Source organism: Leopardus geoffroyi, chromosome A1, assembly GCF_018350155.1.
Source record: "Leopardus geoffroyi isolate Oge1 chromosome A1, O.geoffroyi_Oge1_pat1.0, whole genome shotgun sequence".
NCBI lineage: Eukaryota > Metazoa > Chordata > Mammalia > Carnivora > Felidae > Leopardus > Leopardus geoffroyi.
Window position 1 is genome coordinate 10,254,721 of NC_059326.1, and position 269,393 is coordinate 10,524,113.

The following is a 269,393-nucleotide window of genomic DNA, read 5'->3' on the forward strand; positions in this document are numbered from 1 at the left end:
AGGATTTTGAGGGGCGGAAGTAGAAGGCTTTCCAAGGTGTTTCAAATTCAGCAGGAGGGAGAAGAGCTGGTGATAGAGGGTCAAATCGAAGAGAGGAGCATGCGCATGTTTTTGCTAATGGAAGCGGTGCTGTGATGGGAAGGACCACCGTGCCGAAGGGGGGGCTTCTGGTTAAGCGGGAGGCAGCAGGTGCCTGAGGAATCCGCACGCTCATCTGGTCCTTTTCCTGCAAGCTGCCGCTGGAGCGGAACCAGCCTTCCCGGAGAACGCCTGAGCTGGGGTGGCCCGGCATCTACCAGACCCTCCGGTGCCACCAGGTCGCCTGCATGTCGGCAGTCGGGGAGAAGCCAGACTTGCCTATTATCGGCTCGGATCTGTTGAATTTAAATTGTCCTGCACAGGAAAAAGGAGGAAGCGAAGCCGCCCAGAAGGAGCACTGATCACATAGCAGTTTCCGTGTCTCGGCTCTGAAGAGACCAGGGTGCTCTTTTCTTGGCAAATTCTTCTTCCCCAGTTAATCCAGTTGACCGACTCAGAGTAAGCTTTGCCCGACGGGGCCCAAGAAGAACAAAACAAGAAATGATGTCTGCCAATGTGGGCTTCCTCCCAAAACAATTAGAGCTTGAAGTGAAGCCCACGGGTCAGATTCGAGGTTTCTCTTCCTCGGAAGCCTCGATTTCACCGAGTGCAGACAGCACAGAGCCGATGGGCTGCAGCTCCGTCACGACCCAGGCGTCCCCAACACCTCCTGCCCCCAGGTGGGGTGGGACCATGGAGAGGAAAGGGACGCTGTTGGTAAAAAAAATAACTAACAATTTTGAAAGTCTGTTTTGTGCCAGGCAAGCCTCAGTTAAGACCTTGGACGTATTATCTCCTTTATTCCTAATAACACCCCTATGGATAGGTACTGTGATTATACCATTTCACCAACAAGGAAAGTGAGGTTCTGGGAGTTTAAATGACTGGCTGATGGTTATCAGTTAAGTAAATGGCGCAAGAAAATTCAGAGGCCACAAGTTCTAACCAACAACGCAGACTCTCAGGGTAGAGAAAAGCAAGTTTCAGGAATAATATCAGAAGGCCAATTGCCGGGTCCTTTCCAAGCGTGGCTCTAAAGCAGCCATTTGAAAGCTCTCAGCCCCCTCAGAGATCCCATCAGCGGTAGAGAAAGAATAATGATGCCCCTACCAGTTACAGAGCCCTTGCTATGCTGATCTCTTCATGGGCATCATTTAACCTTGAAGCAGCCTAGGGAAGGTGCATCCCTCCTTGTTAGATGAGCAAACTGGTCCTCAGAGAGATTACATTTTTTTTTTTTTTCCATAAAGGCACCCAAGCCCAAATATCCCAACTTCAAACCTTAGTTTGGCCCCAGTCACTGGGCTATAAATCTCCACCCTTAATCCAAAGCCATCATTTTGCAAAGGAGGACAGTAAGGGACAGAGTCCGTGACTGCAAACACAGGAAGTCTCTTGACCCTCTAGTCCGGTACTTGCCAGTACTGCTCACCTGCTCTTTGGTCAGCCCATGACCTTCTTCACACTGGGGCAAGCGGGGCGCTGTCCTGGCCGTGCCCCTCCCCGTAGGGCAAGGGGTCTGCGGGATGAAGGAGAAGCGTCCCCCTTCTGGACCATGCTGCAGGTCCTGGGGCCCTGGAGATGTCGTGCCCAGATGGCCCTGAGTCCGTGTCCAGGGCCATGAATGCAGTGTCCTCGGGGATTCATCCATCCGTGGAGAGACCACACAGACCCAGCCCAGCAAGGGGGCAAAGGGGTGGGTGTTTGCTGCGGTGCGGACACACATTGGGCGTGCTGGCTGGGGGTGCCATCCACGCCCCTCACGGTGCAGGAGGAAGCTAAGGGTGGAGGGAGAAAGCGGGTGAGCTGGGGGCCGGGAGCCAGGGGCTGCCCTCCCTGCATTGCCACATAACCACGGAGCCACGAGGGCTCCAAAAATTATATGCCCGTACTGGCCTTCTGGGGCCTTACGCACGGCCAAGGTGGGAGGATAGAATATTTGTCACCTGCTGAACATTTTATTGGACACTTTGTTAACTTGATATTTAACTTTTCAAGACTGAGCCTCCATCTGGACGCTTGCCCTGGACTCCCAAGTAGAGGTGAGCCTGTGCCTACTTCTCCTTCACTTCTCTGACTCCTCCACTCCCAGACCTCAAGGCCCCCGTGGCCTTGTTCCCTATTCCACCTTGGCCAAGAATGCTGGATCCTCACTGGGCACGTTTGAGGAGCCCCGTCCCGTCCCCCACCATGACTGGCATTTCACACGTGTCTATGTCCAGCCACTCCCGGGCAGAGGCTGCTCTTTCCGGTTAAGTTGCATGATCGTTCCCTGGGATTTTTCTGACCCAACCACACAGGAACCTCCAGCTGGTGCCGGTGGAGAACCCTCACATCAGTGAAGACTCCTGGCTACCCGTTAGGCAATGCAAGCTTAGGCAAAATGAGAAATTTATTGGTTTGTAGAACCATGGGAAACATTATGACCAAGAACTTAAAAACCCCATCAGGGCTAACGTCCCATCCTTGTCCCTGTGATATTGTCTGTTCTCTCTCTGTCTGTCTGTCTGTCTCTCTCTGCAGACCAGTTCTGTCCACGGTGCAGGAAACATGGCCACAACAGTCTCTGGGTTTAATTTGTAGCCTGAACTCCACAGAGAGACTGACGTCAGGTTCTCTTGGGGTTCGAAGTCTCACATCCCTAGCAAAGGGACTTGCTGACATATCTTGAGTCAGCACTTACCTTGGCTCAGACCGAGTGAGGGCCGCAGCCTGGTTCCTTTAAAAATGGCTGGTCTCGTAGAGCCACAGTGATGCCAAGGACTGTTCCCTGGAGAAGAGGAGGGTGCTGAGTAGACAAACAATCCTCTCCGTGTCTCCGAAAGCTAGACAATTGATTCCCGCTGCCTCAGACTAGCAAACTATGCCTATCTGCCTGCCTTTCCCCCACCTTCCCTCTCTCCTTCCCTCCTTCCTTCCCTTCTTCCTGACATGGATTTAAATCCCGAGTTTTCTCCTTCCTACTGAACCCAGGCTCCAGAGGCACGGAGAGGACCCACTCTCAGCTTTATCACCAGCTTGTGGATGGGCCAGAGTATATTACTACTTATCCCTTAAGCCTGAATATCTTCACCTGCTACAAAGGGCAGGGGGAGCTGTGTGCATCCCCACCCCCGGATTTTGCCCTTCTGTGTTGGAATCTTTGAGCCTCCTGAGCAACCAACCCACCTTGGCCGGACCCCTTTGCCCATCCTGCTTTATGTAAACCTTCAAACACTGGATCTCTCCCCATTTTAATGAAGTACTCATTTTTAATCCTTTATTTTTGGACCATAACATTTCGAGTTTAATCCTCAGGGTTCTAGCCTGCCTACTTGGTACTATTTTAAATTGAGAGCTCTGCATTAATGCTGTTTTGCTGAGGGCAGTGTTCCCTCCATTAACTAATCCCTTGAGGAAATAATGCCATTATATGAAGTCAGCAGCGTTCAAAACAAAACCCTATCTTATAAATCATGTCAAGCGGGGTTCCGGATACCTCCAGGTGCAACTTCCAGTGGGTCTGGACTTGTTGGGAGAAAATGGGGCAAAGCAGTGGAAAACATCTGCCTTTTTTTTCTGACCCGGTTCTTCTTCCCCCCCCTTCCCACTCTTTCTACCTCTGCAGCCAGAATCCTGCTTTGTGACCTGTCCACTGGCGGTCACAACGGGAGCGGAGATAAGCTAGCCATTACCCACCGGTCCTTGCTGACGTGAGTTTGGGAAATGCTGGATTCATGATCGTTAAGCAGATTTGTTTACCTTTCACCCCACATCAAGCCGATCACCTCCAAAAGGCAGCACCTCCCGCCACCCCCACAGGGCAGCCAGGGCTTCAGCCTATGGAAGTGGGAGTGTTACCAACAACTCAGTCCATAACAGAGAGGCGACTTGCTCAGGATAATAAGCAAGAAGGTGGCAAGAGCCAGGTCTGGGACCGATGATGTCTCTAGATTCCTACATCTGTCCTCTTCCCTTTGTAAGTAAAGGACAGCGTGAGGCATCGTGGACCAGCAGGTGGGGTGGGCAGCTGGTAGGAAGGATGAGACTCGATACAATCCGAGATGCTGATGATGCCTGGCATTCGAGCAGGGGCCCCGGGGGATCCAACTTCGGCCCGCCAGTAACCCCCCTTCTGGTGAGATCCCAGAGGGAGACCCACAACAGGGAATAATGGAAGATGGAACCAAGGGCCATTTTATTGCTAGCCGAGACGACTGATTTTAGCCAAGACGACTGGTGGTCCTTCAGACGGACTCTTCCAGGAAGCAGAGCTGGGATTATGACAGGCTCAGAGCCTGAGCGGTCTTCCCTTCTCCTGCCCAAGGCTCACCACCAGGTTTCAGGGAGCTGAGGACTCTGGACTGAGGGACCCACCGTGAGTGTGAGGCCCAGTCAGGACCCCAGTCTCTAACCAGCGGTATTAGAATAGCGGCACTGTCTTCTCTCCTCTGTTTGGGACAACTCAGCGTAGCACCACTTGGCTGAGCCTGGGAGCACAATCTGTGTGTCTTCTCAGGATGCTCTGGGAGAAGGTAGGGGACCATCCAAGAGGAACCGCGGTCTTTTCTCCACTCCAGGCGCTCACTCAGGGGAGGCCAGCTATAGCTCCTAGATACTTGGCCAGATGCCCGTGAGATTCAGGACAGGGACAGGAATATTCCTCCAAACACTGGAAGCCACTCTGTCCTACCTGAATCCTGACTACTCCCAGGTCCCTCCCTGAGGCCAGCCTCTACCCTCCATCCCTCAAACCTTTCTGCTCAGATTAAACCTGGGCCTGCCTTCCCCTTCCCGTCAGTTCCAGGATCCCAAAGAGAATATTCTATAGTTTAGATGCTAGTCTGAAATAATTTGTCTGGCTCAATGTACCACGCCTTCCCGTACCTCCCATCCCGAAACACACTTTCCAGTCTCCCCTTTCATTTCTGCCTCCTGTTGTGGTGACTCTCATGAAGAAAGATGTCATTTGCGGACATCCCTATGACCATCAGAGGTATTTCGAAAGGCTTACAAATTTTAATTCCCGGCTTCATATTCCTACACAACAACCAAGCAGGCACATTTCATCTGGGAGATTTCTCTCTGGTGTAACACAGACAGGAACTATTGCAAGAAAGACATAGGCAATATTTTTTCTCATCCACCGTGGGGCACGGTGGGGCACGTAGGGGGCTGAATGATGGCCACCCAGAGCTAGCAAGTTCTAATCCCCAGAGCCTGTGGATGTGACCTTATTGGGAAGCGGGTCTTTGCAGATGTGATTAAACTCGGTATGAGAGGAGGAGATGACCCCAGATTATTCGGGAGGGCCCTAAATGCCATCACAAGTGTGCTTGAAGAGAGGTAAAAGAGATCAAGGGACACGTGGGAAAGACGATGTGAAAAAGGGAGAGAGATGTGGCCGCAAGCCAATGGACCCCTGGAGCCACCAGAAGCTGGGAGAGGAAAGGAAGGATCCTCCCCCCCCCCAGAGCCCTCGGAGGGAGGGGGAGGGGGCGCCCACCCCCAGCCTGATTTCAGACTGCTGGCTTCCGGGCCAGTGAGAGGGGAGCAACAGATGGGGGACACTGAGTGCCACAGAGCCACCACAGAGAGGAGGCCCGAAAGATCACTCGACTTAGCCCCAGAAAGTTCACTAGTGATTTCTGAGAGCAGAGTGGTTGTAGCAAATGTAAGGAAACGACGGACATTGCGTTTGCAGAACATTCTCCCACACGTAAACTTAGGAAAGTGAGCAGCACACTGGAACCCTAAATTACCTCTAGTGACTGTATGCGTCCCACGAGAGCCTGCAGGCAGAGGTCCAGCGGTGAGCGTCCTGTGGATCAAAGGAAGTTGGGTTTCTCCTTGTTCGACCCATGTCAGCCTTAATGCACGTATCTTTTGTCCCACTGAGGACACAGGCCCTGGAAATCAGAAGCACCTGTTTCAGCCACGAGCATGAAAACCAGCACGAACCCCGAGCATCCTGGGTGCTCCCTTCTGTCCATCTGGTGTCTCCCGGTCCTTGTCCCATTGCCTCCACCTGTTTCCTACTTGGGACCTTCCTGAATCTCAACTGCAGCCGAGCATTGACCCTTTTCCCTTTCACGTGCCATCCAGAGTTTGAGCCAAGAGTGGATTTCAAACCCCATTCCTCACAGAAACCGTAAAGTTGTATGACACAAAGACCTCTTCGGAATAACAGGGTTGGAAGTGGAAATCCACACGTGGCCAGTCCCGGCTTGGCTTTGTTTCATAGTGTCAGGGGGAGGGCACGTGCGGGGCGGGGGCTGCCACCAGCCCCCGGAAACGAGCCTACAAAGGGGTCTGTTGGGCCACTGAGAACAACCCCAAGCTGAAGCCCACACAGATCGTGCTCCTGACAGGGCTCCTCATTTCTTACATAAGCTAATAAATCTTCACTTGCTTTTCAAAGGAGAGGTCAGGGGTGCCTGGGTGGCTCAGTCGGTTAAATGTCCGGCTTTGGCTCGGGTCATGGTCTCATGGTTCGTGAGTTTGAGCCCCGCATCCAGCTCTGTGCTGACAGCTCAGAGCCTGGAGCCTGCATCGGATTCTGTGTCTCCCTCGCTCTCTGCCCCTCCCCGGCTCATGCTCTGTCTCTCTCTCTCTCTCTCTCTCTCTCTCTCTCTCTCTCTCTCTAAGAATAAATAAACATTAAAAAGAGAGGTCAGGATGTCATAGCCAGTTTGGGCAACCAAGGAGAGGAGTCTGAGGCTCTTCTCATGTCCCTCAGCTCTCCTCACGCCCCCCTCAGGTCCCCTCGTGCCCCCCTCAGCTCCCCCCACACTCCCCTCAGCTCTCCTTTCGTCCCCCTCCGCTCTCCTCACGCCCCCCTCAGCTCTCCTCACGCCACCCTCCGCTTTCCTCACGCCCCCCTCCGCTCTCCTCAGGCCCCCCTCCGCTCTCCTCACGTCCCCTTCAGCTCTTCTCACAGTCCCCTCAGGTACCCCCACACCCCCCTCAGCTCTCCTCACGCCCCCCTCAGGTCCCCTCGTGCCCCCCTCAGCTCCCCCCACACTCCCCTCAGCTCTCCTCACGCCCCCCTCAGCAATCCTTTCATCCCCCTCAGCTCTCCTCACGCCCCCCTCAGCTCTCCCCACGTCCCCCTCAGGTCCCCTCAGGCACCCCTCAGCTCTCCTCACATCCCTCATCTCTCCTCACGTCCTCCTCAGCTCTCCCCACGTCCCCCTCAGCTCTCCTCACGCCCCCCCTCAGGTCCCCTCATGCCCCCCTCAGCTCTCCTCTCATCCCCCTCAGCTCTCTTTTGTCCCCATCAGCTTTCGTCACGCCCCCCTCAGCTCTCCTCACGTCCCTCAGCTCTCCTCAGGCCCCCCTCCGCTCTCCTCACATCTCCTTCAGCTCTTCTCACCGCCCCCTCAGGTCCCCCCACACCCGCCTCAGCTCTCCTCACGCCCCCCTCCGCTCTCCTCACGCCCCCCTCAGCTCTCCTCAGGCCCCCCTCCGCTCTCCTCACGTCCCCTTCAGCTCTTCTCACAGTCCCCTCAGGTCCCCCCACACCCCCCTCAGCTCTCCTCACACCCCCCTCCGCTCTCCTCACGTCCCCCTCCACTCTCCTCACATCCCTCAGCTTTCCTCACGCCCCCCTCAGCTCTTCTCACGCCTCCCTCAGGTTCCCCCAAACCCCCCTCCGCTCTCCTCTCACTCCCCTCAACTCTCCTCACGCCCCCCTCCGCTCTCCTCACGCCCCCCTCCGCTCTCCTCTAACGTCCCTCAGCTCTCCCCACGTCCCCCTCAACTCTCCTCACGCCCCCCTCAGCTCTCCTCACGTCCCTCAGCTCTCCCCACGTCCCCCTCAGCTCTCCTCACGTCCCTCAGCTCTCCCCACGTCCCCCTCAACTCTCCTCACGCCCCCCTCAGCTCTCCTCACGCCCCCTCAAGTCCCCCAACCCCCCCTCAGCTCTCCTCACGCCCCCCTCAGCTCCCCCCAAACCCCTCTCAGCTCTCCTCACGCCCCCCTCCGCTCTCCTCTCGTCCCCTTCAGCTCTCCTCACACCCCCCTCAGCTCTCCTCACGCCCCCCCTCAGGTCCCCTCATGCCCCCCTCAGCTCTCCTCACACCCCCCTCAGCTCTCCTCACGCCCCCCTCAGCTCTTCTCACGCCCCCCTCAGGTCCCCCCAAACCCCCCTCCGCTCTCCTCTCGTCCCCTTCAGCTCTCCTCACGCCCCCCTCAGCTCTCCTCACGCCCCCCTCAGGTCCCCCCAAACCCCCCTCCGCTCTCCTCTCGCCCCCCTCCGCTCTCCTCTCGCCCCCCTCCGCTCTCCTCTCGCTCCCCTCCGCTCTCCTCTCGTCCCCTTCAGCTCTCCTCACGCCCCCCTCAGCTCTTCTCACGCCCCCCTCAGGTCCCCCCAAACCCCCCTCCGCTCTCCTCTCGTCCCCTTCAGCTCTCCTCACGCCCCCCTCAGCTCTCCTCACGCCCCCCCTCAGGTCCCCTCATGCCCCCCTCAGCTCTCCTCACACCCCCCTCAGCTCTCCTCACGCCCCCCTCAGCTCTTCTCACGCCCCCCTCAGGTCCCCCCAAACCCCCCTCCGCTCTCCTCTCGTCCCCTTCAGCTCTCCTCACGCCCCCCTCAGCTCTCCTCACGCCCCCCTCAGGTCCCCCCAAACCCCCCTCCGCTCTCCTCTCGTCCCCTTCAGCTCTCCTCACGCCCCCCTCTAGCCCGGCCTCCTCCTGTGGGCTCCATTTCGAGGCATGGCACCCTTTTTCACTCTGACACCGAAGTCAGAGACCTGGGAGTCGGCCTGTCCCCGTCCCTGCCGTTTGTCGGGAGCGCACGGCACACGAGGGCCCAGAGGCCCTGAAGTGGCCCCGTGAGCGCGCAGAGATCTCAGGGGAGGTGCTCCTTCCGGGGCAAAGCGCAAGGGCCAAGTCCGCAGAAGGGGATCCGGGAATCGCTCAGGTCGCTTGTGACGATTCCCAGCACGGCTGCCTCCCTGTCGGCACCCCGGGCCGGCCTCACTGTGTGGCAACCGGGGGACCGTCGCTGCCAGGTGGACCCCACGGGCCCCGGCCCGCCAGGCGCTGAAGAAGCCCCCTGGCCACGGCCCTCCCTGCCCCGTCAGGGTGACGCATCCGCTCGGAGGTGCGGGGAGAGCCCAGGGAGGAGGTAGGAGCCGGCGGCCCCCGCGGGGCCGGGGGTGCCACACATCCTTCCATTCCTTCTGGAGCAGCAGCCCCTGCCCCGAGCAGCGCTCCTCCCTCCACTCCGCCCTGGCTTGAACGTCAGTGCTCCCTTGTGGGCACAGTTCGGACCCCACCAAACTCCTCACGGAGAGGGTGCCCACCCCGCCTCCTGGACACGGGGAGGTGCATCTCTGCGCGCCCCCCTGCTCTTCTGGGTTTTATCTTCGTGGCTGTGGAGCAGTAGGGCCGTTTACCCTCGCGTGCGAATTACCTACTCATGGAGGAATGTTATGACCCTCGTCGCAAGATTAGGTAGCTGTTACTAAGACACACTTGGGACCAGCGAAGGCAAGTACCTAATGAGAATTCTTTGACTAATAAAGAATCACCTTCTAAATTCCTCGAGAAAGCTCTCCTTTAGGCAAAACATTTATGTAGAGCGTTGCTACAGAAGGTCCAGAATCCTCAAACAACACTTAACATCGTGTAGGAAGGGTCGGGCTGCTTATGACAACCAGATGAAGTGATGAGGCGCGTCATCCTCGATCGGACGCTGGATCCAAACAACAGCCGTAAAGGACGTTCGGGGGACCGAGGTACCTGGTCGGGCTGTTGTGCGGACGAGGGGTTCCTTGGGCGCGACAGTGGACTTGAGGGGTGGGAGGACGAGGTCCCCGTTCCGAGAAGGTATGGGTGGGAGAGGTGACTGTCGTCGCTGTGACTGGTCAAGGGTTCACGGCGCTGTTCTGCCAATTTTTCTAAATATAAAGGGAGGGGCGTTAAAAAAAAAGCTACTCTGGTATTTGACGTCGTTTTGTGGGAAAGGGATAGTATTAAGGCAACTCTCTCGGAGGTTTTCAGTGCCAGTAAACAGGATGATTCACTAATTTTGACAATCACCCCTTCTTTGGCCCTGGGCAAATAGTGTCCTTGGCCTATGGATTATAAAGTCATGGTCCCTCAGAGCCTTTTTTTGGCGCCATCTGGCTTCTAGAACATTCCCAAACCTGGAAGTGGTTAGCAAAGAGGTAGCCCTGGGCACCCAGTGATGATAAATAGACTGAATTTCCACTCACCCCACAGTGGCTGGTTGGTTGACCGAGCAGGAAGACAGGCATGCATTGACTGCCCATGTCTATTTCAAAAGCCATGCTTTTCAGAGAAAACATGAAAGGGAAGAAATTAAAAAATATCGTGTGTATGTGTGTGTGTGTGTGTGTGTGTGTGCATGTGTGTGTGCAGTGATAGCTGGTAGGAGTAAACAGTATATGCTGATGTTGGAAAAGAAACCTAGCAAAGAGGAAGCCCCTCCTTACTCTTGGTGCGGCCAGCCTTCACCGCATACCTGCTCTGTGCCAAGATCCCCCAAAACGTCGTGTAGACCAACTCCTTTTGTCCTCAAGGACGACCACTTTGTAGAGGGAGAAACCGAGCTTACAGAGGAAATTGGCTGGGGGAGGTCAAGTCAAAGCCATGCTGATTGTAAAATGTGGAGCCGGAATGGAACCCCCAGTATGTTTGACTTAAAAGCTATGGAAGCACTTAATTTGTCACCCAGTGCTATCCCCAACTGAGCTGGAGCCAGTACGGGGGAAGTAGGGAGTTGTTTCCTGATTCTCTCCACTTTATTTGTTTTGTTTTTAATAATAAAAGACGAAAGCATTTAAAAGGGAGCACATTTGTTGGAAATCTCTGGGCTGCAGTATGTGTGCAGAGGATGTTGGGGTGAGGGGTGGTGGCGATGCAGGGGAGGAGCCCCTACGAGGACCAGAGTAAATAACTGCTACCATTCATTCAGTTGGCTGCACGGGGGCTCATTCTCCATATGCCTCAAGCCTTGAGTGAGGAAAACAGAAACCATTAAAACGATACACACAGACCTACGGAAAGGTGCCGGTAACCGTATCACATCAATCCCCAAGTCCCCCTAGGGGGAAGCGACAGGAGAGGAGCAGTGAGGAAGTTGGGTAGCTTCAGGGAGAATTGAACATCCATAGCCAAGGAGAAAAGGCTAAGTATAGAAAAATGTAAATGGATGGGCATATATCAGTTTATGGAATATAGCGTCACTGCTCGGAAAACGGAACTTCAGATACCTTGGCTGAAATATCAGCTATCACTACATCCTATGTATAGTCAATAGCTCAATGGTTCTTGAGTTTGCAGGTTACACTCACCTGGGAAGCCTTGCAAATCCTGATGCCCAGGCCCCATCCCAATCAGAATCTCTGTGGGTATTTTCGTTTTTTGGTTTTTGTTTTTTTTGTTTTTTGTTTTTTGTTTTAAAACTTCTGGCATCTTTTAACTTGTAGCCTGCGTTGCAAATCACTGTTTCTGGGTCAGCGTTTAATGGAGAGGCAAGCTCGTTTTTCGGTTTTTGTTAAATTGTCTTGTTGTTTTAATGAACACTTGTAATTGTCTAACAGAACCAGTCCTCATCTTGATTCTTTTTATACACTGATATCTTGCTTAATCTTTCTCTCTCTTCTCTTCCTTTCTCTCTCTGCCTCTCGGTTTCTGTCTCGGTCGCAACCGGGGTTGCAAACACTGGATTAAGAGACTGTATTTGGTGGTGAAAAGCTTTGGTGTGTCAAAGAAGCATGGGCTTAGAAAGCTCTCTACAGCCTGGTGAGAAAATAACACATCTTAATACGGTTGCATTCAATGGATGATTGCAGAGAACAGATTCGGAGGCCTCTCACGGAGCGTTTGCGATGGTGGTAAAAGTGTATTTTCACCGCGCTGACCAACTTTTACCCCTGGGTGAGTACATGCTAACTTTTATCCCTCTGCTGCCACAGGGAGAACACTACCTTTGGAGTCAGTCAGTTAATGTTCTGATCAACATCTCAACTTGGTCGGACTGTCCTTCACCCCATTTCCCCACTGGTAAAATGGGAAACATACCCTCAGAGGATTGTGAAGCCCGAGTAGAAGCACCTACCAGAGGGCTGAGGCACTCGGAGGCAGGTAAGTGCCAATATTCCCCCTTCTCTTTGCGTGCGATTTGGAAGGTGGTCGCTTTCCCTAGAGAGGCTCTCAAGGGGCAGGGGTCCTCTCTGGTTGTCACAACAGGAGCACCCAGTGGCACCTAGTGGGTAGAGATGAGGGTAGGATGTATGAGGCGCCAGGCGGTCCCCATAACACAGTGCCACCTGCCTTAAGTAGATTAAGCATCGTTAAGGGACCCATGCTGTACTACAGTTCTGGGAAAATGAAACCGCCAGAGACTGGAACAGCTAATTCTTCTGAAGCTTTCAAATATGTCACACATGCTCACATTATTTACAAAACACATGCAAATACAGACTCAAAAATAGCCAATTTCGACTGGTTGTCTTTTAGGAAGTACCCAATGCTAGCGAAGCTAGGCCACGGAGAGAAAACCATAGCACATTTGCCACCGCTAGCTGGAATGGCACGGGGGAAACTTTCTCCTCACCCTGCCCACTGGAGGGGCGTAACCACGCCCACAGTACATAGTACTTTGGGAAAGTGAATCTCTCTCTCCAAATATCATTAGAAGACTCCATCTCCCCAGAAAAGCATGACAGGGTTGTTTTGTGTGGATTACATAGAGAGAGTGACGTATTCCTGCACAGCAAATACCATAGTCTGGATAGAAGTCTGGATGGAAGTGGTAATGTAAAAAAAAAAAAAAAAAAAAAAAAAAATATATATATATATATATATATATATATATATATACACACACACACACACACACACACACACACACACACAAATGCCGCTGATAAAAGCGAGTCATTGGCAACAACCAAAGTTTATTTTTTGGGCTTTCTGAAAGTAACTCTTGAAAGGCTTTTGAAACGAGGCATATTACATTTTTTTGATGGGGAATCAAGGACAATAAAAAGTAAACATTGGGGATCTGACCCAAGAAAGCTAATCATTGCTCAGACTTCACCAATGTTCATGATGAACTAGACTCCAGGGGTCTACAAGAGTAGACATTTTTTCCAAGTTTTTATTTAAATCCCAGTTGGTTAACACATAGTGTGATATTAGTTTTAGGTGTACAATATAGCGATTCATCACTTATATACAATACCCAGTATATCATTACTAGTGCCCTCCTTAACCCATTACCCATTTAACCCATCCCAGGCCCACCTCCCTGCCAGTAACTCTCTAGTTTATTCTCTATAGGTAAAGAGTCTGTTTCCTAGTTTGCTTCTCTTTTTCACATGTTCATCTGTTTTGTTTCTTAAATCCCACTTGAGTGTAATCATGATGTTTGTCTTTCTCTTATTTTGCTTAGCATAATACTCTATAGCTCCATACACATCATTGCAAATGGCAAGATTTCATTCTTTTTGATGGCTTATATTTCACTGTATGTATGTATGTATGGGGGGTGTAATGTGAAATTTATTACATATATACATATACATGTGAGATATGTATCTCCCATCTTTATCCATCACTTGCTGGACATTTGGGCTCTCCATAATTTGGATACTGTTGATAATGCTGCTATAAACACTGAGGTTCATGTATCTCTTTGAATCAGTATTTTTGTGTCCTTTGGATAAATATTTATAGTGCAATTGCTGGATCATGGGGTAGTTCTATTTTTAAGTTTTTGAGGAACCTCCATACGGTTTTCGAGTGGCTGCACCAGTTTGCATTCCCACCAGCAATGCAAAAGGGTTCCTCTTTCTCCACATCCTCACTGACATCTGCTACCTGTGTTAATTTTAGGTACTCTGACTGGTGTGAGGTGGTATCTCATTGTGGTTTTGATTTAGGTTTCCCTGATGATGAGTGATGTTGAACGTCTTTTCATGTGTCTGTTGGTCATCTGTAGGTCTTCTTTGGGAAGATGCCTATTCATGTCTCCTGATCATTTTTTAACTGATTACTTTTTTTGGGGGGGAGGCGGGGGTGTTGAGTTTGGTAAGTCCTTTATGTATTTTGGACACTGACCCTTTATCAGATACGTCATTTGCAAATATATTCTCCCATTCTGTAGCTTGCCTTTTGTTTCCTTTGTTGTGCAGCTTTTTATCTTGATAAAGTCCCAATAGTTTATTTTTGCCTTTGTTTCTCTTGCCTCAGAGGACATATATAGTAAGAAGTTGCTACAGCCAATGTCAGGTTACTGCCCATCTTCTCCGGTGAGTAGGTATTTTTAGGAATAATTGTCAGAAAGTGACCATTTAAGTTAAAATTAAATATAAAATTCCATGTTTTGTTAAATAGAGCATTTATCCAAACTACTCCATGCCTTGAGGATTCTAAGTGATTGCTAGATAAATCACAATTGTGTGATATTATGATATATATTACAATATTAACACGTATTATGAAGTAGTCAACGTTGACAATGTTGTTTTCCAACATCCAAAAATGCAATCTTGAGGTCTGCAAACTATAGCTAGTTGAGCCATTTAAAAAAAACCAAAAAACAAAAAACGACTTCATCTTTACAGAAAAGTGATACTACAGAAAACTTCCCATCTTTAATACTGATTTAGGACAGGCTGATAGTTCCTCTGTCACCAGGTACTATTTGGGGATGGAAGAAAAAAGTTTTCCTATTCTTGTATTTTAAAATCTTTCATCTTTTATGAGCTTCCCAATTGTACACAGAACACTAACCTACCTTCACCTGTCAATGGGGAACTGTACAGTGCGTATGTATTAGTGTGCATTAAGAGAACAGAAGAAAAACCACGAGATCAACTCTAGATGGGAAAAACAAAGTTAAAAGAAATTGCAAAGTGGGAAAATGTTTGAACGTTGGCAAATGGTTAAGATCCTCAATAGTAACATGGAAAATCAATAAACACTACAAATAAGAACGAATAAAACCTTTATGAAACACGCGTAGGCAAACAAATTCATAATGTCGGAAGTACAAGCCACACGTAACAAAGACAAGTTACTTAGTGCAGAATGACTGTTGAGTGTGGGATTTAAGATTGGGGTAGCTGGAGTGCCGGGGCTGTTTTAAGGACTAAACTCTGAAAAGCCTGACACACAGTAGCTAAATAGATTATTGTAACAGACTGGCAAACACATAAAAGATGAATTCCGCCCCTTGGTGAGGGAAAATTGGTCCTCATTAAAAGAGCATAAAACTGCTGCCCTTAGTGGGTATAGCGTGGTTGTCATCTATCCTAAATGAGCATGTCTTCCCCACCCCACCCCCGACACTTCTTGTCCTTAGAAAATCCGCAGATAGAGACAGGATTCACCGCGGGATTAATTAGATTAAAAGACCCAGACAAACCGCTCTCCACCGGCACTGAGACCGGTTAAAGTAGTTTTATGTATGTCTTCACATTGGAACTCGGTAGAGCAGTAAAGTTACAACACCTAACTGTATTTCTCTCCTTGGTCACAGTTTTAGAAAACATCCTACACAACAGTGGAACACGCATACCCGTCCCCACACACACCCGTCGTCAGGAGGAAAAGGCTCCAAAGATACGCAACAGGTTAATGTTTCCTTCTGGGTGTTGGGAGTTACATTCAACTTTATATTAAAAACCATGTTTAATATAATAAACATATGCTACTTTTCTATCGGGAGAAAGCATACGTAAGGGGTATCAGAAAAGGGAAAATTGGCATTTTTCATACGAAAGAACTTCATTTCTGCTACAGTTTACATGCTTTTCCTCTCCCTCAGTCCCATTTAAGTTAGTGACAAAACCATTTAGAAATGACACCATGAGATGAACTTTATTTTAAAGCTCATAAAAGCTTCACAATATCAGTGACAAACAGAATCCACATTTCTTCCAATTTACGCCTTCACATGACAATGTGCTGTATAACAAGAGATAGAGTTGAAAGTTTTTGTTCTGCATGCTGCTAACACATTTCACTAGCTTTTGCTTTACTCATTGGATTTTTTTAATATCAAAGCAAAAAGTCATATTCTATTGGACAGAATTAGTATTAGAAAGCCCTTATGAAATCAGACTTAGTCTTGTTTATAAACATCCACACCCACACACGTGCTGAAATGGAGAGCAAAATGCAAGAAAACTACCTTGGCAGGAACAAATGCTTCAAGATTTTAATCACAGCCCTCTTGAACAAGCAGTACAGTTTATTTTCTCCAAAAGACAAAAGTCAAATTCATCCTCAGTGATGCAAATGGGAATACTGCACAGAAGCTTAGTATGAATTCACAATTCCACAGGAATCTGAGAGTTACCAAGGCAATTTTCCCTTTTAGGATCATAAAGACTACAGACTGAAGCTTTTTTCTCTTTCCATATAATACACAAAATTTCTAAACATCCTTAAAAAAGAAAATATAAATAGTCTCAGTATGTTATATAGAGTCACATACTGTGGCAGAAACATCTACTGACTGAAGGACGAAGCCGACGTAGTGTGCTCTAGTCCAAGTCCATGTTAACGGGCCTCTTCTCGTGAGGGTAACACTCCCCGTTCTGACGTGGAGGCTCGGCACCCAGATTTTCTGTGCCTTCTAAATCTTCTTCCTTTTTATCAGTATTTGGGCCATTTGGAGTTCTTTCCAGTTTGGGTGACTCGATCTTTGGTTTGGGTTGTGTTACGACGGGTTCACAGGTGTTATTCAACTCCTAAGCAAGGAAAACAAAACTGGTCATCGGGTTAACTCAGATCCATCCAGTCATTTTCAATCACTTTCATAACACACGTGAACGGGTACATTTCTACCAACTCCAATCATATACAGCTCAAGGAATTCATTTTCTCGTTACACTTGCCCAAAACTATAGCTTGAGGCCTGATCAAGAGAGAAGAGAATATTCCTGTAGGATGTGTCAGGAACTTGCAAAGTACTCCTAGATTATGTTACCTCACTTAATCCTCACAACAGTATTAGAAAGTAGGAATTATGATCCCCATCTATGTAGGAGAGAGAAGATGGTTCAGAGAGGCTGGATAATTTAACCTCACGATCAGGAAAACCAGTGAGTGAAGAGCTGGGACTCAAGTTTACAGCCCCCTGACTTCAAAGGCTCACGATTCTTTAACCTTCACTGTGTTTAAACATTCTTGCAGATGAAAAGCATTCTTTGGTTTTCTTCTCAGCTTTCTTTAAAGCCTCACACACTTGGCAAGTCCTTCCTTGATACAATACCAATCTGGATCCTTCTCCAGTGCCCGGAATCCTAACACTTTACTTTCATTTGTGCCCGCAGCACCTGACACCATCTGATACACTTCCTTCCGCACTTGTAAGCTGCGAAGCCTTCCTCGAACCAGCAGGTGGACTGTGACAGGGGCGGGGACTGCCTCTGTACACTCAGTTTAACCTGTGACCAATGGCTGCCACATGGTAGGCGCTCAACAAATGTATTTATTGAAGTAAATGAGTAATGAAGAAAAGGGAATTTTACAGAAACATAAAGTCTTCTGTATTTTGAAGTATCAACAGTGAACTAGTAAGAAATCTGGTTTCAGTCAGAATGAGGTCAAGACTGATCAAAGAAAGAATGGTCTCAAGTTCACAGGATTACAAATGGAGTCCCGAAGAGAACACAGGAGTAAACATTAGACGTTAATGCTTACCTTTATTTTTGCTTTAATTTCCTGAGCACGTACAACTGGATCCTGGTCAAGACTCTTTTTAGCCTGAGCATTCATGAGGTTGTTCATCCACTCCATCACTTCATTAACAGACTTCTCAACCTTTTTCATCTCAGACTCATCAATATGATTGTATTTCTCATCCTGAATGGAAAAAAAGCACAGTTATCCTGTGAAACGAAGTATTTAACAATAACATCTCACCTGACCCAATTTTCCATGAAGTTCAAACCTACCTCTGGTCTCAAACACAAAAACAAATGTCTCACTTAGGAAGATGTGTTCACAACGAAGGCTCCTCAACTTAGTATTAGTTTATTAAAATCTAGGTTAACTTCCTTGCGATGTATAAAAAGACTTACATTATTTCTGAAGTCCGCGGCTATCTTGGCATAGTGCTGCAGTCTCTGTCCCAGTTCTTCGAACATTTTTGGTCGTTCCTCAGCTTCTTGAAACCGAACTTTAACTGGAGTGCCAATTTTCTAAAACAAAATGTAATAAATTAGCATTTGTCTAACTGCATCTCAGAAGTCTGTAGTCTAGGGGGAGAGAAGGGCTTACCATTAATTCTTCCAACTTGTCAACATATGCTTGTTTAGCTTGGTCCTCTCCCTCTTCATAGAGCCAGTTTTCGGTCTCCGTGAGCAATCTCAAAAAATTTTGGTGATCCTGTATAGGAAACAGAAGAGAATCCGTATCAGTTGCAACTTTACTGCAAAAATTTTCACAGCCAAACAGTCATCCTCAGAAGTGTTAAACGCCAAGTAACCAATCTTACTTCTAGGAAGGCACTCTGATTAGCTGGATTCTCTTTACTGCAAAGTTATCAAGGAGCCATAAACACTACCCGTGCCATACATTTTACGTGAGGGATGAACAGTAATTCTTTGGCTTCTCTTTTACACAGGGACATCTGAGAGTTTTTGGTAAGCTGCTTACTGACTTAATGATGTATCTCAGAAGTCCAGTGTTGGACAATCTATACATTGAAATGTGGTTATGGAAGAGCAGTTCTCTTCCCGTTCTCCAAAGCAACTGGGCCTTGACTAAGTAACTTTCTATTCACTCCCACAACTACCGAATACTGAAAGGGAGATGTCAGACAAGTTGACAACAATTCAATCACTGAACCTAAATCATTTCCGAAGCAATTCATGTAATTATTTCTACTCTAGCCTGAGGAGGTCTACCCTATTTTGAGTCATCTCTCCTTCAGAATCCAAACCATCTAAGAAATTCAGGAAGTGTCGGGGCAGAGCCAAAAACCAAAAGTTTATTACAAGGTAGCTCAAGGATCTTAGAACAAAACAGACTCCTCCAAGTTTAAATTCTTGTAACTTCAGGATTAATCCCTAAACCATCCCAAATTTCTATCTAGCCAATTTTTTTCCAAGTCCCATCTTTCATAGTTGGGCTTCTGGGATTTACTCAGAGCCATACTGACTTTGGGAGCTTAAAAAAGGCTAAGGGGAATAATGTGCTCAATAAACTTTGGAACAACTGCACGAACAAGTCTTATGGGATAAAACAATGACCACAGAGCAGGCAAGGGAACCAGTCATTAAAAAAAAAAAAAAAAAAAAAAAAAAGGTCTGAGGTCTTTAAAAGCAAGGTTTTTTCCTCTTACTTATCCCTCTAGCCCCCATACCTTTAGTGTCACAGACTCTGAGTAAATGTCTGATAGGTTCTTTCTTGTGGATGATAACAACTAAAGGATCACTGGGAGAAGTTAGAATGTAAAATTGCACATCACTAACGGGCCTCTTTCCGAGACTTTGTTTATACAATTCCTATTTCAAGTTTTCCGTTTTCAAAAAGCTCGTTACATAATCTAGTAGAGATTTAAATGTCAGACTTGAGATGAAACACTTTATGAGATTATCTGAATAAAAACAGAGCGTGGGGCACCTGGGTGGCTCGGTTAGTTAAGCATCCAAGTCTTGATTTCAGCTCAGGTCATGATCTCACGGTTTGTGAGACTGAGCCCAGCATCAGGCTCTGTGCGGACAGCACGGAGCCTGCTTGGGATTCTCTCTCTCCCTCTGCTCCTCCCCATCTTGTGAGCGTGCATGTGCGCTTTCTCTCAAAATAAACTCAGAAAAAGAAAACAACAACAACGCTCTACACATACCTGCTCACATATAAATTTTTCATATGGTCCACACAACTTGTCCCTGAACTCATACACATATTCCTCCACCGCATTTTTAGCATCGTTTCTTTCCTTTTCCAATTTATCTTGCATTATCATCTTACCCTGTCAGAAAACAGAAAAGGTCAATTCCAGTCTTCTCTTATCTGTAACTAAGTTTTAACTAGACTCTGGTGTTAAAATCAACAATTATATACCCCGCCCCCAAAAGTGTTAACAGTTCTAACGTACACCTCATGAATCTTCCAATAAATCTTACAAAGTTCTTCATTTACTATATACACATAGTAGGTGGTGATTTAAAAAAAAAAAAAAAAAAAGGTAATAAATTACATAGCTTCCGCATCTCAGGTTTAATACCAAGGGGGGAAAAACCCAATCCGCTGTAATTTATTATTTTTTTTAGGTAGTTATACGATCGTCTCACATTAGGATTAATATCGGCAAGCGTGTAATGGTCACACCATTCTGCCACGGTATTTGAAATTAAGGACTATAAATTTATTTACCCACTTATGAAATATAAGTGAGGTATAATTATTAAATTTCTAAGCACAATGTTGCCATCTCAGCAAAATAAAACGGAATCTCAATTATGTTCACATATTCTAGACTACAAAGAAGCACAACGTACTTTAACAGAAATATGTAGTGTGGCCTGAAATACCAATTGTATTGTGCTCTGTGCTAGGACATACTGGCATCCAATTTCTTCCAAGAACTTGGGCAATCAATTATATACCTGGCAGAACGATCTACGGTACAGATTTCTTTCAAAAGGATGCAAAACTATAAATAAAGCTTGTTAAAAACATTAAATTGGAAAACCATTAGTTATGGACTCATCCTATTCCTAAAACTGTATAGAACTTGGGAGTATGGGAAAGAAGTGTACGTATTTATCTACTAGAAACATGGGTAACAGGGCCAAACAACTAAATACACAGCAGAATGAAAAGTATTTACCTGAAGCACTTACCTCTGTCTCAATATACATGTTAAGAAGGTCTTTCCCTAACTGCCAGACCAAGTTGGCTTCAATAGGCAGCTCAACATTCACCACCTTTATTTTGGGTTTTTTAGCTTCTGGAGGCTGGTCAACTTTCTTTTCATTTACCTTAGGGAAGGGGTAAAAAAGAAGTGGAAAAATTCTCACATAATCCTTGAAACAATGACAACAGTATCTCCCTATCATACTTCCTGATGACTTAGGCAAAGATAAAGTCCCTAAACTTTAGAAGAATGTCGAAGGCCGTCTCATTCCCACCACACATTTTACACTGGGCTGCAGTTACAAGTTAAACATGTCATACTTTCCTTCAAGAATCCACCAGAATATTTTTCTCTTTGCGTGGTAAATTTAATCTCTCCTGCTAAAGCTCTTCTTCATAGTTCTCTAATTTTTAACCCCCTTCGACAATATTTCAGACTCCCAAAGTCAAAAATATTATTAAATTGCCACATCTTTAAATAATAGTCTAGAACCTTAATAGGAACAAGATAGATTATGACCAATGCTAAGCATGTTAGGACCAATCTACTCCTGTAATATATACTTAAATCCCTGTATCCCACTATTATACCTGTTGCAATTATAATTAGCACTATACTGATGAGTGCCTTTTAAAGTTTCCTGCTGAATGCGGGGATTATATACATACACACACACCCATACATATATGTAAGTATATGTATAAGTATCCTTATTCCTATTATCTGTCTTTGAGTGATCCCACTTTTCACAAGCAACTCTGTAAGGTAAAAAGAGACAAAGAGCCTTAATACAGAAAGTGAAATGATGCAGCAAACACTAACAATTTACTGCAGTTTTTAAAAATATGTAAATACAGGGCTAAAGAAGTAAGTATCTCTCCTATTGCCTTTAATTTTCCAGGACTTTTCTGTGTTTCCATTTCTATAGGCTCCCACTAGCTGAGATGGTAAAGAACACAATTTAGGAAACTCAGCTGTAGAACAGATTAGAAAAACCAAGGGGTATAAAACATATACCCTGACTGGCTGGGATGGCCAAATAGGAAAGAATAGCCCATCGATACGGCAAACACCACCGGTGGATAATTCTGGGGAGTTAAAAAAAAAAAAAAGGTTGAAGCTCTAGGCACGTCATAGAAGAAACTGGGACTTGAGAAAGGTTCAGCGGCTTGCCTTTGCCTAAAATGATGAAGACAGAGACGGGACTAGAACTCCCGTTTCCCAGACTTATTTCCGTATTCCTGAGTCGCAGGTCTCAGTGCGGCCAGCTGCCTCACCCACAATGATCTTGCCAATCAGCCCGCAGTCCCCATGCCTTCTTCACTCTAGTGCACAGACCCCCCAACAGACTATGCATGCTCCGGGGGCACAAACCACAAGGAAAATGAGTTAGATGACATCTACACCTAGCAAAACACAGGAGTACGACAGATATTTGGGAAACGAATGGATGACAGCACATGTGTGGCAGTGGAGTCAGCATAAGACTCTCTGACAGTCCAACATTAAACCGACTACGGACTAAACCAATACATCACAAAATGGCACTCGACAAGGCACGGATGAAGAACCTCCAAAGTAGTATGTGACAGTGTTCCAGAGGGTCTGCTGCTATCAGTCCCACCTACAACTAAGAATATGAGATGGTGCCCCATGTTATGTTCCAGACAGGTACTGAGACCGTCAGCACAAGTCAGTTCATGCTCAACGCTACGTGAAGGGGAAGGATGGGGACGGCAGGGAGCTGTTGTGGCAAAGAAAGCAAAGCTGCTTCACCACCACCTCCACCACCACGCAACTCTGGAAGAGAAGGAAAAGGCGGCTTTCAGAGAGTCAGGAACTAAAGCTCATAGTAGGACCCCCCCCGCCAGGACCAATCAGGGCATGAGATTAAAAACTGGAAGCTTTTACCAAGTGTATAATGTATTTTTGCCAATGAACAATTCTAGAATTCATCGGAGGGTAAGAGAGAACCAAATCACTAATGAAAGATTAAGAATTTACATGCAACTTGCACAAAAAGTGGAAGTTCTGCAAAGCACAGAATGATCTGGAGTCACAATGGAAACTTCGCGGTATCTATCGGACCATGAATTTTAAAGGTTTGCTTATTAGAAGCTGTCATTTATTCAAGGGACACCACACAAATCATTTAGCTTCCAATACATACTGTGGAAGCATGGCAAAGCAAAATTATTTTGAGGTACGATCTGGTTGTTACCAGATCATAATTAATTTGACAGGTCACTTGAGAGGAGAAAAAAGTTTACTAGACTCCTATAGCCCGTGTATTTATCATCAGACTAATGCAAGTAAGAACTCATCACACAGCACTGGGATGTAGCTCTTTCTGCTCCTCACATTAGCAGATACGTCTGGCACCAGAGAAGACAAGAAATGCCATGCATTCATCTCTTGTTGCTCGGAACAGCAGTTCATCAAGAGAAGCTGTCATGTTTAAAGCAGGATATTCAGTTTCCTGAGTTGAGCTTGAGTACCTCTAACTCATTTTAATTGAAAAACACATAAAAAATTAACAGAAGAAAAATCCTACCCAGAATAAGATAACTTGGTGCTTGCTCTTGAAACTGCAGATTTAATGATATCATTAATGATCACATGTTGCAACATTGTCTAAAGGAATGAACTAGAAGAGTCACTCACTTTGTCAGCATCTGGGATTTTGTTTTCTTCTGAGGTAAGTTCAGGTGAAGGGGGAGACTGTGAGGTTTGTTGACCATCAGTTTGTACCTGGGGCTGTGTTCCAGCTTCACTGTTGTCTTGCTGGATATTTTTCTGAAATGAAAGCCCAGGCACAAAGGATGTAGAAAGCAGGTGTACTTGTATAAATTTAATAGGTTATAGGGCACCAAAGACAGTACACTCAATTTCTGAAGTCTTAATAAGTGGGGGAAAAAAGAGACTGGATAAAAGCAAAATAAACACATGAAAACTCCTTACAAATCTTAAACCTGTAAGAAATTCTTTCAACGATAGCAGTTAATATAGTTAAATAACCAAGTAGTAGGCATTTTGATTGATGTGATGAGTCAAGAACTCTCCTTTAAGAAACTTTCACCTAGCTTTGTACAGCTCTTAAGCTCTCAAAAGCACAAAAAGTAGGTTGACTCCAGGCCTCTCTCCCAAAAACAAGATTCCAAAACTTAAATTTCACCAGCAGCTGTGAGCATCTCAACACAGCTCCATTTCAATGAAATGAACAGTTGCATAAAATAGCCAACTATCAGTCATTCAGGGATGCATCATTTCAGCTTACAGATACCCAAGACCGCATCCGTCCCCACCTTCTTTTTGGGATCCAGCCATTTCCACCTCAGAAGATCTCAGGATAAAGAATATATGCTACATGTTAGTAGAACTCAATCCCCAATAATCAGTGCTTGCTATGCTCTTTTCCCATCTTCGGGAAAAGCCCAAAACATTCTAATTTAACTACTTTCTATCCACCCTGAAGCCTCTTAAAATTTTCTTTCAAACTCCAAGATTCTAAGGCAGACACTGAAGTATTCAAAAACAAGGCACTCATGATGTAAATATACCCAAAAGGCACTAAGAGATTGATACAACAGGTATTAGAATAATGGTATCTGTCACCAAATGGCAAAGTATATGGCGCTGGTCATTTAACTCATTATTTTGAAATTTTTCTAAATGAGAAAATGAAGGCTCAGATGTAAATGTTCTTTAAACGTTCTAGAAATGGTAACAGTGTTAACAGAGTTGTGTGGCCACAGGATACCATACTTTCTCACATGTTAACTAAAACATTACACCACCTGCCTCTTCACGTAAGCTATTTGTGATTATTATCCAAAAGTAAACTCTAACGGTTAATCTATCTTGAAGTTTCTTAAAATTCTTCTGCACTCATGCTAACAAAAGTCTAAATTAAGAACGTGAACAATAACAACTTTCTATTCTCTATGTAGATACTTCTCTTCCCTCCTCCCACAATACAGCAAGCCATGTAAACAAAAGTGCAAACCATGTGAATAAAAGCAAGTCCTGAAATACCAAAGTCAACTTCACAATTTTTAAAAATAATCCTTAATATTTGGTATATATTCCACCACATTAATTTTTTTAAGTCTTTTTTCTTAATCATCAGTCAACACCGCCTTCTCAATATGTGGTCGATGCCTTTAAAAAAATAATTCAGAGAAACTTTATGACTCTAGTTATATTGTAATGTGCCAGTTCAAATTAAGCTATATAAAATTTAATCATAAATCATCAAATTCTGGGCTGTATATTATCATCACCTAGCAATTGCTATTATCACCCTTACCCAAAATTCTAATCAAAATTAAGAAACGTGTATTTTAACCTTTCCCTACCCTTCTCCTGTAGAATTAAATCAACTATATATTCAAACACAAAGGGTGATCCAGAAACTTACCTCGGTGTCTGAGTTTTCTGCTGGTCTTTGATTTGGACACTCCATGTCTGTTTCAACAGAAGATACTTCATTCTCCTCAGTTGGGACTTTCTCCACCATAGATGCTGTAGAGATGGTGAAAATGCCATGGGTATTGACTCGCACTTTCACTTTCACTCTAGATTTTTCTCCATCTTTCTGCGCAGAAACATTCTGAACTACGAAGCGGCCTGGAACAAAAAGAAATTGGCAATTTTAGAAGTGCATCTAAATCTCCATAAAGAAGTCAAAGGCCTGGGGCGCCTGGGTGGCACAGTCAGTAAAGCGTCCGACTTCAGCCAGGTCACGATCTCGCGGTGCGTGAGTTCGAGCCCCGCGTCAGGCTCTGGGCTGATGGCTCAGAGCCTGGAGCCCGTTTCCGATTCTGTGTCTCCCTCTCTCTCTGCCCCTCCCCCGTTCATGCTCTGTCTCTCTCTGTCCCAAAATAAATAAACGTTGAAAAAAAAAAGAAGTCAAAGGCCTGAAAATACAGCTTGAAAGTATGCTAGTCCTACATCTCCCCAATTTTCTCTACCAACTGAATTAAGAATCTTTTTCACTATAAACATAAAATAAACTTAGTTATATGGTATACTTCAATGCTTTGAGATTAGTCTTAATATGCCATAAAACCTTCAAAAGCAAGGGCACTCTTGTGATTGGGTGTATTTAACATAGATATTGCACTGCTGACAAGCAGTCCCTGCCTCCTCCTACCCTGTTTCTCCAGATTGGTGGTAAGGGACAAACTAGACTGGAAAATCTGTTACCAAGTGTAAGGTAGATGGCTCTCAAGCGATATCAAGCACCAGATGCATTTTAATCCCACAGGGTCTTTAGGGAATACGGTTTTTCTGACTGAATAATCAAAACATTTCCCTAGGTCTTAAATACGAGAGGTTTTGATAACCCCTGTTTATCAAAGTCTGAAATTACTATGCAAAATACAGTAGTTCCAGAGCCATTACTCAGGGGGGGTTAAGAGTGTGGACTCTGGCCTGGGCTTGAACCCAGGCTATGTGTCCTAATTCAAGTTTTCTAACCTATGTTTCCATGGACAGAGTTGGCAAGTGATTACAGTGAGCATGTAAAACTACAGAACCAAGTGCTAAGTGTTAGCTATCATCTCCACCAATAACCTTATTCCAGAGATCACTAAACCAAAATTAAGTATTTTGAACCTCATATGTGCAAAGCACCATATGGGATTTAACAGCCCTGTATTTAAGGTGCTGTCTACACAAACACAGAAAGTTACATATTTAATTACCAGGTCAGTGAAAGATGTTGGAATTGACATTCAATAATTATCAGATCACTAGAGGTCAGGAAATAATTACCATAAGACCCATTTAAAGAAACAGCATTTACTATGGGGCATCCAAGACAAGTCACAGGAGAAAGAGAAATTCAAGACCGTTCTTTAAGTATGTCTAAGCTTTTTGGTTTTGGTGGTAACATGTTAACTTGAGGACATACTAAAAAACCTGGATTATACCCTTTGCATGATGGGGAATTAATGCATAGAATCCAACCTATCTATTAAAAGTTCAGTCTCTATTCAACACTTTCTTAGCAATAAATTCGTAAAAACTGTTTAAAAACAAAACCAAACAATCTGTGCCAGTACACTTTTAGTCTTAAATAATAAGAAAGAAGACACAACTGGTCAGGTCAGACTCCTTCAAACAACTTCATTCATACAAAAGGTATGGGGCAAGGGTGAGTCCGGAACACATCTAGCGATGCTGGCGAATTTCGCCCTCAGCCTGGGAAAGAGACATGGCCACGCAGGAAGATGTATCTGTAGCTCTCCAACAGACTTCCAGTAACTAGGAGTCAAAACAGACAGATAGTGCCCAAACCTCTCCAAGAAAAGTGTACCAAAAAAGATGTACTTTTTTCACTGGGTTCTGAGGCAGGTTTTAAGTTGGAAGTAACGTGTCATCCAGATGAAAGGTTAACAGTAAAAGTAGGTGCTGATGCTTTAATTTTTTTTTTTTTTTCAACGTTTATTTATTTTTGGGACAGAGAGAGACAGAGCATGAACGGGGGAGGGGCAGAGAGAGAGGGAGACACAGAATCGGAAACAGGCTCCAGGCTCTGAGCCATCAGCCCAGAGCCTGACGCGGGGCTCGAACTCACGGACCGCGAGATCGTGACCTGGCTGAAGTCGGACGCTTAACCGACTGCGCCACCCAGGCGCCCCGGTGCTGATGCTTTAAATAGAGACTGCATCAGGAGAGAAAAAACACTGAAGAGTCCCTAAACACAAATATGTGAAAGTAACAGTGGCACCAGCAAGTCATTTCATCTCTACTGGCCAATTTCTTCATCCATAGAAGGAAAAGATTCCTCCATCACCATTATTCTAAATCAACGATGTCTTTACGTGGAATTCTACTCCACTCGACGTCAAGAAAAATTTTTACATTTGTACACTAAGTCTTTAAAAGCATAAACACACAAAGTTAATGGCTCACCTATTTTTGCTTCTGGATATGGAACTCCTTGAGGGTCAGAATAGAAAGCTTCTAGCTCAAAAGGTCCCCTTCTCAAGAAAGTGAGAACTTTGGAGAAAGGAGCAGCATGGTTTCGACTAAATACTTCATGCACACTAGAGGAAAGGAAAAAGCATTCAGTATCGCAAACATGTAAACTTACTATGCTACACAAACTGAATAAACACTCTGAGATCTCTACCAATTCTAGCCCACCATTTATTAACACCAAAATGAGAGAAATATTTTGATCAGTTTGGTTGTTCAAAGATCCCAATAATCAGACTCTCAACTGTAAAAGTCATTTGTTAATTTTCCTTGATATTAAAATACAGTATTTGAATAGTTATCTTCTGCTACCTACCCTTCAGTATCTTCTGAATCATGGTTCCACACCAGAGATATTGGAAAAGGAACTGCATCCGTGATGGAAAATTCTCTAACTTTGAATGCTGGGGAAAGAATTGCACACTTAAAAGGAAAAAAGAAAAAGGATTATCAAGAGGCTATGAATAAATAATTCACTCACCCTTTAATTAAAATCGGATATCAAGTTTAAATTCAAAATCAAAATTGCTTACGGTACACGCGGTCTTAAGTGCAAAGGATTTATCATCTAAATACTATGCCAATCACTAAATATAAAGACAGATAATACAATGAATCTTAGGATGGCAACAGTTAACTAACAGCAAGTTTCATAGGAGCTTGGGAAAAAACATGGACCTTTCCAGAAATGTCCTGACAGCAACTCCAATTACAAGCTGTACCACTTTTGAACCTGTGTATATATCCACAAACAGCTCTGTCCACATCATCTTTCGAATGTCTAAGAAACTGAAAAAAGATAAAACCCCAAATATTCATATTTTCAAGGAATTTTATGAAGGAGGTGATGGTAAATTCACATTTGGGGTAGATGACACCCAACAGACAGGTGGATTTAGAGTAGTTACATAAAAATGACCAAATAGGTGACTATGCTAAAAGTCAGTTTCTGATTAGCATGGGACCCTTCAAAAGAGAGACCAAAAGTAAGCTCTTCCTCTAAAGAAATGATACACTTCCAATGTTCTGGGGAGTTGGGAGACTTCTTAGCTAAGGGGGCATACTCCATTATCAAGGAAAAAAGCAAAAACAAAAACCCCATGACGAATCATGATGGTACAAGAGATAATTAACAATAATGAGTACCTATATGTTCTTCTTTAAGTATTAAGTATAGTCCTAAATATCTTTGTGTATAGAATCTCTTGCTTTGCTTTATATCAAAAATAACTGTACAAACTAGAATAAAATTTAAGGATTGTTAACTTGGAACTTAGTCAAAACTACTTATATCAGACTGTGATATCCTAACTACAGATGCTGCTTTTCTTATCAACAACTTCTAGTTTTGGTGCTTTTGCTCTGCCAAACACACTTGAGCCTCTGAGCCACCTTCTTACTTGATAAGTAAGTTAAAATCAATTAGAGGGAAGGGGGTCAGCTATTTTCTAAAATCACTTGTTAACTAATACTCCTAGCCCAGGGAATTTCCCCCAAATCAATTCCTTATTGCACCACATTGTTATTCTAATCCCCCTGTGTGCTTTGTAACAACTGTCAACACCACACAACTGATTCGTGCTTTACAGTTGTGTTTCCCGTGTCTCCTCAGAATCATGCCTATTCCTAATCCATAGTTCAAGAAACATCAGCTGCAAATTTCTTTGAATCAGAAATTTCCTAGATGTTCCAGATCTGAAAATCCTGGTCTCCCCACAGCCTTAACAGATGTTTTTGGAAGTGTGCTCCCTTGTGATATCTATTAGACACAAGGTTCTGCTTACTGTATGACCCCACCACAATGAAACAAAGCAGAAATGGCTTAAGGAACGAGCAGCAAGAGAAAGGAGGGCTGAGAACGTAATACCTGCAGTGCACATCCTCTAGCTACTGCTTCATCTGCATTGAGTGTCGTGCTAATATCTTTTCCAAAGAATCGGGCAATTTTTTCTTTCACGGCTGGAATTCGTGTAGTGCCTCCAACGATCTCAACCGCACTCACATCTTCAACTCTGAGCTGAGTCTGTTCCAGAAGGGAATGAAGGGGAGCTTCTATCTTTTGCAGGAGGTCAGCACAGAGTTCTTCAAATTGTGCCCTTGGCAAATAAGAGGAACACTGTAAATTTTTAGAAAAAGCATCTGAAAGCCAATACTTTGTTCTATTTTTTTTGAAAATAATATTAACCCAATGAATTTGTTTTTCCTCAGACAACCTCCATTCCATATGGGCCAAATTTAACTGTACTGTAATTTATTAACTTTTAAAAAATATATATATATATACAGAACAGGTACAGAAAAGAAATGGGAGGAAAATTAGTTCCACCAGCATTAATGGAAAAAAATCACTATTCAGACTGCCGTTTTACTCCTAAATGGTTTTTGTGAAACCATTATTCAATTACTAGCCCAGAAACACCGAGAGTTGATAAACACTAAAAAGATCTCATCATGAGGACACTTAGCAAAGATCTTTTTAAAAAACCTCTTTGTAGGGGCACCTGGGTGGCTCAAGCTGGTTAAGTGTCCAACTTCGGCTCAGGTCATGATCTCGCGGTTCATGAGTTGAAGTCCCGCATCAGGCTCTCTGATGTCAGCACAGAACCTGCTTCAGATCCTCTGTCCTCACCCCCCCACCCCCACTCTCTCTCTCAAAAATAAACAAACATTTAAAAAAAAAAAAAAAACCAACAAAACCTATTTTTTATTTATTTTTTTTTTTTAATTTTTTTTTTCAATGTTTATTTATTTTTGGGACAGAGAGAGACAGAGCATGAACGGGGGAGGGGCAGAGAGAGAGGGAGACACAGAATCGGAAACAGGCTCCAGGCTCTGAGCCATCAGCCCAGAGCCTGACGCGGGGCTCGAACTCACGGACCGCGAGATCGTGACCTGGCTGAAGTCGGACGCTTAACCGACTGCGCCACCCAGGCGCCCCCAAAACCTATTTTTTAAAAAAATAAAAAACCTTTTCTCACAAGTGACCCTAATTCTAATGGTGTGAACAGTCCTAGTATATAGCATATAATCTTGAAAATGTGGACCAAGACTCTCAACACCACAGCTAGACTCACACCTGGGCTATAGTTTCAGCAAGAAGTTTCTTCTGTTTAATCTAGCAGAATTCAAGACGCACCTGTTCATCTTTCCGGAAACATCTTTGTCATTCATAAAGCACTCGATATTCAGTGGTAGGTCTGTGCTGTTAGAGCTCATTAGCTTTTTCAATTTTTCACATTCTTGATACAGACGAAGCAGTGCTCGAATCTTGGATTTTGCATCCAACTTGTACTTAGTTTTAAATTCTGCACAAAAATGTTCCACCAACTTTTCATCAAAGTTTTTCCCTCCTAAGAAAGGATCGAAAGCTGTTCCCAGTACCTAATTTAGTTAAAACAACATATAATCTGGTTATTTTCAATCATATTTTTAATCAGAATCTTAAATATTACTACACAAACAACTAAAGACTAATAAGATCAAAACTTTTATTTAAATTATAGTAACATGAAATCTAAGAAAAATGTTACCACCAAATCCAAATGAAATGCTGAATCTCTAATTTACTTTTAATGATTACATAGAAGATAATCTTAAAATGCTTCTCCTTCCTAAGCAAGAACACTTAAGGGTCTCCTAAAATAATCACGTCATCTTTATGGGGAGCAGTGTTAGGAATAAGTCCTTGTTACTATAGTACCCAAAATTCTGCTTCCTAAGAAGCACAAAGTCAAGAAGGCTCAGTAGCTTAAAGTAATGACAACTACAACACATTTAATATGTTTTGGTCATTTAGTTCAAATTTATGACTTTACCTTCAATTTTCCCTTGTTAAAGGCACAGGCAGACACTTGAAAAGCTGAGTGTCCCATATCAACGAAAACCACTATCCGAGGTTTCTCATCCAGGCTTGGGAGATCCTGCTTATAAATTCCGTAATTCAAAGCAACTACAAAAAAATAACTGTTTCAATTCCTTGTTTCACATTTTCTTAGGAATTTCATCATTACCGAAAGAATTATACATGCAGGAAACTTGGTGAACACGTTTCTTTCACATCTGACTTCATACTAATTTTCATGGCATAATTTTTTCCCTTTCTGATTTTAGAACAATGCTCTATTACTTTTCAATGAAGAGATGTGACAAAGAAAATGTACAAGGTGCAAATACAATGAAATGTAACCACAAACATTAGCAGGCTAATTACACCATACTTACATTTTAACCACAACCTGCCAGGAGAATGCTTATCCAAAAAAATTAAGAATTTAATATACAACTATAGCAATGGCAGTTCCTACCAATTTCTTTTTAGAGCCAAGGCAAATAACTGATCTACCTTAAGGAGACTGGGTCAGCTTTTTCTGAACTTTGAAGCCACCATATTTCTAAACATGTATAGCCTAAGGGTACACCTTTATTGATACTTGAATTAAGAGTTTTAGAGAATGCACATATTAGAAATATTCTGGAATAAAGTCTTACTTGCTTTGTCTGAATACACTAAATTGTAACTTGACTTTTTGTTCACCTGTAATCATAAAAAACTAGTAAAGGCTCTAGGAGGAAGGAACAGTGACTGGTCCGCTCACCACCCTATCTGTACCTAACACAATGTCTGGCAAATGGTACAGCTTAAATCAATATTTGATAGAAAATGAGTGATCAATGACTAAGGGGGAAAAATTTTTTTAACCTCATTAATACTCGTAGCCATGGTAGCTGTGAAACCCAAAATCCTAAGGTTTGGGGAAAATTTAACTATAAAAACCATGTGAGGAAATAAAAAACTAAATCCAACACACATAATACAAAGGACTGAAATATATACCTAGAAGTACTTCCTAATGACAACAGATTCATAAACTGACACAGTGACAATTTCTTATTAAACATAAGCATCTGAAAAAAAAACAGAATTCCTGCTTTCAAATCTAACCCATGTCTTTTAATAGGCTATGTTTCTATGGGTACATGAAAAAATGTTTGGCTAGGATATCTGACTTGTCTTAACTCAGTTCTGATAGTATATTCACTTCTACACAAAAGTAGCTTTTTTTTTCTTACCAGCTGTCATGTCATTCATAAGTCGTAGGCAGTTTAGGCCAACTATTTGTGCAGCATCTAATACAGATCGTCTCTCAGCATCTGTGAAGAAAGAGGGGACCTACCAACAAGAAAACAAAGAATCTTAAGTTGTCTAGAACACACACAAATTCCTCACGACCACTTGTAACACATTAACAACAGTCCAGATAAATATGTGCCTATCAAAATTATAAAACAGAAATAGACATTTACACTTAGTTTCTAGCAAGTTCCGTAACTTTCAGAAGAGTAGCTGTTTAAAAAAAAAAAAATGCCCCGAAACTGTATTATCAAAGTAATCTTTACTATAACCAAATTTTAACCCAAAATAAAAATTAATCAGGAGTCTTCACTAAGACATAGTGACAACTGCCTCTACCTAGTAAAAGAAAGCTTTAAATCTAAGTGTATGAAATACCATTTCCAAGCTAGTCTGAAATCTCTTATTTGGAAACCACAATGCTAAGTCAACATTTAATGTTAAACGTAACTAAACTACAGACAATACTACAGGTACCTAAAGGTAACGCACAGCTAATTCTCGTATACACCACTGCCCTGCAGTTTGCTATTCACTGTATTCAAGCATTAATAGATGATGAGGTACCTTCTAATTCTGTAGACCTGTTAAGATTACAAAAACATTTTTTGGCAAAGCCTGTTGATATTCCTAAAAAGAAGAGCAAAAACAGCTCAAGGGATGGGATGAAATTTCTTATGGTGCTGACCTGTGCTTTAGCTAGGTTAATTCTTTTGATCACTTTCTAGGACAGCACTTTAACTAGGACACTCTTCAGGAGAATCTAACAATACATTCATAGAATCACTTAACTAGAAAGTACCTAAGAGAAAACTTAGTACAGTGGCTTTCATTTTTTTCCCCAAAGTATTTGTAGCTGCTTCAGAAAGAGAGACAAGAGCAAAAGTGGGTCTCTGCTCACTTTTCGAATCAGGAACACTGCTTTCAGCAGTTTTTCCATATTAGCTTACTTAGAAAAAAAAAAAAGGAAAAATTACTGACTTGTAACTTAATTCTTAATTTTACCTGAGATTAATATTATTTCTCCATGCAACAGCCAAATACTCCTTTTTAGTAGAACATACTCTGTCTTGCAAGGGCAAGACAGGGCTCTCCACCTCATCCTTTCACGTCCTAGGACACAATGTCACCAAAGCTTCTGACTGGTCTGGGCAGGCCACCCTGCTCATGTTGTAATGCAAAGACCACGTGTGATGTAGTCCATTATAGACAGTCTTAGTGCGGAGCATAACCAGAGCAGATCAAAAGGTGACCCTACACATTTGGGAAAGCAGAATTGACAGCTGCCTTTTTGGCGTCCAAATAAAAGACTGACTTCTGTCCTTTTCAAATACCCCTTGATAACTTATCAACCGTCCACTGATAGTGGATTTTCCAGCGCTAAAAATCTTTTAAGTTTTGTTACTACTGGTAGGTTACATCGTAAAACTTCTAGTGAACTGGTTCACAACGGACAGAATTCTGAAAATCCCCATTAAGTGTACAGGTTGCCTAACAGTGTTGTTAACGGACAGCATTAGAACATCTTCCAATTCAACTGACCAGTCTTTTCAAAGAGTCCCACAAGAGATGGATTCGCACCTCCAGTCAGGAACTCCTGCAACTTCTTGCTAAAAATACCGCTCAAACATACTTTGCAATGCTCCTGAACACTCTGTTAATACAGTCCAGTAGGATTTTGATCTCTAGTAATAACACTTAAAGGGTAGGAAGAAAGGCAAATTAAAAGAAAACACACTGCCTTGTTGAATTCTACTTACTGAAATAACACAATCTGTTACTGGTTTCTTGAGGTTGTTTTCGGCAGTTTCCTTTAACTTTGTCAACAGCATGGCTGTTATCTGCTCCACACTAAACAGATGTTCTTCGTCCATGTACATTACCTGTATAAAGGAAAGAAAACATTTTAAACGGTGTAGTACTTAACGTTTACATGCTAATACTAACTTCCATATATTATTACGTATCTTCTTCTAGAAAATCTTTATTGTTGCAGCTGTCATTAAAGAAGAAAGGAACAGGACACCAAAAACCAAACCAACCAAACCCAAAATGCAACAAAGAACTTTTCTCTAGAGATGAAGAGAAAAAAAATCTAGGGTAAATTTTCCCCCTACCCAAAGTACTAGTGAAAACATTACACAAAGTAGTAAATTTCCATTCTAACTGAAGAGATGTATCACTGTGACAAATATCATTTTGTGTAGGTCATAACACAGGAATGCCTCCGCTAGTTTAAGAACAGATCTCTGGTTGCATTACACGAGTGCTCTTCAAACAATTGCAACTGGGCTGTAATGGAACAGACTTTTGTAACACAATGGAGAACTTTTTAAGCACCACTAAGTAAACCTAAATTTTAACAATTATAAAGAAGTCATAAGATACTAATTAAGTTATAGCAATATATGCCACTTAAATACTTTTCGGCCATTAAAACATATACCTACAGTTTAAAAGAACTTGACCAAAAAAAGATCATCTAATTAAGAAATCTGAGGTAAACATTTATTAAGAACTAGGTGTTTTTTTCTATAGGTGAATTTCATTTCCTATTAAGCACGTTAGTCAGTTAGATTACCTTTATTCCAACTCCACCATTTTTCATTGGAACCAAATCGTAACTTAAGTTTCCCTTCTCCTTTTGAATGAAGGGGTCATTGAATGCTCGGCCATGAAACCTTTTGAAGTTAGACACTGTGTTGTTTGCATGAGTGATTTGCTGAAAAAGAAATGAGAAGTTAGTTTTTTTTTCTAATTGGAACATCGGTAATTATAATTTTATAAAAAGTCAATTGTACGACTCAAACCATAATAGAAGTAACTTTCTCTGCAACCCTGGGAAATGCCAAAAGGTAGGAAATGAGAAGGAACAGGAGGCAATGCTGTCACTACAGACTTTTAAAAAGATTTCAAACCCTGCAAGATAAAATCAAAGACTGGGAAACTACCTCTAAAGCCCTGAACAAATCAAGAACTGCATCCCTGGGGCGCCTGGGTGGCGCAGTCGGTTAAGCATCCGACTTCAGCCAGGTCACGATCTCGCAGTCCGTGAGTTCGAGCCCCGCGTCGGGCTCTGGGCTGATGGCTCAGAGCCTGGAGCCTGTTTCCGATTCTGTGTCTCCCTCTCTCTCTGCCCCTCCCCCGTTCATGCTCTGTCTCTCTCTGTCCCAAAAATAAATAAACCTTCAAAAAAAAAAATTTTTTTTTAAATAAAAAAAATAAAAAAAAAAAAGAACTGCATCCCTTTATTTCATTCCTTTTTCCCCACTAAACTTACTAAGTTTTATATCCACCAAATACACGAATAAGGAGATCTAAAAGCACTACAAGTCAAATTACATTTTTTAAAAAAGTTAATGTTAATTGTTATAGTCTAATAAATTGTTAATTGGTCAGGATAAACATTTTGTGCCATAAAATACACGGGCTGCTATAATCATGGAATGTTAATTACCAGTACCAAAAAGCAGAAGCAGCAAGGATCATTCAAAATTTCTAAGTGACTTTTAACTGCATATTTTTGATGATTAGACTCCGGATTAAAAAGTCCCACTTCATAGTATATTTCACTCAAAGCACTCAACAGTGAAAACTGTATTTAAAATACAGAAACAATTAAAATAAAAGATTAAAAACAGACTTCTAAAGTAATGAAAATACCAGAACAGTTTCCTATTTACTGTTTTCTCTGGTCTACTTCTTTTAAAGGGAGGAATACAGCCTGGCAGTAGTTTTTCAAACATGGAATTTAAGCATGTTTATGTACTAAAATTCCCTGTGATTCTGAAATGGAGTTGAAGTGTATCTAGTAATCTACAGGCCACATCTGAGCCTCCACTGAGTCTCCTCACAGAACCACAAAAAAACTGCAACAGCATTGTAAGGTCTGGCATATCAATATTCTAAATAGCCATATTGAGGGAGACAGTTCCTCCACTGATGTGTCCCTTTTCTTTTAAGTATACCATTTTGAGTGTGCATAGCTATTTTTCTCTCCTTTGCCTTGTATCTCTTCCAACTTGCCTTATTATAGCATTCCAGGGCTTAGAGTTTTGCTTCTTTTTCAGCAGTACTATTTTCTGTGTTTAAAAGAATTTTTTCAATCTCTTTCTTACAGCCTCTCCAAACAGATTTCAAATTTCATGTTCTTTTCCTTTATTTTTTCCTCCCCGACCCTAAGGGTTCCTGGTTATAATGTGAGCCCTAAATGGAAGGGGCATACATAAATGTTCTAGTCACAATAACAAGTGAAGTTAATTTCAGTGACTTAGTCTAACAGATCCAAAATACTGTCATTCAACATGTACTCAGGTTGAATATTGATGAGATACTTTACTTCCTTGTAAGACTTCAAAAGCTCATGTGTATGTCCTACTTACTTCCCATTTCAATGCAGAGGAGGCAAATTCAAGTGTATCTAACAGCTACCCTGAAGACGGCACACATCTAGACACAGTTCTCCCAGTCTTACCTTACTAAGTAACCTGAAAATGCTTTTAAAATATAGAACTTCTAGAAGAAACCTTCCTTAACTCTTAAATGAGTATCACAATTCCACATGAAAGAACTTCAGGTGTCTCATTTATAATTTTTAAAAATTAGATAAATTAGAAGGTAGCAAAATCACTAAAAATTAAGGTTGGCAGATTAGAAAGTTAAGACAGATCTTACTCACTGAAAGAGGAAGGGAACAAAGAAAAAATAACCATCTAAGGGCTCTTAAAGAATACGTACATTACATTTCTAAAACTCAAACATAAACAGGCTACGACATTTCATAACCTCTCCCTTAAAAACGTGACCAGAATGGTCTTAAAGAACATACCTGATTTTTGGCTGCAACTCCAATGGTTCTGTTTTTTGATCCAAATGATATGACTGATCTAGAAAATATACAAACCACAGGTCTCAAAATGTTGAAAAGCATAGACGAGAAAATAATACACCAGTTTCCTACCCACGGTCGGGAGGTGCTGGTGGGCGGCACAAGTAGGGCACAATGTTGTAGTCTAAAGCTTTAGTCAGATACTTAGTAGAAGCCCACTTAATTGTTACTCTGAGAATCTAATCTAACGGGCAGTTAGCCAAAAAAGTCTGCTCATGGCTCAGGGGGCATTTTCCATTACTTCAAATACCCGTGTAATTCTCCAGGTCCCCAATTATTAGGAAATGGACATTAACTCTGAAAATACTTTGAATAAAGGGAATTATTAATTTGGCCCTGGCCACATGATCAGCAAAATATATGGAGTGAATTCCACTCTCAGTTGGCAACTCTGTACGAATCTAAGTATCACTGTCATACCGATTACTGTCCTGATATACCTCCACCCCTTCAGGATCAACAGATTGACATGAATCCAAACAAGTTGGCCTAAGTTAGGTTTCTGCAGTTTAAAAGCACAAAAGGGGCCTACGGGGAACTCTACTTGAGGAGGCCAAGTAAGCACGATGCAGAGCAAGTACCACAGCAAACAGAGTAGAATTGTTGAGGGAAAAGCATGAATAATTAGTTCCATTAATTAAGTCAGCTTTGAAGAGATGAAAAATGACCTCTGTGAGACAGCCTTCTCAGCAATGGAAATGGAATGGTAGCACAGAGCACAGATAAACTCAAGTCTTGTCAGGAGGAACGCAAATCAGATTTTAAATCAAGGCGCAGGTAGGTGAACAAAGTGGGAATATGCTGAGGGCACTAAACACGGGCTGCATCAAGTTTAAGGTTGCTCTGATACCCTAGACCCAAATTATCTGTGCAGGTGCTCTAAATAGCATCCTAAAAGCCGCAGAAGTGTTCAAGCAAAGGCTAGAACCTTCTGAAAACAAAGTAACATTCTAGGACTAGAGTAACCATTCACTTGCAGAACGACTTTACTCATTTTCCACTTGGAAATTAATAGTGGCCAATGCAAGTGAGTCAAATATCTATTGTATCAACAAGATCACAGGGAACTCCAATGCTGCCCTCTGTTTACCTTTTCTAGGGACATACCTGCTGTCTTCAGTTTCACAGTGGTCACCACAGCCACGCATACAATATTTTCCTAGTCTCATCTGAACAGCTTTTCTTTTTTATTGGATCAAAGAGAACAAAGATGTGAATTGTACCTAAGCATGAAAGCCTGACATACTGTCTTTCTTACCGTACTCCAATTATACAGACCTTTACATATCTAAAGAACAGACTGTAGATTTGCAAAGAGGTAGAATCGTGGAATAAGTCTTTCCAATGGTACTATCAATGTCAAACATTTGCTAATTTTCTGAGTTTCCATTCACCTTCACAAATGGCCATCTGCACTCAAACTGCGATACAAACACGGTCATCCTACCTGTGAGCTCAAGGTATCATTCTGGGCTTTTTATCTTGGGTTTCAGACGTTGAAAAAATTACTACCTACATTAATTTTCCTGAGAAGGAATCAGTTGTTTCCATCAATGTACATGCAGGCGTGTTTGCATGATGATCTTCAGAAAATAAGCCCTTTGAAAAAGTTGCTTTAATAAAATGTTGCCCTTGCCCACCCCATGCTGCTGTGGAATAGAACATTCTAATTCTGACCACATCCATCCCCGAATTCTAGCACAAAAGTGTGCAATTTTCATCTTATCTCCTTTATTTACACTGTGCAAAATTAATAAACTAGAACATGATTTAGGATTCCTCCTGAACGGCTCTCCTAAAACGAGCAAAAGGCCGTTTACATCTTCACAAACGATCCCAGGCACGAAGTCTACCAGCGTTAGCAACCGAAAGTGCGCAAGAAAAGGCATCTATCAAAGGAGTGATTCTGCGGTCGCTAACAACAATCCGCCCGCTCACTGGACAAGCAGCAGCATACAGGCTCTGGAAGCTTCTAGTTCATTTCGGAGACTCAATGCGGAAGAAAAAGCTCAGCAGCCCCGCATCTGCGGTGCGCAGAGGCATGCTCGGAAGGAGGGGGACAAGCTGGGGGCGGCTCAGTCAGCTCAGAAGCCGCGTGGGGAAACGGGGGCGGCCGCGGAAGCAGCGAACTGAGGCTTGCCAAGGAAAGGGAACGAAATCGCGGGCTTGGCCTTAGCTCTCCCATCAGTAGGAAGCCCGCCCCAGAAGCGACGACCCTGGGACTCTCCACTCTGAGACTATTCTTGGCCTCCGGATCGCCAAAACGACCCCCCTCCAGTCCTGACGGCAAGCCCCCACCCCTGTCGGGCAAGCATCCTGCCGGGCCGGGCCGCCGGTTCCCAACCTTCTCCAGGGGCGCACCGCTACCCACATCGCCCTCCGTTCGGCCCGGCGCGCCGCAGCCCGCCCGCGAGCCCCGGGTCCCCACGGTCCCCAGCCCCGGCCCCTGCTCTCTCCCCGCACTCCAGAACCTCCCCCGGCGCCCCCGCAGGCTCCCACTTACGGGGTGCAGCGGTCGCTGAACTCGTTGGCGATGGTCTCGATGCCCCCAGCCCGGGCCACCGCAATGTAACAGCTCTGCGAGCCCACGTCCAGCCCCACCACCGACATGGCCGGGTCGCGGTCCGCCTCCGCCTCGGCTCTGGGTCTGGGTCTGCGTCCTCCTGCCGCCCTCCCGCTGCTTCGGCAGCCGCTTCCTGCCCCGGCCGCGCGCGGCTCCCGCGGGGTCCGACCGCTCCTCTGTCACTCGGACGGAAACGCGAACGGCCCGCCTGCCGGCGCCTCCGGCTTCCCGGGGACAGTGGCAGCACTCGGAGGACTAAGCACGGGAGAAAGCGGCGCTCGGTCTCCGCGGGGCGCTCCTCAAGCTCGGGAGGACTGTCTCGATCTGCCCCCGCTGCTCACCGGCGCGGCGCTCAACTACCGACCCAAAAGGGGAGGTCCCAATTCCTCAGCCTTATGTATCGCACTGATCAGAACTTTCCAGAATCTGCGGCATTTACTCACCGGCGCCTCCACCGGCCCCTCCACGTGCCACTTCCGCTTCCTTCTTCTCGAGCCTTCTCGAAAGATTCTACCCAATGGGTGGCTGGTCCCTCTGGGGTTGGCCGCGGTTGCCATAGTGGCAGAAGAGCCGCTCCGGCGCTATTGGCTCAAGCCGGCCAGACTGACCCACCTACGTCCCCGCCCGCCCTAGCCACAGCTCTTTGCTCTCCGAATAAAACGGACAATGAAGACTGACCCCAAAAATCGTAATCTTCACGGTTTACTAATGGGTGATGGTGTGCGACCCCGAGGGGCTGAGAGCGGGGAAACAAACCCCACTTCTGCGGAGACCCTAGACCCCTACACCCCGAGGAGGCCGACCAGCTGTCAACAGAGCATGTCGGGAACCGTAGTCCGGCCGGGAGCCGGTGTGCGCCTTGTATGCTGGGATATGTAGTTCCGGCCGCAGTGCGTGCCGGGACCCGGCTTTGTTTTAGGGAGTTCGCGGGAGAGGCCCGGTTCCTTGTACTGTGTTTGCGCGCCTTCTCCAGCAGTGGCATCTTGTTTGCTGTTTGGTGTGTATTTGCTTCTATTGTTGTACAGATCACCCCACAGTGAATTATGAATTAGAATAAGGAATTTCCGTTGATGCGGCTAATAATAGGCACAGGGTGTGTGTTAAAAGTTCTTGTATTCATCAGCCGGCAGGATATTCTTTTTGTGGAATAAACTATAAGAGGTTGTTGTTGTTGTTATTGTTTGTAAAGGAAGCCCTTTTAAATGTGGCGTAATTTGGAATGCGGTCTGTAGTATCCCTTGCTGTTTATTTTTGAAGTTTGACTTGAGCAGACCTCGTTTTACCCTGCCACTCCTGGCCATAAATTATTAAGTTTTGCTTCTTGTTTGATCTTGTTTCTTTCCCTGAACAGTGGTGTTGCTGTCAGCTTGTTTTCGGTAAAGAGACAAGGACGAAAAGGAAAAAAAAAAGGTGGAATTCTGCTCCTATTACGTCTTTTACACACTTTTGTGTCTTTCAAGTTGTCCTGGTAACTCCTTGCTCACTCTCCCCCCGGGCACGGAGAAATATAAGCACAGTTCACATGTGTGTAACTGGATAAGGTAGTAGTAGTGAGCTGGAGATACAAAAATATGTCTCCTGAAAAGTATGGCAATTCTTAGAAGGTTATAATAGAAGCCTGGGAGGCCGGCTTTTATTACATACAAAGTAAATTGCGTGTGCGTTTCGGTGGTTGGCCCCGCATTTAGACGAACTACTTAACTTTTTAATTGCTTCAGTAGCTATCTAAAGGTGATTGTATTCTTACCTTTGAAAATTGTTTAGCTGTACTGATTTTTTGTTTTGCCTTCCAAAAACTTCTCTCACCCCCACTTTGTTTGCATAACAAAACCTTGTATTAAAATCACCGGAATGGTAGCACCTTTGAACAGAAAGAAGGGAACAGTTCTTGCCTTTAGAGCTAGACAGTTTCAAGTCAGAGTCAAATCCGGGGCTATACTAAGATACTTTATAGCACAGCTTGTAAGAGTACCAGCCTTCCAGAGTTAGACTTTATGGGCTTTGATTCTGGCTCTAGATACTTATGAATTTGCCAGCTGTGAGGCCTTGAGATAATTACTAAACCTTCTTGAGTTCCACCTGGTAGGTTGTATGTAATAACTGAGGATGTATGTAAACCACCAAACGTATGTCCTTATTATGTGATATCTGGGTAATCTTCAAATTGTTATTGGGGCTTTGGTTTCATTTGTAAAAATGGAGATAACTATCTTTGTTGGGAGTTTGGAAGGATTACATATAAGTACAACATCTACATGGTAGTTGGCATTCAACAAATTATAGTAGTTGTAATATTATTCAAGAAAAGCCAGCATCTGGGGCGCCTGGGTGGCGCAGTCGGTTAAGCGTCCGACTTCAGTCAGGTCACGATCTCGCGGTCCGGGAGTTCGAGCCCCGCGTCAGGCTCTGGGCTGATGGCTCAGAGCCTGGAGCCTGTTTCGGATTCTGTGTCTCCCTCTCTCTCTGCCCCTCCCCCGTTCATGCTCTGTCTCTCTCTGTCCCAAAAAAAAAAAAAAAAAAAAAGAAAAGCCAGCACCACAACTGCTATCTCAGCTCACGCTTCCATGAATGCTGAGTTGTACATGTTCGTAGCCCCCTTTTATTTAATCAGTTCACGTTAACTAATTATTGGGACAGGTGAGTGAGTAGGGGCCGTATGAACTATCACATTATTATCTAATTAGATAATACTACGCTTATTATTTAATTAGAATCCTTGTTTGTATTTATCCTATTTTACTATTTTATTTGGATTTATTACATTTTTATTTTTTTAATTTTTTTACATGTATTTATTTTTGAGAGACACAGAGAGACAGAGCATGAGCAGGGGAGGGGCAGAGAGAGAGGGAGACACAGAATCCAAAGCAGGCTCCAGGCTCCGAGCTGTCAGCACAGAGCCTGACGCGGGGCTCGAACCCACAAACCGTGAGATCACGACCTGAGCCAAAGTCGGACGTTTAACCGACTGAGCCATCCAGGCGCCCCGATATATTACATTTTTAATACACATAACTTCTCACACTATTTCTGTCATAGTGTCAGAAATTTTAGGATCAAATAAAGAACAGACAAAAATTATCCCCACACATCATTGCTAATTATGGAGCCAAAGGGAAACAAGGAATTAAGGTGACTTTATCCTAAATCTGCTAGCAGGTATCCTTGCAGTTACTAGGGTTTTTCCCCCCATATTTGACGAACAAGAGAGTCATCAACATTGGAAACAGAAACAGCTCCCAAAGAATAATAAAACAAAAATGCAAAGACGAAAGAAAAGCCCAAACAAAAATGCCATTCCGAGAGATCATGTGCAGTAAATATAAACAAACGTTGTGATGGGCTTCCTTAAAAGGAAGGAAGAGATGGGCAAAACAATGGTCATGTAGGTAGAATAATGGACACGAAGGTGCCCATGATCTTCAACTTCTGGTGTGAGTCACTATTGTGGCTGCCTCTGTATTCAGCCTGTGCCAGGTGCGGGGGGGTTACAGAAGCAAAGAAAATTTGTTCCAAATCAGGAGTTTTGCAAGCTTCTCTACTGTCCCTGTGCATCTGAATGCTCAAACACCTCAAATCTTGTCCATTTGAGTCTTTTCCAATATTTGCTTTCTAAAAGATTTTTCCTTCTCATATATTAACTTGAAAATTGTTCTTTGACAATTAATTCTGATAAAACCTATTCTGTCTTAATTTTGAGTGATACTAGAAAGAATGATTACCTAAAAGTAGGAATGCATGGAAAAATCCTGAAGGAAATAAAGACTGGTGGGCTTTTTTTTTTTTTCCCCTCCCGACTTAAAAAGAATCACCATATAACAAATGTGGTTAGCAAAAACTCAAATTATAGGATAAAGTTCATATCTGCCCCTCCAAGCTTAGTGTGAACCACTTTCTCCTTGGGGGCCAATGACCTCTTTTCGCCACCTCAAAGCTTTCGTGCACCCCGCCACCCCCAAGCTCTTCCTTGGGCTCTTGGCTAGGCCAAGGCCAGCTCCTTGTCAGTCTCCAAAACTGAGTTTGAATCTCATGTACAGAGAAAGTTTCTGAGTGCCCCCCAGTTAGGACATGACTCTTCCCCAAGAAACACCCAAGTGATTGTTTAGTTATTTTTTTTTTTATTTTATTTTTTTTTTTAATTTTTTTTTTCAACGTTTATTTATTTTTGGGACAGAGAGAGACAGAGCATGAACGGGGGAGGGGCAGAGAGAGAGGGAGACACAGAATCAGAAACAGGCTCCAGGCTCTGAGCCATCAGCCCAGAGCCTGACGCGGGGCTCGAACTCAGGGACCGCGAGATCGTGACCTGGCTGAAGTCGGACGCTTAACCGACTGCGCCACCCAGGCGCCCCGATTGTTTAGTTATTAAGGAGAAGCTGATGCCAGACTTTGCAGCCAAGGGTAGTCACTGTTTGGTTTAAGCCAGTCAGCACATTCCATTCTTCCTGGCCACAGTCATTGGTTTAGGGATGGGCACGTGACCTACACAGTCCACTCAGGTGATTCTCAGTGTTATTGCTTAGAACACTGGGATGTGAGTGTTCCATGTGTGCCCCATTCCATCTCCTTGCCTTCCCGTAGGCACCCTTAAGTGAGGTTATGAGACCAACAATTGTTATGATGGACCTTACTGCCATGCTGGAAAGGAAGTTGGAATAGACACTTGGATAGATATTGGAGCCTGGGCATTAAGTCAATCCTGAGATCCATCCTACCTCTGGAGTTAGGTGAAACCATATTTTTCTTCACTGTTTAGGCCAGCTGGACTTGGGAGTGTCTGTTATTTGCTGCTAAAAACATCCTAATTTCCTCGGCAAGGTAGGTCTTCCTTGTCTATACTATCGAAAACATCTTCTAGTTATTCTCTATTGTTATCCATTTATTTCCTTAACAATATGTACCACACTCTGAAATTAAATTGTTTGTTTACTTAGTTATTTATCTGCTTATTTGCTTATTTCCTCTCTTCAAATTGTGTGGCTCAGGAAAGCAGTGCCCTTGTTTTTCTTCTTCACAGTGCCATAATGGATACTCAATAAATATTTGGTGAATTATCAGGAGACAGAAATACATCACAAACTTACTGGGAAAAAAGAGACATGTGTCAGCTTTCCTCTAACACCAGGTTTCTCAACCTTGGCGCCGTTGACATTTTAGGCCAGATGATTCTTTGCTGTGTATGGGCTGTCCTAGAGTGTTTCGCAGTACCACAGGTCTTTACCCACTAGCCACCAGCAGTAGGAAAATAAATGTCCCTGATTGAGAACCATTGCTATCATATCTATAAGATTTTCACTTAAGCTTACCTGGCACAAAGATGCATAGATGTTTTTGAGAGAAAATAGACTAACATTTGATTCTGAACCCGGAGGCTAAGTCAGACTATGAATAAGTCAGACAGTTCCAGCCAGTAGGCGAGGAGGGGTCGTGTGTCTCCCATTTGGCTACAGGACATGCCTTGCTGTTGTGAAAAGGGGCCCTGCCCATTTCGAGTGGTTGATTTTGCCTGTGATTGAGGAGTCTTTTTGTGATTATAAATTATTTCAGACAAATGTATGTGACTCCCCACTCTTCTTTGCCTTAGTTGCCTTACTTATGACCTAATAATTAGAATTCCTGCACTGTTACTGAAAATTATTAAGCAATTCTTATATCTATGGTTACCTTAACCATTCTACTGTGGTAGAAATAAGAGATTTCATATTTGGATAACTGGGATCATTGCTGCCCTACATAATATTCTGATTTTTCATCCTGAAATCTAAATTTGTAAGCCAGAAACAGATTCCTTTTTTTTTTTTTTTTTCTTTTCTTTGTTTCTTCAGCACATGTAAGAAAAAGGAAAGGAAGAAGAATTGGTACCCTATGTCTTCTCTTTTCTGAACCGTAATGGGGTAAATTCAAAGTCCTTGTAAATAAAGATGAGTCATTTCCCTGCCACTATTTGGATTTGCCCTGTTGGAAGAAGTACCTTCATTTTAGTGGGAAACAATCACCGAAGTGTTGGTGTTTTCCTGTGGTCGTTTATGTTTTTTTGTTTTTTGTTTTTTTTTTTTATGCATCAGGCAGATTCTGAGACCAGGATGTGTCTGAGTTCCAGAAATGTTAGCATCTTTACAGATGCTGTTGTTAGATGGCACCTTAGGTTTATGGAACCCACGTATATTCAGTTTCCCGAATGAATTAATAATCCACTCAGGAGGGTGGGTTGTTTTCACTGGGCAAGTCAGACCATTATTTCATTTGTGCCCAGTGAAATGAAATCCCTCTTTCTAGAGACTTCAGGAGAACCGGCTGCCTGATTACAAAGTCAGATCTCGGCAGAGATGGATATAATGACAAAAGGTCAGTTGTCTTGCGGTGGACAACTGGAATAATTGGAAAAGAGAGAGACATGAGAACTAAGAGTCATGCAAATTAAAGTTGCTTCTGAAAATTCACCAACAAAAAGAAGAAATAGCAAAAAGGCAGCAAAAAATGCTGCCAATTCTGAACGATGAGGCACTCCAAGATAATAGCAAATGCCTTCCAACTGCTTTCTATATCAACAAACATAAGGTTTAAGGTATGAGTAAAGCATTGGAGAAGATGTATCCCTCCAACCTCCCAGAGACAGAAAAACACAATTACTGGTAGGAACCTGAAACCGGCTATTTAGATTGTGGAACATTAAGTCTGTTTTTCCTGAGGAAGTTTGTGTGTCGTTTTCTTCTCATTAAAAAAAAAAAAAAGCACACTCCACGAGTCTGTTACGGCGCTTTATTTTGCCCTTGCAAAGTCTCCCTTCTGAGGAGTTCACCCTTTCTCAACTGTTTTTAATTTTTTGACAGGTCAGTTTCTTCTCTTTGGTCTCTAAGGGAAGGAACAGGGTTAGCCCAGAACAAAAGGTCGGGAGTGTCTGTAGTGCCTGACCCTGCCTTTTCATACCTGCCTCCAGCCTCCTCATTTACTATTGGTTGTGTCTCATACGTGGCCGAATGCAAGTCCCTGACCTGCCTCTGCTAAGGTTCTTAACATATGCATGCTCTTTTCCTATTTGATTTCTCTTTGGCCTTCCAAACGCTGAGAGACCCACCAGCAGAAGGCAGCCTCAGTCCTGCGAGGCAGTCAGAAAAGGGCCTGTTTCTCCCAGAACAAACCAGTACAGAACTTTATTTCGTCCGGCCCCACGCTGGCCGCGTTTGACCTTCCAATGGTCAGGACACCTCCTAAGGAAGAGGAAGGACCAACTATGCTTGTTACCCCTGGGGGACAGAGATGAAAGCAAAGGACATTTTTGTTCCTTGGGAGTACAGGAAGCCCCACCCTTACTACTGTGATCTATGACCTATTCTTGGGGATCACATTTGTCCTTGAACAGAACTCTTCCCTGAGGGAGAGTTTATAAGTAAGAGAGTGTGAGGATGCTTGGCAGGGATGGTGGGAGAAAGACTGTAATATTGAGGAGCACGGGGCTGTTTCCAAAACGGATAGCAAGGACCTTGTTGGCTTTTTTCAATAGTAGTGGGTCTCTAGGAAATTAATCATAATAAAATAAAACCAAAATGGCCAAAAACTGTGTGCTTTAAATATGTCCTTCCAGTTTACATAATTAAAATGCCTCTAAGCCTTCAGCTTGAAATGCTTTTTCTGCTAACTGGTCAACTTTGCACCTCGCTGATTACAGAGTAGCCCTTGGCTTCACCTACCAGCGGATGAGCACCTTCAGTGTGCAAGGCCTTCGCTTTGTACGGAGGCCATGATGGTGCTCAGCCCACGTCCTTAGCAAACTGAAGGGGTTGCGGCTCTGGGAACTGAGCGTGGTAGGGTTCAGGGCCCCAGCAGCGGGGCTGTGGATTTGCCTTTACGGTGAGAGTCACAAGACAACCCAGCAGCGTCCGTGTCTGGAGTCAGATGGACCTGGGTGTCAATCTCTGCATCTGCAACATCTCTTGGGCAAACTGCTATATACCTCACCTCTCCGAAAACGTTACCTGTGAAATGTGGGTAAGAGGTCCTACCGCTTCGTGTATCGTGGGGGCCAGTTAATTCAATAATGTAACATAAGCAAAGTGCCTGCCACAGAAAGGGAGCATAACGGACAGCAGCTATGGCTGTTACTGCTTTGATTATTTAATCTCCTGGTCACCCGTGATGCTTCCAATTAGCTTCATTTCCCTCGTAACCCTTCCCCAGTAAGAGAACCTGAAACTCTTTACTTGTCCTCACCAGTCACAGCGCACTCCTCATACCGCATGGCTGCTCAGACAAGTAACCGTCCACAGATTTCAAAATGTTAGATCTGTGTTCATATCTTTGCAGATAATTCAAAACCAGAGAATCAGATTTTAGCGGGGAGGCTAAAAATGCCTCCTCTCCGCTGTCAGAGATTCTTAAGAACGTTCTGAATATCACAGATTTGAACTTTGTCACTGTCTTGGAAAGATTAACTTTCTTTACGTTTACTTTTGTTACATTGTTCTTAGAGCCCTTTACCCACGGTTATTTGATCACGCATTTTGTTTCTGCTTAATGGATCGCTATAGTGATATTGTACGCCTTCTAAAGGAGTAGTCTAATACCAGCCACTAATTGGACTTCTATCTGCCGCCTGTGTTTGCTCCGCACTGGAAGTTTCCCCCAGCCTATTCACTCACCCATTCAACCACCAACTATTTGTGGAATTCTTCCCATGGAAAGTCATTATGTAAAAGTGTTACCGTTGATGTGAAAGATCACGATCAACAGAAAAAAAATTGCCTGCCTGCTGCGGTGAGGTGTTACGTGGAAGGCTACAGGGAGGCCAGGGCTTGGGGACCAGACAGAGCTTTATTCAAATTTTAGCTCTCTCAGTGTAACTCTGTGACTTCAGGAAGTAGCTGAAGCTCTCGGAGCCTCAGCTTTCCTCTTCACAATGTGAATCTACCATCATTCACTCAATATGCATGCGCACTGGGTGCTAGGTATGTCTCCAGGCCATTTATCTATGCTCACTTGTTACCTTCTTACCCCAGTGCCATAGGGCTTCTGGCCAGCGGGTCCTCAACAAACGCCATTTTGTTTTCTTCTATCCTTCTAATTCATATATTCATTTAATAAACCTTGGGCGAAGCCCTGTGCTAGGAAGCACTTTTTAAAGAAAAAAAAAAAAGATAAAGACCACGCTTCAATTATCCGATGCAATCACTGTAACGACAGCACTGTGCATGGAAGCAGAAGCAGACTTGGGCCAAGGGCATGGAAGGGGGCGATAAGGTAGATACACCTGAGCCGAGGTGAGGCGGCTGGGAGAAGGGTACTCTGTTTCTCTCCCAGAGTATGCAAATACACAGAAGGTGAATGACACCTGTAGGGACAAGCAGGTTAGTATTTCTGAACTGCCAGGGTCACAGTGAGGAACGAGCGACAATTATGTAAAAAACATAAGCACAGCAGAGTGGTACGTACTAAAGATGTGTTTCCAGGTGGTGCGTGGGTACTAAAAGGTCAGGAAGGGTTCCAAGGACCTCGTTGATGTTTGTAATAGCAATGGCTATCCAGGAAATTGATCGTGATAAAATAAAATCCATATGGCTGAACCTTTGTGTGTTTAAATATGCCTTTACAAATTGCATGATGAAAATGGCTATCAGCTTGTTCTTTTTTCAATTCTACACTTTCCTCATTCAGAGTGATTTGGATGAGGCCAATTCACAAGGCCGGGGCTTTTTAGAACATGCTAGAACCTGGGCTGGTTCACACAATTGGTTGGTGAAACCTGTAATAATACCAAAGTGGTGCTTTGGGTCCTGACTGCTTCTGGAGGAGGGTGACCCTCTGCTCCCCTGACTGGGGTCATTCACTACGCATCTGATCCAACCCCAGTGGCTACCCCAAATAGGACCAGTGAGGGGCTTCGACTGGCTCACTTCAGACACAGCACCACCACAGCGAGGTGAGTGGGTGGATCACGAAAAGGAATTCTCTGGCAAAGCACCTGTGGGCTAAGAGCAAACCCCAATACATCTGAGACTAGGGGCGTCAAAGTGTGAATAAATTGTAGAAATGAAAATGCCCGTGTAGAAAGTAGGAATCCTAGAAATGTGAATTTATTCTCTTTGCCACCCAGGGGAGCCAGAGGCTCATGAAAATCTTACACGAAGCTGCCTAAGTTAAGAGCCACGGCACAGAAAAGGAGTACTTTAGTTTGAGCTTTTGTGGGCAACGCGAATCCAACCAGCCAACAAGCTAAAACGAAAAACGGGAATTTGGTGATGCATGTAACTTGGAAGTCTCGGGGTGCCCATCTCACCCCATCTCAGCTTCAGGCTCGGCCATATCCAGGGCCTCCAGTGAGCTTATCAGGACTTGCTCTGTCTTTGTACATCCGTCTCGCGGCTGACGAGACGTCTCTCTGCTATGTGTTCCTTTTCTTCTGTGATGGGGATGAAGTCGGGCCCTGAAACTCCGGGTTGACATGGTACTTACAGCTCAGGAGAGGGGAGCCAGTGGGGGGAGGGGGGGGCACACGTGTTTTCCAGAGAAGCTTCCAGGGCCCCTCTGAGACAGGTATCTTCTATTTCATCCTCATTTTACAAATGCAAGTACAACTCTGTTGGATTCAGTGATTTCCCAAAGGACAGCTGGTAACTGGTGGAGCCAGGTGTTAAACACGGAAGTCCTCGCTTGGTACAAAGGGGTGGGAAAGTGCAGGGGGAGGAGGCGCGGGGTGTGGGGCCAGCACTGGCTGGCAGGCTTGGGCGATAGAGGTGGTGGGTGTGGGTGCAGGCAACACGAGGAAATAGACCAAAGGGCTCCTGAGTAATTGCTTCCCTTCTCTTCAAGCGCCACCTAAGGCACAAAATCCCTACCAGGCGAGTCCCAGAGAACGGAACCACGTTCATCCTGTTAGAGGCACAGGTTAATATCGCTGGTGCTGAGCAATTTGTCGGGATGGGATGGGGTGAAGCTTCTGGAGTGTAGGCGGGGCTATACTCCCGTCTGATGTCACACAGAGCAGATCCTAACCTCCCCTGGGGAAGGGGCACAGAGGGTCCCTGTTAATTGAGACCAAGTGGCTAAATCTTGCCAGAAAGGTTCCCTGGAGTCCAGTAGGGGTGAGAACAGCCCAGAGAAGTGTATCTCAGAGCCAGTGAGGGCAGGGGAGGGGGCTGACTGGAAGAACTGGGGATTAACTGTGTTTTAGAGAAACTGTAAACTATGAAGTGAGGTCTCTGGCAAACAAGGATTTGTGGCACGAAGTCCGTGTTCCAGGGCCTCCCTGAATTGAGGGCAATGTTCAGGAGTGTACTAGGTAATGGGGACATGAGGTAACACCCAGAGCACATATGATCTGGAGACGGATGAAAGCTGAAACCAGAGGAAGCCAGGCCTTGCCCTTGAAAATTTAATCAGTCTGTGACTTGACTGTAGTTATTGTAGGATCACAGCCCAAGCCCTACAGTAATTGGTTTTATGCTATTTGGATTTCTTAGCTTCCTTTTCATTTTATCTAATAATTTTAAAATACCGTATTATGGGGGCGCCTGGGTGGCTCGGTTGGTTGAGTGTCTGACTTCTGCTCAGGTCATGGTTTCACAGTTTCTGAGTTCGAGGTCCGTATCAGGCTCACTGATGTCGGCAAGGAGCCTGCTTCAGATCCTCTGTCCCCCCCCCCCCCCTCTGCCCCTCCCTGCTTGCGCTCTCTCTCTGAAAAATAGATAAACCTTAAAAAAAAAACCACTGTATTCTCTTTTAGTTGTGTTTAAAGGGAAAGGAAAGAAAAAGAAAAAAGGACACACACCCACACGTAAGAGAGATTTTTTGTGGCTGTGTTAGGGTTGATAACATTTGGATGGCGCCTAGTATCCCCAGGTCCTGTCCTGTCCTTGAGTTTCTACAGAGAACAAAGTCAGGCAGAGACAATACCATTACTGTTAGGTTTTTGCTTCAAACCCTGTTGTAGAAATCTATCGGTGGTGAAGGAGATCCTTTTACGTGGCTAGTGGCAAACCTCAGGGTCATCCTGAGCTTTCCCCCACGGATCCCCACACATTCACTGCTCGATATTCATCCATTCAACATTTATTCTGTAAGTATCTACTACGTGCCAGGCACTGTTCTGGCACTTGGTCTTTAGCAGTAAATAACACACAAAAAGCCTTGCCCTCGGGGCGCCTGGGTGGCGCAGTCAGTTAAGCGTCCGACTTCAGCCGGGTCACGATCTCGCGGTCCGTGAGTTCGAGCCCCGTGTCAGGCTCTGGGCTGATGGCTCAGAGCCTGGAGCCTGTTTCCAATTCTGTGTCTCCCTCTCTCTCTGCCCCTCCCCTGTTCATGCTCTGTCTCTCTCTGTCCCAAAAATAAATAAACGTTGGAAAAAAAAATTTATTTATTCAAAAAGCCTTGCCCTCATGGATCTTACTTTCTAACAGAGGGAGACAGAAAAAAAAAAAAAAGACAAAATGATGGCTTATGGTAAGCAGTGAGGAAAACTTAAACAGAATAAGGAGGGAACAGGTGGTTCAGGGGACTGTGCGTGTGTGTGTGTGTGTGTGTGTGTGTGTGTGTGTGTGCATGCACATTTCTCCTTAAAACGGGGTGATAAAAGCACAGACCTGAAGGAAGTGAGGGAATGACATACAAATATCTGGGGAAAGGGATTCTAAGCAGAGGGAAAAACATATGCAAAGGCCCTGGGATAGAAGCATGGTTAGCATGTGTACCAAGTAGCAAGAAGACCAGTGTGTCCTAAACGGAGTAGCAAAGGCAAAAGTGGTAGGAGAGGGGGTCAGAGAGGTCACTGGGATCACCTATGATGACCTAAGACCTTATCGCTCACAGTGAGATCTATTATTTGCCTCTGAGTGAAATGCAAAAAGCTTTGGAGGGTTCTGAGTAGAGGAGAAACATGATATTCATGATTCCCAAAGGATCACTCTAGGTGCTGCAACATTCTAGAGCAACGTTGTCTGATAGAAATACAACATGAGTCGCAAAAATGAGTCATAAATGATTTTTAAAAATTTTCTCGCTGCCACATTAAAAAGTAAAAAGAAACAAGTGGCAATAATTTTAGTATATTTAACTTAACCTAATGTCTAAATTATTAATAGTATAACGTATAATCAATATAAAATGATTATTAAGATAGTATGTACGTCTTTTAAAAAATATTAAATCTTTGAAATCTGGTATATATTTTACTCTTACAGCCTCTCTTAATTCAGCAGAGTCACATTTCAAGGGCTTAGTAGCCATTGAATACATGGCTTGTGGTTACCATTATGTGTAACACAGGTCTACACTATAGAGGGCAAGGGTGGAAACATGGCCTCCAGTTCGGACGTCCTTATGGTGCAGATGGGAGGTAATGGTGAGGTGGCTGATACTAAGGACAAACGTGTACCAAGGATGAGCAATCCTGAGAAATAATAGCTTGTCCTTAAGGCATAGGCTAGAACTTGTGGAATAGCTCACTCCCACCCCCTGTAGAGAGAATGAAGAACCACATTGGGGAACAACCCCAGGCCAGACATATGACAAGACTTTGGAAGAGAAGAATCCAGAAGTAGACTTTATTCTCTGGCTTAGCATTGTAATACTTTCCACATCACACTGTATCATCCAGCAAATCTCCACCATATCTTGATCCCCAAATTATTATATAAACCTTGAACATCCTTTTTAGCACTCTTCTAGATGATGTGCCCTGGGATGGGGAGCAGGGGAGGCCATATTTTCCCCTCGAGGCCAGAAGTTCCTCATTTGAGTTCTTGGCTTATTAATCCCAATGTATTCAATGATCAGGCTGAGTCGACCATATGTCTATTGTTCTCCAGAGAGAAGGTTAGGGGAGAATCCAGAGCTCATGGGTCTTAGGCACTTTTGTCTTCATAAGCCCCTTTCCCCATAATAAAATAAAAAGTATAGTTTACTAAAGCATTGGTAAAAAGATGACTATAAAAATGTGAAAACATTTTCTTCAACATGAAAGTTCTTTTTTTCTTCTGATATTAAAAGAATATGCTGAAAGATTTTTGACCCCAGACCCTATGCCTGCTGTGCCTAGTGGAGAACTTTACTCTGGCCCCTTCCTGAAATTATCCTATCTTTTCTGAAAATCCCCCCAAATGTGAGTATTTGAGCCCCTCAGGCCTTTATGAGGTGGCTCCCACTTTCCTCTAAACTGTATCAAGGTGAGATGTTGTTCTATCCAGGGTCATACTCTATAATAGGTCGAGAGTCATCCATAATTTACTTCCATGGCCAACTAAGTTTGTCTGGCAGGTTTACATAGTGATCTCAGATAGGAACCCAGCCCAGATAATACAATGCTAGTATATAAAATAACTCAACATTTGCATCAACGTATGAAACTTTAACTCTTATTTCTCCCCATGAAGAAATTAAAGTTGAAGAGACAGACAGAAGATGCACTTTTTTTCATTCTCCTCTATTCTGTGCAATCCGGCCAGAGCAGTCACAGAGGGTTGGTGGATTCTGGATTCTTACTCAATTGCTCAGCCTAGGCCATCTTCAATATATTCTGTGGTAGTCATTGGGTGGTTCCACTGTGGTTTGGTTCTTCTCCCTCCAAGCACATCATGGGATAGTGCTTTCCCTTTACGTTTGGGCATGGCCGTGTGATCTACTTTGGTCAACAGAATGGGAGTAGAAGTGTCATGTGTTACCTCTTGGTGAAAGTCTTTAAGACAAAGTGTGCAAATTATTATGTTCTCTTTCCCTGCCATGGGTCCACCATGTTGCAGATGAAGGGGCGGAGGCCCGTGTCTCTGGGTGTGGACACCGTAGAACACCACAGATCAGAGGCCCCTGACATAGACATATATTGTAAGCAAAAATAAGCCTATTTTTTTTTTTTTTTTTTAGAGTATTTGACAATAAGCCGTAACTGGGGCTGGAATGCGTCCATAGTTGTATTTCTCCATTTCTAGATCTCCTTTGTGTCTCACTTTTCTAAAGTTCCCTGGGGTCAATATAAAAGATAGGAATGTACGGGGCGCCTGGGTGGCGCAGTCGGTTAGGCGTCCGACTTCAGCCAGGTCACGATCTCGCGGTCCGTGAGTTCGAGCCCCGTGTCAGGCTCTGGGCTGATGGCTCAGAGCCTGGAGCCTGTTTCCGATTCTGTGTCTCCCTCTCTCTCTGCCCCTCCCCCGTTCATGCTCTGTCTCTCTCTGTCCCAAAGATGAATAAACGTTGAAAAAAAAATTAAAAAAAAAAAAGATAGGAATGTAACAGCACACATTAATTGTAATATAGTTTAATCATATTCAGTGGCCCACTTGTGGTGACCTTTCCTCGGAAGGATGACACATCCCCTCCCTCATATGTGGTTGTGCAACTTACTTTGCCCAATGAAATGTGAGCATAAGTGATGTATAGTTTGCCATATTTTTTCCTCTTCTGCTATGGCAACTGCCAATGTCCCAGGCAAAAGCTGTTCTATCACCTTGGATCCCAGGGTCAAAATGACATAGAGCAGAGGTACAGCTGACCTTTCATAGGCATGTAGAGTGAGGGAAAAATAAATCTTGATTACGTAAGCCTCTGAGAGTTTGGGGTCATTTGTTACTGCAGCATAATATGGCATAACTCAACAGATACTTAACTTCAAACCCATGAAATTTAGAAAACACCAGCAAATCATAGAACTGAATATTATCATTATTGGAGAAGAGGAATTTTCAGACCCTCTCATCATACTAGGCCTCCTTCCCCGTAGAGGATGGTAACCCACATTTATTCTTATACTCAACTTTTTTTTTTTTAATTTTTTGTTTGAGAGAGAGAGAAAGAGAGCATGAGAGAGGGGGAGCAGGGCAGAGAGAGAGAGGGAAATAGAGAGAATCCCAAGCAGCTTCTGCACTGCCAGGGCAGAGCCCAATGTGGGGCTTGACCTCACGACCATGAGATCATGACCTGAGACGAAATCCAAGAGTCAGATGCTTAACCGACTGAGCCACCCAGGCGTCCCCCAACTCTATTGGAACTTCAAAAGAATGAGGGCGTGTTGATCTGGTTGACTGGAATTCAAGGCATCCTCTGGCCTATGCTTTGCAAGCGAGTTGTGTTACTGGTCTTAAGGTCAGGATGGACAAAAGGAACTTCCTCTTTGATGTTTTGCCTCCACAGAACTTTGCTCCCGAGGGAGTATATCAATCCTTCCCATTTGATTGCCTGGGCCACATGCATCCAGCTTCATGATAGCCCCACAATGGGATTCTTGTTTAGGCAGTACTTTGGCTACTATTTCTCCAGTGTGGGACAGTTAGGAATAAATCCCCAGAGGAAAGGAGGAGTGTGTGGTTTATTATCCCAAACACCAACTCAAACACCAAACAACTCCCTTAACTTTAAACCTACTCTCAATCTCTTATCTGTAGGGTGTCCCAAATAAAAGCAGTATTGCCAACAGCTTATTGCCATATTATTGTTTCCAAATAGCCCTTAGCAGAAATTTAATGTTGTCTTGAGGGAGATGTACACAGAAACAAAATAAAAAGTGCTCAGTCAAGACCCTGTATAGACCTATTTCAAATGAGTTTTGTTTTTTTTTTTTTAAGGGCTATTTTGGAGCAGAGATGGTTATTGGAAGGATGCTGGGAAATGAAACCATAGAACATCATGTGGAGTCAACACGCACTCACTGAGCCACCTTCCTATCAGGCAGGAGTTTGCTGGCTTTCCTCATAGCACTCATTTAATTATTAACACATTAGTATGTTGCCTACATAGCTCAGCCATCAGCATGTAATTTAAGCAAGTAGAATGAACGTTGTAGAGGACCACAACATAATAGTATTCTTTAAAGATTCTATTTTTTTAGCAAGTATTTCACAGTCAGATAATTCTCATAAGAAAAAGCACTGAGCCTTGAATGCCCAAAATGAATAGAATTTTCAGAAATGGGAATTGTGGCTATTTAAAGTATATTCCTATTTGACTTTTTTCTTTGCCTCAAGTGTTGCATGAATAATGGGCTTTTGGCTTGTTTGGGGAGACTTTCATATTTGCAGATTAATGACCCAGTCCTAGCTGCGACGGCAGTGTCCAAATACTTCATTTCGAAAACAAACCCAGATCTGGAATTTTTAACAGCTCCAGATCTGGGATCGGATTGTCATTTATTGGGGCTCTAAAGCATAAATCCAGGACTGACAGCAAGAAAATCTAACTGAGCACAAGATCAGGGCAGTTTAAATGAAGGAAAGCGATTCACCTGACTTTAAACTGCTGTTGTTGGGATAACTCAGTCAACATAGCAATTCCTTCAATCTGTCGTCAGTGAGAAATTATGGGAACTTGAAACCATTTATAAAAAATGATTTCTAATGTTTTTAGGCTAATTCAACAGCTGTATATAAGCACCTAGTTTATGTGCAGATACAAAGGCTAATTCAACGGGGTATTGACACAGAATTACAATAGAATGCAATAAATGCTATCAACGTGATAGAGTTATGTACAAAGGAGGGGCACCCTGTGCTGGGGGTGGGGGTAGGGACAAGAAAAAAGAGTCAAATTTGATTTGATGGTTTTTTATCTCATACTTTAAATTTTTCTGTTTTTATGTGCTTTTGGATATGTATAATTGGTATAGTGACACCCTTGTAATTTATAGATACAGGTCGATACAGGGCATAATCAATTGTTTAGAGAGCAGTGCTAAAGGAGAACAGAAACAGAAACCATTTGATCTGAGGTGTGGCGGGACAACTTCACCGAAGAAGCAATATTCGATCTGAATCATACAGGAAAAGCCTGTGATTTTGCCAGGCAGGAACGTGGGGGGAACCATCTTAGTCAGAAGGAAAATATTGCGGTGTTTTCTCCTATGTGTGAAAGAACGTGTCACTTTTACGAACGCAGTGTGGTCCTAGAGAGTCCGGCATCTAAGGTGGGACACGTGAGGGAAGACAGCTATAGAGCTGATGGTAGAAAGGTCGAGGCTAGAGTGTGAAGGACTGAGGATGCCAAGTTCGTGAACCTGTTTTACCCCACAGGAGGGAGAGGTAGGGAGGGAAGAGAAGGATACTCCCACTATTCTATTGCCCCATTCTATCAATCTGTGGGATTCTCTTCTTGGCTCTGATGCTAACAGTGGGTCTCCCTCTGTTGGTGGGAGAAGGAATAAGAATCGAAACCTTCTCCGGCCTCACCTGACACCTAACACGCAAGACGAGGTCTCAGACTTTCAACACCTGGACGGTAATGATTTCTCCAGAATTTTATAACCAAGTTGACATTGTTGGTTAGCACAACATCGATCTTAGACGTGTGGTCAGGTTAAGTATGATCTTTGAACTCACTCTTTTTTCTCCTCTTAACGCTACTCTATTCCCATGACTAGATATCTGTCTGAAAATCTCAAATAACCAAATCATGAAATTAAATGCAAAAATCTGCCATGCTTGACATTGTTCGCAACGTTTTGTATTAGTCATGGGTCATAACCGCAAGCTACAGAAGTCACTCTGGCTGACTTAAGAAGAAAGGGGACAGAGAGGTTATTGGCTAGCTCAAATAATCTGAAGGGTTGGCAGATGAACATGAGGGAGGGGCAGGGGACCAGGCTTGGAGGCCAGGAAGCCAAGATCGTGCCGGAGATCGACCCATCAAATGTGCCGCCAGCCCCAGATGCTGCTGCTCACACTGTTGGTGGCACCAACACCGGCGGGACCTGTCGCCAATGCCACGGTTCACCGCAGAGTGTACCCTGCAGCCTGGGGTGCCTGATGGGCGGAGTCTAGGTGTGGCCCCTGCTTCCTAGCAGCAATGAAGGCTGGGGGACCGATCAGGCTCTGCCTACAGTAAGACGAGGAATTTCCCAAATGTAGCAAAGCGACTCGGTTTTCCTTGGTCCCCGGCACAGAGCTCCTAAAACCCTTGGGATTTCCTGAGTGATAATAATGACAGCAGTTTCTTTTGTTGAGGTGTTTCTTAGGGATCCCCTAGAGGGCTTCAGGACAGATGTCTGGTTGCCAGAAAGATCAAGCCTTGATTAGAAGCCCCAGTCCTCACTGCCTCTCCCCCCTACCTCTCAGCCCAACCTTTGGGGAGAAAAGAGATTGAGGCTAGAGGCTGGAGATCGAGTTAATCACCAAATGGCCAGTGATTTAAGATTTAATCAATCATGGGGCGCCTGGGTGGCGCAGTCGGTTAAGCGTCCGACTTCAGCCAGGTCACGATCTCGCGGTCTGTGAGTTCGAGCCCCGCGTCGGGCTCTGGGCTGATGGCTCGGAGCCTGGAGCCTGTTTCCGATTCTGTGTCTCCCTCTCTCTCTGCCCCTCCCCCGTTCATGCTCTGTCTCTCTCTGTCCCAAAAATAAATAAACGTTGAAAAAAAAAATTAAAAAAAAAAAAAGATTTAATCAATCATGCCCGCGAGATGAAACCCCCGTTAAGCCCCCGAATGATGGTATTTGGAGTGCTTCCGGGTGAGTGAATACATCCATGTGCTGGGGGGGAGGGGGCAGGGCGCCCCAGCTCCACGAGGACAGAACCTCCGTGCTTGGCATCCTTTTGTACCTCACCTCTTCATCTGGTTGTTCATTTGTATCCTTTACAAGAGACTGGTAAACCTAAGTGAAGTGCCTTTCTGGGTTCTGTGAGTTCTATCAAATTATTGAAAGGGAGGAGGAGACTGTAGGAACCCCAGATTTGTGGCCTGTCCGCCAGAAATAGGGTGACCCTGTACTTGCAACTGGCATCTGAAGTGGGGGCAGTCTGTGGGAGCCTTTTCACCTACAGGTGGGTGGCGGGTGGTGTCAGAATGGAATGGGACTGTTGGACACCCAGCTGTTGTCAGAGAGCTGGAAGGTGGCGTCGCAAAAGCCACCCACCGTTTGCTCTCAAGATGGGAAAAAACAGCCCGCGGGGTGGTGTCCCTAGCTCGGGGTCCTACCGTTTGCCACTCTCTCTCTTTTCTTATTGGCTCCTGCGATTGTTCTTTTCTTCCAATTCTTTTGTGGATCCTTTCAAATCTGTGTTTCAGCCACTCCCCCTTCTCTGAGTTCCAGTCCACCCGTCTGTCTGCTTACAGAACCTTTCTGTTTAGACGGCCCACCCTCGCCTCAAATACAACTTGCCAGAGAACCGAAATCTTTTACATCGATGCATTCTTTTCCCTCGTTTATCTCACCATGGTACTTAGCTGCGAGGTTTCTAAACTTCGGAATCATGTTTCATTCCTTCTGGCTAATCCTGAATCTTTCTGACTTATCCTTCACGATAACTCTTGCATTCACGTTCCATTCGAATTCTGCAGTCCCGGTTCTAGTTCAGCTCTTTATTGACTTATGCGTGGACCGTTGCCATGGCCTTCAACCTACCTCACTGCCATCTGTCTGTACTCTCTCCGGTGTATCCTAGAATCTGCCACAAGAGACTTCTTCATGGGCTACCTCCATGAGCGTCAGCCTCTCCACAACGCCATGGTTTCCTCTTGACTACTGGAGAAAGGACACTTTTGCAAGCCTGCCATTCAAGGCCTCAACCATCTTGCTTCAACTTCTTCACTCTGTTCTAGCGTTATATAGTCTATGATTTTACCTCAAACATTTAAATGAACTAAGAAATGTTATCATGCAGGGAGCACGGAAATGAGAATGTGTTGACTTCCGTCTTTCAGAGGTCCTTTAAATTTGATGCCTGCAATGTGTCTCCTCGTAATCCCTTCTCTTCCATTACTACTGTACCTCTTGAGTTTCTTCCCGCTCTCAGCTCACCCCCGAGGGCCTCGGTGAGTCCGGACAGCTCCCCTGAGCAGACATGGCACGCACCTCAAGATCTGGCATTTCCTTCTTTCTTCTCTTCCATTTTATATCCCTCTAAAAGTAGATGCCAGTAGATGTTACAAAGCGGGAAAACACAAAAACAGAGGACCTGCCTACCTCTGAAAGCCATGACAATTTAATTTCAGCAAGATATTCCAACATCCACTTGACTTAAAGCTGCTGAAATGCTATTTCTGAAAGTTGTATTTTCATTTGCGGACGGCATTATCGTGCCACAGCTATTTTATCGTTCTAGAAGTTGGGCAATTACAAAGGAAGTACATCTTTAGCAAAAAGAGAGACAAATATTTGATTCTATTTTGGTTCTAGCTTTTTTGATTAAAATAAATATTGTCTGTATCTTTAAGCCTAACGTTTTCCTTGTTGATGGATGAGAAGTCCTCGGGGCCCTGTGACCTCCCTCCTTGGGTCCTTGGCAGCTTTATCCTCTCTTCCCAGGGACTTGAGCCCTCACTGGGGCCAGTGCCCCCCTCCTGGGCTTGCTACAGCTTCCTGTCCGCTCACCGCTGGTACCATCTTTGTATGTTACCAATACATCTTCGGACATTCTCCACCGTTGCCACCACATTAGTCTATTGGCCCTCTTGCAAATACGTCTCTGATTTCACTGAACTTTATGTCTTTTTCTCCCCCACCCCTTTTCCAGTTCTACCAGTTTGGATCCTTCCCTCATTTCATGACCTCTATTCAAATACTACCTTCTCCCTGCAATTATCCTTGATCACCTGAGCCAGAGCTTTCTTTTTTCCCCCCGAGAGCACTCAAAATTGTTTGATTCATCTGGACTCCTCCTCCAGCTGCCTTGTTCAGCGATTATTTTCATGGTTACTCGATAAAAACTCAAGAACGGTGCACAGGTCAGCTACGGAGACATGCGTGTGGTCTTCAGCTTTCCTTTCTAGAGTAAATTGTGAGTTTCTGAAGGGCAGAGGCTAAATTCTGAAAACTGACCCTTGCTCATGCCCCCTAGCATCTCGTCAGAGCAGACACTGGGGTGGTGGAGGATGGGGGGCACCCAGGGTGTTGATGCTGGACAGTAATCAACAGCATCCAGCTCTACTCTGTTCCGGCCATGAGGACAGCACCTGTCCCACCCTGCAGGGAAACCTGAGCCGAGATGTCTGTTCACTGTTGCTGGAAGCCTTTGACTTGGGGTGTGTGTGTGGGGGGGGGGGGGTGTGGCTTTCCGGCAGGCGCCTGTACTGCAACAATGACCCTGAAGGAGAACTTGAGTTGAGATGGCGGGCAGCCTGAGATCACTGACAATGGAACACAGCTGGCCTGGAGGGTCACCTGGGCCAGTAGCGGACTTGGCAGGACCTTTGTATTTGTAAGCCAGTGAGGTTTTCGGGTTGTTTGGTACCACGACGTAACTTGGCCCATGTACCTGATGCTTATTTTAAGTGCCTGATGATTAGAGGTTTAATTAGGTAACTGAAAGCCAAAATGGGATCCTTGGAAATTTGGGACTTCAAATGCAATAAATCTAAAACCAAATAGCGAGCAATTCAGGGTAAGAGAGAGGGTTTTAGAGTCACCCCCTGGTTTGAGTACTGGCGCCCCGTTTACAAGTTGTATGTCCTGACCTGGCAGTTTGCAACCTTTTTGGTCTCAGGACCCCTGTGTAATCTTAAAAATTATTAATAACCCTGAAGAACTTTTGTTTACGTGGGTCATATCTATAAGTACTATTTTAGATATAAGAGCAAGGAAGTGAAACATATTAATAGGTAAAAAATAACAACACTTAACCCGTCATCTGTTCATATACATTTTTTTGTGTGATAAATAACTATATTTTCCAAAAGAAAAAAAAAGAAAAAGAATGTCATTATTTCCCATTTTTGTACATTCTTTGATGTCTGCAGATGAGTGGATTATTTTCATATTTGCTTCTTTATTTTATCTGGTGGGACACATTGTTTTGGATGAAGTAAGTGAAGAAAACCCAGCTTCACAGATACATAGTTGAAAAACGAAGGGATTTTAAGTGATTTATTTATTTTAAAATTTATTTATTTATTTTGAGAAAGAGAGAGAGAGAACAAGCAGGGGAGGGGCAGTGAAAGGGAGAGAGAGAGAGAATCCCAAGCATCCTCCATGCTGTCAGTGCAGAGCCCGGCAGGAATCAAACTCACCAAACGTGAGTTCCTGACTTGAGCTGAAATCAAGAATTGAGCCCTTAACTGACTGAGCCACCCGGGTGCCCCAATAATCTTTCCATTTAATTGCATTCTTCTTAAAATGCTTATTTATTTACTGATTTATTTTTTGAGAGACAGAGAGAGCATGTATGCACATGAGGGAGGGGCAGAGAATGAGAGAGAGAGAGAGAGAGAGAGAGAGAGAGAGAGAGAATCCGAAGCAGGCTCCACGGCCCAGAGCCTGATGCAGGGCTCGAACTCATGAACCATGAAATCATGACCTGAGCTGAAATCACACGCTTAACCGACTGGGCCACCCAGGTGCCCCAGACATTCAAACACCAAAACTGGAGATAATTGGGAGTTTCTCAAACATTAGTTGCAGCATGGAATCTGAAGCCACATCAGTGAATTTTGTACTGTGTTACGTTAAAACTCATTGGTCTTTTACTTTGAATAGCACTTTCTAAAACCCATTCATGATTTTGTAACATCATACACAAGTCATTTGGAAAATACTGTCTCACGGAAGTAGGCGCGTCTTCCCAACGTTGACATGCGTCAGTAGAGGATATCAGAAAGAAAATTACATTTCTTAATACCACCTTTGATCTCATGGAAAAGTCTTCAAGGATCGGGAAGCTACTAGGCTCATGGTAGCAGACACGAGTTTTCCAAAATTCAAGTTTCATGTCAAAGCCTGAATTTTATCGTTGGCAACGAATGCCATCCGTTATTTTTTCCTGGAAGTGACAGGCTCACTTTGTTTCTTTTTGAGAAAATGTGTGCCCGGTCCCCGAGGTTGAAGAGCCATGGTTTGTCAGTCTATCAACTAACAATGGTGTTGTGCAGGGGGAAAAAAACAAGCATCCGGTTCAGTGATCACACGAGTGCTTTTTCTTGAGAGGATGTCAGAGTTTGATATGTAGGGGAAGTCCTTTGACGCCACACCTCAGTTTCGCCACACAAAATATCAAAAAGGCATGTACCCAGGGCGTCACTTAATAAGATTAGTAATTCGTACTGTTCCGTTAAGCGGTAACTTGGCTTTTGTGTTGCCGTTACCACTGCCTTGATTAGCGCTGAGCCAATACAATAGCACTTTGACCCGTGCTGCTTTTCACCATTGGTGGAAATTCAACACAGATTAAAAAGCAAATAACATGTTAGTGTTGTCACAGAAAGTTTTGAGAGCTGCGTGAACTAATCATCTTGAGAATTGAACAAAATGTTATTTAACGAGAAGTAATGCCTGTAAAGCCCTTGGCTGAGTACCTGGTGTATACGTGTTTATTAAATATTAGCTATGACTATTAGGCCGTTGATTCTGTGAGGGTGTAGCTCTCAGTAATAATGGTAGTAATGATGAACTTCCATTTGTTTCTCTTACCAATTCGCTCCTCTGGCCGATCTCTGTTTTAGTTCATTGCTCCGTCCGTCTCCTTCTGTGGTCTCTTGGCTCCAGCCAATAGCTGTTCACCCACGAGAACTGGATGGTTGATCTGCCCTCTGTCACGTCTTCACAGTGACCCCTTCTCTTCCTGCTGCTGCCACCCTGGTTAAAGAGCACAACTTTGTGGAAAGAAACTGCCACCAAAGGCAGTTCTGGCTGTTGGGGTTTGACCTGCCTGAGGTTCACTTTACCGCTCTGCAAAGCGAGGAGAATAGCCCTTTTATGTATATTTTTTGTGAGGGTTAAATGAAGTCACATAGTTGAAAGTGATTATATGAGTTTCAGGTGTGCTGTTTCGTTTTTTTTTTTTTAACCATTCTTTCTGCTTTTCCTTCCTCTCTCCAATTCGTCCAAAATGTTACCGTTGAATTAATTTTTTCACAGCATAGCCCTTTCATGAAATCAGGACACAACACACATGAACAGGGAACATTACGTACCGGGTTTTCTGACAGCGGTTGCAGACTTAGGACACAAGACAGGCCTTAGGAGCTACGGTGTCATGGTGGAGGGTTTTGTCATTACCACTGAAACACCTTTCCCATCTCTCCACTGCCCTTCCTGCGACACTCAACGGAAGGTCAATCTCCTTAGCATGGCATTTAACGTCCTCCTCAAGGCAGCCCGAACTGGCTTCTCCTTCATATATCCTATGTGCCGGCCAAACTGAACTCCTCAGTCTTTGAACTCGTAGCTCCCAGCTTCCATGTTACTGGCCGCCCTGTTCTCTCTGTTGCAATGCCCTTCTCACCTTCTCTCGCTGCAGACAGCCCCTTTGACCCTTAACCCGCAGTTCAACTCCCCGTGTGCGAGACCTTCTTCCGCCCCGCAGGTGGATGTGCTAACCTTCTCCCTGCATTTCTGTCATACTTTGTTCAGATGCTTCTTAGAGTGCTTTCCATATTCTACACAAGCTCACGGCTACTCATGTGCATCTCGGTCCTCTCCACCAGACTGTGATCTCCCCAGGAAACGCGTTTCTCTTCCCAACCTCAGCAGGTCCTGTGGGGGCCTCCTACCTGCCGTTACTCTCTGACATGTTTATTGCCGGATAAGTGAAAAAGAATTGTGTTTGTTTTGTTGAGTTTATTAACCAGGATCCTACACCTGAAAGCAGCTGTTGTAAAAGAAATGACTATTTATTGGCAACAGCACCCAAAACACCAACACATTTCATGTAAGCTGCTGTGCATTTATGACCCACACCTTCTGTTCTTAATAAAAGTCTTAATAAAAGCACCACATAGCTATTTATTTATTTATTTATTTATTTATGTTTTCTTCATTTTCTTTCATTAATTTCTGGTAATTTCTAACAAATAGGGTTGTATCTCCTTGGTTACATTTATTACTAGGTATTTTATTCTTTTTGATGCAATTGTAAACGGGATTGTTTCTCTTTCTGATGGTGAATTATTAGTATATAGAAACCCAACAGATTTTTGTATACTTATTTTATATCCTGCAACTTTACTGAATTTTTTTTATTAGTTCTAAGCTTTCTGATGGAGTCTTCAGCATTTTCTACATTTAATATCCGGTCGTCTGGAAATAGTGGGGATCCCACTGTTGGTGGGAATGTAAGCTGGCACAGCCACTATGGAAAACAGTATAAGGGTTCCTCAAAAAAGTAAAAATACAACTACCATAGGATTCGGCAACTCTACTTCTGGGTATTTATCCAAAGGAAACGAAAACCAATTGGAAAAGGTATCTGCACCCCAATGTTCATTGCAGCATTATTTATAATAGCCAAGCTATGGAAAAAACCTGTGTCCACTGATAGATGAATGGGTAATGAAAAAAGAATAAAGAATATTATTCAGCCACACAAAGGAATAACATCTTGCCATTTGCAACAACATGGATGGACTTTGAGTAAATAAGTCAGAGAAAGACAAATGCTGTATGATCTCTTTTATATGCAGAGACTAAAAAATATGTATATATAAAAAAAATAAACAAGCTCATAGATGCAGAGAATAGATCGGTTTCCAGAGGTAATGGGTGGGGGATAGGAGACATGGGTGAAATTATTATTATTATTATTATAGTTTAAATAAATTGACTATTAAGAATGGATCCTAGAGGGGCGCCTGGGTGTCTCAGTCGGTTAAGTGTCCGACTTTGGCTCAGGTCATGATCTTGTGGTTCACGGGTTCGAGCCCCAAGTTGGGCTCTGTGCAGACAGCCCAGAACCTGGAGCCTGCTTTGTGGATTCTGTCTCCTTCTCTCTCTGCCCCTCCCCCACTCGTACTCTCTCTCTCTCTCTCTCTCTCTCTCTTTCAAGGAAAAAAAAAAAAGAATGGATCACAGAGGAGATAAAATATACTTAAATTGCTTCCAAAAACCTCAAATGCAGACACTTCCCGTTGCTCATGTTGATACAGCTATCAGGAGCAATCCCTAATCTTACTGAAAACTGGAGGATATGTGATTCCAGAAAGAAGAACAAAAGCAGATGATCTACTTCTGTTCAGAAGTTTCTAGGAGGTAGCTTTTTTTTTTTTTTTCCTTCAGAGAAGTGTTTGTACCACACGGTATCTTCAAAAGAACAGAAAATCCAATGGTAATAGCCTTGGATTGGTAGGCTTGTCCTGGGGGCCTGCTGAGACCATAACTTTTATTTCCTGGATCTTGGTTCAGGGCTGTTGGTTTGTTAAGAATCCTGCGGATAAGCCTCTTGGGCTAAAAGTCTTGTTTGAAAGTCTGGCTTGATAGGTTTCACCTATGGCTTTTGAATAGCTTTGGAAGCAAAGTGAGACCGGCTCCTCTAGGGCTTTGGAGAGGCCCCCTTATCTGTGTTATCAGGGTGTTCCTCTTGAGCACCTGCTGCAGGGGGAGGTTGTGGCCACTGGATCTACTCTGAACCATGAAGTTTCTTGCTGTGTGTCTCTTCTTCCTGTCTTACACTTCTCCCACAGGGAATAAAGATTCTCTTGCTTCCCTAAAGCTTAAAGCATCAGGTGAAGTGACGAGTTGCTCTCCTGTTACCAGGTGTGCACGGATTCCGGGGATGACTGGCATGACTGGCCAGGTGGCTACATCATGGGTCTGATTTACGACGACCTTATGTCCTAGAGATCCAGTTTTGGACATTCTAGTCCACTGTCAGACCCTAGGCTTGATTTTAGGTTTTGAAAAGAATCCCTAAGGCCACTTCTCTGTGTGCGAAGAAAACGGCTCTCCTGAAGGTGAGAGGGCCCTAGAGCGGAGAGCTGGAATCTGTCCCTTGGTCTTTGCTGCTATGGGAACTTGCAAGCCGTGGGAGAGAGGTAGCAGACGGGGAGAGGGCTGGGCACGAAGCCTGGGTCACCCTATGGCCGCTTCACAGCCCACCAAACTTCTTTAGACTGATCTGCTTTGTGCCTGTTGTGTCTCTCTCTGCCTGGGACGCCTTTCCTCCTTTTCTCGGCCCAGGATCCTAGGTCTCCTTTAAGACCCTGCACAAGTCACTTTGGCCTTACCGATGGATTCCCATGGCCACCATTTTGTTTTCCCCTCTGTATGTTCCAAAGTGTTTCCATCCACCTGTACTGTAGCATTTATCACAGGGCAAAAAAATTACTTAGGAACATTTTTATCTCCCTAACTGGACTGTGAGTTTGTGCTCAATGCCATGTTTTATGCTTTGCATCCAAAGCCTTAGCAATGGACACGTGGGCTAAAAACCATTCACTATCAGTTAAATGAATGGATTCTGGCATCTGGGTCTATAGTTAGTATAAGCTCAGAAACCATCTGTTTGGAGCTTGCTTATTAGATTATTTGGCTATCTATGGTTTTATGCATAGGTCTTTATATTCTTCTGTGGAATTTAGAAAATTCTTTTAAAAACTACCAGACTGTTTTAATTATGTTGTAACAGGCCCTCCTCCCCAGAAAGAGGGGACTCCTTGCTTCATTCCCGCACAGGGGAGGGGCATACTTTCAGGGGTCAATATGGGGGTGGCATCTGGAATTAAGATGCGTGACCCCCAGGAAGACAGAGATAAGGCATACTCTTTTTTTCATATCACAATCTTAGAGTTTACGAGATTTACACGTTTGCATGGAGAGTGGTCCCTTACCGTTGGTGTTTCAAATAGCAGAAGAGGCACAGGCAAGGGGTGCCTAACCACGTATCTGTTAGTGTCCTCATGAGCACATTTTGTTTCAGTTAACTTTCAACTTGTTTTTGGGAGAGGGAACTCCCAGGAAGTCCATTTATCATATGACCAGAGTAAGTGAAAGGTAATCCTTTTTAAAATGTGAGTTATGGAGCTTTGGAACGTGTCATTTATCTATGTCTACTGTGGAACAGAAGAACGCTGGGGTAGATTTGTTACTTAAACAGAGCGTGCTCCCTGTTGTCTTTGGGGCTCCATTTCCCACACCTTGTTCCCGCACACAAAATACGCTCACGTGGTGCATTTTGACGAGAACGTTGATTGAGCACTTAAGAGTTGCCTGTTACGAAACGTGGAGTAGGTATTTGAACACATACCTGGTAAGTAAGCTGCTTAATTATCAGGCTTCTGTTCTTTTTAAACACATCTTGTTTTGATACTCAATATCAAATACAGGTGGCGGGATGTTTTCTCGGAAGAACGCTGAACAGCTTTGGATGCTGGAAACCTTCTAGAACTTTTAACCAGGCAGGTTTTAGAAGATAAAAGGGATCGAGGCAGTCAACCATGAATTTGAAAAGAAGCTTCATTAAAAAAAAAAAAAAAAAAATGAAAGGAAGGATTCTTACATGTCTCTTTTTGTAAAAATAGTTATTGACATGTAGCCACAAACCCTGGCTGAATAACAAGATCGTGCCATTTGCATTCACGCAAAATGGACGACACACAAGGTATTGTTTCCAGTTTCAAGAAGTCGGTACGAACCAGAGAGAAAACCCACAGTCTCTAGACGTCCTTGTTAAACCACTGGCAGCAGGTGTTGTACGTTGGGCAAACAACAATATTATCCTAACGCATTCAAGGCTAAGCCCCACGATGGTCTCCACTTTTATAAGGCTCAACACAACAAGCATTTATTCAGCACCTGCTTCGCTATCATCCTAACACCTTACTTGTATTCCCACCACCTGGCACCGGTCTTCATTTAACGTTTAGCGAGTGGGTGAACGTGGCCGGTCCGTGTGGAAGGTGCTGGTGTGCTTAGCACCGTTGCAGGCACAGAGTAGGCATCCAACAAATACGATGAGGTATGAATGAAAACACCCACACAGGCTTCAGGAGGTCATGGTCTAATCTCAGGTGGGTGATGGGCACTTGGTCCTGTATGCTTTCTAGGAGAGAGAAAGGAGTCAAGGCTTGGGGGAGGCACAAAGCAGTGAAGAACCATTAGAGGGGATTCAGAGTCCTCGGTTATTGCTTTCCTCCTCTGCCCACCACACAACACAAGGGGGCCAGACCTGGCCAGGGCTTCCACGTCTCCTGGCTGGGGAGGGAAGCCCCTGAACAGTCCCATGGGGACAAGAGGGTCTCTCCACATGAGGCTTACACGCGTCACTCCACTTCTCCGTATATCAATTTTTATCATGTTTTGAAAAAAACTACACCCTCCCTCTTCCATTACGGCGAGCCGCTTAAAATTACATTTACACGAAATTACATTTACACAAACTTCTGTTGAAAGCCAAATTCCAGGCCTAAGCTCTTGGCCAAAGCCCATTAAAGGGGGATATTAAGTAAATTAGTTGAGCTGATTAAAAACACCTTCATCAAAGTAGAACGCTGGTGCCAACAATATTAAGAGTTGAATTATTGATTTTTTTTTTTAATGGCCGATGGTACGTTAGCAGGGAGGAAAAAGTCCTTCTCCTTTCCTTCCTGTCCCCCCCCCCCCCACTTCTCCCGTCCCCCACTTCGGGAGCAAGAAGGGGAACTACTGACCTACTCCTGGAGATCCCGGAAAGGGAGGTGACGGAGAAGTGGGGGGGGGGGGCAGGAAGGCAGAAGATGGGGGCCAGGTAAGGGAGAAGAGGGAGAAAAGGAGTGGAGACTAACGGCCGGAGGGAGCAGAGGCTAGGGTCGCTGCGGAGGTGCAGCCACCTCTACCCACACCGCGTGGCGGGACCCCGGGCACAGCCGCGGGCCAGGCAGGCGCTGGAACGGGCACGGGGACGCTCCCCAAGCCGGCCGCCAGAGGGCGCGACCGGAGCCGGCGCGGCGGAGCCCGAGGAGGGAGGAGGGGAGCCGGCGGAGAAGGGTCAGCCGCGGCGGCAGGGGCGGCAGCGGTAGCGGCGCAGCTCCGCTCCCCGCGCGTCTCCCGTCCCCGCGCTCCAGCAGGGCGCACGGTCCCCGCCGCCGGGATGCTGCCGCCCGCCGGCCGCGGCCGCCGCCGCCTCGCACTCCCGGCGCTGCTCTCGCTCCTCACCTGCTCCCTGGGTAAGTAGCGGGCGGCCCGGGCGCGCACGGGAGAGGCGTGGGCTTCCCGGGCTCTGCCGCCCGCGCCCCGCGTCCGCGCGCGGGAGGAGGCGGCGGGCGGCCCAGCCCTGCCCCGCGGGCGCCCGCGTCCCGCCGTCCCGTCCCCGCCGCGCCGGCGGCAGCGCCCCCTCGCGGCGTCCGGGTGGGGGGGGGGACCCGGCTCTCCGGGACCCCGGGGCGCGCCGCGCCCGGCCCCTTTCGGCTCGCTGGGTCCCGCCGCCGCCCCGGCCCCGCTCGCGTCTGCCCGCCTCCTTCCGCCGGGAGCTGGCGGCCGGCCGAGCCGGGAGGGCGAGGCGCTCACCCCCACAGGAAGCGCTGAGTAAATGTGCAACTGCGAGAAACTTTGAGAGGAGGGAAGCGGCGGCCGCGGTCCCGCCCCCCTGCCTTCCGCCCGCGTCCCGCCTGCCCCGCGCGCCCCGCTCGCCCCGCGCGGGCGCCGCCGGCTGGAGGCGAGCGGGTGGCCCGGCGTCCGGGCCGCTCGCTCGTCGCGCACCCCCGCGCCCCGCGGGCGGGGGCGAGGGACGGTGTCCCCCCCACCTCCGCGGGGTCTTCCGGCCGTGCCCTGGTCTCCCGGGCTGAGACGCCAACTTGGCACCAGCCCCTTCTGCGGAGTCCTGGGCCAGCAAGGGAGGATCGGGGTGCCCGGCTGGGCCCTCAGTGTGTGCGGTCGTGGCGTGGGGGAGGCGGTGGGGACGCTCCCCAATCTTGGGTCGCTATGGGGGAAAATCAGAGAACACTTCTGGAGACAATGCTTGTCGGGTCTGCTGCTGCCGTAATGCCCCTTCCCTTTTTTCCTCCCGTTCTCCTCGCAAGAGTATTTTCTCCACCGTATCGTAAAAGGATGGGGCAGAAGTTAAAAAAAAAAAAAAAAAAAAATCACCGTAATGGACGTTTATGATGAGACTTGTTCAAGGTTGAAAGCTTGGGGGAAGCTCCCTTTTTTAGTGTTCTCAGGGTTATTGTCCTCTAACCCGGACTTTTGGGTTTCCAGTCGGTTAAAAGGCAGTAATTTCAGATTTTTAGAAATGGCAGAATGGTGCAACTTAGGAAAAAACGTAGCGTTATTGCACATTGCTTTTTGGTAGCCCACTGGAACCTTTACAGCACGTTTTTTTAATTTGGATTTAAACTCTTCGAATAGGGGCCTTATTTGCGTCCCCGCCCCCGGCATTTCTATAGGTGCTCACTACGTGTGGGAAAATCTAGTGAGATTAATTGTTAATTAATTGTTCACATGCATGATTAAGTAAGCAACAATGCAATTAAAAGCATTCGGGCACCTTGGGCAGAGAAAGCTGTAATTGACGGTGGTGAGCAACTTAACTTGGAGATCTGCTTCAGTGGAAGAATGCATCGCTGGCCAGGGCAGCCCTGGGGGAAGGGGAGGTTGGAGGGGTGGGAGGTTGACTAGGTGACTCTTGGCTGCATCACTTGGCTTGCTGCCTGGGAGTTTTGCACCTAAGCAAATGGGGTGGGTGGTAGCCGAAGTTGGCATTCTATTTATAGCACTGCACTTTATAATGCTGTACTGGGGATATAATATTTGTCTATAATATATTCAATATATGGGCTGAAACACATTTAAATGTATTGCTACACGTATCTATTTTGTACTGCACTTAAGGGAATAGCTGCACTGCCCAAACTTGATAGTACGTTAAAGGACAGTCAGAATGAACCAGAATGTCAACACATTTTTAGAGATGTCTATTAACATTGTGAAGTTGTCAGATAAGCACAATAAATAAGACGTAAAACCTATTAAAAGGTCCCTGGGAGACATTTGGCTCTCTGAACTGGCTTTCATGGATTTCAAGAATACAGGAAGCTGTGTTCTTCGAGGTCTGAAGTAAATCACGGGTTCAGTTTATTGAGCTCTGCTTTGGTGGCGTTGGGGGAGCATCAAGACGTAAAAAGATGCGGTGCCCGCTCTGTAAATCGCGAAATCGGGAATCTTGGAATCTTGCTAAAACGAGAGATTATGACAGGAGTTCTGACGCATGTGAACAATCCTGATGGGTGAAAAATACTCTAAATATCCCCTTAGAAGTTTGGCCTGGGTATATATAGTTTAGTTTTCCCACAAACTGTAGCATATTCATTTGAGTTTTCAGAGAAGAGTCAATATAGAAAATTTATTTTAAATCCATATGATTATACAGATCAAATTCACTGTAACTTCAATTCTAAAGTCCAGTGCCAGTTCTAGAATCAGATTTATTCACACCTCTGCGCCAGCCGCTGTGTGGCTTCTAGTGAGTTTGAGCTCAGTTTTCTCCTAGAAAACAGGAGGCATAGACTAGATAAAATACCAGAACTTTGCCATTTCTTACAGTTTTAACAGACTGATCTATTGTGGCAGAGACTGCTCTCTGCTTACCCAGTAACCCTCGGTTCCTTCTTTTCCAGACTAAGAAAGCCCGTTAGATAATCAGGAGTGTCACCTGACTGCATTTGGAGATAGGGTCTTCAAGGAGTATAATTAAGGTTAAATGATGTCATAAGGGGGGGGGCCCAAATCCAACAGGGCCTGTGTCCTTATCGTCCTTATCCTTCTTGGAAGAGGAAGGGACACCAGGGATGCATACAGAGAAAAGGCCATGTGAGGACACCGTAAGATGACTGCTACCTACAAGCCAGGGAAAGGGGTCTCCGCAGAAACCAACCCCGTTGGCACCTTGACTTGGGACTTCTAGCTTCCAGAACTGTGAGGAGTAAATTTCTGCCGTTCGAACCACCCAGTCTGTGGTTTCTGTTATGGCAGCTCTAGCTGACTAATAATACAGGGAGTGAGGGAAAGGGTGGAGGAGTGTGGTGGCGGGGGTGGCAGTGGCAGTGTGGCGAAAACACATTTCTCAGGGGCCCTTGCAAAGCAGGGTTAGCCACTGAGTTATCTATTGAGATTTTTGGGTGGGTCTCTTGGTAATGGCGGCTGACCCAGCTCGGATGCTGGCTTTTTTTAAATTGCATTTTTTTTTTTTTTTTTTTTTTTGCCTTTGTTTCATCTTCCTTCCCATTGTCTGTAAATCTGATGGCTGGAGCCGTGGTGGCCATCTTGTGACCATGAGGTGACCTTGAAGACAGAAGCGAGTAGTAAGGACAGTATAGCAGAAAGGATAACACCACCTGGGTGCTAGATGGATGTGGGACACCATGCCAGTCCTGGGTCACTTATTTCCAGACTTGTTGGGCATGATATTAAAAATAAACCCCTGTCTTCTTTAAGCCTCAGTTGTTTGGGTTTTCGATTACACGCAGCCAGCCTAATCCTAATCGATAACATCTGTGAAGAAGCTCATTTGAACCAATGGTAAAATAAGATACTTTTATCTTTTTTAAAAATGTTTGTTTATTTTTGACAGAGAGAGAGAGAGAGAGAGAGAGAGACAGAGCATGAGCAGGGGAGGGGCAGAGAGAGAGACACAGAACAGGCTCCAGGCTCTGAGCTGTCAGCACAGAGCCCCACGTGGGGCTCGAATTCACAGACCGCGAGATCATGACCTGAGCCGAAGTTGGACCCTCAACCGACTGAGCCACCCAGGCGCCCCTAACTTTTATCTTTCTTATCCCTGTTTCTCCTCTTTATGATTCAGGATTGTATTTCTTAGCATCTGCCAAAGTTAGGGATGATTTTTCATTCTGGTCCGGTTCTTGCTCCGATTCTTTGCACTGCAGTGAATTAGACATTTTGGGACACCAAGAATCAGACCTGATCCCAGGTGTTTTTATTGTTATTCTTATTTTTATATATTTTTAAACCCTCTTATTTCTTATAACAGATATGACTGATACAGGTTTTACCCATCTGGATGGGTAGTCTGGGCCTCAAGTTGGTGCAGCCCCCTTGGTCGCAGACTTGACCCAAGGGCATTTGCCCAGAGCCAATAGTCAAGCTCTTTAACTGGGGGCATATAAGGAGTGGGGGGGGGGAGCAACTGTTTCAGGGATGGCCAGGGTAGGGAAGAGCTGTCCTGACCCTTCTGTCAATTTTTGTTAACTTGCTCTGAGGCAAGCATCGTAGGCCCAGTACTTGAGCAAGTCCTGGTAATTGACCTCATTTGGACCACGAAGGGCCAGGTGGTTTGTTTTTCTTTTCATTAGAAACATTATAAATCAGGCATAATTTCTAGGCACAAAGGGATTATTTATGGGGAATTTGCAAATGTTCTAGATTTTGCCCCTTTGTAACATATGGGTGATTCATCTTTGGTGTTGCCAGATTCTTGCTTAAGAACAGTGTACAGGAGCATTAATTCCATCTTTCCCAACACGAAGGAAAAATTCTAGGGAGTGTCAGAGGTTCATCAGATCTATTACTGATTGAGAGTCGCCCTTGATTCCATATTTCAAAGCTCTCTTCACAAGGCCACTCCCAGAGAAACCCGATTCGGTGTAGGCGCTGATTTGCACTACTAGAAAATGTCAACAGTTCAAAAGTAGTATTGAAAGAAAGACCTGTCCTCGAAATTTTTGTTCGTTTATTCAAAAACTGTCGAGTATCTCCATATGTCAGGCACTGAGGATATCGCAGGAAGGAGACAGATCTGGTCTGGCTTTCCCCCCGTGGCACTTGCAGTCTCGAGGGGAAGGAACATTATGCGGAAACAAATTGCGCTGTGCTCAGTGTGGCAGAGGAGTTCGGGGTGCTGTGGGAACGCGTGTCTCAGGAGGGTCTTTGGACCCTGGAGTTTGGCGTCCTGTTTCTCAACAGAGGGCGATCTTGCCCCTGGGAGAACACTTGTCAAGGGCTAGAGACTTTCTGGTTGTCACAGGGATGATTTAGCAGGAAGGGTTAGGGTCACTGGCCTCTGAGCTCGAGGTGTGGCTGAGCGATCCTAGTGCCCGGGACCACCTCCCCCTGCCCAGGATCAGCGATCGGTCTAGTGTCAACGGTGCCAGGTGCCAGGTTGGGGAACCTTGGAGCTGGGGCTCAAGGAGAGCTTCCTGGAGGAGGGGACATCAGAGCTCAGACTGGAAGGGGAAGCAGAAATCCGTTAAATGAAGTACGCATGGCAGGGGAAAGAGCTTGGTGCCCAGAGAAACACAGTGCAGAAAGGACTGGGGCTGGAGAGATCAGGAGAGGGGCTGGGAAGATCAGTAGGGGGTCACACAATGCAGGCTCTTGCAGATGAGGGTAAGGACTTGGGACTTTGTCCTTAGAGCAGTGGGAAGTGGCTGAAGGGCTGTCCTAGGAGAGTGACATGATTTAACTTCGCAGTTTGAGAAACTCACTCTGGTTTTCCTATGGAACAGGAATTAAGAGGCGGCCAGCGGGGACATGTGGGACCAGTGAGGAGGCTGTTGGAATCGACCACGGGAGGGATGATTAACACTCTCTAAGACACGGCGATTGATGGGTACAGTGGGCTGAGAGGAAGGCGGGGGTCACGCATGAATCAGGTTTCTGTCATGAGCTGTGGGCGGCTCCTGGTGCTGTTTACTGATACAGGCGCTAATGGAGAAGGACCAGATTTAAACAGTTTTTTTTTTTCTTTTTATTGTAGCTAAATAACATGAAATTTCTCTTAACCATTTGTAAGTGTACAGTTCTGTGGCATTAAGTACCCAGACGTTTTTCTAAAATTTAATTTTAGTGGGAGGTGAGGATGACGAGTTTAGTTTGGACAAGTTGAGTTTGGGGTGCGTGTGAGATAGTCAGGTTCCATGTCAGGTGGGCAGTTAGATTTGTGGGTCTGGAGCTCATAGGAGAGCTTGGCTGTGGAGAGATATGGCAGCAGTTGGAATATATATATGATATATATGATATATATGATATATATGATATATATGATATATATGATATAATATACATATATTGTATATAATATGTACATATGTATATGTATATATACATATAATGCATATAATATGTACATGTAATATATATAATATGTACATATAATATATATGTAATATATACATATAATATATATAATATACATACACATGCATATTTTTTTTTTTTTTTTTAAAGAGGAGAGTCTTAATTGGTAAAATAAATCCATTTAAGCTTTTACTCAAAATGTGTGGATATCCAAGATTTGGTAGAAGCTGGGGAAGAAAATAGTCTTTATCTGTGTGATGTAAAGCTGCAGGCTTATCCAAAAAAAAGAAAAAGAAAATGAGTGAAAGCATCATCAAATAAGATTTGAATGTATCTCAATTACAGCGGTGCCTTTTTCTCCTAGGGATAGGACTTCTTTTCACTCCTAAAAGAATATTTTATGATCTGAAAAGGTGATATGTTTTAGTTTACATCATTGCTTGCCGTAAGAAGCCCAAGGCTCTTTACATGTCATGCTGAATTTATCTTCTCCAAATCCTTGAGGGCGGGTAGGCTGGAGCTTGTGCTTCGTTGATGAGGTGAAGGGAGTGAAGGAAGGTATGTGGCCAAGGCCTGTTGGAGGAATTGCCCCTTTCCATTCCTTGGCGTCTGTCCACCTGTGCACCCCAGTGTGTCAGACTTCACACAGGAGAATCCCCTCAGGGTCTTGAAGAGTTCCCTTTGTGAAGGGCTTTTTTGTTAAAATGCAGCTTATGGGGTCCTGGCTCCAGATTTTTCTGATATCAGAAGATCTGAGGTGAAGCCTCTGGATATGCAGTTGTATCCAGGCCCCAGATAAGTTGTATGTGTTGGCGGGTGCAGGAACCCCGCCTGGCCCACCCCAGGACCAGGTACAAACTGGGGACTCTTACTGGGTGGCTTTCTTGCGTATCTGCAGAATGTAAAGTTGATGGCTCGTTGCTTTGTCTTTACAATGAAATAAGGAGCTGCTTTGGAGAAAGTGTAGCGTGGAATCGAGGCCCGTATGCCCCGGTCAGGTATTTCTTCTCCTTGGGGAAGGAACCAGAAACCCCAGAATTCAAACTGAGCTGTCTTTCTCTGGTTCCACCATCATTTGGCAGCTTTCCAAGTGCTACTGGGCGGGTGGGGGGCGGGGGGCTGTAGTGTGGGGAGCGTGAGTCTCAAAAACTGGAGCAGTGCATTGTGAGAACAAAGGTTTTTGGACAACTGACAAGTTTCTAAGGTGTTAGAACCTCTCAGACTGTAGGTACCATGGATTCAGTGGTACGGACAGGAAGGGCTTCTGAAACCACTTTTTGTGTTAGGAAAATAAGATACCCCACGTTTCAGCTTACGTTGTGTTTCTGTAAGTTAGCCACACGGTTAACCGTTCACCACTGCTCTTACAATGTGAAGGAATCATACGAGGTGCTGATTTTTCGGTGGTTGAGTTTATTCTGGAGTGGGTGGTATGACCAGAGATCCTTCTGCCCCTTACCTGTGACTCAGCCTGTGAAACATGCTTTTTGAGGGTGGTGTTTTGAGTCTCTCCCCCAAAACTCTGTCTGAAATGGAATTTTCTTATTTTCACATCCTGAGTGGCATATGGATTTTCACATTATTTGTTTAAATGAGATATGAATCAAAGAAGCAAATGATCTTTTCTTTCCTAAAATATACAGTTATTTCCTCTTTTCTTCCCTTCTGTTTAACTGTCCTTCCTATAAATATGTTTACCCTTTGGCACAGAGAGTATATTGGCCCTTAGCCAACTTTGGTGCCAAGGGAAGAAAAATTTGTATTCCAAACTCCATTTTCCCATTGACTTCTTTGATAAAACAGAAGATGGGTTTCAGATGGAGCAATGTCGAATGGGGGTAGGTGGTTGCTCAAAAGAGTACTGTCGCGCCTCTGTGCTCGCTGCCACACTCGGTGAGGGGGAGCCAGGCCCCCTCCTCCGTCACTTCTCTCAACTGGCTGATCACCTTGTAAGTGGTGCAGAACCCATGGAATGGGGCACGGGGGTTCCCTGCCCCTGAGTGTTGTCCACCTGCGTGCTTGCAGAATTGTGCTTGGCAGCCTCCAGTGCGGTGTGTCTCTTTTCCTGAGTTTGCTACTTGGCGTCTGAGCAAAAGGCTCCATAGCTCTTCCCATAGGTCAGGTAATATCCTGAACCTGTACATGCACCGACTTATTTTCATTCTTGTTTAGTTTCCTCCCTTTTACAGGGACGGAGGCAGGGGCTCCGAGAGGCCAAGTCTCTGGCCCCGTGTTGCTTAGCTACTAAGCGGCAGAGCCTGGATGCCACGAGGCGCGAGTCTAGATTCTGTGTATCTCTGACCAGCGTGCCGTGCTATTCTCTACAGTGGAGCCGGGCCCGGAGGCCCGGTCTCCTGCACTGCAAGCTCTTTCCCTTGTGCTTTGAAACTTTCAGGCGAGAACAGTTTAAAAGAACACCTTGTAAATCCTTGAACTACTGCCTTCTGTCTAGCTTCTCCTCTGTGCCTGGCCATTTCTTTTTGTCGTCTTTAGTTTTGTCCCTGAAATGTTGGCGTTGCCTCGCTCCCGTCTTTCCCATCCAGGCTTGTGGCTTTGGTTCCTTTGTACAGGGGGGACGCTGCCGGTGCCTCTCCTCTTGACCCCTGTGCCCGGCTCCACACCTGGCTATGAGCCGCTGCTGGGTAGATCCACGGAGTGTCCTCAGCGCCTCAGGATATTGGGAACCGCACTGTTTTCCCACACATCTGCTTCCCTGCCTTATTCTCTAGCTTGTGAATGGCACCCCAGTGGACTCGGCCACTCCATCCGAATCCCGGACTCCCCTCCACTCCTTTCTCTCACTCACCAACCCCTCCGGACTCTCCCTTCCCCACCCATTCCATTGGTAGGATCTGTCTCAGCCTGTGCGTTCTGCTTTGATATCTCCAACACCTGCTTTTGCTCACAACCTGCTGTGCCCAGATGCTGCCTCGTCTGAATTCTGTCCCGTAGTGTATCTCTCATTGCCTGCTCCATTAGCTTCTTAGCTGGCACATTTGTGCCTTTTTTTGGTCCCCCCACAGCCCACCCAATAGGCTCCTCCAGAAACCTGTCTAAGGCACACGTTTCAATGTGGCACTCCCTTTCTTAGAAGCTTCTCATAGCACATAGGATAGAAGCAGACTCCCTAATGCTGACCCCTTTAATGATATGGCCCCTCCCCCTCCCAGATGTCCCTGCCCCAGCACTTCCATTCCCGTAGGTGTCCCTGCCCCAGTCACCCCCCCCTCCCCCAGGGTGTCCCTGCCCCGGTCACCCCCCCCTCCCCCAGGGTGTCCCTGCCCAGTCACCCCCCCCTCCCAGGGTGTCCTGCCCTAGTCACCACCCCCCCCCCCAGGGTGGCCATGTCCCGGTCACCACCCCCCCCCAGGGTGTCCCTGCCCCGGTCACCCCCCCCGCCCAGGGTGTCCCTGCCCCGGTCACCCCCCCCCGCCCAGGGTGTCCCTGCCCCGGTCACCCCCCCCCCGCCCAGGGTGTCCCTGCCCCGGTCACCCCCCCTCCCCCAGGGTGTCCCTGCCCCGGTCACCCCCCCTCCCCCAGGGTGTCCCTGCCCCGGTCACCCCCCCTCCCCCAGGGTGTCCCTGCCCCGGTCACCCCCCCTCCCCCAGGGTGTCCCTGCCCCGGTCACCCCCCCTCCCCCAGGGTGTCCTGCCCTAGTCACCCCCCCCCCCCCCAGGGTGGCCGTGCCCCAGTCTTTCCCTCCCCCAGGTGGCCATGCCCCAGTCACTCCCTCCCCTCACATATCAATTCTCTGGGCACATTGGACTGTTTGTTAACCAAACTTTGATGCAGAAGCCTGTTTCCAGGCCTCCTTGCTCTTGTAATTTGAAATCTCTGCTGCCTGGAATTTACTTCCTCAGGCAGTGTGGAGCTCGCCCTAAGCAGTGCTTTCCTCCCTTTAAGCCTCCCCTTCCCTCTGCTGCCCTGCCTTGGGTGAGCTGCCCTCTGTCTCCACCCCAGGTGCTCCCTTGGGGACTCCCGCCAGAACGACAGCCATTGGAGTGGACACTTGTATGCTTGGCTGTTGACCGAGGGACTCCTCTCTCACATGAGCTCCTTGGGCAGCTGCTTATTCGTCTTCCCCAGCTCCTGGCATATTGTGTGGCAGTCATACACTCTCTGATTTTCTGTTTAACAAATGAAAATATAAATTCATACTGCTAATGAGCTGCGAAGGCCCAAAGCACTCGGCATGTGCCAGGCCCCGTTGCGGAAACATAATGCTTGTTAAACCGTTGATCTTTGGCCACATGCCTGGGCTGGTTCTGTCCTCTGCCCATGGAGAGTGCCTGGGGCCCTTCATCCTCAGGCTGGGTGCTGGTGCCTCCAGGTGGGCGGATGGCTGAGGCCCAGTGTGGCCACGACCCCCAGGGACAGCAGATTGGTCTGAAAAGGCAGGCCCTGCCCCTGTTGCTGGGTTGGGGTGCGATCGTTTCTGTCCGCTCTGCTGGCATGGATTATCTTCAAAGCAGGTAATTGGAACTAAGTAAATTGGCTGTGGGCTGTGTACCCTGGAGCTTAAGGCCTCCTCTGGAGGACCTGGAATTAAACCTGGAAAGCTCCGGGAAGCTGGAGCCACTGGGGGAGGAGCCGCACTGGGTGAAGCGTTTTGTAAGTAGGTCACGGCAAAGAAAGTGAAGCCCCGCCGGCTCCCTCCCACAGCCTGGCGGAAGAAAAAGTGGGGCAGAGCCCGTGTGAGACCCTGAGCCCGCAGGGCCACCAGCTGCAAGCTTCCCGTGAGTGCTGTGGCTTCGGCCCCGATGGCGGAGAGGGCCACGCGGTTTCAGTCCCTTCCTCCAGGCTCCTGGGTAGGGCCGCGACCACCCACCGCCTAGACGCCGCCCAGACTGGCCCGAAGCGTGGTACCACCGGCAGCTTTATGGCCCCGTCCGCTGAGTTTGCAACATGTGGAACCGCACACTAAACGCTTTACGCAGTATCTCACTCGATCCCGCGTCTTAGTGTTTTTGGTTTTCGTTTTTGTATTTAATCTGGTTTTCTGTGATTGCCGTTCTTGGGAGAGTCTGGGAGGACAGTCCAGGGAACAGGAACAAAACGGAGTTAGGAGGTGCAGTCATCTTTCCTGCAGGGGCGTGGGGTCCCTGACTCCCAACCAGGAACAAGATAAGATAGTTGATTAGGGTTGCTTAAATGCCTTGCAATGAATTCCTCTCCAGTTTTCCGGCACTCCAGGGCTTAGGCTGGCCTATAATTCTTAGTCCCAGGTTAGTTGTAAAATCTTGATTTATCTCTCAGAATAGGTGTGCTAACACATTAGTTGGCTTGAATTATTTAAAGTTATCACGGGAAGGTCTTATTTCTATTGCCCGGCCCGATTTGCACTTTAAATATAGTTCCCTGCAGCAATTCACAGGAATTCATGTTGAAAATAGAAAAGGGAAAATTACTTTTAAACAATAGTTTGGCATATAAGAGCAGGATTTACCTTGGAATAGTTCTCCAACTGCACATTAAGGCCAAGCTTTCAAGAATATTTTTTCCCTGCTGAATCTGGAAATTAGTATGAAACCAAACAGCCAACATCCAGCCTCACGCGGCCACTCCCTTTGGCAGAGCAGGGGGGGATCCCTTCCTCCCTCCCGGCTCCCTCCTCCCCTCCGTTGGCTCCCAGTGTTACAGTCCCACTGTAGGGACTGTATCCTGTTAGGGTTGTTGGAGGTGACAGGCAAATCCTTACCTTACTTGCCCGGTTTTCTGACTTTTCTCCTCAAATTTCACCGTTTCTCCTTCTTCATGTGCTTGAAGTGTGAAAGCTCGGATTTTGTTGGCAGGAATTTTAGAAAGGATCCATTGTTTTAAGATTGGATTTATTAGCGGTCTAGCATATGCTGTGCCTTCAAAACGCATTTGGTTCCCCGGTGATTTGTTTAGATTATGGAAACATAAAGGTAAAACCAGAAGGCAAAAAGATATTTGCTTATATTCATTTAATGAGGATTATCTTGCCCTGTGATTTGCTCTTATACCTGAGAGTGACTCTGATGCATGTCTTAGGTTAGTGCTGTACTTATTTATTTATTTTTTTTAAGTAAGCTCTGTGCCCTGCGTGGGACTTGAACTCACAACCCCAAGATCGAGTCACGTGCTCTACTGACTGAGCCAGCCACGTGCCCTTATGTTACTGCTTTAAATATTACATAATTTATTTCTATCGGGGAAATTTCACAGCAGAATGTCATAGGGACAAATGATGGTTTTGTGTGTGTGTTTTTTTTAAAGAATATCTTAACTCCAGGCCTTTGTATTTTTGGAGGGAACTAGAATCTAGTTTACTCTTAACTTCAGTTAAGCCTCGCCTGAATAAAGGTATGCTGTCTTGCTTACGACAAAGAGGATTTGTAGAATTCACTTGATTTATTGGGAATGTCTTCCTCCCATGTAATTCCTTCATTAAACGTACTCAAATGACATTAGTTGCTGGCTTATGAAAGGTGATGTGTTCGTACCTTTCAGAACCAATACCAAATAAAGGCACGTTTTCTTCAATATAGAGTCTGCATTCTAAAGGACTTTTGTGTTGACATACTCTTCCTTTTCACATAGCCATCTGGCCTGCAAAAAAAGTGAGGTAAGACTAAATCCTGTTTATTAGATGATGAGTCACTGAACGTGTTAAGCTGAGAAGGTTTTTTTTTTTTTTTTTATCTTGACAAAAGCGGGAATTCTAGCCCAGGGAGCTTTGACTGTCTGTGTTTGGAATTAAGAATTGATGGAGTCGGATTTTGGACTCAGAGTCGGGTCTTAGATTGACCACGGTTGTTATATCCTGCAAGTTGTTGGAATGTTCTATTTCCTGCAATTCTGTGGTGCTAAGTGGTATTAACATGTTGTGACTTCCTTATATGATGTTCGTTAATAATTCTATTTCTGATATCTTCTCGAGGGCTTTCACTGTGCATGCTAGTTTGGAGGTTAATAAAATAAGACCAAACCAAAGAATTAAATACCCAGAAGCAGAATTTAAAATGGTGTTTGGGGGGTGCCTGGGTGGCGCAGTCGGTTAAGCGTCCGACTTCAGCCAGGTCACGATCTTGCAGTCCGTGAGTTCGAGCCCCGCATCGGGCTCTGGGCTGATGGCTCAGAGCCTGGAGCCTGTTTCCGATTCTGTGTCTCCCTCTCTCTCTGACCCTCCCCTGTTCATGCTCTGTCTCTCTCTGTCCCAAAAATAAAAATTAAAAAAATAAAATAAAATAAAAATAAAATGGTGTTTGGGCTTAAATCTTTCTTTTTAGAAGTTAATGAATGATTGGGGCTTTTTGGTTGCTGCCTGTGTGTGTGTGTGTGTGTGTGTGTGTATAAAATGAAAAAGTAGATCAGATCCTGGTGAAAATAAATTGGTTGTGGGGGGGGGGGACACAGTAAATTCCTTCATTTTGCTGGTGGATATTCCCTAGCGTAAGGAGTAGACAGCCTGTAAGTCATGTGGTCCCAGGGCCATTACAAAGACTTGCATTCACTCATTCATTCATTTGATCAATATTTGTTGACCTTCTCCTATGTGCTGGCTGTGTTTTGGGTGTGGGGCACCACCTTCCTGCCTTCACAGAGCTTACAATAAACTAATATGTAAGGCGAGCAATAAATAAATAAATAAATAAATAAATAAATAAGTATTACCTCAGTGGTGGTAAGTGCTGTGCAGAAGAATAAAGCAGAATGAGGAACGTAAGGAGGGGTGGTGTTGGGGATTTGTTATTTATATGAGGTGGTCTCAGTGGGGCCTCCCGTAACATCTGCTGTTACCTAAATTTCACACGTAGAGGTTCATTTGGCTTACGGTTCAGGCTCACCCTGCCTTTTGAGATGCCATCTTGGAAATGGAAGTGATTAAACCACGTTCATTTTTACGTCTTAGTGCGAATACGTTTTAGGTTATTTCCTTGGAGCAAATGTTGATGGGAGAGGACTTGAGGCGGTGCATGTCTGCGGGTGGGGGGTAGGGAGGGGTCAGAGGCATCCGAATGGGAAAGGTCTTCTCCAGCCTCTCAGGAGGGCCTCCTCTGTTACCCCAGGAGACCTACCACTGAAGCTTCTTGTACCACATTACAGCTCCGTGGAATCGGCCGTCCGGCCCTTTGAGTCCCTTACTGCTCTATGGCATTGCCCATTTTCTCCGGGGGATGCTAATTGGAGACAGCAAACTCTATGAGACGCTTTCCTCTTAGCTCCTCAGGGGAAGTGCACGATAACATTAAAGCATATTATTTTTGTCTAGTTAACCTGCATGCCTGTTGGGCTTATTATTTTGCTTTATATTTTCTAAGTGTTACTGTCATGTTGTTGTTGTTCTAAATGTGGAGCCTAGATGTGTCTCTAGGGTACAGGGTTGCCTTTATCTGTGGGCTCCAACTTGAAACCTTAAATCGTTCTAAATAGGGAATGATCTTCGCTCCTCTCGCTGTCTTGGCCCCACTGCGTTAGTGGGTTCTGTGAACGGCCCTGCGTGAGGCAGCATTATCTGCACCACACTTCCAGCCTGGGAGCCTCTGAGACGGAAAGCTTGCCCCAGATTCAGCTCTGTTGCCTGCCAGGCTCTGGCAGTGATCGTGCGAGGAGGGAGTTGAACTGCTTCCCGCTGGATTCTCAGGAATCCCCCCTTTGCTTTGGAAGGCACCGTCGAGTTGCTAAGAAGTTGTATTTTGTACACATCAATTTCGTAGTTTATATCCGTAGACACACGTGGTATGTGCACAGGTTCCAATTCCTTTGAGGTTTATTTCTTCAGCTTGGTAGCCTAAGCACGTTGGCTGTGCACCGATGAATAATTTCAGGTCCGGAGATGAACGCGGCCAGTGGTACTAGTTTGCAGCAAATGCAGCTGGTTTTAAAAATGAGCAAAAATATGTCTTCTTCAAGCACCCTTCCCCCCCCCCCCCCCGTTTTAAGCGAGACTGTTAAATATGAGAATGAATCTTAACTGGTGATCTTAATGTAAAAATGTTTTCTTTTTTCCAGCTTTTGCTTTGGTTTCTGAAGATACAAAGAAAGAGGTCAAGCAATCTAAGGTACTGATTCTCATGATCAAATCTATTCTTCCTGTCTGAGATTCATTTATATTTTCTTTAATGGCAGCTGTAATGATTTCATCTTACAATAGTTCTCAGGTTTCTTTCCACGAATTAATGAAATGTTGGTCCACATAGATTTTTAATCTCTCGTGGCAACCTGCAGATAAACTTGCTTTATTTATTTTTTATTTTATTTTTTTGAATTTAAATCCAAGTTAGTTAACATACAGTGTAACAATAATTTCAGGAATAGAATTTAGTGATTCATCACTTACATGTAACACCCAGCGCTCATCCCAACAAGTGCCTGCCTTAATGCCCATCATCCATTTAGCCCATCCGCCCACCCCACATCCCTCCAGCAGCCCTCGGTTTGTTCTCTGCAGTTAAGAGTCTCTTATGGTTTGTTCCCTCTCTGTTTTTTTTTTTATCTTATTTTTTAGATAAGCTTGCTTTAAAAAAAAATCCCTTAGTAGTTACAGCAGACCAAGTAGGTTTCAAAAAAAGTATTTTGATATGGATTTAGACATCATAGAAGTCTTGCTGGGATGCCTTAGTTTTCTCTAGTCTGACCACATCTAAACTTGGGCTGCATTTTCCCAGTCTGAGAGAGAGAAGTAGTATGCTGTGTCCCCGGGGTCACAAGAGCCTGAGTCTCCCTCACTTTGTAGGTGGCACCGTGTGGCAGTACTGAAGATGACTGCCAGGCTTTTTGCACAGTTGGGACCAGGAACCGAGACCCCGGGACTTGATGGAGACGGGATAAAACTCAGCCAAAAATCTCAGAGCGGCTGCTTTCCCACAATTGTTTGTGTTCAAGAACCTCATCTAAAGTTTACCATTTCGGCTTTGCGCTAGATGAGTTTAGCAGATGAGAAAGAGAAACCATATTTGAAGAATGTGAGTTGTCTTTATCATATTCGCTAAGGTTCGGTCGACTTCATTTTTTTTTAATCTCACGATTAGCGTAACAGCGTTTTTTATTTTTATTTTTTGTAATGTTTGTTTATTCTTGAGACAGAGCATGAGCAGGGGAGGGGCAGAGAGAGAGGGAGACACAGAATCTGAAGCAGGCTCCAGGGTCTGAGCTGTCAGCACGGAGCCCGACACGGGGCTCAAACCCATGAATTGTGAGATCATGACCTGAGCCGAAGTGGGATGCTTAACCGACTGAGCCACCCAGGCGCCCCAAAACATTTTTTTTTTAAATAGAATGTTTCTTTTGTCAACACAGTGTTGTCTTTTCTAACTATACTGTGGGTTTCCTACAGGAACAATAATAATACTTTCCTTTGGTTTTAAGATCCTTTATGGTTAATAAAACATTTTCAGACATTTCACTTAAAACTTGATCTTCTCAATGATCCTGTTATTGCCAAGCAAAAGAGATATTCCCACGTCCAGGCACACCTCAGGGAGGATGTGGGTTTGGTTCCACCGCAGTAAAGAGAGTTAAATGCATTTTTTTGGTTTTCAGTGCATAATAAAAGTCCTATTTAAACTATGTTGTTGTCTGTTAAGTGTGCGATAGCATCATGTCTAAAAAATATACATACCTCAGTTGCAAAGTACTTTATTGCTACAAAATGCTAACCATCATCCGTGCTTTCAGTGACTTGCGATCTTTTAGCTGGTGGAGGGTCTTGCCTCAATGTTGATAGCTGCTGACCGATCAGGGTGGGCTTCCTGGAGGCTGGGGTGGCCGTGGCAGTTTCTTAAGACGACAGTGAATTTTGCCTCCTTGATGGACTCTTCCTTTCACGAACGACTGCTCTGTAGCCTGTGATGCTGTTTGATAGCATTTCACCTACAGTAGAACTTCTTTCAAAACTGGAGGTAGTCCTCTCAAATCCTGCTGCTGCTTTATCTACCAAGTTTGTGTAATATTCCAAATCCCTTGTCGCTTCAACAAGCTTCACAGCATCTTCAGCAGGAGCAGAGTCCATCTCGAGAAACCACGTTCCTTGCTCAGCCTCAAGAAGCAGTCCTCACCCGATCACGTCCTATCATGAGATCGTAGCAATGCCGTCCACGTTCAGGCCCCGCTTCTAGTTCTGGTTCTTTCGTTGCTTCCACCACATCCGCAGTGACTGCCTCCACTGATCATCCTGAACCCCCCAAAGTCATCCCGAGGGTGGGAATCAACTTCTTCCAAATGCCTGTGCATGTTGATATTTTGACCTCTTCCCATGAATCATGAATGTCCTGAATGTCCTCTAGAATGTTGACTCCTTTCCAGAAGGTTTTCAATTTGCTTTTCTCAGATCCATCAGAGAATCACTGTGAGAACCGTAGCCTTATGAATGTGTTTCTTTTTCTTTTTCTTTTTTTGTTTTTAATGAAAACATTTTAATTCTAGTGTAGTTAATATGCAGTGTTGTATTAGTTTCAAGTGTATAGTGTGGCAATTCAACAATTCCATGTATTAGAGTTCATCAAGATAAGTGTGCTCTTAATTCCCTTAGCCTGTTTTACCCACCTCCCCCGCCCCCTATGGCAACCCTCTATTCTCTATAGTTAAGAGTCTTGCTTTGTCTCTTTTTTCCTTTGTTCATTTATCTCTTAAATTCCACATATGAGTGTAATCATACGGTATTTGTCTTTCTCTGACTAGCTTATTTTGCTTAGCATTATACTTTCTAGCTCCATCCATGTTGTTGCAAATGACAAGATATCATTATTTTTATGACTGAATAATATTCCTCTGTGTGTGTGTGTGTGTGTGTGTGTGTGTGTGTGTGTGTGTGTATCTTCTTTATCCATTCATCTAATGTTAGACACTTGGGCAGCTTCCATAATTTGGCTCTTGTAAACAATATTGCAAGAAACCTAGGGGTGCACATATCCTTTTGAATTAGTGTTTTTGTATTCTTTGGATAAATACCCAGTAGTGTGATTGCTGGATCACAAGGCAATTTTTTGAAGAACCTCCATACTGTTTTACACAGTGGCTGTACCAGTTTGCATTCCCACCAACAGTACACGAGGGTTCCCTTTTCGCCACATCCTCACCAACACCTGTTGTTTCTTGAAGATTTTAGCCATGAGCTGTGTTTCTTAAATAAGAAGACGTGAGAGTCAAAGTGACTCCCTGATTCATAGGCTGCCGAATGAATGAATGAATGCTGTGTCAGCAGGCATGAAAGCAACATTCATCTTATTGTATGTCACCTCAGAGCTCTTGGGTGACCAGGTGCCTTATTGAACAGTAATATTTCCAAAGTAATTTTTTTTTTTCTGAACAGTAGGTCTCAAAAGTGGTCTTTGAATATTTAATAAACCTTACTGTAAATGATGTGCTGTCCTCCAGGCTTTCTTGTTCCATTTATAGAGCACAGACAGAGTAAGGATAGCATAATTCTTAAGGGCCCTAGGATTTTTGCAATGGTTGATGTGCATTGACTTCAACTTTTTTTTTTTTAATTTTTTTTTTTTTAACGTTTATTTATTTTTGAGACAGAGAGAGACAGAGCACGAACGGGGGAGGGGCAGAGAGAGAGGGAGACACAGAATCGGAAACAGGCTCCAGGCTCTGAGCCATCAGCCCAGAGCCCGACGCGGGACTCGAACTCACAGACCGCGAGATCGTGACCCGGCTGAAGTCAGACGCTTAACCGACTGCGCCACCCAGGTGCCCCACATTGACTTCAACTTTAAGTATCAGCTGCACTGGCCCCTAACAAGAGAGTCAGCCTGTCCTTTGAAGCTTTGTAGCCAGGCATTGACTTCCCCTCTCTAGCTCTGAAAGTCCTCGATGGCATCTTCTGCCAACAGAAGGCTCTTTTGTCTACACTGAAAACCTGTTGTGCAGTGTAGCCACCTTCCTGAATTATCTTAGCCAGACCTTCTGGGTAACTTGCTGCACCAACACTTGCTGCTTCACCTTGAACTTTTATGTTATGGAGACGGCTTCTTTCCACAAACCTCATGAACCCACTTCAGTTAGCCTCACACTTTTCCTCTGCAGCTTCCTCACCTCTCTCAGCCCTCACAGAATTGAAGAGAGTTAGGGCCTTGCCCTGGAGTAGGCTTTGGTTTAAGGGAATGCTGTGGCGGGTGTGATCTTCTAACCAGATCACTTAGACTTTCTCCACATCAGCGAGGCTGTTTCTCTTTCTTACCATCTGTGTGTTCACTGGAGTAGCACTTTTAATGTCCTTCAAGAACCTTTCCTTCACATTCACAGCACGGCGAATGGTCGGCACAAGAGACCTCGCTTTCAGCCTGTCTCGGCTTTCAACATGCGTTTCTCATGAAGCTTCATTTCTAGCTTTTGACTTAAAAGTGAGAGGCATGAAGCTCTTCCTTTCACTTGAGCACTTGGAGGCCGCTATAGGGTGACTCAACTGGCCTAATTTCAATATTGTTGCGTCTCAGGGAACAGGGAGCCCAGAGAAGAGGGAGAGAGATGGGAAACAGAACACGCACAACATTCATCCTTGAAGTTCACCATCTTACATGGTGTTCCTGGCATCCCAAAACCATTACAATAGGAACTCCAAAGATGACTGATCACAGATCATCCTAAGAAGTGTAATAATAATGAAAAAAAAATGGAAATATCGTGAGGATCACCAAAATGTGACACAGAGACACAAAGTGAGCAAATACTCTTGGAGAAATGGTGCCGATAGACATGCTCAACGCAGGGTTGCTACAGACCTTCAATTTGTAAAAAAAAAACAAAACAAAACAAAAAACCACAGTGTCTGCAAAGCATGATAGAGGAAAGCATAATAAACCGCAGAATGCTGTATAGCAGAGAAAACTTACCCTCAAAGAAGTTACGTGATTTAACTGAGGTCACGTGGCAATTCAAAGGTGAAGTCAGAATCTAATTTTCCTGAATCCTTGAATTCTTGCATGCTGCACACAGCTGTGTGCATTAGAACGTGTGTGTGTGTGTGTGTGTGTGTGTGTGTGTGGCAATAATCAAGCTCATTTGTAATGAACTTAAAGTGCTACCTAAGGAATATTACTAGGGAATTAAAATTTTGTGTAATGAATTTAGAATTCTAGCATATACTTTCAAATAGGTTTTTAACTCCTCTTTCCAAATGAGGAAATGTATGTATCCCTCTTCTTAAATACGTATATAAATATAGGTAGAAAATAAGGTGACTCTTACATCGTAGTGTCATTTTTCATCCAAAGGTATTAAAGCCCTTGAAAAATGCCATTAACCCCATCTGTGCTTAGGCTGTGAAGCCAAAAAAGCCATTAATCCCCTGAGGAGAGGCAGTGATAAAATGTCTACTGTAGACCATACCCGAGACTGGGAGAGAAGAATTAATTTGTCCAAGGTCACCCAAAGTCTGTAGATGAACCTGGAGATAGGAGTGAAGGCTCTTCACAACAGCCACGTTCATTTGGGATCATGAGTCTATCACCATCTGCAGAATTGACGGGGACCTGCCCTGCCATGCTGCTCAGAGGCGGCCGCCTTCCATCCCCCCTCACCGCACGGCTTGCTTTCGTCAGGGCCCCAGACGGGGCTCTCTAGAATGCAGGCAGCCCCACTCAGGGGGGGGGCCTGCCCCACACAATGTTCAGACTCACTGGTTGGCATCAGGTGGCTTGTCATCCAAATTCTGGGTACTGCCGGTGCCCTGCTGCACCTCCCGGGAGCTGACCTCTGGGCCCAGGCTCCTCTTTTGGATTCCTGGTCCCTGGCATTGACCCGGATTCTGACCTCCCTCAGCTTTCAGGGGAGCCTGCCCACCCAGGCTTGTGCTCCAGGCCACGGTACCGCCTCAACCACGGCCTTGTCCCGGCTTCAACCCACAGTTTAGCCCACTTATACCCTGTGGTGGTTGTGATGTTGTGTCCTGTATGATGTAGGGTTAGAGTTGAGCGCTGTGGTTCACATCCCTTCTCCAACACTGATACCCAATGGAGACCCTCTCTGTGTCTCAGCTTCCTCATCCGTAAGATGGGGTAGTAAGACCTGTATCAAAAAGCTGTTTGGAGGAGGAGGAGGAGAATGGTGTGTGTGTGTGTGTGTGTGTGTGTGTGTGTGTGTGTGTGTGTGTGTATGTGTCCGCCACTTAAAACAGTGCCAGACCCTACCTGATGTGACAGCAAGAAATATTTTAGGCAGCCTTTTGAGCTGAACCTAAACAAATCAAAGTAAGAAGAGGAACCATAGGGCTTACTGCTTTTATCAGTGAGATTTCTTTTATGGTATAAGTTGACTTCACGTGAAACAGATGAAGGTGATGATGAAAAGAGTAGTAGGTGACAACTATTGAGCATTTTCTTCAGGCAGATGCCATGCTCAGCAGTATATTACCTAATGAAACTCCCACAACCCTGTGCTGCAGGTCTTGTAATTACCATTCCTGTTTTACAGATGAGAAACTGAGGCCTGAGCTAGTAAGTGGTGGGGGCAGAATTCAAACACAGAACCGGCTTCCGGCCGAGTCCACTGATGGGCACATCCTGATCAGTTCATTTATTCAAAAGACCAAGGGGGTGGCGGTTGGTGGTGACCAGGTACAGGATGCCATTTGACTTCCCTTTCTTCCGAAAAGATTCGATAGATGTGAAGGATTTTGAGGAGGTTTTATCGTCTTTTCATGAAGGATTTATAAACTAGGCATTACGGGCGTGGATTGCAAGTGTTCTAACGTATAGTGACTTAGCAAATAAAACCTGTGTCAAAGGGTAACTTGGATTTGTCTTTTCCCGACTAGGGTAGGAGCTGTCTGTGGGGTAGATGCATTAGTAACAAATCTCTTTCCTACCTGAATAGCAATTCAGTTGACTTCTAACACTTTGACAGTGAACCCATTTTGACTGATACTGATAGTGTAAGAAATGTGTGGCAGCAGAGATACTAAAACGAACCATGTGTTTCTTCCTAGGAAGAGCTGAGGCTTTTCAGGAGGGGAAACTGGAGACAGAATTCTAAATGTCCTGTCAGTTCGTTCATTGAGTCTAATTTTCTTTCTCAGAGGGGAAATTGCTCAAGACCGTTTTGGATCCATTCAGCTCACTTAATTCGACCGTTCTTGGAGGTTTTCTTCTTACAGTTTACAAATTGAGCCATTCAAAATGGTTACTCGTGTCCGATCTGTTGTTTTCAGCCAGTTGGAGCTGCGGTGTTTAATAGCAAATGGAAAGATGTGTCATTTTGGTCGATTTTCTTTGGTTTCACAAAGAGATGTGGTGGGATGTCCAGTAGGTTTCCAGCGTTAAGTTATTCGTTCGGGAAATACTGAGTTCAGGGTTTTTTTGTTTTGTTTTGTTTTTTAATCTTTCGGTTTATTGTTAAAGGTGACTCTTGTCATGAGTGTCGTGGTGCTTTCACCTGGTGCGTGTTTTTTTTTTTTTTTCAATATATGAAGTTTATTGTCAAATTGGTGTCCATACAACAGCCAATGCTCATCCCAAAAGGTGCCCTCCTCAATGCCCATCACCCACTTTCCCCTCTCCCCACCCCCCATCAACCCTCAGTTTGTTCTCAGTGTTTAAGAGTCTCTTATGGTTTGCCTCCTTCCCTCTCTATAACTTTTTCCCCCCCTTCCCCTCCCCCCTAGTCTTCTGTTGAGTTTCTCAGGATCCACATAGGAGTGAAAACATATGGTATCTGTCTTTCTCTGCCTGACTTATTTCACTTAGCGTAACACTCTCCAGTTCCATCTACGTTGCTACAAAGGGCCATATTTCATTCTTTCTCATTGCCACGTAGTACTCCATTGTGTATATAAACCACGATTTTTTTATCCATTCATCAGTTGATGGACATTTAGGCTCTTTCCACAATTTGGCTATTGTTGAGAGTGCTGCTATAAACATTGGGGTACAAGGGCCCCTATGCATCAGCACTCCTGTATCCCTTGGGTCAATTCCTAGCAGTGCTATTGCTGGGTCATAGGGTAGGTCTATTTTTAATTTTTTGAGGAAGCTCCACACTGTTTTCCAGAGTGGCTTCCTGGTGCATGTTTCTTGAGGAAACATCTCTGGAGGAAGACAGGGTGTGCATCATCACGTGGGTGTAAGAAATGAACGTTGGAAAGAACTCAGAAGACCGACCTGGGTTTTCATCCTGGTTCTGTGGCTCTGTTGTCTCCTTTCTAAAAGGGGAGCGTTGGATTGGATCATCGCTGATGCTCTCTGTTTTAAAAAGTTATGGTAGGGGCATGGGTGGCTCAGTCGGTTAAGCGCCCGACTCTTGGTTTCAGTTCAGGTCCCGTTCTCACGGTTCGTGTGATCGAGCCCCGAGTTGGGCTCAGCACTGACAGCGTGGGGCCTGCTTGGAATTCTCTCTCTCTCCTCCTTTCTCTGTCCCTCCCTTGCTTTCTGTCTCTCTCAAAAGTAAATAAACATTAAAAATTGTGGCAAAATACATCTAACGTAAAATTTACGATCCTAACCATTTCTAAGTGTACAGCTGAGTATCGTGAAGTATATTCATAGTGTCTGTGCAAACGCCCTTCAGGTCTCTTTTCACCTCACGAAACTGAAACCATCCCCATTAAACAGCTCTCTGTTCTCATCCCCCGGCCCCTGGCAACCACCCTTCTACTTTCCGTTTCCGTGAATCGGACTACGCCGGAAGTGGAATCGTACAGTACTTGGCTTTTTTGTGTCTGGCTTATGTCACGTAGCATGATGTCCTCAAGGCACATTGGTGTTGTAGCATGTGACGGAACTCCCTTCTTTTCTGAAGTTGGATAATATTCCGTGGTGCGTCTACGCCATATTTTCTTTACCCACTCCAGTGCTACTTTCAGATCGAAACTTTCGAATTTTCGGTGATCCTCATCTGCCAGCCAAAGCTGTGGAGCAGGCATTGTGGCCGAGGGGTGGGCAGCAGGTTAAGGGTGAAAGCCGGGTAGCATGTCTGGTTCTCAGGCGGGTGCTGCTTCTCCAGGGGCGGGCTGTTGTCCTGGCCAACGGTGGCATTGAGAGCGTGTGGAAGATGCAGTGAGTCTATACCTGCTGGCTTATGATAACCCGGCTTTGGTTCAGCACAGGTAGAGAAATGGCTTAAGTGTTCCAGCACTTTTTAGGGCTTTTTCCCCCCAAAACGTCTGTATTTTATCAAGATTAAGTGATGTGTCACTGGATCCCGAGGAATAACAAATGAGTCCATAATAACTATGGGGTTCTTCTCCACTCAGTGGTATTTCTATTCTTGAGACAAAGATCATTTCAGGAAATGCTGCCAAAGGTAGACACTCTCCTGTGTTTTGCTCTCTCTCCTCCCTGTCTCTTGTCATGGTCCCTTCGGCGTTTTGAGAGGATACATCTCTGTGTGGCTGTATCTTGGCTTTTAAAGTGTTCCCAGTTTTGTTGGCAAAGGCTTACGTTTCTCGTTGCAGTCTGTGAAGAAAATTGAAGGATGTCTGCCGCTGTCCAATTGTTATAATTATAGCAAATGGCAGTCGAAAGCAGAAAAGGGCAATTAGAGAGAAAATTCCTTCCTGTCTGCTGGAGAAGACAAGGAAAATGGCAGATTTAGCTGCTTACGCTTTGCACTTTGTCAGAGAAATATTTTTTTTAATGTTTATTTGAGAGAGAGAGAGAGAGAGAGAGAGAGAGAGTGTGTGTGTGTGTGTGTGTGTTGGGGGAGCAGGGGAGGGGCAGAGAGAGTGGGAGAAAGAATCCCAAGCATGCTCCCCGCTGTCAGCGCGGAGCCTGATGTGGGGCTCCGTTTCATGAGCCATGAGATCATGACCTGAGCTGAAATCAAGAGTCCGACACTTAACCGACTGAGCCACCCAGGAGCCCCATCAGAGAAATCTTTCAGGAACCCCTCCCCTGATCTACCCGGGATCAGGAACAGGTATTTCTTTGCTCACGTCCAGATTTCTATGTCCAGAGCTCTGCTCTAAGAAGCCCCTTCCGTGCTCCTGAAGTCTCATGAACCAAAGGCTGAGTGCCCCCTGGGGCCTTGCTTAGGCCCCCAGTGCTGCTCCTCAGGTGGGAGAGAACATGGCGGTGATGTTCTGGATGACAGTACGTCTGAGCCCACGAGATGATAAATACCATAATTAGTGGAGGTCCTCTTCATGGGAAACACACACTGGCGGCATTGATACGGTCTCTGTTTGGTTTGCCATGCTTTTGAGTTTACGGGGTTTTAAGTGAACTCTCCCAAGACCAGTGGGAACCAGTTAAGTGTTAGCTCCATTTTACACAGGAGGCAAGAGCCCCAGTGACTTGCCCAAAATCACGTAGAAAAGGGGTAGCCCCGTAGGAGGCTCCCACCAGGATGCAGAAGTACGTCGTTGCTGTTCCCTCCCTCCTAAGTTTTCGTCTGTTTCATTAAGGAGCATTGTCAAGCTCTCGTCGTCCGCGTCATCCCCAAATGTTGCTGCGTGCCGTTCATATGTATTTGGTGTTTTGCTAGCTATGGTATACGACGAGACTTACCTGACTTACCTTCTTCTCTTTTGTCTAAAATACAGAATTTGGAGAAAGGTGGTATCTCAAGGAAGAGTGACGTAGGTAAGTAATGATTTTTTTTTTTTTTAACTTATGAGTATGTGCCCAGGTACGTTTCTTATAAATTATATTTCAGTGAAGTGAATTTCTCCTTCTGATTTTATTTATGAGGTGAAGATTGCTGTGCAAATGTTCTGGTCTCTCCCGAAGACACGGGGAGAACACTTTTCAGATTGACATAGTGGCTCGTGATTTGTATTGGAAACGACAGCTCGTATGTTAGATTTGATGTCCTTGGCCACCATTTGGTGAGTTTCCAGTGAGGGCAGACGGCTATGCGTGGTGGCGGCTGTGGGGGCCGCGGAGGTGAGCAGGGCGCGGTGTCTGATGTGAGAGGCCCGCTGACCTCGGCCTGGAGCCAGAGTCACTTGTTGACGTGCAGGCACTGTTTCCCCTACAGGTTAGCTTGCCAATCACTTCTGTCAAACCCATCCCGAGAACCCTGGCGCAGAAGCAGCGACCTGTGACTTTGTGGACACCCCTGCACTTCCATCCCGGCCCGTGTTCACCCTATTTTGTCCTCCCTTTCAGGATATTGTAAGCATCTTCAAAAATGTAACCACGACATCAGTTTCTCCTTCTTCTTCTTCTTCTCCCCCCCCCCCCTCCTCCTCCTCCTCCTCCTCCTTCTTCTTCTTCAGCTGTGAGAAATATGCCTCAGTGTGAGAGCATAGGACTGATGTCTGAATGTTGGATCTCTTCCCAAAGGGTGTGAACTTTGTTGACGTCAGTCATCCCAGGGTAGGCCATGGAGACCTACAAGGTGGGCCTTGGACAGGAGGGGAAGGGTACACTTTCCTCTCTAGGCCTGCCTTGTGTGGGGCTGGGCTCTGCAGGGTCTAGATGGCAGGAGAGGCTCCCCGGGTGGAAGGGGCAGGATGGCCTGTACTGGGGCCCGGGCATGCAGGGGACCACGGGGGCATGGGTCGGAGACTTCAGCTCCGAGACTGCATATTTAAGGAGCGACATCGGGTCATTGCCTTTTCTTCTTTGTATTACGACACCCTGTATGGCTCAGCCACTCCTCCCCACGTGGAGATGTTCTGTCAGCTGTCAACCCTTGTGGGTTGGGCATTGGTTTATTCTATGGGAGCTGATAGGGCTCCTTATAGAAAATGGTTATTAAATGAACTAATGATGCTAGTCTGGAACATGGGCTTGAAAGTGCCAAGGGGAAGTTGCCTGGATAAGTAAGTCAACATCCTTGCTATGACAAGTGGTCAAATGTAGTGATACGTACCTTGGTATCAGCATGTCCGAACAAGACCCAGGAGGCTTATTTGCCCACAGGGTTAACATGGGTCTGCAGGCCCCGGGTGGGGGGCCTACAAAAGCAGCCCTCCCAGAAGGATCAGAGTCGCAGCAGACTCCCAGGGCCTCCTCCCAGGGCAAGGAGGCCTGCTTTCTGTTTGGGCTCACTGCCTCGTCAGTAGATTCATGGGCGAACGTCATTCTCACCAAGTAAAACACAATTGGAGTGGCTCTGCACGTGTGTGTGTGTGTGTGCGCGCGCGCGTGAGTGCGTATTTAAGGTCTCTAGTGCTTTCGCTTGTATCCGAAGAACCCCACGCTATTTCCTGTCACCATGAAATCCGTGTTTCTAGATGACGTCTGACCAGGAAAGACTGCGCTTAGTAGAGCGGTTGGCACGTGATAGGTGCTCAGCAGCTGAAGAATAGAGAACCTTTGTTTGCTTTTTCTTCGAAGAATGATGGTTTCTCCCTCAGGGATCTTCTCTGACCACCTCCTTGGTTCTGTCACCTTTCCTTAATGCTCTGCAGCTCACCCTTGGTCTCAGAACCGCAATGGTCCTTTCCTAGCCTTGACTGACTTCCTTTTCTTCCTTTCTAGACCACTATGCCCCTCATTATTGTCAGGCACTGAGTGGACAACCCATTTCTTGTACCTTCCTGGAGGAGAGCAAGGGCAATCCGTCTTGAGTTGTGACGGCGTTTGCTGATGGCAGTGACTTCAGAGAGGTTCAAGGGAAGTGATAAGGAACTAGCAGGATTGTCTTATTTAGCTCCACTGACTGGGCAGTGGGAGCTCAGGAGTCGGAGAGCGGGGGCAGCACAGGCAGAGAAGACCGCGGCCAAGGTGGGCCCTGGGGTCTGGACTCAGCCAGAATGTGACCCAGTTTGGGGGGCTTAGGATCTCGGTCAGCAAAACATTTCTTGCAGCTGCTGTAAAGAACATCAGTAAATTAAGTGTACAAGTGATTTTCAGCACCTAACTGTGCTAGCCTGTTTGTTTGTTTGTTTGTTTGTTTTTCCTGGAATGGAGGTGGGGCTGAATGGCATGTCATTGATTTTCTGTCATTCATTATTAACAGGGCTTTAGGAACTGGGTTGGGTAGACCCTTACTTTTTTGTCTCCTCACTAGTAACTGCCCCATATGCATCCGACTTCCTAGCCATACCTGTTACTGTGTTCAGGGCCATAATTCCCCTTGCTGTCCCCAACCTTCACTGTTCCCTCTGTCGGGAAGGTCCTCCCATTCCTTCTTGGGGCATCCCCAGGACACAGTGTCCCTGTCCCTTCTGGGAAGGCCCCACTCTCTGGGATCCCGGATGGCTCTGTGGCCCTTCCCCAGTTTGAAAGCTGTTAATCTCTAGCTCCACCCTCTTAGTGTGGCACTTGAGATCTGGCTGAGCCAGCCTCCCTCTCTAGACCCAGCTTCCCTCTCTAACTTTATCGTGGACTGTTCCCTTCATCTTTTTCTCAGAAATGCTTGACAGATTCACCTACTCCTGATGCTGCAGAGATAAGGCGGGCCGTGGGCCCTGTGATAACCCCACTTCCTTCTCTGCCACTGGTCTGCTACCCTCTGTGTCCGAGTCTGTGGAAAATTGCTGCGTTTTATTTATTTTAAATTTAAAAACATTTTTAAAAATCATTTTCTTATTTTGAGAAAGAGTGCAAGTGGGGGTGGGAGGGGGGGAGGGAGGGAGAGAGAGAGAGAGAGAGTGTGAATGAGAGAGAGGGAGAGGGAGAATCCCAAGCAGTTTCCACACGGTCAGTGCACAGAGCCTGACACGGGGCTTGAACCCGTGAAACCGTCAGATCATGACTTGAGCTGAAGTTGGATGATTAACCGACTGAGCCACCCAGGTGCTCTGAAAATTGCTGCATTTTTTTTTCCAAAGTTTATTTATTTTTTGGGGGACAGAGAGAGACAGAGCATGAACGGAGGAGGGGCAGAGAGAGAGGGAGACACAGAATTGGAAACAGGCTCCAGGCTCTGAGCCATCAGCCCAGAGCCCGACGCGGGGCTCGAACTCACGGACCACGAGATCGTGACCTGGCTGAAGTCGGACGCTTAACCGACTGCGCCACCCAGGCGCCCCTGAAAATTGCTGCATTTTAAAGGGAACTCAGGAAGGGCCCCTTTCCAGGAGCTCTGCTTGCACGTGCCCCCCCTCTGTGCTCCCTCAGTTTTGCACTTGGCTCCGTATTGGAATGGCTGCCTTCTGCCTTCTGCGCTAGACTCAGGCCCTGATGTGATGGGACTGTGTTTGCTCACCTCTGTGTGCCAGAGCCTCGCACTCAGTACAGGCTTCGAGATGTTTGCTGGGTGAGTGCACCTAGCGTGCGTGATCAAGGCATGCGCCAAAGGAAGGTGATGATTTCTTAGATGCAGAAAAAACAAATACAGCTCGTAGCACACGACTCGGGCATAAGCAGAGGGGAATAACTCACTTTTTTTCTTCTTGCAAAGCCTCTTCTCCACATGGAGGAACTGTTGTCTTTTGTGGGAACCGTGGGAGTTTTGCTGATCTGGTAGAAGAAATGGCAGGAGTTGGTTACTGCAGGATTAACGTTTTGGCAGATGGATTTGCTCTTTTAAAACCTCTGTTATGAATTATTGTGAACATACAGGAAGCTACAAAGAGTTAATACAATGATATCCAGGTGGTTACCGCCTAGTTTAAGGAATAAAATACTCCTAACACAGCTGAAGCTTTTTTACTATTATCTTGATATGGTGTTTATAGCATTCTCATGTAATCTTTTATATTTTTACATCATACATGATATATATGCATCTATATAGTATATATCCATCTTCTATATATTTGTGTGTATCTTTTCACAAACCATTGATTTATATGGTTGTGCCTTTGTGTTTTTTTTTTTTTTTTCAGTCTATACGACTCATCTATAATATCCATCTGGATCGATGCAGTTTTTATTGCTGTATAGTATTCTAATTTGTGTATCTTGTTAGCGGGTTTTGAGTTGCCTCAAATTTTTTCCTTTTACACCGTCCTGCTATGAGCTCTCCTGTCCTGTATCCTTGTTTTTACACATATGCAAGTTTCTCAAGGATGATTAGTAGGAGTGGAGTTTCTGGGTCATTGGGAATGTGCATCTTCAGCCCTATTAAATTTTGCAAAAATCATTCTCTGAAGTTTATTCCATTTTTAACAAAAGCAAGTCTTTATCACCCCTTTTTTGATATGTCACTTACATGAATGTTTCAGATGTAGTAGATTGAAAATTACATTTCAGTTGAAATATAAGACACCCGTTTAAGGCTTATCTGTGTGTCCTATTTATAGAGCCAAGAAGCTGATTTGAAATAGAGGTAGGTATGTGGAATGTTCATATGTATATAAATTCCTAAAGTAAAAGAATTAGGTCATATTCAGTAGGTTGTTGAGCATTTCCTTTTAAATTTTTTATTGAGTCTTAACCAAAGAGCATTTTGGCTTATTTTTAGGATCTAGATGGCTCATTGTGGAGCTATTTGTTGTATGAATATCGGAGTGAGTGAATAAATGAGTGGAACTAAAGAACTGAACAGAAGAGCAATAAAATATAATGGAATAAAATTAAAACCAGATTATGTCCCTGAGTCAAGCTGTTAAAGGGAGAGGCACATGGCGGGGGTCAGGTCACCACGTTCGTTGCTGTAAACCTGGCTGGAGGCAGCAGTTTACGTGAAGTCTGCCTTCTGCCAACACACAATGGCCGTTTCTATGTGTTGCTTTATTGTAAGCTCAGAACCTCACGTGCTTCTCCGCCGTGGGGAACGAGCAACCCTCTTCACTGGCAAGACCTCCGATAGTCGTCCCCGGTCAGGTGGGCCTAGCGTGCGAGGTTTCCTACTTTGCTAGCCGTTGCAAGAAAGTCGGCCGCCCTGAGGTGAGTCTCTAGACGGCTGGCAAATATTTCCAGTGTTGTTGGAGACGGACTTTTATGCCACGCTTCTTGCTAACGCCCTGCTGCTGTGGAATTGTGGCTGTTTTCCTGGAGATAACACTTCATTCGGCCTAGGTGCCTCGTGAAGCAGGGTAGAGATTGTTGAGGTATTTATTTGCAAGCTCTTGTGAGCTCATGGGACAGAAGCAGCCACTGGTGAATGTCACCTTGAAGAGTCATCCAGAATATTCTTGAGGTAGTGCGTACGTCTGCGAGGGCTGCTGAATCGAGGTACCGCCAGTTGTGTGGCTTAAACAGCAGAAATCTGCCTCACAGTTTCGAAGCGTAGAAGTCTCCGATCAAGGGGCGGGCAGGGGTTGCTTTGTTCTGAGGAACTTTCTCCTCGGCTTGTAGATGGCTGTCTTCTCCCTGTGGCTTTGTATCATCTTCCTTCCGTGCGTCTGTGTCCACATTTCCTCTTTTCACCAAATAGGATCAGGTGAGCACCTCCACTAACGACCTCACTTTACCTCGATTACCTTTGTGAAGAGCTGGGTCCAAATAAGGTCACATTCTGAGGTCCTGGGCATCAGGACTCCAGCGTACGCAGTTTGGGAGACACGCTTCAACCCATAACAGCAACAGTACAATGGAGGATAATGTGGAAGTTTTTGGAAGGCTCATGGTAGGCAAGATTCTCAGCTGCTGGGGAGGCTAGTGTTCTAGACATTCTCATACTTTCTCACGTTCATAGTCATTCTTTGGACAGATGCAGGTGCGGACTCACGGTTTGTTACCACGGGTTTGATCTAGGACAGCGAACTCATTTACCTGCTCACTTCTTTTTTTTTTTTTTTTTAACCTGCTCACTTCTAAGGGAGGATGTTTCAGAGATCAGTGTAAAAAGAGATTTTGCCACTGTGATTACATTTAAATCGATTCCCCCCCCCAAGAGTTTATAGCCTGAAGGCTTGCCTTGTTTTTAAGTTTATTTCAGTTGCTGAAAAATAAATACCTGAAAAAAAAATTTTTTTTTTTCCTTTGGTTCTAGATTTAAAAGGAATTGTATTTGTCATCCAGAGTCAAAGTAATTCTTTTCATGCAAAGAGAGCAGAACAGTTAAAACAAAGCATCTTAAAGCAAGCGGCAAATCTTACACAGGTAGGTAGTGATGGCTGGGATGTCTGCTCCTTCTTTGTTGATACATTTGTGTTTTCCAAAGTACTCCATCTATAGAGAATTAGTTTCGTTCAGATGAAAATAACTCGTCTGACTTGTTTTGCCTATTTAATATTGACTGGTGTTTAAAATGCTCTAGTTAATTCCGAATGCTCCAAGCATCATCTTCTAAATTTTTCTGATTTTGTTAAATTTAAGAGACTTAGGTAATTGTGTAGGACTGTTGTGGTTTTGCCATAAAGTATGAGAAAAAGAAGTGGAAGGAGTAACATTTTAAAAGCAGGGCTTAAAATAGAGATAATTAATGTTCAAAATTTTAGTACCAGGTTCTAAGGCAATTTTCATGTTGAAGTAACATTTTCATTAACCTTAGTGTGATGTTTCCTCCGTGAGTCTCTTAATCTCTTTTTTTAATTGGATATCATTAATTGAGCCTTTGAGTTGATTTGTAATGTAATATCCAAGAAGGATTAAGAAGAGAAAGATCGACCCATGCAGGTACATTTTAATAATATTTAAAATAGGCATGAACTGAATCTAAAGCTGTTACGAGTAATGCTGGCAGGTTGAGTAAAGGAAGACCTACCTTCTCTTCCCACAGAGGTGCTTTCTTCTTTAGCCGAGCAAAAAAAAAAAAAAAAGAAAAAAAATTCCTCCAAGCCTACTCGCCACACTGCATTACCATGGCCTTCAAGACAGAAGTGCTTGTCTGTAGATAAATGCCATCCCTCGGCTCTCTCAGCATCGCTTTGACGGGAAATGTGCTTTCTTTCTGTTGATGGGTGCTGGGATAAATAAAGGATTGGAAATATCAATGGAAAAATTAGCAGCCTTAATGGGATTCAAGGCAGAGACGCTGCTGAGAATAAGGTTTAGTTGTGCTTAATCTTTAAATGCTTTACATATACAATTCATCCAACCTCCCAGCATCCTCGTGAGGACGGGTCCTTCGTTTCCCTACTTGGAGCATTGTACCTTCTCGAGGGAGACAAAGACTTACGTGCCAAAAGCAGATTTTTTTTTTTTTTTTTTTTGGTAACTGGCTCTAGGAGCAGCTTGATGCGTTTAAAATTCTTCCTTGTCTGGAAACCCAACTTTTGGAGATTTTCTTCTACTAAACCTTGTCTGATTTCATCAGAGAGGCAGACGTCTGGCAACCTCGACTGGTCTTCCGTTCGCTCTGGTAAAGGCAGAGTGGAGCTGCTAAGCCAAGGCCGTGGCGGGGAGGATGGGGAATCGGTAGCCTGAATAATCCCTCACTTGGGTCCAGGCAGGCGTTAATGGAATTTTGCTCAGTCGGGCCTTGGCAGTTACCCCAAATCGTAGAAGCAGTGATGACATCAGGACAGAGTTATGTGTAGCTTACTCATATATGAATTAAGAGCATGTGTATCCCTACGTGCCCGTAGGTGTCCTTGCTCTCAGAAATACCTTCCCTCTTACAGAGGCAGAGTCATGTGGTTTAGATTCTGTGTCTCCCCCTTTTACTCCCGGTGATGCGGCTTTTGCTTCCTCCGTCGCACCTTAAACCTAGAGGGCAGGTCAACATAGGGCAGTTGAATCGAATCCAGAGGAAATTGAACAAATTAAGATTAAAACTTACTTTAGGTAGATTATGTTATCCATTTGAACATTTTTTGTTAATTCTTAAATTGATAATGGTCAAACCCCCTCTCCTATTAACTAGAATAGCTATTTGACCTCTCCCAGTGAAACTAGAGTGTAGGGAAATGAGTAAAGAAATGGAGTCTGAGTTGGGGCGAGGGAAATGTGATCTCATGGGTGAGCGAGTCTTTGAGGGACCATGTGGAAAAGAAGAAGGAAATTCACTGGACTGCTTTAACACAGACAACATGGCCATGACTTCAGGAAGGTGGAGATGCACTTCCCCTCACGAATGGTTGAGTTAGTGGGTGGGCTGGGGGTGGGCAGCTCAGCTCCAGATTCCTTCTGTTTTCTTATTTTCCCATGGGGCTGGGGTGTCTTGTCCTCCCTGGCATGGTTGGAACTGATTTACCCCCACTGCATTCACATTCCAGGGTGTGGAGGACAACCAGTTTCCTTTTAGGGATGTGACCTTGAAGTTGTACACATCATTTCCCCTGCATACCATTGTCCAGAACATAATCCCATGGCACACTGAGGCTGGAAAGGGTAATATCTAGTTGGTGGCCTTTGGGTCCACTCAAAACTCAAGGAGCTCTAATCACTAAAAGGAAGAAGAGACAAAGTGACATCTCCGCTAAAGTCAGGATTTTGTTTACACATCAAGGACTCGCATTCCAGCATCGTGCCTACAGCTGGCAGTACTCCGTCCTACGCTTAAAAGTTGTAAGAGCCCAGAGCCCGTGTTGAGTGTTCTTTCCACAGCATGATAAAAACAGGTAAATGAAAAATGAGGTACTAGTGTGGTTAAGGAGGGGGAGAGGGAGCCGGGAGGCTTTCTCTGTCGACAGCCAGGTCAAGGCAGCAGCGTGTCGTGCAGGAGGTGGGCAGTGTGGGTGCCAACCTGGAAAGTCAGGTAGGGACCTGACCACAGAGGAGCTGTGTGTCCTGTTAAGGACCCAGACCTTTCTCAGGACCTCTCAGGATGCCCTCTGAGCATTTGAGAAGTGTTTCTTAGAGATCCAAGACATGGCAGTACACGCAGGAGGAGCCCGCAGTCACTGTTACTGAAAGCACCCCCTGGGCGAACATGACTGGCAGGGAGAGCCATTAGGCTCAACCCGTTGGGTCTGCGTTTAAAGCCGTCACTCTGGTGGTTGTGAGGAAGGCAGCTGAGCAGACCCAAGACCGGGGCAAGGAGCCTAATCTAAGGTCCTTGGACCCATCCAAGCTAACGTGGCCCGAAATGGGGGTGTAGACCGCTGCTGGTGCTTTGTCACAGGCAGTTTGGGAAGTGCCGGGCCGGGGGTGAGGAGTGGAGCTGGTGGGAGTGGGGGCAGTAGGGGGTGATTTGAAGCCACACCCGGGGAGTTTGGGCGAAGGCCTCAGGAGGCGTCAGGACCAGTGCCCCGCTAGGTCTGGTGTGGAGGGACGGGGCTACCATCTGAGGTGGAGGATGGGATTGGCAGGTTTGCAGGGTGCAGATGACTTCCGGTTGCTATAGATGAAGTCTCAGGTGGAGGTGTCAGCTGCCCGAGCCTGGATTTTGTTCGCTTTAAACTCAGGAGAAACCTTTGAACCGAAGGTGGTGGAGTTGGAATCGGGAACGCACCCAGGTAGTAGCTGAAAGCCTGAAGTTGCTGCTTTCAGGGGAGCAGTGGAGCCTGGGAAAAACCAGGATCTGGGGGCCTGGCAGAGTGGGAGCAGTTTCTGGGGAGACAGAAGGAGTGCGTGAAACACAGAGAAGGTGCGTTGTCTGATGTCAGGGAACCTGAAGGAATAGCCTTTCAAACAGCGATCAATACTACCCTGTTCCCAAGACAGAGCTTGTAAGAGAGGGTCTCAAAATGTCCATTTCACTGGGTTCGTCTTGTGCGCCTGTCCTGCCTGCGCACTTACCTCGAGGGAGGCATCCACACCCAGAGTGCTTTGCCGTCGCAGACGCTGTTGTTATTGTTATTCTTCATTGTGGTAAGAAAAAAAAAATAACATAAAATTTGCCCGCGAACGTTTTTAAGTACTGTAAAGTACATTCACGTTGTGTAACCAACTTCCAGAACTTTTGTCTTTCCAACGGAAACTTCATACCCGCTAAACAGCAATTGTACATTTCCTTTTCCCTCACCTCTTGGCAACCACCTACTTCCGCTTTGTCTCTGTGAATCTGACTGCTCTATGTACCTCATATAAGTGGCATCTTACAGTATTTGTCTTTTTTTTTTTTTTTTTACTGGCTTATTGTACTTGGTGTGGTAATGTTGTCAAGAGGGTCATCCATGTCGTAGCCTGTGACAGGGCCTCCTCCCTTTTAAGTTGCAGGCTCCACGCTCGGTGCGGAGCCCGACTTGGGGCTTGACCTCACGACTGTGAGATCACGAACTGAGCCAAAATCAGGAGTCAGGTGCTCGACCGACTGAGCCACACACCCCCCCCCCCCCCCCCCCCGGTGCCCCTGCCTCCTTTGTAAGGCGGAATATTATTATTGTTACTTTGACAGCCTCTCCTCCGTGTCTTCTCTGGTAACCTTGGTCTACCATGATGGCTGTTTTCATCCACGGGCACTACTTTCTGGGGTGCTCTTTTGGTATTCCGCATGGGCTCCCCCGCAGTGCCCTTTCTCCTCTGGGGCATCTGTCCTGCCTTCAGAATCTGGAGGGAGGCAAGACCTCTGTACCTCTTCTTGTCTCCCCCTGTGGCACCTAGCGAAATGCCACACACCGACAGTGTTAGGAACGGTTATTTTCACGGATACGTTTTTCTCAGCTTTTAAGGCTTAGAAAGCAGTTCCATTTCACGGAAGCATATACCTCTTCTAGCACTTTAATTTATGCTTGTGTTTTCAGTTTGCTTATGCTTAATTTTTATTGTCCTTTACGTTTACAATTTGCAGTTTTAGACATGTTTAGTAGGTGCCTTCGACTGCCACTAGGTGGCAATGTTGGTTTTACGTTTAAAGACCCGTAATTAAGCAACATCATTAAGCAAACCCTTCTTTTCCAGCATTTAATTTCTGTGATAATAAATGGAGTCTAGACTAAAGCAATAAAGAAGCTTCCCTTTAATTGTAAGATAGTCTATTTTTCTTATTCTGAAACTCTTTCCTAGGATGGAAGTCAGCTACGAATACTGAGGTAGTTTTGACAAAACTTTTAACACTTGGATTTAGTTTGCTGCTAAGATCCAGCCTTTTCGTAGTTGAAATGGCCAGAAAGATTTTAGAGTCTGCAACTGGACCTGATACTGGTTCATTTTTTTCTCCTTATAAGGTTTTTTTTTTTTTTTTTTTTTTTTTTTTTTTTTTATGCCACGTATGTGATTAAAAGCTGAATTTTAAAGATCCAAAGACTTGTTGACAGCTAACATAGGGTCTACAGACAATACTTGGGGCAATGGCGAGCTTGCCTGATCTAGAACTACACGAACACCAAGCAATAGGTTAAATTCAGAGAACTGAATGTCGAGATGCACAAAACACGGGGGGTGGGGCAAAGCCCCTTTAAGAGGCAGGTATGGTTCCCTGCTTAAAATTGAGCTGGGACTTGTTCTTCGAAATTGACATATTCTTGAGAAAGAATTGACAGCTAATTCATCAGCCATGGAAGGGGAGAAAAGGAGAGTCTAAGGCAGAGGTTGTCAGGACCTCCCCAGCACTGTGATGGGGAGCTTGCTCGCTCCTTCGTGGAGGGGTCAGTCTCACGGTTTGGCAGGCGTGCGCCGTACCTCTAACCGAACAGCATGTCTGGGGCCCTCGTGTCACTTGGGATCTGGACCGTGCAGTGTTCAGGTTCCCCAGAGATTTGCCCACCATGAGCATTCACAAAAGTTGCTTGCCGAGGGAGGGATCAACAGTAAGTTTTATCATTTGAATATTTATCTGATAGCCCAAAATATCTATTCCTCCCACACGACCAGATGTCTAGAACTGCTGTTTATCCATTACTCTTGTCAGGTTGCACTTGACTACAAAATCTGCCAAAAATTAAGGTGCAAAAATTTAATGGTTTCTGTGATTATGCATCTGCTTCTAGCTGTTCTCTTTGCTTTGGCAAGTCATTACCTGCCCCTGTTTTGCCTCAAGGGGCTAAAATGAGGTCTTATTAAAAACACAAACATTTTTCATTCATCTAAATGTGAATATAAAACCAGGAGCCTAAACTAACTTTCCGCCTGAAACTTAGTGCTGTACCGGGGGTTGCGGCTAAAATAATTCGAGTCGTCGTGGGTTATCATTCCCGTCTCCAGTGTTGACGCTTACGATGCAGCTTATCATGGCTCTGTGGTTTATAGTTATGTGTTTCTCCTAATCGCTGAGACTGCAGACTTCACCAAGTGCTCGTCTCTGAGCAGAGTGCCGTTCTTGATTGCCGTGGAGTGAAGGGTTCGAAAAGGTACGCTAGCTCTTTGCGGCACTTACGAGGTAGATGGTACTGTTTCGTGGTAGAAACGACTGTATCATTAAGTAGGTAAGAGAAGTCCAAGATAAGCATTTAAAAATATCTGACAACTATTAATTGGACATCTGTGGTTGTATTGGGTACTTACGAATGTAACAGGACATCTCTAGACAATACGCAGGGCCCTTTAGAACGATGGTGCCCGTTTGAGGCCATCAAAGCCGTAGAGCAGTATGTAAAAAGCACACGTTAATATAGTTTTCCTTGTACACGTGAAGCCTGAGAGGACAAAGATGGAAGGTGTGTCAACTCATGTGAGAGTGAAGGGGAAAGTGAGCCGGAGGGATGTCAGTTCAGAGCATGGAAGCTGGCACTGGAAGACAAAGACAACTTGTCAGGAAGGCTTACTTTTAGTATTATTATTATTTTTTTTTTTTAATTTTTTTTTCAACGTTTATTTATTTTTGGGACAGAGAGAGACAGAGCATGAATGGGGGAGGGGCAGAGAGAGAGGGAGACACAGAATCGGAAACAGGCTGCAGGCTCTGAGCCATCAGCCCAGAGCCTGACGCGGGGCTCGAACTCACGGACTGCGAGATCGTGACCTGGCTGAAGTCGGACGCTTAACCGACTGCGCCACCCAGGCGCCCCAGTATTATTATTTTTAAAGTGTATTTATTTTGAGAGAGAGAGAGAGAGAGAGGGAAAAAAAAAGCGTGAGTGGGGGAGGGGCAGAGAGAGAGGGAGAAAGAGAGACTCTGAAGCAGGCTCCTCACTGTCAGCCCAGAGCCCGATGTGAGGCTCCCTCCCCCCGCACCACGAGATCATGACCTGAGCCAACGTGGGACGCTTTGCCCGCTGAGCCTCGGCTGGCGCCCCAGGAAGGCTTACTTTTAAGATGCCAGGTGGCAGCTGGGATTTTTGGAGCAGTTTGGGTGATGCGTAAAGATGTGTTCACAGGGAGATGTGTAGCGAGATTGGAAATAAAGTCAGTGAGATGGGGGATGTGGTTGAATAGGGGGTTCCTAAATGCAGATCTGTAGATATGAGGGTACAGACTTTGAAGAAGTCTATTTTCTTTCCTTAGATTTTTTCGTTTCCTCCCTGCATTACAGATGGAAGGATAAAGTGAAGTTACCCAAAGATTGGCTCTTTAAAGAGGTGCACAGTCAAAAAGCCACGTGGAGGGGAGGCTGACAGAAACCCGTACGGAGAGTCTGTGCAACAGTCTGTTAATCAGGAAGTTAATTAATCAGGAAATCTCTTAATCAGGAAACGAAACCAGTATTTCCTGTTAAATGCCTACTATGTGCATAGCATCTGTGTTGTGTGTGTGTTATGATTTGACGTCTGTTTTTTGAACCTAAGAAACTTCCTTTTTGAATGGACATTTGTGTGAAAATACTTGTGTGTGTGTGTGTGCACGTGCGCACACACACACACACACACACGCACACATTTGTTACTTGAAGTGGGAACATATCCTAGCCTCTGATGAAGACACTCTGGGAGTATCTTGTGTTTATGTTTTGGTGGAGAGGCGGTCCTCTGAAAGTCGTCTTTTCCCTTCTGGGACCTGGGACCCAGGAAACCCAGGGGATCCTGGACCATGATCATTTTTACAGTAGCTTCAGAAGCCTTAGGTGTTAACACTTGCCTAACGTTACAGAAACCAGTATTGTTCTCCGAAGGAATTTTCAAAATAAGATTAGATTGGAAACAATAAAGGACAGAATACAAAGCATCATCGTGGTGTTTTTAGTAGGTTCTAGTAAAACGAAGATGCAGACACTGCTTTAAAGACTGTCAAGTGTGAGCTCAGCCACACATAGCACAGGACAAGGGTCGTGCTTGGTTGGGGAACCACTTTGAGTGGGGAGTGGGGAAGTCAGCCCCTGTAGGGGTGAGTGCAGGAGACAGGGGAGTCCCGAGTTCTCGCTGAGACAAATATGGGCAGAAGTACAGATACATTATTTTTCTCTTTTTAAGGCAACCTGCAAATACAGAAAAGAAAGTTCAGAGGTGGGACACGCTTATGAGTTTTTTTCTGGGGGTGGGGTGGGGGAATGTTGAAGCTGTATACGTTACATTTGGCAGATGCTGGGTTATATTTTCTGCTTTGGGACAAATGGAGCCGAAGCAGCTGCTTAGAAACCTCTCTGCTCTCCCCACCCCCAACTAAATAGCTTTCGAAAAGAACAGACCCTTCTAATTTTATTGCCTTCTTTTACCGTACAAACTTTATTTAAAACCTGGATGAATCTCAACCTGAATGAATACATGATATCTTTTCCTTGTTCGTGGAAAGTTTTTAAGTCACTATTTTCTTTTTTTTTTTAATAATTTTTTTTAATGTTTATTTCCGAAGGAGAGAGAGACAGAGCGTGAGTGGAGGAGGGGCAGAGAGAGAGAGACAGACAGACAGAATCTGAAGCAGGCTCCAGGCTCTGCGCTGTCAGCACAGAGTCTGACGCGGGGCTCGAACCCACAAACTGTGAGATCATGACCTGAGCCGAAGTCGGACGCTCAACCGACTGAGCCACCTAGGTGCCCCTGTAGGTCACTATTTTCTTGAGGAGAGTTAGTCTCTTTGGTTCATTAGTTTAGAAAAACCTCATTTCCGTGAGGTAAGGCAGGAAAGCCAGAGCAAAACCTCTCATAGATCAGTGTGAGGAAGTTTGAGTACAACGGTTTTGCGTTTTCTGCTTTTAGAAATGTTTTTATTGCCCAGGAGACAGCATGAGGCCCTTTGTTGAAAGGCTAGCTTTGGGAGTGTCACTGGCTACCACTAAAGTTCTCTTTTGAGGAGAGAGCAGTTGGTTGCTTAATTACCTACTAAAGGTTCATTTCTTGTACTAACTGATAGGTGGTAAGACATCACATTAATTATTAAACTGGAGACTTCATGACGTTGCCGTCGAGTAAGAATTTATTCATCTGTTCATTTACTGAATCCTCATTGAAAACTTACTTTAAGCCGGGACCTGGGCAAGACGCCCCAGGAGAAAATAGGACAGTGAGACTCACATTGCCTCAGGGGCAGTTCCTGAGCAGCCATGAATTCATCGCACTGTGGAGGAGGCCATGTTGGGAGCATCTGTCTCCTTTTGGCTGCGTAGCATCTGAACCCCTTCCCTGTCTTGGAGAACACTGTCCCGTGTGCATCCGGTGGGAGCTGGGGGCTTGGCCCAGCAAGAACGTCAGAGGCCAGATGCTGGCTCTCCCCAGCTCAGGGGAGGGCAGCCCGTGATGGAGTGTGGCCAGGCAGATGTGGCCACGTGGGACTGAGTCTGGAGCCAGGGGCCCACAGTCGGTGAGTTTTAGAGCTCACTGACTTGGTAGTGACGTTGGTACACAGTGGCTAGAGCTGTACGGTGGGGACCAAGTTAAGGGCCAGCACCTGCAAGTGTGCAGAGAAGGGAAGTGCTGCTTGGGGACGGGGTGCTAGAGGGGGGCGATGCCGAGCAGGGTGGCCTCTTGTGGGTGAGTCGGTGTAGACGGCAGGCCTGTGCCCCCCCCCCCCCACCTCCCGGAGGCTCATTCTAGTAGGGGAGACACTGCATGTGGCCCTGTGAAGCAGCAACGGTACCACACTCCCAGAACACCGGCAAGGAGGCCCCCCCGGCCCTGCCTGGAAATGTCAGCGAAGGCTTTGTTGTCGAGGCATTTGAACTGAGCCTCCAACAAACAGTGAAGAGTTTGCTAGACTCCTGCCTGCAGCAACGGGGGGGACCCCCGTTGAGGGCGGCCGGTAATCGTGGGTCTCACCGGGTATCCGGGAAAGAGGGAATAAAAGGAAAAGGGAGCCCCTCTGGGAGCTAACACGTGAGTTAGAGAGGTAGGGTTGCAGGGACTGGTGAGATCTCCAATGCGTGGGGCCGGGGTCTGGGTACCGGATGGAGACAAGAGTTGGGCAGCGCAGCAGTGAGCACAGCCAACTTTCCCTGAGCACACTCTCTCTCTCTCAAAATAAATAAATAAACTTAAAGAAAAAGAACAGTGCTTGGCACATAGTAGTTGTGCAACAAATGTTGTAAAGTCGATGCTTATATTAATAACCGTCATGTGCACAGCACGTGCCAAATGTGTGGCATGTATTAACTTCCTTGGTACCCAGGACCCTGGCTGTCCCCACACGAACGATGAGATAACAGAGTCACAGACAGGGCAAGCAAGTTGCTCAGGGTTGCACGTCTCAGAGGAGCCAGAGCAAGAACTCTGATGCAAGTACCTTGGCTCTAGAAATCAGGTCCTTAAATACTCAGCTGTACTGCCTTTCGTGAATGAATGATTAGTTAACACAGATTTATTTGAGCTATAAAAATGTATTTAGTAATGTACTTCAAAGTAAAGAGTTAATAAAAATAAATTTTATAAATAACGAGGTAATATTTTTCTCTTGTGAGGAAAAGATAGCGATTAAGACAGGTACCTGGAAAAAAATATATATGTTTTTTAAATATAGGCTCAGGTTCCTGGAAGACACGTTATTACAGCATCACATATAATCTACTGGTTCATAAATGAATACCGGATTTTTAAACACTAGTAAATCTGTCTGATATGTGTTCCAACCAGCGTATCATACACCTTTATCAGCATCCTATAAGATATACCTCCTTCTCCTAACAATAAACAGATGTTAATTTTCATCATAATTCATGTGTTTGTCTAAAAGCTCAGTTCAGTGCCCAGGGGCTATATAATAGTTGGAATTTGGAAGTGCGGTTCAACTGGAATCAGTCTTAAAACAGGATTCAGTCTTTCAGAACGATTGCCTAATACTGAACAAAAGCCTTGGCTTTTGCTTTCAAATTTAGTACTTGGTCTGAATGTTGAGACCGAATTGGACCATGAACTCCTGTTCTGCTAGGTTTATACTCTGAATTAAGGTAGGGGCAAGTTACAAATATTGGGAAACAGTCTGCAGAGAAGGGAAAAGGCTGGTGGCATGAACTTAAATTTGTTGAATTCTTTCCAGACACAGGCTCGAAGAGTAAAGTGATTCAAAACCAACTTCGCCTAGTGAAGTTATTTATGATAAAGTATTGAGCTGTTTTCGTCCATGTTTAAATGTTGGTTCTTTCATACTATTCGTGTTTCTAGACATACATTTTCGTGATTTTGCTTCCATATCAAGAATGAAGGGCTGTCTCCATTCGCAGAGCACTGTCAGGATGCTCAGCTGTGGAATCGAACCCCTTTGCCAAACGAAGGCAATGGGTTTGTGTCAGAGCCAGGGAACGAATGGGAGCGTTGGTTTTGAAGGTGTTTGTTTGCTCTTCTTAAATGTTAGGGGCCTTAAGTGCGAACATATGCCTTGATCCAAAATGCGTTCAAAGGAAGCACTGACGGCATGTCCAGTGGGCTTTCTGACCTCAAAGCATTTGTTAGGGGACCGGTAGATGCTGGAAGCAATGGCAGACGGGTTCAATGACACGAGTAGAGTTGATATAAGCAGTTTAGGTGAACTGTGGTCAGTTTTTTCATTTTCTTTCCTTTTCTGTCATTTGCCCACAGTAGGCCCTGTTTGTAGCCCGTTTATGCCTGCCTCTCTTATGGCATTATCTCATTTTTTTTTTTTTTAAATTAAAGAGGTTATTTTTAAGTAATCTGTATACCCAACGTGGGGCTTGAACCTACAGCCCTGAGATCAAGAGTCGCACGCTCCACTGACTGAGCCAGCCAGGCACCCCTCATTATCTCATTATTGACACAATCTTGCCTTACCTTTTAGGTTTGAAATAGTAGCATTGTTTGGTGAATAGGCATCATTTAGGTTGACAGCAGGCAGTTCTGCATGCATGGGCACCTTTTCTGTAGCTTTTATTCCAAATGGCTCTGCTGATGCAGCATTTTCTTATTTTCTTTCCCCTTGATATTTCACTTGAAAACTCTCTTAGTCATCCACCCAGTTACATATTAAAAAACTTGCATTGCGTATAAAAGTGCTGTAAGCTGGTGATACGGCACCTGTAAGGAGGTCTAAATCTGGTGGTGGTGTTATTTGTAACAGACAAATAGAGCATAAATTATTACAATTCCAAGTAGTCAAAACTGAGAGAAGATCATTTGGTGGAGAATTTTATTGTGACCTTTTAAATTATTTTTTCTTAGTGCTAACACATGTGAACATGTGTGCATCCGTATTCACACACAGGATATATGTGTATATATATATATATACACACACATATGCATGTACATTGTATATAAATACACACGTATACACATATGTGTGTGTATAAAAAACAAGAATAAAAGCTCTTGGGCCTTTTGGGGGGTTAGTGGATGAAGATTTATTTATAATTGAAATGGCCTTGGGCTAATTGAGAGGTAAGACCAGGCTTCTTTTTTTTAAATATAATTTATTGACAAATTGGTTTCCATACAACACCCAGTGCTCATTCCAACAAGTGCCCTCCTCAATGCCCATCACCTACTTTCCCCTTCCCCACCCCCCATCAACCCTCAGTTTGTTCTCAGTATCCAGGAGTCTCTTATGGTTTGCCTCCCTTCCTCTCTGTAACTTTTTTCCCCCTTCCCTTCCCCCATGGTCTTCTGTTAAGTTTCTCAAGATCCACCTATGAGTGAAAATACATGGGATCTGTCTTTCTCTGTATGACTTATTTCATTTAGCATAATACCCTCCAGTTCCATCCACGTTGCTGCAAATGGCCAGATTTCATTCTTTCTCATTGCCAAGTAGTATTCCATTGTGTATATAAACCACAATCTCTTTATCCATTCGTCAGTTGGCGGACATTTAGGCTCTTTCCATAATTTGGCTATTGTTGAACGTGCTGCTATAAACATTGGGATACATGTGCCCCTGTGCATCAGCACTCCTGTATCCCTTGGGTAAATTCCTAGCAGTGCTACTTCTGGGTCATAGGGTAGGTCTATTTTTAATTTTTCGAGGAGCCTCCACACTGTTTTCCAGAGCAGCTGCACCGGTTTGCATTTCCACCAACAGTGCAAGAGGGTTCCCGTTTCTCCACATCCTCTCCAGCATCTATAGTCTCCTGATTTGTTCATTTTGGCCACTCTGACTGGCGTGAGGTGATACCTGAGTGTGGTTTTGATTTGTATTTCCCTGATGAGGAGTGACATTGAGCATCTTTTCATGTGCCTGTTGGCCATCTGGATGTCTTTTTTGGAAAAGTGTCTGTTCATGTCTTCTGCCCATTTCTTCACTGGATTATTTGTTTTTTTTTGGGTGTGGAGTTTGGTGAGTTCTTTATAGATTTTGGATACTAGCCCTTTGTCCGATATGTCATCTGCAAACATCTTTTCCCATTCCGCTGGTGGCCTTTTAGTTTTGTTGATTGTTTCCTTTGCAGTGCAGAAGCTTTTTACCTTCATGAGGTCCCAATAGTTCATTTTTGCTTTTAATTCCCTTGCCTTTGGAGATGTGTCAAGTAAGAAATTGCTGCGGCTGAGGTCAAAGAAGTTGTTGCCGGCTTTCTCCTCTAGGGTTTTGATGGTTTCCTGTCTCACATTCAGGTCCTTCATCCATTTTGAGTTTATTTTTGTGAGTGGTGTGAGAAAGTGGTCTAGTTTCATCCTTCTGCATGTGGCTGAGACCAGGTTTCTGAATGTCATGGTAGACATATTTTTGAGACAAGGGCATTCACACACCTTTGGAGACAGGTATCGACATAGCCCACTAGGTTTTGGAATGTTTCTATTTGGAGGTGGGATGGGTACAGAAAGCTGGATTGCCGTTTTTGTGTTCACTGACTGAAACAGATCTGAAACCCAGGCACACGATTCAGTAAACAAAAAAGAATGGAGACAGGGATGATTATAATTCGCTAGTGTAATCCACTAGTAATCCATAGAGTTCATTTTAGAGTAGAATTTAGCTCCTTTGTGCTAAGACTTTGCCTTTTCACTTTTATTGTTGTGACAGAGGTTATTCATAAGTCTGTCTTTGCATCCTTGCCGGGAAGGTGCCCTTTTACAGCCTTTTTGTGATACCCGGTGACATCACCTACGTATTTCCCATAACCGGGAAGGATAGGACTCGTATGGAAGAATTTGGAGGTGTATTCATTTTTCCTCAAGAAATTTTTAAAACTAAACTGTGTTTTAACTACATTAAAGGATTTTAAGAGCATCGATGTAATACTTTGGTCATCTTGACACAAATGTTTTCACTTTTCTGGTTCCTTCCTAGTCTCTGTTCATATGTGAATTTATTTTACGTATTTAGAATCATGTCTGTTTTTCCATTTAACATAAAGACGTTTCCATTGTTTTGAAGTCTTTATTATTACACTTTCAGTTGTTACACAATAGCTCATTCGCTACTTATTTTCTTCTAAAGCCTTTTAAAGTATTTGCTATGTTTCTTTTCTGGCTGGTTCGTATTAACATGCTGCCATAGTTATTTGAAAGTTTTATGCAACTATTAATAATATTAGTTCTCTTCACACATGATTTCTGTTCTTATATAATCCCTCATGAATATACATGTGGTATAAATATATATAACACATATATAGCCATTTCTTAAAAGTCACTGGAAACTACTGCATAATTCATAATCAACAGCAGGAAAGCCCTGCATTTTACTGAGTAATTAACTGCTAATTCAGCCTTTCGGGTGTTTTTTTCTCTCTGACATGCCATATTGTTAGTCTGACTTAACCTTTCATTACTGTTCTTGCATTTCATATTTGTACATGAAAGTTAAAGTAAATACTACATAAAATAAGTGAAGCTTTATTTGATAATTCCAAGTATTTATATTGAAAACCATTCTTTATATGAACTTAAAGGCTGGTGTGGAATCTACATTAGTGTTGTAATAGTTCCAATATTTAGGCATTTATTCTTAATAATTCTTTTCTACATAAGTCTTTTGTCTGCAACAGTTACCAGGAAATAGAATAAAACACGGAATATACTAAAGTTTGTTGGGAGGGTGGCGTTCAAGCGTATCATATAGCTGACTTTGGGCTTGTGATAATGTGAAATATATCGAATAGTGCTTTACTTCAAAGCTGACATTCATAGCCTGAATCATATTAATCTCTCTTGGTGTTTATGCATATTTATTTAACCATAGTTGTGTCTTATTTCTGAATCTTAGTTCCTCCTATGTTTGTAAGTTTTAAAATTCTATTGTTACTATCATTGACTGAGTACTTAAGGATTATATTTCTAGTATTTAGAAATACTCTTCCTTACCATGGTGTTTTAGCTTTTTTTTAGTGCACTTAATTTTTTTTTTTTTTACATGAGATAAACGGGATATTATATGTACTCTTTTGTTCAGCTGAAGGGTTTTATTTTCCATCTGCTACCTGTGATGTCTACACAGTGAAATCTGTTTCTGTGCCTCTGAGTTATGCCTGGTTGCTTCTGGGCTCTTCCCTCCCGGTCGCCTTTGCGAGTCTGCAAATTTCGGGTCAGCTCCGGTACCAGTGGAGACCCTTCTTCGAGGCCCTCTGCCCTGTTTTATGCCTGGATGACAAAGAGATTGTGTGGATCCAGCCAACATCCTTCATTTCTAGTAGCTCCTGAAGAGAAGAAAAAAGAAAGTAGTTAGGAGAGTAAGATGTCAGGTCTCTAAAGATACCTGCATTTAGAAATTGAGTGTTTTCTTTTTTTAATCAGAGTGATCATATCGTACTTTTATTTATGTCTTCTCTTTGATAATGTTTCTTCAGGAACTCCCAAGAGTCCTCCTTCTTCATCAGATGTCTAAGCAGGAGGGTGCATGGACCATACTTCCGTTGTTACCACAGTATGTTTAATTTGAAATGTGTGAAGTTTGACGTTTCCACCTGAACATTCACTCCTCTTATTGAGTGTGTTTTTCCTCAGAGTCAAGAAAATTTGAACTCTGTTTTTTATGACTACTACGTTACCCAGATTTCTTGATTCTTTTAACCATGAATGGCTTCTATTTTTAAATATATTGCTTTCTTAAAAGATAAAATGTTGATATATTTGATAGTTACGTTTGAAAATTGTCTCCCTTCTGGACTGGTGGTGCTACAGAGAGAAGTTCAGAATTCTAGCTGTTTGATAAACTATTAGTATCTGGCTTTTGAAACTATACATTGAAGGAAAATACAGGGGAAAAAAATCTAGATTTCTTGCCATTTTATGTCTTTCATCCTGCTTGTCAGTTTTAAACTTTATTATAAACTCATTTTATAGAAGTGATTACCATAACCTATTTCTCTTTGTCAGCTTTTCTGTAACGTATAGCAGAAATTCATCATGGATTTTCTTCTGTGAAGAAGAGACAAGAATACAAATTCCGGAACTCTTAGAAACACTCAGAAGATATGACCCATCCAAGGTGAATACAATTTCAATACCAGTATTTATCTATTGGAAGAAATGCTTAAGAGAAGATTTAATTTTAAGAGGTTTGCCAATCCAATAAAACCACCTAGTTTAAAATGAGAAAGAATGAAATAACAGTTGACTGTCTCGAAGCAGTGTTGAATCATTTCTCTTTGAGGTTTCTGTCGCTTTCAGAGGGATAGAACTTATAAGGAACCCTTTTTAAATGAAACCAATCTATTTATAGGTGGTGGCAATTTCAGAGAGTTAAAAAGCTATAGCCCAGAGTTAAGAAATAAGTGTAAATTGCTTATTTCTCTTTGTCAACGATGACCACGTATTATTTTAGATGGGAGTATTTCTTGGTTGCCAACTGTGTGTCAAGCACCATGACAGCAGGGGCTAGGACAGATGCACATCCTGATGACATGGCTGGTACAGAATGACAGGGAGAAAACAAGCCATTAAAGAAGCAATGAAAAGGGAGATGGCTTATAGTCAGGGAAGCCTAGGGTGCTGTTAGAAGCATATAGCAGGGCATCCAGCCTAATCTGGAAGGGTCACGACAGGAGGTGAACTTTAATCTGAGTCCTGTGGGACGAGTAAGAGTTAACAGGAGAGAAAGAGAGTGTTTTAAGCAGAGGGAACAAAAGTTGCGAAGGTCTGGAGGTAACGGGGGCATCTCGTGTTCGTAGTTCAGTGCGACTTTCCATATCCGTATCTTTCATATTGTCAGGTTTTGTTTTATTCTGGGCAGATACGACGTAGCAATTGGATCTTGTTTATTTCTAAGTCGCTAGCACTGAGCAGAGCATTTGACACGTAATGGGTGGTCAGTGAGTATTTGTGAATGGCCGAATAACCCCGTGATGGCCGCCTTCCCGATGGCCCACGTCGCGTCTCAGGAGGATGTCTTGGAGACGTGGCGAGAGTCATCAGGTCTGCAGTTCTCTTGGAGAAGCCCGGGTTATACCCTGATCACCACATGGAATCTTTAAACTTGGAATAAACAGAAGTGGGCCCTTGGGGTACCACTGGATGCCTGCCCCACCCCTCTTCTGGTGCCCACTCCCAAACTAAATCAGGCTTAATGAGAGTGTGGGGAAGGAAAAGTGGCTTCTTGAGTGTCTGCTTGGTTTGTTGATGTAGACGAATGATGTTGGGCACCAGTGACCATTCTCAAACACCGGAAAGTTTGTTACCTTAACAGAACCACTGGTTTCGATGTTCTTTAAAAGTCTCAAGGGTCCATTATGGTTCCTTTTTGTGCTTTTGCTTTCTGGGAAGATACAGACATAATTGAATGAGCAGGTTGTCGGGTTAAAAAGAAAAATCCTTCGAAGGAGAAGAGAATTACGAAATGCGTCTCATCCCGTCTTTTCAGATGATGCTAACCAGCATCCATGTACTTTGGCCATGTTGCGCGTAAAACATTTGTTAGGCTGCTGTGTTTCCTTTTGACTCGAGAAAAACTCCCAAGTGTTTTTTTGGATATAGGAGTTTTAATCTCCTCCTAGTGTTCATTTCACCTGGAGATTATTTTTCCATTATCCATAGCTCTAATTCTGTGCAGAAGATGGTGACTCACTGTGCTTTTTAATGAAAATTGGAAGGATAAATTTAAAAGTTCAAAGCAAGTTCATGAAAAGCAAGTACAGAACAGAGGTAAAATGAGATGCTTTCCTCCTCTCTTCTGAACTCAGCCTTTAAAAAAGAAATCTAGGATGCTTTATTTCTTTTGAAACTAGCATTAGGAAATAAAGATTACATAATGTTTAAGTTAGCTCAAACCAGTGTGCTTTTTCCCCCTACCATTTGAAATTTTAGAAACAAAGCTATAAAGCCAACCCGGCTTTGCTAGTGACACAAATAAACTCTATTAAAATAATAATTATGTCGTGTGTTAGAGCATCAGACTTTTTTTTTTTTTTTTTGGATTCTGATGTCTTTTCCCCTTCCATATCTTTGTCATTCTTATGCAAATTTATGCTGTTATACAATATTTTAAATGAGAAATTTTGATCTTTATTAAAGTAATTAATCTTTGTTAAACTGCCTTTCCAGGTGATTTCTATAAATTTCTGTGTCTTGCTGGATTCTTTCTTTTTTTCCCTGCCGTATGCTTTTAATGTGAGCATGCATTTGCTGAAATGTCTTGACATTTTTTTTAATAGAGGTGAAACCAGGGTGCTGGTAAAGAGTAATTCTCAGATACTTATAGAACATTCTCTGTGTTGTTCTTTTACAGTTTATCTTGATTATAATTGTCTTTATTATGAAGCTATTAAGAAAATCATTAAGAAGGATAGGGGAAGTGCCCTTTCCAACAGATTCCATATTAATTTCTCCCTTAAATTAGTTTACAGTATCTCCTCCCTTTCCAAATATTGGAAAACAATCTTATATACTAGATAATAGCTGGACACTGCCATTAGGAGTTAAAACATAGAAACATGTTCTGCATAAAATTATATTTGCAACAGGAGATTATAACAGTGAAGGGTTCGTGAGAAAGGTGCTGAAAATCTCCTGGAGTGTTTTCTTTTCTTTAAACAAGCTATATTGACAGGGTAGGTTAAATGTGATGATTTTCACATTGGGTAACATTTAGCAGTTTGATAAAGTGCTATAGTATTGATTTTTAAAAAAGGATCACGAATTTTCTATCTTAAGCCAAAGCCATTTGCCTTATAATTATCCCTCTTGCCCAGTGATGACTTAAAATCTCCATAAAGCATCGGGAAGAAGCTCATGATGTAGTTCTGTAACCTTCACACACAGTTTTGTTGGTGGCTTACATGTGTTCAGTTAGGACCTGTTGCTGAATTGACTGAAACCAAGAGCCTGGGAGGTACCGGGGACACACCCATAAGCAGAAGAAACAATACCGTGTCCCTCCTGCTCTCGTTTTTCTGATAAGGAGCCGAGAGTGAGGTGGTGATGGTTGAAATAGAGAAAATATGCAAAGCATTTAGGACTTAGGGTGTTTGGTTTAATTACTTTTGCTTCTTTTTTTTTTTTTTTTCAACGTTTATTTATTTTTTTTTGGGACAGAGAGAGACAGAGCATGAACGAGGGAGGGGCAGAGAGAGAGGGAGACACAGAATCGGAAACAGGCTGCAGGCTCTGAGCCATCAGCCCAGAGCCCGACGTGGGGCTCGAACTCATGGACCGCGAGATCGTGACCTGGCCGAAGTCGGATGCTTAACCGACTGCGCCACCCAGGCGCCCCTACTTTCGCTTCTTTAATAGGGTAGTTGCCTTTTGAAGCTTTCTTGGGCTTGCTCCATTCATTTAACAAAAACTGGTGAGCATTTATTACGCGTTAGGTATGCTGGTGAGGATACAGCAGTGAGCAAAATGGACAGCTTCCGTGTCCACAAGGAGGGGAATAATCTTGTGGCAGGGGAGATAGGCAAGGAGCCAAAGCGCGAACAGCGTGTCAGGTGGTAATAACTGCGGAGAAGAAGAAAGCAGAATGAGAGCGATGCGGGATAGAATGGGGTTGGGCTGACTCTTCTGTATGGGATGTTCAGGGAACACCTTGCTGATCGGGTCACTAAAGAACGGCATATGAAGGAACCAAGGGAGTGAGCCATGCGTGGCCTGCTCCTGTGTCAGACCGCCTGCTTCGTACCTCCGCTTGTCTCATCGGAATCTCAGATCCAACATGTGAAAAACTGAACTCTTAATGCCCCCTTTAAACCTCTCCCACCTTCAGTCTCCCTCACCTCAGAAATGGCATCGTGGTCCATCCAGGTGGCTCCTGTAAAAAAAAAAAAAACCTAGGACTCGTGATTGATTCCTCTTTTTCCCTCAACCCCATGTTGGCGTATTCCATTGAGTCTACCTCCGAAATACATTTTCTTTCATCCTCTCTCCATATTTGATACAACTGCTCTGGTCCAGGCTACCATCCTGTCTTGCCTCGACAATTATTAGGGTCTCCTCACTGGCCTCTTGGTGTCTACTCTTGCCATCCTAATAAGCTAGCCTCTCAATAATCTAGCCTCATAATCCTGATAATCTCGCCTCTCATTCAGATCATACCACGCACCTGTTCAAAAGCCTCCACCTCCAGCTAAGATAGTTTCACTTGATACAGCATTTTAGGGTGGCAGTGATTTTCCTCTGTCACTGTAAAGATGTTGTTCTGTTGTCCTTCACATTCTGTTGTTTCTCTTACAAATTCAACCGTATGCCTTGTCTTAGTTCCTTTAAAAGAAATGTGTCCACCCTTTTCCCCTCAAGCTACTTTTAAGGTTTTCTCTATCTTTGGTTTTTTTGACCACCTGCTTCTGTGGCCTCCTCTGTTCTTATCTTTATTGGTGTTTAGGGAGCTTCTTGAATCTACGGCTTGATGACTCTTGTTCGTTTTAGAAGATTCTGAGGCTGTATTCCTTCAAATGTTGACTCCGTTTCATTCTATTTCTCCTCCTATTCTGGTCTTCCAATTTTTCATGGGTTTTAGACCTTCTTACTCTGTCCCATATTGCTTTTATGCTCTTTTCTGTATTGTCCTCCTTTTGTTTTCTTTTTTATACACCAATCTGGGTATTTTTTACTGACTTACCTTCCAGGTCACTAATCCTACCTTCCCTGATGTGTAATATCCTCTGAATTCCTAATTTCAGTTGCAGTGTTCAGTTTTAGAATTTCCATCTGACTTTTGTTTCTTATTCTAGCTCTTTGGTAAAATTCTTTATCTTTTCATCTATTTCCTTAAATATGTGAATACTACTCATTTTTTGATAACGGAAGAATTTGATTTATCTGTGCATCTCATTTCTCTCTGTTTTTGTTCTGGTGCTGTTTTTTTGGCACATGTGGTAGTTTTTCCCTAAATGCTAGATACCGTATGTGAAAAATTGAAGAGGCTGTGGATGATATTCCTTTCCATACGAGCAATATTTTTCCGGGTTGTAGACTGTGTTTAGGTAGGTCTATTATACAGATTGCCCTTACTCCTAGATCCCTTTCTTCCAGCAGATCCTGCACATGAGCTTTTGGTCAGCAATTAGGCCCTCTACTGCTGCTTTCCATTTGGCTCTTCTCTTGGTTTTTGCTTGTTTATTTTATTTTTTTTGTTTGTTTGTTTTTCCTTTTTTTTTTAGCCTAGGAGTTGAAGGGAAATCATATGCAGAATTTGGGACTCCTTTCTCCGGATCCACTTAAATCTCTACCTTGTTGGCAGCCTCCAGCCCCAACCGCTGTCTCAGTCCAGCAGGCTGCACGGTCCCAGCTGCTGCCTTCTGTTGTGTGCCATTGGCTGCTATGGGAACCAGCAAATTCCATGGGGGGAGTGACTATGGGGTTCCCATGCATGGGCTTCCCTTCTTTCTCGGATATTTTTCTTCATCTACTCTCTGTCTTTGTTTTCCGATGCCCGTGATTATTTGGTTTAAGTGTTTTCTCCAGCTTTAATACTTGCTCTCAGTGGGAGAGCAGGTCTGATCCAGGCTATTCTGTTGTGGCCAGAAGTGTAAGTCTTCTACCGCACTTTGAGTAAAGTCTGTGTTGCTTTCCACGGGCATCTAAAATGCACCCTCGGCTGTCCCCTGTGTCTTTCATACCATGTTTCCCCATACCCACTGTATTCCAGCCACATTGGACTTCCTTTTTTATCTAAGGTATCAAGCTTTTCTCACCTTGGGACTGTGTATTAACTGCCTTGATGGCTCTTCCCTGGATTTGTGCATAGCTGGCCCTTTGGTATTATTTACTCTCAGTTCAGATGTTAGCTCATGAGAGGTTTCCCTTTCTTTGCCGGGAAGTCCCTGGGTACTGTGTTTTCATCACAGCACATCGCAGTCACCAAATGAACCTGCTTTATTTACTTATTTTCTGTGTCCCCACTATTGCATAAGCTGCGTTCTCACATGATGTGGAATAAATGTTAAATGTTAATTGAATGAATAAATGAATAAAATAGGCACCGATTCTGGAAGGAATTTTTCAGATTCTCCTTTGCAGACCTCAGTATGGCATAAAGGAACACTGTTTTCTTTGCCTTAATAGTATTTTGATGTGGAATTTTCTATAAAATACCACTTCTACATGTTTATGGCATAAAGATGCCATTTCGTTGATCCTGTTAATATACTAAGCTACTCTCTTTGTAAAGATTATGCCATCTTGCTTATCATAGAGTATTGCATTTTTGTTAAAATGCTTTAGAAAGTAATAATCTGTGCTAATTCTCTATCGCCCAGAGGATTTAATTAACTAAAATTAATGACGTGACTTTGTTTTTGGTCCTATACGAAATGGCTTTTTAAGAAAATGACATTTTATATCTTTATTTGACAGGAATGGTTTTTAGGAAAAGCATTACATGATGAAGAATCTACAATAATTCACCATTATGCCTTTTCTGAAAATCCTACCGTTTTTAAATATCCAGACTTCGCTGCTGGCTGGGCTCTTAGTATTCCACTTGTAAACAAGTAAGGATTTACTAGACTTTGTGTGTGTGTGTGTGTGTGTGTGTGTGTGTGTGTGTGTGTGTGTGTATGTGCGGTTCAACTTCTGTTTCACTGAGTCCTGTAACTGATGGATCCCAAGTGAGTTTTGCAGCCTGAGGCAGTGTGTGGTGGGGCGGGAGGACCTGGAACAGGAGCCTGAGGAACCTTGAGGTTCTTGCTTCTGCTCTGTCACTTACTAGTGCCCTCAGACTGATGACTCACCCCTTCCTTATTTCCTCTTCCTCACCTGCAAAATAAGGTGAATAATAAATTGTGGGACCAAGGGAGGGCACATAAGTACTCTGAGAACTCTACACCCAGAGGGGTTATTACTATTATTAATGGATCTGGTTAGCTACAGATGTGATTTTGATTGTCAGGAAGAAGATGAATCAGTAACATTGCCCGGGGGTGGGAGCTGATGACAGATTATGTGCGTCGGTACACACGTTTAAACATGGGCCAGGCAAGAGGGACACTTAATCAGAGGCTCCATAGCTATTCGGGCCCAGATATTTGTGTGTATAATCACAATAATGCTTTTTTTTCAAGGTGAAAAGGAAAGATAATTAAGTTGTAATTCAGGAGAACCATGACTGTTGACAGGCTTTTAATTTGAATGCTTCCGATTAATTATTATGTGTTTTTTGTTCTTTAGGGAAGAGAAAGTTGGTAAAGCGGTTGTGGCCTTTGTATCTTCAAAGATGGAGGGTTTCTGTTATTTCTTACGTTGGGCGTGTTGTTTCTAGGGTTCAGAGTCTCAGAAACCTTTTGAGCCCGTGGTGGATGTGGGCTGGGTAGGCACGGTAGTCCTACCTTCTCATTTGTGGCTGGCCAACACTTGGTGACTACTCCCTTGACATTGGAAAGTGTTTTGTTTTTTTTTTGTTTTTTTTTTTTTTAATTTTTTTTTTTTTTTTTTCAACGTTTATTTATTTTTGGGACAGAGAGAGAGACAGAGCATGAACGGGGGAGGGGCAGAGAGAGAGAGGGAGACACAGAATCGGAAACAGGCTCCAGGCTCTGAGCCATCAGCCCAGAGCCTGACGCGGGGCTCGAACTCACAGACCGCGAGATTGTGACCTGGCTGAAGTCGGACGCTTAACCGACTGCGCCACCCAGGCGCCCCTTTTGTTTTGTTTTTTAACGATGTAAGACCCTCCTTCCCAATGTAGAATCCGCAAAGGGACAGTAACAACAAAACTTCCATGTTGTGTAGCCTTTCTTGCTGCTAGAGAGCAGCCAAGTGAGATGGCCTCCATTAGGCAGATGCACTCAGTCATATGGGGAAGGAGACGGTGCCTGGTGGTCCATTTGGCTTGAGAGGTCATGACAGAAGAGGAGTCCTTTGGGGGCTGGCAGCCGAGATGGTACTTCCTGACGGTGGCAGAGGCCCCAGCTCCTTGACGACCCATTTCTGGAGTATAAATCTGGAGGTTGTCCTGGGGATCTCAGCCTAGAGCCTCTCTATTCAGACTGTCCAGTAATTCAGCCAACTATATGCATTAATAAGTGCACTTTGTGCCCAAACTGGCCAGAGTGGATTCTGTTATCTCCGACTAAAACGCGTGACCCATAGACCCGTCCTGAGACTCTCGGGCAAGGACGCCCTGCCCCCAGCCTGTGCCAGGCATGCCTAGGAGGGCTCATACGTTTTCCCGGCCCCATTCTTGGAGGGCCTGGGCAGGAGGGGAGGGGCAACGAGAAGAGAGAGTTGTCATTTCCTTCTCACCCTGCACTGGTTGGCCTGGCTCTGCTCTCCGCTCTCTGCAGGGGTGAGGGGAAAATACTGCGTTTCAGCGGCCCAGGGTCATCTTTATTGTCAAATTCATTCAGCTTGGGTTTGCTGCTGTGACGAGTGGGAGCCCCTAGGACACTCTTCTCCCAGTATGTCCTGCAGCCCTGTGTTTGGGCCCAGTTCAGCTCCCTGTGTTCTGTCTGGACTCTCTGGAGCCACGAGTGGCACACCGCAGCCCCTCGGCCGTTCCTTGGGCCTTCGGGACTCTTCGCCCCGGCAGTCGCCTTCCTCTGGGTCTGTCCTCACCCTGTGGCTTCAGAGCCTGGAACTACGGGGGCTGCCTTCTCTCCAGAAGTTCTGGTGGCTGTGGTTTCTCCGACTTGTGACTCAGAAGCTCTTCGTCAGTCTGTCGTCTTCTCTTTCCTGGAGGGCCAAGTCCCCCGAGAGAGGGACAAGTACAGCTGACCCTGTCCTGTGCGGTGCACTGTTCCGAGCGCAGACGCCACACTCTTCTCCCAGGGCTGGAGAGAAACCCAGAGACCTGTGACCCTGGGCAGCAAGCCCGGGCTGTAACCATCTCTCTGAAGCCCGTATAACCCTCTCCTCATATCTCCCTTCCGATCCAGGAAGCCACTCATCTGGGAAACAAATCCGGTAGTTTATAGTTTCACTTTCTTTCCCTCCCCCATCTAGCAGGGACCTTGGTGGTGCCTTGATACGGAATGCACGTCACCTTTTCCTGAGTTAGATGTAATCGATAACTGTTAAGTACTGCTTTCCTTTTTTCTTTTTTCTTAAATTTTTAAATTTCTTTCAACGTTTATTTATTACTGAGAGAGAGAGAGCATGAGCGTGGAAGGGGCAGACACGGAATCTGAAGCAGGCTCCAGGCTCTGAGCTGTCAGCACAGAGCCCGACGCAGGGCCTGAACCCGCAACCTGCGAGATCACGAGCCGAGCCGAAGTGGGACGCCTAGCCGACTGAGCCACCCAGGCGCCCCAAGTATTGCTTTCCTTTTGACTTACTTTTAAACCACGTGAGTGAAAGTAGTCTGTGTTTTGCACCATCTTTGACTCCTAGAATCCTCTTAAAGGACCAGTTAGCCCAACTCCTTGCTTGCCATGCAGGCAATAAAGCATAACCTGTTCTTCAAAACCTCTTGGGTCTATGAATTCTGCCGTCTGGCTTCACTGCTTATAAGATGTAGAGGCAGCCAAAGCCCTGGCAGGTTCTGTTGGCCCTGGCTTACGCTCATAACTACCTCATGCTCACCACTGACTCACTGCCAGGGCCTTTGCGAACCGGTGCTCCAGGTTCTGCGCTAGCCAAGATACTGGTCTTATTAAGGGGAGACTATGTTATGGATGACCTGGTGTTCTGTGGAGGTGGTCCCACGGGCACGTGCTTCTCTCGTCCTCTTTCCGAAGTCGCTGAAAACATCTATTGGCAAGTGGCAGCTTACTCTGAGTACCGAGGGCCCCACTGCAGTGGGGTATGTAAGGAACTGCGGCTAAGGGAATTGGGGCCAAAAGGCTGGTCTTTTGTTCGAGTTCAGGAAATGTCCAGCCCTTCCCCCGTAACTCTGGCATGATAGAGGAGTAAGGCACCAGTCAGCCTTCTGCATTCCGTGTCGTCTGCTTTTACAACGCTGAACGATTGCCAACAAGCTGCACAATGTTTGTAGTTAATTAACGTCCATGGTCTTTGGTGTGCCTCCCCTCCCTTTCCCCTGCCAACAAAAACAAAACAAAAATGTGGGCTCTACCATAGTGGTGTCTTCTACCATACTTCCTTTCTCTTGGGATGCAGGCAAGTAATCAAACAAAATATAATGTAACCCATCTAGCATAGCAACTGTCCTGTGGCCAAGATCTATTTAGAAATGGTTTTCTCATAGGAGATTCTATACGTTCTTTAAGAACCCGGTATTATTCTTAGAACTAAAAGAGGCATAAAGTATCAACGAGCCCCACTGGCTGCAAAATTGGATCTTCCCAGTTGTTTTCTCCAGTTCCAAAGCTAATGTGCTGTTTCTCCCTGTTATTAGAAACTATATTAGTTAGCAGGCTGGATTAAGAAGATATCGTTACTGTAACTGGAAGGTGAGGTCTATGTTGGCCGATGTAGGGGTTCTGCCCTGTTATTGAGGACGCTGGTTCTGTCTCTCTCATGCTCAGTACACAGCATCCTGAAACCACATACATCATCAGTTCATCCTAAATCTGGTTCCCTTTGTTGATTTTCAAGGCAAAAAGGGCTTTCTGTGTATATATCTTATGTTCAGCAGTGAAGAAGCTCTCTAACCATGGAATGTAAGTGCTTATCTTCAGTCTCTAGTTGGATCTTGTCTGCTCGCAGTTGGTGGGGTCAACTTTAGGCATGTACCAACTCCTGGACCATTAATGGTTGCAGGGAATTTCAGTGCTTTGGTTGGGATCAAACAAATTCTGACCCTGGCGCCCATTTATAGGGCTCAATAATTTAATCAAAATGAGAAGTCTCTTAGGAAGAAGGAAGAGGAAGCTCCTATATTGTGTAGGCAATCAACAGTGCCCGCTACAGGAGTCTCCTTTTTTTTTAATTTTATTATTTTTTTTTTTATTAAATTTTTTTTTTCAACGTTTATTTATTTTTGGGACAGAGAGAGACAGAGCATGAACGGGGGAGGGGCAGAGAGAGAGGGAGACACAGAATCGGAAACAGGCTCCAGGCTCTGAGCCATCAGCCCAGAGCCTGATGCGGGGCTCGAACTCCCGGACCGTGAGATCGTGACCTGGCTGAAGTCGGACGCTTAACCGACTGTGCCACCCAGGCGCCCCTTAAATTTTAATTTTTAAGGTTTATTTATTTTTGAGAGAGAAAGAGAGAGCAGGAGAGAGGCAGAGGGAGAAGGAGACGCACAATCTGAAGTAGGCTCTAGGCTCTGAGCTGTCAGCACAGATCCTGACACGGAGCTCAAACCCACAAACCATGAGATCATGGTCTGAGCTGAAGTCAGACGCTTAACTGAAGTCGCCCCCCCTACCTTTTGTCTCCTTTTCTTGACTTTATGGCCCACTCGGTAGGTAGGGCAACTGTTAACCGTTGCTTAAGTATTTCTCCTACTCCAGTCATCAGAAAAACTGGTTACTTAAAAACATTTTACGACACACACTTTTATAGACTATTTCCCACCAAAAACATTTGCCCTAGTAATCCCACGTTAGTGAGTTTTGGATTAACACTGCCTAACATTTCCTGGTAATCCGTCTGTGTGATCTTCTAACAATAGCATCGATAAAAAAGTACTTGCAGTTTTGGAGACATTTACAATAAGACGATCTTTTCAAATAGGTGTTTTTACAGAACACTGTTACTGTTTTTTCCTGTTGTTTTTCCACCAGTAAAACTTACCTAGATTTCCTTCAATAGTTTGCTCTTTTGACTAGCTCACGAATGGGACTGTAAAAGTCAGCTAGGAACTTGAAGTTGAAGAGGCCCTCTGTCTGTTGCAAATTTCCAGTCTAGGTGGTTGTGTCTTTAGAGCTGTATTATTGGGACATGACTTAACGCCTTCTAAAAATAGGCAAGCTGAATATCAAATGTCCTATTTTCCAGGAACTGAATATTTAATGAGGAAATATTTTATCAAAGTAATTGGAATTTCTGCCCTTAATTGTTTTTTTTTTTCCTGGTATTGTTGGTCACTGCACTTAGCATTTGGAAAACCCTTGTGCTGTCTTGTATAGAAAAGTGAAACCTAGTTCCCATTTTAGGACTTGCCTTTTAAGTTAGGTGAACGCCTTGCACACTTTTAGGACTTGACCATGTTTTCAAGGTGACCGACTTAGGCTCACGAGACCGACTCATTGACATGAAGTTGGTGATGTTGAGGTAACCATCACTTAAGGTTATGGTAGACTCCACGGGCTGCTAGACGTAGCCACAGAATGTCAGTATACAGGGTGCCTGGGTGGCTTAGTAGGTTGAGCGTCCGGCTCTTGGTTTTGGCTCAGGTCATAATCTTGTCATTGCGGAGCCTGCTGGGGATTCTCTCTTCGCCCTCTCTCTCTGCGCCTCCCCTGCTCGTGCTCTTTCTCTCTAAATAAATAAACAAACAAGCAAAAAAAACAAAAAAAATGTATATATATCTGTTTACCCTCAGATTAGTCAGTGTTCATCTTAAAGAAATTCCATCAGTGGTCTTCAAGTTTTGCCTCTCTGAGATTTCCCCCAAATACAGATTTTCAAGAATGGAATGAGAAAGAAACTTGAAAAGTCAAAAAAGTAGAGAGCATGTTGAGGGTAACAAGTCGGAGGTACTTATTGTCTAGTAAGAAGGGGCTTGTCATGCATGGCCATCTAACAATGGATGTCACATGCCATTTGGTTCCTATCACAATTCTGTGTCCCTTGCCTGTGGCAGTGAGCCCAGGTATGAAGGTGATCTGATCAGAGTTTGGAGGCACTTAGCAGGAGTCCAGATTCCAAAGTTAAAAACTGGCTCGAACTGAGCAGAAATCAGACTGGACAAGATCCCTTGCCAGGGCAGAATTTTCTCTCTCACTGTCTATCGGGGGTGTATCTGAGAACACTGTCTCTGTACGTGTCCTCACCCACTCCTATTGACAAGTCTGTGGGCAGGAATTGCACAGGAATGTGACCGAGATTCCGCGGGCTGCTTTTGGAGCTATCTGCTGCCGAGCTGCATTAGTATCCACCCTGAGACAAATGCTTTAATACTAAACATAAATTATAACCTGTGTCCTTCTTTATCTTTCCTCGAGTTAGAAGTAAATTTTTAAAGAAATCTTTGTGGCTCAATGAGGCTGAAAACTCAGTACAGAGTTTTGACACTTATTACTACTTTTCCTTTAAAAATCACTGTGATTTCTCTCCAGTTAAAATATGTGTTAGGGGGGTTGTAATTGAGACTGATGGTCTAGTCTCTAGCCCTGTCACAAATACAGAACCGTATGTATTTCAGCGGCTTGGTTACGTACGGAATTCCGTCCCACCAGCTTGGAATCAAAGCATATCTTGCCCTCATTCATTCAGGCAGCTCCCCGAGTGCTTCTTTTGGCCAGGCATGGTGGGCGGGCGGTGCTGGCCATACAAAGAAGCTGTGGCACAGAAGGGGACTTACACACAACAGGATGTCGCACATGTGATCAAAGTAATGGAGCTTCCTTCCTATTCTGGGAGCAAAGGAAGTTTCCACTTATGCTGGTGGGCAAGTCTGGCAAAGTTCTGCAGAGAAAGTGCCCTTGAGTTTGATCTGGAAGAAAGGTTTGCCAGGTAAGGTTTGGGTGTGGGTGTGCTAGGCAGATGTTCAGCAGGAGAGGCGTGGGCAGGTGTGCACTGGGGGGGGGTGGGTACAGTGCTGGGTCGGTACTGGGAAGCTGGGCACCGGCGGTGCTCTCATCTGCACCGAAAGAACTGCTGAAGATTTCTTTAACCCTTTAACCAAGAAAGGGACTGGAAATGGTTTTTTTTTTTCTCCTTTCCTGAAACCACATTCTCTCTCCCCCCTAAAAACTCCATAAACTGTAGTTCCTTTGGGTTATTAAAAGAAGGAGACTGAAAAGTAGCAACTTTTGTTTCTCTGTCATGCAAGTTTTTTTTTTTTGTTTGTTTTTTTTTTCTTTTCTGTTCTCTTCTCTGTCAGTATTTGGTGTCAAGATTATCAGGAGTCACCAAACTTTGTGGCTTTGTTTTTTTTTTTTTTTTTAATTTTTTTTTTCAACGTTTTATTTATTTTTTGGGGGACAGAGAGAGACAAAGCATGAACGGGGGAGGGGCAGAGAGAGAGGGAGACACAGAATCAGAAACAGGCTCCAGGCTCTGAGCCATCAGCCCAGAGCCTGACGCGGGGCTCGAACTCACGGACCACGAGATCGTGACCTGGCTGAAGTCGGACGCTTAACCGACTGCGCCACCCAGGCGCCCCTGTGGCTTTGTTTTTAAGGCATTTAGTTTATTATAGTGTATTTTACGTTATTTGCCAGATGTTGAAACAATGAATGTTCCATTTGCAAAAAGGCTTGTGTTCGTTTCCTGGTCAACAAATAATTCCATTTCCACAAGTGCTTTGCCTCAAGGGAATGTGAAACTCTTAATTTTATGTTACAGTGTGTACTTGTATCTGTTTTCAAACATTAGAAGGTCTCGAGAATGTGTTATTCTTGTTCGATGCTTCTTCTGATTACAAAAAAGAAAACGGCCTCAAATTGTATCTGTTTTCTAGGCTTACCAAGAGGTTAAGGAGTGAATCCCTGAAATCCGACTTCACAATAGATTTAAAACATGAGGTACGTCTTGTTTTCTTTTTTAAAAGTTGTAGCAACTGAGAATCCACGTGTTTTGCTATAAAAGGTGTTTTTGATTCCCTACCAGCGCATCCCTTCCCAATGCATTTATACATTTTCTCCCCACCAAGGTAATTCTTCTCCAGCAAATTAGGTCTTTCTCTTTAAACTCACTTTCATCACGTAGGTGGAGAAGGAACAGTGGAAAAGGTTGCATCTGTGATTCTTGATTTTTTTTTTTTTTTTTTTTAAAGCTAGGTGGATGAGTGCAGAGGCGGATTTCTAAAAACATGCACAAATGTCGCAAAAGTACCTTTGGTCTTATTCGGCGCTTTGGTCGTACATATGCCTCGGTCGTGTCCCTGTCCTTGGCCCTCTGGGGCAGAACTGAGGCAGTTGGCCCTAAGCAGGCAGCTGCGGCATGCCAGCCTGGATGGACCCCAGCACCCCTGGCATCTAGTGGACATCTGTGACCCGTCGTCCTAGATGCAGGGGTCCCATCATGAATCATTCCTGAATCATTGTTAAGAAGGTTTCTTTGTGGGTTTCATTCACAGGCGCATCTCACTGCCTAAAACGGCCCCACCTTTCCCTCTGCAGGAATCTGTACTTGGGACGGTGGGGTCAACCTTGACATGTGCTCCTGGCAAGCTGCCAGGAGCAAATAAGGGCACTCGCAGCACCTTACCTTCTCAGGTGTTTGAATGTGATGAAATAGCCTATTTGAGGAGAAACATACATGTAAAAAAATCATTCTTTTCTCCCATAGAAAGGAAAGAACGATTAATTGAAAGTGCAGGCCTACCTAGATATTTTTAATGAAAAGTCAACTTTGGTATAGATACCCAGGTTCAGGAATCTATTAAAAATTAAGCACACACAGAAAATATTTCTAACCCATGTGAAAGGTATGAAGATCAGTCACAATATCTAAAAGCCCACCACCTGGCTTAAGAGCTAGCCCGTCATCAGTCGCTTTGAGACTACCTGAATGCAGCTTTCCTGTGTCCCCTTCATTCTCACTAGTTAAACACTTTCTTGAATTCTCTCTTCCTTTTCTTCATAGTTTTCATCATATGACTGTATCTCTGAATAACATATTATGCAGTTTTTTTAGTGTTTGTTTATTTTTGAAAGAGAGAGAGAGAGAGAGAGGGGCATGGAGTGTGAGAGAGGGAGGGGCAGAGAGAGAGGGAGACCCAGAATCCCAAGCAGGTTCCAGGCTCTGAGCTGTCAGCACAGGGCCCGATGTGGGGCTTGAACTCAAGAACTGGGAGATCATGACCTGAGCTGAAGTCGGGCGCTTAACTGACTGAGCCACTCGGGTGCCCCCATATCATGCAGTTTTGTTTCCTTCTGGACTTCATGTAAACAGAATTGCACCGTGAGTATTGTTCTGACTTGAAACTCATCCGTGTTGCTGCGTGCAGCCCTACTGAACTTATTTTCACTTCCTGCAGTAGTCTCTCCTATGACTATATCAGTTTACTTATCCATTCTCCTGGTGGTGGGCTTCTGGATTGCCATGACTTTTCTGCTACTATAATCATTACTTCTATGAGCATTTTGGATGTGTGTTAGGGCAATCCTCTGCAGGTGTTTCTCAAGGGCAGAGGCCCTTTAACTTTTTTTTTTTTTGACTGTGACCCACTTTAAAAAATACATTGTTCGGGGCGCCTGGGTGGCGCAGTCGGTTGAGCGTCCGACTTCAGCCAGGTCACGATCTCGCGGTCCGTGAGTTCAAGCCCCGCGTCGGGCTCTGGGCTGATGGCTCGGAGCCTGGAGCCTGTTTCCGATTCTGTGTCTCCTTCTCTCTCTGCCCCTCCCCCGTTCATGCTCTGTCTCTCTCTGTCCCAAAAATAAATAAAAACGTTGAAAAAAAAAATTAAAAAATACATTGTTCATTGTGACCCAACATATCAGTGTGTGTTGTTATTGTGTCTTGTTACTACTTCTAACATGGTATTGTTGTGGTCTATAGAAATATTTTTAGGTTTGCTTTATGGCCTAGTTCATGTTTCCTTTTCATAAGTGAAGTAAAAGGTGTATATGCTATAATTTGGGGGGGGGGGTGTAATATTCTCTTTATTAGATTAAAGGAGAAGTAGGTTTAATCTAAGAGGTTAATCTTCCTTCCTCCTTTCCTTCTTTCTACTTTTCTCTGCTTGATCTGTCATTTATTAAGGGAGGAATGAGAAAATCTTCCATTATAATGGTGGATTTGCCAGTGTCTCCTCTTGTAACTGCCAGCTTTTGCCTTTTATACTCTGAGAGTCTGTTAACTCAATGCATACAGGCTTACAATCATTATGTCTTCTTACGAATTTACCTTTATCTCTTGTGATGCTCTTTGCCCTAATGTGAATTAAATGTGTATTTAATGTTAGGAATATTTCTTTACCAGCTTTCTTTTGGTGTGTGGTTCATAATTCTCTCTTATCTTTTTCTTACAGCCCCTTTATGTCCTTATTGATTGATTGACAGAGACAGAGCATGTGCACATGTGAGCTGAAAAAGGGGCAGAGGGAGAGAGAGAGAATGTTAAGCAGGCTCCATGCTCAGCATAGAGGTCTTTTTCTTAAAAAGGACATATCTTTTTTTTCCTCTCTCTCTTCCAGTTTGCCAGTCTTTGTCTTTAAATCAGGTAGCAAATTTACATTTACACTGAACATGATTACCATTATATTTGAATTGATTCCCAACACTTCGTTTTATCCCTTGCCCCTCATTTTATCTGGCTCATTTTAAAAACTTCCTTACTTTCTGGGGCACCTGGCTGGCTCAGTCAGTTGTTTCCGACTTCAGGTCACGTTCTCACAGTTCGTGAGTTCAAACCCTGCATCAGGCTCTATGCTGTCAGCACAGAGCCTGCTTCAGATCCTCTGTGCCCCCCTCTCCCTGCCCTTCACTTGCTTGTGCTCTCTCTCTCTCTCTCAAAAATAAACATTAAAAAAATTAAAATGTCTTTTTTTTGTTGTTTCTTTTCCCATTTTGTCCTTCTCTGCTATTTTGGAAGTTCAGTCTCTGTATCTGTACCTTACTGGTACTTACCTTGCCTTACTGTACCTTCATTTAAATATTTTAACATGCATTCTTAATAATGGCTAGTTGATCACCTAAAAAAAAATTCAGGGGACTTAGAATAATTGAACTCTGATTATCCCCCTCACGATTTAGATACTTTTTGTTGTCTAGCATCTTTTTAACCCTCAAATATTATCTTTGCGTAGTTAACATTTGTATGAGCTTAATTATGTATTTGCTGGGATCATTTTTATTCTTGCTGAGGCATGTCCTTCAGAATTTCTAATAGGTCATAAATTCTCATTTTTTTCCCTTAAAAACACTTCCATTGGGGCACCTGGGCGGTTCAGTTGGCATCTGACTCTTGATCTCAGCTCAGGTCTTGATCCCAGGGTTGTGAGTTCAAGCCCTGCGTTGGGCTCCACGCTGGGTTTGAAGCCTACTTAACAACAAATGAACGAAACACTTATGTCAGCTTTGTTCTTGAAACATAGTTACCTTGTGTTTACCATCGTAGGTTGTCTGTCCTTTTCTCTCATCACAGTGGGGTCACTGCACTGTGTTCTGGCTTTTCTGTTATTGCTGTGGCAATTGCTGTGGGAAATAAACATCAGTCTCATGTGGCTTCTTTGTAGGTAATCTGCCTTTGTCTTTGCCTGCTTTTAAGATTGTTCCTTTGTCTTTGGCATTCTGCAGTTTCACTATGAGATGTCTAGATGTAGACTTAAAAAAAAAAAAAAATCTTGCTTGGGATTCTTTGACCCTTATGTAATTTTGGAGATTCATAGCCATTGTCTTTTCAAGTATGTTCTTATCCCCATTCTGTCTGCTATCGCCTCCTGGATCTGGGCTAGCTCTCTGAACTTTTGTCTTATGTTTCCCCCCCTCTGTTTCTGCTGTGCTATTTCAGATAATTTGGGGACCTTCATCTTTTAGTTCCTTAATTTTTTTAAATTTATTGTGAGAGAGAGAGAGAGCACAAGCAGGGTAGGGGCAGAGAGGAGAGAAACAGAGGATCCCAAGCAGGCTCTGCCCCGTCAGCACAGAGCCCGATGCCAAGTTCGAACCCACGAGCCGCGAGGTCATGACCCGAGCCAAAGGCCTATGCTTAACTTACTGAGCCACCCAGGTGCCCCTAATTCCCTAATTTTTTTATTCACCTGTGTTTAATATACTACTTATCCTAACCATTATATTTTTCATTTCAATTGTTTTTTTATTTTTAAAAGTTTTAGTCCTTTTCTTTTTCAAATTTGCTTATTTTATATGATCGTTAAACACATTTTTTGCTGACGTGTGAAAGTTTTTACTTCTTTATGAAAATATATTCAACACAGTAATTGTGTAATCTATGTTTGATAATTCCAAGACCTGCAGTCTTTTTGGTCTGATTAAGGTTTGTCTCCTGGCTCTGGGTCATCAGCTCATGTCTTATGTGCTTTTTATGATTTTCCTCTGAGCAGTCTTGCTTGGAACCATATCTGTGGTAATCCTTAGAGTCCTACGTTAAGGGTGTGGGTTCCCCGGGAATGATTTGCATTTGCTTTTCCTGCTGCTAGAGGGTTCTACTGACCGCTGTAAATTACTGTTTGAAGTGTTTTGACCCACACTGGTGGCACAAATTAGGGAAGCTTGGGATTTGATGACAGGATCTCAAAGGAGATCTGGAAATGGTTTTTCCCCTCCATCTAGCTCCAAAGTCCTAGCTTTATTTATTTATTTTTTTTATTTAAAAAAAAATTTTTTTTTTTAACGTTTTATTTATTTTTGAGACAGAGAGAGACAGAGCATGAACAGGGGAGGGGCAGAGAGAGAGGGAGACACAGAATCGGAAGCAGGCTCCAGGCTCTGAGCCATCAGCCCAGAGCCCGACGCGGGGCTCGAACTCACGGACCGCGAGATCGTGACCTGAGCTGAAGTCGGACGCTTAACTGACTGAGCCACCCAGGCGCCCCCAGAGTCCTAGCTTTATAGTGGGGTTTGCTCTCAGATACCTCCCACCTTAGCTGCATCATAGTCTTTATTTTTTTTAACTCCTACCAGAAACCGCATCACCAGAGTCCTCTACCTACTGAGGAAAATTACCCTTCTTGTCCTTATCCCCAGGCTCTTCCTTTTGCATGTTTATCCTCACAAGTTCCATACTTTTGTGGCAATTTAGCAATCCATTTAAAATCATTTTGAAGATATCTTATCCAACAGTTTTAGATGTTTTCAACAAGTTGGTTAGTCAAGGTATATAATTACCATACTGTAGAAAAACAGACTCCCAGTTATATTTTCTTTCATCTTTCACGGCAGTATTTGACAGACCCTAAAATAACTTCCCTGCAGTTGCTTATGACGACTTTGGAATTGTTTGGTGGTCAGAGTGTGGATTCCTGTCAATAAAAGATTAGATTGGCCCACCTGAGATGACTATTTTTGTAAGTAAAAAAAAAAAAGAAATCTGTTGAATATTGACAGGTTGATATGGTTCAGTCTCAATGCTCTGTAGAAGAGGTGGTCTGCTTTCCCTTGAGAGATTTCGTGCTAACAGTCGTGGTGTTGGCTGAGTTCCGTCATCCATTGCTGTCTCCTGTCCTCACAGATTGCGCTCTACATCTGGGACAAAGGGGATGGGCGTCCCCTTACTTCGGTGCCCGAGTTTTGTACAGACGCTGTGAATGCCTACTGTGCTACCACGTTCCATTCTTTCCTACCACTTTGTGTAAGTAATAGAAGAAAGACTTTCTTGCATATCAAAGGAAAATCTGCATGCTGTGCGTGATGTTGTCTAGCACTTTCCCTGTATATTGAAAAGACCCCAACATTTGTTATGTGCCAGGTAAAAACTACATATCATGTTTCTACTAATAACAGCCCTATAAGGTAAGCACTGTTGTTACCCTGTTTTACGCACGAGAAGAGAAACGTACTGAGAAGTACTTGTTCAAGGTCACACAGCGCGTCTTGGGGAGGGGGAGTGGGAACTGTGACCGCACAGACTCATTCCGGAGCCTTTGTGCAGAACTGCCTGCCACAGCTCTTTAGAGTTAGCGCGCCTGGAGTCATTTCTCTCTTTTTTTTTTTTTTTTTTTTTCCAACGTTTATTTATTTTTGGGACAGAGAGAGACAGAGCATGAACGGGGAGGGGCAGAGAGAGAGGGAGACACAGAATCGGAAACAGGCTCCAGGCTCTGAGCCATCAGCCCAGAGCCCGACGCGGGGCTCGAACTCACGGACCGCGAGATCGTGACCTGGCTGAAGTCGGATGCCCAACCGACTGCGCCACCCAGGCGCCCGTCATTTCTCTTGATGATACAGCATGTGTCTACTGGAATATCTACTAGGATATTCCTAGAAGGGTGATTTCAAACGTTTCCTGTTAATACCTAAGCCTTTTCCTCAAGCCCATCTCCTCTTGGCTGGAGACCTTGATTTGATCTCACCTGAGACTGTTCAGAACTTTCAGAATGAACTGACTTGTTATGGACATACCCTTGGTTCAGTCCCCAGGATGAGCCTGAAGACCCCTGAAATTCACTAGGTTGTTGAATTCTTCCTCATAAAGGAAAATATATGCATCATCCTCAATTGTTGTCTGTTCTTCCCAAGTCAGTCATATGGAAGTCTGTGTGTTACATTTTCAAAGATGACTTATAGGTACACACACACACACACACACACACACACACACACACACACACTGCAGTAATGGGGAAGAATCTGTAATGTTTGTTCAGTCCCTGAGGGGAAAAGCCTGTCTTTCTAGACATGATGTTTGCTTGTTCTTTAATGCTCTTTTAGGTAATTTGGTGGGGTCAGCCTCCTAGTGCCTTGAGTGACATGCCAAAGCTGTGCTTAGATGTCACTCTAAACCCTCAAATGATGTTTGAGTCATGACTGAATATTAAAGGCCTAAGAGAGATAATAAAGGGCTCAGAAGACCCCCACGAAGCAGTCCCTGGCCTTGAGTGTAGGCTGGCCACAGTCTGCCTGTGTGCTCCCTTTCATTTGAGTGGTCAGCTTGGGCTGGGCCAGCTCAGGGCTCTGTTATTGCCCTCCCCACCCCCCCCCCCCACAAGTGTTTGAAGTAGTCCTGCCTTTGGCAGAGGACAGGATGTTGCTGTAGCCTAGACTTGGGTGGATAATACAGGGCCCATAAAAATACTTCCAACATCAAAGTAAGACCAGCCCACAGAAGGGAGTCAGCTCCTGTTTTACACTAACACATCCTCCTGCTTCTCTCCCTTTGTCAAAATCTTCACCAGCTGGGAAGAGGAAAGGGAAGGTGACTAACATTTATTGGGCAGCTATAATGTGCTTAATAAATGGAGTAATAAAAGCAGCTTGACTGGTAGCTATTCTGACCATTTTCTAAATGAGCCGACTGAGTTGAGAGCTGAAGACTGTTGTCTGGGTGACACAGTGTGTATAGGGCAGTCTGGGATTTGGGCCCAGGTCTGGCTGACGTCAGAGGCCTTGTCAGCTCAACTACAGTTCCTGTTTTTCCCTAAAACTGAACCCTGGAAACAGGTTTGATATCCTTGACGTCGGTGCATTTCACCTCCATAGCATGTGATATCTGGCATGGGTGTGAATGTGGATGTTCATATAACATAGACTCATATGTGCATATATGTTTTCTTGTCTTTTAGGGACATCCAGTGAAGAAAGAGGATATATTTTTCGCAGTAAAAACATGCAAGAAATTTCATGGTGATAGAAGTAGGTTTTGTGTCATTCATTTTTATTGAACTTTTAAAATCCAAGCTGCCTTTAAAAAAAAAGTCCAGACCAGATACAAACTCAAGAAAGGGAGAATGAACACATATATCGAAGTGAAAAGCAGTTATTTAATTAGTACTCCTCATCATACCATTTCAGTCACCAAGATCAATTAGAAAGGATAGTTTTGTATTGAAACATGAGTGTTCCTAGCCCTTCTGAATACTGTTCAGAGCAGTGTTTTAAATTGGAAATGGGAAATCTCAGCTGTGGTAATCTCGGACACAATGTGTGAATAACAATCCATTTTGCAGAATAACGTCCTATTTTGTCCATGCTCTGTCTCTGAACTGTATGAAGAATGTTAGAGGGGACTTCAAGGTGAGAGAATGCCAGTGAAGGATGTTTTCTTGGAGACTAATCCTTCTTTTTACATTTCTGTTGGATGCACACATTGGAACTTTCAAAGTAAGATACGTATGTGCTCACGAGAAGATTATGTTACGGAAAAGACAGCAGGTGGCTTATACACAGTGGTCCCTTCTTAAGGAAATCTTGGCATGCAGACGAATGTTGTTTTTATTCAAGTTTTTGGTGTCATTACAGAATTCTACTAAGTTATGGTGATAATGTAAAAGCAAAAGCCCACCCTAAATATAAGTAGACATAATTTTTTTCTTTTTTCGCCTTATTTCAAGCTGCACTTTTCTGAAATTGAAAATTAGACAGTCTTTTGCATTTTCTAATTTTAGCATATATTTTAATTTTTTTCCATGAAAAGACTGTCGATTTCATGAAGAGTGTGATATTTATGTAGAAGAGATTTCTAAACCAGCTGTCGTTTTCATGGGATTGAAGCTATGGGGGAAGTTCATTTATATAATTTATTTGATAATATGATTCTTACAAATTATGTTTTAAAGGGGAACATTTCCCAAATAAAAGAATATCATTATTTGGAATTCAAGTATTGTTTAAGATATTGACATTAATTAAAATCTGGTTATGATGAACAGTTTCTTAAAAGTACATAACTATAAACGTTCATGTTTACCTAAAATAGCCACATAAAGTGCCAGGTCCTATTAAATCGGCCTAATATATGCACTCATTATGCAAGGAGTCCTAAAGGCTATTAAAAATCAACATAGTGTCAACATTTTCATGATTCACAAATTTAACCTAGATTTAATACCCTTTTTCCTTTTTGAAAATCAGGAAGGGCTTTTGGGGACAATTTTTGACATATCTTACAAAAAATTATCAAAGGAAATGAATGAGGCGACTGCTTTGTTTATTTATTTGTTTTAAGCCAGCAGAAATGTTCAAATTGATATTATTTGATCTTGAAGCTGCACTTGGGAGTAGTGACTGCCTTCATAATATTGATGTTAAGGACGGTGGCATAGTCTCTTTTGAGACATTTTTCAACGGACAGTAAAGCAGTAAAATTAGGGACCATCCCTGTTGTAGTTTTCATATTCTACAGAAATGAAAAAAAAAAAAAGTTTGCTAACTTAATAGTTTTGAATGATCTAGTTTATTGCTTTCTTGTTGGCATAAGCTTGAGGTCATCTTTTCAGATCTCCGTCAAACGCTTTTATGTTTGAATTTTAAGTCAAAGGTCTTTAAAAATGACAAGTCTTCAAAGCCTGTTAGAAGCGTTGAAACCAAACCTCCTAAAGCTGGATGCGTTGATTGGCTGCTATGAACTTGGATCCGAGGACACTGCAGCCTGAGACTTAAAAGGTAGCATGAGGCTTTCACAGTTGGCTTTCCGTGGCAAGCCATCTTTAAACTTGGATGTTTGTTTGAAAAGGTGGTCTAAGGCAGCAGGATGCTAGGGACTTTGATGTCCCTATTGCCTGATGGAAGTGAGCCTGCTAGGCCACGGGGCTCCTTTCCTCTTTTTGGGCGGCTAGTCTAGCCACCAGTGGGTCCAGAGAATTATGCAGTAATCGTATTAGATACATTGAGAACACCATAGTAACTGCTTCTGCTGACCTCTTCTGCGTTTTCTGACGTGTTTTTTACGTACATTCTATCGTCTGCGTTCATATTGACAATTCCACATGATGTGGTAATTAATGTTGTTATTCCTTTGATACCGTAGAGAAATCTAGAGTGTGGGACAAGACGCAACCGGCCCACGTTCTTGTAGACTATTGAGTAGGAGAGCTGGGACTCGGGTTTTCTGGCTCCAAATCCCAAATTCTTTCTGCCACAGCACAGCTATAGTGTAATCTCCTTGGATGTATTACAGTCTTAACACTTGATAAATAGTATTTGATATTCATTTTGACATTCTGCTAGGCTCAAGGTCATTTTTGACTTGGCCAGAAGGTGGGAAAGTAGGCTTTTTATTTTCAGTAGCAATGGGGATAGCCAGGAACTGAAATCCACAGATGATCTAAAAGATAAACCAAGCTGCTTGGACAGGGATGAGAGTCTACAGTAAAGCAGAATATATAGACTGGGGTGGGTTTTTTTCTTTTTTCTTTCCCTGTGCACTTTGTGGTAGGAACAGTGAAGTTACAAAGGCCAAACGACAAGGGGAAGAAAAACATAGATAAGACTGTATATTTATCTTTGGAAAACCGAGAGTCGGCTATACTGTTAGTGACGTATCTGGTGGCAGGTTCTCACTTGTGGGTGCCCTGGCCCTGGATGCAGCAGGCCCTAGCGACGCCCCCCACCCCAGCTCCTTATAACGTTGGCCACATCCAGGATGAGGGATGGAACTTTCTCTTCAAGGCTCCAGTCAAGGCAAGGGAAATATACACTGAACTCATTTTCTATATTCTCAATGGAGAATGGATAATAAAGGCAAGTCCCAAAATTAAAAAGAAATTATTTTACATCTTGTACCTTTTTGGCCTAACAGTGAAACCAGCGTTTATGTAACTGCTTTGTGCCTGGATTTTGATTTAAATGAAATAAAGCATTCTTAGGACACAGCAAAAATATATTCTATCTTTTGGCTTAAGAAAGAAATACATATTGACACCATCGAAATAGCAACACACTCTTGAGACGCACGCAGTTAGTGGGGTTTGAAAGAAACTTTAAAAGTACTATATAAAGCAAATTAGGCATAGCCTGTAAAATTATGTTTAAGCAAGGAAAAGGTCTCTGGAGTTTTAATATTCTGCCTGTTCACTTCCTCTTGGGTTATGTGTGTCTCCACTGGGTGACGTGAGCTGTCAGAAAACGCAAAGAACTTTCTTTGCACCATTTGGCCCTGCCGTTCCTCTGCGTGTCTTGAGTGTCTCGTGGCAGCCACTGGTTGGTTCATCAGGTGGCGGGTCGTGAGATGCTCTCCTCCTGCAGCCTCCTCTGATTAAAGAGGTAAAATTGCTGTTTGCTCAGCCTTTAGTTCCTTTTCACAGCTTCGTGAGCACCTCAAAATAAACTTTTTTCCTTTCAGACCGGAAAACACAAAACAGCCACCCACCCTATTATCTTTACTGCAGTCGTCTTGTCTAGAAGAGGCGAGTCTGAACAAACTTATCGAAAGGAGCGTATGGTAGCTGGCCGTTGCGAGTAGAGAGGCTTCCGGGTACTGCGGTAGGCTCTGCTCGTTTAAAACACGAGGCTTGAATTAAAATGCAGCCAGACAGAAGGCTACGCTGCGCCGGATGGTGTGATTCGATTAATTATTAAAGAGAGGACGGGAGTCAGGTGCTGCCCTCCCCCCGGCTCTCCCCCCGGCTGTTGAACAGATAGCGAGGTTCCGGGCTGTTTTAGATGTTGTTGTTTGAGAGCAGCCGCGAGGCTTGCTTTTCAGTTCTGCGTATATCTCATCTTTCAAAGCAAGACTGATAACACACCCTTGGGGTGTGTGTCTCTAGCCCTCCCCTGAGGGGAGAGGAGCAGTCAGGGTCTTGTCATGGACGTGCATACAGAGAAGAAAGGTCCATTTGTCCGTTGAAACTAGCAGATTTCCTAAGATCAGGAGTCCTTCACGTTTGATTGTGTGGTGGTTTTCGCACGGGGTTTCAGGGTCTCGTTCATTTTTCACTTGGAATCGGAGTTTTGCAAGTAAATTCACCGGGGGTAAAAATGTGTGTTCTGTGCCTCGTAGCGAGACACATCTCCTCCTGCTTCGAGTCTGTAAAGCCATGTGGAAGGTTTATGCCATCTGTGCAGTGGGGTTTTTTTTAATAGTAAAGTTTTACTTTGCTCCAATTTTAAGTTATCTTGTGGCAAACCTTCTTGAAAGAGGCATTCACTAGTGTTTTATTAGGTGGTAGAAAGCAGGCTTCTCTGTATCGAAAACGAGATAATGGATCACGTGACTATATTCAACTATTTTCTCTAAGTTCAATATCTTTAGGGATATAGCACCTCAAAATAGAATATCTTATAAATAGAACGAATTCAACCTAGAATTCAAACAATGCCCAATATTTTAGAATAGAGCAGTATTTTAGAAGTTTCCGGTAATTTGGAATCAGCCCCAGTTGAAAATAAAGGCTTTACCTGCGGTTGCAGGAGACTTAGCCTTAGTTTTAAATTCTTTACAGCTGCCAGATACGACAAATGCCTCAGGAGTTATAATGATCAGGGGACAGGCGATAACAATTGTTGAATGCTTTAGGGATAATAGAACCGTAACACCTTACTATGTTAAAATGGTGGCAACAGTCTCGTGCCAAATGATGGCTTGCCTTTTTGAGTGAAGCCTTCCTTTAACACTAGTTCCGCAAATGGCCCCAAGCCTTTTGTTGGAACTTCTACAAAATTCAGTCCTCATTCAACTATTTATCGAGCACCTGCTACATCCCGGCCACCGTGCTAGGTGTTGGAGAGTGAGGTAATTCTTACCTTCAGTGAAATTTCTGTTTCAGCAGTTTCTAACAAAACCTGAAAGCAGGTAGTTAGGTGCAGCAAAGGACTCGCTCTTGATTTGAATAGCATTTAAATCAGCCAAGAAGAAAGACCTGTGCTGTTTAATAAAGCTACTCGAGCAGACAGGAGCTGAGGGCTAAAGGCTGAGGACCGTGAACGCAGACTTTGCACAGCTTGCAGCACTGAGTGCTGGGGACTGAGGAACATTCTTGACCTCTCCTCACAGCTTCTTCCAGAGTCATGCAAGGGAGGACATTTCACCCAAGCGTGAACATTTAGCGGCTGCAAGCTGCCCGGAGCCCTTTTCCGGGGTAAGTCCTCTGCTTGTGACATGCAAAGCAAACTGCCACTGCAGTGCCAAGGTGAAGGTTCTCATTGTGCTGGAACTTGAAAGTAGAACGGAAGGGGATTTTTTTCTACCCGCCCCCCTCCACCCAAGCAGCCGCATCTATTATTATGCATCTTCTCTATTATGTTATCTATTATTTATGCATCGTTGTCTATTTTGACAGGAGCAAATCTCTGCCTTTCTGATTGCAGAAGAATTACATTTTAAGATCTAAAAGTTATTTAGTGGGTTGCAATAGGTAATTTAGAGATTATAACAAATGTCCAGAATTCATAGGTCTTTCTTAAAAGCTGGCGAATAATGAATAAAATGGCGTGCTTTGGTATTTTATATACAACGGCTGTCTGACTTTGAGTTTGTTGACACGCATAGCCAGACACTTAGATTTGGCATTGGGTTGGGAGTTTTTGCATACATTTTTATTTGGGCTGGGAAAAAGGAAAAAGAGAAATGATCTGATAAAAGTCTCACAATACTGACCTGAAGGTTTAAATTCTTTGCGGTGGAGAGTCTTAATAAATTACTAGGGTTTAAAATCTAGATATGATGATTTTTTTTCTATTAAAAAACAGAAACCTCTTCTCAAAATTTAAAGATGCACAGCCAGTAACTAAAAAACAAGTGTCTAAGAAAATAATTACTTCTATATTGGGCCAAGTGAATTAAGGTCACATAATCAGGCAGAATTCCATCAAGGGTGGAGACAGGAGATGATTAAAGTTAGCTCTGAATTACAGACAACCTGGAAAGTTTTCTGTGTTCTTTTTTAAATTTTATTAGAAATTTATCTGTTAATGATAGAGGTCAAAAATACAGTAGTGGTTCTCAATATTAACTTCTTCCGCACTTTTCAAAAGTGCAACACAAGCCTGTTGGCTATTCAGTGCAGTGACTCTCAGTGGTAGGGTCGTGCCCTCCATAGGATTGCGTGGTTCTCTTAGGGTGTAGTTTGAGAAGCCTCCTACCCTCATTGTAAGGGAGAGAGCTTTGCATCTCAGCCAGAAACAAAGAATATTCCCATCCCGTAGAGGTAATTTTATTCCTCACCCCTCTGAGAAGCATTTTAAAAATCCAGTTGTGAATAGTAAATGAAATAGCCTATGGGGAAAAGAGGAAAATTAAACACAACGGTATTATCAGACTAGAAAATGTATCATTACATGGATGTGAGAAATGTGGAGTCACCAGGAGTGAGAAGTATTGGGCTCTAAAGGTACACTAAAAATGTCTCAAGAAGAGGATTCTATCCACCTGCTGCCCTTGACAAACAACCTGATATTTCTCAGGGTGGGAAAAGCAAGCACGTTAGAATACCTGAAGAACAACAAATAATGGTTCTCTTCCTTTATAGGTGGTAATGCTGCCCTTCTGAGATTCTAAGCTTCCTTATGTAACTGTGCCAGTGACTGTCACTCCTCTCATTTCAGTCCCCATTGTAAAGCAGACCTGGGCAGGACAGGCAAGTCTCATTGAATACTACAGTGATCACGCAGAAAGTTCTATTCCTACGGTAGATCTGGGGATTCCTAATACAGATAGAGGTGAGTCCTTAATTCTCACTACTCTTATTCAGAATGTCCATTCTGGAAAGAGAGTAAATTAGGATGAAAATGAAATATCTTAGAATTACTATGATTTTTGCCTTATGTAAGTTTCACTTCCTTCCCTCCCAACGTCTTTGCCCAGGGATATGGACCAATTCTCTCAGATTAAGAGCTGCCTTATAAGCACTAAGAAAGGTTGGAAGTTGTTGGGCCATATCAATAGGACGGAGCACATGACAATTAGGATTATTTAACAGATTTTTTTTATATACCTTCATAATTCATTGTGATCATAATGGAGTGTCCCCAGTTAATTTATCATCTTTCCACACAAAGCTTCTCCACATTGGATTTTAGCAGCTTAACCCGCCAGGATTGTTCTGTGCCTGCTATTTGCCAGCCCCAGAAGCTGGGAAAATAGGAACGAAGCCGATGGTTTCTGTCCTCATGAAGCTTATGGTCTAGCTCACATTTTGTGTGTAATTGTCGCGTAGTGTTCACCCACGCTTTGCACTGGTTATGTGTGGCGTAAGCCCTGTGATATTCATGTATTTTGTTAATATTTTAATTAGTGATGATTGGCAGTGCACCGGTTTTTTCTCTTCAGATTCTGGCTTCAAATTAAAAACATTGTTTATTTCAAAAAAATGCAGGTAGAAAGCCGGCCACTTTACCTGCAGACGCTCTTTGTTCATCTCTCTTTTTATCTAGTGTTCCTGTCACACTCTTTTCTTCAGTTTCTGGTTCCCCATACCCTTTTAGGAGTAGAAAAAGAAGTAGTAAGTTGGTTTTCTTGTTCTAAAGAGTAATTTATCTGGATTATTTCATGGTCATGTCTTTCATAATGCCTTGATTGATAATGCACAAAGTAGAATCAGATAAGCCATTCCTGTAGTTATCAATTCTTCTGACAAGGTTACATATATTACTGAGTCTGTCTGTTGCTTTGCTTCGGAAAAATGATTTTAGACTGAGGTTTTTTTGGTTAAGCTTGCTTTTTAGATTGCCATTTAGGTTGCCTTTAGTATTCACTTACTCGTGTATTTCTTATTCGATTTCTTCTTTTGTGTTTAGTCTGACATTATTATTGCTATTCCTATTTTGCCTTGCTCCAAAAGGAATTTGAGATGGCCTTCAAATAATGGTTAAAAATACATTAAGCGACTAAGAAAAATGAAAACAAAGGTCACATTGAGTGGTTTACTATTAGTTAACATTAGCTTGTTCTCTCTTGTGTCACCAAATATTTTGTTGCAATCCGGGGTAGATGGCTGTTTACTGATTTGAGTTCTCTTCCCAAGCATTTTATTCTTAGCTTGGGCCCCAGCATTTTCCATTAAAGCAGTGACGTTTGTCTGTTGGCATCTGAAGAACTGTAACTTAGTCCACACTGTACTTTTAGGGCAGAACCTGCCACAGTATGTAAATATTTGCCGTATGCTAGAAAGTCAACGATTGAAGGTGTAATATCCTGCTTTTGTACCACTGTTTCCCTTTAGTGGCAACGCTTGGAGTTCTAAAAGTTCCTTCAGAATAAGGACATCTAAGGAAAGGTGCCAAGCTTCATACTTTCCATAAGGCTTACAACTTTGTCTGGAGTGGAGATAACTGGCCCCGCCTCCAATCAGCTCAGTGACCTTGTGTTATTCCCGTCTCTGGGACCCCTGATTTCCCATGTGTGAAGTACATGGCTTAGACTTCATGATCTCTAAAGCTCCCACATTGGTTCACGAGGCCTCTGCAAATTACAGAAAGCTAATTTTTTAAGTTTCTAATTATTCCTGTGTATGTCAGCAGTTAAGCTTTTACTTTTAAAACCTTGAAACTATAAACATGTTTAAAATGAGTTCTATATGTATTTTAAAGAAAATATTACATTGTAAGTTCTCTCTTTGCCTTTCCTAGGTCATTGTGGAAAGACATTTGCCATCTTGGAAAGATTTTTGAATCACAGCCATGACAAGATAGCATGGTTAGTCATTGTGGATGATGACACGTTAATAAGGTAAGGAGCCATCATCAGCCTAGGGTGGCTTTATATTCTACATATATTCATATTCAGAAGCTAGGATGGGTACTTCTGCTTCTGGCCGAGATGGAGTAACAGGGACTAGATTTACCCTCACGTTTGAAACAATGCCCCAAAAAGGACAAAATATATGAAACGAGGGTTTTTAAGACCCTGGACATTAGGCAACAAAGGACAGTAACCCATGAGACGTATGAGACGTATGAAGTAAGTTCTATGACAGCCCCAGCTAACTGCCTTAAGAGAATGTAAATAGCTGCTGAGGGAAGGGAACCCAGTTGGAACGTGGCCAACTCCTTGAGTTGAAGAGATGATGCTGAGAGCCTGGGGTGACCGAGACCCATTAGCTTGCAGGACAGGGCACTGGAGAGGGAGAGCTGCACAGAAAGAACACTGGAGATCTGTGGGGCCTCCCCTCAAATATTCAGTTGAGTATTGATCAGTGCATACATGTGAGGAAACTACTGGACGCTGGGGAGAGAACCAGCCAAGATGATGAGAGGGGATGGTGCCCAACACTCACGCAGGGCTGAGTAGGGTACCTATTTCTACCAGCCAGACTGGGAGACCCTGGACTCCTAGGGTGTTGGGTAGAGTAGATAGATATAGAAGTATCTTGCTTTAATAGTGGGAAATAGCTAAGTACTGCTTCAGTCCTGCCTAAGAGATCTTAAAAGACCAAACTGTTTCCAGGTAACTAGTCTGCATCCAAGAACAAAGCTCAAGATTTAGAGAAGTACCAAAATATCCATCACCCAACAAGGAATCACAATGCTTGGCATTCAGTCAAAAGTTCCCAGACATGGAAAGCAGCAGGAAAACATACCCATGATGAGAAAAATCAGTTGATTGAAATTACCCCAGAAATGACAGTGTTAACTAGTTATTTATAACTACAAGTCCTGTTAGTTGCAGCTTAGTAACTCTTACATTTATTCAAAAAGGGACATGGAAGGTATAACCAAACTGAACCTCTAGAGATGAAAACTACTTTGTCTGAGGTGAAAAATCCACTGGATAAGATTAACAGCAAATTAGAACTTGGAGAAGAACGTATCGGTGAACTTGTGAATATTGTGATAGTAACTGTCCAAAGGAAACACAAAGATAAATAATTTAAAACCAGTGAATAGAACATCACTGCGGTGTGGGACAATTTCAGGTGGCTTTGTATGTATGCAATTTGGAGTCCCCAGAAGGGGCATCTGACAAATATTTAAAGAAAGATTTTCAAATTTGATGAAAACTATAAACCAACTGATCCAGACACTGATTCCAGATCAGTGAACCCCAGACACTACTGTGAGTGTCCAAATGGAGCACAATCACCTCCAAGAATGGACTCTTTCAGTAACATCGTGTGTAGCATTTGTTAAATCTCTACTTCACTTGTGTCATCGGTCCTCAGTACAGTCATGTTTTGCCACATGTTCATTTAGAGTTTCTTTTTTTGTTCATCTTTACCAGCAATAATATCTAATTGCCTAGTGAGGTCTTAAAAGTGTTTTAGTTTGAGCTTGTCACCTTTTCCTTGCGAGACTCTCAAATCATCCTCAGTTGCATGAACTCTTCTGGCTTCTCCTAAGTCATGAAGCTGAATAATTACAAGACTGAGAGGTCAAAAATCCAAAAACTTAAAAAAAAAAAAAAAAAAAAAAGAGGACAAGAAACGGAAAAAGCAAAACTAGAATTTTAGACTCGGGAAAGAAAGAAAAAGGCAAATTCATCCCTGAAGTTATGACCAAAACATCCAGAAGTAAACAAATTCAAATGAGAATTTAATAAGAGACATGGATAAAAACTAGAAATGAAAATGGGGTCTGTTAGTTAAAAGGGTGAGAAAAAAAGTGGTTAAAATGAACACGTACTGAGGTCCAACACCTGTATAATTGGAGTTCCTGATTGAAGAAAATAAAACCTAGAAATAACACTTAAATTACCAGAAATAAAAGAGGACCTTAATGTATATATTAAAAGGGCCTACCTGGTAGGTGCCACGGAAAATTGACCTGGGATCATCAACCTCTTCCCATAGCTGGACAAATCCAGTAGATTTTGATAACGTCCTCTGAGTCTTGTGGCAAAATGACGAAAGAGCAAGAAAGTAAGACTGGCATCAGAAACAGTAGAGGAACGTGTGAAACTCAAAAAATGGTGAATCATAAGTTTTATATGCAGCTAAGATGCTCTTCGGTGTCAGTAGGAAATTTCTTAATGTCCACCAACTAAATGAGTAGTGTGCACATGCATCCTTCGTGGGGAATGTATTAGAGAAAGAACTTCATGCAGACAAGAGAGATGAAATTTGGGCAAGAGGACTGATGCTGAATATTTCATATATATAACTGTAAAGTTAAAACAGGGTTGGGGAATAGGTATATAGGTAGGGGAATGGTATATAAGTATACTATGTTTTGACAAAGTAGAAAGTATGTAACTTTAAAAAAATGGAAAGAAAAAGGAAAGTAGGATAAGATCATGGCTTATGGTATAGCTAGTAGATGGGATTCAAAGGATACCGTGTAAGACTGACAGATCTTAATACTATTAAATAGGAAAAACACAATAGGCATAAAAAGTTAAACACAAGATAATGGGGGGAAAACTTCCAACACCAAGAATATTTTTTAAAGCAAAAAGTAAAGAAACACAGTAAATAGTATATGTATAATTCAAACCCAAAGTAATTTCAGTGTAGAGACCAAATATTATGAGTTGTGTCACTAAATGTGAATGGGTTTAACTTACCTAAGAACTTTCAGATTGGTTCATAAAACAAACCCCAACTCTATACTTTTATAGAAAAGACATACATAAAACAGTCCTTCCAAAGTCTAAAAGGGATGGATAAAGAATTGCCAAGCCAATGGGAATTAAAAAAATTCAATTCCCAACTCAAAAAAAAAAAAAAAAAAACTAGAAAAGAATAAAAAAGCCAACCCAAAAAAGCATATGGAGGGAAATAAGAAAGATATATGTGGAAATGATGAGGTAGAGAAAAAGACCAAATTAATGAAGGAGAATTTTGTTTCTTTGAAAAAATTGTATCGAATGCTTTGCTCATTTAATGGTATCTATCGCCTGGAAATCAAAGTGCACAAGAATATATTTAGGAACAAAGGGGAAGTAAACGTGCCTGTGGCTCCTTATCTTTCCATAAACAAAATGAGGGACGGTTGAACCATGAGGTTGGTTTCTAAAAGGACTGGGTGGAAGAAGAGGATAGATGGAGTAGGGGAGGGTATGACCCTACTGAATTTATCTTTTAATTTAGTTGACTGGGAAAGCATGCTCATATTTTACAAATTTGAAAATAAATCAGTAAGGACAGGATGAAAGTCAGTAAGGACGGAGAGCAAGCTGAAACAAACGGACCCGACTGTGTTTCGAATGAAAACATAAACCCACTGAAGGAAAACTATAACTGATGCAAGTAACTGTGCAAGACCATATTTATAAGTGTACCTTACTCACGTGTGGGAAGAGGTGAGGAATGGCAGACAAATCCTGAATTTGCAGTTAGTCTGATTTTTGTAGTGGTGTGGTAAAGCAATTCTGCAGTTATTTTAGGTACACTGGAGGACTGAGCAAATGGTGTTGGAACCTAGGGTGGTGCAAGACGGAAATTGTGCGAGAAAGAAAATATGGATATGGAATCAGGCAGGTCAGGAGGTCTGTGAGAGGAGATTGGAAGTGGAGACATTTCTCACAACTCATAAGTTTTGTCAGACCCAGGATTTCTAAAGTATGTGTATGTGTATATGTGAGCTTCCTAGTTCTTTCCAGAAAAGAAGACTAGAAGCAGATATCCCAGTAGCACTGACCAACTAGGGAGCACTGTGGTGCCGGCTGCCCCACTAAAAGGAACCAGGCCTTCCCAGAGAAAGTGTGGATTCTAATGCTGAGGCAAGAGCGTTGGGAACATTCTTCACCCCCTGCCCTTACTTTCTGGTATAAAAAGAAAAGTGTGTTTTAGGAGGACAAAGAAGCAGGCTAGAGTGGTTTCCCATTGGCCAAATTTTGGATAAGCATCATATAATTAAGGACAATAAAAAATTATGAACCATTAAAATTAGGAATCCATGAGTTCATGCTTATAAGAAAGAGAAAATAGGTAAATAGGTAAAAATAAATGGGGGAGAAAGGTGGTATCTCAGAGTGGGCACCATAACAGAATACCCTAGGCTGGGTAGCTTAAAACAATAGAAATCTATTTCTCACAGTTGTGGATGCGGGGAGGGTCCAAGATCAAGATACCGGCAAGGTAGGTGTCTGAGGCCTCTTCTCTTGGGTCTCTGTGTCCTCACATGACCTCTTCTTTGTGCTCCATGGAGAGAGAGCTCTCCAGCGTCTCTTCTTACAAGGACGTTAATTCTGTTGGATCAGAGCCCTACCCTTAGGACCTTATTTCACTTTACCTCCTTAGAGGCCCCATTTCCAAATATAACCACACTGGGGGCTCTGGCTTCAACATACAAATTTGGTGTGGGCACAATTCCATCCCTAGCAGGTGGGCTGTTGCTTGCAGGATAATAAAGAGTTGTGACTGGTAAATGTGGAGGTCGTGATGGGGTGGGAAAAGCCATCACTTTGTAACCATCATAGTAAAGATTAAAGTAACAATCATTAATTGATGCTGAACTACGGGTACATTTTAATGAGGACCAGGATATTTGCTGGTGTTAAAGCGTCTGCCCGGAGACTCTCGGAAATAGCAATGGAAAAGCGTAAGATGTGCAGATGACATAGGACCCTCAGCTCACCTTGTCGCATGGGTACACCTAGATACCACCCCCGTCAATGTAAATAACCCAGAAAAGGACCCAACGGCTGACAGAACAGAATCTTCACAGCTAAACATAAAGAGGCCACGACAAAAATGGTAGGAAGGGCAGAGATGCAGTCAGGACCCAAGCTGACCAATGGGGCTGTCCATGGGAGGGCCACTACAAGCATGGAGAAGGGAGAGGAACAGACCCCACCCTGGGCACCCCAGTATGAAACTACCCGCACTGGGAAGATGAATCCCCATAACACTTAGCTTTGAAGACTAGAAGGGATCGACATCGCCTGTCTTTACAGTCAATGGGGCTTAACACCTGGACCTTTAAATTTCAGAGGCTCAGCCCTGGGAGGGCTGGAGGGCTATTCATAGGAAACTGAGTCCCCACCCTTAAGAGACAGCATAGCAGCCCCACTGACATACAGCATAGAAGCAGCAGTGTGAAAAACACCTGGGAGAGAGAGATTTATTAATCTCAGGATGTGTGCTGGAGGGGGAGGGATCTTTAGGAGACTTCTCTAAGAACAAAAGAGTTGGGGGCACCTGGGTGGCTCAGTCGGTTAAGCGGCCGACTTCGGCTCAGGTCATGATCTCGCGGTCCGTGAGTTCGAGCCCCGCGTCGGGCTCTGTGCTGACAGCTCAGAGCCTGGAGCCTGTTTCAGATTCTGTGTCTCCCTCTCTCTGACCCTCCCCTGTTCATGCTCTGTCTCTCCCTGTCTCAAAAATAAATAAAACATTAGAAAAAAAAAAGAGTTGGCAGTCACCATATCCCTCCCCGCCCCCCACCCCACCAGCCTAGACCCATGGACGTGTGCAGAAACCAGCACAGTGCTAACACTCTCTGTGTAGTTTGCTAACCATCTGCCAGCCCTGTGCTTTTCTGCAGACTGTCCCTCCAACCAGGCCTTGGCAGGAGTTCTCTAAAACAGCACCAGGTCTCCTCCCATAGCAAACTGGAGTAGACCTTGCTAGCAGTGTAGACGCACCCCCTCCACCCAGCCCACGGCAAGTCCATCCAGAGTGGTGCCACAAGCCTGGAAGTGTGCGAGCAGCCCCAGTGGGGGCCGGCACCACTCCAAGGTGACTCCTGCCCCTGGGAGAGGGTCAGATAAAAACACACCAGTTCTACTGTGGTCCCAGCAGTGGCCTGGGGACAGACAAATGGTCTGACTGTGGGCCCCACCCACCAACAGCTTCCCAGGGGACGATACAGGGAGAGTGCCCTGTAGCTCAGTGCTACTGCATCTCTGACAAATCCCTGGTCTGACCCAACTCATGCCTAAGGCAGCCCCAGACTAGCCCATTAACAACTGAGGGACCAAACCCTGCCCACAACAAACAGACAACTGGGCGGAAGGCAAAAGCAGCTCAGCCACAACAATACGGTGCATACAACACACAGAAGAGACAGCCCTGAAGTTCAAGGTTCTGCTGAATAGGGGCACTGCACTACAGGGTGCCACAGGACCTAGTCTTCATGAGGCAACTACTTTAAAGATCAGGAGATATAACTGTATTTCCTAGTACACAGAGATCGACACAGAGAGTTAGACAAAATGACACAGGAATATCTTCCAAATCAAAGAACAAAATCCTAGCAAGAGAGCTAAATAAAATGGAGATAAGTAACATGCCTAGAGAATTTAGAGTAATGGCTATAAATATATCCACCGGACTAGAGAAAAGAATGGAGGAGCCCACCAAGACCCTCCACAGAAAGAAAACAAAGAACCAGAGATGAAGAATTCAATAACAAAGTGACAATACACTAAATGGAATAGTAGACTAGAGGAAGCAGAAGAATGGATCAGCAACCTGGAGGACAGAGTAACGGAAACCAACAAGTTGAACAGGAGAGAGAAAAAATAATAAAATAAATGAAGGTAGCTCAGTGACACCATCAAGTGTAATATTCACATTATAGGGATCCCAGAGGGAGAAGAGAGTAAAGATTAGGGCAGAAAATTTATTTGAAGAAAGAATAGCTGAAAACTTCTGTAATCTAGGAAACAAATCCAGAGGTACAGAGAGCTCCCCCAAAGTCAGCCCAAGGAGGTCCACACCAAGACACGTAGAAACTAAAATGGCAAAAAAGAGAATTTTAAGAGCAAGAGAAAAGAGTGACTATATCATGCCACTCCCTTCTGGCCTGCAAAGTGTTACAAGAAAACAACAGCAACAAACCTTCAGCCAAGACTACTCTATCCAGCATGGCTATCTTTCAGAACAGAAGGACAGATAAAAGAGTTTCCCAGACAAAAGTTAAATGAATTCATCACCATTAAACCAGCCCTATAAGAAATGTTAAAGGGGATTCTGAGTAGGAAGCAAAGACCATAAGCAGGAGTAAGAAAAGTAGGAAACACAAAAGTAGTAAAATTAAGTGTGTATATTAAAAAGAAAAAGTCAAGAGATTGACAACAACAACAAAAGTGGATATTAAGTATTATACTATAGGCCTGAAATTGGGGAGGGGGGGGAGTAAAGATTTAGTGCTTCTAGAACGTGTTCAAACTTAAGTGACCCTCAATATAGACTGTTATATGCATAAAATGTTATACATAAGCCTAATCAAATAAATTAGTAATGGATATGCAAAAAATAAAAGAAATCCAGGTGTATCACTAAAGAAAGCTAGCAAAATGATAGAAGAGTACAAGAAAAGAAAGGAACAGAGAAGAACTACAAAAACAACTATAAAACAAAATGGCAGGAAGTATATATCAATAATTACTTTGAATGTAAATGGACTAAATGCTCCGATCAAAAGACACAGGGTGACAGAATGGATAAAAAAACAACACCCATTGATCTGCTGCCTACAGGAGACTCATTTCAGACCTAAAGATGCATGCAGATTCATAGGGAAGGGCGGGAAAAGCATTTATCATGAAAATGGAAGTGAAAAGAAAGCCATGGTAGCAATATTTATGTCAGAAAAAAAGACTTCGAAACAAGGAGTGTAACAAGAGACCAAGAAGGATACTACATGATCATAAAGGGAACAATCCAACAAGAAGATGTAACAGTTGTCAATAGTTATGCATCTAACTGGGAGCACTCAAATATGTGAAACACCTAGTAACAGAGGAAGTAATTGATAGCAATACAATGATAATAAGGATTTAAACACCCCACTTACATCGGTGGGTAGACCATCCCAACAGCAAGTCAGTAAGTAATCAGTGGCTTTGAGTGACACATGGACCGGATGGATCTAACTGATAGATTTACAACATACTATCCTAAACCAGTGGAATATGCATTCTCCAAGTGCAGATGGAACATTCTCCAGGATAGCTCACATGTTAGGCCAGAAAATAAGCCTCAGCAAGTTCACAAAGATTCTAATCATATTCATCTTTTCCAACCAGAACACTATGAAACTAGAAATCAAGCACAAGAAAACAAAATCTGGAAAGAACACAAATACATGGAGGTCAAATAACATGCTACTAAACAATAAACAGGTTAACAACAACAAAAAAAGTAAAAATATACATGGAGACCATTGAAAATGAAAATGGTTGGGGTACCTGGGTGGCTTGGTTGGTTAAGCATCCGACTTTGGCTCAGGTCATGATCTCACAGTCCATGAGTTCAAGCCCTGTTGTCAGGCTCTGTGCTGACAGCTCAGAGCCTGGAGCCTGCTTCGGATTCTGTCTCTCTCTCTTTTTCTCTGTCCCTCGCCCGCTCGTGCTCTGTCTCTCTCTCTGTCTCTCTCAAAAATAAACAAACATTTAAAAAAAAAAAAGAAAATGGTGGCCCAAAATCTTTGGGATGCATACAAAAGCTGTTCTAAGAGGGAAATTTATAGCTATATTGGCCTAACTCAAGAAGAAGAATCTCAAACAATCTAACCTTATAGCTAAAGGGGCAAGAAAAAGCAGAATTAAACCCCAAATTGGTAGAAGGAAATAAAAAAAATTAGATCAGAAATTAACAAAATAGAAACTAAAAACATAGAGCAGATTATCAATGAAACCCAGGAGATGGTTCTTTGAAAAGAATAAAATTGATAAACCTTTAGCCAGACACATGGAAACAACAAATCAGACTCAAAATCAAAAATGAAAGGGAGAAATAACAGACTATAGAAATACAAAGTATTATAAGAGAGTATTATGAAAAACCATATGCCATGCTGAACAACCTAGAAGAAATAAATTCCTAGAAACATACAACCTCCCAGAACTGAATTGGAAAGAAATTGAAAATTTGAACAAAGTGATTACCGGCAAGGAAATTGAATCCCAAAACACAAAAGTCCAGACCCAAATGTTGAATTCTACCAAACATTTAAAGAAAAGTTAACACCTATTCTTCTCAAACTATTCCAAAAAAATAGAAGAGGAAGAAGAGCTTCCAAATTCATTCTATGAGGCCAGCATTACCCTGATAAAAAAACAGATAAACATGCTAGAAAAGAGGAGAACTACAAGCCAATATCCTGATGAACATAGATGCAAAAATCATCAATAAAATATTAGCAGACTGAATCCAACAATACATTAAAATCATTCACCACGATCAAGTGGGATTTATTCCCAGGATGCAAGAGTGGTTTGTATTTGCAAATCAGTAGGATAGATCACATTAAGGGAAAGGATAAAAACCATATGATCATTTCAATAGATGCAGAAAAACCATTTGACAAAGTACAACATCCACTCACGATAAAAACCCTCAACAACATAGGTTTAGAGGGACCATACCTCAGCATAATAAAGGCCATATATGAAAAATCCACAACATCACACCCAATGATGCAAAACAGCTTTTCCTATAGGATCAGAAATAAGACAAGGATGTCCACTCTTGCCACTTTTATTTAACACAGTACTGGAAGTTCTAACCACAGAAATCAGACAAGAAGTACAAGGCATTCATATCAGTGAGGAAGAAATAGAACTTCCACTATATGTAGAGGACATAATACCCTATATAGAAAACCCTAAGACTCCCAAGAAAAAACTACTAGAACTGATAAATGAATTCAGTGAGGTCACAGGTTGCAAAAATCAATGTACAGAAATCAGTTGCATTTCTAGACATTAATGATGAAGTAGAAATTAATGCCATTTATAATTGCACCAAAAAGAAAAAAAAAAAAAAGAAAAAAGAAAAAAACAAACACCTTGGAATGAACTTAACCAAAGAGGTGAAAGACCTGAACTCTGAAAACCATAAGCCACTGATGAAAGAAATTGAGGACACAAACAAATAGAAAGATACTACATGCTCAGGGATTGGGGGAACAAATATTATTTAAAGGTCCATACTACTCAAAGCAATTTATAGATTCAGTGCAATCCTTATCAAAATACCAACAGCAGTTTTCACAGAACTAGAACGAATAATCCTAAAATTTGTATGGAACCACAAAATACCCCTAATAGCCAAAGCAATCCTAAGAGGAAACTAGAGATATCACAATCCCAGATTAAGATATACTGCAAAGCCATAACAATTAAAACCTGTAAGGTACTGGCACAAAAACAGATACAAAGATCAATAGAGGAGAGAGCCCAGAAAGAAACCCACAATTATATGGTCCGTTAATCTACAACAAAGGCAAGAATATGCAATGGGAAAAAGTCTCTTCAAAAAATGATGCTAGGAAAACTGGACAGCTAAAATAATGCTAATAATGAAATAATGCAAAAATAATGAAGCTGAACCACTGTCTTACGCCATACACAAAAATAAACTCTAAATTAAAGGCCTAAATGTAAGACCTGAAACCATAAAAATCCTAGAAGAGAGCATAGGTAGTAACTTTTATGACATTGGCTATTGCAACATTTTTCTAGATAGGTCTCCTGAGGCAAGGGAGACGAAAGCAAAAATAAACTCTTGGCGACTTTATATCAAAATTAAAAGCTTCTGCCTAGCAAAGGAACAATCAACAAGATGAAAAGACAACCTACTGAATGGGGGAAGGTATGTGCAAATGACGTATCTAAAAAGGCGTAGTATCCAAAATATATAGAGAAGTTTTACAACTTAAAACCAAAACCACAAATAATCCAGTTAAAAACTGGGCGGAAGACATGAACAGACATTTCTCCAAAGAAGACAGATGGCCAGCAGACACGTTGAAAAGGTGTTCAATGTCACTAATCAGAGACATGCAAATCAAAACCACAGTGAGTTATTACCTTATATGTGTCAGAATGGCTAGAATCCAACATACAAGAAGCAACGAGTATTTGTGATGATTTAGAAAAAAAGGAACAATCATACACTGTTGGTGGGAGTGCAAACTGGTGCAGCTTTTGTGGATAACACAGTGGAGGTTCCTTAAAAAATTAAAAATAGAATTGCTATATGATCGAGTAATTCCACTACTGGGTTTTTTACCCAAAGAATATGAAAACATTGTTTCAAATACATATGTGCACTCCTGTGTTTCTTGAAAGTATTTCCAAGAGCCCAAATATGAAAGCAACCTCAGTATCCATTGTGTCCACTGATCATTGCGTCCACTGATAAATGAATGGATAAAGAGGTAGTGTGTACACACACACACACACACACACACAGAGGAATATTAACCATAAAAAAGAATGAAATCTTGCCATGTGCAATAACATGCATGGATCTAAAGGGTAAAATGCTAAGTGAAATAAATCAGAGAATGACAAATACCATACACTTCCACTCCTGTGTGGAATTTAAGAAACAGAATGAACAAAGAAAAATAGACAAAACCCCCAGACTCTTAAATCTAGAATATAAACTGGTGGTTTGGGTAGAACTAAACTGGTGGGATTGGGAGGGGGAATGGATGAAACAGATGATAAGCACCGAGTAATGTATAGGATTGTTGCATCACTATATCGTATGCCTAAAACTAATAGGACACTGTACATTAATTATACTGGGGTTAAAAAAATAGCAATGGAAAAAGTAACTGTCCAGTGGAGAAGTGAGATAACAACTTGACTGGAATATCACCAGTGAAGAACAGAAGGGCCAGACACAGTGTCACACATACATAATACTGTGACTGGGAACATATATGCTAGACTTTGTCATGAGGGAACACCAGACAAACCCAATATGAGGATCATTCTGTTAAAAACAGGGGAGGTGCATTTATTATTAAAAATACCAGTGTCATGAAAGACAAAGAGAAGCTGAATAACTATTATAGATGAAGGGGGAATAAAGGGATATGATAAATGCAATAAGGGATCCTGGGTTTCATCCTGTACTGGAGGGAAAATGTGCCACAATGAACATCGGGTCAAGTGATAACCTTGGAATATGGGTGGTAGCTTAGATGAAAGCATTTGTTTTCAGGTTTGGAATTCTAATTAAGGCAGCTGTGAACCTTTGTGTACATATCTTTGTATAGATACTTATTTATCTTGGCTAAATACCTATGAGTGGAATGCCTGGGACATATAGTAGCTATATGTTTTAACTTTTTAAGAAATTTACTGAATGAATGTTGAAGTTTTTGAACTCTTAATTTTTCCCATTTTAAGGAAATACACAATGATGTATTTCATGTTTTTAGGGGGAAAGGGACATAATGTATGAGGTTTACTCCCAAATACTTTAGAAAAGAGAAAATCTGTCTATATATACACACACCGTACACACATAATGCACATGTATACACACATGCATACATGTATATATACACAGATGAATATCTGTCTACAAAGATTGAGAGAGAACGATAAAGCAAATGGGGTAGAGCTAACAACTGGCTAATTTAGGTAAAGGATATATAAAAGAGTTCTTTCCACTGTACTACCCTTGGAATTCTTCTGTAATCTTGGAAGTTTTTCCAAATAAAATGTTAAAAAATAAAAGCCATAATAGGTTTGAGTGGAATATTATCTGGATTCCAAAAAATCGGATAGCAGCTAACAAAATGAAGCATAAAAATCATATGATCATCTCAATAGATGTGTGAAAAGCACTTGACAAGATTCAACATCCATTTAGGACAAAAACTCTCAACAAAAGTGGTGTGTTCCCACTAAATCAAACATAATAAAGTCCATATGTGAAAAACTGATAGCCAAGATCATCCTCAGTGATGAAAAACAGAACTTTTCCCCTATGATTGGAAAAAAGATGGGGTGTCTGGGTGGCTCAGTCAGCTAAGCATTTGACTCTTGATCTCAGGTCATGAGTTCAAACTCTGCATTGGGTTCCACACTGGGCGTGGAGTCTACTCAAAAAAAAAATGAGGTCTTCTCTCACCACTATATTCAACATAGTACTAGAAGTCCTAGCCTTGGTAGTCTAACAAGAAATAAGAGGCATTCATACTGGTAAAGAAGAAGTTTAACTGTCACTATTTGTAGATGACATGATACTATACTTGAAAATCTTAAAGATCCCACCAAAAAACTACTAGAGGTAATAAATGAATTCACTAAAGTTGCAAGATTCAAAATTTATGCCCAGAAATCGGTAGTGTTTCTATACACTAACAACAAAGTCACAGAAATTAAGAACATAGCGTTTACAATTGTACCAAAAAAAACACCTACGAATAAACTTAACCAAAGAGGTGAAAAAAGACAACCTACTTAATGGGAGAAGATATTTGGAAATGATATCGAATAACGGGTTAATATCCAAAATATATAAAGAACTCCTACAACGCAACACCAAAAAAAAAAAAAAAAAAAAAAAAAAATCCAGTTAAAAAATGGGCAGAGGAGGAGTGCCTGGGTGGCTCAGTCGGTTAAGCATCCGACTTCAGCTCGGGTCATGATCTCACAGCTTGTGTGTCCTAGCCCTGTGTTGGGCTCTGTGCTGACAGCTCGGAGCCTGGAGCCTGCTTCGGATTCTGTCTCCAGCTCTCTCTGTCCCTCCCTTACTTGCTCTCTCTCTCTCTCTCTCTCAAATATAAATAAAAACATTAAAAAATTAAAAAAAATAAAAAATGGGCAGAGGACCTGAATAGATATTTCTCCAAAGACGACCTACAGGTGGCCAACAGACACATGAAAAGATGCTCAATATCAATAATTTTGAAGGCACTTCAAATAAAAACCACAATGAGATATCATTGCACAACTGTCAGAATGGCTAAAATCAAACAAGAAACAAGTGTTGACAAAGATGTAGAGAAAAAGGAACCGTTTTGCCCTGCTGGTGCAAATGCAAACTGGTGCAGCCACTGTGGAAAACAGTATGGAGGTTCCTCACAAAGTTAAAAGTAGTAATACCATATGATCTGATAATTCTATTATTGGGTATTTATGCGGGAAAAAGGAAAACACTAATTTGAAAAGATATATGCACCCCTATGTTTATTACAGTATTATTTACAAAAGCCCAGACATGGAAGCAACCCAAGTGTCCATCGATAGGTAAATGGATAAACATGTGGTGTATATATCTACAGTGGAATATTACTCAGCCATAAAAAAGATCTATCTTGCAATTTGGACAACATGGGTGGACCTAGAGGGTATTAAGTGAAATAAGGTATTCGTCTTTCTCAGGCTGACTTATGATTCCACTAATAAGCATAACGCAAAAAAATAAAAAGTAGAATCAGAACTATAAATACAGAGAACTGATGGTTGCCAGAGAGGAGGGGAGTGGGGCGCTGGGCAAAATGTGTGAAGGGTAGGGGAGATACAGACCTCCAGTTATGGAATGAGTCAGTCATGGGAATGAAAAACAGAGCATGAGGAATACAGTAAATGTAACAGCAATGTAATTAATGGGACAGATGGTAGCTATACTTGGGGTGAGCATAACGTGATGTATAAACTTGTCAAATCACTAAGTTGTACACCTGAAACTTTGGTAGTATTGTGTGTCCAGTATATGCAAAGTCAGTATTATGCTGTTAAAGTCTATATGCAGCACTGTGTTCATATAAATTTGATAGCACGTAATCTAAAGTGTTGCTGTACTATTTTTCTTCATTTCTGTGAATTGCCTGAAATGGTAACGGATTGTGAATAAAGTTCCTTTCCTGGATTAATAGCCAATCCATTTGGATAGAATTAGATATCTGTCTGTTTTATCCACATTTACAGTTTTTAGCAAAATAAAGTATATGAGGGTTGTCAGACTCCGTTTATGATTCTTCAGCTTTAAAATGATATTGTGAGTAGGGAAAGGGTTGAGGTAATAAGAAACCCAGATGAGATGTTAAATCCCAGTTATTTTAACCAAAGAAATTACAAGTTGTGGACTGAATTGGTATTTTTATAATATGCAGGAGAAAGAGAAATACATTTCTTCTTAGGTCAAGAAGTAGATACAAATTTGCCCTAGAGGTCTTTGAAGTTTTGTTTGTTTTTTGTTGGTGTTTTGTTTTTTTTAAACACAAACTTTTACCAGCCAAAGGCCACAGTTTCCTTAGAGAGCTATAAGAATAAATTCTCTATAACCAAATGGCGTCTTACTAGGTATCTGCATATTTACTTACCTTTCTCCGCAGAGTTATTCGCTGATTTCCAAGGATGGATTTCAAACTGGGTGCCCAGAATGTTTACCTTGTGTGCCCAAAACAGGATAGTTTTAAGGATAACATTTTCTGGCCACTCAGAAACTGTCAGTATTGTCGGAGACCTTGACCTGCAGACACATATAAACATGATCAGCAAACTTGTCAACTCTTAGCACCACATTTTAAGGCAATTTTTTCATACATTAAGTTGGTTTTCTTCGCTTTCAGCTTTAGGTTTATTGGCTGGGGTATTTGTGTAAGATGCACGAGTGTGGATTGAAGCGATGTCCTTCTTTCCACTTTGTGCATCTCCACTTGGGTTTCTTAAGACCCCACCTGTCCCCCAAAAGAAGAAAAGTGAAATCCTAGAACACTAGTGTTCTAGATGTTAATACTTCTTTGTAAGAATTTATGATTAATAACGTAGAGAAGTCCTTGATATCCTATCTCCCCCTTGGAGATACGCGATGCTCATCAGGCTTGAGAAACATTGGAATTTACTTAGCTAATTAAAAAATTTTAATCCAAAACTGATCACGGAACATCTTTTTTCGGGGAACACTGATTAATACCACGAGAGAACCTAGGATTTGGTGGTGTGTGACCCAGAAAGCTCTAGTTTAGAACAAATAGTGGAAGGACTTTACAAGGCGTTTGTAAACGGTACAAGTTCTTAAAACATGGGAAAACTAGCCCTTCTTAATATTAGCCTTTGTCTCACCTTTGAAAGGTTACTTCTAGATTTTATTTTCCTATGAAATCTTTTTCTTCACCCTCATGGCAGCTATAGCTACAGGCATTTCTCTGACCAGCTCCTGGATATTCTCACTGCCCTTTTAAAGCTATCTTGTTGACACAGGACAAAGAAATATAGGTGCCAAAAGGTATATACATAAGTAGACGTAAAAAGACAACTTATGTGGCCTTACTCGGGGGAAACAGATGCGTGGTTGTGCACCGTAATTGAAAGGTTTCCTGGAACGTCTAACAAAATCCATTTGCCCACCTGCCAGCCACGCACCTGACATGGACCTCTTTGTATCTCAAAAATTCTGTTTGGGGGCCATTAAAATGTAAAAAGTACTAAGCGTTAGAAAGGGGCGGAGGTTTATAATGTATCCTCCAAACCAGGAAGGTACATTAATACCGAAACATGAGGCAAAGCTGTTCTATACCGTTCGCAGTGTTTTCTTCAGGGTAACTTACCGACAGGCAGTCGGGTGGGCCAACAGACAGAAGATCCAGGCGGTAATATGCTCCTAATCTCCGCCCCTATTCCCAGCCTTTATCTGGACCTTCCCCCAGCTCTTATGGAGTGAGGGGAGTGGAGGGGAGGTCATGGGTAGTTATCTTAAGTGGCACCATCTGTGCACCCGATAGCCGCCAGTTATCCAAAGTGGTGCCACCTGTGCAAGATGGCGTCCCACAGATGAAGTCAATGTTGTTAGCACTCCCACATTCCACCTCTGGCATCTTTTTAGCCCGTGCCATCTTTGCCCGCCATTCTTTCACAATGGCCTTAGAGCCAGATGTCAGGAAGGGACTTGTACCCCCCTGCCACAGCAGCAGTATAAATAGCAACGTGAGTTGAACCAGTACCACCCCTGGTTTTTCACCATTCCTCATTCTTTTTTTTTTTTAATGTGTATTTAAGAGAGAGAGAGTGCACATGCAAGGGGGGCGGGAGGGGGCAGAGAGAGACAGAAAGAGAGACTCCTAAGCAGGCTCTATGCTGTCAGCGCAGAGCCTGACTCAGGGCTCCATCCCATGAACCGTGAGATCATGGCCTGAGCCAAAGTCAAGAGTCGGATGCTTAACCCACTGGGGCACCCAGGCGCCCTGAACCATTCCTCATTCTTGAGGGGTAGGGGTAACGACCCCTCTAGCTGCTTCCTGCTGGAAAAGGGTGTAGAGCAGGATTTCACAAATTAAGTTGCCATTGCATCCCACTGCAGATATTCCCTAGAGCTCAGCTGAGCTCCCATCCTTTGTAACCACTGTTTTGGAAGTCTTGTATATAGTCTTAGCATCTCACTCTACATTTTATAACAAGGTCAGTTAGGTCCATTCAGTTAAACAGTGGTCTCTTTTCAGGAGGTGGTCCTGCCAATGTGATTTCAAGGTCAGGTTTGTAGGGTGCAAGAAGTCAGGTAGTAAGTGAGCCATATATGCATGGAAGCCAGAAGAATTCAGGATCTAGCCCCTGGTTTTATAGGTAAACAATAAACATTCAACCAGAAATAGAATCTAACACCCATAAAAGTGTGTTACTGAAATGTTTTTTTCTAAAATCACCCTCATTTCTATCAAAGGTAGTCAAATTAGGACTAAGTTGGGGCGCCTGGGTGGCGCAGTCGGTTAAGCGTCCGACTTCAGCCAGGTCACGATCTCACGGTCCGGGAGTTTGAGCCCTGCGTCAGGCTCTGAGCTGATGGCTCAGAGCCTGGAGCCTGTTTCCGATTCTGTGTTTCCCTCTCTCTCTGCCCCTCCCCCATTCATGCTCTGTCTCTCTCTGTCCCAAAAATAAATAAACGTTGAAAAAAAAAATTAAAAAAAAAAAAATTAGGACTAAGTTGTTTGTAAAACAAGTCCACTTTTAACAAACTTGGCCTAAATGTTTACATGCGTGCAACAAGAATGGTGATGGGCCATTTGGGTGAAGTCTGCTTTTCTGGAACTTCTCATAGGGAATTTCAGTTTGAGCCTTTTACAGCCTTTGGAGGCCAGAAGCCAAGTCAAATACTTGCCATCAGACCCACCTGCAATACCTTTAATTTGAATTAATTCCTCTCTTCTTGAGGTCCCCAAGTGACCTTCCTGACTTGCACGGTAGGGCTCTCAGGAACCTGTAAGCAAGGTAGCAGGCCATTTTTTCCCAAGGAATTTCCTTGGCTCTGTAAAGTCAACCTTAGTTCCTTAGGGCTGTTTGGCCATATTTGAGTCTATACGTGTCTCTTTCAAATGTGACATTCCAGTCAAAGCCTTGGTAATCAAGGTTTCCAGTGGCGTCCTGTTATAAGAACATATTGTTATTGAACTTACGCAAATAACTGTAATTGATTTTCCATTTTATTGTAACCACAAGCCCCAGCCAAACCCTTCTGGATGTGAAATTACATCCAATTCACCACTAACACCTGGCATTAATACCCCCGGGGCCTAGTTATTTCACTACCATTTTTGCCTTTATTTCTCCCCCCCCCCCTGCAAATTTTGAGACATTTCCATAGATAAATGTGCATTTTGCCAGTGAATATTAGAGCTAGCACAGTCTGATGGTTAGTGAAAGACAAATAGTTAATAATGGGGCCTCCAGTTGTCCACTGTTGCATGCACTAGAGGCAAACGCTGGCCTAAGCCTTAGTTTCTAGGAATAGTCTGTGTCCACCCCGAACTTTTTCCACTAGCAGAGGGGCACTGGGCAACACACCCAGCTTTTTTAGCCTGCCTTCAAGCAAGTAAACTGCTTTCCATCAGGCGATGCCTTCTGGAGGCTCAGCAAGACCAACTTGGGTTGTTTGTCTATATTTTCTCTCGGGGTCCCAGATAATATTCGGTATTGCTACCATTGTTTACAAATCTTGATAGGCCCCCTTTCTGCCATTTTCTCATCAGTGGGATCGTTTTTCCCTCTTTTTTAATCTATTTCCCTCCTAAGGGATTCTCTGAATTTCACTTACGTCTGCCACCATAGTAGCTACTGTAGCAATGGGGCCACCGGGGCAAGAACAACCTCTAAAGTCCCATACCATGCTCCTGGGGCTGAGATACGGTCATTCATACAAGAGGAAAGTCATTCTTCATTTGGGCCACCAAAATGCTGGGTGTAAATAGCACACTTCATCCCTAGTTCTTTCACAGAGGTCCGCTGCAACAGAAGGGAGGGAACAGCCTCCTTGTTAGGCCAGGTTTTCTTAATGCTAGCATTTATCCAATCAGTCAGATTAGCCAAGTGCCTGCAGTTCTCGACCACGCCTGCCGTATATAATCTTTCATCACCAGGCAGGTTCAGCAGTGGCCGAGGCCACGTTTTCATCTCGCATCCATTCAGCATAATACCATCTCCTCCACAGTCCTAAGACCCAAGCTGCCACCCCTTCTTGGCCCTTTTGCTTCACCACCATTTCAGACTCGTGTCGGTTAGGGCGTTTCTGTACTCACACGCTGGTCTGAAACGCTCACAAGACCTGGCCGAATCTCCTGGCTAGCAAGCTTGGGATTTCCCCCAAGGGACCACAGGCTTTCCCCGAGTGGACTGTGGGCTTCTCCTGGCATCACCCCCTTTACCCCTCCCTGGCTTGTTTCATTTTCAGTCTCCTGTCCGCTACGCCAAGTGTTAGAAGCTGGAGGAGGGTCAGTAACGTATCCTTCAGACTGAGAAGGCACTTTAATGCTGAAAAAGGAAGCAAGCCACTCCAAGCTGTTTACGGTTTTATTCAGGGAAACTTACTGATGGTCAGTCTTACCAGCCAGGACGGTAACATGCAGCTATTCTCTGCCACTCTCCAGGTTTTATGGAGCTAGGGGCCTGGGGGTGCCCTCACAGGGTAGCTATCTAAAGTGGCACCACCTGGGCAGAGGCTCTCTGCTATTATCTAAAGTGGCGCATTCAGTGCGCCAGAGGCGAGGACGAGATGGAGGGCCAAGATGGAGTCAGTGTTGTCAGCGCTCCTACGCCAAGTACATCTGAAGAGATGTGACAGTTCACGCTCACTGGGAAACAGGACTGGTAGACGTGAGCTAAACAGTACACTGGCCACCTCAACTTCGTTAACCTGCCACCCTACCCACCCAATGGAGGCAGCCATGTTCTGGCAGGGACTTATTAAAACCGGGGAGTAAGCCCCTTGTTTTTTAGTTTCTCTTCTGTTTCCAGGGATCTACAGTGTCCATTTTTTTCTTCTTCTCTTTAAGTGAATTTCTTCCGTAAATCACTTGAATTTCATCTCTAAGCGATTTCCGTACAGTAGTATATAACGTGACCGGTGGGATGTGAGAATCGTCAACTTTTTACTGTGGAAACCCATTTGAGTTAAGTAATTATTGCTTATGTTCTCTTTGGAATCTTAGCATCTCCAGGCTCCAGCACTTGCTTAGCTGTTACGACTCCAGCGAACCGCTGTTTCTGGGAGAGCGTTATGGCTACGGCCTGGGCACTGGAGGCTACAGCTACGTCACGGGAGGAGGAGGGTAACTATGAACAGAGCTTTCTGCAAATACTCTCAGCACTCACTTCTGTTTCTGTGATCCAGGGCTGGGCGTGTGGCAGCAGGACCAATCCTGATACATAAGTGCTCTGTAAATGGTAGCTGTGACTGCAATAGGAAAGTAAACATGAAATTTTCTAAATACGAAAACGGTTCACCACAAAGAATATTTTACCCCTTGGAGAAATATAAATGGATGTCGAGGGACTTGGTAGAAATTTCCCTAGAGGAATGATTGCCTCTAGGTAGACAATTAGCTTTGCTTGTTTTAATGAGAAAGAAATTTGGATATAGATTTTATTCCAGAAAACAAGTCACCAGACTTTTAAATTATCTATTGCTAATAAATCACATTTAGGAAAAGAGTAGTATAGAATATCACTTAAGCAGTTAAGTGATCTTTGTGTCGGATTTATAGATTTTTAAATGACAGTGAAAAGTTAACGTTTTTCATGTTTATTTATTTTTTGAGAGAGAGAATGAGAGAGAGCAAGCCGGGGAGGGACAGGGACAGGGAGAGAGAAATCCCAAGGCACTGACGTGGGGCTCGAATTCACAAACTGTGACGTCATGACCTGAGCCGAAACCAAGAGTCGGATGCTCAACTGACAGCCACCCAGGTGCCCCCAACGTCAGTGTTTTTAAATGAAGCATCTGCCAATGCCGGATCTCTTATAGGGGATGATTCTGATTTGATTTATATGGCTACGTCACACCAGGCTATCTACTGGGCCTGGGCAGGAGTACTGATCTGTGTTGGGCAGTGGCATGCTTCCGCCTGAGGTCATTAGCAACAGGAGATGGGGGTCCAGGTAGGCCTTGGAAAAGACGCCAAAGGGTAAAGGCCAACGACTATGGACTTCTTAATTTAAAAAAAAAAAAAAAAAAAAAGGCTCAAGCTATTTGCAGCTTTATAGTAATGCATTTAGTTTTCTGGGTGAGGTGGTGAAGCCAGTGAAGGATCAGGGTATGGTATCCCTTGAGTCAGAACTTTCTGCCTTTGAACGGGGTCTTATTATTTGCATATGGGTTTCTATATTTTGTGGCACATGTGGGCTAACATACTTTTAACACAGAAGTGATGGCCAAGAACACTATTTGGTTTCCTTCTTTGCCTGTTGGATTTCACTGTTATCTCTGAGACTGGCCCTTGAAGCCTGAAATGGCACTTGACCTCACCTAGCCAGTGTGGCCTTTCGTTGCTCCAGCTGGTTGCTCATTCACTCCACAAGCCTGGCGGGCGTAGGCACTGGGGATGCAAACGGAAGCCACGGTTCCTTCCCTACAGGAGCTCACAGGGCAGTGCCACACTGGCATCTACACTGCATGGGTGTCACCGCTCCCCTTCCCAGGCCCATGGCGGGCACTGTCACCACCAAGACGGCACTGTTAACTCTTACGTGTTCAGCTCCTACCTTCTTACTGTGGACTTCCTACCACCTCCAGTTTTGCCATCTTAAAACTCCTTCCTGCCACCGCACCCTCCCTCTTCTCCCCTTCAAGTCATCGTAAGAACCCGGGACTCAGGATCTCTGTTCTCCAGCTTCCACTTCCATGTGACCGCCACGCTTGGCTTGCCACCTCACCTGTCTTGCTGAGGTTTCTGGCAGCATCCACATAGCCAAATCCAGGGGCGGACTCCCGATCTTCCTCTTGTTTGACCTCTTAGCCGACTTTGACAAAGGTGACTGCTTACTCCTTGAAATGCTCCTTTCTCTTGCTTTCCACAACAGTGTCCTGTCGTTGTGTATTCCTGCCTTTCTGATCATTCCTTCTCAGTTCCTTCTTCCTGTTCCTTCAGTGGCTGTGTTCTCCGGGCATCTTTTCTGGTGTCCTCTTCTCGCTCTGTATTCTCCTTGGTGATTTTATCCACCCCCGTGGCTGTGCTGAAAACACCCGAAGCTCTATCCCCAGCCTGCAACTCTCCCCAGACCTCCCGATTCCTACCTCCACCCACTGGAGGCCCTGTCCACTGGCGTGATTCCCAGGACATGAGACCCAGCACTGCCATCCTGACCTTGCCTCTGACCCTGGCCCCCGCTTTAGTGTTTTCCCAGTGGTGTTCCCTCAGGGAAGACGTGGCATGTGTGAGTTCCTGCCCCAGAGACCTCTGAGTCTGCTTTGTCCTTTCTCTTCCTCGTTCCCCAGGACTTTGCAGCCGACCCGGTCACCAAGTCGTGTCAGTTCTGTCTCCTAAATATCCCTTCTGTCTCCACCTCCCCAGTTCTGATCTAGGTCACACCATCTCTCACGTGCGTGCTCCTGCCATGGCTCCCCATCTCCTCCACTCCTTGCTGTCGACCACCCTGTAGCCACAGAGACCTTTCTACAACCACATCTGATCGTGGTGCCCTCCTGCTCAGAGGCCTATCACGCGCTTCTCTGGCTTTTATTCTTCCCCAAGAGCGCGAGCCCTTCCCTACCTTTGGCATCTAAGACTAGGAGACGGTCGTTCAGATGCCGACAGGAGTCAGGCTGGTCTGGGATTAGGCCTCGTTTTAATCGCCTTCAGTTTTCCGGGCCAACAGCCTCCGTGGGTGCTGCTGAGGCCACTGACTTGGGGCTGATGTCTCTAGCTGGTCTTTTCTCCCCGCCTCCTGCCCCCCAGCTTGCCACCTGTCTGGGAAGGATTCCTCTCTCTAGAAATGAGTTCATCTGCGCTTCAGACCCCCCATCTCTGCAACAATGCCATAGGTTACTGTGATTTTAATTGTATTTGGATTTTTTTTTTCATTACCATGAGAATGAAAGTCTTTGCGCTCCTTTATAACCTCCTGTGACCTTTAGGATAAAGTCGAAATTCCTGGTCAAGACTTACCTGGCCTCTCATGATCTTGGCAGATGCTGTTTTACTGTTCTAGGCTCCTTCACCTGCACTGTCATCTTAAAGAATTCCTGGACTTATTTCAAGTCCTCAGAGGCCCTTTTTCTTTCTCCTTCCCCCAGACTGGCGTCTGCTGGTCTCCACACAGCACTGTTTCCCCTCCCCAGCTTTCTGTCTTTGTCACCCGGCTCATCCTTCTCATTTCTTTGGACATGATATAGCTATAGTTTATTCCTGGAAGCCTTTGGCCTAGTCTGGCCTCTCAAATCTGGGTTTGATGCCTTTCAAATGCACTTTCATAGCATATTATGCAACCCATTATCATTTAATTGCCTATTTACCTTTCTGTTTTCCACCTAAATGATGAATTATTTGAAGGCAGCACCTGTGTCTCATTTCTCATTATATCTTTACTTCCTAGCAGAGGGACTCATTTTTTACAAGGTACAGTGGATAAATGAATAAACAAATGCATGAACACTGAGCCTTGATCTTTATATAACTAATGACTGGTATAATACTCTGTTTCTAATGGTACTTTTACAAAGATACAGAAGCATTCATCACACGACTGTCTCGTATCAACCTTTGAAAAAAGCTGCAGACAGAATGTTAAATGATTTCTCAGTAGACTTTCTGATGATCGAGCTTAAGAACCAACATGATTTTTCTTAAATAGCAAGTCAGGATCAGTTAAGGGCTTGAAACACCAATGAATGGATCATAGTCGTCATTTAAAAACAGTGTAATATAAAATGGAATAGAATAAAATTGAAATATCATAGTCTATCACACGCAGTAAGGGCAGGTATTGTCTTGTGAAACTTTGTTTTTCGTTTTGTGCACACACAACACATATACGCGGTTGTAGTATGAAAAGCGTTTCTTGTTTTCTCACTGGTTTACAGTCAGTAAGTCTGTGAAAACCCTTGCCTTCAACTGTCTCTGTTAAGCCCCACAAAGCAGAGCTGAATCAGGAGTGTGGACTCCAGTGATTGGTGTGGAGGCATTGTGTATTTGCAAAATGAGACCTTTGCCCTCTTTGAATGCAAGTGTCTGGTTTTCACTTCGTTGCTTACTCCTTGAACATTCAGGTATCTGGAGACAGTTTATTCAATAACCAACCATTTTCTTTTCTGAAATACTTACCTCTGTTTGGGTAGGAAGCTGTGATCAGGATGTCACCATTCTCTTTGGCAGCCATACTGGAAAGGGGCTGAGGGCCAGTGTTACCCCGAGATAGCCCTGACCCGTCCGTCTGCTAGAAGAGCAGGAGGGGCGGGCACGTTTCTGATGCACTTTTATCTTCTGTATGTGCTCTTGATTTGCGCGGACGGCCTTCTGCAAGCCCTTGTCTCCCATTTCAGTTTTCCTTATGCTTAAAATTAGTATGCTCTATATGAAAAGAAATCACATCTCTTTAATATTTAAAAGTTGGAGGATAGAGCAGATACACCATGATATGTCTGGTAGTTTTCCATTTTGGGGGGCAACTTCTTTTTGAAATAACCCATCAGCATGCTAATAAACAAGTGTAATTAAGGACTCATGTGTACTTAGTTTATGTGGCTAATGAATGTAAGACTGTTCTGTGTGAGTAGGGAAAAATAGAAAAAAAAAATACTAATACAGATTTTTCAGAGAGTAGGCCAGGAGAAAAGAGTGGGCTTTCCTTTTCTTTCTCGTTCTACTAGATGCTGGCAAAAGAAAAAAATAAAGTGTTTTGACTTAAATTGGGTTTAAGATAAACACGATTATAGCTAGGATTGGGATACAAGTACAGTTGGCTTTTAAACAACATGGATTTGAATTGGGCATGTTCACTTGTATGTGATTTTTTTTCCCGATAAATACAGTACAGTGCTATAAATGTGTTTTCTCTTCCTTATGAGTTTTTTTTTCTTAATGTTTTATTTATTTTTGAGACAGAGAGAGACCGAGCACGAGCAGGGGAGGGGCACAGAGAGAGAGGGAGACACAGAATCTGAAGCAGGCTCCAGGCTCTGAGCTGTCAGCACAGAGCCCGACGTGGGGCTCGAACTCACGAACCGTGAGATCGTGACCTGAGCCGAAGTCAGAGGCTCAACCGACTGAGCCACCCAGGCACCCCATTATGATTTTCTTAATGACATTTTCTTTTTCATAGCTTACTTTGTTGTAAGGAAACAATGTATAATACATATAACATACACTGTGTTTATTGTTCGTGTTATCAGTAAGGCTTCTGGTCAACACTAGGCTATTAGTGGGTAACTTGGGGGGAGTCAAAAGTTATCATCAGAGTTTAACCTGGACATGGGACTGGCCCCCAAACACTGCATTGTTCAAAGTCAAGTGCAATTTACTTAGGAAATTCCCTTTGACATAGCATCAGATAGATGTTTTAAGGGAAGTGTTTGTTTATAGCTGACGCATGTTCCCTCACATAGACCCTTTTCCTGGGGTCACGTAGGTGAGCGGGAGATTGACTCAGCGTGTAGATGCTACCCCAGTCACTGGGGGGGGGGCACTGGACTCTGAGAGAAAGAGGACTTCTGGTGAGTTTTTATATGTACAGTTTTCCTTTTGGTACAATTCACAAGAACTGTGTTTCTTCTTCTTTTTGTTTCTTAAGTTTATTTATTTTGAGAGAAAGAGAGCAGGGGAGGGGCAGAAAGGGAGGGAACCAGAGAGAATCCCAAGCAGGCTCTGCACTGTCAGCACAGAGGCCCCCATGTGGGGCTCCGACTCACAAACTTGTGAGATCGTGACCCGAGCTGAAATCAAGAGTCTGATGCTTACCTGACTGAGCCCCAGAACTGCGTTTCTTCTTCTTTTTAAATGTTTAATCATTTTTGAGAGGGAGAGACAGAGCATGAGCAGGGGAGGGGCAGAGAGAGAGAGAGAGACAGACACAGAATCTGAAGCAGGTTCCAGGCTCTGAGCTGTCAGCACAGAGCCTGACGCGGGGCTCAAACTCACAAACCATGAGATCGTGACCTGAGCCCTAGTTGGACATTTAACCGACTGAGCCCCGCAGGCGCCCCCAGAACTGTTTCTTCTAGTTGTGTAGTCCGATTTCCTTGTATCTTCTTCATTAAAGAGCTGCTTTTTCCTCTTGTCTGGTCTTGTTTCATCGTGCCTTCTGGCCTCTTCGCCGGGGCAGAGAGAATATCCTGTGTGCCGTTGCATTGCCAGCACATGGTGTTAAGCTACATTGGACTGAGCCCAGCTGAGTTTCGCATCAGGGATTGTATTCAAGGTCTTTGTCCTGTTTTCCTTCCTACTAGACTCGTCCACAGAGCTCCCTCCTCCCTGGGAAAAAGGTCTTTGTAAAGGCAGCTTCGTTCCCACTTGTTTGACGCGTCCGATTTTGCCGAATGCTTAACTGTGTGCGACGCCCTGTATTTGGGCTCTGGGAATATATGGATAAGTTTGAGACAGTTTTGCCTTCAAGGAAGTCATTGCCTACTGGGAATGAATTTGTGAACCATATTAGCCCCTTCAGCCCTATCAGCTATTGGATTATTCATAATATGAGAAGATTCATTACTACTGTAGGACCAGGTGGTCCTATATTTGGGGACCAATCTATATTTTAAAAAGAGGAGGATTTATTGCAGGAACTTGTTACAGACGTGCTGGAAAGGGCTGGAGGGAGAAAACAGAGCAGGTGGCCTTACCTAGAGCTTGATAACTACAGAAAGCTGCTACTGCCCCAAAGGCTGGAGGAACAAAGCAAAGTCCGTGTTCTGGAGCCTGTTCTTGAGGGGTACTGTGGCCGGTCCTGCTGTTGGGTCACAACACTACATCTGAGCCAGTCCCGGGCCTGGCCCCCCCGCTGTTGCTGTGGGACCACAATCACCACTCTGCTGCCCTGGGCCTGCTCTGCTGGGGCCTGTAGCTGCCCACCAACACCTGCGTCTGTCACAGGGCTGGCCGGAGCCAGAAGCAGATGCCCCCGGCTCCCCCGCACCCCCTTAGGATTGTGCCCCTCATCGTCAGGTTGGAGCCGGGTCTTAGATGGCAAGGGAAACTGGAAAATGTTGTTTTACAGTTTCTAGCCTTACGCAACATCTGAGGAGGGCACAGAAAGGCAGGACTGGGCATGAGTTCCACTGGAAAGCACCCAACGTACCAGGTCAAGTAGCATCCTAGCACTGTTTGGGGCAAATCTCTCTCTCTCTCTCTCTCTCTCTCTCTGTTCTTTCTCTTTCTCAAAATCACCTTAAGGACGCTTCTGCAGACTTGGAATCACTTGGACAATGCATGGTTTTTCCAGGTAGATTTGGTATTATTGTCAGCACCTGTACGAGTAAGGTGCTTGGGCCCATCTACTTGCTGGGAATGTTGGTGGATTTTGTTACTGATCTCACTGAGAGTGTTCCAACTAAAGAACTACTCTAATTTCCAAGGGCATATTAAGAAAAAACCATTGTATAGTGTTCGTTTTCAAGAAATCTATGAAGACATACAGTTGCCTATTAGATAGGTAAACACCTCTTCAAAGTAAAATTTCCTTTCGTAGAAAGCACCAAACGTTTCCCCCAGAACAACTATTAGATATCAAACACTGCTGAGGTCTGTGTCTTTTTAAGAGTGTGGCCTCTCAACTATATTTCTTTATTTAGATTAACGGTCTCCAGGAGCTGCTCTAACCCCTTTCTCTGTCTGCTCTGGCTTCCCACTAGAATGGTCTTCAGCAGAGAAGCAATCAGGAGACTTCTCGCCAGTAAGTGTCGCTGCTACAGCAATGATGCCCCCGATGATATGGTCCTGGGAATGTGCTTTAGTGGGTTGGGAATCCCTGTGACACACAGCCCTCTCTTCCATCAGGTGAGAACAACATTTTTATTTCTACCTCAGAGGGAGAGAGGGGGATTTTCTTCTCACTTAAGGATCCTACTTCATTCCCTTCCTATATTCTTTTGGAGACAATCTTAAGAACTGTGGATGGGCTCCGGATCTCTTTGTCCAGAGGGTTGATGCTGTTCCATCTACGGCAGGAAAATGGAAAACAGAAAGCTCTGGAAAACAGAATGGTGTTTGACCAGTGTCCTTGAATATAGAACGAGGGAAAAGCTACTCTGTTTTTCCCCCTCTGGTTTTGAGTTAAAACATTGGTGGCATCTAAAATTATTAAATGCTATCTAGAAATACGCACGAACGACCTAATATTTCTGCTGTGTGTATGCCACCAAGTGAATGTAAATCTGTCCTGTCCTCAGGCTTTACGCTGTCCACCGGCTGCTTTTTTATTGGGCTTTCTCCTTTCATTGCTATTAAGCTGAGTGGCTAAACTCTGTTACACTTCAGCATAGTATCTCAATAAGCATATATACTGGGGGTATATATTTTTGTTGTCTGCGACGATGTTTGCCAAGGATAGTTGGTGCTATAGTGGCTTCACCATACTGCAATTTGGGTTGGGAGAAGGGAATCTGCATTATGTTTGGTAGTTTTTTTTGTTTTTTGTTTTTTGTTTTTTTCAGGAATCGGGTCAGCGAATGTTCGATGGTGTAATAATACAGATGTTGTCATGTTTAGTAACCAGTAGCAAACGCTATCATACCAATATAGAAAACTGAACATGACAGAAATAGCACTATAGGAAATAACTTGAACAAGGCAAAGAAAATGTTTGCATTATCAAGAAAGGCAGAATCCATTTTGGCATCCTTGAGGACCGCAATGGAGAATAGAAATAGAGCTTTCGTAATAAGAAATGTATGAGAGATCTCTTTCTTGGTACCAGTCAGTACTTCTCCGTCTTTTAAAGCCTTGAGAGCCCTTACCCATTTTAAGCCTATGTATTGTGTTATGGGGTGACTTAGAGAAGCAAATTATTTTCTCCTGCTCTTTCTCTCACCCCGTGTCATGGTGGTTCACTTCTAGAAAAGGAAGGGTAATTAAAACTGTTGGTTTAAGGGGAATAATTTGTCACCGTTAATAGGACAGTCTTGGGTTTTTATAGCACCAAGGGAAGAATATGCTAGTAAAGAAAATGATAAAGAGAGAAGAAAGAAGGAAAATAATCCTTAAGCAAAAAATCCTTTGAAGATAATTAAAAATAAAAAAAAAAATTGTCATTTCCCAGACTTTAGGACTCTTGATTTCTCTAATCCACATAATAAATGGCAGATCTTTCCAAAATTGTAAAATATGCTTAAAGCCTATCCTCCCCACCAGATACCACTATATCTTCTAATTCTTAAGCCTCTTTTAGAGAGTTTGCTATGACTTGGAAATTAGTTCACGTTTATAATGCTTGAATACTGATCCAGACAGTGCCTTGGTTCATACTGAGAAACACATATGAGGCACAGAGATAAAAATCTAAGATTCCTGATGAGTTAGAGATAGAGTGGGCTTTAGGAAAATAGTCTCAGAGACAAAGTAGCCTGGGCCACTCTCCTTCTCTTTTTAGTCAGTTTATTGTGAAATCATAGGCTTAGAAGGGGGCTTCAAGGAATATGTAGTATATCCTTTTATTAAAAACAAAGGGTCTAGAGCATATGGTTTTCTGTTCTTCTAAAATTATATGCCAGCAATGGGTATGGCAGCATGCAGTGGCCAGCCAGTGAAACCTCTGCGCAAAGTTGTCAAAATACTCATTTCAGGACTCTGGAAATCAAACAAACGAAAGCAGTGGGAAGCACTTATTCCTGAAAAATTGCGATGGTTTCAGTAAGAGCAACGGAATATGAGGCCTTCTGAGGCCTTTCTGCCTGAAGACCCCTCAGCCTCCACCTCCCCGTGCACCCCACCTTGGTTGGAGAGAGCAGGAACAGTTTGACCAGTGTGGGCCTAGCTGGAAAAAAACAGCAGCTTTGCTGTCAGAGGGGGTGGACTTGGTTTGGGGAGGGAGCGATATTAAAGGTTCGAGCAAAATCAACGGAAAAACAGCAGAAAAAATTAGTTGTATTGGAAAGATCAGCTGATTTGGTAAACCTCTAGCTAGGTTGCCCAAGAGAAAAAGAAGACAGAGACTACCAAAAGGAATTAAAGAGGGGACATCATTACAAGCCCTACCAAAATTGTGCCAACAAGTTGGACAATTTGAGTGAAAGGGGAGAAATTTCTAGAATCACACTCATTAGCCAAACTGGCTTAAAAAGAAACAGAGAAAGTATTTGAACCTGCATACATTGATGGAATTAAAGGAGTGAGAATACTTTCTGATTCATTTTATGAGGCCAGTATTAACCTAGTATGTCAAAGATGCATATTGTTATCCTTCGAGCAAGCACTCAGAAGATCCCTCCAAAAATAAACAAAGGGATTAAAATGGTATATCACAAAAAGAAACGGCAAGCCAATATTACTCTGGAGCATAGACAGAAAAATCCTTAACAAAATATTAGCAAACTGAATCCGGCAATATATAAATGGGATTCTATGCCATGCCCCAGTGGGATTTACCACAGGAATGCAAGCTTGGTTTACCATCCAAAATCAATTATTTTTACATACCATATGAATAGAATAATGAATAAAAGCCACATGATCCTCTGATTAGACACTCAAAAATATTTGACAAAATCTAACACCCCTTCATGATTAAATACATTGCAATCCAAGCCTATCTCAAAAAACAAGAAAAATCCCGAATACAAAATCTAACAGGACACCTAAAGGAAATAGAAGTAGAACAACAAAGACATCCCAAACCCAGCAGAAGAAGATAAATAATAAAGATCAGAGCAGAAATAAACAATATAGAATCTAAAAAAACTGTAGAGCAGATCAATGAAACCAAGAGTTGGTTTTTTGAAAAAATAAACAAAATTGATAAACCTCTAGCCAGGCTTCTCAAAAAGAAAAAGGAGATGACCCAAATAGATAAAATCATGAATGAAAATGGAATTATTACAACGAATCCCTCATAAATGCAAGCAATTATTAGGGAATACTATGAAAAACTATATGTCAACAAACCGGACAACCTGGAAGAAATGGACAAATTCCTAAGCACCCACACACTTCCAACCCTCAAACAGGAAGAAATAGAAAATTTGAACAGACCCATACCCAGTGAAGAAATTGAATCGGTTATCAAAAATCTCCCAACAAATAAGAGTCCGGGACCAGATGGCTTCCCTGGGGAATTCTACCAGACATTTAAAGCAGAGATAATACCTATCCTTCTCAAGCTGTTCCAAAAAATAGAAAGGGAAGGAAAACTTCCAGACTCATTCTATGAAGCCAGCATTCCTTTGATTCCCAAACCAGACAGAGACCCAGCAAAGAAAGAGAACTACAGGCCAATATCCCTGATGAATATGGATGCAAAAATTCTCAACAAGATACTAGCAAATCGAATTCAACAGCATGTAAAAAGAATTATTCACCATGATCAAGTGGGATTCATTCCTGGGCTGCAGGAATCGTAAATCGATCAATGTGATACATCACATTAATAAAAGAAAAGATAAGGACCATATGATCCTGTCAATCGATGCAGAAAAAGCATTTGACAAAATTCAGCATCCTTTCTTAAGAAAAACCCTCGAGAAAGTCGGGATAGAAGGAATGTACTTAAACGTCATAAAAGCCATTTATGAAAAGCCCACAGCTAATATCATCCTCCATGGGGAAAAACTGAGAGCTTTCCCCCTGAGGTCAGGAACACTACAGGGGTGTCCACTCTCACCGCTGTTGTTTAACATAGTGTTGGAAGGGCCAGCATCAGCAATCAGACAACAAAAGGCAATCAAAGGTATCCAAATTGGCAAAGATGAAGTCAAGCTTTCACTTTTTGCAGATGACCTGATATGATACATGGAAAACCCGACAGACTCCACCAAAAGTCTAGAACTGATACATGAATTCAGCAAAGTCGCAGGATACAAAATTAATGTACACAAATCAGCTGCATTCTTATACACTAACAATGAAGCAACAGAAAGACAAATAAAGAAACTGATCCCATTCACAATTGCACCAAGAATCATGAAATACCTAGGAATAAACCTAACCAAAGATGTACAAGATCTGTATGCTGAGAACTATAGGAAGCTTATGAAGGAAACTGAAGAAGATACAAAGAAATGGAAAAACATTCCATGCTCATGGATTGGAAGAATAAATATTGTTAAAATGTCAATAATACCCAAAGCAATCTACACATTCAATGCAGTCCCAATCAAAATTGCAGCAGCATTCTTCTCGAAGCTAGAACAAGCAATCCTAAAATTTGTATGGAACCACAAAAGACCCCAAATAGCCAAGGTAATATTGAAGAGGAAGACCAAAGCAGGAGGCATCACAATCCCAGACTGTAGCCTCTACTACAAAGCTGTCATCATCAAGACAGCATGGTATTGGCACAAAAACAGACACATAGACCAATGGAATAGAATAGAGACTCCAGAACTGGACCCACAAAAGTATGGCCAACTAATCTTTGACAAAGCAGGAAAGAATATCCCCAATGGAAAAAAGACAGTCTCCTTAACAAATGGTGCTGAGAGAACTGGACAGCAACATGCAGAAGAATAAAACTAGACCACTTTCTCACACCATTCACAAAAATAAACTCAAAATGGATGAAGGACCTGAATGTGAGACAGGAAACCATCAAAACCCTAGAGGAGAAAGCAGGAAAAAACCTCTCTGACCTCAGCCGCGGCAATTTCTTACTTGACACATCTCCAAAGGCAAGGGAATTAAAAGCAAAAATGAACTATTGGGACCTCATGAGGATAAAAAGCCTCCCCACTGCAAAGGAAACAAGCAACAAAACTAAAAGGCAACCAACGGAATGGGAAAAGATATTTGCAGATGACATATTGGACAAAGGGCTAGTATCCAAAATCTATAAAGAACTCACCAAAATCCACACCCAAAAAACAAATAATCCAGTGAAGAAATGGGCAGAAGACGTGAATAGACACTTTTCCAAAGAAGACATCCAGATGGCCAACAGGCACATGAAAAGATGCTCAATGTCACTCCTCATCAGGGAAATACAAATCAAAACCACACAGATATCACCTCACGCCAGTCAGAGTGGCCAAAATGAACAAATCAGGAGGCTATAGATGCTGGAGAGGATGTGGAGAAACGGGAACCCTCTTGCACTGTTGGTGGGAATGCAAATTGGTGCAGCCACTCTGGAAAACAGTGTGGAGGTTCCTCAAAAAATTAAAAATAGATCTACCCTATGACCCAATAATAACACTGCTAGGAATTGACCCAAGGGATACAGGAGTGCTGATGCATAGGGGCACTTGTACCCCAATGTTTATAGCAGCACTCTCAACAATAGCCAAATTATGGAAAGAGCCTAAATGTCCATCAACTGACGAATGGATAAAGAAATTGTGGTTTATATACACAATGGAATACTACTTGGCAATGAGAAGAATGAAATCTGGCCATTTGCAGTAACCTGGATGGAAGTGGAGAGTGTTATGCTAAGTGTAATAAGTCATACAGAGAAAGACAGATACCGTATGTTTTCACTCTTATGTGGATGCTGAGAAACTTAACAGAAGACCATGGCGGAGGGGAAAGGGACAAAAAAAGTTGGAGAGGGAGGGAGGCAAACCAGAAGAGACTCTTAAAAACTGAGAACAAACTGAGGGTTGATGGGGGGTGGGAGGGAGGGGAAAGTGGGTGATGGGCATTGAGGAGGGCACCTGTTGGGATGAGCACTGGGTGTTGTATGAAAACCAATTTGATAATAAATTTCATATTAAAAAAATAGAAAAGTGAAAAACAAATAGAAGAGAAAGCCTCTGTCAACAAAATAGAAGAGAAAGCCTCAATCTGATAAAGTGAATCTATAACGTACCAAAACTGGGAACAAGGCAGGGATGTCTGTCTCACCGCTTTTATTCAGCACTATACTCAGAGGTTCTAACCAGTGCAATAAGGTGCAAAATAGACATGTAAGGATACAAATTGGAAGGGAGGAAGTAAAACTGTCTGTATCCATAGACCATATGATCTTGTATGTGGAAAATCCTCCCTATCCACCTGTCCACCAAAGGTGGCGGTGGAGGGCGGAGGCGGGGCCAAACTTCTAGAACCAATAGATGAGTTTAGCAACGTTGCAGGCTACGAGGCCAATGTACAAAAGCAGTTGTACCGTTTTGGCCACAAAAAATCCAAAAATGAAGAAAACAATGTCATTCACAATAACATCCAAATGAATAAAAATACTCAGGCATAAACCGTCGAGGAAGTTACATTGTATACTGTACAACAAAATTCTGAGAAAAATTAAGATCTAGTTAAGCGAAGAGACAGAGACCATATTTATGGATTGGAAGACTCAATACCTAGTATGATGGCGATTTACTCTGCTGATGTTTTAATGCTTAAATTTCATTATTTCATCTTACTTAAAATTAACTTATTCTGAATGCCTAAATGAAGTGTTCTGGATCAGAGAGAGATTTTTAGATTAAACAAGTCACAGTAAATAAGAGCCTATCTTGTGCCCACCCCCACCCCACCTCCACTGCCTCTTCGACCTAGTTTTACCTCCAGGGCACTGCGCTAAGGGCCAGCTCAGTTGTCCCACAGGAGTGGCCCGATACCCCACGGGCCAGTGACAAAGAAAAATTGTTTTCTCTGCTTCTAAAGAGGAACGCTTCCTTTACGTCAGCATTTTGGTGTGCAAATACCTCATTCGTCCTTGAAATGTAAATGTATCCCGGAGTGAAAGTGTACAGGTTTTCCTGGCACTTCGGGGCTTACCCTCTAGACCTAGTTCAGGGATATAACCCTTGGCCTTCTCAAGAGATAAGGGAAGTTTTGGGGTGCCTGGGTGGCTCAGTCGGTTGAGCGTCCGACTTCCGCTCAGGTCATGATCTCACAGTTTGTGGGTTTGAGCCCCGCGTTGGGCTCTGTGCTGACAGCTCGGAGCCTGGAGCCTGTTTCGGATTCTGTGTCTCCTATCTCTCTCTGCCCATCCCCTGTTCATGCTCTGTCTCTGTCTCAAAAATAAAAAATAAACAGTAAAAAAAATTTTTAAAAAAAAGAGATAAGGGAAGTTTTACTTTCCTTTGGGATCAGAGCAATTGACTAGACAAATGGACTGTGAGATGTTTCTTGGGGGTTAATAAGGGCTTTTTTACAGGAGCACAGAAATTCAGGGAAATTTTATTGCCCCACATTTCCCAAATTCATCTCTAAATTCAGTGTGATCCATATCAATCATAGCAGTCTTCTTTTGTAAAAAATTGACAAGCTGATCCTAAAATGTGTATGGAAATACAGAACAATTCTTAAGGAGATCAAAATTGGAGAATTTACCCTTCAACGATTTCATAACTCACTATAAAGCTATGATAATCAACACAAGGTACAAGTAGTATAAATATTTTATATATAATTATATATAATATATATAAATATCAATGAAATATATATATATAAATATCAATGAAATATATATATATGTATATATATATATATATAAAATATATCAACAGGATAGAGATTCTAGAAATAAACCCTCTCATTTATGGTAAACTCATTTTTCACAAAGATGCCAAGGCACTTCAGTGGGGACGTGGAACCAGTCGTGCTGGACCAATTATATATTTCCACCCACGAAAAATGAACTTGGAACTTTCCCTCATACCTCACGCAAAAATTAACTCAAAATGTACCATAGTACAAAATATAAGAGCTAAAACTGTAAACTGCTGGGAAAAAAACGTAGGGGTAATTCTTTGTGACCCTAATTTAGGCAAGGATATATGGCATCGAAAGCATGCTCCACAGAAGGAAAAATTCATAAATTGGACTTTATGAAACTTAAAAAAAAACCAACCTTTGCTCTTTAAAAGATATCATGAAGAGAAAGAAAAAAAATCATAACTGAGAGAAATGTTTCTAAATTACGTATCTGGTAAAGGACTTGAATCCAGAATTATATAATCATCTTTTGCAAGTCAACGAGAGAATCAACTGCTGAGTTTAAGATGGGCCAGTGATTGAACAGACAGTTCACTAACGAAGATACATGAATGGCTAATAAGCACGTGGAAAGATGCTCAACCTTGTTAGTCATGAGGGAAATGCAGACTAAAATCACATCGCCTAGAATGGCCCTCAGCCGAACGACAGACTCTTCCCGGTGTTGGTGGGGCTGTGGAAAAGCTGGACCTCTACTGGGAATATAAAATACACTCATTTTGGAAACGTTTTGGTGGTCTTTAAAAAGTTAAACATATATGTGGTAGGCAATTTATGACATGCAGTCTCACTGGTCCCCTCCTGCTGGCATTCATACGCCGTGTATTCCCCTCTCTGGCGTGTGGGCCCATGGCGTATGGAAAAGGTGATGGGGGGGGTCTCTTCTGTAATTCGGTTACAAGGGATTGTGACCTCCAACTTTCTTGTAGACTCTCCCTACTTCCTTCTTGGCTTGCAAGTTTTGTTGAAGCAAGCTGCAGGGGGCTGGGCGTGGCAGTGAGGCCCTCAGGTCACTAGTCCGGAAGGAACTGAACGTTACTAGCGACCCCAGAGTGGGCTTGGAAGTGGGTCTTCTAGTCGAGGCTTCCGATGAGATCGTAGAGCCTGGGCTGACATCCTGATTACAATCTTGTGACAGACCATGAAGCAGAGGTCCCAGCTAAGCTGTGCCCAGACTCCTGACCCATGAAAAGCTGTGTGGTAATCACTGTGTGTTGTTTGTGTGGTATATCCACTCAATGTAATATTGCTCACAATAAAAGTAATGAACTATGATACATGCAGCAGTGCTAAGTGAAGGAAGCCAGGCACAAAACATTCGTGGTATATGATTCCACTGATAAGAAATTTCTAGAAAAGGCAGTACTATAAAGAAAAAGCAAATCAGTGGTTTCTTGCGGCTGCCAGTAGGGGTGAGGATTGACTTAAAATGAATGCCAGGGAATTTGGGAGAATGATTGTAGCCTTCTAAAACTGGATTTGTGGTTGCCTAAATATGGACGTTTACTAAAAATTTTCAAGCTACTGTTACTGTGCGTGAATTGTATGATATGTAAATCATATGTCAATATAGCCATAAAAATGTGTTTGTCTGAAGAAATACAATTTTAATCTCCATTTATTGCTGTTCGGTGTGCTCTAATATTTACAGATTAAATTTTGATTTCACCCCAAGTTTGTCCTTCTCATGCAGTTTAAGCCATCTCTCTCCCTGTGCACAGCTTCCCATCATGCTCCACGTCTGTTCTTAAGGCCTCCTCCCACACTCCTGGCCCTGACTGGTACTTCCTTTTGGCATTTTGAGCAACGAGATGTGATTCTCAGAGTCCATCTAGACTTCTTGGTGTTACAGATGCCTCTTTTCACTTTTCTAGTTTTGCTTTGTTGTTTTTCATAACTGCATTTTCCAGAAATGATTAGCCCATTCTAATAACTTTGTAAGCCAGCCCTTCACTCGTATCCATGGCCCCTAAGATACAAATGCAATCACTTCTGAAATCTGCACGAATGCAGGGAAAGATATTATGGATTAATTTTTTTCCTATGAGATGCATTTGTGTCTCTAACAGTTCATTTTTAAATGTGAAAAACGAGCCAAGAGTTGTTTCCACTGTTTTTCTTTCTTTCTTCTGGGACCATCAACAACTGTGGAGTTATCTGAGAATTGAACTGAGGGTATGTTTTTCCTGAGTTTTCTTCCACGCCAGTAAACTCTCAGAAGGCCTTGCAAGTAAACATCATATATGAATCCCCTCAGCTAATATTCAAAACTTTCTCACCTCTGTTAGACTTTATTCCAGTATGTATATTTGGCCTTTGTTTTCCCTCTTCCTTTAAAATTTCCTTCTTAGATTTTTAACCCCATGAGCACTTAGAATTTTTAAAGCACAATAAATGGCTGGTATGGAAGTTCTCCCCCTACCTTATTTTGTTTTTGTTTTTTAGCGTTTATTTATTTTTGAGACAGAGAGAGACAGAGCATGAACGGGGGGAGGGGCAGATAGAGAGGGAGACACAGAATCGGAAACAGGCTCCAGGCTCCGAGCCATCAGCCCAGAGCCCGACGCGGGGCTCGAACTCACGGACCGCGAGATCGTGACCTGAGCTGAAGTCGGACGCTCAACCGACTGAGCCACCCAGGCGCCCCTCCCCCTTCACATTATTTTGAAGGCTTCTTTGCAGATACTATTGTTTGAACCCTCATGTGAGTGGAATATTTGTGCCATTCCTGGATAAAGCCTCCCAAGGAGGCCAGGGCAGTAAAGGCACTGTTGATGTGCCCAGCCTGTGGCACAACGGAATGAGGACCAGCCGCACTGCCCTGGGAGGACGCTGGACTAGGATCTGAGCCGGGGACCTGCTCTCCACACCCCCCCCCCCCCCCCCCCCCCCGCCATTCCATTCCTGGCTTGTCAAGTTACCCTAAGAAAGTTACAATCTCTGTGAGCTCTGTTTTCTCATCTATAAATTGGTGACAAATCCCTGATCATCTCGCAAGGTTGTCTCAAGGGTTGAATGAATGAGATAAAATTTAATGAGGGTATTCTGTAAACCATTTAAGAGAGTTTATTTAAGTATTCATATCAGGCATTTTAAGCAGAATATAATAAAATTTTAGCCTAGAGAAGACTTGTTTTTAAAATGTATCTTAGGGGCACCTCTGGGTGGCTTGGTTGAGTATCTGACTTTGGCTCAGGTCATGATCTCCCAGTCCGTGAGTTGGAGCCCAGCATGAGACTCTCTGCTGTCAGTGCAGAGCCTGCTTCAGATCCTCTGCCCACACCACCCCCCCCCCCAGCACCTCCGCAGCCTCTACCCCACCCCTCTTGCTGTGCTCTCTCAAAAATAAAAAAATGAAACATTTTAAAAGTGTATCCTATCTGGGTTTAATAAAGCCAAGACTGTTTCAGTATTGATAACCCAGTGAGTGACCGTATAACACAGATGGGCGATATAAATCTGTAAACAAGCCTTGAGAGCAGGTGGATACTTTGTTTCGAGTAAACGAAATAGTATCTGGTTTCAGTTTCCTTCCATAGCTGCTAGGTTACTTCAATCTCCGTCATTCTAGGCTATGTCTGATTCTGCTTAAACATCATTTTGTGAAGTTCTAGAGGATATTGAAATGATGACAATGCAGAAAGTTTTTTTTGGCTCTCTTGCAAACCGTTTCCAGTTATTCAATGTGTCTCTTCACATTTCTGCAGTCAGACGAGACATCTAGATAGGAAGAGAGCATTGAGATACTTTATCCTTCTCCCTGATTCCCTGATGAGCTCCACATTTTCCTACTCTGAGAGACTTACGCCTAATTACACATCAGGTCAGTGGACAGGCCAGGAGAACCCCGAGAACTCTTCACCCTGCCCTACCACACACACACACACACACACACACACACACACCACATGTGGCCAGAATTTCTTTCGAGAGGCCTGGGAAATAGCAGTTTTTCTGCCTTTTTTTGCACGTTATAATAGTGACTTAAATGACTTACCAAGGAAAGCTTTTTATATTTATCATGGTTGAGGGATCTCCTAGAGGTCTGTGGAACACAGAAGCAAAAAGTGGTGCATTTGGAATATTTAAGTAATCGGAGATACAAAAGCAGGGAGCCTGGAGTCGGAGGGAGGGTGGTGGAAAAGATTTTCTTGCTTGCTTTTAGATTCTCATAGCCAATATCAAATATTGAAGAAAAGCAGTCACTTCGTGAATTCAAATGCTATTCTGAAGCAAAATTGTTTTCGGTGCTAAGAGAGCATAAACCTCTGTTCCTCTTCTCGCAGGCCCGGCCCGTGGATTATCCTAGGGAGTACCTTTCTCACCAAATTCCCATATCTTTTCATAAACACTGGAACATCGATCCGGTAAAGGTATATTTCACGTGGTTGGCACCCGGTGAGGAAGACAAAGCCAGGCAGGAGACACAGAAAGGCTTTAAGGAAGAGTTGTAAAGCGTGCTGGCCTATGAGCACAGTTTGGTTACGAGACCGGAGTGGAGGCTGGCATCGTCCTGCGAGCTGTGACCACATTGCTTCCATGTGCCACATGGCATTGGGAGACTCTGACTTTAGGTGGAAATTATGTATATGGTATTTTTTGAAGGGGCGGGGGGGAAGAAACAGAGTCGTCGGGGAAACAGATTTTTTTTTTTTCTGGGAAAAATCACTTGCTTTTTGCATTATGCGGTTATTGTAATATACAGTGATTACTGTGTATTTTTCAAGCTGTGATACAGCAGCTTTATTACTGTCACAGAAAAATAAATGGTACCAGAAGTCTCCTTCCTGTTTTCTCTCTTCATTATAAAGTGTCAGATGGGCATGAGACTGGCAAGACATGACTGTGTGTGTGTATATATATATATACACACCCACTCTACAGTGTGTATATATATATATATATATATATAATATATATTCTAGTATATATATATATATATATATATATATATATATATAGAAGAGGCAACATCCATTGACATGGGTATTACCATGATGTGAACTTTTTAACCATATTATTAATGATGAAAATTATTTTCTGGTTATTCAGTAGGAATAATGCTGTATTAAATATTCATCAAACATCATAAAAGTCGAGATACGAAGTCCCCCGTAGTCTATAATCAGGGTTGTTATGTTTTATCTGTTTTTCTGTTGGTGCCTCATAAAAAGAGAATAAGAAGTCTTCTGCTAGAGCTTTCTATTTCTTTCTTTAGAGGTTCATCTCTGTTCTATTTCTCCCCGAAGCCCTATCTTTATGACCTACTTGTAACACAAAAGTGTGCTGGATTCCGCCAGAAAATAGTGTTCTCAATATTTAAAAACAATGTTGTCGGGCTTTATTCAAGTCTGTGAGTTCTGTGGAAGTCTCAGGAAGTGAATTAAATTAATTTGTACCTGATGTTTTACTCTTATTTTTCTTTGAATGTTACTTAACGACTCTCTCCTGGCTCATAATAGACCCCCCAGTGTACCGTGAAACCCTAGTGGAAAGGCAGCATGGTGATTTAGTAATTTCCCTGGGTTCTTACAAAATGAGATTTGAATATAGTATTTTGAAACAGCTCTAGTTTTCAAATCATATCTTTAGTATCTAGTAATTTAACCCATTCATTATTAATTTGTAAAAAGTACTCTGTATGTTAACATTTTAATTATGTAATTCAGTTTTTCCAAAGGCGTTTGCATAAAATTTGATTTTGATATGTCTTAAACTAATTTCGGTCTAGTAAAATACTTTCCTCTTTTTTAAAAAAAAAAAAAATTGCTATTCATTAACTTTGCTTGTAAGGCTTTTTATGGCCAAGCACAGGGTTTTAAAGCCATACCACTAAAAGTACCCATGTGTGTTTTTTAACAATACATTTTCTTGTAGCTTAGCTTGGACTCATTTCCAAAATGATGCAATAGTATTTTTTACTGGTTTCCAAATTAGCAAAAACCAGAACTGGTGTGTTTTCGGTGGTGACCGAATGCATTAGATTCATTTTTGTGAAAGTGGATGTGGTGGCCTGTCCAAGGACTGGATTGGGGACGAGCAGATGTTTGAGAAGCACCCCAAGGGTCTATAGATCCTGTCAGACTGGTGGTGACATCAGCATCGTTGTCAGAGCTGGGATGGCTGTCCTTGCTATCGTCACAGTCACCTGCCTGTTATCTGTGATCAGTACCCCCCGGGGAGCCTGGCTGCCTGACCCAGTGGAAAAGAGGCTTTGGTTCTTCCTGCTCTGGCCTCCCAACTGTCATACTCCCAATATGGCAGATTCATTTGACAGGATTGAACAGGCGTCTGTACATGAAGATCCACGTCAAGCTTTCAGTGCCTTCTACTGATGCCAGAGTACCTCCTCTGGTACTTGTTGGTGTTTCATTGATTGTGTTTACTTTTTGGAACTATGTCAGCCTCACCACAAATAAAAGATGTTTGCCTCAGTTACTCATTTCTCCAGTGTATCCATTAGTCCGACCTAAACTGGGAGGGCTAAGGGGAGAAAGAATTAATGAAGCCCGGGGAAAAAGTTGGTGGCTCAGAAAACACAGTTCTCGGGGCGCCTGGGTGGCGCAGTCGGTTAAGCGTCCGACTTCAGCCAGGTCACGATCTCGCGGTCCGTGAGTTCGAGCCCCGCGTCGGGCTCTGGGCTGATGGCTCGGAGCCTGGAGCCTGTTTCCGATTCTGTGTCTCCCTCTCTCTCTGCCCCTCCCCCGTTCATGCTCTGTCTCTCTCTGTCCCAAAAATAAATAAACGTTGAAAAAAAATTTAAAAAAAAAAAGAAAACACAGTTCTCAGGGAGCAAAGTTAATAAAAAGCTATCCTTGTAAGAGAAAGCCATCAGATATTGAAGATCTATTTATACAAAGTCTATGAAACCATTTTCTATCTTCTATAACAAATGGAGATGTTATTTTGGGACGGATTCCCATACAGTTCCTACCTCAAGAGATACATTTTGAGTCTGAACTTCCCAGGACAGATACTGCCCTATTCACATTTCTTCTGCCGTTTTCATAGGAATTCACTTCCAGATAGTTCTTTTCATCCTAGGGATGCCAACATCAAGGGATAACTGGAATGCTATTGTTGCTTTTAAGTCACTTCTGATAGAACTAAAGCAAGTTGTCTCTGTAGAATTTTTATATCTTACAGCTAAATCAGAAATTCAGGTGCAGGGGCACCTGGGTGGCGCAGTCGGTTAAGCGTCCGACTTCAGCCAGGTCACGATCTCGCGGTCCGTGAGTTCGAGCCCCGCGTCGGGCTCTGGGCTGATGGCTCGGAGCCTGGAGCCTGTTTCCGATTCTGTGTCTCCCTCTCTCTCTGCCCCTTCCCCGTTCATGCTCTGTCTCTCTCTGTCCCAAAAATAAATAAACGTTGAAAAAAAAAATTAAAAAAAAAAAAAAAAAGAAATTCAGGTGCAAACACACCCTTTATGGAATGTTTGGGAACACAGAACCATAGCACAAAGTGATAACATGCACAGGTATATACATGTCAGTACGCTCTCAGTTTCCTGGTTGCCGAATACCTTTAGTGTGTCCATATCCACTAATTGTGTACTTTTCCTCAGAAATTGGTAATACAAGAACGCTAGAAGAATCTTTAGAATGTTTCTGTTGTCTTTCGTTCATCAGCTGTAATTTCTACGGACAAAAATGAATCGATTCATTCAGCAGCTGTTTATTAAACACCTACTACGTGCCAGATGTTCCAGGATGCCCCTTATCTGTCCTACTCATCACTCTGTCCCCGGGATCTTTGAATGCCTGGCACATTGTTTTATGTTCCCAAGCATTATATAAACTTGTCACCTGTAAAATGTGTCTTCCTCCCATCTGTGGAAAGTGAAGGCTTTGTGTCTCATGCTGTCTCACGGCACATGCTTTCCCCTAAAAGGCACTTTCCTAGTGGGAGTAGAGGTGGGTGCAAGGAGAATCAACCTAAAGCAGTAAACAAGTGAAGAAAGGAGATGATTTCTAATAATGACAAATGTTTAAAGGCACTAAGAACAGGACACCGTGATAGATCGAGGGGCTACTTTGGATGGGAGTGATCAGAGAGGGCCTGATGAGAAGGCGATGTTTGAGCAAAGATCCAAATGACTAGGAGAGGTCAGGAATGCAAGGGGTATTCATAGGGTATTCTAGGCAGAGGGAACAGAAAATGTGAAGGCTCTAAGGTGGGAGCAAGTTTGTCATGTCTAAAAAAAGAAAGCAAGCCTGCGTGACTGTCGCTTGGCTGTCATCATTGTTATTAGACATCCAGATGACGTCCGATAAATAGTTGACGTTAGCGAGTCTGGAACTCAACAGAGGAGTCAGGACTGGAGATTCCGGTGCTCATCAGCATGTGAAAAGTTTTGAAAAACACAAGACTACACAGAATCATCTCGGGAGAGAATGTAGGAAGAGAAGAGAGCAGGGTCAGCCTGAGCAGGACAGTCAATAAGGTGGGAGGGACGCCAATGACGTGTAATGGAGGCCAAGTAAAGAGCATTTCAAGAAGCAGGTGTCACATCCTAGAGGGCCATTAGGAGAGGATGGAGACGTCTGTGGGATTCAACAGCATAGACGTGACCTTGATGAGACCACTCCCAGTGAATGCTGCAGCATGGGGGAAGATACAGAGATTGCAGAGAGCAATTATGAACAATTTTTTTTTTTTGGCCTACAGTTAATTCTTTTTATGAGTTAAAGACAAGGGGAAGTAGCTTAAGGTTGGGGGGACGTGGAGACTAGGGAGTTTGCATTTTAAGAGAAGAAGATTCCAGGGAATGTCCACGTGTGATGAGAACGGTCACATGGACAGTGAGATTAGTAAAATGACTGCATTGGCAGTTCTGGGGAAACAGGATGGAATCCGGAGCTCCGTGGGAGGGTCTAATTTGACAGGAGGATCTGCTGTCACACCGGAGCGAAGGGTAGGCACAAGGAAAGAGTTTTCGATTTGCTGACATGAAAACGTGAGTGCTTGAATCTGACCACTTCAGCTCGGTGGGAGGCAGTTACCTGCTGAGAGTGTTTGACTTTCTGCGTATGTTTGTCCCCTGGGAGAACGGCGGTGTGCACGACAGCAACCTGCCAGCCACCTACATAGAGCTTAGTCTGCTTGGCGCTCTTCTAAGTGTTTCACACGTCGACTTATTTCATCCTGACAACATCTCTTTGAAGTGAGTGCTGCTGTCTTCCCCAGCTTACACTTGGGGTGACTGAGGCACAGAGAGATTAAGTGACCCTCTCAAAGTCACACGGCTAGTAAGTGGCGCAGCTGGGCGTTGAGCCCAGACGTTTTGGTTCCAGAGTCTAGTCATTGGATACCTGAGCTCTTTCACCTCTACAAAGAAGAGCATGGAAGACCGGCACAGACAAAGATGACCAAGAACCCAAGAGTTAGTCATAAGTATCCCCTACACCAGAGAGATTAAAGGCAAATATGCTTATGTATCAGATAAATTATAGAAGCAATCTATGTTGGGAGGGTAAAAGATGAAGAAGCCGGCTACGTGAGAATGAATTTCAAGTTCTTGTACCAGCACTTTGGACAGCAATCCGTCTGGTAAGGGCGAGGTACTCGTGCACCATGACTCAGTAGTTCTACTCTGAGGCATATACCCTAGTAAACCTCTTACACCCGTGTACCAAGAAGCATGTACAACAACGTTCATAGCAGCACACACAGTTCAGGAGAGCCTGGAGCTGGAAGCAGTCTCCATACCTGTCGCTTAAAGAATTAACAAGTGCCAGTGTATCTTTATAATATCACATTATGCAGCAGTCAGTATGAATGGACTACAGCTGCACGAAGCATCTTGATGTTAAGCAAATAAAAAAAGTCACAGAACAAAACTCATAGGAGGATTTTCTTTGTACAATTTAAAACCATGCAAAATAAAAAGCAAACACAGAGCTACACCCACATCTAAAAAAATAAAGAAGAAGAGAATGACTGACACTGAATTCAACAGAGTAATTACCTCCGCGGGAAAGTAAGGGGGTGATGATGCTCTCAGATGCACGGGGGACTCAAAGGTAATGTCAATTTCTGTTTCTTAAACTGGTTGGTGGGTACATGGGTGTTTCTTTCATAAGTAGTCTTTATGCCGGATACATCATAAAATACATATATTACAAATACTCCCCATCTGACATTTCATTTTGATGTAATTAATGCTAAACTTAATTTAAAAACCCAAAAACGTCTTGTTGGGCACCTAATGTGTATTACTTTCCTATGGCTGCTGCAACAATTTATCACAAACGGGGTGCCTTAACCAAAGAAAACTGTATTACCCTGCCTGTGGAATTTGGGGAGTCTAGCAGCCTTCTTTCATTGTGTCCTGCTTCTGTCCCTTGGGGTCAAACAGGCATCATTTCTGCTTGTGTAATCTAAAAATTCTGAGTCTCCGCTGTATATCAAGGCGACTCATGCCGTTGGACAAGATGCTCCTCCATAGATCCTTCCTGATGATCTCATCTCTACCCCTGGTTTCTGCTCCAGGGTTGAGGGGATCCACGAATCATACACTTAATATCTTCAAGGGACCCTTTGTGCGAGAGAATACTCTGACCTTTCCATCCTTCCATGGCACTAGCCAAAGACTATTCTGGCTATACCCTTGGTTTTCTCTTCATGGCTTTCTTTCCTCAGAGTCAATCTCCTAATTTGGGCATCCTTTACAGTTTGGATTGGATAAAAATCTCCCAAATGCATCAAGTCCAGTTTTGGTTTTGCTTAGCAGTTTTCCTCTCAATTTCTCTTTCCTCTCAAATGTTATTACAAGTTACAAGAAGAAACCAGGTTGCATATCCATATTGCATATTCAATACTTTGCTTGGAAATTTCAGCCCAATATCCAAGTTCATTGCTTACTAAGTTCTGCTTTCCATGTAACTGAACTACAGGACATAATTCAGCCAGACTTTCTGCCATTACAGATCAAGGATCTTCTTTCCTTCTGTTTCCAAAAATATTTTCTTCATTTCCTTCGGAGTCCTCACCAGTGGGGCCTTTAAAGCTCAAGTTTCTGCCAACATCATGTTTACAATAACGTATGTGTTCTCTAACATGACATAGTCTTTCTCTCCCACGCTCCTTACTTTCTCCTGAGTCCTCACCAGCAGCACCTTTAACATCCATTTCTACCAACAGACTGTTTTAAGATAATGTAAGCCTTTTCTATCTTGCGTGTCAAAATTCTTCCAGCTTCTATCCATTACCCAGTCCAAAGCCATTTCCACATTTTTAGCTATGTATTCCAGCAGCATCTCACTTCCCAGGACCAAAATGTGTACTTGTGGTTGCTGTAATAAGTGACCACAAACTCGGTGGCATAAAACAACTGAAATTTATACACTTACGGTCCTGGAGGCCAGAAAGCTGAACTCAATATCGTTGGGTGAAAATCAAGGTGCTGGCAGGACAGTGCTTCCTCCAGAGGGGAGCAATCCATTTTCTGCCTCTTCCAGCTTTTGCTGGCTGCTGTATTCCTTGGTTTGTGACCACACCACTCCAATTTCTGCCTCTGTGGTCACACTGACTTGTCTTCTGCCTGTAGGTCAAATATCCATGTCTCTGCCCCCCTCTCATAAGGGTACATGCGATTGCATTGAGAGCCCACCTACATAATTCAAGATAATCTCCCCACGATTTGTCACATCTGCAAAATCCCATTCTTGCCATATCAGGTAACATTCACAGGTTCCAGGAATTAGGACATGGATATCTTTTGGAGGGAGGGCATCATTCAGGCTACTGCAGGGCGCTACCATTCACCGATACACGATCTTCAGACATGAGCAAGCAAGTGGGGGACTTGGGGGAGTCTAAGGATGAGATGCCCACTCATTCATTCATTCATTCATTCTCTCATTACTCCTTTGAAAAATATTTTGAGCAACTATGTTGTGCCAGCCATTGTTGCTAGATGCCAGAAGGCACTGGGCTCTCGATGGTGCCACTTAGATCATCCCACATCAGGAAACACGAACACACACACACACACACACACACACACATACACACACACGGATTTTTCTTTTTCAAAAAGGCATTCTTTATACGGAGAAGAAATTAAGCTAGAGACCTGTATACTAGTCTACTGGACATTTTCAGACATTCCCCTGTATCTAGAATTTCTTTTCGTTATTTTACCTTCCTGTTTTGTTCCTCTGAGTTTCTTCTTCTTTTTTTTTTTTTTTAATTTTTTTAACCTTTATTTTATTTTTGAACGTTGATTTATTTTTGAGACAGAGAGAGACAGAGCATGAACGGGGGAGGGTCAGAGAGAGAGGGAGACACAGAATCTGAAGCAGGCTCCAGGCTCTGAGCTGTCAGCACAGAGCCCGACGCGGGGCTCGAACTCACGGACCGCGAGATCGTGACCTGAGCCGAAGTCGGCCGCTCAACCGACTGAGCCACCCAGGCGCCCCATCTCTGAGTTTCTTCTGATTTCATAACTGGAACTGGGAGTTATTCTCCTTTATGGTTAGGTGGAATACCCTTCACTATGCAACCTTGGGTGATTCACTGGGTGCCTCTGGGCTTCAGCTTTGCAATGAAATGAAGGAGTTTGAACTTGAAAATGTTACGATTCTACTGTCTAAATATAGGGCCTGTATTACTAAACATTCCATTACCAAATATTCCCAGTAGGTCCTACTTCCACATTTATGCTCCATTATGAAAAGAACTCAATTTCAAGACTTCAAGGTTTTCTAATTAAAATGAATTATCTGCTCTATCAGTCTGGAAAATTTTGTCATACTGAATTTAATCAACTTGAAATATACTTGGCTTTCATTCATGGATTCAGAAACATAGGAAAACTCTGCAAAAAGACAGTTTTACGGTAATATATTTCTTTTCTGGATGTGAAAATTAACTTTGGCTCATTCAAAAAATATTTATTACATTTCTATTATGTTCCAGATTCTGGAGATGCAATGGCAAGCAAAAGCTGACAAATTCTATCTTTATAGACTTTATCATCTAGGGCACAGATTACTACTGAAACAACATGCATAAGCTTTAACAAATGCTGAGAGGGAGTGGTCTTTGATTTGAGACATAAAAATGAAAAACCAGATGAAGGGGTCAAAAGGAGAGCATTTTAGGAAGAAGAAACTGTGTATGCAAGGGCCCTGTGGTGGAGGCATTATGACTTCTTTAAGAAACTGGAAAAAGCTGGAATGCTCTAGCATCATAAAGGGCAACCCTTTGTAACCTGCCTTCCTCACGTACTATATCATAGACATCTTGCCTACTGTTCATATTCGGTAGCAAAATCCCCACGTAGTATTTCACTGCATAATTACACTTGAATTTATCCAAACAATTCTCTAGTATTGGTTATTTTGGTTACTTGCCGTTTTCACCCTTTCACTTAGTTTTTAGAGGAGATTAAATGAAGCAAGAGAAGTAGGATGAATTGGCTCAGATTAGACATTAAGACAATGATTCTGTGTTAGATCAGTTATTATATTGGTCATCTCGGGTGGGTGGATTGCGGGACTTTAACTTTTTAAATTAAAAGTGTTACTTTGGAGGTAATGAAAGGACAATACTAACAACCATCTCTAAAGCAATTCCCAACTCTCTCTCCATCCCTCCTTCCCTCTTTTCTCCCTTCTTTCTCCTGTTTCTCTAATTCTATATACATCTATAGCCCCCCATTCCAACTTTGTGTCCTTTACAGAGCCCAGCCGGAGCTCATGCTCAACAAATATTTGTTGAATCGCATTAACCTGTGGTTGAGTCAAGAATGGCTGACACAGGATTGACCATCCTGATTCTTCTGCTCCAGAGGCTGCTCTCCTCACCCTGCGCTTTAACTTTTTAGTTGATGTGAAAGGTTTCTTTTTTCACGTATTTCTGCAGTGTAAGATCTGAAGACTCTCTGATTTCCAGATCCTAAAGGCATTATGAATTTCAAAAGGTAATGTATACAAGTACTTTCGAAGAGTAAGCAGAGAAGAATTTTGTTTGTTATTGTTCTTTGTAACAAAAGGTCCTTGTGCCGGTACATGGTGGGTCTGATTCATTGGCCAAGGTCAATGTGACAGCGGGAAGGTGGGCACGGGAGGATCCTGTTCTCTTCCGCTCTGCTGTCATTACCTACTCTGGACAGACCAGCTGCTCCCTGTCTTTCGTCAACTGTTGGGCTCCTTTCAGGTTTTTATAACCTGTGGTGTGGTGAGATAAACAGGGCAGAGGAGATAGCCTGCTGTCCACCGATCACCTTCAAGGCTGTCGCCCACTGTGACAGCTTTGGTCTCTCTTCGCCCGTGGGCCCTGTGCTCCCTCTTTCTGTGACTCTTCAGGCATGCTGGGTAGTTTACATACAGCTTTCCCCTTTGGTCCTTACCCACCCTGGATGCCTGGATCATCAGGAGACAGAGTTATCTGTCTTAATCAAGAAAGAATTCTGCCTCTAATCTCCCGGCAACATTATCTGCCTTGGATTGGATAAAACTTGCACATTTCATTGCTACCATTTGTTGGGGGTATTCCAGCTCAGACAACACAGCCTGGCCTGCAATTCGGGCTCAGTGAATCCTTTTAAGGAGGGTATAAAATGAGGGACTGAGTCTCTGGGGCTCCTACTTCACATTTCACCTTAGCAAAAAGAGAGACAAAGAGAGCCTCGAGTCCTGTACCATCAAACACACTTTTGGCTTCGCCGCAGACCAAGGCAGAGTGGTTACAGCACAGACCCAGGTAGAAGGAGCAAAGAAGCCCTCCTGCCGTCTGTGGGCTTCACCGAGGAGGGGACACATCCTTCCCCGCACAGAACAAACCACACGGAGGAGCACCTTGATTGGTTTCCATGTCCTCCCACGCTTCCGAGTATCTTTCATGCCCGTGGCAGTCAGGAACCTTCCATAACACGCCACATCCTAGCGTACAGATCCCTGGTCATCGTTTTGGCAGTTTGGGAGTTCTCTGTGGTAAGTTTTTGAGTGTTCTTTTAGATAATATGATAGAAAGTAATCTCAGCATTTTGGCGACCAGCTGTCACCTTTGTGTCTATGATCGCGTTGGCACCAAGGAGTCACCCATGTCAAAGTGACAGCCATCATCATATTCTCAGACCAGCTATCAAAGTCAAACTTTCCTTTTTCAGAGAAGAGCAACCAGTGAAAGCCACTTTCACAACAACTTAATAAATTAAAGCTTTGATCTGATGTGAAGACAACAGTTTGGGGCAGATGACGTGCTACTTTATCACTGAGTCAGGAAAGACTGGAGACAGCTGGTTCACAGGTGGCGCCTTTGTGCCTAGCAAAGGCCAAATGACGTCACGGCACACTAGGAAAATAAACTTTGTATGTGTTTATGTAACCCGCATTGAAGGCAGAGTGGAAGCAGTAACAATAACCTTGATTTATTCGTCAAAATGGAGTGAATAAGCTGTTTCCCTTATGACTGTTTTCCCTTTCAGAGTCTGAACGTCTTTCTTTATCTGCCGGCTTGCAAATGACTTTCAGATAGTTTCAGGTTCTAATTCCAGCCATAATTGGATTAGATGTCCATTTAAAGTAGATTTCAATAATGCCATAATATTAACCATGCCTTCAAAAGACCACACCAAGGGGCGTCTGGGTGGTTCCGTCTGTTGAGCGTCCGACTTCAGCTCAGGTCATGATCGCATGGTTCACGAGTTCAAGCCCCGCATTGGGTTCTATGCTGGCAGCTCAGGGCCTGGAGCCTGCTTCGGATTCTGTGTCTCCCTCGCTCTCTGTTCCTCCCTCACTAGCACTCGGTCTCTCTCTCTCTCTCTCTGTCTCTCTCAAAAATAAAAACATTAAAAAAAAAAAAACACCCAAAAGACCACACTGATATGTGTTGCCATATTATACTATTGGCATTGCTTTGGTCACCTAATTGATTTCATTATCATGAACCAGCCAAGTGTTTGTGGATGGACAGATGGGATCGTCAGCACGATAACCTCAGAGGCTCTGTCCAGGTTGTGGACAAGTGCACTGGATGTTTTCCCTTTGTCTCTCAGATCTGCTCTCCACCCTTCTGCGTGATGCGGGAGGTTCACTGGCCCTCTGGCTTCCAGTCTGGGTTGGCCAACTGGAGACACCTGCAGGAGTCTGGACATGGGGGAGCGTGAGCCATTTGACTTCTGCTCCCCTTCCTGCTGGGCCACCATGGCTTGGGGATCCCCCTCTATCCAAGGCGTCTGCTCCTGCTGGAGAGTCTTTCCCCATGCAGCCCCTCCGTGTGGGTGGTCCCAGTAACAGTTCCCTGGCCTTGCCCCTTTAGGCATGGGGGTGGTAAAAGCTCCTCCCGATTCCATTCGTAGTGTTGAGGTATGGCTGTAAGTTTGCTTTTGGTTTCCCTAAAGCCTACCCACTCCTCTGTAAATAGTCCCCTTTTAAACTCTTCTCCATTCCCCAATTTGAGTGTGAGATCTGGGTCCTGTCAGAGCTGAGTGACAGTCCTGGCAGAATTGGCTGTGGGTTAGTTGCGACCAGGTACTCCCACCCCTCAGGATAGGGGGTGACAGGGGAGGGCAGCCTCCCTCTCCTGGAGCACAGGCTCACAGTGGTAAAGCATCCACTTGTGTCCTGCCCAAGCACATGTGCCATGTGCGCCGGGAGAGTAGGGAAGGACGTAGGGGCCTACAACCCTGCCTGTGATTTCCAGCCAGCACGTTGGGACAGTCATTGGTGTCTCTGTGAGCAAGAATCTTAGGCAATAGGGTTACTGAAGTCAGAATACAGGTAGAGTCAAAATAGAACCAGACCTCAGGTTCCATTTGTCTAGTATTGAACCTAATACCAGCGATTTAGTTTTTAGGGAACAAAAAGACATGACACTAAATTAATGAGTTTTCCTGGCTTGGGAACATTGTATTTACTTTGCTTTTATGTTTGTATAAGAGCTGTAAGAAGAAATTGTTATGGACTGAATAGTGTCCCCACCAAATTCATATGTAAAGCCCTAACCCTCCATGTGACCTTATTTGGGGACAGGGCCTCCAGGGAGGTAAGTAAGCTTAAATGAGGTCATTAGGGTTAGCCCTTCATCTGATAGGACAGGTATCCTTCCAAGAGAAGAGACACAAAAGATCTCTTTCACTCTCCACATTCGTGGAGGAAAGGCTACGTGGAGAGGCGGTGAGAAGGTGGCTGTTTACAGGCCAGGAAGGGAGGCCACCACCAGAAACTGAATTTGCTGGCACCTTGATCATGGACACCTAGCTTCCAGAACTGTGACGAAAAAACAAATTCTGTCCTCTTAGCCACCCAGACGGTGGCATTTTGTTGCGGTAGCCGGCACAGACTAACACAGAAACGTACCATCAGTTTTATGTTTGTACACGCTTAAACAACATTATGAAGCTGATGGCCAGATTCCGAGAGCAATGTTACCTGGAAAAGGGGTTTTATGTTCTTCAAATTCAATGAACAGGGCTTTGTAGTTAAAACAGGAGAGTGCTGGAGTCACGATACCTGGATTTTAATCCTGGCTCTACAATTTACCGTGTGATGTTAGACAGTTAACCACTCTATACTTCATTTTTCTCTCCTGTAAAGTGAGTGTGATATTATTTCCTACCTTTTATGATTGTTGTGAGGAATAAATGAGTTAGGTAATATAATGCATCAAAATATCTAGCACTGTACATATGAGCCTACATTCAAGCCGTATCTTGTGTTTTAAAACACATCATGGCATTTTGATCCTAAACTTCCTAATTTTGATAAAACTTCATGGCCAAACAAAAAATTACTGATAGAGCCATGTATCTGGCTCATAACTTTTGTGTGCTATGAGTAAATAGCTCTTATTATTGAAAAACTTTTAAGCAGAAATAAAGGATGTAGGCCATTTTAAAATTCCTAAGCAAAGGGGACTTAGTAATATTGCCACTAAGTAAGAAATCCCAAAATAATAAGAAATCCTGAAAAAAAAAAAAAGGCAGTAGGAGATATTCTGGGCAAGATTCAGCTTGGGCTGCTGATTCTTTACAAAGGCATAAATTATTCCCTTCCACAAGTGCACGTTCCTTAGGTATGGACGAGGTGCCCTGGGCATTGTTTAACTGATGAGTTTCCCAAGGACCCAAAGGATAAATTAACAGTTTAGATTTCTTTTCATATTAGGCAACAGAATCATGAAACTCTCTGAAAGCATAACATTTAAAGATTAATGCTTAGACCTTTTGGGCACCTGGTATGCGCCCAATTTCTGATAGGGAGGAACATGAGACAGGATATGGAAGCTTTCCACCTGGGCAGGGATTTCCATATGCCTTCTGGAATAGTTTCCTTTGGTCGTTGTAAACAAATTACCACAATCTAGTGGCTTTACACAACACAGATTTATTCTCTCATAGTTCTGGAGGTTAGAGATCTGCAGTGGACCTCACCAGGTTAATAGCTAAGGAGTCAGTAGTGGCGGAGTCTCTAGAAAAATCTATTCCCTGGCAGCTTCTGGAGGCTTGCTGCTTTCTTTGGTCCTGGGTCCTGTTGTCAGCTTCAGAGACAGCAGCAAGTGATCTTCAAATCTCACTCTGTGCCCTCCTGCCTCCCTCTTATAAGGACCCTTGTGATTACATTGGACCAACCAGAAGAATCCAGGATAATCTCCCCATCTCAAAATCTTTCATCGTATCTGCGTGCCTTTTGCCTTACAAGGTAAATGTAGTCACGGGTTCTGAGGATTAGGACACAGACGACCATTACTCGGCCTACCATACCATCCTCGGCTCTATTTTACCTGGCTGGAAGTCAAATTCGCCTGGATGTGCTTCTACTGAGTACTACTTTGGGCTACATGTGTTGAGTACACTAAATGTGTGATCGGGACTTTCTCTGCTAAATCAATTCCACATGCATTTATGTACACCTTGAATGTAACTGGCATCGTCCTGAAACTGACAGCTGTACGCATTCCTCCCTGTCATCACATAGAAGATTTAAAATCTACAGACTAGAGGCCCATTGACATACGGATGTGATTATCAGTCCGTGGTGTTCTCACACCCCATCACGGGAAGCAGAGCACAACTTGGGGAAATGAGCAACTCAGGGAAACGTCGCGCAACGATCTGAAGTAGGTAGTTCTCGGTGATGGAGCTGGAAGCCAGCCCTTTTCATCGTGCTAGTGCTTTTTCCTACTTTCAAACGAGAAGATCGCTGCGTTGACCCTGCAAATACTCAGCATCTGCCAATTTAGAGGATGTCCACAGGGGTTCTTGAGAAAGCAAAGGCAAGGGAAAATAACCTCATGGGTGAAGGTGCAGCCAAATTTAAGTGAAGTGTCGACCAATGGTTTTCGAGGCCTGTGGACACTTGAGTGCGTTGCTGCTTTCGAGAGCGGTCGTATTCCAAGAAAGGAATCCAACTCCATTTATTTGCCTCAGCGCGAAAGGTGGATTATGAGTTGAACAGGAGCGTTCCGCAAAGAGCAAACGGATCCAGTTCTTCTTTTACAGCACGTGTCATTCAGGACACACGCCCTGCGTCCAGGACCAATTAGTACATTTCCCTGGAAGGAAACCCTGCGGCCTCTGAAGAGGAAGATCTCAAACGATCCTGTGTTAGGTTGTATCGTTTGCACCGTGAGAGAGCAGAGACCAAAGACATTGTGAAGAAACTGACAAGCTTACACTCCGCATCACATCAAACAAGACTGCAGAGAGCAAGGAAGGTGTGGTCCAGAACAATGGACAGTTGGGGGCGGGGGGAGGTACAGGTCAGAAAACACTGAAAACAACAAAGAACCATTCCTTGGAGGTACCAGTTCTGTATAAAATTGGGGACCTGTGATCTCACGATAACTAGGCGGAAAGAAGGGAGGGGATCAGGACGGCTAATTATAGTGGAACACAAACACAATCACCCCTGAAAGAGGGAGTCTCAAGTGGCAAACACTAAGAAGGACCAAGGCCTGGTATATCTAAGTACTGACTGCTGGGGAACTAAAAACATTTTTCTGTCTTTTTACTGAGATCGTGTTAAATCTCTTCCACTTCTACTCTATGCCAAAGTATGAGATAGGCAGGCTTCCTTATGGTCTCTGGGGTAGGGTGGTGGGACTTTTGCTTTACACTTACACGGAGGGTATAGCTCTTTGTGGTCCCAGCTTTTTTTTTTTTTTTTTTAAGAGAGAGACAGAGGGACAGAGGGACAGAGTGCGAGCAAGGGAGGGGCAGAGAAAGAGGGAGACACAGAATCCGAAGCAGGTTCCAGGCTCCAAGCTGTGAGCACAGAGCCCCATGTGGGGCTGGAACCCACGAACTGTGAGATCATGACCCGATCCCAAGTCAGGTGCTTCACCAACTGAGCCACCCAGGTGCCCTGTGGCTCCTGCTTTATTTGGGGAGGGCTCTTATTTGATCTCCCAGTCTGGGCCCTGGCATTTGTCTCCTGGGCCCTTCACCCAGGACGCCATGACAGCTAGCTTCAACTTAGACCCATTTGGCCAACACCTCCAACATGAAGCACGACTTCACCATTCCATCTACTTCTTTGGTTCCCATCTCAATTTTGTTTTCCCCTTATGTTTTCTTATTTCCAGTTCAGCTTTCTGTTTAAGGCTATTTTAAAATATTTGATCCATTCTTTTTTAGTTGTTTTCAGCAATAGGGTTGATATCAACCAGTCCACCACACTTCTGAAAACAGAAAACCTGATTTTCTGAAATATTTCAAAGACCTTCAGTAATAAACACAAAATGATTTGCAGAATGGTTCTAAAATGTAAAAAGAAGGTATACTGTGGCTTTAATTGACTTCGTAGTTTTACAATTATTAGCATAGCTTCTTGGTGGGACAATGACATTTATAGAACCGAGGGAAGCAGATTGCCATCATGGGCTCACTGAACTTTACCAGAGGTTAAGGATTGATAGCTGATTACTTAACTCTCCCGGGTTCAAGATTGGGACACAAGAATTATATGAGCGTCAGGTGAACATTCCGAGTTAGTCATGCCTCCTGTGTCAATGATGAACCCCAAACAGGCAAATAAATGTCTTTCTTCTTGGATAAGTTTTGCCCCTAGTGTATCCTGCTTTTGTGAGTTTCAACCTCATTCAGTTTTACTGTAACCTCTTTCAACTTTTTTATCTCTTGATTTGGGTAGATAAAATTCCGTAGTCTGCACTCAGATTTCAGCCACTCTTTTTGATATGTAGTTAGAGGAAATGATTTCTGTATATCCTATTGAGTACTGGCCCTCTTCATATTTTGTCATTATTTTTCCAAGCCAGATGGGGAGAAAATATTCACAATACATGTATCTGACAAATGACCTCTATCTACAATATGTGAAAACTCCTATAAATCAATAAGAAGAAGACAATTTGTAAATGGACAAAAGACGTGAACAGACGTATGAACAGACATTTCCCAAAGAATATATATAAATAGCCAATAAGCACATAAAAAGATGCTCAATGTAATTAGTAATCAGTGTTAAACTCTCAAGTCAGGGACTGTGAAAGCTCTGATTTTATTCTCTGTGCGAGCTGAGCCTGTCACAGTTCCATGGATACTGGCAGAAAAACATGAGGCATCTGGGTCAGAAAAAAAAAGATTTATTACTTTTAGCAATAGTTGTAGCCAGAGTAACATTTTGTCTCTGTTCCACAAGCCTCAACTCTCACAAGCCCATGCGCCCAAAGTCAGGTGTTTCCTGCACAAAGAGGCATTCTGGGAGTAAAACACAGAGGTTAGGAAACTTCTTGTGGTCTTACAGAGGGGCTACTGGAAAACTTGCTCATCCTCTCCTCCACAGACAGACATTTTCTTGTTACCCTGGATTGTAAGCAAATCGCTCTCTGGAGAAGAGGGAGACATCTCTATCTTTACTATACTGTAATAGCAAGGTATGTAAGGAATATAAATAAATCTGCTCTAGAAGGAGTCACTGTCTCTTTCCAAGGATCTTTGTTTATGCAAATATTCTTGCAAAGATTGCTTCAAGCAAATTGCCTCTTAACGCCTACATGTTTAGAAATGTAAGATTCGGGAACCGTCTCACAGAAAAAATAATTTTTGATTACTAAATAGGCTGGTGTTGCACATCAAGTGCATCTAGTTTGGGTCATAGGAGGAGCCAGATTCCAACAATGTATTCCTTACCTTCAAGGGATATCCTGACATGGTCCCCATCACTGGACCCCCTAGAAATATCACGGAGGTGGAAGCCCTCCAAAAATTTGTAAGATTTATTTTCCACCTTCTGTCTGACATGCGAGTGTCTTACCAATATATCTAGGACAGTTGCTACTTCCTGACTGCCAGGCACAATCAGCATAATGTCATCAATGTAATGGGCCAGCATGATATCTTGTGGAAGGGAAAGGTGACTCCCTTTCCCTGGGGTAAATCCCTGGGATAGGACAGTGCAATTGAATTGGCCTTGACAGCTAAAAGCAAACTGCTTCTGGTGGTCTTTAATGACAGGAACAGAGATAAGACAACTGCCAGAGCAATAGTTGCATACTAGGTACCAGGGTATGTGTTAATTCGCTCAAGCAATAAATTCACATGTGGAACCGCAGTTATAGTTGGAGTGACCACCTGAGAAACCACTGTCCTTCTTCAAGATCCATATGTCTACTATGCAGGCCAAACAGGCAAGTTGAATATGGATGTGGCGGAAATCACCACCCCTGCATCTTTGGAGTATAATGGCATTGATACCTGCAGTCCCTTCAGAAATGCGGTACTGTTTTGGATTTACTCTTTTCGTAAACAGAAGCCGTTCTAGGGACCTCTGTTTGGCCTTTCCTATCTTAACAATGCTTACTCTGTAAGCCAGGTTAGCCAGGAGGTTGATTTTGCCAGTTCCTAAGTAGGTCTACTCCAGTTATGTGTTGTGGAACTGGGTGGGTTTGAGGACCTCCAAAAGCCCCTGTTTTGATTGGTGGACCACAATGGCATCTCGGCTCCCTAGGAATTAGCATCAGTTCAAAGCCAGTGTCAAGTAATCCCTGAGAAATTTAATAATTTCCCTTTCCCCAGTTCACAGTTACCATAGGTCCCTTCGGGGGAGACTAAGAGAAAGACAGTACAAATTTTAGGCAGTTGCTTTCAAAAGTTGGGTTGCTTTCTTAAAGGGAGTCACCCCCCTCCCCCTTCATCCAGGGTCTGGGTTTGAAGACTGGAATTAAGTGAGTGACTATTTTGGTGATTCCAATCAGACTTCTATTTGCCAGGCCCAGAATGATTTCACTTACGCAGATCAGGTAAGAATTTAGTAGGTTTTCCATCTATTTCTTTTCTAGAGACACTGAGATGAACTAGCCAATGCCATAGCTCTTGGCCAGTTAGACAATCCGTTTACTGTTTTGGTCCCAGTGCCTATTACAGTAACCATGCCCACATTAGTTTTGGTAGTTAAGTGCCACTTCTTAGCCCCTGCCAACCAGGGATACCATAATTTACATTGCATTTAAAGACCTCAGCTTGGAGGTAGCAGTTCCCCCCGTAATTTCTGAGCTACAGAGAAGGTCAACCATAGAACTCTTCAAGGTTGCTGGGGCTCCCCTCCCAAATCTATTTCTCACAATCATGGTAAAAAAAAGTGTTCTCTGGTCTCTTCCAAGGTGGGCGAGCAGGATTTATCTGATAAGCCCACATGAACATGTTAATGTCCCTAAATCTTTGAGTACCTTCCTCTACAACATATCAAGGCAGATCTGGCATTTGGCTACTTTGGTCCACAGTTCGGTCCATCAACCAAAGAGCTCCTCCTAACCCCTCAAGCTCAAGCACTGAATTCAGAATTCTGCTTAGTGATCCCATGTAATAATTTTAGCCTCATCCAACTTTATATTCCTTCCAACTTCATCCCACACCCTTAAGCTCCATTCCCTCCCATACTCCCACTTTCTACCTATGTAAATTAGAAAGATCACACAGTCCTTTTGCTAAGTATCACACCTCCTCACATTTTGGACTCCAGGTAAGAAAAAAAAAAATAGGTTTATAAAGGATTATGCTGGGATAGTTGATCACATGTGAGTGTGAATTGTGGATTAGCTCTCAGAATTCTATGTTAAATTTTCTGAATTGGAACTTTCTGAATAATTTGTGCTACAATTATTTGTGTTCTTGTTAGCAAACACATTCAAATCTGGGCCAAAATAGCCCACAGCCAATGGTGAATTTCATTCTCCTGCTTCAATCATAACATCAACATTTATGTAGCTTCTCATTTTTTTGGAAAAGTTATGTGTTTTTTCTTACCTTTTAAAGCTGACATTTAAAATGCTTCATCATAAGTTTTACTGAGAAGAATTATCCAAAGCTGATAAATAAGATGAAAAGATGATTATGTGGGCTTTTAATGTCCTGCTAAGAGCATTTTCTAACAGTCCAGTAGCAGGCTAATCTGACTCAGGGAATAAAAGTTTGACTTAGGTTTGTGTTTGATTAGGGCCCAGTCATTTTGTAATTCTGTCAAGTTACAGGTTAGCTGGTAGAAAAATGATAAGGTGTGCTGATTTTTCTAGTCTGTCTGCTAGAGCAGATAAACTCGAGGGCAAGCTTATTGCCCCACAGCACGTTAGCCAATTTTATTTCTAATTTACCTATACTGTTTAAGTGTTCCTTCTTTCACTGACCACATAAAATCTTATTTCCTGTTTAAAACAGACTTGTCTCTTGCTGGTTCCTTCTGTAATGGGTTACCTAAAACTTTGACTCACCTATTTGTATGATTTTCAACTTCTAATTGTACAATTATATTTTTAACATTTTGTGAGTTATACTTTGATGGTTCAAGTAGTTGGAAAATATGTAATTATAGTATATTGTAAAAAAATTAAAGTAAAACTGATACGTTCCTCTTTGGATCTAGCAGATGAATCCAAATACCATGGAAATTGAATATCTACCATCAGTCATTTGAAAAACACAGGAATGAGTTCTTCTTCAACAATCAGAAGCTTTAAATCACTGCTTTTCCTCCTTAAACTCCTGTCCAGAATTCTTGAAGGTCATTTATTAATAATTAATCACATTCCTTGGCAAAAAGGTGTGTGTGTGTGTGTGTGTGTGTGTGTGTGTGTGTGTATAAATTATTGTTTAAAAAATGTTTCCTCTGACTCTGAGGCTTTAAATTAAAAACAATCTGAGTTGGTTTGGCATTATAATCACTATAAAGACACAAGTGATCAAAACAATGGTTACATAGATTTTTAAGTAAGTATTAAGTATAAGAAACTATTTGATTGGAAATGCAGCTTTTAGTGAGATTGGTGGAGGTTTATATGACTTTTATATATTCATGGATTAACATTACTCATTGCCATTTTAATTTTTATTGATCAATAAGTATTTGGAAATGGAGGGAATATTATTATGGCATTATCATATAAGTCTTTGAAATTCTAAGTTACATGCCAAAAATTACATAGTAATTGATTCTTCCAAAATAATGTTTAGGGATTTACCACCCAATAATTCCATTATATGATCTTACAATTTTGTTGAGAGCAAAGTACTAGAAATCACCTCACTTGCATAAGGACTTTTACTTAGTCATTTCCCATTGCTGACACCAAGATTTTGGGTGGATCCTTCATTTTGCACTTGGAGATTTGCTTACCCAGAGCAACATATGATAGTGAAATTAGGGATGGGACAGTGATAGGCCTTCCTCTTATAGAGTGGAAGGGAAGATGGGCAAGGAGAAGCTGAATCTGCTGTACCACGTTCAGAGTTCATATGCGAGTGCAGATCCAGAAAACGATTCTGTTAAACATCATAACAACTTGATATAGTTTGAAGGCTGCTACTCTAGATAATTTGGCGCATGACTCTCTGTGATGCCGCAAAGTAGGACTCCCTCGGGCACCAGCACCAACCTTTCATTGGGTTTAAATGACTTCCCTGTACAGGGGCACTGAACCCACCATATTGGTTGTGTAATTAACGCAATCATACCTGCCAATATAATTGCAAAGAGAAATTCACAAACTGAAGAAAATACAACCTAGAAATTATTTGTATCAGAATTTGACACATTTTTTTTTTCAGGGAAAATCAATTTAAGAAAGATGAACAATATTCCCCGTCATCAGAAGCCAACAGTGATATTTTATTCCGCCATATTAACACAGAAAGTTGCACTGACTCACTTGCCTGGAATTGAGATGGAGAAATATCCTTTTATGCCCCCAGTGATATGAAGAAAGGCAGATCAACCACAGAAAGTTTAAGTAGTCTAATCAGAGATATCGTTATTTGCTGACAAATCAGTTCAAACAACACACGAGGGGAAAAACATATTTTCCCCTTATCCCAATAAGCCTTCAAGGAATTTATACTTAAATTTCAGCAAGTGATCAGTTTGTAACCCCCTCTTCAAAAATGTAAAAACACAGGCTTTTCCAAATCATTTCCAAATCATTTCATTCTATATCCTCACTTAGAAGTCAGGGCTAATTAATTGGGGAAAAAAAAGCAAACATATACAAAAAACATATAAAGCTCCCTAAATTCATTCTAAAGCATGCTATGTTAACTTGTAGACTAGTCCTTGCTAATGAGGTAATATATATATATTGCAGTATTTCAGATTATAAGATTTACCTGCCCATTGATTTTATCAGGTTTATTTTAATGCAAGATGATTATGAGGTTCCCCCAGCCTGGAACAGGGTTTACTGCCAATCACATACAGCAGTCTTCATCTATGAGGGGTTAATGGTCAATATACTCTCACTTCCTTCTCTTATTTTATGATTCCCTGGGTGGTACTTCAGCCCAGTGGAGAGAGAAATGAGGCAATGACCCCCCTGTGGCCTCTTTGCTGGGGACTGATGAGCAGTGAAGGTGCAGGGGGCCTAATGATGGCTTCTGGTGCTCTTGGCAGGGATGAGGCAGAACTATCACCATGGCTGGGAGGCCATGTTGAAACACTCCACTCATCCTTACCTCTGACCCAGGGAGCAAGCAAGTAGGGAGCCTAGGTTTAACTTCTCAAGTCTGTAGAAACGGGTTCAGGGGAAGAAGAAGACAGCTTGTTCTTGTAACTCTTGTCTTTTACCACTTTCAGAAGAGACTAGTAAGGGAAATGGTTCATTATATACAAGCTTTTATTCTTCTAAGGAAGCAAATGGCTTAGCCCGGGGAAGAGAATGGAGGCTAAAAAAAGAAAATCACAACCAAACAATTTGCCCCCAAAACATTTTCCCAAATGCTTTGGAAATTCAGTGTTTAAGAGAAGGGCTCAAGTGAGGAAAGAGAGGGTTTCTTTTCTCCCCCCAAATACTTGTTTTGTTCGTTTCATCTAGCATTCTGAATCTGATGACTCAGAAGGATCGTAGAAGAGGTTATATGAAAAGAGCAGAAGCAGTCGGCCGAGGATACAACTTCAACTTGAAGAATACCCTCCTTGGTTTAGTTAAAAGATTCTTTTCAAGCTTCTTCAAATGAGAGCTTTGACTCCCCAGCTCTCAATGATCATAAGGATTTGCTGGATGGCTTTGAAATTATACAGATGCCCAAGCTCTGTCCCTGGAGCTCTAAGACAATAGTTATGAGATGGGGTTGGGGGCACTATTATTATATTATAATTATTGTAATTATTATAAATTATTATAAAAAAGATTGTCCCTAGCATAGCAAGGCAGATAGAAATGCCAAGTCCCTTTCGTACTCTCCCAGATATGGCTTGGATGACAGGTGCAAATACCTCTGGTCCACTCCTGGGAAAGTGGGTTGGTGCCCTGACATCATATGGGCTGTATGATTTATTTTGGTGGGATTCTGTTAAACTTAATAGTAAGAAAACCTCTCTCTTCCTCTTCTGGAGTAGCTCCCTGTTATGCCAGGAATAGTCATTATTGCTTCTAAGGTCATAACTTAGGAAATATTTTGCTTTTGTTTTTATAAATTAGAAGCATCTTGTATTTTTTTCTTCTGACTATAAAAGTGCATGTTCATTGTTAAAAATTCAAGGAATGAAGACTATATAAAGAAGAAAAAATATAAAGAAGGTAAAAATCACATGTAATATCTGTACCTGGAGAAACTACAGTTCACGTACATAATGCAAGCAAGGTATTATTTTCTGTCTGATCACAGTATTAGGATTATATGGTACAAACTGGCTTATTATTTGATTCTTTAACCTATTTCGATATTCTTTTATGTATTGCAACAAGATATCAGGAATATGCTGAAGGTCAACAAATGCACATATACTCACAAGTGTGTATGTGTGTATGTTTAATGACAGTGTAATATTCCATAGTGGGGATATACTATAATTTATTCAACCTATATCCTGTTGGATAGTTTGATTATTTATTAATTTTTTTTAACTTTTACTTATTTTTGAGAGACAGAGAGAGACAGAGCATGAATGAGGGAGGGGCAGAGAGAGAGGGAGACACAGAATCCGAAGCAGGCTCCAGGCTCCGAGCTGTCAGCCCAGAGGCCAACGCGGGGCTCGATCCCACGAACTGTGAGATCATGACCTGAGCCAAAGTTGTTTGCTTAACCGACTGAGCCACCCAGGCACCCCATATTTTGATTATTTCTAATGATTGCACATAGTTTTGCACAGCTGTCTGATTATTTTCTCAGAGTAAATTCATAGCTGTTAGGATGACTTGTGATATATATGGCTAAATTGCTCTCCAGAGAGAATACCAATTTGGACTCCCAGTAGCATTTTATGGGTGTACCCATTTACCCAGAGATCTCATGATTTGAGTATTGTAACACTTTTTTATATGGGGTACATATTCTGATCAATGAAATCAGTGATGGCTTATTTACTGGTTACTTACATTTCTTGTTTGTGAATTATCTTTTCATGTCCTTTGCCATTTTCTATTGGAGCAAATATTCTTATTAATTTGTGATTAATAATATCCTTTGTATATTCTGGGTATAAATTCATTTGGTCTGTATATATGTTACAAGCATTTTTTTTTTTTTTTTTTTTTAGCTCAATGTTTAACTTTACGGGATCCATTTGGCTTTATTTTGCCATGAAGAAATTTTGTTTATAGTTGGACCTACAAATATTTTTTTCCCTGTAGCTCCAACTTTGCTTTATTTTTGAAGAGCCCATACTTACCCTAGAACATAAAAGTACTCACCTATTTCCTTACATTATCCTCCTCCCACTTTTATCAGTTCATTTACATAGTCAGGTAGGTATCTCTTAGCTTTCAGCCATCCTCTGTTCTCTCGGCCACGCCCCCTCCACATCCCTCTGCAACTTTCAGTCTCCTGTATTGCAGTAATTCTGATGGGGGTGTGGGAATATCTCAATGTGGTTTAAACTTGCGTTTCCATGCATATTAACGAGGTTGAAAACATTTATTGGCTCTTTGGTGAAGTGCCTGGTTAAACCTTTCACCCATTTTTGAAAAATGGATTGATCTATTTTCTTCTTATTGGATTGTAGGAGTTTGTAATGTGTTCTGCATATGAGTCCTTGTCGACTCATCATTAACCTTGTGTCTATTCACCTTGTTAAATCCACATGTTAATTCTAAAATTATTACCAAAGATTTTTTTTTTAATCTGCCACATAGATAATCATGTCATTTTCACTTGAGTATTATTTCTTCAAATACTTTTCCTTTTGTTGCCTTACTGTATGGGCTAAGACCTCCAACCCAATATTGAACAGAAGGAATAACAGTACGTAGGCTTGCCTCTTTCCTGATTTCAGGGGCAAAAAAAGCTTTCACAGTTTTATAATTAAAAAAAATTTTTTTTAACATTTATTTATTTTTGAGACAGAGACAGAGCATGAACGGGGGAGGGTCAGAGAGAGGGAGACACAAAATCCGAAGCAGGCTCCAGGCTCCGAGCTGTCAGCACAGAGCCTGATGTGGAGCTCGAACTCACGAACCGTGAGATCATGACCTGAGCTGAAGTCGGATGTTTAACTGACTGAGCCACCCAGGTGCCCCTCACAGTTTTATAATTATACATATGATGTTTGCTATAGTGTGTGTGTGTGTGTGTGTGTGTATGTGTGTGTGTGCACAAGCCCTCTATTAGATTAAGAGATTCCCCTTCTATTCTTAGTTTGCTGGGAGTTATTTTTATTAGTATAAAGTGACACCGAATTTTATCAAATGAATTTTCTGCATCTTTTGAGATCACTGCTTTTTTCTCTTTTTGTATAGTGATAAATTACGTTGATTCTTCTTGAATGTTAAACAGCCTTGAATTTTTAAAATAAACCCAAATGGTTGAGATGTACTATCATTTCTTTCCATCACTGGATTCAGTGTATCAGTATTTTGTTTAGCATTTTTCAATTTATGTTCATGAGAGATTAATTTATAATTTTCTTTTCTTTTTCTAATTTATAATCTTTCTTTTTATGGAATGTTCTTGTCAGGTTCTGGTGTTAAGGTTATACTGGTTTTATAAAACAACTTGAGGTGTGTTTCCAACTTTTCTATTTGAAGACAGCAATTCGTTTCAAATTGGCATTATTCCTTCCTTAAATGTTTGGAAGAAGTCACTGGTGAAGCAATCTGGCCTGGCATTCTCTTTATGAGGCGGTTTTAAATTATGGATTCAATTTCTTTGATATATTCGGATATTTCTATTCCTGGGTCAGTTTTGGTAAACTGTACTTGTTCAAGAGATTTCCTCATTTTACCCCCAAATTTAAATTTATTGACATAGCATTGTGCTTATCATCTTTTCAATGTCTTACCCTTTCAAAGTCTATAAAATCTGTCGTTAACACCACTTTCTCAATCCTAGTAATAGTCAATTAGGTCTTTTCTCTTTTTTCATTATAAGTCTTGCCTCGGCTTTTCAAAGAACCAGCTTTGATTTCATGGTTTTTCTTTAGTTTACCTTTATTTCCTATTTAATTATTTCCTTCCCTGTTCTTAATGATTTCCTTCTCTTATTTTCTTGGGATTTATTTTGCTATTGTGTTTTTTTCCTCAAAAGTGAATGCTTAGATCAGATCTTAATTTTTAGCCTTTCTTATTTTTATAATATATACTTTCTAATATATACAAATGCATTTTAAATTCCCTATAGGGCACAATTTTAATCGCGTCCCACAAGCCTTCGTATATGGTATTTATTATTATTTAGTTCAAACTATTTCAAAGCTTCCATTGTAATTTACCCTTTTATCTATGGATTATTTAGAAATCTGTTTTAATTTCAAGGTTTCAAAGTTTTTTACTCCTTTCTACATTATTGTGATTCCACTGGGATAATTTCCTTTTACTTTTCCATTTACCATCTATACAATTTTGATTTTTTTTAGCATGGGTTATCTGGCGACAAATTCTCTTCCTTCACTTTTTTTGAGATATAATTGACATATGACATTATATTAGTTTCAGGTACACAATATAACGATTCAATATATGTATATATTGTGAAATTATTACCACAATATGTCTAGTTAACATCCATCAACATACAGAATTACGAATTTTTTCTTAGGATGACAACTTTTAAGATTTACTCTATTAGTGACTACCAAAGGTATATATAATATGGTATTATTAACTATAATCACCATACTGTACATTACATCCCCATGACTTATTTATTTTATAACTAGAAGTTTTTACTTTCTGTATCCTTTCACTCATTTCGCCCACCCCGTCCCCCACCTCTGGCAACCACCAGCCTGTTCTGTGTATCTATGAGGTTTTTTTTTTTAATTTCTACATATCAGTGAGACCATACTGTATTGATTTTTTTTTTTTCTGACTTATTTCACTTAGCGTAATGCCCTCAAGGTCCATCTTTGTTGTGGTTGAAGAATGCTCCATTGTATATATGCCACAATTTCTTTATCCGCTCATCCATTAATGAATACTTAGGTTGTTTCCATGTTTTGGCTGTTGTAAATAATGCTGCAATGAATGTGAGGATGCAGAAATGTTTGCAAATTACTGTTTTCATTTCCCTTAAATAATTACCAAAAGGTTGAATTGCTGGATAATATAGTGGTTCTATTTAAAATGTTGAGGAAACTTCATACTATTTTACATAGTGGCTACACCAATTTACATCTTCACCACCAGTGCACAAGTGCACCCTTTTCTCCATGTCCTCACCGACACTTATCATCTCTTGTCTTTTTTTTTTAATTGTTAATGTTTATTTATTTTTGAGAGAGAGAGAGAGAGACAGACAGAGTGTAAGTGGGGGAGGGGCAGAGAGAGAGGGAGACACAATCCGAAGCAGGCTCCAGGCTCTGAGCTGTCATCACAGAGCCTGACACAGGGCTCAAACTCACGGACCTTGAGATCAATGACCTGAGCAGAAGTCAGATGCTCAACCAACTGCGCCACCCAAGTGCCCGTCTCTTGTCTTTTTGATAACAGTCATTCCAGCAGATGTGAGGTGATACATCACTGTAGTTTTGATTTGCATTTCCCTGATGCTTACTGAAGTTAGAGCACTTTTTCATGTACCTGTTGTCTATCTATATTTTTTATTTGGGAAAATGCCGATTTGGGTCTTAGGCCCATTTTTTAAATGGATTTGTTGTTATTGAGTTGTGTGAGTTCTTTATGTATTTTGGATACTAATCCTTTACCAGATATATGGTTTGCAAATATCTTCTCCCAATCAGTAGGTTGCTTTGTCATTTTGATGGTTTTCCTTGCTATGAAGCTTTTTAGTTTGATGCACTCTCCCTCCATTTATTTTTATTCTTGTTGCTTTTACTGTCAGATTGAAAAAATCATCACCAAGACCCAGGTCAAGTTTTGATGCTTTGCCACCTGTGTTTTCTTCTAGTTTTATGGTTTCAGGTTTTACATTTGAGTCTTTAATCCATTTTGAATAAATTTTTGAGTATGGCGAAAGACAGTGGTCCAGTTTCATTCTTTTGTATGTACTTGTCCAGTTTTCCAAACACCATTTACTGAAGAGACTGTCCTTTCCCCGTTGTATATTCTTGGCTTTTTTGTTGGGGTTTAATTAACCATATATATGTGAGTTTATTTCTGGGTTCTTTATTCTATTCAATTGATCTATGTGTCTGTTTTTATGTCAATATCATTCTGTTTTGACTACTGTAGATTTATAATATTGTTTGAAATCAAGGATCATGATGCCTTCAGCTTTGTTCTTCTTTCTCAAGATTTCTTTGGCTTTTCAGGGTCTTTTGTGGTTCCATACAAATTTTAGGATTGTTTGTTCTATTTCTGTGAAACATGCCATTGGAATTTTGATAAGGATTACACTGATCTGTAGATTGCTTTGGGGAGTATGGACATTTTAACAATATTAATTCTTCTAATCTGTGAACATTTTCCCAGTTTTTTGTGTCATCTTCAATTTCTTTCATTAATGTAGCTTGCAGAGTATAGTTCTTTTACCTCCTTAATTTAGTTTATTCCTAGATATTTTATTCTTTTTGAGCCCATTGTAAACAGGATTGTTTTTCTTAATTTCTCTGATAGTTTATTGTTAGTGTATATAAACAACAGATTTTTGTGTACTTATTTTGTATCTTGTTATTTTATTGAATTCTTTTATTAAAATAATTTTTTTAGGGTTTTCTATATATAGTATCATGTCATCTGCAAATAGTGACAGTTTTATTTCTTCCTTTCCAGTTTGGATGACTTTTCTTTTTCTTGCCTCATTGGTCTTGCTAGGACTTCCAGTACTATGTCGAATTAAAAGTGGCACAAATGGACATTCTTGTCTTATTCCTGAGCGTGGAGGAAAAGCTTTTAGCTTTTCACCATTGGGTATAATGTTAGGTGTAAGCTTATCATTTATTATGTCGAGGTACATTCTACACTATACCCACTTTGCTCAGAGTTTTTACCATAAATGAATGTTTCTTTACATTTAAAATTAGAAATGGTCTATATTTCACCTCTCCTTTTGAAAGACTTTGATTTTTTTCTTATATAATTTCCAGCTATTTTTATTTCATCACTCCTTAAGATGCATTTCATTGTCTTCTGGCTTCATAATTTCTGTCGGTAAGTGAATATTTCTTTTTTTTTCTTCCTGGAAATTAATACATATTTTTTTCTGTTTTAAAATTTACATTTATCCTTGGTTTTCAGCAATGTTATTATAGTGTGTCTAGTCGTGGTTTTACTAATTTTTATGAGGTCTTGTGTTCATAGAGAGTCTTGAATCTGTGGCTAATATCTTTCATCAGTTTTAGAAAATTATCAGTTATTCGTCCCTTCAGATATATTTCTATTCCGTTCTCTCTTTTCTCTCCTTCTGAGACACATATAGCATTCGCTCCACCACTTAGTTCCTATTTTTGTAGGTTTGAGAGAGAAAAGAGAGAACAAGCAGGGTAGGGGCAGAGAGAGAGGGAGAGAGAATACCCCAAGCAGGCTCTGAACTGTCAGTGTGAAGCCTGATGTGGGGCTTGATGTCACGAACTGTGAGATCGTGCTCTGAGCTGAAACCAAGAGTCCAATGCTTAACTGACTGAGCTACCCAGGTGCCCCTATTTTTGTATTTTCCATCCTCTTTCTTCTTTTTGTGGTTTGTCTGAATTGTTTCAAATGACTTGATGTCCCCATTCACTCTTTTTTCTGCTGTGAATTTTCTCTTAAATTTATTTTGTTCTTAAAGTCAGTAATAGGAATTTTAACATCTAGAATTTCCATTTGACTTTAAATAGATTCCAGTATTATGGCAAAATTCTCTATCATTTCATCTATCTTCCAGATTATCTATTTCTGTTGCTTGTTTTATCTTTTGATAATAAGTTATTTTTCTTGTCTCATGCCATGCCTGGTATTTTTTTTATTTAAAAAAATTTTTAACATTTTTATTTATTATTGACAGAGAGAGACAGAGCATGAGCATGGGAGGGGCAGAGAGAGAGGGAGACACAGAATCAGAAGCAGGTTCCAGGCTCTGAGTTGTCAGCACAGAGCCCGACGCAGGGCTCAAACTCACAAACTGCGAGATCATGACTTGAGCCCAACTCAGATGCTTTACCGATGAGCCACCCAGGCACCCCTGGTATTTTTTTATTGAATGCTGGACACTTTGTATGAAATATATCAGCTGTGGGTGATTTTATCTCTCTCAGAGATTATTTAATTTCCCTTTAGGAAATAGTTAAACTAGTGGCAAAAAATTTGATCAAATCAGGGTTTGACATGATTCAAGTGGGACTTCAGGCTTTCTAAGATCTGGTTGTTCCACTTTGTCCTTTCATCTAGGCCTTGGCGCTTTAGGGATCTCAGCTGAAAATCTGAAATATTTACAAAGGTCCTTCCTCCTTCTCTTATCCTGATCTGCAATTTTACTTCCCCCAGGTCTGGTAGAGTGTGTAAACTCTGTTTCATCATGTAGCCATTTAGTAACTATTTTCTGCTTGATTTCTTGGCCTCTTGACCCAGAATAGTTTATGATACAGCAAACTCTTTGAGGATAAATGCAGTATAGAATGATGCAGAATGTTGGACTCACTTTTCTGTGGTTTCCTTTACTTTAGGATCTTAGTACTTCAAGTCTGGCACCCTACATTCAGTAGAAAAATCCCAAGTAGAAAAATCTCTAGGCAGCTATATTCTGCTTAGCCTCAATCTTTCCCACTAAAAGCAAGCAATTCCTTCAGAGGAAAGGGGACAAAGATGGTCCAGCTCATCTAATATATTGTCCTTTATTCTGTGCTCTTACCTCTTTATATTATTTATTGATTTTAACAAACTATCATAAACTTAGAGACTCAAAACAACACAAATTATTATTTCACAGTTATTAGGGTCAGGATTCCAGACACAGCTTAGCTGAGTCTTCTTCTTCCAGTTCTCTTATGAGGCTGCCACTAAGGTGTCAGCTAGAACTAAGATTTCATTTTAAGGTTAGACCAGGAAAGAATCTACTTCCAAGCTCACTCAGTGGTTGTTAGCAGGTTTCAGTTCCTTCAGTTCCAGGCTGTTAGACTGAGGGCTTCATTTCCTGACTAGCTTTTGGCCATAGGCTGTCCTCAGTTCCTTACCATACGGGCTATTCCAACATGCATGCTTTCTTCATCAAAGTATACTAGCTGAGAGCTCAGTAGAGTCAGTTAGCAAGATGGAGGTTGTGGGGGATAAGCTCAGGAATCCCCCGAGTTTACACCAATGGTTAACAAGGCATAAAGAAATACAAAGCCATAAAATGCTCACATCCGAGTTTGGGTAAACCAGATTGGCACTCCAAGAATAGGGGGGTGCAAAGGCACCCCGAGAATAGGGAGGCGCAAAGGTGCCAGAAATAGGGAGGTGCAAAGGCATCCCAAAAGAGAGAGGGGGTGCAGAGACCTCAGAATAGAGAGGGAGAGGCAAAGGCCTAATGTAGGAATGGCGCAAAGGTACCCAATACATAGGTATATGAAATAAACAAGATTAGATGTTCAGGGTAGAAGCACCCCCAATTTAGTATTATAGCAGCTTTCACAGAGGATAGGGCCAGGTTAAGTAAATGTGTGAATGGGACTATCACCGCTGCACTGCAGGCAAAGCAGCCCAAAGTGGAGATGGTTAACAAAAGAAAAGGTGCCATGTCAATCCTGAGGTTACTCCCCCTATCTGTCTCATCCCCTAGGCTGGCAAAGATAAACAGGCACAGCGCCTCCTGTCTGCTGTTAACAACCATCTACCCATCTGCCTGGTGCCCGGATTTTGTTTTATATTGACCCAGACCCCAAACACTGTATATCTTCAATATCCCCCTTTTCCCTCATGTCCGCAAGTTAATGTTCACAGTTTCTTTGTCTCTTTGTGCATGCCCATCATGTTTGTAAGCCTTCTGATCTTAATAAATATGGGGCAAGGACCCTTATTCGGGACTCTTGTCTTCTCCCAGACATTAGCCATCTCTCGCTTTTCATCCTACATCCTGCTGTCTGGCTAGACAAGAGACAACTTTAGATCCAGAGTCTACGACAGGAGGTTACAGTTCTATGTATTGGAATCCAGAAGTGACAGCCCATTGCCTTTGCAATATACTTGTTAGAGGCAAATCACAAGTCACACCTATACCCAGGAGAAGATGATTACTCAGACTCATGAATACCATGAGACAAGGATCATTGGGGTCCATCTGAAAGTCTGAGTATCATAACCTCCCTCATGTTCTGTCTGCCTTGGCCAGTTTTTGACAACTAGATTCAAAAGCTTTCCCCCCACACCCCCTAAATTTTATACTGTTTTTATAGTTTTTCTCAGTGGAAAGTTTGGTCTTTTTCCCCCCTCCTCAGCAACATTTTGTTTATTGTACTTTCATCCCCAGTATCATTTCACATGTTCATTTCCCAGTGCTAATTTAAAAGAAAATTTACCCACATTAGGAATTAATTTAATAATTAATTAGGGTTGATGTTCACAGCAGCCCTTAAATATATTTATTAGAATAGAAATTTACCTGTTCCACCAAAAAACTGCTAGAACTGATACATGAATTCAGCAAAGTCACAGGTACAGAAATCAGATGCATTTCTATACACCAATAATGAAGCAGCAGAAGGAGATACCAAGGAATCAATCCCATTTACAATTGCACTAAAAACCATAAAATACCTAGGAATAAACTAACCAAAGAGGCAAAAGATCTGTACACTGAAAGCTATAGAAAGCTTATGAAAGAAATTAAAGAAGACACAAAGAAACAGAAAAACATTCCATGCTCATGGATCAGGAGAACAAATATTGTTAAAATGTTGATACTACCCAAAGCAATTTACACATTCAATGCAACCCCTATCCAAATAACACCAGCATTCTTCATAGACCTAGAACAAACAATTCTGAAATTTGTATGGAAACAGAAAAGACCCCGAGTAGCCAAAGCAACCCTGAAAAAGAAAACCAAAGCTGGAGGCATCATAATTCTGGACTTTAAGCTGTAATACAAAGATGAAATCATCGAGACAGTATAGTACTGGGTGCAAAAACAGACACATAGATCAATGGAACAGAATAGAGAACCCAGAAATGGACACAAAAATGTATGGCGAACTAATCTTTGACAAATCAGGAAAGAATATCCAATGGAAAAAAGATAGTATCCAGCACATGGTGTTGGTAAAACAGGACAAACTGAGGGTTGGTGGAGGTGGGAGGTTGGGGAGAGGGTTAAATGGGTGATGGGCATTAAGGAGGGCACTTGGGAGGAGCACTGGGTAGTATACATAAACAATGAATCACTGGGTTCTACTCCTGAAGCAAACACTATATTGCATGTTAACTAACTTGAGAATAATAAAAAAAGAACTTATCAAACTCAACACCCAAAAAACAAATAATCCAGTGAAGAAATGGGCAAAAGACATGAATAGACACTTTTCCAAAGAAGACATCTAGATGACTGACACATGAAAGGATGCTCAACATCACTCATCATCAAGAACATACAAATCAAAATCACAATGAGATACCACCTCACACCTGTCAGAATAGCTAAAATTAACAACACAGGACACAACAGGTATTGGCGAGAATGAGGAGTAAGGGGGACACTGTTGTACTGCTGGTGGGAATGCAAACTGGTGCAGCCACTCTGGAAAACAGTATGGAGGTTCCTCAAAAAATTAAAAATAGAGCTACCCTACAACTCAGCAATTGCACTACTAGGTATTTATCCAAAGGATACAAAAATATTGATTCGAAGGGGCACATGCATGCCAATGATAGCAGCACTATCAACAAGAGCCAAATTATGGAAAGAGCTCAAATGTCCATTGACTGACAAATGGATAAAGAAGAAGTGGTATATATATGCAACGGAATACCATTTGGCGATGAAAAAGAATGGCATCTTGCCATTTGTAACAATGTGGATGGAACTGGAAGGTATTATGCTAAATGAAATGAGTCAGTCAGAGAAAGATAAATATCATATGATTTCACTCATATGTGGAATTTAAGAAACAAAACAGATGAACATAGGGGGAGGGAAGGAAAAATAAGATGAAAACAGAGAGGGAGGCGAATAATAAGAGACTTAAATACAGAGAACAAACTGAGGGTTGCTGGAGGGGTTTTGGGTGGGGAGATGGGCTAAATGGGTGATGGGGATTAAGGAGAGCACTTGTGGAGATGAGCACTGGATGTTATATGTATGTAAGATGAATCACTAAATTCTACTTCTGAAGCCGTTATTACACTATATTTACTAACTTAGATTTAAATAAAATTTTCAAAAAAGGAAAGTTTGGTCTAATGTAAGTTATCCCATCAATGCTACAAAAACAATATGCAGGTACTTTTTTTTATTATGGGAAGATACAGACAACACAAAATGTACCATTTTAACCACGTTATGTTACATGCAATCCAGTAGCAGTCAGTGCATTCAGGTGGTTGTGTAACCATTGTTGCTACCTAATTCTAGAACATTTTCATCACCCTATATCCAGAATATATACCAGAATATATACCAGAAACCCGATATCCATTAATCAGTCACTCTGATTCCCTCTCCTCTAGGCCTTGGAAATGGCAAATCTTTCTGTGTCTATGAATTTGCCTATTCTGAACATTTCGTATGAATTGAATTATATGATATGTGGCTTTTTGTGTCTGGCTTATTTCACTTTGCATAATTGAAAACAAGGCTCATCCATGTTGTAGCATTGGTCAGTACTGCTTTTCTATTTACGGATGAATGGTAGTCAATTTATGAATGTGCTGTAGTAACTTTTAATTTACACACCCATATCATGCTGTAGATATCATTATGCTTCTCACTCTGTTTTGACTCAGTTCCTTTCTTAAAAGTTATTTTCCTTGAGGTTTAATGTGCCTCAAGTCACCTTGAGGCACAAAACCTTCCAATAGTAAGTGTAAAACTGGAAGAACTTTGACAAATACATGCATTTGTGAACCTACAATCACCATTTTATAAAACATTTTCATCTCTTAAACCGTTCCCTCATATTCCCCTGTGGTCAATCCCGTCCACCTGTCAGAGGCCCTGGGTGGTCAGTGATCTCCTTTTTTGTCATCATAGTTTTGCTTTTTCTAGCATTTCATATAAAGGAAATCATTACGTACAGCATCCAATGAATGGGGTTTCCATAGATAATAGAGAAATTGGAGAGCAGAAATTGTCCAAGAAATATTTTTCTCCAATCTTCTAATTAAAAGATTCTACTCTATGTCTAGCACAATCTCTGTCTCTCAAAAATAAACAAACATAAAAAGTTAAAAAAAAAATTCTTCAAGACCTTACCATCACCTAGGACAAAATCTAACTTCTATTTACAATCCACCAAATTCTTCATAAATCTGAACCTTAGTTCTCAAATCAGCAACAAAGCAAAACATAAAAACCTCCCACACTTACACACAACAAAGTGAAATTTAATAGAACTAAGGATAAAAGGACAATCTAAAAGATCCATGAAGGAAACCATAGGACTCTTACATGAAAGGGAGAATAAGAGACAGAGCATCAAGCAATTCTAAATGTCTGAATCAGATGGATCAACGTCTTCAATGTGCTGAGAGAAAGTGATTTAGAACTTGGGGTAGTATATAAGCCACACTATCAGTCAAGTGTGATGAGCCAGTAAATACATTATTAAATATACCAAGATGCAGAAATTTTATTTCTCATGCACTATGCACTACCTTTTAGGAAATTATTCATGTTCCAGCCAAATGAGTAAACAAAGGAAGGGGTCCAGAAAACAATGGCTCCTACTCTGTTGAACGGTAAACGTCCCAGAGTGACAGAATGCAGCAGGCCCAGAGAACAATCAGTCCAGATGGCAGCAGGAAGATGGACAGCCCAGGAGGGAGATCTTGTGGGGGAAAAGACAATACATAGACCACAGTACCAGAGAGATGCTGGATGAACTTAAGAATATAATGGGAGGAAATTCTGGGAAGGCAATTAGTGTTTCAGAAAGTAAAAGCTGTAAAGGCAAGAAACATCATCAAAACACACAAGTTCTGCAGTGAACACTATTTAACGGGCATGATAATGTCAGTATGTCACCGATATTTAAAACTGGAAAAATCCACCTACAGAAAAAGAACAGAAAATTGTTACAGAACAGCATGTACAAACTGTGAAAGTAAAAGCACAGTTGACAAAATTTAGGAAGGGGTGTGGAGTGGGAAGAAGGGGGTGAAGGAAAGGGTAGGAAACCTATTATCCTTATATTACAATCTGACGGGCGGAAAGGCAATATATAGAATTGATGCTATAAGAAATAGAAGTTTAACTATATTATTGGAAGTTTAAAAAGGTAGAGAGATACATAGGTGATATAAATGTATTAGGAGGTAGGGAATGTGGGTAACGGGATCCCTAAAGCTGCTAAGGAAAAAATGATAGTAAAAGTGTATTTTCTTTCTTTTTAAAACAATTTTTAAATGTTTATTTCTTTTTGATAGAGACAGAGAGTGAGCGGGGGAGGGGCAGAGAGAGACAGAGACACAGAATCTGAAGCAGGCTACAGGCTCTCAGCCGTCAGCACAGAGCCCGACGCGGGGCTTGAACTCAGGGACTGTGAGATCATGACGTAAGCCAAAGTCAGATGCTTAACTGACTGAGTTACCCAGGTGCCCCATAAAGTCTATTTTCCAAACATACACTGATGAACACCAGAAGAATTAGAAACAAGTGCTGAAAAGTGCTTGCCCTGGGGATCTGGACTGGGGGAGGACAGGATCGGGGAAGGAACATTTGCTTTTAGTTATAGACCTTCGGTGCTACTTTTTAAAACTATATACATGTGTTATTTTGGTCAAATGTGAAGGAACAAACAACTCAAAAGCAGTGCAATTAAGAAGATGGTGCTGATTTGAGAACTTGGGTTCATTTTTATGAAGAATTTGATGGATTGTAAATAGAAGTTAGATTTTGTTCTAGGTGATGGTAAGATCTTGAAGAATTTTTTTTTAAGTTTTCTTAAATGTTATTTTTGAGAGACAGAGACAGAGCATGAGCAGGGGAGGAACAGAGAAAGAGGGAGACACAGAATCCGAAGCAGGCTCCAGACTGAGCTGTCTGCACAGAGCCCGACGCGGGACTTGAACTCAGGAACTGTGAGATCATGACCTTAGCCGAGGTCAGATGCTTAACCAACCGAGCCACCCATGTGCCCTTGAAGAATTTTTATCAGGGGAAAAGTTTACAACAATTTGCCTACTAGAGAAAGATTTTGCGGGGTGATTATGTGGTATATAAGAAGAGAGACAGGTAATAGTAAGGGTACCGTTGCACTAGATCAAGTAAGAGGTGATGAGGGCCTGAGCCAGAGGGGTGGGAATAGGAGGCGAGGAAGAAGGTTGGCTTGGGAATGGGTATGTGGTGGAGCCATTCCCAGAGGTGAAGGAGAAAGGAAGCCAAGCTGATTTAGGGAGGGGGAAGGTAAAGAGTTTAGATTTGGTCATATTGCATTGGACGTACCTAAAGTGGTCTCTGGAAGGCCACTGAACCAGTTAGGAACATGGGTGGGCAGCTCTCCATGGATGTTTGGGGCAAAAACACAAACCTACCTACTATCCATAGAAGCCATGATTGTGGGCTAAAGCACTCCCAGATTACAGAAGGAGGAGCCACAGGCCAGGAAAGCATTGCAAAAAACATGAAAGTTAACGCGGTAGGCAGAGGAACAGGAGCGTCCTGGGGACGGGGTGCCTCAGAGGACATCTGGCCCATCCTGATTAGGACACATCTCAGCCTAAGCACCACTGTCAAGGTTCAGATTTACTCTTTATTTCAGAACTCCTGGGGGTAGTCACTGCTTGAAACACACTTGATTTTCACATTCTCTATCACAATTGTCTTGTTACATGGCAAAAACCCGGCAGTCATTTAGTGACGAACATAATATCCAGGCTGTAGAAAATAACCAGAAAGCCAAATGAACTTTTCATCTTTTCACTTGTTATGTAGCATACAATTTTAGTTGCATAAGAGCAGTTGGCTTTCAGTCAGCACATTTACTGGTACTTATTTTTCATGTAGTGTTGGGCTATATTCTCTTGGTTGTCTATTTCAGTATAGGCAAGTTACCTCCTTTCCTTTTCTAACATTGAAAGCAACCGCGGGGGGTGGGGGCGGTTGCTGGTGCCTGGGTGGCTCAGTCAGTTAAGCATCAGACTTTGGCCCAGGTTGTGATCTCACGATTTGTGGGTTCGAGCCCCATGTTGGGCCTGGTGCTGACAGCTCGGAGCCTGGAGCTTGATTTGATTCTGTGTCTCCCTCTCTCTCTGCTCCTCCCCCACTTGCACTCAGTCTTTGTCTCTCTCCCTCAAAAATCAACATTAAAAAACAGCAACTAGGTATTTGGAAAAAGTAATATCAGTCTGGACATGAAATCCACCTGGGAAAAGATAATCTGAACAATTTATTGATACATTTAAACATGAAAACAAGTAGAATTAATGTATACAGCTGTACTACAACATGCCAAGAGTATAATGTCTCCATGGAAACCAATTATGCTTCCCTTTCTCATGGCCACCAAGATTGGGAGAACTGGGAACATAAAAACCAAAGTAAACTCTTGAGTTGATAGATGGGTCATAAATATCAAGTGTGTTCTCTCAGTGGAGGCATGACGTCTCCTGCAAGATGATCTATACCACAAACACTTGGGCACACGACTTCCATATGTCGCATATGTTATAAGATGGCTCTATTTCTCTTAACCCAGACTCAGCATCCAGCCTCATTACTACAGACTAACAGTGTGATGAATGATGTTTCTTTTATTATTTCATAGCATTTGACTTATATGTTTTCGTCTTAAATGGGTCCACAGAGATAGTAATTTAAATCATTTTGTTGACCTGAGGTTGAATGATAGGTCATTCAGTCAACACACATACATATGCACACACACACACAAGGGGGGAGAGAGGGAGAGAGGGAGGGAGGGAGGGAGGGAGGGAGAGAAACTTGTAAGAATAATGGCAATATGAGAATCCATAGCCAGCATGACCATCAACAAAGAAAGTACACTAGTAGATGTTCATTGGCATTTAACTAAGCCAAATTTTCTGAGAATGAACTATTTCTTTCCAAATCAACATATACAGAAAGAAAGAAATATCCCGACTCTGCAGTTTTAAGTGGCAAAACCAGATGTGGAAGTCCATGGAAGAGACAGTGGGAGGTACAATCTTGTTATAGAACTTGACCTTCTTTAGAGCTCATTTAGGAGTCTCCCCTGGGCTGAACAGGTTAGCCAATGAATTCTGAAGAATGTAAACTAGACAGTAGGAGGGTTCTCTAAGACTGAATTTTTTTTTTTTTTAATTTTTTTTTTTTCAACGTTTATTTATTTTTGGGACAGAGAGAGACAGAGCATGAACGGGGGAGGGGCAGAGAGGGAGACACAGAATCGGAAACAGGCTCCAGGCTCTGAGCCATCAGCCCAGAGCCCGACGCGGGGCTCGAACTCACGGACCGCGAGATCGTGACCTGGCTGAAGTCGGACGCTTAACCGACTGCGCCACCCAGGCGCCCCTCTAAGACTGAATTTTAAACACTTCATAACTCTGCAAGTATGAGGACAACTGATCTGTGTCATGATCTGGAACAGAAAGTGACAACTTTATTTAGATAGTAGAACCACTCAAAATCAAAGAATTCATTTTAGAGATCCACAAATATTGAGTTTATTGCCTCATGAAGCTAGGAACCATTTCAGATATGTGAAATGATGTATTTGGGGGGAAAAACCTGTGAAAGATTTAGCAAGATAACCAGATTCTGAATTTTCTGTAAACACCTGTTTGATATTGACCCACTAAATTTGGTCATCTGCTGCTCTTTGTTAACAGATAAGCAACAACAGCTTCACATGCATGAACACTATGGCAGAGAAATCTTAAGATCAAGAATAGTTTAGTTCATGTATTTCTCCCCCCCCCCCCCCACCCCCAGGTAATTGGGAAAATACTATTGTTTGTTTGTTTTTTTTTAATTTTTTTTAACGTTTATTTATTTTTGAGACAGAGAGAGACAGAGCATGAACAGGGGAGGGGCAGAGAGAGAGAGGGAGACACAGAATCGGAAACAGGCTCCAGACTCTGAGCCATCAGCCCAGAGCCTGACGCGGGGCTCGAACTCACGGACCGCGAGATCGTGACCTGGCTGAAGTCGGACGCTTAACCGACTGCGCCACCCAGGCGCCCCGGGAAAATACTATTGTTAAAATTTGAGCACTAGAATACATTAGCCCATCTCATTGGGAAACTATTCTGTAGGAGTACCTTTTTGAGATTCACTGTTTTAGCCAAACAGAAAGCAATTCCAAGGCATCAGAAGAGTGTAACGCACATTTCCCCTTCATTACGGAAGTAAATATTTGCTTAGCTCATTTAAAAAAAAAAAAGGAACTGAGTCCTCGATTTGTCATGTTGATTCAAAAGCCAGCAAATCCTTCTGTCTGTATTAAATGGTGAATTAATAAAACAATACTTCACCTTACTCTAGAAATTCAAGGCCTTTAAACTATTGCTGCAATTTAAAGTAAATAAGTAAAAATTGCTGTCATTCTCTTCAGGCTGGTTTGCAGTATCTAAAATTCAGCTAAGAAAAGAATTATTGCAAATGTCAATAGTCAGGATAATGCTGTGGACTTCAGGCAAAATCCCAAAGAAAGCCTGCAAAGTGAAAAGCAAAAGGAGAAAAGGATGGGAAGAATACTAAGAGAGCAGAAGAGAACAAAAATAAACAAGAGACACTGAGTTTTGGACAGAGATAATGGTAATTATCTACTTCCAGCCAATGAGTTGTGAGCCACCACTGCTGATGTAGAACATTCCAGAACCCTTGTTTCACTCACTCTGGCATAGTGGCTGTCTTGTTTGAGATAGAAGTTGGTTGTTCAACCAGACTGAGTCTGGAGTCACTAAAATGAGCAGAACCCTCAGCAGATCCATGATTAAGATGGAACATAAGCAAGAATTAAACCTTTGTTGTTTAAGTCAGGGATTGGCGAACTATAGCCCATAGGCCAAACCTTGCCTGTTGTCTTTGTGTTGCCCATGAACTAAGAATGATTTTTAACATTCTTAAGTGTTGTTTAAAAAAAAGTCCCAAATAAGCAGAAAAGAACATGGGGCAGAATCCTATGTGGCCTTCAAAGCCTAAAATTTTTACTATTTGGAAACTAGAAAATATTTCCCAATCCATGGTGTATGTAGCCAGTTTGGCTGATATGAAGGAAAACCAAGGAAATATAAGGGAAACTAAGATAGGAAAAGTGTTTGAAAAAGTAGCCAAATTAAAGCTACCAAATTAAGTGAACAAGGCAAGTTTCTGATAATAAGCCACTGGATTTGAAAATGTAGAAGTTACTGGGGACTTGACTAGTTCAGTTTCATTTGGAGACTCTGGGACAAAAGCGAACCAGCGTGGGTGAGCACGTCAAGTGACAAAATGAGCACAACCTGTTCCAGAAGGTTTGCTGTGGATGAGAACAGAGCAACAAGGGGACGCCTGAGTGGCTCAGTGGGTGAAGCGTCTGACTCTTGATTTTGGCTCTGGTCATGATCTCATGGTTCGTGAGTTCAAGCCCTGTGTTGGGCTCTGAGCTGACCGTGTGGAGCCTGCTTAGGATTCTCTCTCTGCCCCTCCCTGCCTTGTGCACTCTCTCTCAAAATAAATAAATAAACTTAAAAAAAAAAAAAAGGAACAGAGCAATGAGAGGACAGAGGAAATGGGCTGTCAAAAAATAATCTCCTTATAAAGATAGGAAATGCGAGAGCACATGAATATACTATGGGACCAACTAAGTAGAAAGGGATCATTGTAACAGGAGCACAGGAAAGAGAAGGAAGGTGGAAGGAATAAACTGGCATAGCAGAGAGAGAAAACGACCCGAGTACAGTGAAAGTATCTGCCATTGTTAGAAGGCCTTTCTCCCCCTGCAAGAGGAAGAAAAGGTGTCTGCAAATGCAGGAGGGCTTGTGGATTCCATTGTGGGAAGATGAGGCTTTTATCTGATGACTTCTACTTTCCAGTTAAATATGAGGCAAGGTAGGGAGGAAGAGGCCTGTTGAGAAGAATGTGGGAGATTTTCAGGGATAAAGTTGGAGCGCCTCAGAATGTTGGGAACATGAGGTTATGATGAGGGAAACAGTAGAATCAGCAGATGGTTCAGTGTCCCTTTGAGACTAATGATCATGAGTTTAAATTCTGTAAGACAGTCTGGCTTTGTGACCTCTCTAGCAACCTCTACTGTTTGGATGGCAAGTGAAGAAAGTGGGTTCAAACAGGTTTGGGGAATAGTGTAACGAAAAACAGAGTAGTTATGCTATTATGGTTTTTTTTATATATATATTTTTAAGGGCTGTCTTGAGGGATTCCCTCCAAAGACACTCTAAGCTTCACCACCAAGTACGTTACTTTAGTTAGCAGAGTGGTTAAGAGTTAAGAGTTCTGGAGACAGAATGTCCTGGTTGAAATCTAAGCTCTGCCTCTTCTAGACCCCAAGCAAGTTTTTTAACCTCATTTAGAACAAGGCTAATGGGACTTTTCTCACCTGGTTGTGGTGACAATTGAATGGCTACTCTAGCCATCTTTAAAACAGTGTCTTGTACACAGAAAGTGTCCCTAACTGACCTTGGCATCTAGATATAGGCCCAAATCTTCAGGTATCGGACGAGCCAGATTCATATCCCATTTGCCAAGCTCTGCCTTGGCAACATGTGCCACCCTACCTTCATTTCTCCCAGTCTTTCTTCCTCTGGGGAATAAAAATATTTAGAAACATGTTTAGAAACATAAGCCCTATGAGCCCTAAGGCTCATTTCTGATGTTCACTTCTTAAACCGTTTGCAGAATGAAAATGTTCACAATGAGTGCGGTTAAGATTGGCATTAGAAAATGAGCATTTCCTGGCATTTTTTTGGGAAAGTGAACTCTGACAAAGGAGAATGAGCTAGGGGAAGCCTGTAGTAGGAAGGTGTCCCACCAGAGGCATTCTGATGCATAGCTTTCTGAGGTAGGTCGGGGGCGGGGGAGATGCCCACTGAAAGGTGCCCCATGTTGCTGGCCCGTTGAGTACAGCAGAAAAGATCATAAGCATGCAATTGTCTATTGAGATGAACACACTGGCACCGGGAAGAGAAGCCCCTTCCTTCTGCAATGTCCCTCCACAGTAATTGACTGACAAAGCTTAACTTCATGCTCGCTACAAAGGAGAAATATTCCGATGGTTCCGCTCCAATATGGCAGAGCAGGTAACAGAGGATAGATAGGAGCTTCAAGGTAATCAACTGATAACTGGCACTGTATCCAAAGACTTTTGGGCACCAGAAACACTGATTGCACCAGTCCAGTTAAGGCCTACAAAGCACTCACTAAGAACTGTCTGGCTGCTTTTTCAGTTGCATCTGTCTTACAAGATGAGAAAGAGAAAAGCAGGCCTTAGCAGCCTACTCTACAGTTGAACCATCCAGATCAAGGTTAGGGGGCTATTTATAGAGCAATGAATGAGTAAGTAACAAAACACCTGACAGGTGATCAGTGCTGAGGATTAATTAACTTTAAGGCTTCAGATTCAATTTCATGTACTGTCCTTAGTGCTACCTACAAGAAACAAAGATATAGAAAGGTTCTGAATTGCTCTTCCCTTTTCCTAAGATTAATATTTTAGCTGCCAGGATTTCCCCTTCTGGAGACCTCCTCACTATGAATTCTTATCTACTTTGACTCCTCCAACTATATCTTAGCCAGATATAGTTTCAGACAAAATGTAAACTAGATATGCCTCTTTCTAGGGTTACCCCAGGGTGCATGAGGTATGGAAAAATTTTTCATAAGTTGCCTGTCGATATAAGCAGTTTAATTCAAATTAGAAATTACAAAATTCATGGACCCATGTGAGTTATATTTATTGACAGAGACTTAAAATTATACGTAGAGAAGAGGTACTTGCTTATCTTTCAATCAGTGCATGCGAAGAGTCTTTGTCTTTTGTCCTATGTGAAGGAGAGTCACCACAAATTCAGTGTCTCGGCACTATTCTGGTGGCCCAATCCCATGTGATCCTGTAAGAGAATCACTTGGTGGCCAGTGGTAGTAACCTGTTGCTCTTTAAACTGCCCTTCTGGGACTTGGTGCCTCTATGAGGCCCCAGACTGGCTCTAAGCAGGAGTTCCGGAGCTCCATAGGGCTTCTGGTTTACCCAACATGTGAGGTAGAGGGCCGGAAAGTGCTCCTGGGAAAAGAAAATGAGGGCTGGGACCAATATAAAGTCATAATCTGCGCACCAAGGGCAGATGGCATGGCTAGTCCCAAGCGTCAGGCTTCAGAGGGGGGATTTTCTTCAAGGAAGTCACTCCAGAGCACTGTGTCCTGAGGCATAGGACCAGTGGTATGGCTCTGCTTCCCTAATCTAAGAGCCATACTGCCTCTTGCCACGTTTACTTCATTATATGTTTGACTGTAGAGATCTCTCGTTTGCTCTTTTCATTTTAACTGAAGATAACGCAAAATGGTTGAACCACAGCTCATGGCAAGCAAGTTGGTGGTGAGGCCTGGACCAGAACCCTTGGCCCCAAGCCACTGACCATGCCTTCATGCCACGTGGCTTCTGTATGTTTTTTTCTTGCTCCTTCCCTTCAACATCCGATACTTCATTCTGCTCCTTGGTGTCATGGACTGAATGTTTGTGCCCGCCCCAATATTCATAGGTTGAAGCTCTAACACCCAGCATGGCTGTTTTTGGAGATGGGGCCTCTAACGAAGCAGTTAAGGTTAAATGAGGTCATAAAGGTGGGGCCCTGATCCAAGACGATTAGTGTCCTTATAAGAAGAGACACCAGAGAGCCTGCTCTCTGTCTCCCCCAAAGCATAGACACCAAGGAAAGACCATGTGAGGACACAGTGACAGGGTGGCCATCTACAAGCCAGGAAGAGAGGTCTCACTAGAAACTGAATTTGCTGGTACCTTGATCATGGACTTCCAACCTCCGCAACTGGAAGCAAATAAATCTCTGTCATTTAAGCCACTCAGTCTGTGGTATTTTGTTATGGCAGCCAGTGTAGGCAAGTACACTTGGCTCCCCAGGGAAGCCCTTACCAAACTACCTTCCACACTTCTCTTCGCAAACCTCTTTCAAATGCTACCTCTTTTGTCACCTCAACCCTTCAGAGGCTTACTTTCAGCTAGCAGCACCCTGGCACACGAACCTACAATGACGATTATTAATGTTACACCTTCTGGCTAACGTGTATCCCAGGACCACTCTGGGATAATTCTCTAACTCCAAAGAATAATTTTAACAACGGGCTTTTTTTTTAAAACATGCAGGCTAAGGAATCGAACTTTGCTTACGCAGATATTTAGGAACCCTTAAATCTCTCCATGAGAGCGGCTGCCTTTCACTTGTGAATGCTATCAACTTCAAACCTTAGACTGAAGCAGTCCTCTACCTTTCAATATCCAGGCAAGGAATATTTATTTTCCCACTGGAATAGAGAAAATCATTATATTTACAAATATCAGTTGGTCATCATCATCTCATTTATTTGAAATGGGATGGTTATGTATCATGGGTTCATTTTTAAATATTTACTGATCTAGTTCTGTATTTACTTTGAAAGACAGTATAATTCTTCAAGTAGGAGTCATGTTGTGAACTCCTTGTAATACTTTATGAAACAAAAGCATAACAGAATCATAGCATATACAACAAGTATTCAACAAATCTATGTTAGTTTATTGAACAACGGAAGCGGAATGAAAATATGTCAGCCATGCATCGAGTTACAAGTAACAACAACAAAAAAAACCTCGCAGAATCTTAATAGGGGTTTGTTTTTCTCACATATAAGTCACTTTTGAAGTAGGTAGTTTCTGGCTTTGGTTTAGCTGCTCAAAAATGCCATCAGAGACTTATTTTCTTTACATATTTTTTTGGCCTCTCATCCGTAGTATGTTGCCTTTGTTCTCATGCCTGTGCCCCATGATCAAGATGGACTGCCACACACGGAGAATCAGAACTGTGTCCAGGGGCAACTATGAGTTTCTGAGGAGGCTTGGAAGATGGGTATTGTCTATGGCAGGGTTGACTAGCTATGACAGAATGTTTGGCTTGCAAAACCTAAAATATTTATTAGCTGGTTCTTTACAGAAAAAGTTTGCTGACAACTGGTCTGCACTATATCTAAGCAATTGCTTTCCTAAGTTCCACAGAATGAAATGTTTGAGAGAGTTCATATATGTTTTATTATAGTAGCTCCAAACTGTTAAAAACAATTCTCACCAAGAAGAGAATGGAGACATTGTAATATATGCATACAGTGGAATACTTCACAGCACTTCAAAGGAGTAAATTATTGGTAGATATAACATGAATGATTCTCACAGGTATCTTGAGCAAAAGACACCAGACACAAAAGAGAACATAACTGTGTGTTTCCCTTTATGTGAAATTCAAGAACCGGTAAAAATCGCTGAAAGAAGTTGGAATGGTGGAAACTTTCAGTGGTGGCGTAGAAACTGGGAAGTCACCTAGGGGCAACTTCGATGGTGCTAGAAATGTTCACTGTGTTGCCCAGTGTATACATACAAGTAAGAAATCAAGTGGTAGACTTTATGTACCTTATTACGATGTCCCTCAACTAAAATATTCACGTTTACTATAGAATACCTGGAAAGTATAGCAAAAATTTGACAAAACCTTAAAAAAAAAAAACAGGAATAATCTTGGTATTCAGAGGGCAACTACTCTTACCATTTTGCTTTTCTTCCAGCCTTTTGTTTTTAGTAAGGTTTCACATGTACCAAAAACTTGCAAGAAGAAAACAAAGAACTTCCTCCTCCCTTAAGCCCAGATTTCCCCTTACCACTAAATATTCTGGGATACACTTCTCCCAAACAAGAATATTCCCCTACGTTGCCACTCTGCAAACCTCTGAAAATCAGGAAATCAACACTGGCACATTACCATCTTATCCATAAACCCCATTCAAATTTAAAAACTGTCCCACCAAATGTCTCATTTCCCAGCATCCTACCTAGGAGCGTGTGTTGTATTTAGTCACATTAATTCCCTTCAGTCTGGAACGGTTCCTCAGTCTCCTCTTGCCCTCAAGTCTTCACAAAGCTTCAAGAATACAGGTGGCCTGTAGAATGGCCACCACTTGGGAGTTGGTCTTATGTTTCCCACTGACCAGACGTGAGCCACATATTCTTGGCAGAAATAGCACAGAAATGATGCTCGACTCCTCACAGTGTATCGTGTCAGTGGCCACACGGTATCTTCTGGTGCCACTAAGATGTTGGTAGCCATCACCCGAGCAAGCTGGTGTCTGCCAGGCTTCCTCCAGGTTAAGCTGCCATCTCCTCCTTTGTATTTGACCCCCAATCTTTTGTGAAGAGATGTTCTGAAATTACCCTATTCCTCAAACCTCCATCCACCAACCCTCCCATCCATTGACAACTCCTGGTGACATCGGTTGCTGCTGTGATGATTTGAACGTCAAGTAGGGATTCTTTCATTTTCGCCATTCCTTCTGCGCATGTTGGGTGGCATTCTATTTCAAGGAAGAGCTTTCTCTTCTCTCCTTTGCATTTATTAACTTGTTGAGATTAACATGGACTCCCCGGTTATGGAATCCATTTGAGTTACTTCAACTGGCACCATCCTTTTCTCCATTTATCAGTGAAAGAGGCCAGAAAACAACTTCAAGAACAGCACAGGGCAGACAAAGTTCCTTGACAGCCACAGTCCCATCTACGGTGCCTCGAAGTTCCATCCGTTTTCGTACGTCACAATAAGTTTCGTAAAATGCTGGGCCCCCTCACGGAGAGAAAAGGCAATTTCCAAAAAAGGAATAGGTGTTATTAAGTGACACATTTACTCCATTATTTCCTAATGGCACCACATGGGGATCATGTTTTCCAAATGAGGTCTGGGAAGTGGAATAAGCAATGCATCCATACTCCTCTGCTCAAGGGCTGTCCGCCGGTTAATGAAAAACGAGACCAAAGAACACCTGCTCCATACATCCCCTCAAAGGAAAAAGAAAAAAACGAAAAACAAAAGAGTTCACTAAGATGTACCAAATTCCTCTCCGGAATGTAACCAGGAAGCCGTTTCAACAGTCTGAGGCAAGAATTTATCACAGAGTTATTACAAGCATGCCTTCCTTTTCAACGGACACAATTGTTTGAAATAAACAAAGGCCAAAAAAATGGTACTGGTCAGTCTTCTTACAACGCATAGCATTTTACGTTACCTAGTATTTAAATTGAGTCAGACCATACCTACGGGCCTTGTCTCGCAAGAGTACGTGTGGGCGGATGCAGGATATTTCTCATTACTGCAAAAGCATATTTTAATTTTTAATCTTTGGTACAATTTACACATTGCTTTTGGTAGCATGTGGAAGCCACTGGTGCAGAAAGGGCTCCAGAGGGAGGCTCGCTGCAGCTCACACCTACGTTTTTTCTCTCCCGGAAGCTGTAGGGCAACTAATAAATAGCGTTTTGTCAAATGCACTCTTTTGGCCTTTCCATCCGAGGGCAAAACGCTCCACACACTTGGAGCCTTCAGGCCTTCGGCCTGCTTTTCGGCAGCCTCCAGGGTCATCGGCTTTTGTTTGTTCCCGGCAAGTGTCTCAGTAGACGGATCATTTGAAGTTAATGCCGGTCCCCACGACGAGAAAGAAAGGAGACATTGGACAGTGGTGTCTCAAGTACCCACTTTTCTTTCATATTTTCTTCTGTTTTAAAGAATGTTTTAAATGTTTGTTTATTTTGGAGAGAGAGGGAGAGACAGAGTGCGAGCAGGGGAGGGACCGAGAGAGAGGGAGACGCAGAATCGGAAGTAGGCTCCACGCTTTGAGCCTGATGCGGGGCTCAAACTCCCAAAGTGGGAGATCACACCCTGAACCGAAGTCGGGTGCTCAACCGATTGAGCCACCCGGGTGCCCCTCTTCCATAGTTTCAAATGAGGACAGAGAGAGCACTGAACAACAGGTTAGGGATGCATCTGTTGTGGACTGGTGACAGATCATACTTTGTCATCATCATCTTGCACCATAGTATCAAAAAGGTCGAGAGCGTATGGCTCTCTCTCTACACCCTAACTGCCTGCACAGCTGCCAGCCATGGCTGCTATATATTCGGCTGGGAATCTGCTTGTTGGATAGGCTGTCAGGTGACCTGTACTTACCAAAACCTCTTTCACTGACAATACAACTATCTATGTTGCCAAAGTGTTTGGGCACCTACGTCACATATTTCAAATTGAATGTTGGCCTCAAATTCTCTATCAGGCACTGACAGAACCATGCGGGGTCTCCACAGTTGCTATGGACAGTCCATCACGTATTTAAAGGCTAAAATTTTTCTGGATTCGGTCTGTGGGGGCCCCTTCAAGCTGGCTCTTCCTCTTGTTCTGGAAGATCTTTCGAATAGGTTTGTATATTCTGGAAAGAAATAACAAAGGGGGTGCGTTCTTTCTAAACCAGATAGGGAATCAGCTGTTTCACCGAGGAGCTCTGGTTCCTTGTAGTGAAAAGTGACATTTAGCAACTAAGTTTGATTTGAGCACTCAATTTGCTCATTTCTACTGGGCTGTCATTGCCCCCCGGCCACTTCAGCACACGAAGCTGAACCTGTGTGTATGTATACACGTATACGTACATATATATTAATATACACACATACACAACCTCTATAGTTATTCTCATGTCTGTGTGCGTATGTATTAAAAGTTCCCACATTAGTACCAATGCATCTAATTCTTTTTTTTTCTTTTTTTTCTTTTTTAACATTTATTTATTTTTGAGACAGAGAGAGACAGAGCACGAACGGGGGAGGGTCAGAGAAAGAGGGACACACAGAATCTGAAACAGGCTCCAGGCTCTGAGCTGTCAGCACAGAGCCTGACGCGGGGCTCGAACCCATGGGCCGCGAGATCATGACCTGAGCCGAAGGCAGACGCTTAACCGACTGAGCCACCCAGGCGCCCCCAATGCATCTAATTCTGATTCAGTACTAGAATTATTTCGAGCCTTTCCCTTTGCCATGCTGGCGAATTCCTCCTCAGACCTAATCAGAAGGTTTTTCTCAACTGGGATTTAAGCTGGAGGAAGAAAAGTCGAGATTGCAAACCTGGATATCATAGCTGCAGTAAATACCACATGGCAATAAATCGTTATTGGCTTTCTGTAACTTATTTATGTCCGGATCACCATCTCTTAGTACTTGGGTGAGATCATAGTGACTCAAGAGTCGCACTGTTGTGCAGAATAAAGCGGGGTATGCTAGAATGTTGACATAAGGCAGAGATTGGCAATAGCATGCCAGGATCCAAAGTATAATGAGAGGCAGAGGTACCCCCGAGGAAGAGATTCTTTATGCCCAATCTCTCGCTTAACCTTGGAATGTTCTAGACTGCATGCACCTAGAAAGGGCATCCTCTTTCTGGCATTTTGGACATCATCAGTGTACTAGCACCTGCCTTTGTTTCAAAGGCAGGTTTGTCAAAACTGCTTCTTCTGAATGCATTTCCCCCCTGCCCCCAGTCCCTTCTTCCTTAGAATGCTGGTGATTCAAGAGTGCCAGAGACTGAGCTCCTCAGATCTCGATGAGCGGTATAAGGGTGAGGAGGTTATGAGTCCCTAGAGTTGCCCTGCAGAATCCCGAGACAGAAAATGGTTAGCTTGTTGGCTGAATCTGGCCCACAGATATTTTGTTTGACCATTTTATTTTCAACTCTGAGTTTTCAAGTAAAAATCCAGATTTCTGACTTTTCTTGAAAAATGTGAAGATCAGGCAACAAGGGGTCCCTATTCCCAAGCACTGACACTCAGCTAGGAGTTTAGGAGGGGCAAGTATTCTCCAGGGGACCCACCGTTCCCTGCCTGCCCTACTCATTGACATTTACTATGTGATAGCCTTCCCTGGAACTGTCAGCATAGTGCAAGGGATTTTCTGTTGCTCTGTATTTGCTTTGATCCTATAATCACTTCTCTTATTTCAGGGACAGCTTAGGGCCACCGGTCTCCTTGGAAGTAGGCAGTCCAGCACTGTAGGTAGAGGCCAACTCTGGGCCAGTCAGGCGACATGAGGCAGGAGAGGATGGCAACCTATACCAGGATTGGACGTCAGGGTCATTTTTTAAGTAAAAGTGGAAAAGAAACAAGGGTCTCTAAGCATCCAAACCTCTTCATTCTACCATGTAGCTAGTAAGCAGAGGAAGAACAGAATGGTAGCAGAGGAGCTCAGAGAGAGGCTAAAGGTGTGCTCTTGCTTTTCTTGCTGGGACCACATCTCTACCCCATTTCCCATAATGCCCCTCTCGTCAGAACGGGGTCGTGTGAACATGTGATAGCTGAACACACGTGGATGTATGTGATGTATATCACTCCTAGCCTATTCATTACTTATGTCTTCCTCCCCCATATTTCACTCAGAAGCCCTTTCCTGGTCTAAAGAGTCATGGATTGGGTAGAGGACTCTGAGGTCTTAAAAGATGGACCGCCCACATGCTAGGAGCCTAGGTCCCCCGAATGACTACGTAGAGCACGGTGCTCGTCCCGCGCAAACTTCACTGGACCATGACGACAGCAAGAAATCCACTTATTCCGGTTAACCATACTCTTCTTCCTAAAACTCTTTCTTCCTCCACCTTGCGGGCAGGGGTGGGGGGGGGGTAACTTCCCCATCTCTACATATGGGCTCTAGGGATAAACTGTTTCTTATTCTACTCTACCACCACTTACTAGCTGTGTGACTTTGGGCAATTCCTTAACTTCGGTGAGCTCACTCAGGGGCTCTTGTGAGGAGTCGGTAACATTATGTCAAGGTCACCGGATGATTGCCGTGCATACATACAGAAGCTCACTGAATGTTAGCCACTGTTACTGCTATGGCTAATCCAGTGTCTTGATTTTCTTCTTTCTCCTCTGGCTTCTCTATATTTTTGGCTCTTCTTTCTCTGCCTGCTCATTGTTGGTTTTTCCAAAGGTTATTGTCTGGGGACTGTTCACATCTCATCCTTCCTCCGTGACTTGACAAACCTGTCAAGTTCTGAACATTCTATCAGGCTTTGCATCCTCTATACCTCTTCCCTCCCATATCATCAAAGCAATCATATATACGTAAGACTAGACCGACTGAGCTCTTTCCTGTGGGGTTTTGTGGTAGACCCAGTCACACAGCATCAAAAAGGAAGAATTCCTCAAGGACGTGAATTACGTCAGATGTTGTGCTTACTAGAACCAAGTGACTAAGCCACAGCACATCTCAGTGACTCAGAGATTTCTTGAAGGGATCACACTCACTTCTGAGGTCTTATAAAGGCCTTTAAAGTTCAAGAAGTAAGATCCTTCACTCATGGTCCTTCTAGTCTTTTAAAGTTTTTTACTGTTAGAGAGAGAGCAAGAGAGAGAGAGTGTGCGTGTGGATGGGGGGAGGGGCAGAGAGAGAGGGAGAGAGAGAGAATCCCAAGCAGCTTCATGTTCAGCATGGAGCCTGACACAGGGCTCAATCCCATGAACCATGAGATCGTGACCTGAGCTGAAATCAAGAGTCAGATGCTCAACCAACTGAACTACCCAGGCGTCCCTTAGTCTTCTGTCCTAAATACAGCCCAATCTAGGATTATTCAGTTGGTTTATTTTTCTTTAAAGTGGGCTTCTAGGATGTGATCCACAGAAAATTTGACCTTTAACATATTCAGAAGGAGACTTTCAGAGTTAAGTAATTTTTAAAAACCCTGTTAGAAATTCTCAGAGCATGTTAGTATATTAAAAATCATAGGAAGCCCCGCTCTAAAGAAAGACGAAACTTAAGTCAGGCTAGCATCTTGGAAGTTTATTTACCCAGAGCCCTACTGACATTGCTCTTTGGGTTCAGTCTAGTTTGTGGGGGTCCTTCAGCTGTGCAAGTGGGCTCAGCAGGGACACAGAAAGTTCTAAGAGCCCCAATTGCCTAATGGCTACTTTCTAAAGGGTAACTGAGAGCAAATAGGCCAGAGAGGGAGGAGCCAGCACTGTGAGAAGCAAGGAGATATGCACTGTGTTCCAGAAGTCAAGGCGTCAGAGAGATTAAAAAAAGATGGTGTGGTCAACTACATAAAATAACAAAATGTCAAAGAATTTGTTCACTCCTACATTGAGTCATTCTAAAATAAATTTTTGGATCACTAGCGCCTACCTAGGGGTTTGTGTTGGATGCCTGACCAAGGTTAGGTTAGTAGCAGTGAACAAGACAGACGTGTTCCAGCTCTTGTGATGATGACGACTGGTGCGGCAGCTAAGATTGAGGTGAGCCACTGAACTGAGTTGAGTAGTCTTCGGAGCTCCAGAAATGCAGCATCATGGAATAGAAGCTAGCATGAAATTAGGTTGTTCTGGGCCTTTAATGATAGTTTCCAAAGCAGAAAAAGGATGTCAGAGAAATAGGTGACGACCAAAGAACCAGGCACATTGGGTAGACTTCAGAGCAATCTTGCCTTTTGATTCAATTGGTTCAAGGGAGTGACCGGGAAACAGTTATGCAATGTACTGTTTATTTCCTCTCACTCAGACTCCACAGGAAAAAATAAGGCTGGCACTTCTAAAGAAGTCCTTTCAAAATGTTTTGAAAGAAATTCCAGAGAGGAAAAAAGAGATCTCTGTGCCCACTGCAGCTCAGCAGAGGGAGCAGGACTTGTACATCGGAGCCCGTGAGAGGAATCTCAGTTTCTTAAAAGGACACTCCCTCTGTGGCTGTGGACGCCCAAGATGTGGGAGAGACAAGCAGACGTGCTTTGTTAAACTACACAATGTTATGAAAAAATGAATTAGTTGCAAGCATTTCAAAATGGGGAGACTGAGCATAAAATATGGATTTCTAGCGTCTCTTGAAAAAAGTGAAAATTTGAGTAAACTGGTTGGATCTGAGAAGCTGATTCCTCACTTCTATGGAGCAGACGCTGCATTTCTACACCACAGTAGACTCATTCACCTACGTCACCTGTCTGGTCCTTGAAGAGATCTGACTTGGTGACCGTTGCTCTAAAGCATTGTTGGAATTGACGGTAAGATATTCAGTTTAATCGTGTTTTCGGGCAACATGATGAAATCTGGGTTTCTTAAATCCCAAGGACCCATAACACAAATGAATAGGCTAATCTCGCTCCTTCAAGTTCTCCCCAGATATATTTGGGATACCGTTGGGGCTGTGTCTCACGTTTGTATGACTTACTGCATTCGCTCTTCCCCTCATTTTTGTTCTGATAGGGCCCAGTGCGATAGCGGCTACTAACACGCAATGAAATGAGTATTACGAGTATTATGAAATGGCCGAAAAGCCCCATTTGAAGAGGAGATTAATACGTACTTCACAGAGTCATTAGAACATTGTAAATTGCAGCTGTGCTTCCTACATTAAAAAAAAAAAATTGGGGCGCCTGGGTGGCGCAGTCGGTTAAGCGTCCGACTTCAGCCAGGTCACGATCTCGCGGTCCGTGAGTTCGAGCCCCGCGTCGGGCTCTGGGCTGATGGCTCAGAGCCTGGAGCCTGTTTCTGATTCTGTGTCTCCCTCTCTCTGTGCCCCTCCCCCGTTCATGCTCTGTCTCTCTCTGTCCCAAAAATAAATAAAACGTTGAAAAAAAAAATTAAAAAAAAAAATTGAATGCGGTCAAGATTTAGCTGGGTTGCCAATTCATATGTGCTTTTTCCTACTGTTCTCTCTGAAGCCTGGGTTCATGCAGAAAAAATGACATTCCCCAGGTTACTATGTCCTTCTTGGTCCGAATGAGAAAAGGAGGGGGTCTTCCACCCTTGTCTATTTCATTCTCTCTGTTCATAAGCTGCATAAGACGACACCCCTGAGTCCTCAGAGCCTGTAAGGTTTTTAGCGAACGCGATCTTTTAGTCTTACCCTCTCCTTCTGCCCTACCTACCCCACATGTGAGGACATGGTGCTTGGACAGAAATAAACTCAATCACAGAAGTTGGGTAACATTCAAATTTCTCTCTCTCCTCCCAATGTAGAAGCTTCATGCCCCACCTTTCTCTTCCTGCAGGAAGGGTTTTATGGCTTTGCTACTAGAACCTGAAGCTAGCCCAGGGTGCTTCCGAAAGGCTGGCTCTGCAGAATCCAGTGATGAGCACAATTTAGGGCCCTACGATAGCTTTGGCCACCGCACTTGGGGTTCAAATGAGGAGTCATCTTCCAGCGGTTTCTGGGCCCTAGTCATCCGCACAGCCAAAGCTTCACCCATTTCTGACTGTCAGGGCAGTAATTCTTTTCGGGGGGTAGTGGCCATTTCTACATTTGAGTGCCAGTTACTAAAGTGGGAAGAATCTTTAAGCAAGGAAATTTAGTATAATCTCTATTTTCTGTCAGCCCCCTCCTTGCCGTCCCTACCCCCAAAATCGCAATCAACAATGACCAAATACAAAAATAAAATTTCATCAGTACTCATCAAATACTGAAGAAGTGAAGAGGCTACTGAATAGGCTATATAAAATATTAACCACTCACATGGTATCTCTACTTTCAGGCACTAAAAAGTTTCATAGTTTTTCTTTTTGTTCTTTCTTTCTTTCTTTCTTTCTTTCTTTCTTTCTTTCTTTCTTTCTCTTTCTTTCTTTCCTGAGAAAATAGGTTCTGTTTCTCTTTTTTATATTCTTGGTAGAATTTCTTGGGAGATTATTTATTCATTGCTTTCCTTAAAGTATCATATTCGATGACTACTTTAGACATCACCGCAATGAAAGGATATATATGTACTATGTAATAAACATTATTTATGTATAACTGATTTCATATAACACAGTGTGTCTACGTAATGCTCTTAAAGAAATCTACCTGTCACCTTGTGCACATGCACAGGTGGTCCTGTGTCAAATCCAGTCATCATCAACACAGCTGTGATGAAATGAGTGCCCACGAGGTAGGTAGGTATTTTATGTAATTGGGATACTCTCCCTATGAAACAGATAACAAAATTTGCTTTTTACAGGTGAAGAAGCTTCTTCGGCAAACTTAGTGACTTGCTCAAGGTCACACTATCGTATTAGTTAAGGACAGAGTGCAAATCCAGCCTCTGGTCTGTCAGGTCCCAAGTTCTTACACTTCCAACTCTTTTGTTCTCAACCCCGAAGAGATCAAAGGCTCTGAGACAGAAGATGGTCTTTACCAAGCACAGTTTAGGCTGAGTCTTTACAAAACCCAGAGGTTTTATGGGCTGAGCCTCTGTTTTATCCCCGGACAATTACGGGGGAAACTACATTGTCAGATGATAGGAAGGATCAGTTGACAGTGATGCGATAAAGCAGTTGATATCAGAGGCAGAAAATATATACTTGCTAGTTCTTTTGGGATTAGAGATAGGGATTTTTATAGAATTTGACAAAATGAAAGCATTTTCAAGAGAACCTGGGCCCATGGTATTCTTTAAAAAAGTCAGTTGACTTTCAACGCTTTGAGTGGTTTATGCGGAAGCTCTCTGGGTGAGGTCAAGAACGCAGTTACAGACTCTGGTGCAGAATGGGCCAAGGGTCCCAGCCATTGATAGACAATTATGCAGGTCTTGGCTAGGGAAGAAACTTTGCCACATTTAAGGCATTACAAAGATTGTTATGAGTAGCTATTATTGTGGGAAAGGAAATCAGGGTCTCCAAGATGTCCTAATGATGTTAGAACACCACACTGTTTCAACTTAAATATCAGGAGACAGCTCAGAAATCCTCTGGAATAGGTTTCTGAACAAAAATGGCCCACGCACTGCTTGCCTATGTCAGTTTATGGCAACTTTGGGACACTGCAATTTTGATTTTCTACGTAGATCTTATATAGGAGACAGCAAACTAAATAATGCCCTTGATATTAGTGATGTATACATTCAATAACAAATATAGCAGCGGTATTCATACTGTGTTTCTTCTAATGACTGATAACAAAATATTATATTAAATGAATTCATAATGAAGACAGTTTCTGGAGGGAGCTAATCTAAGATGGTCCAAACACATAAATTTCTGAAGGCCTCACTGGATTACATTTCATCACTTTCATCACATTAGTTTATCTCCTTTAAACCAAAATAATTCTAACTTAGCCCTCTCCTATAAGGCAGAAAACCTAATGCTCATAATTATTGGGGTTCCCTGCAGGATCGTGCAAGGGTTCTCTTACCCCCTTACACAAAACAGAATGTTCAGGGTAGCCATTGTGTCTTTTTATCCACACTGATCCCTTGCCATAGCCAGAGCCTCTGTTGCTTTCTGTGATGGTTTTGCCATGTGCCCACTTGGCTAAGCTGAACTGCATTTCCCAGAATTCCCTTTCCCCTGTGTTTCCTGTTAGCATGGGCTACCGGAGAGATTCTCTTGACAGTTGGAGGATGTAAGGAAGGCAGCGGCCATTTTGCGGTACACGCCATTGTTGATCTTTTGATTCATTTTACTGGCATGAAGCAGCAACTTGGCCAGCCATTGTTGTCTCTTCCCCGACTGGATCTTCTTTCAGTTTTTCTGACTCCTACTCAGGTGTATGTGTGGCTAGGTCCTCAACAAAGGATCTTGGCCTCTACAAGATACTCTTGTTACCAAGGTCAGAGGCAACAAGAACTGATGAGCATTAGCCTAGCCTCTTGGCATTCCAGCTCATGCTTCTGGGGTTCCGGCCTGTTCGCGACCTTTCTTCCTAATTGCCAGCCTGTGGGTTCTGGGTTCCAGCATTAGATGTGGAGACAACTTTGCCGGGACTGCTTAGGAAACTCCCATGAGTGCTTAAGCCAATTCCCTTTAATAAGCCCATATATTTTAATCTCCTCCTGTTTCTGCTTCTCTGTGTGAATGCTGACTAGTACACTTCCACGCTGCTCACTGAGGACGCAAACCTTTGTCAATGTTGGAATCCCACGGTCTAGGTTAGGTGCTGCCTACATATATGCCTACCGCCTCTCCTTACTGAGACGCTGTCACTCTCCCTCCCAGAGATATCCTATGCGGTTCAGCATAGTTCTCTACCACGGTAGGATCATTTTTAGTCTGTATGACTTTGCTTCATCATCTTCCTCTGGAGTAGCTAATGACATTTCTTCAGTGGATTTAGGCTTTCACAAAAGATAGGGTTTGACTTCAGGCCATTTCTGCTTTCAACCCCAGTAAAAACTTAGTGGGGCAAACCGGTACAACACTTTACCTTTTTGGAGTTGGAGAGCTTAGCATGGGAGAAAAACTAACGGAAAACAAACATAGCACTTTAATAATGATCCCACCATAGGAGGGCATAGTTAAAGATGTAGACAGAGATATACTTCTGGTTCTAAAAGCCAGCTGTTCCCAAACTCTCTGCCTACCAAATCAGAAACTTCTAGGGTGGGGTACAGGGAATTTGTATTTTTAATTAAAATTCTCTCAAGTGGTTCTTATGTATAGCCAAATTAAGAGTTGTCTTATGCCAGCTTCTTTACATTGAATGTCAGTTTTCCGAGTGGAGCATTTGATGGTGGTGATAGCAAATAGTAATAATCCTCCTATATAAGGATCTGGTGTGTAGGCTACTCCATATGGCTAAACATGCATTTGTGTTTTTAAGCTAGAAGAGGCAGAGATAGGGTTGACATTCTATTATAAAATTTAAGACATTTTCTTATTTACCATTCTTATGCAATTGGTAGAAACCCCATCTGCGAGAGAACACGAACGGGGTGGTTATAGTCAAATAAAAACACATGTTTTGGGATCGGGACTGGACAGTCAGTGCAGCTGCAGCTCACGGACTGGAGGATGAGCAGGTCTGAGATGGGTGCACTCCACATTTGTCTGAGCGCCCCCTGAGGCACATGGGTTGAGGTGTCCTTCCAGCTGTGGGTCAGGCTGCCCTGAGCTTCCCTGGCTAGATTCTAGAGGCTTGAGGAGTTTCAGTTCACTGAGGAAAGAAACACAGGCAAAAGCGTAATGATGATGGAGATTGTCCAGTAAGAAAGCAAAGCCTGACTGGGGCAATACTCTTTGCTGGCTCCCAGCGACAGTGATCTTGATGGACAGGAGAATGTGAGGGCTCTGTGCTCTGGTGGCCTTTCTCATCTGGCATGAGAGAACTTTGTGAAGCAATGGGTCAGGCAACTGGAGAGTTGCCATGGGAGGTTGCTGGATACTGAAGACACAGTAACTGATGAAGATGAAAAAGTTGAAGCCGGCAGAAATACCGGCTTATCCTAATACCCCCAGTCTTATCCTAAAACAGATTTGAAGAGGGAATATGACCAAGTCTCTACAAAGAAAGTAATTGAGTCTGTGAGCTGTTCTTCCAAGGTCGCTTGTATTCTGGCAACTTTTCTCCAAACTTCTGGTAAGCCAAAGCCATCACCTAGTGATAAGAAAAAATCCCTCAGGAGAGATTACAGCGAACCCATGGCTGCTGGAACCTCAGCAAGGAAGGATGCCTTCACAGTGGTTTGGAGAGAACTGCTTGCACAGGAGAGATGGAACTCAAGAAACTAGTTTCCAAAGTAATGGTGTCAGATTTTAGAAGGTTTCTGTGGCCATGAACCTACTACCTCGATAGAGGAACTCGTTTATTAAATGGGGATAATACTACCTTTGCCTGTGATTTGGGTGGGAATCTCATTTTGGGTAGCCAATTTACTGAATTCAATTTGTTGCCAAGAAAGTTTGTCTCAGAAGCAAATCCATTTTTTAGGGGCCTTACTAAAAGATTATTGCAAATATAATTTGCAGTAGCAACTGTAGAAGCTGTATGTAAGGACAACTTCAATTACTTGTCAACTACTTGTCACACTGTCTAAGCCACTACGATTCATTCAGAATGTTCTCTTTGTGATGAAAGAGACGCCTTGAGAAAGAAGGCTTGTCCTAAGGGTCTCCTGGTGGCTAAATCACAGCTTAGTTCATAGTCAGGGGCTCTGTTTACAGCCGTGCCTATCAATACAGTTGGTGAGGAGGTGAGAAGAAATCAAGAGCTTAATTCTCCTGATAAGAAATACAATGGAGGCCCCGGAGCTTTTATATTAATTGTCAATTAATACAGCTCTGTTGATTAAATAGCCGGTAGAATCATGGCTCACCTCTCTGCCTCTGAAAATGTGGTACAAAGACAAAGTCTCCCCTCCTTCCACCGCAATGTTTACTGTATGTTGGTGTTGTCCCTTGGTTTTCCTTGACTAATTGACAAGCCCAGCTATTCAAGTTAATGTTGAGCGATCAGTACCAAGACTGGGAGGCACATCAGGTACAGATTAACTATGGGAGAGCAGCCCAGTTAATTCTCGAGGAAGCGCCGACTCAGCCAAATGCAGCATTAACAACTTACAGAGTTAGCAAGTTACACCTCTATTAGCAAGTTGACTTTTTATTGAGGGTTCATTTAAAAAATGATGAATGATTCTTAACTGGGAATGCATTGGCAAGTGGCACGGAGACCAAGATTGAGACCGACAGTCAATTTGCCTGGTGCTTAAAATATTGTGCAGTAATTCTAAACATTAGTGGAGAGTAGTTTCCTGCCAGCAGGGACTCATCATGGACTTCTACACCAGACTCTAAGGTGTCTTTTGGGGATACACAGGGGTGAAGTTTTTCATTTCTCAGGAAGAGCTCTTCCGTGTGGAAAGAACTGTAGCTGAAGTGAAATGACAATTCCTTTGCTGTTACAGGATACCATTACAACTCTGAGAGTGCACACAACAGAAGACCATCCCCATTTTTTAGGTTCTATATTTTCCCCTTCATGAGAGTTGAATATTTGTGCAGAAAAAAAAAAGGTTTATGCCAAGTACAGATGAATTTTTAGAAAGCTTCTCCTAGGCCTTTTTGAAACCCAAGCTGAAATCACTTTCCCTGTGGCAGATGATGTAGGTGAGGTACAAGCCTGTTTGGCTGGTTTTGTGGCTTGCCCAATGCCCCTGCTCTCTGTTTCTATCCGCAGCCAGGAAAACTTCTAGTTTTCCTTAATATTTGAATATAATACTTGATGTCTGCACAGTAAAACTATTCTAACTTTAAGCCAATGCTGAAATGAGGTATACACCAGGGAATGGTTTCTTAATCTCAGCCCTGGAGATGAATACAAACTGTGCTTTTCTGAAGCGTGTTTGAAAAACCCCTGCCTCAACATCATGGCTAATGGGATCAACTTTAAAAATTGTTTCCCAGCTAAAAATCTATTCTAGTATAAGACAAAGAGAGAGAGAGAAAGAAAGAGAGCGAGCGAGCACAAGAGTTAGGGGAGAAGGTATGAGGGTGGCTTTCTAAAACATGACTAAAATTGTGTTTTAGAATATGATGTAAGATACCATTCCTATGGAATCTACAGGAATGACTGGGCAGGCCTTTGAACAAATGTCTGTACGATGAAAAGGAGGCAAGAAGGGCCCAAAATAAGGCCTTCCAATTGTTGGTAAACAGAGGGGAGAATTAAGATTCTATTAAGATCCAAACAGAACTTGTTGGAGAAGTCCTTATCTGACATATTTTCTGCATTAAAAACAAAAAAGATATTGAATGTTCCTTTTTGAACTCTTATCTTCTTGCATATATTTTTACAAAGATTGTTTCCTTCATCCTTGTGATGTTTTACTATTTCTGTTTCATTTGGTACCACAGATTAGATGTTAGTTTACTATATTAATGTGTAAAAAGAAAAAAATTGTCTGAAGTAGGTGACCTTTAATGAAAAAATGTACACTTTATTTAAATTCTGAAGTAGAATTTTGTTTGGTGTCTTTGGCAGCTGTTCACATGAAGGAAATTAATCCAGTTCTCATAAATATTAAAGAAAAACTGCTACTTATTGTTATTGTACAGAAGTCAACTTCAGAAAAATACCTAGAGTGGGGGGCCAGAGCCAGAAGAAGAATATTTACTAGTAAGGCACATTTATTAATTCTTTGTTGTTGTTTTTGGTTTTAATAGTGACAAGAATTGTGCAGCACTAGGTGAGTTTGGGGATACGATGTCAGTTTTACTTTAAAATGAGAATGGGATGCTTGGTAGGTTATCTTTTTTTTTTTAATTTTTTCTTATTTTTAAATTTTTTTTTTTTTTCAACATTTATCTACTTTTGGGACAGAGAGAGACAGAGCATGAACGGGGGAGGGGCAGAGAGAGAGGGAGACACAGAATCGGAAATAGGCCCCAGGCTCCGAGCCATCAGCCCAGAGCCTGACGCGGGGCTCGAACCCACGGACCGCGAGATCACGACCCGGCTGAAGTCGGACGCTCAACCGACTGCGCCACCCAGGCGCCCCGGTAGGTTATCTTTTTTGATGAGACTTAAGTAATTCCTGGGGCCGGGGGGGAATCTAGTTTCAGTGCCCATGACCTTTGCCAATTGTTCCAGGCACACGTAAGGGACAGGTGAGGTCACAGTCCAAATTTAGGTGAAGGCTGGCATAGTGTAGACTCAAGACACAGACGTGTGGATCCAATTGTGATATCAGCCAGAGAAACTGCCTCAGCAGTGTCTGAACTACTCCTGAATCTTCAAGTGACCCAGGATTTGTTATTTTTTAGAGTATTATCATTGATTATTGAGTACTATACAGATTTATACATTCAATGGATTTTAATCAATCCCAGTCATTCTTTCTGATGCTCAAAGTATCAAATAAGGCCCCTCTGACAAGTGGGACCCATTAGATTGGTTATTTATTTTTTCGGACATGACCCATTAGTATCTGGGTGCTTCTGTGCCTTCCAGAACAAGGCTCACCTTCTTTGTTCCCCATCCCAGACTTGGAATCAGTCAAGTTTTGTTTAGTAGCATGTTAAGGATGGTATTTTGAAACCAAATCTTGACACTAATGGGATGTGAAATAGCACGTGAAGGGATATGGCACCAGCAATGGCATGCTCATCAAAGTGTTAAACTCGGTTCACTGGAAATGTAGGGAGTAGAGGAACAAATTAAAAGACAGAGTGATGAAACCAGCAGACAAGTCCAGAGTATGAGGCATCCTATCAGACACCTGGCTTTTGTCTTATTAACAAGTCAATGTCATGAAATATGTGAGGAGGATGGTTACAGATCTGAAGAGACTTAAAAGACATAGCAAAAGCCATATGGGGTCATTACTTTAATCCTGTTTTGAAAAAATAATCTATAAAATAATTCCAGAAATTATTAGGGAAATTTTCATGTAGATTCATTATGAGATGATGATATTAGGTAATTAATTTTTTGAGGTGTGACAATGGTATTGTCTTCATTCAGCTAAATATTTTTTGGTGATATAGGCAAAAGTGTTTAAGGGCAAACGTAATGTCGTCTGTAGTTTATTTAAAATGATTTGACAGTAATAAAAATCAAAACAGATTGGTGTAGAACTATACAAATATATATAACATAAATATGAAGCAGATGTGGCAAACTCAATTTGTGAAGAATTATTGTATCTAGGTGATGGGTCTTTTTTTTTTTTTTAATTTTTTTTCAACATTTATTCATTTATTTTTGGGACAGAGAGAGACAGAGCATGAACGGGGGAGGGGCAGAGAGAGAGGGAGACACAGCATCGGAAACAGGCTCCAGGCTCTGAGCTGTCAGCCCAGAGCCTGACGCGGGGCTCGAACTCACGGACCGCGAGATCGTGACCTGGCTGAAGTCGGACGCTTAACCGACTGCGCCACCCAGGCGCCCTTTAAAATTTTTTTTTTTTTAAATTTTTTGTGATGGGTCTTTATTGTACTTCTTTTCCATATACTTTAAGTTTATTATTATTACAAAAGGAAGTTTTATAAAAGGGGAAGGGGAACTCCCTGACTTTGGGACACAGGAAACTTCGTGCTCCTGAGATCTTTACGCTGATGTTCCTCTCTACATTTCCTGCCCAACAGATGATACACCGTCCGTCCAGCTCCCAAGTCAAAAGTCTTAAAGCCCTCCTCGTCCCCTCTTCCTCCTTCAGCCTTTTCATTCAACAAGCATGTTTTTCCAATGGTATCTTCTAAATAGGTCATGAATCTGCCCCTACCTTTGTCCATTATCTCAGAGACCCCAGCAGCAGCCTCTCACTGACCTCCCTCCTCCACAATCATATATTCCTTGCATCCGTTCAGCCTCCAGAGCAATCTTTCTGCAGCGCGAGTCCCATCGCCCTTCTTCTCTGTGACTCCCCATTGCTTAGAGGATAAAGTCCAAGCCCCTAGCATGGTGTGCAATGTGGCACCACCTGCACTGCCATTCTTGCCCCAGCGACACAGAACCCCACTCCTGTTGTCTTCTATGTGGTACTCTCTGCCTCCTCTTCCCAGGGCTGACTCCTCACGGGCATCCTGGAATCCCCAAATGCAGGAGTCCTTCTGCCCCAGACCAGCTCCTCAGCCACACTGCCCTGTTACTGCGCTGCAAGCCCCCCATAAATAGCATGTGCACGTCACGGTTACTGCATTAGCTCATACTCGTGTGAGGCAACAGATTGTAGCGATTGGAGCCAAAGTGCCTGAGTTTGAATACCAGCTCTGCTCCCCACTCACTCCTTGTGCAACGTTGGGCCAGTTGCTTTATCGTTTCACGCTTGTGGTTCTCAAATATGGAGTCAGGATACTAAGTACTACTAACAGGACGCCCAACTCACAGTGCTGAGGATGCCACAAGTGTTTAGAACAGTGCCGGGCACATTATAAGCACTCAATCAGTGTTTACTATTAATACTGTCTGAACTGTGTTCCTATTTTCTCCCTAGATGGTGAGATCCTCGAAATGAGGGCTGGTATTTATAGATATTGCCATGTGTCAGACTCTGTGTGAAGTGCTTGCGTTCCATTTAATCCTCACAAATGAGGTAAGTGCCAATTCTCCCTCCCTCCCTCCCTCCATCTTCCCACTCTCCCCTCTCCCCCGCCTCCCTTCTTCCTTTCCTCCCTTTGCCCTTCCCTCCTTCCGCACGTGTTCTACTGCCAAGCCTATGCCATCACCCCTATTTTTACAGATGAGGAAACGGAGGTACAGCACGGGCAAGCGGTTTGTCCACATGCACGTGGTCAGTTCACTGGAAGTCCCTAGGTTGGCTGGTGTTCCCACTGCCTAACTCTGAAGTTGGTGGGGGCCACACCGTACTGTGCATTCTTCTTTGCATCAAGAGCATGTAGCAACTTGCCTGCCATTTTAGTGCTCACGAAGTGTTTGTGAAATGAATGGGTCAATGAATGAATGTGAGTAAATTAAGTTAAAAGGAGAGAAAGAGGGACATGTGGGTGTGGGTATGATGAACTCAGGTTTCGATGCGGGCATAACATGCTCCGAACATCCAGGCGAATAGCATCCAGCAGGGTCTATTTGGGAAATGCAGCGCGACGTCAAGCCATGGGCATGCTGAGTGAACAGAGGGGGCCCTTGAGGACGTATGCACCAGTTCTTTCAAAGCCAGTCTTGCATTTTGCTGAGAATTCACATTAAGCTGAACGATCTGGGCCCAAATCCTCATTTTCTTTCCTTCTGTGAATAATCAGCACTTTTTTGGCTCCCCTCTTACTCTCCATAATTCCTCAAAGATTACTCAGTTTCCAGGATTAGGTGTACAATTTTCCTCATGTTTTTAGCTCTTCTGAGCAGGGATTTAAAATAATTAGCTGCTAGGAGTTGTCTTACTACTTCTATAGTGAGATGTCTTTTTTTCTGCTTTCTTGGGGATATTTTCAGTTTGAAAGTCATTCTCTGTGATAGTACTGCCTGGGGAAAGGCCAATTTCCATTCTGGTAGTGGGCAGAAGGCCAGTGTCACTTCCTCAGAGACGCTTTCCTTGACCATCCTATATGAATTGGTCCTCCAATTCCCATCACTGCCATGTTATCTTAGGCTATGGCCTTAATAGCATGTATTATCTTTGACAGCCATGTATTTCCAGTTTCTCGACTGGAATGTAAGCTCTCTGAGGGTAGAACCTGGCATATTTCATTCACTACTGGTGTGTGTGTTACAGGTGTCCAAAGAATTCTTGTTGAATGAGTGAAATGCAGATACAGGTGGGATGGGAAAAAAAGGAAAACACAGAAAAGGGGAAATGTGGGCAAGAGCCCTGAGGTGCTTCCAGCGTGCTGTCCTTCTTGCCAAACACTTTCCTTCGGTGTTTTATTTTCTATTCTAATTTTCTGTTCTATTATCCATTGTTTTCTGTGCTATTCTGTCTCCGCTGCTGGCCCATGGGCTCTGGGAGCTTGGTAATGCTCACCAACTTCGCCATTCACTTCATTCCTTCCTTCCTTGCACGCACTTGTATCAGATTTGAGTAAGTCTACAGGGTAGGCAGTGTTCTGGGGGCTGGAGGTCCCTACGTGGTGGAAAACAGGGAGAGAGACCAGCTGTTGCCTCTTTTGACATCCTAATTTTGCCCGTGGCTAAGTCAGCAGCATCTAAGAAATACTTCCTTTTTCTTGCTGCCCAGGGAGGCTTTATTTAGAAGCTGTTAGCTACAGGGGAACATCTGCCCCCTGTAACCTGACCTCAGTTCCCGAGGAAACCTTAATCAACCTGCCTACAGGTTGAGAGGATTAGGAATTTTTCCTTTACTTAACCACTTTCAAAAAATATTGCACTGATCAGGCTACCGATTTTGAATGAGGCTACTAGTTGATATTTCTTTGCATTGTAAGTGGAGTAATTGATTCAGAGTTACGTATTCAAACTGAATATAGATTATAGTCTACATTCAATTATGACACCATTACTTTCCATTTTTTATGTTTGCTGGTGATATATGTTTTATTTAAAAGTTGTTTTTGTTTAAAATATTAGTGGGTTTTGTTTTTGTTTTTTGTTTTTTGGGGTTTTTGTTTTTTTTTTTTTTTTTTTTTTTTTTGGCTTAAAAAGACCTGTCATGCTCAGGATACGTGAAGTAGGAGGGAAAAAATCGCTTCTCCTAAAAAAACAATTTTTAGTACAAAACAGCACTCTCACCTATTAATCAGACTCAAGAATAAGAAGTGGTTACTTCAAAGATGACATTCATGCCTGTTATTTAGGATGTTATGCCTGAAGTGTCTATCAAGAATAAGCATCTAATTCGTGAAGTTCTTTTTCAAACAATTATATATTCACCATCACCTCCACCTTCTCCAAATGCACCTCAATAGTCCTCACTTCCACCATGGCCTCCACTCTGCTACCCTCAGAAGCTCTCCTTCTGCCACACCCTTCCCTCGTCTTTGCAAATCCCATCCTTTCCCATCATTCTCCTCCACCTCTCCCCCGCTCCTGAACCACCTCCTTTCCTTCTCACCATGTCCCCCAGCGGTACCACCACTATCCAGCATGCGGGCATTTCCTCAGGTGGCGAGTCAGTGCCACTCAGCCTTCCTCCCCTGTCAGGCGTGCTTCTTAACTCTTTGTTAATGGCATGTGAAATCTTCTGGCTAGTGCCATCACAGGTTCTAGTGATCGTCCCCAGGAGCACACAAGCGGAATTGTTGTCCTAGTTGGCTAACCTCAGGCTGCTAAAGTCTTTCCACGCCTTCGCTGTCGTCCAAAGGACCGTGCTGTCACATCTAATAGTTTCATGAATATCCGTAAAGGGTGTTCATTTTCATCAAACAAAAGAGAATCAGGGGCGCCTGGGTGGCGCAGTCGGTTAAGCGTCCGACTTCAGCCAGGTCACGATCTCGCGGTCCGGGAGTTGGAGCCCCGCATCGGGCTCTGGGCTGATGGCTCAGAGCCTGGAGCCTGTTTCCGATTCTGTGTCTCCCTCTCTTGCTGCCCCTCCCCCGTTCATGCTCTGTCTCTCTCTGTCCCCAAAAATAAAAATAAACGTTGAAAAAAAAAAAAAAAAAAAAGAGAATCATTGGTTTCTTCCATTTGTTTCACCTCTTTCAGATTTAGATAAAAACTTCTTTTGCAGTTGGTTTGCCCAATGGCATTCCTAGACTTTTGCGAGAGAACTCTTTACTGTTGATTCCACATGGCTTAGCGGGAGAGGAGTGTCAGAACTGAGTGGTCTGGATTTGCCCAAGGTTATCACTGAAGGCTGAAATGCTTTGTTGTGCTTCATTTATTTTCATCCTATTGAATACTTTCTTGTTCCACACCACCTTCAAGGGTTGAGGCTTCAGTTCTTAAAAACGATAGACGTTTGAAGTATCACTTTTTTTTTTTAATTTTTTTTTTTCAACGTTTATTTATTTTTGGGACAGAGAGAGACAGAGCATGAACGGGGGAGGGGCAGAGAGAGAGGGAGACACAGAATCGGAAACAGGCTCCAGGCTCTGAGCCATCAGCCCAGAGCCCGACGTGGGGCTTGAACTCACGGACCGCGAGATCGTGACCTGGCTGAAGTCGGACGCTCAACCGACTGCGCCACCCAGGTGCCCCATGAAGTATCACTTTTAAAGAAACGGTCTTTAACATCTTCTGCCAGGGGATGGGAATATGGACGTATTTCTTTTTCACAAACCACTTGAGCTTGAGCTTGGGGCTTTCTGTATCACCTCCTCCAGTTGAAGTGGTTCTTCCACCTCACAGAACAGGTTTATTTGGGAGACCAACCAAATGTGTGTTTTAACATTCAGGGACATCCCCCCTCTGATGCTCTGCCAAGGGCTGCTTCTTTGACAGTAGCTCCTTACATGCTCGTCCCTGTACCTAGCATGTCCTACAAGACCCAGTGCATCATAGGTTCAGCATTGATCTCTACCATGTTGTGGGGAGAAGTGTTTCCTGATGAAGGATATGGCATGGGCAGCTGAGGAAAGCAGTCCCATTACTAAATAAGGGTTCGCTCAAGCCACCGTAAACATCCTCACAACCCTCTACCAAATGCACAAAGCTGGGGTTCAAGGTGGATTGAGATTTCTGGTATTCTTTTCCTGGGTACTGCCCCTATGGCAGTGTAAGATGGATTTGTCCCAATCCATCCGAGGCCCGAGTCAGCGTCAAAAACTGGAAAATTTCAAAGTAAGAAATCAATGACCATTAGATTTCCGTAATGAGGATTTGCAGAAGGCTTATCAAGGGATGCATATAAATATTTCGAGATGAAGGACAGCACCAGTGACTAGCAAAAATAAATCAGAACACACGCCATTTCCAACTAGGAGAATGAAAACTAGCTACTTCATGTTCAAGTCTAAGCATCCAAAATCTAATCTCTTCCACATGTGCAGGTACATTTCTTTTTTGAAAAAAATGATGTCCATGTCATGACATTCCAGAGAGATGATTTGACGGTCCTCTCCACAGCATGCTCTTCCCTGCCCATGCCCATTGATTAAAGGAAGTCAGGGCCTTCCAAAGATCTTCTAGAAGATAGCCTCATCCTGTTATTCCACTGATAAATCTTTTTTCACCATTCCTCATTACCTACTGGATAAAGTCCAAGATTCTTCTGACAGGCCCAGGCTTTCACCATGTGCCCCTGATCTCTGCTCTAACCCCAGGTTATCACACAGCCTAAAACCTGGGTTCTTCTGTTGGATCATGCGGACTTCCTCAACCTGGTGTCTATTCCTCTTGGAATGCCATTCCCTGCTTTCTCTTCCCCTTTGACCTTACAATTCTTCACTATTCAACATAGATACCTTCAAGAGAAAACTTCTTGACTTTGACTGCCAGGTTATGCACCTTTTCCACCACAACCTAGCATTTATCATGGCATTGTCATATCAATTCTCTTGTCTGTATACCTGGGGAGGCTGCAAGTCCCATGAGGGCAAAGACTGAGTTTTAATTCATTATAGTCCAGTATCTGGCACAAAAATGTTTGTTGAATGGATAAACCATTAGATGATATATAGGAGAGGCGTGCTGGGCTCAATACCTCTTGAGAGTCCCTTGAGAATAAAAAGGAGGTGGCTATGAATAGGTGAGGCTATGGGACAAGGGGAGTACAAATTTGGTTGGCACAAATTCCCATCCTAGTGTATAGCTAATTATAGCACAGCAGGAAAATAAGATGTAGACAGGTCACCATGCTGGGATTAAAGTAAGACTTAGTGGACCAATTGGGTATCCCAGAATGCACTGGACACACATCAAATACCATGTTTAGGGAGCTGAAGTGATCAGGAATGGTATGGAGCTGAACCCACAGCTTGGGGGTCTCCTGTCTACATCTGAGTAGGACTGGAGGAGACCAGCAGAGGGTGGAAACCTTGGAGACCTTTCCAAATACCTATCTCAGAGGAGAAATGCATGGGGGGGGGGGGGAGTTTCATTATTCCATTTTGTTTCCATTTGTGAGCAAAAAACCCCAAAGTGATTGGGCATACTTCAAGTGACCCATGCGGTAGGATAAAAAGGGGACAGAGATTTATACAAGTCTAGAAACCAGAGTAAGATTAGCACTGAGTGCTATCCAACTCCTATGGAGAGGAATGGCCACGGAGAAGGTTTGGAAACAATCCAAAGTGTGGATCTATCCTGTCTGGGGTCCACTATAAGAAAAGGGTACACTGTAGCCCTGGAATAATTCTCAGGCTACTTAGACAATTTTGTATGTTGGCCATAGTCCTGTAAAATGTTTAAGTGACTCTTGGGAGATTACAGCACCTAGAGTTCAAAGGAGATGCTGAAAAAGGGAAAGTCTCACAGGAACAGCAGGGCTGGGGTCTGCCCAGAAGGCTGGAGTTGCCCCCCACATAGTTCTTGCCATTCTACAGTCACTGTCAGGTTTATTTATCTGTTCTTATCAAAATCAGGGAAACAGTAGGAGAAAAACAAAAACAAAATCCCATCTTGGCTGGCGGTTCAGTAAGGCAGTCTACAACAACCCTGAGCTCATCTAGAATCATGCAACCATAGAAGAGAGAGGAAATGCAGAAACGCTGGAACTCAGAGACTTTTGACTCTAAAGCTGCCAGCTTACCAGACTCCTCTGGGAATCTGACCCAACTGGCCACTCCTCCATTCATTTCCCTGAACCTATTCTCTCTCGGCTCACTTCCCAGCCCTCTGGCTGCTCATGGCCAGAGCTCACCAGGGGCTCCTCTTACTCTGACCAACACCCGTCCTCCCTATCCTCTGCCTCTGGGCCCTTTTTCTCTTTTCACTCTATGCCTGGCCTCTGGGCAATCTCACACATAGCATGACTTCAGCTACCATCTGTATGTTGGAGCCTCCCAAATACTTATTCCTTTCTAGATCTCTGTGGACACTTCCCGACTAGCAGACCTAGCCCAGTGAATGTTTCACAGGTGCTTCAAGTTCAGTACCTTCCTTATTTCTCCTCACCACCAAAACTGCTGTCCTCTCAGCCCCTGCCTTCCCTGGTAAAACTAGCAAATGCTACTCTCAGGCACATTAATTGTCCAAAGGAGCTGGCTACAAGCGACCCTGGATCCTGCACCCTCCTTCACCCTCTCCTCAGCCAAGCATCAAACACCAAGTTCTCTTACTTTTTACCTCCCAAATCTCCTTGAAATCCATCCCTTCTTCTCAACTTTGCCCTTCTATCTCCTGGACTGGTAAATGTCAAGCTACCCTTCTGGCTTCCTACCCCTAACATCACACTTCTGCTCTTCCTGCATTGCTACCTTTGTGAATTTTCTAAAGTGAAATGAATCCCAATAGGTGGCTTTCTGGCTTAAGAGCAATGTTTCTCTGCTATAACCCCTCTCGCAGTACATGCCAGGCCATGACTAGAACTTCTTGCTGCTTTCCCACTTTGTTCTTCTAGGATACTCTTGCAATTCTACTTTTCTTGTACTCTCCTGGGACACGTAATGCAAGTCTACACCGGGCCACTGTGAACTTGAATGCGAGCAAATGTGACAATTCTTTCAAATGCGGAATTCAACTTTGGCCTTGACAACAGCTAACTCATTCTTTCCCATTTTGGCATTCGGTCGAATCCAGGCATTTTTTTTCACATATACTCAAATGCTGCTTTCTCAACCACTGTCAAGTTCAGAGCTTTCCATGGTGAGGTAAATGTTCTGTTTCCCAGCGTTTCTTTTCTCTCTCTCCACTCTCCCCTGCCTTTCTTTTTGGAGGTGACATGAAGTGACTGAGGGGAAGGGGAATAATGTACTTTCTGGCATTAGGAAAGGGGTATCTTATCCCCAGCGAGCATGGCTGGCTGCCCCTGCAGTTTCTGTTGGACATGCCAGTGGCCTGGGTGTCACAGGTCCGATCCTGGGATCCGTCAGGTTATGGCTCTCTTGACACCTGCTGACAACCTTACCATTGCCCTCTGTAACTTCCTCTCTAGACCCAGGCCCCTTTTGGTCACTCTCCTCTCTCGGAATTTCAACATCTCCTTGAAAATCTGGGAACGTTAGTTGACTTTCTCCTCACCCCACGGGGAAGCAGAGGGCCTAAGAGGTTCCTCAGCTTGGCGGTGGTTGTGTCTACTCACTGTCTCACCACCGTATGGGCAGTGCCACCCCGAACGTGGGATAAGCCCTCAGGATAATCAACCCTCAACTGATTGTACTTATATTCTATAGGTTTACAGATACTTCATCTGAAGAGATGCCATCAGCAGTGATAACACAGACTCAATGATGTACACACGATTTTGTATTCTTTTAGGATGCATCACTATCTAACTGTCCTGGTATCTCAGAAACATATCTCTGAAGCTGTCAAACTGGTGGGGAAGTGGGAAAAATAATCGTGGCCCAATTAGGGGTCCTCACACTTTGGGCTCGGGGTCCTAATTCCAGGGCTTTACAAAAGGGTCACTTGTCTACACATTGCCCACTGTGATGTCCGTTGTTGCACTAGGCCCACAGTTGTTGGACCACACAGGACGCTGCAGGAATGTTCCCATCTTCTGAGTGATATACCATGTCTCCAACACAAAGGGACCAGCTTCAGGTTTTCAGCTAGTCTAACTGCACTGAAGTTTCTAGAGGCCATCTAAGGCCTCATCTTCCTAGATACCCCTCCCTTATTCATCTATTTTTAGGAGTCTGGCCATTTTTTCTAGGGATTTTCCTGGAAACTATGGCACAGACCTCCCAGGACTCCACCTGGAGAGCAGGATCTCTTCCAGAGACCTGCAAATATCAGCCTTTGCATGGTCCCTCTCTCTTCCACCCCAGTGGGAGGAGTCTTCCATCAATGGGCTGTGGAGGAGAAGGAGGAGTCTTGCTGTCACCCACCCAACGGTCTCCCAAATCTTTTAAAGCCAAAGGCCTTTTTATTCCCATAAAGGTCTAGGCTTTTGAAACTCAAAAGGCAGGAAGACAATCTTTTCCCCTCAGCTCTCTGAGGTCACTTGTCTTTGTGAAGTGCTTTGGGTCACACCCAGTCTCACTGCTGAGGCAATGGCCTGACTCCTGAGGTGAGGGAGGGTCCCAGCGCTGAAAACCAGAAGCCTGAGTGGGCCAGTGTTGTCCTGCACCCCAGTCCTTTCCTGCTGCTGATGGTTTACACTAACATCTTGAAGGAGGAGTGTGCTTGAAAAGCATATGTGAAATAACATGTGGGGAGGAATGTATTTTCCTTTACCCATCACTGCTTAGTTACACTGTTGAACCAGAACAAGGTAGCCTCTGTCCAGCATCTAAGGAAAACAGTTCAGGAGCCAATCGAAAAGCTGAGGTTCTTCTCTCTCCCCCTCCTTCCCTCTCTCTCTCTCCGGGTTAGCACTGAAAAAGCCCGCGAGGTACGGATCTGGATGAAAGGGAACGTAACGGAAAATGAGATCCCGTGGCACCCAGAGGCCAGGGTTTTCCCCTTGTGGTGTGACCTTTGCTCTCTGTCCCCCTGGAAATCTTGAGTATGGAAATCACGTGCTTCCACGAAGAAGAGAAAGGAGAGGTAGGAAGAGAATATCATGTGGCCCACGGGAGCCGACGGGGGTTCTTCTCAACAAGTGCCTGCAACTGTTCAAGGGTTTAAGAGTGTAGACGATAAGGCTACAAACCACCGATGGGCAAATGGGAGGATCGACGTCAGAGGGGAAACTCTCGCCAAAGTAGCTGGCTTCCTTGAGCACCAGGCTGAGATCTCTGGAAAGGATGGCTGCTTTTCCCTGACAGTCCTCCTCCTCCTTCTGCTGCTCCTGGGCCTCCTGCCATTGCTGCCAGCTTACGTTTACTGGGTGCTTGCTCCCTGCCACTTCCTAAGAGCCTCGCGCAAGTTAACCCGTTTAATCTTCACAACAACTCTGAGAGGTAGGTCCTCTCCTTGCCGTCGTCGTCTCCTCCGAGGAGGAAAAGGAGGCGCCGAGATGTGATTTGCCAGAGAGGGCACGGGAGGTGGCGGAGGCCGCAGTTCCTAGCCTGAGCTCCGTGACAACACTATACCCACAACTCTCAGTCGTGTGCCGCCCTGTAGCCCACAGAGAGCTTGTCCCGATCACTCACTCCTGGGAGTCAGCCTCTGGGAATCCGCTCTGCAAGCCAACAAATGTTGCTAAGGGCAGAGGAGAATGAATTTATATTATCCCACCTCCCCTGGTAGTGATCACACCTGCCCAGATCTTACGCTAGGCCAGCCCAAAGCCGCCCCAAGACATTGATTCCGTCGGTTTCTGAAATGTTGCAGTTTCGTCGGAACGTTCAGGCAATTTTGTCCTTGCTACTCACTATCCTCATGTTTATATTTGTATTCCCCGCCCCCACCCTCTGCCATATTGACAAATGGCAATAATAGGTCCAGGTTGATAGACCGGGCGTAGGCCTACCAAACAAGATCTGCTTCTCTAAAGGATAAATTAGTCTGGGCAAACAGGGTAGACAGCAGAGAGAAGAGCTACACCCCCCAGTGACAGATGGGAGGTCTGAGCGTCCAGGTCCCAGGTTGGCTCGCGGAAGCAGATACACAGCCCTTTGAACACTGTTCCCCTCAGGCCGGGCCTTGTAGACTGGGAGCCTGTCCTTCCGCAAGGTGCACACCACTGCTCTCGTGCCACACCAGGGACAATATGAGGGGCCAGCGCAGCACATTTGGGCATGAACACTCTCCTGACATATCACCCTCAGCCTCTTCAGGCCAACACAGCCTGAACCTTTCCTAATCTTAGAGCTGTGAACTTGAACAAGGCTCAGATACACAGGGGTCTCTTAGAATCAGGCTATGGGGACGATCCTGCAACTTTAATCATATTTAATTGAATACTTCAGGCACGTAACGCGCATTTTATTGAGCGGCTTGTGTATCCCTCAACTTTCTGCCATTTATATCCAGACCTATGCACCCCTCTTTTTTTGGGAAGCATGGTGATGGCATTATAGTATCAGGGTTATGAGCATAGGGGTTTGGGGGAACCAGATGGGACACTGTGGAGTAACAATTTCCAGGACCCACAGAGACCAGGACCCATGGCCTTGGCTCAAACACAGAGTCAGTGACAGTCACCCATGTCCCCAAAGTCCTGGACCTCAACCGCACGCCCAGGTATACTGCCCCGGTCTGTGGAGTGGGAGCCAGCAGTTGAAGAAATGGTTCAACACTCCTTGGTCCCCGTGTGCTCAGTCATTTTTCCAGGGAGCGTGGGTCTGTGTTCCACCAGCTGTGTGGCTCTCCAGCGTCACCAGAACCCAGTGACTGTCCAAATTACTGCTCCTTAGGGGCAGAAGGACTACTGTATAGGGTCCTGAGGGGTTGACTGGTCTATCACGCACAGCCAGAGACCAAACCAGGAGCTACAGAGAAAGTCAAACATGTACTCGTATTGTGATATGCCATTTAACAAAAGTAAAACTCCTTGGAAGTATTTAAGCCCTTCCAGCCATTTTCCGTGTACACCCCAGCAGAAACATGTTGAATCAAAACACACTCTTCAAAGCAACGAAAATAATCACATTATGCGTATCTCGCCAGCACATTCTTTAAAGCAGGCTGTCAAATACCGCATCTTCAAATTACGATCTCATAAAATAACCTTCCTCCGCATTCATCTCCAGGAATAGCATGACCTCACGGTGTCATTCGAGTAGCTGTGCCAGCACCAAGGTGGACATAGTCCTGTGACCCGGCAGGACAGTGGGCTCTAGGTAGACCGGTAAGAGGACCTTGTGTCTAAACCCGGCCCTGCCTCTCAAGGCGGGTATAGTTTTGGGCAGACTCCTTCCTTGCTAAGGTAGCTTCATCTGTAGAATGGGCACAATAGTATCTAACCTATGGGACTGTTGCATAATGCAGGTTTAGTACAAGGATATAACGAGCATTCAAGAGTTTTTATTCTTATTTTTACTGCCCAAAGTCCTACAGTGACTAAGATGCCAGGAAGAGGCTTGCTTTTGTGTTCTTGCACCCTGTTCTTTAACATTTTTAATGTTGTAAAATAAAACATGCAGAAAAGTGCCTAAATAACATGCAGCTTAACGAGTATTTATAAAACCGATACTCGTAGAAGCACTGCTGAGGTCGAGGGAAGGCTGTTAAGGATGCCCCAGTATCCCGTAGGGTACATCCTTCATCCTTCCTTCCCGGCCCTCCCCTTCCTCCCAGAGGTCAGCCTCTCTGTCACATGGCTCCCATGTAGAGCTGGTGTGGCTCGAGTGGGATACCCTCTCCGGTAGCTCACAGCTCTCCCTGCACCACAGCATACCAGGCTTGGGCTTGGAGGGGTCTGAGGGATCCGACGGACAGCCTCTCCACTCCCATCCCCACCCCCCATATGGAAGGCAGGTGAGTTACAAGCAACTGCTCCTTTCTAGTACAGAGGGACGGCTGGCCTCACGGATGATAATGAGCACACCTAAGAAGTCACGCTCCAACTGTTTTTTATTTTCGCGTCTTCCACCCATCTTTCCTCATCAGAAGCCAAGTGCTGCCCATTCTTTTTCTCCCAATGTCCCCAGACTCTTTTTGCAGGGCCCCAGCACCATACCTGCGCTGCTGACTTGTTTTGGGGCAGATTGCCCACGTTTTTGATACTATGTCTGGGAGGGATCTTATTTTCTACCAAATCTTCGCGCTCTCATTTGCTCTGGTCCCTTAAATGTATAAATTGTTGAGTTTGGTCTCATCTCATTTTCGACTTTGCTCTCAAGCAATAAAAAGGACCAGTTTGGTGAGGATAAACTCGTCCGTTTTGAAAAACTTCCTGCTTCATTCTCGGATTCAGCGTCGAGTGCTGCTACAAAGGCAGGGTAGGAGGCACAGGCCCAGTCCCTGCCCTTTGGCTGTAAGATTTTCCAGGGTACAGGGCCGTGGGTGACCTCTCAAGACCGCCCCACCCCAACCTCAGCCCTGATCCCGTGCACAGCTCCAGCAACGACTCCTAAGAAGTCTTGCAGAACTCACCACAGGAACGCTTGGGTTGCTGGAAATGGGAATCATGGGTAAACCATGACTGGAGAGACGAACCTTGGCTATAAAAACCTTGATTTAGGGAACTCTTTAAGAACTTACTATCACAAGTCCCTCATTTTCCAGACCTATCCTAGTGGTATTCTACAACACCACTGTATGACACAGGACCCCACCTATCTGGGCACGACCATGCAGCTTCTGAGGGGCAAGCAGCAGGAAAGGGTGCCAGCATCATACAAAGCATCAGGAGGTTTCATTTGGGAAAGCCCACCCCTGAGAGAGCCTCATCACTCAGAGTCCTAGAGTCAATGTCAGTGTTTAGACATTTACTCCTTCACATCCTGGACACAATCACTCATGCAGGTCGATTTAAATAAGGGCTCTTTCAAGAAGGAAAGCCTTGAAATATAGTAAATGCTTAGTAAAAGCTTCCTGGATTAAAGTTATAGAAAGTTTAGGGTTTCTTGGCATTAAAACAATTGAGGACTTCAGACCATTAGCCAGATATTTGGGCAGTAACCAACAACCAGCAAAAATTGTGAATTCTTACCACGTATGATCCTGAATTTCAATAGTTGAAAGTAAAAGTTTAGAGGTAGAGAGAGAGAGAATGTTTCCAAATGCATTATTTTCCTGTGGAACTACAGAAAGTACTATGATACTTTTTCTAAGGCTCTCTAGGAACTGTAAAATTTAGTAAAAAATGGGCAGGTAAACTGTATTTCATCATTCTCCTAGATTATCTATTGTACTGTTAATTTAGCAAATGGGAAAATTAAATACCTCTTATGTGAATTAAATGTCTTATTAATGTTACTGTATACTCCTTTACAAAGTCAAGACCAGGCCAAATCAAACACAGACAGCCAGAGTGATTACATCTAATCTCATCAGGGCACAATTGCAGACCTCAAGAGAGATGGCCAGAGCACTCTACATATTGGAGTTGCTTTTAATTTGAAACAGAACTTACTTCATAATATGTCAAACATTGAAACCGACTTGGTGGGGTGGGGGGGGCGGTAAATCAAGACAAAAATGTGACAGCATTGAAAATTGTAAGTTACGTGTTAATTCTGTAAAATCACTACAGAATTTGTAGTGTGGAACAGTTAACGGTTAAATCTTACTCTTCACAATATCATTGCGTTCATTCTTACGTGTATTTGTGCAAACGTGTGCGTTGAGGAGTCAAGTCTAAAGTAAAGAAGTCTGGAGGGCAGGAGCAGACGTAAGCGGGAAAAAATGCAGAATTCATGGAGGCCAAAAGACCACACAGAATTAGGGGCTTTTCAGTATCGCTGGGAAGCAGAGATGTGTGCTGATGGTGGGGGGTATGGATGGAAAGAGAGGGACTTGGGAGAAACCAGGTCCGACCCCACAGGGTCTGTAAGCCAAGATAAGGAATTTGGACTTCATCCTAAGAGCAATGGAGGACCTTTGAGGGATTTAACATAGGAAAGCGACAGGATCGTGTTTGCATTTTAGAGACACTTTGGCTTG

At 43.3% G+C, this 269,393-nt stretch overlaps 3 protein-coding genes and 2 long non-coding RNA genes across 10 annotated transcripts; 2 read left to right on the forward strand and 3 right to left on the reverse strand.

Moving 5' to 3' along the window:
• Window positions 1-824: 824 nt before the first annotated feature.
• LOC123587957 lies at window positions 825-9,154 on the reverse strand. The gene is made up of 5 exons (XM_045462190.1): window positions 9,061-9,154; window positions 8,812-8,976; window positions 5,820-5,966; window positions 2,762-2,848; window positions 825-1,856 (listed from the first exon to the last, which is right to left on the reverse strand). Exons 1-5 carry the CDS (start codon window positions 9,152-9,154, stop codon window positions 1,522-1,524), a joined length of 828 nt encoding a protein of 275 aa, XP_045318146.1. The 3' UTR covers window positions 825-1,521.
• Window positions 9,155-9,603: 449 nt separating this feature from the next.
• Window positions 9,604-22,024, forward strand: LOC123594372. 4 transcript variants are annotated; one of them, XR_006710762.1, is made up of 6 exons: window positions 9,605-9,801; window positions 12,007-12,179; window positions 14,290-14,346; window positions 15,579-15,672; window positions 17,380-17,516; window positions 21,841-22,024. It is a non-coding gene; the product is annotated as an uncharacterized LOC123594372 (long non-coding RNA). The 4 variants fall into 4 exon arrangements; XR_006710754.1 differs by lacking the exons at window positions 12,007-12,179; window positions 21,841-22,024 and adding an exon at window positions 11,884-11,972 and having other exon boundaries at window positions 9,604-9,801; window positions 17,380-18,284; XR_006710751.1 differs by lacking the exon at window positions 21,841-22,024 and having other exon boundaries at window positions 17,380-18,284.
• On the reverse strand, window positions 15,893-40,978 carry HSPH1 (heat shock protein family H (Hsp110) member 1). The gene is made up of 18 exons (XM_045471103.1): window positions 40,422-40,978; window positions 37,859-37,916; window positions 35,612-35,752; window positions 34,791-34,913; window positions 32,970-33,069; window positions 31,715-31,848; window positions 31,036-31,280; window positions 29,767-29,995; window positions 28,216-28,322; window positions 27,834-27,967; window positions 25,333-25,541; window positions 23,577-23,708; window positions 20,899-21,036; window positions 19,899-20,024; window positions 18,329-18,436; window positions 18,130-18,249; window positions 17,750-17,911; window positions 15,893-16,794 (listed from the first exon to the last, which is right to left on the reverse strand). Exons 1-18 carry the CDS (start codon window positions 40,526-40,528, stop codon window positions 16,588-16,590), a joined length of 2,580 nt encoding a protein of 859 aa, XP_045327059.1. The 5' UTR covers window positions 40,529-40,978; the 3' UTR covers window positions 15,893-16,587.
• A 29,876-nt stretch (window positions 40,979-70,854) lies between these two features.
• On the forward strand, window positions 70,855-192,318 carry B3GLCT (beta 3-glucosyltransferase). Of its 3 annotated transcripts, XM_045471393.1 has the most exons (16): window positions 81,500-81,569; window positions 86,074-86,123; window positions 96,545-96,584; window positions 96,693-96,829; window positions 102,778-102,887; window positions 118,585-118,661; window positions 119,114-119,225; window positions 125,522-125,658; window positions 133,641-133,704; window positions 139,316-139,435; window positions 141,366-141,435; window positions 148,063-148,176; window positions 150,085-150,184; window positions 170,506-170,625; window positions 178,077-178,281; window positions 190,167-192,318. In XM_045471393.1, the coding sequence occupies exons 6-16, from the start codon at window positions 118,615-118,617 to the stop codon at window positions 190,332-190,334; spliced, it is 1,257 nt and encodes a 418-aa protein (XP_045327349.1). In that variant the 5' UTR covers window positions 81,500-81,569; window positions 86,074-86,123; window positions 96,545-96,584; window positions 96,693-96,829; window positions 102,778-102,887; window positions 118,585-118,614; the 3' UTR covers window positions 190,335-192,318. The 3 variants fall into 3 exon arrangements, with proteins under 3 accessions (XP_045327269.1, XP_045327423.1, XP_045327349.1); XM_045471313.1 differs by lacking the exons at window positions 81,500-81,569; window positions 96,693-96,829 and adding an exon at window positions 70,855-71,234 and having other exon boundaries at window positions 178,137-178,281; XM_045471467.1 differs by lacking the exons at window positions 96,693-96,829; window positions 102,778-102,887 and having other exon boundaries at window positions 81,497-81,569.
• Window positions 137,223-152,280, reverse strand: LOC123594667. The gene is made up of 3 exons (XR_006710839.1): window positions 152,193-152,280; window positions 148,854-148,934; window positions 137,223-137,319 (listed from the first exon to the last, which is right to left on the reverse strand). It is a non-coding gene; the product is annotated as an uncharacterized LOC123594667 (long non-coding RNA).
• Window positions 192,319-269,393: the final 77,075 nt, after the last annotated feature.

What these genes read in the sequence shown, in the direction of transcription:
- LOC123587957 (XM_045462190.1), bottom strand. Translation starts at nt 9,154, where the DNA reads ATGCGTCACCCTGACGGGGCAGGGAGGGCCGTGGCCAGGGGGCTTCTT. An exon ending in GGGGACAGGCCGACTCCCAG is followed by an intron (nt 5,967 to 8,811) that starts GTCTCTGACTTC and finishes TCTGATTTCCAG; the next exon opens with GGCCTGTGTCCTCAGTGGGA. An exon ending in CTCACTCGGTCTGAGCCAAG is followed by an intron (nt 1,857 to 2,761) that starts GTAAGTGCTGAC and finishes CTCCACCCTTAG; the next exon opens with CTTCCTCCTGCACCGTGAGG.
- HSPH1 (XM_045471103.1), bottom strand. Translation starts at nt 40,528, where the DNA reads ATGTCGGTGGTGGGGCTGGACGTGGGCTCGCAGAGCTGTTACATTGCG. An exon ending in ATGGTGGAGTTGGAATAAAG is followed by an intron (nt 34,914 to 35,611) that starts GTAATCTAACTG and finishes TCCTTTATACAG; the next exon opens with GTAATGTACATGGACGAAGA. An exon ending in CAGAAAACTCAGACACCGAG is followed by an intron (nt 23,709 to 25,332) that starts GTAAGTTTCTGG and finishes CTTTCATTTCAG; the next exon opens with AAAAATATCCAGCAAGACAA.
- B3GLCT (XM_045471313.1), top strand. Translation starts at nt 71,159, where the DNA reads ATGCTGCCGCCCGCCGGCCGCGGCCGCCGCCGCCTCGCACTCCCGGCG. An exon ending in GAAATTTCATGGTGATAGAA is followed by an intron (nt 141,436 to 148,062) that starts GTAGGTTTTGTG and finishes CTCTCATTTCAG; the next exon opens with TCCCCATTGTAAAGCAGACC. An exon ending in GATGATGACACGTTAATAAG is followed by an intron (nt 150,185 to 170,505) that starts GTAAGGAGCCAT and finishes TTGGAATCTTAG; the next exon opens with CATCTCCAGGCTCCAGCACT.